The 235,209-nt window shown below is 45.6% G+C and overlaps 4 protein-coding genes and 1 non-coding gene across 15 annotated transcripts; 3 read left to right on the top strand and 2 right to left on the bottom strand.

Annotated features, from left to right (window-relative positions):
- Positions 1–9,487: 9,487 nt before the first annotated feature.
- On the top strand, positions 9,488–16,966 carry Ripply3 (ripply transcriptional repressor 3). Its single transcript, XM_038346377.1, is given in 5 exon segments — positions 9,488–9,660; positions 10,420–10,492; positions 14,497–14,564; positions 15,976–16,150; positions 16,152–16,966. Coding segments are annotated over 5 exon segments (459 nt in total). The 5' UTR covers positions 9,488–9,556; the 3' UTR covers positions 16,191–16,966.
- A 27,368-nt stretch (positions 16,967–44,334) lies between these two features.
- Positions 44,335–49,975, bottom strand: LOC119824606 (phosphatidylinositol glycan anchor biosynthesis class P). Of its 2 annotated transcripts, none has more exons than XM_038344865.1 (5): positions 49,788–49,975; positions 49,334–49,437; positions 47,261–47,333; positions 45,184–45,302; positions 44,335–44,650 (listed from the first exon to the last, which is right to left on the bottom strand). In XM_038344865.1, the coding sequence occupies exons 2-5, from the start codon at positions 49,413–49,415 to the stop codon at positions 44,520–44,522; spliced, it is 405 nt and encodes a 134-aa protein (XP_038200793.1). In that variant the 5' UTR covers positions 49,416–49,437; positions 49,788–49,975; the 3' UTR covers positions 44,335–44,519. The 2 variants fall into 2 exon arrangements, with proteins under 2 accessions (XP_038200793.1, XP_038200792.1); XM_038344864.1 differs by having other exon boundaries at positions 49,750–49,868.
- A 66-nt stretch (positions 49,976–50,041) lies between these two features.
- Ttc3 (tetratricopeptide repeat domain 3) lies at positions 50,042–147,494 on the top strand. 8 transcript variants are annotated; one of them, XM_038344860.1, is made up of 46 exons: positions 50,042–50,130; positions 62,301–62,455; positions 62,781–62,823; positions 63,217–63,367; positions 63,754–63,841; positions 66,093–66,146; positions 67,063–67,183; positions 69,199–69,284; positions 70,732–70,826; positions 71,942–72,004; positions 81,585–81,639; positions 86,497–86,659; positions 87,580–87,625; positions 88,518–88,641; positions 89,614–89,677; positions 93,520–93,580; positions 93,796–93,880; positions 96,143–96,277; positions 96,765–96,845; positions 99,053–99,165; positions 101,523–101,643; positions 103,985–104,107; positions 106,062–106,163; positions 107,204–107,296; positions 107,817–107,881; positions 109,142–109,278; positions 110,401–110,727; positions 113,376–113,627; positions 115,727–115,773; positions 116,699–116,755; positions 117,761–117,831; positions 118,430–118,594; positions 121,319–122,351; positions 123,434–123,499; positions 126,638–126,787; positions 131,166–131,305; positions 132,203–132,271; positions 133,853–133,949; positions 135,515–135,615; positions 136,295–136,385; positions 136,938–137,039; positions 140,078–140,403; positions 142,536–142,662; positions 142,808–142,942; positions 145,031–145,123; positions 146,065–147,494. In XM_038344860.1, exons 2-46 carry the CDS (start codon positions 62,312–62,314, stop codon positions 146,137–146,139), a joined length of 5,937 nt encoding a protein of 1,978 aa, XP_038200788.1. In that variant the 5' UTR covers positions 50,042–50,130; positions 62,301–62,311; the 3' UTR covers positions 146,140–147,494. The 8 variants fall into 8 exon arrangements, with proteins under 8 accessions (XP_038200788.1, XP_038200787.1, XP_038200789.1 ...); XM_038344859.1 differs by having other exon boundaries at positions 50,056–50,214; XM_038344861.1 differs by lacking the exon at positions 50,042–50,130 and adding an exon at positions 51,033–51,052.
- On the top strand, positions 110,120–110,277 carry LOC119825850. Its single transcript, XR_005287313.1, has one exon. It is a non-coding gene; the product is annotated as a U1 spliceosomal RNA (small nuclear RNA).
- A 20,434-nt stretch (positions 147,495–167,928) lies between the features above and the next one.
- On the bottom strand, positions 167,929–191,350 carry Vps26c (VPS26 endosomal protein sorting factor C). 3 transcript variants are annotated; one of them, XR_005287188.1, is made up of 9 exons: positions 190,883–191,350; positions 185,757–185,900; positions 184,203–184,352; positions 178,858–178,938; positions 176,124–176,198; positions 172,387–172,537; positions 171,201–171,353; positions 169,092–169,242; positions 167,929–169,031 (listed from the first exon to the last, which is right to left on the bottom strand). XR_005287188.1 is itself a non-coding variant. In XM_038345940.1 (8 exons), exons 1-8 carry the CDS (start codon positions 190,937–190,939, stop codon positions 169,160–169,162), a joined length of 894 nt encoding a protein of 297 aa, XP_038201868.1. In that variant the 5' UTR covers positions 190,940–191,349; the 3' UTR covers positions 167,929–169,159. The 3 variants fall into 3 exon arrangements, 1 of the variants encoding a protein (XP_038201868.1); XR_005287187.1 differs by having other exon boundaries at positions 167,929–169,061; positions 190,883–191,349; XM_038345940.1 differs by having other exon boundaries at positions 167,929–169,242; positions 190,883–191,349.
- Between the last annotated feature and the right edge of the window lie 43,859 nt (positions 191,351–235,209).

Here is a 235,209-nt window from a genome sequence, read left to right as displayed (position 1 = left end):
CACAGGTGTGCCCTGCGTTGGTTTTAGTTGATTCTAGGAATAGTCAAGTTGGCAGCCAAGATTAGCCATAACAGATAGCTTGAGCCCAGGAGTTCAAGGCTAGGCTGGCCAACATAATAAGAACTTGTCTCCAAATTGGGGCTACAACGCTAGGTGTGGTGGCACACGTCTTTAATCCCAGTACACCAGGCCAGCCTGGTTTATGCAGAGAGTTGCAGGCCAGTCAGAACTACAAGGTGAAACCCTATCTCCATTGGGGGATGGCAGTTGACCCATTGGTTAAGAGAGTTCACTGCTCGCCGGGCAGGTGGTGGCGCATGCCGGGCGGTGGTGGCGCACGCCTTTAATCCCAGCACTCGGGAGGCAGAGGCAGGCGGATCTCTGAGTTCGAGGCCAGCCTGGTCTACAAGACCTAGCTCCAGGACAGGCTCTAGAAACTACAGGGAAACCCTGTCTCGAAAAACCAAAAAAAAAAAAAAAAGAGAGAGAGAGAGTTCACTGCTCAATCATCGGGAACGAGTTCAGATCCTAGCATTCACTGGGGTGGCTCACAAACACCTGTAACTCCAGCTTCAAAGGATCCAACATACCCTTTAGGTCTCTGAACAATTCACACGCCTGTACACATAGTCTCTCACAGACACAATACATGACACATACACATAAATAGAATGAGGATAATTTTACAATGTAAATTAATTAAATAAACGAGTCTGGGTGTGTGGCTCAGTGGTTGAACAGCTGGCATGCATGAGGCCCTGGGCTCAGTTCCTAGCTCGTAAAAGTAAATCTAAAAAATGTTCCAGGTATATCTTTAAAGATTCCCATTGCTCTCTGGAGCAGTAGAGTGATTCCATCTGCACATCCGCTTTGATCCTCTCCCTGCAGCGAGTATCTACTGAGGAGCCCATCTTACAAGAGCGATCTCTGATTGTCTCTTCACAGCTGTCCCGGTCTTCCTGTAACTGGAGCGTGTTCCGGTCTTCCTGTAACTGGAGCGTGTTCCGCCTGATGCAGGTAACGCAGAATAACTACTGCTCCCCAGCGAATGAGTGTGATGAGGTCCGCACTAGGACCATTTGTGAGGCCATTTGTGTCATCCCCAGAAATTCATGCTCAAGCCTAATTCTCAGCGTGGTCACAGGAGGCTAGGGTCTCTGGGAGTGATCAGCTCATGGGGGCGGAGCGTTCTGAGTGGGGCTAGTGCCTGTTAATTTGATTGGCAACTTGACAGGATGTAGAGCTGCTAAGAGACAACCTTTGGACATGCTCGTGGGGATTTCCAGGCCAGGCTGATTAAAGTGGAATCAGTCCATGGACTTGGATCCACGGCTGAATAAAGACAGAAAAAGAGCTCACCACAGGCCTTTACCTCTCTCTGTAACATTGAGGGGGCCTGCTTGTTGAAGTTTCTGTCCCACCCAGTACCCCACAGCCAGCAAGCCCCAAAGAAAATCACACAGAGATCTCTATAAGTTATAAAACTGATTGGCCCATTAGCTCAGTCTTCTTATTAGCTCTTGTAGCTTATATTAACCCAGTATTCTTATCTATGTTAGCCACATGGCTTGGTACCTTTCACAGCAAGGTAGGTCACATCTTGCTTCTTCGGTGGTCTGGGCTGGACTGGGAGGAATGGGCTTCCTCCTTCCCAGAATTCTCCTGTTCTCATCGCCCCACCTCTACTTCATGTCTGGTTGACCCACCTGTACTTCCTGCCTGGCCAATCAGCGTTTATTTAAAACATGACTGACAGAATACAGACAATTCTCCCGTACCATCTCTCTCTGCTCCATGACTGTGACACCATGTGACCAGCTGTGCTCTCCTTATGTTGCTTTCCTTGAGTATTTGATCACACAAACAAGAAAAGTGAATGGCACTGTCTCACACTGAAGAAGCCTCAGGGTCTGCCTACCTTTCTCCATCCAAGTGAGAGCTGAGATCTGTGAAGAGGTTCTCAATAGATATGGAATCCAGCAGCCCCCTGACTTTGGAATTCCAAGCCTTTACAATTAAGAGAATAAATTCTAGACCATAAACCACCCAGTATACAGTGCTGAGACAGAGTGAGCACAGACTTCCCTCACATACACACACACACTTGTACACACATATAGAGATACATAACATACAGATGTACACACATATACACCTAGTATACAGTGCTGAGACAGTGAGCACAAACTCCTCAGCCCCCCCCTCTCTCTCTCACACACACACACTTGTACACACATATAGAGATACATACAGATGTACACACATATACACCCAGTATACAGTGCTGAGACAGTGAGCACAAACTCCTCAGCCCCCCCCCCTCTCTCTCACACACACATACTTGTACACACATATAGAGATACATACAGATGTACACACATATACACCCAGTATACAGTGCTGAGACAGAGTGAACACAGACCCCTCACACACACACACAAACACACTGCTTCTTGGAACATGACACAGGGAAATGCCATCTTGGGTCACAAGGACAGCAGTTGCACTTTCCCAAGACAGCTTAAGAAGACAGAACAAACCTGTAGGCCAGTATAAGCCCTTGAGCTGAGCCTCCATGGTCCCCGTGGACCCCCCTCCCCCAGACTGTGTTTGTGATCTGAGGGCAACCAGGCTCGCCCATCTACAACACAGAGAGACTGTTCTGGGCTCTGGGAACAGAAAGGGAATAAAGAGGTTCCACCCTGTGTAGGCAGACAAGCACTTTAGGGGGAAATGTAGCATGTTCGTTTCAGAGGCATTTATGGAGCGTCTGCTGTGCACCTGACATCGTCCTAGCAACACACAGCCATGGAGACACGGGGCCCGGCCTAGGAGTGAGGGAAAGGCAGGGTGCTGGACAAGCTTACTTGCTTTCTTGTTGTTGCTTTGGTTCCAAGGCTCGCCTGGAACTTGGTATGTAGCCGAGGATGATCTTGGCTTCCAATCTTCCTGCCTCTCTCCTGAGTCCTGGGTTTATAGGTGTGTGCCACCAAGCCTGGCTTGATTTAATTTTATTTCTAAGAGCCGTGGATGCCCCCTGAGGATGTTGTTTTTCCTTCCCCTTGTTCTCCATGCAACTGCAGAGCCATCAAAATGTGTGTACAGTTGACACACATCTGTATCCTCGAGAGAATGGTGTAGATTCCAAATCTCATACGACATGGTAAGATGCTGAACTGAGTGTTAGCTTAGTGGTTGAGAGAGAACACTCGACCAGCTGGGTACCAAACCATCCAATCGCAGGCCTGTAAGGGATACTTTAGATTCAAATCATAACAGGAATATTTTGAATCTTCACTTTCTGAAGCTGTCTGTATCAAGTAAACGACTGTGCTTTTATCTTGTTAACCTGTCTTTTGTTGTAGGTGGATTGGCTGTGACCTTCTTGAGGGACGAGGACAGTTATCACAGCTTTCTGCCCCCACAACAGGACTGTTGGCAGTCACCAAAGGTGACAAAAGGTAGCCTACATAATGAGCATGTAGACCAATACTCAGCCATCAACTTGGACCATCAAGATGGCTCAGTGGGTAGAGCCAACCCAACTGAGCTCAGTCTCTGGGATCTAATGGTAGAAACTGTGAGTCAAGTCCTGCAAGTGGTTCTATGACTCCCCCCATGAATACTGCATCATTCCGTTCAACCAACCAACCATCTATGACCACCCCACCCCCGTGAATACCACACCACATCATTCTATTCAACCAAACAACCATCTATGGACCACCCCCTCATGAATACTGCATCATTCCGTTCAACCAACCAACCAACAAATAAATAAATGTTAAAAAAAATTTTTTTTTGAAGGAAGGAAATTGTGACCCATGCTGCAACATGGACAAACTTAGGGAATATCGTGTCAAATGAAAGGTACACGCCAGTCACAGATGGACAAATGCCGTGTGAGTCCACTCACATGAGCAACCCACTGAAACCTAAGCTAATCCAACTCAGAGAGACAGACAGGATGGTGGCTGCCAGAGTTAGGGTGGGGAAAGCCTGGCAGCTGGTCACATGGTTCACCGCCAAGAAACAGAGAACAGACAGGAAGTGGAGTGGGGCTACAAGACCTCAAAGCGTGCCCTCAGGTGACTCACTTGCTGAAGCAAGGCTCTGCCTCCTCAAGGCCCTACAACCTCCCCCAACAGCGCCACCATGTGGGAACAGTGTTCAGACACCCGAGCCCTGGGGAGTTTCATACTCAAAGCATAACAGAAGCTACTGTTTAAAATTTCAGTATAAGGAGATGAAAATTTGTCTATTCAGTCGTCTGTCTGTGCCCTCAGGGGAATGGCTCTAGGACCCATGGGAGATTCCAAATCTTATTTAAAGTGTTAAGATGTTAAACTAGGTGTTAGCTAAGTGGTCCAGAGAGAACGTTCTACCAGCTTGGTACCAAACCATCAAATCATGGGCCTGTAAGGGAGGGACAGGACTGTAGAGAGGCAACGGGATGGTGCCAGTGTGTTCAATGGCACCAGCCGCACCCTTGGAAGAGTTAGAATCGGAAAAAAAAAATATATCACATAAAAAAATTTTAACCTAGGGCTGGAGAGATGGCTCAGTGGTTAAGAGTTTTACCTGCTCTTCCAAAGGTCCTGAGTTCAATTCCCAGCAACCACATGTGCTCACAACCATCTGTAATGAGATTTGGTGCCCTCTTCTGGCCTTCAGGGATACATGCAGGCAGAACACTGAATACATAATAAATAAATCTTTTTTTTTAAATTAACCTAAAATGGATCTCTTATTCCAAAGGAACAAATACACTATTGTTTTTGCTTTAATTTAAGGAAATTATGAGGGCTGACAAGGTGTTTGCCAGGAAGCCTGGCAACCTAAGTTCAGTCGCGGGGATCCGCAGCGTGGAAGGAGACGCCTGCCTCCCCCCAGCTGCCATCTGCATCCACACAGTTGCAGTGATGCAGGCACAGAACCCCCCTCATAAACAAACACCACAGGTTAAAAGATTGTTTTCAGTCTTGAACTGAGGGAGGCGCTCCGTGGTAGAGCCCTTGCTAGCATGCTGGAGGCCTTGAGTTTGGTTTCCAACAGTGTAAGAAATAATAATAAGAATAACAACAACATAACAAGTAATAACGGCATCTCACTGCTTCTAAAACAGCTTCCAGAACTGTGCAAGGCTCTGAAGAGCAGGGACCAGGAAGTGAGGCTGAACCAAGCAAAAGGAGAGGAAATGATCACTTCCCTGCCTGTCTTCCACACTGTTTATGTAAAAATACTCCACCCTCTCGGATGTTTTGACTTTGACATCCTCCTGAGAGACCTGCCAGAAACCCTCTGATGGACAACTTCAGTCTTTGTCTCTAACTTTTCACCGGAAGTCAGTATCTGAACAGGAATTTTTAATCAGAGACAAGAGAGCACGAAATGGAATCTCCGTTTATTTCCTACTTCACCACCTGAGGCAGGATTGACACTCTTGAAATTCGATAGATTTCCCTACTTATGTGCTGAGGGCTCCGTGAATTTTCTGTCTCTTCTGCCCAAGGACTTCCTTGTGTATAAAGATCTGCCCTGGACTCAAAGTTTGGAAAGTTATTGTACTCAGAAACTCTGAAACACAAAAGGCCTTTACATTCTCAGTGACTTTAATTGTAGGTTGTTTCTTTTGCTGTAATTTGTTTGTATATTTCACAGGATTGGAAATCCAATGTAATCAACCTATGGCCTCTTTAATACTAAGCAACCTATCACTAAGCTACGCCCCAGCCACCTTCTGTATTTTAATCTCTGTATCTATAGAATAAGCTAAAAAATAGCAAGAAAGAGGAAAATGAGGTGCTAGATCAAGGCTCAAAAGCAAAGAGCACCAGATGCTCTTGCAAAGAACTCAGTTTCCCAGCGCCCACTGGGTGGCTCACAACCAACTATATCTCCAGTTGTAAGGACGTGACACTCTCTTCTGGCCTCAGTGGGACCCGTCGTTCATGTGGTGCCAATCACACATGGAGGGAAAACATTCATAATAGAAAATAAAAATAACCCCTCATCAAGGAGCCTTCTCTTTGCCACAGATGGAATCTACCATCAACCAAAGTACAGAGTTGTGCCCAGCTCCAGCTGACGCATCTACAAGCCAAGCCCTGCGCCTAAGACTCAGGGATATTTTCAAAAGGAGCAGACTGTAAGAATCGGAGGGAAAGGAGTTTGCTGTGAGACTGTTTCCCCCAGAAACGTCAGAAGCTGCAGTCATGAAGTCTCATCCGCAGGCCTGTCTACAGGCCACCTGAACAAGGGCGACACCAATAGGCATGTTAACATGATGGCCGCAGGGAGCTCATGAGGCCTCCACCCTAGACAAAGAACCACAGGCAACCAAGGAAGGCCGAGAAGGGGGGAAAAAGTTGTCCCCAGGGAAAAGCACACCAATTGATTATGAATACCAAGTGGTCAGCCCTGAAAACATACAAAAACGACATTTATAAATACTGATCAGGTTATATTCATGTGTGGGTGTCACAATTAAAGGAAAAAAAGTTGGCTGGGAGGGGGAGGCGCTTGCCTTTAAGCTTAACACTCAGAAGGCAGAGGCAGATGGATCTCTCTGAGTTCAAGGCCAGACTGGTCTATAGAGAGAGTTCCAGGATAGTCAGGGCTACACAGAGAAATCCTGTCTCAAAAACAAAAACCAAAAAAAAAAAAAAACAAAAAAGAAGAAGAAAGAGAGAGAGAGAGAGAGAGAGAGAGAAAGAGAGAGAGAGAGAAAGAGAGAGAGAGAAAGAAAAGAATAAGAAGCCATGAATTTGAAAGAGAACAAGGGGCAGTACATGAGAAGATTTGGAAGGAGGAAAAGGGAGGGGGAAATGATGTCATTGTATCCCAGCATTCAGAAGGGAGAGGCAGGAAGATCTCTGTGAGTTAAGGCCAACCTGGTCTACATAGTGAGTTCCAGAACTCACTATGCCAGGGCTATGTAGAAAGACCCTGTTTAAAAAACAACAATAAAAATCACACACTGTTGGGCCAGCAAGACGACTCAGAGGATAAAGCCACTTGTCGCTCACTGACACAAAATTGCTCTGTATTAAATACAACCTGTGAAGCACATTGACTAGTTACGCTTGCCTTGAGAGTCAGTCATGTGCAGAAACCACTGGGACACTTGGACCTTCTGTCCCTGTGCCTTCTCTTTCCTTCACGTATTTTCAAGTTTTGATTTATGCAGCATATACTGATGTAAGAAGAACTTATGGGTATCTATTTTATACCTCGAACTTAAGCAAATATTCTGTTACTCAAACTGCCCAGGCTTTGACCGTGCGATCTCACACTTCTCTTGGCATAAGTGAAATAACGACGGGAGAGTGAAGACGGCACGCCACCGCGTGCAAGCGTGAAGACGACACGCCACCGTGTGCAAGCGCTGCGCCTTGTGCCTTGGCGTTTAGTTCAGTCCTGGCCCTCTAACCAGTGATTTTTGTGTATCTTATTTAATCTCCGATTGCCAGTGTTTTCTACTTTTTAAACTATTATATTTGCCTGTGTGTCCGGAAAGCAGGTATGTGCCCAGGAGTGCAGATGCCCACAGAGGCAGAAGAGGGTATTAGATCCCCCTGAAGCCTGAGACTTACAGCCTGTTGAGAATCACTACTTGAAAGCAGCTCTGGTCCCCTGCCAGGTCAGTTACAGGCTCCTAACCTCTGAGCTGTCTCTCCAGACCCTGAAAAGGAGGTTCCTCAACCTGCACACTGTAAAGCCTCGTTTGCAGACTGGGGGTAAGGATGACAGCATTAGTAAATGCATCACAAAGGAACACGAGGGTTACACTCACAGACACAGGAATTGGTAGTGGCTACCAAGGAGGGGGAGGGGAACCTGAAGTGATTCAGCAGGGACAGCTTCCCTGCAGGATGATGGAAGGTTCTGGAGATGAAGTAGTGTTGAAAGGCCAGATGAATGAACATCATGTCACCTACTTAGGGGTATATTGGAAAGTGATTAAAATGGTAAACTTGTATTCTGTTTTGCCACAGCAAAAAGTAATATATTCATTGTTGAAAATTTAGAAAATATTTGAAAAGTCCTTCAAAATCCTTAGGAACCTGAGCCAACAGAATAACTCAGTGGATAACAATGCTTGCCACGATACTGGACAGCTGAGCTTGATCCCAGAATCCACATGGGGGGAGGGGGATAGAGAGAATAGACTCCCATGAGCTGCCCTCCAACCTCCACATGCATGCCACCCCCATAAATAAATAAATATAAAAATAAACAGATCCTTAGTAGCCCCTCAGAAACCACTGCTGGTCTTTAAAATCCCTATATCTAGGGGAGAGAGAGGTGGCTCAGCAGTTAAGGGCACGTGTTGCTCTTGCAGAGGACCTGCTGGTTCCCAGCACCCACATGGCAGCTCACAGCTACAGGTAACTCCAGTTCCACAAGCACGCGAGAGGTACACAGACACACATGCAGGCAACACACACACAAAATAAAAGGAATAAGTCTAAAATAATAATTTAAAAAACCTTGTATCTGTTTTCCCATAGCGTCAGGACCTCTGTAAAGGCCCTGGGTTGTATACAGAGGACGACGACAGAAAATAAAACACCTACACGAATTGCTTATTTATTTATTTATTTCGGTTTTTCAAGACAGGGTTTCTCTGTGTAGCCCTGGATGTCCTGGAACTCATTCTGCAGATCAGGTTGGCCTCAAACTCAGAGATCCACCTGTCTCTGCCTCCCGAGTGCTGGGATTAAAGGCGTGCGCCACCACCGCCCAGTTTAACATGCATGTATTTTTATTAGCTGTGCAAATGGCTACGATTAGGTATATTTTCATTCTCTCTTTAAAAGATGTCTTTAGTGCTGAACTGAAGTCTAACTTCTGGGCTAACAGATATGCGTTATCAAAATTAAAAAGCACATCTAGATGTTTAGATATTAAAAAAAAAATTCCCTGACACCTTACTGCCCTCTGTGCCTTCGTATCTTTTGCCTAACTCCCCCAGTGTCCTCCACTGGACCCACAGTTTAATCCAGTGTATAAAGAACTCTGCCCCACACCCACAAACGTCTCGCAGTGTGGAAAGGGAGACACTGGGGGAACCGGGGCTGGGTGGGTGGGGAGGCGAGATGGGATCCTCCTGGATGGGATCAGAACCCAGAGGGCAGCCAAGAGCTGCTGGGCAGTGGGGACGACCTCCAGGGCTCGCCAACGCCACCCGTCATCCTAGAGGGTCCTGCCGGCGGTCTGTCCGGTCCTGTGCTTCCCGCTCCGCCGTGACCCCTCCGGGTTTTCTTTTGTCCCTTCTCCACTCTGGACACCCACCCCTCCCAGCTGTCCCGAGCAGGCTGTCTTCCTTGACAGTCTCCACTCCACCCTCCGCTTCCTCTGCCCCCCTCCCTCGGTCCCCAGCTCTCCCCCACCCCGGGGGGGGGGGGTTGCGCACTTTCCCGAGTGCCCTTCCCGCCCCGCCCCGCCCCGCCCCTGTTTTTAAACCTGGCGCGGAGCGAGCGGGAAGGTGAGCACGCTCGGCGAGCGGGACGAGGCGCCGTCGGGCTGCGGGACTCGCGTGCCCCCCCGCACCATGAGACCCGAGGCGGCGGCCGGAGTCCGGGAGGCGCTGGGAAGCTTCTGCCACTGTCCCGGGGATGATCCCGGGAGGCCACCGCTGCCGCGCGGGCCCGAAAGGTGAGGGTGTCCCTGTGGCCCCGGTGGAGGTGCGCCCTGACTGAGGGCGAGTTCCTTAGCCTGAGACAGACTACTGCAAAACTCCTGGCTGAAGTGCAGGGACCCCCGAGGACTCCTGGCAAGGAAATGGGCCAAGGCTCGTGCGTACTGAAGATCTGAAACACTGGAAGCTGAGGGGGGGGGGGGGGGGGCTATGCGAAACTTGCAAAAGGATCCTGCATTCTATCACTAAGCGATTATCTCTTTCCTCTATACTGGGACTCAGTGTTTGCCCATTCCTGGGACGCAGCTGTCTTTAAAGGTGTAAAGTTTAAGGAGATCAGATTACTTAGGGAGGTAGGGAGAGCACTCCTTGGTGATGGAGAGACAGATTGCCTTTTTGCGTGATAGAACGCTGTAGCATCAAGAGCCTTCCGTGGCAGAGGCGATGTAGTTGAAACCAAACAGCTGTAATGGGAAATCTTGAAGTATCAATGAGAGCTTAGCTGGGAGAAAAATACCTCGACAAACATGTGCCCCAATAATGGTGCTAGATTTGGGGCTTACCTTCTCAGAGTGTCCTTGGGAAAAGAGGGCAGAGAATTGTGCAGGAGACAGGAACAATCAGGTAAGGTACTGGCGGACCCGGTCTGCAGACAGACCTTAAGGGAACATGGTGTGTGCAGGGCCTTTTTGTCAAGCAGACACTAAACTCTCATATAACGTTTTAAGGGACAACAGAAATGCCGGGGATTCATTCTCTTGCGGTACTGTTTCCAGTTCTGTTCCAGCTCTGTGGAGACCGTGGGTGCCGCCTCCTGGAGATGCCGAGCTGACCAGAACTGAAAGCCGGGTAAGTTAAATTGTGGATGTTGTGGTAACTGTCAAGCCAGAAAAATGGTACCATGTCCATAGTAATCAAAAAACAAAAAAACAAACAAACCAAAAAATAAAAAAAAAAAAAACCCAGGAAAGGTCTACACCATGTTCTAACTCAGAAGTGCTTGGAGGTCTAGCAGGTAGCGCCTGAGTGAGCCGAGGCGCTAATGGACCCTTGGGCTCCATAGCTGTTGCAAGGTAATTTCACAGAGCGGAGGGGGTGGGGGTGGGGGTGTGTCTTGGTTCTTCTGTAAACCTACTGGTGGAAACGGGAGAGGCAAAATCCAGTCAGTCCCCTTAGAGAAAAGCTGAGTGTACATTAGCGGGGCTGCTGGTCCCACAGTACAAAGGAAGGCAGACATCTGCCCCAAGTGCCCAGAAGGTGCAGACAAAAGCCACTGCAGCGTCTGGCCCTTTAGAAGCACTTTCGGCCCCTTCTTCAAGAGCTCCTGGCGGACCTGTGTCTGTGCAAATACACTCAAGCAGAGAGCTGCAGGCAGAATGAATTGCCACAGCCGTTCCTTTATCTTTGCACTGTCATTTAATTTGCATCTAACTGGTTAAGGTGATGGCTTGCTTACATTTGTTATATTTTCCAATATAAATTGACTTTTGAAACCAAGGAGCTAGCCTGACCAGGGCGGACCATGCATTTTGTTTACCTAACACCTGTGGCTACAGCTATGTGTACAGATATGTGCAAGAAAAGTTAGGGGTGGCAAAGCAGCCCTCTGTACTCCCTTTACATTTAAGTTTTTCTTTGTATAGTGGGTGCTTTAATTCAGTTAGTATTTATTTGCTTAAAGAATGAAGCAAATAAAAAGATAGTAGTCTAGTAAGTAGTACTTTAGCCCTAATTATTATGGCTCCAAATCTTCCAAACGGGAGATGAATTCTGTTGCGTTCAGACGCCAGTTCTTAAAAGTCAGATTTTAAAGGAGGGGCTCACAAGTGATTAGCCGTTCCTCTAGGTGAACCACGACTGTGGGGTCACTCAGCTGTGTGTGAACCCGGAGGAACTCAATGACGGGCAGCCTCAGGCAGGTAGCCTTTGCTTCTGTTCTGATGAGAACGCATCTTGTGATGATTACATCAAGCAAGGCACAGCCGTTTCTAGCTGACTGCACTCCACACAAAGCGGCTATACCCAGGATTTGGGCGGGTTGGGGAGCCTGGTGTTCTGTTGGGGTTGTAGAAAGGACTACCTTCCCACACCCTTGTCAGGGCGGGTCTTGGGATCCACCCCTGGGTCTTCTGTTGTCACTAGGTTCCAGCTTTAGTGGGAGCAAACTCCCTGGTAAGAGAAAGCTCACTCTTCCTTGGTCACAGCCTGTTTCTCCGCAGGCCTCCATAGATCCGGCTCCTCCGAGCGAGCAGGGTGAGTGTACCGTGCTTGGACTGCAGAGCTTCTGGCTAATACACCCCCTCTTGGCCAAACAGGACAATACCTCAGCCCCAGTCTCTATACCATCGTATAGAGGATTATGGGAGGTACTGAGGTTTGATGACCTGTCCCGGGATTCCCAGAAAGCAGATTGAAATTATAATAAGGCATAAATATGATACAAGGCCTTCTTCTTTGATCAGAGGAGCTCCCTGTACTTTCTTGGTGCCCCTAGAGAGCTGTATCTTCCACTGGACTCGGGAAAAGGTGATAGACCAAATCTTTAAAAAACTTTTTTTTTTTTTTTTGGTCTTGAGGATGGAGCCTGGGAAATGGCACATCTGACGATAAACATATGTTCTATCGCTGTGTGGCATGACAGCCCCAGGCCTTGCAGTTTCTTGGCCTCGGTGCATTTCTGTCCCGGCCGCTTGTCCACACTGCCAAGGCGGGTCCTACTACCCAGGCTTCCCGCAATAGCCTTCCAGTCAGAGGTCTGTGGCTGGTCTGCTGGAGCATGTTCTTTGGAGCTTAAGAAGATGCACACGCCTTAAGCACGGTGCTTAGCTGGTTTACCTTTCTAGTCCTGTTTAATCGCCAAAGTGTGCATGTTTCCATGTTTCCCTCCGTGAGAACCGGTCTTTTACTAAGCTCTTTTTGAAAGCCAGGTGTGGTGGCTCATGCTTGTAATCCTAGCACTTGGGAAGATCTCTGAAAACTGGAGGCCAGCCTGGGTTTCACAGTGAGACCCCGTCTCAAAAGTCAAAAAGGAAAGAAAATGTAGCATAAAAAATCAAGGGCGCGTATGTTTGTGGGGTTGGATTCTTCATTCATGAGCAGGCATTGCACGTCTAGTGAGGCCAGGATGCTTGCAGGAAGCAGCTTCTCTCTGGTCGGATTAGCCGCGTGCCTGGCCGTCTACCACAGTGCGCACCGCACCGTTCCCACCCCAGTCATCTGCAGCGGGACGGGGTTGCGCGTCACCGCCTCACTTTAGGGACTGTTTAAAATTCCAAGGAACTTAATCCGGAAGCTGTTTCCTGTAGTTCGGAAGGGTCAGCATCAGTGTGAAGGACTGTGTTCCAAAGACCCCCCCCCCACTTAACTCTGCCCTGAGCTCTTCACAGTGTTAGCGTCTGCAGAGACATCCTGTAGGTCAGTTTGCTCACAGATTGTTACACACATACACACACACACACACACACACACACACACCACACCCCCATGCACATACATACGCATGCACTCAGGATGGAACAACACAGATAGCAACCAAATACAAAATGTATATTCCCTTCCTTTGATTTCCCTATAGTCTCCCCTCCCACTAGTCTCCTTTCTTTCCCTTCTGTCCTTTCTGCCTTTATGTTTCTCATATGTGTGTGTATGTATGTGATATGTATGTATATATATATCCATACAAATACACACACGTATGTCTATATATTTACCCATACATATATACACACAAATACACACACGTTTATATAAAATCTAGGACCTGGGAGTTGGGGAGATGGCTCAGTAGGTAAAGAGATTGCTGTACATTCATGAGGACCTAAATTCTAGTCCCTAGGAGCCATGTATGAAGCCTGGTGTGGGGTGCACCAAGGACTGAGACAGGAGATCCGTGGAGCTTGCTGGCAAACCAGTCTAGCTAAATAGGTGAACTCGAAGTTCAGTGAGCAACCCTCCCTCAATAAAACCTTGTTGGTAAGCCAGGCAGTGGTGGTGCTCATCTTTAATCCCAGCACTTGAGAGCAGAGGCAGGTGGATCTCTGTGAGTTCAGGGCCATCATGGTCTACAGAGAGAGTTCCAGGACAACCAGGGCTACACAGAGAAACTCTCTCTCAAAAAACCCAAAGAAACAAAAAACAAAACTGGTGTGGGAGGTCCTTCTTTCTATGTGTTGCTTTTATTGGTTAATGAATAAAGAAACTGCCTTGGCCTAGTTGATAAGGCAGAACTTAAGGCAGGGAAGACAGAACTGAATGCTGGGAGGAAAAAGGGCGGAGTCAGGAAGACACAATGGAGCCACCACCAGAGATAGACGTGCCAAATCGTTTCCAGTAAATTGGCCATGTGCCAATATGCAGATTAAAAGAAATGGGTTAAATTAATATAAGAGTTAGCCAATAAGAAGCTAGAGCTAATGGGCCAAGCAGTGATTTAAATAATACAGTGTCTGTGTAATTATTTCGGGTATAAGCTAGCCAAACGGCAGGGAAGAACAAGCAGCCCACTCCCCTGCAACAAAAAACAAACCAAACGAAACCCTTGTTTGAGGGACAGAAAACAACTGTCCATGAACCTCTAGTCTCCACACACACTCATAAGCAAGCATACTTGCACACACACATGCATACAAATACACCATACGGCACACATGGGTTTAAGGTCTGAACCCTCAGAACCTGGACCACTGTGGATAAACAGGAAGCAGAAACTCTGAGACATTAACATGTTTAGTTTGTGAATGTTAGTCCGGCTAGCAGTTGGTACAAGCTACTTCAGCTGGACCAGTAAAGCTTCAGGATGGCACCATCGGCGGATCCTTGAGTTCATCTGTGTTTTTACACATTTGTCTTTACAGTGTGAGCCTTGGGGGAGCCAGCAAACTTCAGGATCAAAGGGAGCCTTTGGGTTCCAGCACCCAGTCAGGTAATATGCTGCTACTTCACAGTAAAAAAGCACATAAAGACCATATGATCTCTAGACGTCAGTACACATTAGCGTTCTCAACAATGTGGAGAATTAAACATAGTTTCGAGTATTATTTTGTTTCCTTAACCAAGGAGTTTCAAGGACATATTATTTTATTTCTGGAATCTGTTCATGATTTCATGCATTTAATGTTTCGTTACAAGCTGGGACTGGTCATATGACAAATTCTATTTGCCCTTCAAACTCACCTGCAAATACTAACCACCTAACTATAACATGGACCGGCCTAAACCTTGCTTATATTTCTGCTTTACCTCTGTTGATGCATTTGGCATATGCTCTGTCTGCTACAGGGTTCCTGCCATACTGACACCATAGACTGGGCAGGACTGTGCTGTGGGGACTGGCTCCAGCAGGGCAGGCTGTTTGGCAGCACTTCCAGCTCCTGCCCAGAACCCACAGGAGCTTCTCCTTAGTCAGAAGTGTGTCCAGATGTTGCCAAGGGTGCTGGAGCCAGGGAAGCGCTGACCCACTGGAATCTTAGGAAGCTAAGCATCGCCACACAGTCTATAACCAGACGATTTTCTCTCCCTGTCCTCTAACCAGGAAAGGGGACACTAACTAAAATCAGCAGCCATCAATTGACACACCCTGCTTCCTCAGAAGACCATGGGGGAGGGAGGAGCAAATGAATTAATAAGTGAGAAATACTAAGAGATTATTGGTGCCATTTTTAAATACTTTTCATAATAACTGGAATCTCCAGTTTTACAAAACTTGAAACTTGGGGGCTCCAATTTTTATGTATTTAAACTTCTTCTTCCTCTTTTTTTCTTATCTCTCTCCCTCTCCCTTTTTCCTTCCTCCGTTCTTCTCTTCTCCTCCTTTCTCTTTTCCTTCCCTCCCTTCCTCCCTCCCTCCCTCAGCACCTCTCCCTCTTTCCTTCCTCCCTCTCTCCTTCTGTCTTTTTATGCCTTTCCCCAAGCAAATGTTTTCCTTCTGCATCTTTTCCTTCCAGTGAGAAGGATCCACCTCTCATCTCTCTCTTCACTATGGGAACAGTCGGTTACTCCTCCAGGCCAGGGTCTCAGAGGGTTACATTCCTATCCTCCGAGGTGAATATGTGCAGGGGACGGGACATTTCCTATCCAGGAGGGTTCAGGTCATCATCAGGCCCGATGAGAGCAGGCCTTTTAAGATTAGAGCCCAGTTTTTTGTTAATGTCTTTGCTGTGGGACTAGGTTGACAAGTGTGGGTGTGGTTATTAGCTAGTCCCTCAGCAGGTGTCCAGTTCTGTGTTCTGGTAACTTAAAAGCATCGTGTACACAGCAGGCAAAAATGAGACAGAAATGCGGGCACTAAGTGCTTTTGTCAGGAGCTAATCGTTTCTTTGCTTCTTTAATATTAGGCTTTACTTACCACTTTCAAAGCGACAAGAATACCTGCAGAGCTCTGGGGAAAAAGTGCTGGCCAGCTTCCCAGTGCAAGCCACCATTCATTTCTACAACGATGAATCCGAGTCAGACTCCGAGGAGGAGCAAGAAGAGGAGGCGCAGCCCAAGTGTCTGCAGAGCCAGGAGGCAGCAGGACAGGGCAGTGGCCCAGCAGGAAAGGGCAGAGTAGGGCTGGCAGGCCTATAGGAAGGAAGGAAGGATGGTGTCCGGGGTAAGGGTCAGCGGCTTGCAGGGGGCAGTGAGTACTCCAGCAAGTGAAGTGCGTCTGGGGGCAGCCTTGCCAGGATGCAGGTCAAGTGTGTGCATGTATGTGATTCTCTGTGTGTGTGTGTTTGTGTGTTTGTGCGCGCACGCATGCGTGCATGCATAGGTCTGTGTGTGTCTGTGCGTCTCTCTCTCTCTGTGTGTGTGTGTCTGTGTGTCTGTGTCTGTGTGTCTGTGATCCGTACCTTTGGGTGTGTGTCAACACAGGTTGTTATCAGGAAGAAGACTTTCCGAGCTCATTCAGCTCTTACTCTGAAAGCTACTCCCTCCTAAGAACACCATCCCTCCCTTGCCCAGAGACCCATTATCCAGCCTATCTTGCTTTCATAAAAATCATTTACATATTAACTCTCATATTAAGGGTTTATTTGGTTCCTCAGTAGCTGTCTGAAAAAAATGGTTTTTTTTTTTTTGTAAAAACAACAAAAAAGTGAAATACTGAATAATTTCTACCGGAGTAAGAAGCAAGAAAATATGATCTTTTTAGGGGATAAAATAGGTGTTTCTGAGAGCTGGATAAGAGTTGTGTGTATAAGTTGTAAAGGGTTAATTTTTTCTTACTTGGTGGCCAGCATGGTCTTGTTATTTGTGAGGAATAGCACTATTTTTTTTATTAAAGTATCAAAATTACTTTGAATTTTATCATTTTGATAGCCCAAGGACTGTGCTTCTCAAGGCTTCCTTCCCGGAATTATCTTACCTGATGCTGTCTTCCTGTATATACCACTTTCTATGAATTTTTATTTGGAATAAATATTTTGAAAGATCGTTTGATAGTCATCTTTTCATGTGGATGTTCTTAGAGTGGATTAGTTCCTGTTCTAAAGGTGTTTAAGATTTTTTTTTTAATATTTAGCTCTGTAGGAGTTCCTTCTGTCTATTGTTGCTTTTATTGGTTGAATAAAGAAACTGCCTTGGCCTTTTGATAGGACAGCCCTTAGGTAGGTGGAGAAAACAGAACAGAATGCTGGGAAGAAGGGCAGAGAGAGAGAGAGGAGCCACCATGGAGCTGCCAGGTCAGACATGCTAAATCTTTCCCGGTAAGCCACGACCTCGTGGTGACATACAGATTATTAGAAATAGATTGAATCAAGATGTGAGAGTTAGCCAATAAGAGGCTAGAGATAATGGACCAGGCAGTGTTTACATGAATACAGTTCCTGTGTGATTATTTTGGGTGTAAGCTAGCAGGGCAGCAGGAACGAAAAGCAGGCCCTCCCTCCTACAATATAGCTCTGTTAAAATTATATATTTTCACAAATGCAAGCAGAGGCCAGAATGGTGACTCAGTGGGTAAAAACACTTGCCACCAAGCCAGATGACCTGAGTTTGCTCCCCAGAACTCACATGGTAATAAGAGAGAACTGATTCCTGCTAGTTGTCTTCTGACTTTAAGGTGCACACAGTGGCATGAGCACCCCTGCCACATACACACAGGATGCATGCATGCAAGAATGAATGAATGAAAATGAATGAATGAATGAATGAATGAATGAATGAATGAATGAAAGATACAAGTCCTGATGCCCCAGGCCTGTCATCCAGCTACTTCAGAGGCTGAGGCTGAGGCTGGAGGAGCACAGCTCAAAGCCTCAGCTGCAGAGTGGGGTTAAGACGAGCTCGGTACTCAATGAAACCTCAAAAGAACAAAAATAATATGAGAAGAGTTAGGGATGCAGCTCAGTGGTACTGTGCTGGCCAAGCATGCGTGAGGGCCTGGGTTCAGTTAATAGTAACACACACACACACACACACACACACACACACACACACACACACCAGAATAAAAGCATTTTAAAAAAGAAAACACAATAAGCTACACTTTTACTGTTCAAATAACACATTAATATTTGAAAATACAAATACAGAGTACTATAACCTAACAGTTCAGAAAGTTCTGTTACAAAGTAAAAGGCATTCTTTAGTTTCCTGCCTCCAGGTAATAAATGTCAAATTAATTTTATTTGGGACAGGATCTCACTATATATCTCTGACTTTCTGGAAGTCTCCATGTAGATCAGGTCAACCTCAGACTCACAGAAATCTATTTGCCTCTTCCTCAAATGCTGGGATTAAAGTTGTGTTCCACTTCCATGCTGAATGGTTTTGTTTTTGTTTCCTAGCTTTTTAAAAAATTTGTTCCATCCTTTAAAAAACAAATGCCTTCCTCCTTTTTTCCTCCCTCCCTTCCCTTCTTCCTTTCCTTCACCCTCCCCTCCCTCTTCCCTTCCTTCCCTTTTCCCTCCTCCCTCCCCTCCCTCTTCCCTTCCTTCCCTCCCTCCTCTCCCTTTTCTGTCTCTCTCTCAGAGAGGCAGCTTCCATCTTGCCTCTCTCTCTCTCTCTCTCTCTCTCTCTCTCTCTATCTCTCTCTCTCCTCTTCTCCTTATCACCCTTCCCTTCCATATTTCCATAACCCACAAAATAAATATCCAGCCTCACTCTGCATGGTGTGCCTATCCGTCTGTCTCTCACCTGCTGCTGCCACATGGCTCACCTCCCGGGACTGGCTGCTCTTGGGACTGGCTGCTCTCGGACCCGCTGCCCCTTGCCTGCTACCACATGGCCCACTGCCTGCCGCTGCTCAGTGACCTGCAACGTTTCTACCACTGCAGCTGCCAGGGATCCCATAGAATTTTTAATTAATCCATTACACTGCATCTTGCAGGCAACAGGAAGTTAACTGGTTGTTGCACTGAGGGAAGCTTGAGAAAAGGAGACCTCAAAGCCCACCCCCACAGTGGCACTCTTCCTCCAATAAGGTCACACCTCCTAATAGTGCCACTCCCTTTGGGGGACATTTTCTTTCAAACAATTACACCATCACGTGCACTAATCTGACCCAGCCTCTCTTTCCCACCATCTCCTTCCCAACATTCTGTACTCAGGTGGACTTAAATTTATGCATATATACACTCACATGTGCATGCACACACACACAGACACACACATATATTGGGAGGGTCATGTATACACATATACACATATGTGGATGTGGAGGTCAGGAATCATGCCCCCATTCTGCCTTGTGAGTCCTGGAGACCAACCTCAAGTTGCGAGATCTGGTGGCAAGCATCTTTATCTGCTGACCCATCTTGCAGGCCCCAGGTAAACTTGTTCTAGCTTCTACAAATGAGAAAGGACATCTGTCTATGCTCAGCTTATTGCACATAGTTATTTGCTACAAATGACAAGATTTAATACATCTTTATGACTGAATAATATTCCATAGTGTCAATACACAGTATTTTTTTAATTTCTAAAAATTAATAAATTTTGCACAGATGGATGTTTTGCTTGCAGATATATCTTACACCACATTTACACCTGATGCCCTTGGAAAACAGGAGATGGCACTGGATCTATTGGGACTGAAGTGACAGATAGCTGTGAGCTGCCATGTGGGTATTGGGAATCAAACCTGGGTCCTCTGGAAGATCAGCCAGTAATCTTAACTGCTTAGCCATCTCTCTAATCCGACCTCATATTTTATTTACCCCTTTTCCATGAATAAACACCTAGGCTGATTCCATATCTCAGCTATTGTGAATCATGCCACAGTCAACATGGGTGTGCAAGTATCTCTTTGCTATGATTTAATGTCTTTTGCTCATGTATAGTACTAGACACTTTCATGTAGCTGTGACCAGAATACCTGACAAAGATGACTATATAGAGGGAAGGCTTAGTTTCTCATGGTTTTATTCTACCTCTGCAAGGGAGGGCACAGCATCAACAGAGTGTGACAGAGACTTTTCACACCACAGCAGAACAGGAGGGGAGGGCACAGCATCAACAGAGTGTGATAGAGTCTATTCATACCACAGCAGAACAGGAGATGGAAGGCACAGCATCGACAGATTGTGACAGAGACTTTTCACACCACAGCAGAACAGGAGGGGAGGGTACAGCATCAACAGAGTGTGACAGAGACTTTTCACAACACATCAGAACAGGAGGGGAGGGCACAGCATCAACAGAGTGTGATGGAGTCTATTCATACCACAGCAGAACAGGAGATGGAAGGCACAACATCGACAGATTGTGCAGAGACTTTTCAGACCACAGCAGAACAGGAGGGGAAGGCACAGCATCAACAGAGTGTGACAGGGACTTTTCACAACACAGCAGAACAGGAGGGGAGGGCACAGCTTCAACAGAGTGTGATAGAGGCTGTTCACACCACAGAAGAACAGGAGAGGGAAGGCACAGCATCAACAGAGTGTGATGGAGGCTGTTCACACCACAGCAGAACAAGAGGGGAGGGCACAGCATCAACAGAGTGTGACAGAGACTTTTCACAACATAGCAGAACAGGAGGGGAGGGCACAGCATCAACAGAGTGTGACAGAGGCTGTTCACACCACAGCAGAACAGGAGGGGAAGGCACAGCATCGACAGAGTGTGATGGAGGCTGTTCACACCACAGCAGAACAGGAGAGGGAAGGCACAGCATCAACAGAGTGTAGGCTGAGGTTTTCTGTCTTGACCACCTGATTCTAAATAAACACAGAGATTATTTATTACATTAATATTCATTAAAAATGCTTAGCCAATACATCAGGCTTATTACTAGCTAACTCTTACATTTAAATTAACCCATTTCTATTAAACAAAGTCTCACGGCTTTACCTGTTCTCTCTAGCACACTTTGCTTCCTGGGCAGCTGGCTCGAGTCTCTCGGACTCTGCCCTTCTTCCTCGCAGCATTTTCAGTTTGACTTTCCTGCCTAGCCTTATTCTACCTTGCTACAGGTCAATCAGTTTTTTTTATTAACCAATAAGAGTAACACATAATCACAGAGTACAGAAAGATTATTCCACAGCTACAGACTGTGATGGAGGCTGTTCACACCATAGCAGAGCAGGAAGCAGAGATCACAAAAGGAACCATGTTCATGGGCAGAGAAAACTTCAGAGCTATCCCTAGTGACCAACTTCCATCAGATAGGACCTATGTCCTAATGGTTTCACAGACCCTGCCCTGAAAACAAAACCAAACAAAACCACTACCATTACCCTGCTGGAGAACAAGCCTTCAGAAATGAGCCCATGGGAAGCATTTCAGATTCAAACTATAGCACATTCAGTCAATAGGACTGCTGGATCACACTGTGGGAAATATAAGCAAAACATGCTATCTTTTCTATCAGAGGGTTAAATTCAACAAAACATCTAAAATTACAAGAAGCCTCTTGGAAGAGGTTATTCCTCTAATCCCAGCACCCTGGAGGAAGAAGCAGGTGGATCTCTGTTGAGTTTGAGGCCAGTCTGGTCTACACAGCAAGTTCCATGCCAGGCAAGGCTACATGGTAAGACCTTGTCTCAAAAAAGAAAAAGAGGGGCTGGAGAGATGGCTCAGCAGTTAAGGTCACTGGTTTCTCTTTCAGAGGTCCTGAGTTCAATTTCCAGCAATCCATTCAAATTCCTCTAGGCCTAAAACTGAACGTGGTATACCCAGGCAAGGAAATCTGCCCCACTCAGAAGCAGCGATGGAGGATTCGCTGCTTCCCGCAGGAGCGAATCGTTTTTATAAAGCTGCTGATGAAGGATTGGTGCATACACACACACACTTGTGGTGACAACCGCAAACGGTAACGCATGGTTAACCGCTGACGATGCTGGACCAGCCTTAGAGGCCAGTTACCTACCGATAACCTAGAACACACACTATTTTAGCATGCCTTTACACGGCTGCCCTGTCGTCCTAACAAGCTGATTTTGTTTCTGAGGTTTCACAAAGCTGTCCCACAGCACCACAGCAACCCCGACTGAAGCCACAGTCATGCCCTGCTGCACTTACTACAACTGTCACGGTTTTATGTACTTGCTAAAAATGGTTGCTTTAAACTAAATTAATTAAGCCATCTGACATGTTTATGGGGCACAAGGTGATGCTGTGACTTGCAAACAGTATGCAGAATAACTTAATCATAAGTTAATTCGCATATGCATCAACTCAAGTAGCTGTGATTTTTGTAGCAAGAACATTTTAACTTGTGGGAATTTGGCCCGATAAGCCAATGGTATTGGGGTGGCTGAGCTGTATGGGGCATAGTCTTCTCTGGGTAATGACCAGATAAGAATTGAGGGTGAGGGTCAAGCGGGTGCTCACTCTCCGGAACAGTGAGGGAACTGGCAGAGTTAGATACAGCTAGGAAAGCGACATCACGGGGCTAAGTTGGTTCCTGTGGGGAACGGTGAAGCAGCTGGTGACGTGACCTGGACTCCTCCTTCTGGTCTTGTAATCATTGTGCATGGATTTAATTTAATAAAAGGTAAAGCAGTCAAAGGAATACCGTTAAGCTTGTCTCTTCTAGAAATTTTGAAATGTACAATGCACTCTTACTCTTGTTTTTTTACAAATATGTTTATTTTTGTCTATGGGTGTTTGGCTTACATGTAAGTCTGTGCACCACATGTATGACAGGTGCCTGCAGTGGCCAGAAGACAACCTTGGATCTCTTGGGCCGGGAGGGACAAATGATTGCGAGCCGCCATGTAGGTGCTGGGAATGGATTCTAAGTCCTCTGGAAGAGCAGCCGGTGCTTTTAACCACTGAGCCATCTCTCCAGCCCCCACAATGCACTTGTGATCACAGTAGCCTTCATGCCTCTTCAAGCGCTTTTCCTCCCTTCGGTTTTGCCCCCTGCCGCGATCATTTCCCTACCTCCGCTGTCTGAAATCAACACACCATCATCTGTAGTTATCAAACTCTATTTGTATTTTCTAAAAATGACAGAATGTCTTTCCACTTGAGACTGAATCTATGGACACACCAGCCTTAATATGGCCAATGATGTGGGATGCCCTTCTGTATATGTGTTGCTCTTATTGGTTAATGAATAAAGCTACTTTGGCCTATGGCAGGGCCAAAGATAGCCAGGCTGGAAGAGATATAGAGAGAGAGTAGGTGGAGTCAAGGAGACACCATATTAATTACAACACTGCTTGGCCAGAAGCTTAGGTGTATTTCTAGCTAGCTCTTAAGATATAAGATATAAGACAGTTGTGAGCTACCATGTGGGTACTGGGAACTGAACCTGGGTCCTCTGGAGCAGCCAGTATTCTTAGGCGCTGAACCATCTCTCCATCCCTCAGAATGACTCATATATATATGCACTTTTTTCCAGAGAGAGCAAGGGAAGAAGACAAGGAGAGGAGATTTGTAGTGACAGAAATGGGACAGTGGTTGCTTTGTGCTGCCCCAGACACAAAGCACAAGGACACTCTGGAATGGGACACGTGTCCTGAAGCTGGGTTATGGTGACTGTTGTGCAGATCAACTAAGGTATTTGCATTATATGAACCAGCAGGTGGATATGTAATACATAAATTACAGCCTAAAATTATTTAAAGCCACCTAGACTCTATTGAAACATTTTTATTGAGACACTGAGCTATTTGCTCCAGATTAATTTTTATTTCTTTCCTCCTTCCTTCCTTCCTTCCTTATTTCCTTCCTTCTTCTTTCCTTTCTTCCTTCCTTCCTTCCTTCCTTCCTTCCTTCCTTTTTTCCTTCCTTCTTCTTTTCTTTCTTCTTTCCTTCCTTCCTTCCTCCTTTCCTTCCTTCCTTCCCTCCTTCCTTCCCTCCTTCCTTTTTCTTTCCTTCTTTTCTTCCTTCCTTCCTTTCTCTCTTTTTTTCCAGTCATGACAGAATTCAAACGTTTGAAAGCAGTGATAAGGAAAAGCTCTAACCCGAGCATCCCATTTCCTACCTGGCATCTCCGAGTTTTTGACCCGGGTTTATTCATCAAGCTGCTGTCTTCTGAAGACTTGCAGTGACCTCGGAGCTGTCCATCACAGAAAGGTAAAAAGGTCTCAGGTGTACTTTAAAGATAATGAGTTCAATTCCAAAATAAAACATGAAGAGATGAGCAATTGCCCATAACAGGTCATCTTGAGGGTAGGTCTTTGTGTTGTGTGTTTGAAGAACATGTTTTAAGCTACTTCAGATTGCTAAACACCATAGTAGGGCCAATATACAAATTTAAAGTTAGGCATAAGATGTAGGGCTTTTTGTATCAACAACGAAAATCACAATAGTCACTTGGGATCTCTCTGGATGAGTCACACACCTGCAAATTCAATCATTTTTCAGGTAGGGCTTTGTGGGTTTTTTTTTTTTTAATAATCTGCCTGCTTGAGATACTTAGTCACTATACACATCATTAACAGAGACTTTAAAACGCTTATCTTAAAGCACACTTTTCACCAACAAAAGCAGATGTGGAAAAGTGAACTCAGAACTGCCCGATAACTTTCGAACATAACACGCCTTCCAGAACAGCAGCCAGCTGCCTCTTTCGGGCTCTTTGCCACCAGTATCTACTCTTCTGGTTTCCGAAACCGTAGACTCGCCCAGTTTTAACATCAGTCCTGGCGACTCATTTGCATCCGTATTCTTTCTCTTGACACGTTGTCTGTAAGTCCCCAGCTCTGCGACATTCTACCGTGGGAACATAGCACCACCTCCGCACTCTGAGGGTGGAGGCTTGGGGTGTCATGAGTAATGAGGCCAGGATATTTCTGATAGGCCTGTTGTGCCCATGTGGTTAGCTGTGGTGGAAATCATTCTGCTCGGCTAACATCTCCAAAGCCCCTTGAAGTGGTTCAACTGTAAACAAACTTAAATGCAGAAATTTCCTGACGTAAACAGGCGCTCATTCTTCTTCAGAGGTGACTTGAGCAAACACTGCCACAGGCAGGACAATTGAGTATCAGTCACAAAGTTGCTGGACTGTGGTGTCTCACAAACATGGCTGCTTCAGAAGACACCATCCTCAGGGAAATCAGCCCCGTGAGCTTGCCAGCATTCCCTCGGGCTTCCATGGTGGAGTCTGATGAACAATGGCTTGGACCCAAAAGAAAAAATGTGTTCCATTTCACCCTAAGATCTAGAAATCTATTTATTCATTTTCTTTACTTAAGAGTTTGTTCATGAGTGTGCATGTGCACACGTGTGTACACGCAGCATGTGGAGCCCATACATCAACCTTAGGTGTGTACACACAGCATGTGGAGCCCATACATCAACCTTAGGTGTGTACACGCAGCATGTGGAGCCCATACATCAACCTTAGGTGTGTACATGCAGCATGGGGAACGCCCATACATCAACCTTAGGTGTGTACACGCAGCATGTGGAACGCACATACATCAACCTTAGGTATTCCTCGGGAGTTATTCACCTTGGAGTTTTTGTTATTGTTGCTTTCAGACTGTCTTTTATTATTACTTGACAATTTCACACATGTACAAAATGGGCTTTTGTCTTTTGAGACAGAATCTGTCAGTGAACCTGGAGCTCACTGATTCAGCTTAGACTATCTGGCCAATGAGACCCTGGAATTTACTGGTCTCTGCTTCCTTAGTGCTAAGACTGCATGTACATGCCTCCGTCACATCGGGCGTTACATGCATGTACATGTCTCCGTCACATCTGGCCTTGCATCACATGCCTCCATCACATCTGGCCTTACATGCATGTACATGCCTCCATCACGTCTGGTCTTACATGCATGTACATGCCTCCATCACATCTCGCCTTCCATGCATGTACATGCCTCCGTCACATCTGGCCTTACATGCATGTACATACCTCTGTCACATCTGGCCTTACATGCATGTACATGCCTCCATCACATCTGGCCTTACATGCATATGCCTCCACACATGGCTTTTTAAAATGTGGGTTCTAGGATCCACTTGAGGTCTCCTGCTAGCAAAGCAAAGATGTCACAGACTGAACCATCCTCTCAGTGTGCTACAAATCAGCTCCTATAGTGGATGGGACAGCAGCCCAGTGGGGCTGGAGAAATGGCTCAGTGGTTAAAAACACTTGCTGTTCTTGCAGAGGGCTCGAGTTCAGCTCCCAGCACCCACATCGAGTCTTACAACCATACATCATTTTAGTTCCAGGGCATGTGAAACCCTCTTCTGTCCTCCTTGGGCACCGGCGATGGCTATTCTGGGCTGTCAACTTGACTAATCTGGAACGAACTACAGTCCAGAAATGAAGGGCACACCTGCGATCCGGATCTCGGGGCTGGAAGACACAAGCCTTTCCTTCAGATCTCAAGGAAAACTCTGTTTTTTGACTCTTTCACATGAATGGAATGGAATCAGGGACTATGCAACTCTTGGAATGCCATTTTTATGCACACTGTTTTGAGGGTTCACACAAGCTGTAGCATGCATCGGTGCTTCGTTCCCGGATCTGGCCAAACAACAGTCCATTGTATTGCTTGCTGATGGATGTTTGGACTATTTCTCTAGATAATTGAACGTTTCCTGGAGTTTTGCAATCCTGTTATTTCTAAACACGAGGCTACCCTGTCCAAAAGTGATGAACATTTAGCAAAAGGATTGTCAATGAGATCTGTGTGTGTTCTTCTTCACTAGACTTTTGTCAAAAAAGAAAAAAGAGCCAGGCGGTGGTGGCGCACGCCTTTAATCCCAGCACTCGGGAGGCAGAGGCAGGCGGATCTCTGTGAGTTCGAGGCCAGCCTGGTCTACAAGAGCTAGTTCTAGGCCAGGCTCAAAAAAAAAAAAAACAAACAAACAAAAAAAAAAACTGCAGAGAAACCCTGTCTCGAAAAACCAAAATAAATAAATAAATAAAAAGAAAAAAAAGAAAAAAGAAAAAGCATCTGGCTTGCACACTGGCCAGATCCTCCACATGTGTTCTTCTTATTACCAAATCCTAAGAGAATAAAGTGACTTTTTACCTTCTTTAAATAAAATGACGAAACATCCCTCCCTCTTTCCACTTTCCTGCCAGCTCGTAACAAAGTTGACCCTCCCAACAGCACACTTTTTTTCTGCACACTTAAAGCCACAGAGCTCATCCGCACGGCTGTCTTGTTTGTTGGGCTCCATCCTCCCAGGTCCAGAGCAGCAACACCACTTTCTCATGACATCATTGGGGAGGAGAGGAAAATCTGGAGCCAAAAGGCAGGAACAAAGTGGTTGTCCTCTCCTCCTCAGGCACAGTGGGATACTATTGGCTTGGGAAGTGTGTGTGTGTCTGTGTGTCTCTCTCTCTCTCTCTCTCTCTCTCTCTCTCTCTCTCTCTCTCTCTCTCTCTCTCTCTCTCTCTCTCTCTCTGTGTGTGTGTGTGTGTGTGTGTGTGTGTGTGTGTGTGTGTGTGTGTGTGTGTGGTCCAGGACGCTGTGCCAGAGATCTCAGGAAGTGGGCCTATATATGTCTACTATGGCCCTGTAGGCTCAAGGTGGATGCCCCAACAGTACAGAAGAACTTTGGGTGACTGTCCAGGTAACGAGATGTCTCTATCAATTCTAGAGTTTTGGAAGTTGCTTACAATGCACTTTCTGTTTACTTAGGTAATATTGTATCCTTCTGGAGTCTTTAATGTAGTTGAAGAACAGATAGAAAGTAGATATAGTTTTTGTTAGTTATGATAAAAAATAAAGTAGATATAACTATTATAATTGTAATTCTTGCTTAATATGTTTTGTTATATGTAATTTTACTATGTTAAAGTTGAAACCTTCCTTTTTATTTAAACAGAAAAGGGGACATGAAGTGGGAGTCCCCTCTGTATGCTGTGAATACCATTGGTAAATAAAGAAAACTGTCTTGGGCCTGTGCAGGGAATAGAGGTAGGTAGGGAAAACTAAAGTAAATGCTGGGAGAAAGGAGGTGAAGTGAAAGAGAAGCCATGTAGCCCCGTTGGAGCCAGACAGAAATTTAGCCAGTAAGCCACAGCCATGTGGTGATATACAGATTAATGGAAATTGGTTAAATTAGCGTGTAAGAGCTAGCCAATAAGAAGCTAGAGCTAATGGGCCAAGCAGTGATTTTAATTAATACAGTTTCTGTGTGGCTATTTTGGTTCTGGGCGGCCAGGACAAACAAGCAGCCTTCTTCCAACAGTCTGGTGTTGGGCTCAGCAGTTAGAGCTGTAGCCAAGGGTCAGGCAGATGGTATCTGCCATGTCAGGCAGCTCTGAGGCAACTACACTGTGCATTTCTTCCTCAACAATAACTGGTTCATTGGTTCATCTGCCTAGGATGGCCAGGCAGCCTCACTCGTCTAGGGAGTTACAGGGTCATCACGCTGCGGTGATCGTGTATTCAAAAACTACAAGGCTCTATACAAAAATTTCCATCCTGGAAAGTTCTGAGCTAAAGCCACTGTAATTTTTCATTCTGTTTCACACTTTATAGATAAAGGTTTGTCCTGAACTTTGCACAGCTGTGTGCAGCCGTCTGCACATATGTGAGTCAGAGGTGACATGTGCACAGCTGTGTGCAGCCATCTGCACATATGTGCGTCAGAGGTGACATGTGCACAGCTGTGTGCAGCCATCTGCACATATGTGCGTCAGAGGTGACATGTGCACAGCTGTGTGCAGCCATCTCCACATATGTGAGTCAGAGGTGAGATGTGCACAGTTGTGTGCAGCCATCTCCACATATGTGAGTCAGAGGGGAGATGTGCACAGCTGTGTGCAGCCATCTGCACATATGTGAGTCAGAGGTGAGATGTGCACAGCTGTGTGCAGCCGTCTGCACATATGTGAGTCAGAGGTGACATGTGCACAGCTGTGTGCAGCCATCTGCACATATGTGCGTCAGGGGTGAGATGTGCACAGCTGTGTGCAGCCATCTGCACATATGTGAGCCAGGGGTGAGATGTGCACAGCTGTGTGCAGCCATCTGCACATATGTGAGCCAGGGGTGAGATGTGCACAGCTGTGTGCAGCCATCTGCACATATGTGCGTCAGGGGTGACATGTGCACAGCTGTGTGCAGCCATCTGCACATATGTGCGTCAGAGGTGAGATGTGCACAGCTGTGTGCAGCCATCTGCACATATGTGCGTCAGAGGTGAGATGTGCACAGCTGTGTGCAGCCATCTGCACATATGTGCGTCAGAGGTGAGATGTGCACAGCTGTGTGCAGCCATCTGCACATATGTGCATCAGAGGTGAGATGTGCACAGCTGTGTGCAGCCATCTGCACACATGTGAGCCAAGGGTGAGATGCAGCCAGGCCTTCAGGCACATGGCTGTCGTGAGAATGAGATGAGCCCAGCGGGGACTCGGCATGCGGAGCGTGGTGTGCATCCAGCCCCTCTGAAAAGCCTGCCCCAGAACTTCCTCCAGAGATCACTCATCCCATTTGCTTTTCCCAACCCTTCTGCTTAGGAAGTTTCAGTGATGCTGACATTCTTATGGCTCACACCAGGCCACCTGGCCAACAGCGACCAAGAGAGCCACCGTACCCTGCTGGTCCCTCTTTCTACACCTCCACCTTTGCCAGTGATTGATTGTTCATTTAACCTCTCATCGTTCTTTAAGAATGGAATCACCCACCATCTGCTAGATTCTAGGCTCCCAAGGCAGCAAGATGGCACAGCAGCCAAAAGTCTGTGCTGTGAACCGTGATAGCTTGAGTCAAATCCCTAGAATCCATATGAAGGTGGGAGGAGAGAACCAACTCCACACACATACACATGCATACACACACACATGCATACACGCATACACACATACGTGCACCACACATGCACACACATACCTTTCCCATAGTAAACACACATGCAGACGCACACACACGCATGTACACACATATGCATACACACACGCACATAAACATACACACACATGTACACACACATACAACACACCCTTCCTATAGTAAACACACACGCCCACATGCACGTACAAACTCACACATGCAGGCATGCACGCATGTCCTAAGGAAAGAGGAGCCCCCCCATGAGGCTTACTGGGGAAAGTAAACAAGCCAAGCAATGGCTGAAGCCAGGCCCAGCCCAGGTGTTACCAGGTTGTGAAGAACAGAGTGATTTCCACAACAACTTGAATTCCATGTTTGTAGAGTTTAGGAATACAAAACAACTGAGCCTCTATTGTTTAGCTTTTAAATTTTTCCATAAATTTAAATTTTATTACATTTTACATAAATACAGATCAGCCAAGGATTACAAATTTTGAAAAAACTCAAAACAAAACACACACAGACACACACACACACGCCAAATGGTGAGCAGAGATGTTCTAAACTACACACTGATATGTGTGCCATGAGCAACAGGTCAGAGAACAGGGGGAGCCCCAGTGGAGCGATGTATGCTGACCAGAATACCCAGCACGAGCTCTAGCCAGAGGAGTCTCCCAGGGGAGCAACAGCCTGTGCAAGGGCCCTGAGGCAAATCTGGAGAAGGAGACAGCAGCGCAGCCAGCAGGCAGCAGGAGGGTGCACTGGGAGGATGAGGTGGTACTGGGAGGCCCAGCATGTGATGATGCAGGGACACCAGGACACCGAAGGGCTGTAGGTGGAGAGGGGACAAGGTCTAGCCTGTGCTCTGAGGCTCCCTCTGCTGTATGGCACAGTGGAGCTGGACAGCGGGGTGGGAGACGGGGGAGGACACACAGACAAGACACAAAGAGGAACCTCACAGGCAGTGGAGGACACCCAGGAGCTGAAATGTAAGTTAGCGGTTGTGCGTTTCTCAGGGCCGAGGCCTTGGGTTTGATGTAACTAAAGAAAGAAAAGGGGCTGGAGAGACGGCTCAGTGGTTAAGAGCATTGCCTGCTCTTCCAAAGGTCCTGAGTTCAATTCCCAGCAACCACATGGAGGCTCACAACCATCTATAGTGAGGTCTGGTGCCCTCTTCTGGCCTGCAGGCACACACACAAACAGAATATTGTATACATAATAAATAAATAAATATTTAAAAAAAAAAAAAAAGAACTAAAGAAAGAAAAGAAGCCGGGCGGTGGTGGCGCACGCCTTTAATCCCAACACTCTGGAGGCAGAGGCAGGCGGATCTCTGAGTTCGAGGCAGCCTGGTCTATAAGAGCTAGTTCCAGGACAGGCTCTAGAAACTACAGGGAAACCCTGTCTCGAAAAACCAAAAAAAAAAAAAAAAAAAAAAAAAAAAAAAAAAAAAAAAAAAAAAAAAAAAAAAGAAAGAAAGAAAAGGAAGGAAGGAAAGAAAAGAAAAATCAGAAAGCATACTTGGGACCAACGGTGGAGCCACACAGCACCCTGCTCCTTGCTGCCTCTTGAAGCAAGCAAAACTTGCTCTGCCCTGACCATGGAAGACTCACTGACAGAAAGAGAACCACTTTACATCTCAACCTGAGCCCAAGCCCAACCAGGTTTTTCAGAGTGGCTTCCTTGTAGAGGCCCAGCGTGTAAACTCTCTCGAAGGGATTTTTGTTTTTAGGACACTATGGAACTGAGACAACATGTTGCCAAGACAGAATTTCACTGACCAAAAAAAAAAAAAAAAAAACAAAAAAAAAACCAGGATTTTCTTAAAGACATTAGTCGGAAAAAAAAACAAAGATGAAAAAAAGACCCTAATAATTTTCCTGAGAATTAACAGGTCATAGGAAACTGGCTCGAGCAGGCCTCCTACCAGCTGATTTCATGGGCTGTGAACTAAATGCTAAAGGGCGCTCTTGGCAGTGGTGCAGCCGACACCTCCACAGCTATCTCTGACTTCCCAAAGGCACAGAAGGCGGCCTGGCTGAGGAGGCATCGTCTCTGTTTGCTCTCTTTGAATGTGTGGTGGAGGGACCTCGAACAGGACACCGCGGACCTCGAACAGGACACCGCGGAGGACTTTACAGTGTGTGAGCGTCTGTGAGGAGATCGCCTCCTTTCTCTCTGCCAGGCCTGGGTCGCCACGGTCCACAGCCTCCCAGCGTTACAGAAAGCTATCGCGAGCATTCAGGAAGCTATGGCGAGCATCCGGACAAGGTGATTTAGGTGGACCTAGAACGTGAAACAGCTCGCAGTCCCTTCTCGTTCTTCTCAAAGAACTGCTCTGCGCACAGAGAGATTTCCAATGTCCTGTCTGTCAGGTAGTTTCCACCTCCTGGGTGTGCCAGAAGCAGCTTTTACTATAATTTTCTTATCAATTAAGTCTAAGTAAATTCCTAAGAAATGATGGCTTCTTAGCTATCCAAACCATACTTTGTAACTTCCATGAGTCTATCTTTGTGACTCTGAAAATAACCCCAGAAGGCTCAATAGTGCTTTCTTGGACAACTAAAACACAAAATGTGTATTAAATAGATAAGTAAATACATTGGCAATACTTGATTTTACCGGTAGGAGTGTAAAACGGAGGCTGCAGGCTAGCAATGTTCCACATTACAGGCGGTCCACATAGCTGTAATCACAGCACTTGGGGGAGGCTGAGGCAGGACGACCATGAGGTCAAAGGTCAAGATTAACATAGCAAGGCCCCATCTCAGAAAAATAAAATAAAAACAAAAAGATGTCAATGGAAAAAAAAATCTAAAATTGAGGCTACCTTCCTAGGAATTTGGCGGTAGGTAGTAAGAATTCTTGAAAAATTTATGTTATTATCTTTCTAAAAGTCTCTCCTAAGGAAACAATCAGAGATAAGGAGAAGATCTTAATATGAAATATTTTATGAGATTTATAAAAGATCTCAGCTTGGCTGTAACAATAAGAACTTTAGGAAATAAGTTACAGGGTACCTATGGACAACAGCGCTATGTTGTTAACTGCTCTCAACACAGCGGCACATAAAGTTATGTTTATCGTATGACATAGCCCTCAATTAACTGCACACACACAGGTGCACACATCCACTAATGAGTGTCTATTTTGGGGTGATTTTAGTATTTCTGTTATTTACTACGGTTTTAAATATCTGTATGATACTTCACAACTAAGTGATATTAACACTTGACCATGTAACATGGTCATATTAACATTCGGTCATATTAGTCTATGTTCATTATTTATATGTATACTTAAAATTCTCTAATTAAGATAACTTCTGCCCAAGTCTTACAGACTTTGAATCAAGTGTTTTAGGGTTTTGTTTGCTTGCACAGTCTGTCTGTCCACGGAACATCCTGGTGGATTCCGCTGCTATCTCTCAATTGTCATAGTAACTTGGCTCATGTCATCGTCTGACCTCCACTGTGGCAATCACCACCAGTCCCGTGGTGGCCAGAGGCCTGGTAAGGCGAGCCCAGGAGGTGAAAACCAGGGCAAGTTTGGGGATCTCCCTCAATGGAGCTGTTCTCTTTGAAGGGCTGGACATTTGACCTGACTCCTTCCTTAGATCTTTAATCCTTGAACAGGTGTGCTGGTGGCAGGGAGGAGGGGGGAGAGTTAAGTCTGGAAGGGCAGGGTCTGCTGGGTTTGTCTGGGGTCGTTTATTGACTCAGCTGCTGACAGCAGCGGACTCTTCCTACATAGCTACAAGAAAGAAAGTAGACGTCCATGTCGCTAGCGGGGCGAGGAGAACTTGGTTATTTCTCCAAATTCATTTAAATGAATGTTTGAGTGGGGGAAAGAACCCAAAATAAAGCTGGTGGAAGTCACCGTTCAAACTTGTCAAGCCTCTGTGCCTGGTGTGTGGTCCTGCCCAATGTCCAGGACAGCGCAGGGAGGTTATCTCTTCTGTAAAATAAGGTTCAAAAAGGCAGAGATGTCATCAGCTTGCACCACGCATTCAGTGACACCAGGGAACGGGCTGCCAGAGGTCCTGACACACACTCCTTGTTTTGGAAGGGTAGAGTTAATCTCAAGGTTAAGTAAAGGTCACCTCTGCCTGCCCTGTGGCAGTGACAGAAAAGCTAAGCACAGAGTCCTTACCTGGGAATTTCATTTCAAGACAAATGGCCGGGACAATCTGTCTCTCAGGTCACCTGGGGTACGTTTCCCATGATTGCACAGGTCTGCAAGTGAGAGAAATGCCAGATTCATCACTGATAGGATCTCTGCTAGGCTGACAGTCCTTTAATTTGGGTGCCTGCGTGGCCAGAGGCCATTATTTCCTCCGGTTGCCTTTTGTCCTGCAGGAGATCATCTGTCTTTCACACACACCAAATTTAGTTTTCAGGTGAGATGACGACGGGGATTCTTCCTGAAGTCACCGCCAGACTAGTTTCAGAAACTTCAGGGAAAAATGTTGACATCAACACAATTTGAAAGTCTCGTGAAGTACTTTCTAAGTAATTCTAGGCTATTGCAGGCTCCCCACAAGGATACTTCTAAATCCCTATGACCTTACACAGTCTACTCCACCTCATCGCAAACACATCTGATGATTTAAGTCAGAACCTCTGGATTCTTTTTGAGGAGAAGGCTGATGGGAATTAAACCAGGGCCTTATGAGGAGAGAGGAAAAGCTAGACGTGATGGAGGAGTGAGGAACGGGGAAAGGGAAGAGTCAGGTTCACTCTACAGACGTGACATCACACCCGTCCTCGGCCACCCACTGGTTTTGGACAGCTGTGTGTGTGTCTCCTCTCAGACTCTTAGCTAAGCCTCTGTGAACAGGAATGCAAGAGTATCCGAGATGTCAAGCTTCGGAGACAAGGCAAGCAAATGATGTCTGTCTGTCCCTCTGCCCATCATTTAGAGCCAGGGCTCGGCAGCCCAGCACTCTGGATGGAAGGACCACAGATGGTCTTTGCTTCTCTCCCCACTTGGGCTACTCCTTTGACCCCATGGAAGTTCTCCTGCAGAGCTGGTATGAACCAGTCTTGGAGAAAAGGTGAGAGATCAGATACACAGATTAATAGAAATGGGTTAGTTTAAGATGGAAGGGCTAGCTAGGAATAAGCCTGAGACTTGGCCAATGTTGTAATTAATACAGTTTCTGTGTGGTTATTTCGGGTCTGGGCGGCCAGGAAACAAATGAGCATCCTCCGCCAACACATGGAGCATCCTGAGAACAACACAGACAACCACATGCATGGGGGACCTGGCTGCTTACATATCCACAGCACATGGCAGACACAAAAGCGTGTTATTAAGTTGGACAGCACCGTTTCCTCCCCTCTCCCCTTTCTGTTCCCATCACTTGCTCTTCCTGTTTTCTTCCTTTCTTCTCTCTCCTTTTCTCTATTTCTCTCCTGTCTCTATTTCTTGAACAGCTCCCCTGAACCATGAAGTGGCTGCTTCTAGGAGTGGGATGTTCTGTGTTATGGCTCTGCAGTTGGGAGTCTGACACCTTTAATACTGGCTTCATTCTTAGGCTTGAGGAAATAAATCACTTTATATGATTTAATTAATTAATTTATTTTGAGGCATTTTTCTACTATGTAGCCCTGGCTAGTCTGAACCTCGCTATGTAGACTGGGTTAATTTTATTTTGTTTTTTATTTTTATTTATTTATTTTACTGTGTATGGAACCCAGGCCTCGAGACTAATGGACAAACACTGTACCAGTGAGGCGCACCCCCAACCTGTTTTTTAAAAGATGAATTGTAAATTGTGCTTTAGTACAATATTTCAATAGATATAAACAGTCCTCAAAAGTATCAGACCTTAATTGCTGGACTTTATAAATGTTGCTGTCTGAGTTCCTTCTCCTGCTGCTGTGATACAATCCTGAGAGAAAAGCAGCTGAAAGGATAAAGGACTCATTTTAGCGAGAGTTCAGTGTGGGAAAGCCAAGGCTGCTGGAACTCGAAGATGCTGTCTGACCGCATTCACAGTCTGAGAGCAAAGAATGCATGCTGCTCTTCAGCTGCCGCTCTCCATTTATAGGACCCAGGATCCTAGCCAGAAATGGTACCATCACAGAGGGTAGGCCTTTCCATCTCAATTAATGCAATCAGGATAATCAATGAGGCAAGGGCAGAGCCCTATCTCCCAGGTGATTTGAGTATCTGTCTATCACGCTGATGATTCTAATGATCACTGTTAGCACATCGGGAAAAGGGGTGTTAAGGATGTGGTTACATGCTAGCAGGAGGACATCAGCCTGGATTACACAGGGAAGCCTACTCTAATCACAGTGTCCCTGGCAAGAGAAAGGCCAGGAGCATTTGACACATGAGGCCACTGAGACACCACAGCTAAGAAAGCAGCTACCAGCAGGGATGAGAGGTCCCCTGAGGCCTCTGCAGGGTGCTCAACCTTAAGGACACCCTGGTCTTTACAGAACTGCTCTCAGACAGTTGGCCTCCAGAACGCTATAGAAGGTGCTGTTGTAAGCAAGCTGCTGATTTCAGAGACCTTGTTAGGGTAGCCACGGGGAACCGGGAGAGACCTGTGAGACTGGGTGACTATGAAACGCAGGGTTCTGTGCTGTGGTCCCCACGAGGACAGGCATGGCCACCAGAGTGAGCATTCTGACTCAGGAGCCACCTAAGGCAAGAAGGGCTTCAGTATCTTACAGATTTTTTGTTTCCCACAACACTGTAAGATGAATGCTGTTTCACAGATGAAGAACCCAAGGCTCAGAGAGGCAGAACAGATAGAAGGTCACACTGGTGGAAAGCGGTGGGCCTGAAAGAGCCAGACAGACTCACACTGGTGTGGAATGTCCTTCTGTATATGTGTTGCTTTTATTAGTTGATGAATAAAGCTGTTTGGGCCAGTGGCTTAGCAGTGTAAAGCCAGGCAGGAAATCTGAGCAGAGGTATAGAGAGAGGGTAGGAGGAGTCAAGGAGACACCATGTGGCTGCCGAAAGAGCTACATGTGGCTTACCTTACCCAGTAAGCCACAGCTTCATGGCGATACAGAGATTATACAGAAATGGGTTAATTTAAGATGTAAAAGTTAGCTAATAAGAAGTCTGAGCCATTGGCCAAACAGTATTTTAATTAACATAGTCTCTGTGTGACTTATTCGAGTCCGGATGGCCCGGAAATGAACAAGCAGTCTCCATCTATATTACACGCTCTTTTTACTTTGCTTCCTGGAATTTAGCTGTTTTAACACATGTTCATTTGCTAATTGTTTTTTGTTGTTGTTGTTGTTGTTTTTCTGGTTTTTTTTTTTTTTTTGGTTTTTCGAGACAGGGTTTCTCTGCAGCTTTAGAGCCTGTCCTGGAGCTAGCTCTTGTAGACCAGGCTGGTCTCGAACTCACAGAGATCCGCCTGCCTCTGCCTCCCGAGTGCTGGGATTAAAGGCGTGCGCCACCACCGCCCGGCTCATTTGCTAATTGAATAAGCATGTTGCACCTTGTCATTATTTGAATTTCCAAATCAAAAGTGCATCCTTCCTTACTTCTTTCCTTCCTTCCTTCCTTCCTTCCTTCCTTCCTTCCTTCCTTCCTTCCTTTCTTTTTCTTGCAGGGTTTCCCTGTGTAACAGTCCTAGCTGTCCTGGAACTAACTCTTGTAGACCAGGCTGGTCTCGAACTCACAGAGATCCGCCTGCCTCTGCCTCCCGAGTGCTGGGATTAAAGGCGTGCGCCACCACCGCCCGGCTCATTTGCTAATTGAATAAGCATGTTGCACCTTGTCATTATTTGAATTTCCAAATCAAAAGTGCATCCTTCCTTACTTCTTTCCTTCCTTCCTTCCTTCCTTCCTTCCTTCCTTCCTTCCTTCCTACCTTCCTTCCTTCCTTCCTTCCTTCCTTTCTTTTTCTTGCAGGGTTTCCCTGTGTAACAGTCCTAGCTGTCCTGGAACTAACTCTTGTAGACCAGGCTGGTCTTGAACTCACAGAGATCCACCTGCCTCTGCCTCCTGAGTGCTGGAATTAAAGGTGTGCGCCACCACTACCCAATTGCATTCTTTACTTTCTATATTATCATGAGTGGGATAAGTGGTGATCACTGAGTCATTTCCTAACATTTCTCTCATCTCTTTACTACTAGAGACTGACCAAAGAAGAAATTTGGATCTTTCCACCCCGCTCCTGGAAGCACAGCCCCAGGGTTGATGTATCTGTAGCAGGGAGCAACATCTGTGCAAAGTTGGCATTCCCGAGTACAAGCCTCTGCTTCTGAGGGAGCTAGGATGAGAAGCACTCAGGAAACAACCTCTTGTGCAGACATAAGGAGATCCAGAGTATGGAGCTCAACTCCCCCCAGGCTTCTGGTTCTGAAGACCCCATCTACACTCACCATGTGGTCCCCAACCAATCTCCTGTCTCTATGTTGCCCTTTGAAAGTTAAGATTCTAATACCTTCCAGACTTACTAGACTTGAGAAGCTGCATCTGAAGGTCTTCTTACATGCTTCTTGGCCACTTCAAAGTGGAGAATAGGATTCTGAGGCCTTCCTGGAAGTTTGTGAGCTTCGTGACTGGAAGAATAAGGGGAACTATATTCACTTGACTTCATTTGGGCTGTAATTAGACAAACCAAAAGGACAGTGGCGGAAGCAACAGAGAAGCTAACATTGTCTTAGCCAAGTAGGCGACAGCGTTTGGGCTCTGCCTTGTTGTTCTGCCTTTGCATGGCTTCTTTTCCTGGGGAACTCCACAGTCCAGGCTGAGCAGAAACTAGAGGGCTGAGGAAGGACATATCCTGTTCCCTCTCTGCTTTGTTCTGTGACAAGGGCTCACTCTGCAGTCCGTGCTGAACTGGAACTCATTCTGTAGTCCTTGTGGCCCTGAACTTACAAAACTTTTGCCTCAGCCTCTCTGCAAGTGCTGTGCCCAGGCACTTCGCACAAGCCAAGCCCCATGTGTAGTGATATTTTGTCTGTGTTTTAACAAATAAAGCTTGCCTGAAAATTAGAGTACAGAGCTAAGCCACTAGAGGCCAGGCAGTGGTGGCACACACCTTTAACCCCGGGAGACAGAGGCAGGTGAAATCTCTGTTAGTTCAAGGCCACCCTGGGCTAATATGTGAAATTGATCCAGTCTAAAAGAGAAACAGAGCTCACACAAAGGTGATCCCAGCACTTGGGATCCCACGCCTTTAATCCCAGCACTAGGGAGGTGGAGACAGGTGTGATCTGGCTGGGCAGAGAGAGGAATATAAGGCAGAAGGAGACAGGAGCTCATTGCAGTCTGAGCAGCAGTCAGTCTAGGCAGGCAGTCTGAGCAGACGGTATGAGGACAGGATCACCCTTCTGTTTTAAGCATTGGTAGAGGTAAGAACTCTAGCAGGTGATCTCTGATTCTCTGATCCTTCAATTTTCACCCCTGATAGGTGACTCCGAGTTTTTATTATTAAGACCAATTAGAATTCATGCTGTACCCATGCACTATTGCCCCTTCACTCCACATTCCCTGAAGACACTGAGGTCCCACTGGGGCCACCGAGGGCCTCTAGTTTGGGCTGTGGTGTTCCAAGCTTAAAACAGGGAGTTACTTCAAAGGGAGGTAGAAGAGCAACATGGAGATGCCAGAGGCCTCCAGACCCCAGCAGCCATCCTGGGTCCCGAGATGGGGGGTGGGGGGTAGGGGAACACAGAGGCCTTCGGACCCCAGCAGCCACCCTGGGTCCTGAGACCGGGCTAGGGGACAGAGGCCGAGGGTGAGTGTGAGGGGCCCAGGCTGCAGCCTTGCGAAAGGGTGGTCTGCTGGCCAGCTATTGGCAGAGAGCACTAAGCCCTGTGTCTTAGAGAAAAGTGCAGAGGTGGAGAAATGGGCCCTACAGGCACGGCAAAGTCACAGCGGCAGTGACGATGAACACCGTAGGCTGAAGAATGGGAACTGTCTTTGTCTCTGATAAACTAGCAAACACAAGCCAGGATTGCAGGGCTCTGAAATTCTTGCTAACAGGGGACAGTGGGCTTCGAAACATAGTCAGGTTTGGAAGAAATGCAACACTACTACGCTTCGTGTGTTTTCCTAGGAAAAGCCCCGTACTGATGCAGGTAAACTGCCGAGAACCTTTGGAAGCTCAGTCTTCTGACAAATAGCACGTTCTGAACGCTCTGGATCTGGTGATCACTCTGCCAGGCAGTTTGTTCAGCAAGCTCTCTGATGGTTCAGTTAGGAGCAAGCAGGAGACTACTCACTTACCAGGGTGAGAGGTACACTTACCCAGAGGGTGACCACGCTACCAGCTGCTCTCTCCTAGTTTCTTCAGCACGCAGTGGTGGCCCACACCCACAGGTCTGTAGGCCCAGCTTCATGTCTGGATTAAAGGAAGAAGGCTGATTTTAGCTTGAACTTTGCGCAGCCTTTGGAACCCTGGCTGGTCTATCTATCTATTATGTCTACCGGTCATAAGGTGGACACTGTAATTCCATCCCTGGCAGGTGTCTATGTCCTTCACACAATAGCAAGTGATTGAACCTCTTAAAGGACGTGCCAACTCACGGAACACTGACAGAACATGGAGAGGAGTTGGCACAGGAGACCAGTGTCACAGGGAGGGGAGGGGCTCCTAGAACAGCTGTAACGGCTGTTGTGGGCTGACTCACAGCCGCCTGTTAGGGCAGGCCTCTACAAACAAGACTTCTGACACAAGTGACAGCTTTGGCCAGCTATGACGGTGTTAACGTGGCACCGAGTAAGGCTTTATAAGGCCTTGGCTGGTGCTGTCCAGCTCTGACCATGCGGCGTTTGCGAATGCTACATTTGCAGAAATAATCCACGACAGGTATTCAATGACTGGATGTCAGTTCCCCATTATCATGTGTATGTGTAAGTCTGGTATACATACACACTTGTTCTAGAGATATTTTTGTGTGGTCACTGTTTCTGAATCCTGGACTCTCTTGGTCCCTAACTACATTTCCACGACATTGCTGGTGCTCAGAAACTTGTGTGTGTAAGGTCCTTCCCTGGCCATGGGCCACTTAGGCAATTACGGACACATCTGCTGTTCTTGTTCATGGGCGCCAATCAGATCTGATAATTATCTCCCAGAACCATTCTTAAGAACACACAGGAAAAGAAACTGCTGTCACGTCAAGCCATTGGAATACTGCTGACTTCTCAGCTAGGCAATCTTATATGTAGACTTTTAATTTCATTCTTCCTATAACTTTTAATCATTGGAGGGGTTTAGTTAACATTGGTGCCTGGCAGTGATGGCACACACCTTTAATTCCAACACTCTAGAGGCAGAGGCAGGCAGATCTCTGTTAGTCTGAGGCCAGCCTGGGCTACAGAATGAGTTCCAGAACAGCCAGAACTACACAGAGAACCCTGTCTCAGAAAACAAATAAAAACCATTTGTACGCCTTTAATCCCAGCACTCGGGAGGCAGAGGCAGGCGGATCTCTGAGTTCGAGACCAGCCTGGTCTACAAGAGCTAGCTCCAGGACAGGCTCTAGAAACTACAGGGAAACCCTGTCTCGAAAAACCAAAAAAAAAAAAAAAAAAAAAAAAAAAAAAAAAAAAAAAAAAAAAAAAAAAAAAAACCATTTGTAATATGCTTATAATTGACATTTTCTATTTGGAGTACTTCATATGTTACTTATTACTTAGGTTTATTGCAAATGCTGGTTCTTCCAAGCAGCTTTTTCTCTCTGACTGTCCTGTGTATATGTGTGTGTGTGTGTGTGTGTGTGTGTGTGTGTGTGTGTGTGTGTGTGTGTATGACAGGGTTTCATTGAACTCAGGCTGACCTCCCCTCACTATGTAACTGAGCATGACCTGAACATGGGATCCTCCTGCCTCTACCTCCCCAGTGGTGGGATTTTAAACATGTTCTAGCACACCTGGCTTTCTTGGATCCCAACATGCAGCAGGGAAACGGGTTGTGCATCTCAGCCCCACGGCTGACGCACATCTTTGCAAAGGGCCAGCTTCTGACAGGGTTGTGTGGGCGGTTAATCGGAGAGGGACAGCGGGGGCAAGGAGTGGGCAGCAAGAGCAGCACAGCAGCAGGAAGACAAGCCTGTGCAGGCCTGGTGACTCAGCACTGGTACCATGGCAACAGCGATTCAGTCCCTGGTACCATGGCAACAGTGATTCAATCCCCCAGAACTTCAGAGAAGCTGCTGGAACAGGAACTGTCTCCTGGGGAGATGAAGGGGAGGGGGTGTTTATCTACTGATGTCTGCCTATTTTGGGCTTTAGGTAGTTTTGCAGGGATTAACCCCTTCCTTCTAGAGTGGACTACAAATGGCTCCTGTATGGATCTGATGAAGGTTTGAGCAGAACTGTCTGGACCATCAGTACCTGGGATAAGAAGTGGCCAGAGAGGTGCTACGTTAGCACACTTGTTCCATCAGGCATAGTGCAGGTGGTAGACATGTTGTTCTCCTTTATTCCCCATTACAGTGCATGTGACAGACATGTTCTCCTCCAGCCCACATTACAGTGCATGTGGTAGACATGTTCTTCTTTATCCCCCATTACAGTGCATGTGGTAGACATGTTCTCCTCCAGCCCCCATTACAGTGAATGTGGTAAACATGTTCTCCTTTATCTCCCATTACAGTGCATGTGACAGACATGTTCTCCTCCAGCCCCCATTACAGTGAATGTGGTAGACATGTTCTCCTTTATCTCCCATTACAGTGCATGTGACAGACATGTTCTCCTCCAGCCCCCATTACAGTGAATGTGGTAGACATGTTCTCCTTTATCTCCCATTACAGTGCATGTGACAGACATGCTCTCCTCCAGCCCACATTGTAGTGCATGTGGTAGACATGTTTTCCTTTTATCCCCCATTACAGAGCACGTGATAGACATGTTCTCCTCCAGCCCCCATTACAGAACATGTGTTATACATGTTCTCCTCCAGCCCCCATTACAGAACATGTGATAGACATGGTCTCCTCCAGCCCCCATTACAGTGCACATGACAGACTATGTACTACTGTATCACATCCCCATTGCTGGTTCTCAGGGTTTACGGTCTGCAGAGTAAATCCCAGGGATCCTATGAGATCATACCTGTTTTCAATCTGATAGTAAGATATCATTGGTTTCTATCATGCTCGCTCTCTGCTTATGCAGTTTTCCGGAAGGTTCCCCACATGTGTTAATGCACAGACTGCCTTAAGCAGGTACGAGACCCAGTTTCTTCCATCACCCAGGCATTAAAGAGATTGGCAAAATTCTAAGATGATTCTATTTGGGCCACAAATTTTGTGCTGGAAAATACAGGTAATTTTTATGAAAGTACATGGGCATGTATGGGTGTGCATGCACGTGTGTGTGAGCATGAGGCCAGGCACTTTTTTTTTTTTTTTGAGACAGGGTTTCTCTGTAACAAGACACTATTACTATGTGGTAAAAACGTGATGGTTGAAAAATTAGCTTTGCAACCAAGAAGAGATCGGCTTGTTTATTCTCTGGTATGTGTATGAATACCCATGCCACGGCATGTGTGTGAAAGTCAGGAGACAACCTGTGGGAGCTGGCTCTCTCTCCATCATGTGGGCTGTGGGGCTCAGACTCAGGCTGGTAGACTTGTTAGTAACTGCCTTCACCCATTGAACCATCATCTCTCTGGTCCTGGTTTATTGTTTATAAAAGTAGTATCTTTGAGGCTCCACTTTTTACAAACTCTTTGAAAGGCACTGATTATTTAAGGTGGAGAGAAGCTTCACTAAGCTTATCATAACCCTCAAAGAAATACAGCCCATGACATGAAAACCGCTGGTTCTGGACAGTCGTAAGTAGAGACAGAATGGAAAGCAGATTTTGAAGGTGGTGCTGGGGACTACTGCACTCCACTCCAGTTAATCTCGAAACGCTGCAGGCCCATCCCTGGTCCTTGGAGAGGACAAGAGAATACAGGAGTGGCAGCTCTGATCTCTCCCTGCTCTTTCCAAGGTCACAGCCACAGTCTTGCTGGACCACTGGTTCAGCTAGGCACAAGCAGATAGGACAGGCATTTTTAACCTGTTAGAAGATTTGGGAGACATTGTTCTTGGTTGCTTGGCTGTGTAGTTCTTACCGCTCTTACATGCTTGCTGCATACAGGACACCATTTATTTATTATTTTCTATTTAGAGAGTGTTTCCTCACTCCTTGTGCTTTCTAGAGCACTGTATAACCTTAATGCTCTCCATAGCAGTCACTGACAGACAGTATCCGCTTGACTTATCAATCAACCTCTAAAAGGTGAGAGAGATTCTTATTCCACCCTTCCCATGCTCACAAAGTCCCTGGTCATAGGAGACACTAATATTTACGTTAGATCAGGAAGGATGGCTGAGTGGGTCCCGTACATGGTCTGTAAATGCATGAGGACCCGAGTGCTCTCCAGCACCCACATGAAAGCAATGATAGGAGGGGAAACAGAGGCAGAGAGAGCCCTGGAAGCTTGTGGGCTACCCTGTCCTAAGTGGTGAAGTTAGGCCAATGGGAAACCCTGTCTCAAACACACACACTGTGCATATGTGCATTCACACCCACATGAACATGTGCAAGTGTGCACATACAGACACAAAGCTGATTATAGTATAAGTGGCATTTTATTTATTCTGTCAACTGAAAATATTTACAACATTATTTAACTCAATCTAAGAAATCAACTTTCATGCCAACATTGGGTATTAAAAGGGCAGTCAATATAATTATGTTTAGAATTATTCGCCCCCAAACTTGTAAATATCTGGCATGAGGATGTTTACACGCAGCTCAGGTTTGGGTGTTAAGTTCTCTAGCTTCAAGGAAGAACATTCTGTTTACTTCACTAATGGGAACATCTCTTAATGCTGGGATGGCGTCTTCTTGGTAGCTCTTCCACTGTTGGTTTTTAGCATAGTTATCTGCAAGACAAGAAAAGCTCCACTGAGCCAAGCACTTCTTCCTGTAATCTCTGTGGTTACCTAAGATCAATCGTACCACTCACCACAAACACCGTGCACTTGTAGTTACTTGTCTTCTGCGGTAACAGAATCCCTAACAAATGCAACTTAAGGACTTACTCTGGTCTACAGTTACACGGATACAGTACACCACGGAGGGAAGGTATGCAGCAGGAGCAGGGGGCAGCTGATCACACTGTGTCCAGGCAGGAGACAGGGAGAAATGCTTGCTTTTACTCAGTGCTAGACCCGTGGGACGGCACCTTCCACACTTAGGGTGTCTACTCTATAACCCTAACCTGGAGAAACCGCACGGTGCACTCAGATATGTTCCCATGGGGATTCTAAGTCCACCAAGCCGGCAATCAAGAGTAACCATGGTGCCATTGATGACTTTGTCTCAGTGTGCTCTGAGGCCCACTGTTGCTTCCCTGACAAAAGTACTACTCTCTCACTCCTCCACCCTTCATCATTCTATGAGCATGTGCATGTACCTGTGATGGTATGAATGGAGCTGAGTGGGGAGGTGCTCATCATATTAATACCAAATAAGAGGACGTAGCCAAGCACAACAGCAATAAGGAGGTAGACAGGCAATGCGACGGCCCAGTATCTGCAGGAGAGAACATTAATGTGTATTAACACACGTTAAGAAGCCGTAATTCCCAAGAGGCTGTCACAAAACATACTTTTCTCTTTTTTTGGAGACAGGGCTTCTCTGTGTAACAGCTCTGGCTGGAACTTGCTCCGTAGACCAGGCTGGCCTCAAACTCACAGAGATGGCCTGTTTCTGCCTCCCGAGTGCTGTGATGGAAGTCGAGCCGGCAACACCGCCCGGCCCACAAAACATACTTTAGAAATGTAGATTTTACAGAAGCAGTGGATGCACGCGAGGATCCTGCAGGTCTGAGCTGCGGTCAGCTGTCCAACTTGACTCCAGCCATGCTGACCCTGCAGTCCGGCTCCACCCCCGGAGCCGCTTGCTTCCTCGCTCCCATTTAACATGCCCACATTACTGTTTCTTGGTTTTCACCAGTTTCAGACATTTTCTCTAGGTGTCTGATGAAAGCGAGGCCTCCCTTCCCCCTCAGACTTTCCAGTTACACCACACTTTTATTCTGTCGGCAGCTGACAACATCTATAACTGTACCAATGCGTGTAAACAGCATCTGCAGCCGAGAGCCTTAATCAGCTTTCCAGGTAGCATTTTAATTTCAGCTATCATGCTTAGGACTTTTCACTTGGTGATTTAAGAACCACTTCCTTGGACAGCACGCTGCTCAGGTCCTTTCTCATCTCTGGGAATCAGGCTCCTCTCCCTTCTGCAGCTGACAGCATCTCCATTTCCTCTGGGTGTCTTCTTTTGCATTTGAGCACAGACTTTCTTTTAATGTCTGGGAATTTATGACGTCTATTTACATTTACATATCCAAGTGATAAGAAGTTGACAGAAAGTAAGGCATATACATGAGCCGAGATGGCAATAAGGGCAGAAATACGTCTTTTACCCTGGTCAGCTTTCTCAGCACGGCACCTCCCAGCTTTCTCTGGGCGAGGGTGGGCTAAAACTCATAAGGGAAGCTAAAACTCATAAGCCTCATAAGGAAAGGTGCTAAGGGAGGGACTGGCCCTTATTAGCTGTGCAGATACTCTCCATTTATCATCCCGTGCTTCAATTTTACAGCTACCTGGTAACCTCCAGACTACAGACTTTCCCCAACGCTCTCCACAGGATGGAAAGATTTTCTGCTTGGAGGAGAAGGGCTATCTCCAGGTTCAAGGTAAGGAAGGGGAGTCAGCGGATCAGCTATTTAAACACATCTCCTGTCCAATGCAGAATTACCATTACCAAGAGATGTTGGTATTTCCAAGGTCTGAGGCCGTTTTGGAAATCCAGGGCACAAATAACTCTTGTTGGCTTCCCTCCTCTAGCACATGGATAAAAAAGACCCTTCTCTCTCAAAGACTATCTCACAATTTTGTTAATATCTTTTATCTGCTAATATAATTTTAGCCAGATTTTGGGGAGGAAATGGTGATAAACATGCTTACACCATCTTTAATTCATGATAACCTTTAAGAAATGTTCAATTCCTGCTGGGGTATGGCTCTCTGGCTAAAGCACTCACCGCTCCACTCTGAGGTCCAGAGTCTGGATTGCCAGAACCCAGGTACATGCTGGATGCATGTGATGGCCCACCTGTAATCCCAGGACTAAAAGGCAGACACAGGGAATTCTGGGGCAAGCTGGCTGGCAGGACTATACTGTCCCACTCAAGTTCAAGTGAGAGACTGTGCCCATAAGGTGGAGAATGATCGAGGGAGACTACTGACATCAACTTTGGACCACCACATGCACATGCAAACATGTTTACCTTCACACACAGAGGTGGCCACACACATGCGAGTACCCCGTCCTACCACACCTCCTGACACACACACAATTTTCAATCTCAACACAGTTACTTATGGATTTTAAACAATAATGATTTAAGGTGTGTGTTTTGGAGAAGACTATAATCCTGAAAATCAGTATAGTTTTGCCCTTAATTAAAGAAATATTAAACTTACTTTTGAGGCCAGTAAGTTAAGCCTAAGGAGTTTAACCAAGATTCAGGAATGAAAGCCCATACAAGGTAGAGTACTGCAGGATAAAGAGGGTAAGGGAAGAGAGAAGAAAAGTCAGTCAGGCATGGATCCAATCTACATGGTTCAGACAACAATGCTCCTGACGCATGCTTGATTCTCAGCATTCAGCATCTTAGCTCCTGATCTGGACCATTCTTGCAATACTTGCCATAATTACCATATTAATAGTTTTCTAGTTTCATAGCCTTCACACCATATTTTAGTCTAAGGACACATTACTTCTTAGCAACTGCTATCTACAGCATTTGACAAGCTGTTTCTGCACGCTGAGAGTTCAGTACTTCACAGCGCAGATGTCACTACAGTTTTTTTTTAAAGGGGAACTCATCCCCTCTGGTTCTGATTGTCTACATACGATCTTCCTTCCCTCAATACCAAGTCTCTGTGTTCCCTTTTAGCTGTCTCTGCGTGGTAACAATATGCAGGCTCTTACCTGACCTGCATGCTTTACTTCATTTGATCCTCAAAACAATCCAGAGACGTGTGTAAATGCTACACTGGGGACGTGGTAAAGACAAGTTTCAGACCACATCAGTGATGATGGCCCATCTCTCCCTGAGAATGAAGAGCTCTGTGTATCAAGACTGTGGAAGACATCGATGCCCCAAGAGAAGGCGTCTGGTGCTGGACTGATCTTTGCGACCCAGCGCTAAAAGGGCACACAGCACGTGGGAGGGGCCTCCTCCCCCATAGCGGCCACCTGGCTATGTTTTACTCCTCCAGACTTTCCAACCAAGATGGAAATTCAATGAGAGCAGCACGCCTTGGCAATTTGGCGATTCTCTGGCCTGTAACCCTGCCTGGTACAAAGTAAGTGCTCAACCAATTCCTGAATTAATTTTTGGTTGTGTCTTAAGTCACTGATTTACCTTGTAGAGTTTCCAATCCTTAAAAGACTTTTTGAATAGATATTTACAAAAATATACAGCAGCCAGCACTTATTAAATAGTTTCTCTGCATTAAATACTTTACATAAAATATCAGCGTTACTAAAGTCAGAAAAGGGCAGTAGAGTGAAGTCCATCAGTGTGTCTGTGTTCTAATTCCAGTCCTATCCTATTGTTTACTGGCTTGGATGTGGCTTTGAGCAAGTTCCTTAAATCCCACAATCTCACGTTTAAGTTGAGGACAGCAATACAATACCTACGTCACAGGATCACTTTATGCAAAACATCAACAACGAACACTATCAATACCCCTTACAGATGAGGGCACTTTAGGCCCGAGGTAAGTTAACCACTCTGAGGCCAAACAAGGACAAGCAAGAGCCAGAATTTGAACTCAGTGTAACTTCTTCATCGCACTGACCAGGCTACAACTGAGCAAATCCTTTTCAGTTGAGGATTCAGAAAGGTGGATTGCAAGCATTTAATTTTCTTCCATTTGGTTGCCTCACACTTTCCAAACTTGGTGAGAAGGGGCTTTGGTCCTCCTTGTGTGAGCTGGTCATGCTAGTTTAAGTAGGCCTCAATGTCCTCATCTACAAAATGGAACAAATATTATGGGAATCATAGCAGATCCAAACTGTAAGGGCACATTCTTACACCCAGTGTCTCAGCTCCAGCTCGGTGCCCTGGAAGCATAACCTCCTCACTCCCAAACCTTGTCACTCAGGGAGTCCCATGGTCCTTCCCCCTGGCCTTTTTCTGATACACGCGCCAGGGAGTCACCAGAAGAAAGCTAACCTGATGTCTCAGTCTTCCAATGCTGTTCCAGGACCCCATGATGCTGTATTAACTGTAGGTTTGCTATACTTTCCACAATACTATGACCCCAGGGCATGGCCCAGGCTTTATTCGCTTTAGCGTCCAGCCTGGTGCTGGGTAAATACTGGAGATTAAATCTAGTATTGGATATATAAACACTCTGAGCAAACAGCGGGTTCCTTTCAGGGCTCCTTAAGAAGAGACAGGTAGAAAGAATCAACAGCTCGTGTGTGCACATTCTAAGAACAAACGCATCATTTCCTGGTCCATCCATCATTCCAGTACTTACTGAAGCCAAACTGAGAGCTTAAGAAAAGAACAAAGCCATAAATCGCTCTTTCTGGCAATGGCGACGGTGAATTTTCCACCATTTTCCCTGTGGCTTTACACAATCTGTGGAAAAGGAATACAGTCGTCGTCAGGCATGCCCCCTCCCATCACCACGGGCTGTTACATAACCTCCCCGCCGCGCCGCGGACGCACTGCGGACGCTCGCCCGCCCCCGCCCGGCCAGGGCCCCTCCGCGCGCACGCGCACCCCTGCAGAGGAGGGGGCGGCGGGAGCGCGCGCTGCAGGGAAAATGCGCAACTCGGGACGTCGGGACGCGAGGACCGGGCAGGACCGGACCGGACCTAGTCCTGCTCTGTCCTGAGGGGCTCGGAACCCGCCCCACGCGGGAACCAGAAAAGAAGGGAGGCCTTCTACCTTGGCTCCTTCTAACGCCCACGCCCATCCCCTCGGACCTCTCAGCCCCTCCGCACTCAGTCCTCTGCGCAGGCGCCGCCCGGAGAGCCGCAGTGGGGGCGGAAGAAAAAGAAAAAAATTTTAAAACCCCGAGGAAAAAGCGGGGGCTTAGAGGCGCCCCGCCGTTGGCGCAGGCGCAGTGCGCGGGGGCTAGCGCAAATCTCACGGCCCTCCCTGCCGAGCTGAGGGGGCGGGACGGCAACTGCGCATGCGCGTCTCCCGCCCACGTGACCCGCCAGCCTCTGCAGCCGCTGGCAGCTCGCTGCACGGATCAGGTTGACGTGGAGGGGCCGGCGGCGGCGGCGGCTCCCCGCGTCCGAGGCTCGCGGGCTGCGGGCCCGGGTGAGTGCAGAGCCAGCGCGCGTCCCGCCGCAGCCGAGATGCCCGGGCATCGGGGCGCTCCACACCTCCCCGCGTGGGTGTGTGGTGAGTGTGGGTCCGCGCGCGTCTCGCCGAGGCGCCCGTGCGCCGAGGGGGGTGTGGCCGCCCTTGCCCTGGTGGGTGTGTCCGCTTTGTCCTCTGGGGTCCTCGGGGGTCCGTGCCGGGAGGAGTGGGCCTATGGCGTGCGCACCCCCTGACGCGCGTGGGTAAGCTGCCCGCTGGGCCTCCGTCGCCGCGTCCTGAGCGCTCGGGGACGCGCCCCTGTCCGCGGCCGGCCCGCTTTGTTCCCGCGGTCGCCGCTCGCCCGTCGCTGCGGTGGCGTGGGCGTCCCTATCCCTGCGGATGGTCACTGCCGCCCCTGTGGTGTGCGCGTTCCCGCCGCTGCGGCAGCCTGCGGTCGACAGGCGCGCGGGTGCGTCCTCGCGTGTCCCCCCTTCTCACCCCTTCCCCCGCCTTCCCAGGTGCGCTGTGCGGGGGGGGGGGGCCTGCGGCGCGCGTGCGCGGGCTTCGGCTCATAAGGCTCTGGGACGCGCGCGACCCCCCGTCTGTCGGTGTGCGCGCATCTTCCCTGCGTCCTCACCCAGTTATATTTTGGGGAGGACCAGAAAGTGACGCTGCTCCTCCTGCAGCCTTGGAGGAGCATCCTCTGCCTTCCTGACGCCTGTTGCGGGGGCTGCAGCTCCGCAGTGGTGCTGACGTCACTAAAGCCTCTGCGGCCGCCCCTTGCCGGGGAGGGGCGGGTGAGGGGGCGGGGGACGACAAAGGACCAGAATGGAGGCGGTGCGCGGTGCCTTTTGCAGAAGCTTCTAAACGTCCTTCCGTTTGCAAATCCTTTCCCAAGTATACGCTTGTGTCTTTGACCAGATCTTGGCAACACCGAGTGGTTAGTAGCGTGTTTATGGCAGCCATATAAATCTCTGGATCCTGGCGAGGGAAACAGGTGGCGTCATACAGATGTTACTGCTCTCTCTGGGGCAGTTATCTCACAACCACGGCTCTAGTTAGAACCTTACTTTAAAAACAAAGATTGTGTTTTATTTGCAGGAAAACAGGCTTGTTAAAAGGATACATGGGGAAAGGAAGGTGAAACCCCTTCAGGGACTCAGTCGCTACTACTGTGCTTGTCAAGGGTTTGTGCTTTGCGCTCAAGGGCTGCGGTTTCTGTCTGTTTCTCTCCTGCTCAGTTTCCTTACTGTTGCCTAATTTTCCGGAATACTTCAAATATTAAACATAGGCAGATCTAACCAAACCAGACATTTATTTATTTATTTATTTTTGCCAAATTTACTTCAAGTCCTCCAAAAAAAAATGATTAAAAATTTTTGGAGGTGCTGAGAGTTCTCCCCTCCTTTCCTGGAGATAGCCACTGTGTTCAGGTGTGTGTGTTTCATTTCCTTGCACAATTTATAATTCGGCAATGATGACTATATAAACAATACATAGTATTGGTTTTTCAACTAAAGTGATAAAATTGTGTCGTTTTGCAACTTGCTTTTCACTCAGCATCACGTTTTGAGATATATATGAATAAACCGAACTATTGTATTTTCTTTGAATTATTATAATTGTTGCTGTAGCAGTGCATTGTATGAATATACCGTAATTTATTTTTATAGTTTCCTCTTGATGGATTTTGGAATTATGTATAGTGTTTACTCTTTAAAAAGAGTCCTGCAAGAACTGTTTGTACCTCTGTTACACACTTTTGGAGTTTCTCTAGGAAGTACATTTAGTCGTAATTTTGCTGGGTATTGGAATATGTGTCTTCCACTTAACCAGGTACGATGGAAGCTCTCAAGGTGGTTGCACAACCAGTTTCCACGATCACTTGATACTGAGAACGCCCATTTCCTCACATGCTTGCTAACAAGCTACGTTTCCTCTTCTCTTTACTGACCACCTTCTTATGACTTCAGCTTGCTGCTAAATTCGCTTACAGCCTGGCTTCCGTCTAGCCATGTGACAGAAAATGGGTTAGTCTCTCACCGCTGATTGGTCCTGTCTTTATTAGATTTTGGTCTTCATTATATTAATACCAACGAACGTTTATTACGTTATCAAATGTTGCAATGGTTGGTGTAAAGATAGAATTTCATGGTGTGTTATATGTACCTCTCTAGTAGCAAGTGAACTGGTTTAATTAAAAGCATTTTAAAGATACAATGTTTTTTTAAATCTTTTCCTCCTTGGTGTAGTAGTTGGTATACTCAGAATACATGTAACATATTACAGTCTGTGAAGTCAAACAAGTGAACACTTCCAAATCAACCAGTGGATCCAAGAGTCAACCTAACCAATACTGAATGTGCTCATCATTATCCTGAACTCATGTTATTCTTCTACTTAAACACTGATCAAATTTTTATGTATCACTCAGCTCTGGATTGTATGTATGGTTTCTGTGTTTGAGTAAAACACATTATCATGGGTGTATCCTGAAACTTGCTTCCAGTCACTGCTGTATTTCTGAGTTACTAATATTCAGATGTAAGTCACTAATTCTTTACTGCTTGTGTAATACTGGGGGAATATAATGCCGTTTGTGCATTTTCCTGCTGGTGGGCATTTTGATTATTCTGTTCTCCATGAGAAAAGTAAACAGCACACCCACCTGGAAGAACTGTGGTATAGCTGCAAGTAGGAAAGCAAAAATCACGTAGAATGCTACATACCATGCTGAAATGCCTTTTTTAATCCCAGCACATCTCTGTCCATTTACTTACTCAGGAAGTTGGTATCATTTGTTTTTTCTGTTAATTATCAGCGTATATAATTACTTTTATTCAACTCAACTGTATGATAAAAGTAGCTATAACACCTAAAACATTTTGACACCCTATTTTCTTGTGTGGGTCTATGTATCGTGGTACACGTGTGGAGGACAACTTGAAATCCATTTCCCCCACCAGGTGGGTCTGGGGGATTGAACTCTGGTTGTTGGGGTTGGTGGCAAGTGCCCCTGCCCACTGAGTCATCTTGCTGGCCCAGTTACACGATTACAAGAATCAGTTTGACTGTATAATGTCCTTATACTCTAGAAGATAAATTTCTTTGCAGTTAAACTCAATGCTGAACATTTTTTAGACACCATAGTAGCATCTGGAAAGCACATAACTCTAAAGGTGCTTTGTTGGCGTACCCAGCATCATGAACTGTTCACTAGGAAGAATTGCTGGTCTTCAAGGGGTTCAGCTTCACCAAGGGATTTCAGGTTGGTTTTGAAGTGGTCGTGCCAGCGTGTGTTTCAGCTAACAGTTTTGTTTGGTTGGCATTATACGGGATCATAGTGAACCCGCACTCTAATACTCTCCTTAGATTCCTTGTGTTTGTCAGTAGTGTGACATGGTACATCACTGTGGTTTATATTTGCATTTATTAACGAGATTGGGAATCTTTTCATATATTTACGCATCAGATATTTCCCTTGTTGCGTGAAAAACATACCCTTTTTTTTAAAAAAAAAAAATACTGAATTATCTTTTAAAGCTGACGGGTAGCTTTTTTTTTTTAATGTGCAGTAGGAAAGCCCATGACCTCATGCATTTGACAAAACTTGCTTCTGCAGATCCATACGGCCTGACTTGCTGCTGAGTCTCTGTGGATTGATGTGTTTCTGGCTTGTCCTGTATGTCTGTCGTCTAATATATTTATCTGTATTTATATCCAAACTCCCTTAGTTTTTTTTAAATATTTATTTATTATGTTTATAACATTCTGTCTGTGTGTATGCCTGCAGGCCAGAAGAGGGCACCAGACCCCATTACAGATGGTTGTGAGCCACCATGTGGTTGCTGGGAATTGAACTCAGGACCTTTGGAAGAGCAGGCAATGCTCTTAACCGCTGAGCCATCTCTCCAGCCCGTCCCTTAGTTTTTATCACTGTAGCTTTACCTGAAATCCGTTTGTATTTTTTTGGACCCAGGCAGGCCTTGAACTCACGAGTGCTGCAGCTACAGGCATTCGGCATCACAGCTGCTAAAAACCTTCCTGTTCCTCAACTTGATTAAATGGTCCTGAGTTACTTAGTCACACTGCACCACGGATCCACATCTTTAGCCCCTCGCTGATCTTCGAGCCTGGGAAACTCCTGAGTCTTACTTGTTCTTGGACCTTTGATCTCTAAGATCAGTTATGAGAAGCTCTCTGGGGCTTAATTGAAATCAATCCAATCAGTTCTGTGAAGAACTGAAATTGGTTGCTGTTATAAATAATGCCCCCCCCCCACCAAGATTCCATTTTCTGGCAGTAACAGTAAAGAGAATTTTACAGCATATTTTAAAGTACAGATTTTTAACTACCTGGTTTGTATTTTATTTCTCATATTTTGGAATTCCATTGGTCATTCTGTCATAGGCAGTGGTGATGTTTATTTTGTTTCCTCTTTCCAGTTATTTTCCTTTTCGTGTGTGTGTGTGTGTGTTCGGTGGAAGTGGTTATGGTTGTTCATTAGACGTGATTATAACGCACATACAGGTCGCATTCCCAGTTTCAACTAAAGTGTTGCTCTGTTAACAGCATTTGTTAGGATGTTTGTAGGTAACAATGTCATGTTAGGACAGGCTCTGCCATTTTTTCACATGCTTTTCTGTATTTGTTGAGATTTTGTTTCTTTTCTCCAATCCATTACGTGAAATGAATTACAAATTACATTTTTTTTTAAAAATGTAATTTTATTTGTAAAGTTGTTTTGCTGCATATGTCTTCTGTACCACTTGCATGCCTGGTGCCCACAGAGACCAGCAGAGGGCGTCGGATACCCTAGAACTGGAGTTGCAGGCAGTTATGAGCTCTGGGTCCTGAACCCAGGTCCTCAGCAAGAGCAGCCAGTGGCTACCCTGATGAGCTGTCTCTCTGGGTCTCCAAATCATGGACTTTATTTTTTTATTGTTTCTGGAACTAGATCTAATTGGCCTTAAGATTCCCTTTTTAATGTACTGCTGGACTGAATTTGATAATGATTTATTTAGCATTTTGCACCTTTCTATAAACAGACCCCTCCCCCCATTTTTGAGACAGCATCTGACTATCTAGCCCTGGCTATAGTCTTGATATAGGCCAGACTGTTCTCAAACTCACAGAGATCCATTTTGCTTCTGCTTCCTATGCTAGGAGCAAAAGTGTGCTCCCACACTCGGATGCTCATTTTTCTTTTCTGACCGATTGATTTTTGGTATTAAGGTTACAACAGTCTACCAAGTGAGTTACTGATGGAACTTACTTACAGGATGGCGTTAGCATACTCTTTCTGTGTGTGCACTTTTAGCAGCAGTTAACTGCGATAGATTGTTCGTGTTTTCTGTTTATTTCAGTTCCCTCTTGGTAGTTTCAGAAATTTGTTCATCAAATTTTAAGTTTATTAGTATCAAATTCATGGCATGTTAATTACTGAAATTTTTTTTTGCTTTGCACGTTCTGCCTTTATTTCTCTCTTCTCATTTTGAATATTATTTATACTGCCCCCTCACCCCCTTTTTCTTTTGGTCATTTTGTAGCCTAGGCTGTCCTGGAACTCAAGTAGTCCAGGCTAGCTTTAGACACAGGATAATCCTACTGCCTCAGCTCCCGAGGTGCGGATTACAGGCCTGAGGCACCAGAACTGGCTCTTTGTTCCTGACTAGTCTTGCCACAGGTTGATCTACTTTATTACTTTCTGCAGAGGCGTGATTTATCTTCGACTTCCATTTCTCAACTATATTGTCAGAATGTGGCCTGTATTTTACCTATATGAAAACAGTTCTTACTCGTTTTATGGCCTTGTTTATGTAGAATTTAATAATTGTTTATGAATAATTTTAATGTTTCATGTGTATGTGTGAAGTCTGCATTCTGTAGTTGTTACATATCTATCAGATACAGAGATTAGAAATTGCATTGTTCAGTCTTTATTAGTTTTTGTTCATCCTACTTACCCCAGACTTCTCATGTCTCTTTAGTGTGCCCACCTTGAGTCAAGCTGAGCAGGGTCGTCTTTACCTGCTCATTTGACCTTGCCGATACTTACTTGTCTTAAGTTACTGGATAGTAGTTAGGAGACTGAGGATATTATATAATCCAGGGCTTGTTAACAGTCCCAGCCGTTTTTCTTGTTGTGTGTGCTGAGACTCCTTTATTAGAGGCATGCAAGCTTGATTTCATAGTTAATTGAACCTGTGCCCTGTTGTTGTCCATCCTTAAATTTGCTTTAGAGTCTCTCTTTTGGTAGAAATTACCCAGAATATCCCTTTTTTCTACTTTATTTTAGATACCTTATAGTTTAGATGTTTCTTATAGAGAGTATGTTTTTTGATTTTTCTTTTTTAGCTCATCAGACAAAATTTCTTTTGTTAGGTTTAAAAATTCCTGTATAGTTCAAATCTGATGATTAGTCGTCAACTCATTTTTTATCTAAAATTATTTTTATTTTATTCTTGAGTTAGAGAAGTTATTTTGATATGTTGAAGGGTCTTACATCTTTTTTCTGTTAGTATAGCAAAGATGTGTAGGTTTTTTTGCTTTTTTTTTGAAGAAAATATTATTTTACTTTAGCTACATTTGATTGTCTCTGGGAGTGTTTCATTTTACTTCTAAGTTTAAATATACTTGTATTACTCAGGGTTCTCTAAAGGGACAGGACAGAGAAAAGAAGTTTCTCTCTCTCTCTCTCTCTCTCTCTCTCTCTCTCTCTCTCTCTCTCTCTCTCTCTCTCTCTCTCTCTCTCTCTCTCTCTCTCTGTCTGTCTGTGTGTGTGTGTGTGTGTTCTAAAGAGTGGCTTGCAGGCTTGGTCCAGGTAGCCAACAATGGCTGTCTCCCAGGGGAAGGTTCACCACCAGACTCCCTGTCTGCTGCTGGAGTTAGGGAGCACTCCTAGAGAGCTGCTGGCCTTCAGTCTCCATGGGAATCGCAAAGGCCCAAGTTCTAACACCAGCCGAGGAATGCCTCAGCAAGAGGAGAGGTGAGCCTAGGGTGAGGGTCAGCAGGCAAAAGCCAAGGCCACCAGAAGATATGGTCCAGATTTAGGATGTGTCTTCCCACCTCAGATGATTCAATCAGGGGAATCCCCCACAAATTGCTCAGATGCTTGGGGCTTAGTTAATCCAGGTGTAGTTGAGTTTAGAACCAAGATTAGCCGTCACTTTTTAAAAAGAGATTCATTTATTATGTATAGTGTTCTGCTTTGCATATACACCTGCATTCCAGAAGAGGGCACCAGATCTCATCACAGATGGTTGTGAGCCACATGTTGTTGCTGGTCCTCTGAAAGAGCAGCCAGTGCTCTTAACCTGAGCCATCTCTCCATCCCTACCCATCACTTTGTAAAAATATAAAAAATTAACTATTTTTTTACATGCCTGTGCTTGTGTGAATATGTGCCACATATGTTTCCAGGTGCCTCTGGAGGCTGGAACAGAGCATTCGATCCTCTGGCCTGGCATTCCATTCAACTGATGCGGATGCTGGGAACTGAACTCTGGTCCTCTGGAAAAGCAAGAAAGTGCTCTTAACCACTAAGCCATCCATTTCTAGCTCCTACTTTTAAATGAACAGTTTTGATACGTGGTCTGTCTTCATTCTGAATTTTGCCCTTCATTAGATCTAGAAGACTGTATTATTTAAATAATGTCTGATTTCTGTCTGTTCTTCTGTTCTGTCAATTTTAACTGGACATGTGTGTGTATTCATGGGTCACTTTCCAAACTCTTATTTCTCGACTTTCCGTTTCTCCTAGGTGTTAGATAGTTTGCATGAGTTTATCTTCTGTTTAACCGGTTTCCCCTTGAACTGTGCTAGTCGTGTGTGTGTGTGTGTGTGCGTGTGTGTCTCGGGTTAACCTTGGACTTGTAACCTCCCATCTCTCCTTCCTGAGATTATTGGCACGTACCACCATTTCTGGCTTATTTTTAAAAGTTCTATGTGGTTTCTTTTCAGTCATATGTAGTCATTCTTTTAGTCTCATGTTGTGTGTTCATTTTTAAGTCTGTAGCTGTTCTGTATTTGACCGTCTGTCTGGATTTGGGGTGGGGGTTCTGACATGGCTTGCTTTCTTCTGTTGTCTCTCATGATGGCTTGCTCATCCTTGTTGATGATGACTGATTATGATCAGTTTGATTCATCTTTGTGAGGATTTTGAGTCTAACTTGAGAGTACTTTCTTTCTGAAAGCATTGTAGCAGTTTTGGCTGGGAATCAGGGAGATTACCTGGAGCCATTTCCAAGTTACACATTGGGCTCCTGGTCCATTGTGGCTCTTGGTGCCACTGCCTCTAGCTCTCAGAATTCAGTTTCTAACTTGAAGTTTGTTGCCTTTGGAGGGAGAGGGCAGCTTTAAATGTTTTCCTCTGTCTACGAATGAACAAAACTTTCTTTTTAAATCTCCTAGACCTAAGGGCACACAACTTTAATCCCAGAATTTGGGAGGCGGAGATAGGTGGATCTCTGTGAGTTCAGGGGCATACTTGGTCATGTCTACTTAGTGAGTTCCAAGTTCAGTAGGGCTGCAATAGTGAGACCCTGTCTCAAAACTAAACCTGTGTTCCACTTTTCACCCCATTTGTAGAGTTCTTTAGTATAATACTTAGTGTAGTTCTAATAAAATCTTTATTTTAATACTTAACTGTGGTAGTTTTACTTTGTATTAGAAAAAAATTTCCTCAAATAGGATTTCTTAGTAAAGATTTTATATTAAAACAAGTTTAAAATTAAGCAATGGGTTAAGTTGTTCTAAAGGAAAATACTAAGTAACTATAATGTGTTAAGTTTGTTACAGTTCATCCTCTGGCTCGTAGTTATGTGACAGATAATAAACGTGTGATGCTCACTATTTCCAGGGGTGTGGGCGTGGTCCTCTAAGCTTACAGAGAAGAGGTGAGCTTGGGGTGACCAGGAAGTGCTTCCTGAACCGAGTGGAGCTGGTGGGCATTATTGTGGTTGCAGAATAAAGTTGCTAAGGAGTGACCAGCAGCCAGGTGAGACTGAGTAAGCCATGTGTCCTGGGGTGAGGAGACAGGAGCAGGAGCGGGGTGAAACCAGGTCTTGTCCTGCATATTGTAGGGAAGAGTGCTAGCTGATGGTATGGCTAAGCGGGCTTAGCAGAGAGATGGTAGGCTCAGCCTCAGGGTGCTGAGGACGTGTGGAGTTCATTCAGATGGTTTTGTTTGTTTTTAGAGAAGGTAAGTTGTATTGAGATGTGAGAGTGGGCAGTTAATGTTGACCTGCATTTTGGTCCCCTCCACAGTTTTGGTTTGGATAACGATTTGGCATTTTGAGTGGTTAATTGACAAATAGTATACAGAAAAAGGAAAGAACTTGGCTTCTTTTGAGTCTTTTTTTTTTTTTTTTTTTTGAGGAGAGTTCAAGTTTGTTTTTGAACTTCCTGAATCTGAGGGTCTTGTGAGACGCTCGGTTAAGATCTGGGAGCAGTTGACACGGGTGCTCCAGAAGTCGAGAGATGTGGCCCAGCGGGAAAGACTGGGGAATCTCAGCTTTTAGAAACGTGGAATCCGGTGTTTCCTAGTACCAGCTGAGCTGACTTAAATAGCACATGGAAAAACACCTGAAAGGTTTTAATAATAATTTAATGTGTGTGAAAAACTTGTGTATCAAACCTGTGATATCACAGACACTATTGTCTAGGCCGAGTAAACTCTGAAAGGGGAATACTAAGTAGAAACACGTGCAGTAAATGGGAATGGCGAACCCGAAGAAGCTGCAGACTGGAAGGTCAGTGGGTGTGGTGGATGAGGTCGCTCAGAGTAAGATGAGAAGAGAAGAGAGTTGACGTTTGGGTGGCGGGAAGGAGAAGAAGAGCCCATGAAGGAGACTGAGGAAGAGCAGCCAGATGGATAGGAGGAGAGCCAGAAGATGGTCTCTGGAGTCCGTGAGGAGCGCTCTCAGGAGGAAGTGGTCCGCTCTGTCAAGTAAGTTGTAAGCTGAAAAGTGCTCTTTGGACTTAGCTATTTATTAAGGTAGACTGGTTAGCTGACATCGTCTAAGAACAGATTTTAAACATTCATCTCCAATGTCTGTTAATAATAGCTAGTGTTTATTGTCTTTCTTAACATGCCTGGTAACGTGAAAGCACTTCATGTATTAGCTGGTTAGTCAGGAATGTAGTATGTTGTTACCCACACTTGGTGTGTGAAGAAATCGAAACAGAAAAGTTAAGTAACTTGCCCAAGACCACACATCCAGGAACGGGAGCGTCCAGTTAAACAAAACGGAACATTAGAAACCTCCACCAGCATTGGAATCCCAGTGCAGTTGCTGCTGTGTGCTCTCACGAGATCTGCTGGACGTGAATGACTAGCATCATGTCAGAGGGGCTTGAGTCTGCCTGTTGTGTCTACACCATGGTGGTGATCTGTGTTATGACAGTTCTTGTCTCTTTATGTATGTATAGTAAAAAAACAAACAAACAAACAAAAAACTGGTGAACTTAAAAGTATGCATTTCTGAGGATAACACATTCCATATTATGTGCCTTATTTTGGGTGCTATGGTGTCTTTATTTCTCACAGCTATTGTGTAAATTCCTTAAACTCTGAAAGTCTTGTTCATGCAGAACAGGTAACCTTCTCAGGTGTTACAATTGACCATTTTTTTGTAGAGAGTCATTAATGACCTTATTACAAGAGTTTCCTTCAAATGATGGAAATGGAACAGAACTGTAGGAAAACCAAAAGTGAGCAACATGGAGGACTCGGTAGGGAAAGGCAGGAAATTTCTTGGTTAAGTTGAAGACTAGGAGGCAGTGGGGAAAAGGCAGTTGAAACGGTTGCTGGTGTGATCAGAGTTGACCAGAGTGAGGGCTTAAAACTGGCTCAGGCCGTTGATGCTGGTCTGAGAAGTGGCCCTGGCAAAAAGGAGGCCCGTGAGGTGGCAGTCTTGTTGGCGTCATCAGATAGCCTAGTATGGCTCGGGCGGTGGACTGGGAAGGGGAAGACTGACTGCCACGTTCTCGGTAAGGAAAAGTAGCTGCAGTTACTGTGTGAGGGAGCTGTCAGGCCAGAGGACTGGGTTTGAATCTTTCCTCACTTGGTGACCTGGAGCAAATTACTGAATTTTACTGACGTGTTTTCCCATTTGTACAGTAGAGATGGCGACATGCGTCCACTATGAGTCTCTGAGGATTCGTGAGACGTCGCCTAGAGCACTGGCTGCAGAGTATGGCCTGTGGTGTGTCTAGTTACTGAGGAAGCTTGCTCTTCACTTTTGATATTGTGAGGTTCTCACAAATAAACTGACTGAAGAATAGGTGTGTGTTCCACTGGTGACGGTCTGTCTAAAGACGAACTTGGCCTAACAGCAGTGGGCTTTGAAGAGACCAGGGTGTTAGGAGGCGCTGGTGGAGAGAGAAGAGCTGCGTTTGCACGGATCGCGTTTGGATCGCGTTTGAATCGCATTTGCGGGGTATCGTAGCTCTGGACGGGAAAATCCTTGCGATCGGACTTTCCTTAGGGGGGAAGCAGCCTGAAACTTGAGACTAGTTTTCCTCCTCCTCGCTCGCAGTCTGGCAGCAAGGCTGTGCGTGTAGTAGCTGAGAGAGTAGCGAGCAAGGATTCGCAGGGTGGCAGGTCTGGATGCGGCCGTGGAGAGTAGTTATCAGTGAACCACTCCAGCTTTGCGCTCTGTCCAGGAGGAGACTAACAGAGAGATGAATGCGAACTAGGGACGTACGAGCAGCTGACAGGAAGTGGTTTCTCAGTGGAGTCAGGATGCTTGAGGGTGTAGCAGTTTGTATGCTGTGAAATGGTGTATTGTAGGGTATGCCATGTAGCGGGTAGGGCGGTACACGGTAGGAGAGTGTCTTTTCTACATTCGGCAAACACTGTTTAAAGGTGAAGTTTGCTAGGCACACACAGGGTGAGATGCCCTTGGTTATCTTCTACCCAAGGGAGACCTGGACACCGCAAGTTCAGAGTAGAGCTGGTGAATATGTGAGCCTAAAGAAAAGAAGAAATAAATGAAGCTGTTTGGAAAAAGTCTAAGGGAAAAGAAGAGCTTATTAGGGATGAGACTCTTAGAGACTCAGTTCTGATTGGGGGTGTTTCCTTAGGATGCAGGCCCCAAATGTTTTCCTGGTATACCGTAGGGAAAGCTGCTGGCGCTCGTGTTGCCTGGAGCGCCGGTTGACCGGGATGTGTGTTGTCTCCATAGGACTGTGCACTATGGACGATTTTGATGAGGGAGACTTCAGTTTGGCAGATGACGACTTATTGGAAGGTTGCCTTTACGAGGATGACTGTATCTGTGCTCCCGACTTTACCACTGACGATTATGTCCGGGTGACTGAGCTCTACTATGACCGAGTGGTAAGTAGGCGTGTTAGCTCTCTGTCCCAAAGGCTTTCTACTTGAGAGGGGCTTCTGTGGCATGTGAAGATAGGCAGGAAGGTACGCAGGCCTCTGAAGAGGTGGTCTCAGGAGGGAAGGGAAGTGGCCGCTCGAGAAGGGCATGAAGCAGAGTGGAGGTAAGCAGCAGTTGTTTCTACTGGAGATTGGCCAAGCTCCTAAGGAGATGCTGTAGGGACAGAGTCAGCAGACCCCACGAGAGTGCCCAAGAGAAGCGGAGGAACCACAGGTCATTCATACTTTCACATTTTACCAGATAAAAATCAGAAAAATTTTCTTCTTTTAGGGTATGCAATATAAAGATTATGCCCAAAGTGAGAAAAATTTAGGTGAGTATATTAACACTTTAATGCTAATTGTTGGAGACTGTAAAGGGAGGCCATCCATCCAGTCTCAGTGACATAACAACTGACCTTTTAAGATGTGTTTTTAGCCTGATTTGGTGACACAGGCCTGCAATCCCAGCTTGGGAAGGAGGCTGAGGCCGAGGGCTTGGGAGTTCAAGGCCAGCTTTGATCAACACAAGACGCATGTCTCAGACTAGCAGTTGTCATCTTTCTGCTAAGCTAGAATTCAGCCAATAATTATTTATTCTTAATATCTAATAGATTGAATATTTAGTCCTTTAGTTTTTGCCTTTTTATACCTATTTAACTTTTTCCCTACTAACAGTATTGATTCATTTGAAAATACTAATTTTAAACTTTTTAATTTTAATTAAGAATATGACATCTGCAATATGTGGTGTAGTAAGCCACTTTCTATCCTGCAAGATTACTGTGACACCATTAAGCTATATATCTTCTGGCCGCTTCTTTTTCATCATCAACACAGTTCTATAATATCAAGATTGCATCCCTGTGTGGAAGCCACGTAAGTTCCAGTGCAATAGTAATTCTTAAGAACTGTGGTAGCTCATTGTTGAGTACTGAGGGATATGGGGTACAGTGGGAGGCCGGTGCCCACAGAGAAAATATAAGTGAATGATTATAACATTTTAATGAATTACCTGAATAGTAATAGATTTCAAACTTGAAGCTGTGTAAAATGTTAATAAACTTATTTATAAATACCAATGTTAGAGGAGAGAGGACAAGATAGTGTTTTGTTTGTTGAACACTTGATGTATTGTTACCTGGGGTAAAGAAAAAACTTTCCACACAGTTAAATAGAGCCATAAATACAAAGTTCATATAAATGTAACATCCAGTAAATAAATACATTTGGGATCCTAATCTTTAAAAACAATTGTCTTTAAGCCGTTCTCGTGCCGCTGAGCTAAGTTTGAAGAAATTACAGCATCTTGAGTTGATGGAAGACATTGTGGATTTGGCAAAGAAAGTTGCAGTAAGTGGTAGAGTGGGGTCCCCACCCTTAGACTGTAAATGAGTAGGCGCTGGGGTGCTCAGTGGGGAAGGGTGCTTGCTGTGTGTGGACATGGGCCTGAGTGTGGGTCCTAGCACCTGTATAAAAATGTGACCCGTAACCTCCGCACTGGGTCAGCGGGTGGGTCTGCCAGCCACCAGCCTACTCCAGGGTCAGTGAGAGGCCATTTCAAAGGTGGAAGGTGGTAGAGCAGGCCATCTGGTGTCCTCCTGGCCTCCACCTGTATGCATGTATACGTGCATAGGTGTATACACCACCACACCAGACATGCATGCACTGTACTGTGTTCCTCCACATACATAAAAGGAAAAGAAAAGATGAGGAAACACAAGAATGTAAATACATAGTGTTTGTTCTACAGTTCGAGGTTAGCCGTTATCAAGACACGGCTTTATATTTTGTGTCCATGGACTTGCTCAGTATCGAAGCGATAAGGCTGATGTACTGGATCCATGTGCCCCAGTGGCTATCAGGATTGTGCCCGTAAGGCAGAGAAGCTGAAACTCAAATAAGTGAATGTGAGCCTGGGTGTGTGAAGCCTCCGTCACGGACTCTGGAGCTAACGGTGATTTTTTGATGTGAGCCCTATGTTGACAGGTTATTTCTGCGTGGGGACTGTCAGGAAGACTGAGGTGGCGTTCTGTGCGGGTTGGCTTATAGTTTTTGTACTTTCCTAGTTGAAGCTTACATTTAGAAGAGGTGTTTGTTTTCTGCTAAAATCAGTTGTAATAACATACAGCTGGTGTACATACCTTTATTAAAAGTTTAGGTGTAATGAACTTCAAAAATTTGTACATTTTATGTTATATATACATACAATTTTTTTAAAGATTTATTTATTTATTATGTATACAACATTCTGCCTCCATGCCAGAAGAGGGCGCCAGATCTCATTACAGATGGTTGTGAGCCACCATGCAGTTGCTGGGAATTGAACTCAGGACCTTTGGAAGAGCAGGCGGTGCTCTTAACCACTGAGCCATCTCTCCAGCCCCTACATACAATTTTTTTCAGACAAGGTTTCTCTATGTAACCTCCCTGACTGTCCTGGAACTTTGTAGACCAGGCTGGCCTCAAACTCAACAGAGATTCACCTGTCTCTGCCCTGAGTGCTGGGATTAAAGGCGTGCGCCCCTGCTGCCTGTCTTACAGTATAATTTTTAAAACTAGAACTGTGTGGAAGACTTTCTGATTTGCTTCAGGATGCTAAAGGGGCACATTCACCATGTCAGTGTTTGTGACAAGTACACTGTCATGTATGTAGAGCACTGTAGTCAGACATCACTTAATGATGGCGGCCATTCTGAGGGCCAAGTCCTTAGCTAGCTTCCCTGTTCACTGAATCTCATAGATTGTATTTAACACTGAGCAAGATGATACTGGCCAGCCTCTCAAAGTAAATAAGAGGCAGGATTACATGAGTGTGTCAGACTGCTGCCAGGGCAGTGTGGCATGCTGCTTAGCTGTAATCTCCTTTAATAAGTAGCATGGATGCTCTAAAATATTGTAAAAATTGTAGTAAAAACCCAACCTAGTAACTTGGCTGTTTATCATTGCTAAGTACTGCATTGTGTGTTTGATTGTGTGTGCTATCCGTATGCAGCCGATAGTGCAGGAAGTTTCACTTACATGTGAACACAGACTCATGAGCATGCACTGGGGAAGTCACCTTTGCAGGAGGTGATAAATTCTCATATTTGGTGCAGTCGCAGGGAGCATTTGTCCTGTCTGTGATTCCCTGTTAATTCAGATGTCACTGTGCAGCTCATGACTTTTCTGAAAATGTAGGTTTGGTTTGGGTTCCCTGGAAATTCAGATCTGAGGCTAGGAGGAGGGCTCAGTGGGAAGTGCTTCTATGCAAGCGTGAGGATGAAGTTTCGCTCCTCAGCACTAATGTAAGTAAATGCCGGGAAGGCGTGGTGGCCGGCTTGTATTATTAGCAGCTCCTCAGAGGGCAGAGACTGGACCAACAGATCAAGCTGGCTGGCTAGATTAATGGATAGTGAGCTCTGGGTTCAAGTGAGAGACCTTCTTTCCCTGTGTAAGGTGGGGAGAGACAAGGAAGGCATATATTGTCAACTTCTGGCCCCCACATGCACACATGTGCGCATATACACTTGTGCACACATGCTATCCTTCCCCCCAAAAAGAACTCAAATAAAATATGCAGAATAAAGAAAAATGTGTGGTTTTGTTCTTTTTTATTTTGCAGAATGATTCATTCCTTATTGAAGGCTTACTAAGAATTGGTTATAAAATAGAAAATGTAAGTGTTAAATGAGAACCCAGAACACCCATAGCAAATGGATGATAGTCTCGTTGCATGTTTCCCAGTTAATGACTCCTTGTACTCAGCCGATTACATGTAGCTTTTGGTAATATCAATTTCTATATGTTGTAAAAACAATCTTATTTTACAGATTTGCCACTTTTTGCCATATATATAGTATAATTTTAAGCCTTTCACAAGTTATTCACTTTGTCTTTAGATTATTTGCCTCATATATATTTCTCCAATGACATTAAGTCCTTGGTATGAGGTGTGTTTTTTTTATTTTGTTTTGATAATTGCTATACCTATATACATTCAGACACAAATATAAGTCTATCTGTAATGGCCTGAAGACAGGATTGCCTATATAGTTCCTTCAGGTACAAATATAAGTCTGTGTATAATGTCCTGGAGACTGGGATGCCGATATTGTTCTTCAAGCCCCATACTGCCATTAGCAATGCAGCTATTTAATTCCTGAAGTGATTTCAGATTCTCAGATAGTACTTCTGAACTTCTGATGAGCGCATTGCACAGCTGGCCCATCTTCCCGCCATGCACTTATTGGCAGTCTTTGCTACAGATGCTGTGGCCCTGTTCTGAACCCTGATCTGTTGCTTGAGACCTTGTGCTCAAGATAGGTCCCTAGTTGACATGTGACCTGAGAACCCTCCTCTGCCTTCGTGTTACTGATTTCTCCTGCCTCAGCATCCATGTCTGTAACCATGGCAGAAACACTCTTGACCTGCACGAGTGGCCTAAGGGAGCCCCGCTGCTCTGCATTGCATGACGGATCATGAAATAGCGTGCACGGTGTTTGTCAGTGCTCTGAGTACTGTAAGAGGCGAGCTCAGTGCCGCACAGACGAGAATTAATGCCCACATCCCTCTTCATTCCTCTTTTGAAACAGAAAATCTTGGCAATGGAAGAAGCTTTAAGTTGGATAAAATACACAGGTGATTTAACAATTCTACCTAAATTAGGATCAGTTGACTGTTGCTGGCCCATGCTAAGTGTTTTCTTTACTGAATGTAAGTATAAGTGCTTTAAATGTTGAGCCTGGCTTAAAGGATATTATTTGGGAAGATGGGATGTGTGTGTACATAGATGATACTTGATTTTATCTTAGGAGTAGTTAAACAGTGTTTTTGTTCTGGTATAATGCTCAAACAAGAGGATTTTAACACTGCAGTTTATTCTCTATTTCTTGTTTCACTGGTTTTGTGGCATTATACTCTTAGAGCTACTACCTTGTGGATGTCGTGTTATTATATGTAATACCCCAAAGACAGAACCACAGCTGGGGTTCTCTTGTCTTCATCAGAGAAACTGCAACTCTTATGATTTCCATGTTCCTGCTGCATCCACTCCCGTGATGTGAGACGGAACTGCCTCACACTTTTAGCGGTGCTTTCCTGTAAGCTGTTGACTCAGCAGTGTTTGTGACAGTCTGACCATGTGGCCCTGCAGTAGATGACGAGCAGACAGTTGTCCCCTCCACTGAGAAGAGTGTATATGTCAGCTGGTGTAGGTGCTATAAGTAAATAGAACTTTGGGCTCCATTGCTGACTCTGGGGTGTCTTACACCCGGAGTGTTTAGAGCGTTCTCATCGCGTTGCTGAGGACCTGTAATCACAGGGATGGAGCATCGCGGCTGCTTATCATGTCTTGTGCACCAGTATGGACTCACTACTGATTCTGTCTCGTGTTCTGCAAGGTGGTGTAGTACTTGTTTTCAGTAGTAAAGTCAGAATTTGAGGGTTAAGTCAGTGTTTGTCAACCCATGGGCTGCGACCCCTTTGAGGTCAAATGGCCCTTTCACAGGGTTGCCTGTGACAATCTGAGTATCAGATATTTACATTATCATATCATACAACAGCAAAATTAGAGTTCTGTGTAGCGACAGACAAAGTTTTACAGTTGAGGTCACCACAACATGAGCTGTATTGGGGGCTCAGTGTCAGGAGTGTTGAGAGCCACTGGGTTAGTGGTTTTCCTCAGTGCTAGAATCTAGAGGAAGACTCACTCAAGTTCTCTGAAGTCAGAACAGCACGGGCTTCTTTCTAAAACTCAGCTCTGTCTCTTAATACTGTGGTTGGCGAACATCCCAGATCTTGCTTGAATCTTAAATGTTAAAAATTAATTTCATCTTGGAAGTTAATGATTGGTTAGATAGAAGCTTAACTATAATTTTGGTGTAGTAAATTTTTAAATCAGATTTTTAAAATCCTTTTTCTATCATAGCTTAAAGTGCAGAAAATGAGGCTTGATAACCTGTGGTCACAAAGTTTATTGCATTTTTGTTTACTAAGTTTTTTATTAAAATAGTATTTCAGATAATTTCTCACTAACTTTTCTGTGAAGTCAAATATTAAATAAAGCCTCTTAAATACTTTCATTACACGAAGTACAATTGAGAAAATAGTTTTCCTCATTTTTGTCTTCATACATTTTTATTGGACCGTCTATCTTGCACATTGAAAGTACTTGATACTGTTTGTTGAATTAGCTTTGGTAATTATGAGCCCTAATCACAGTATATTATGAAAGAAGGAAGAATATTATTCCAGTAATAATGTAATAATAAAAATTTAATTGCTAGAAATAGAAGCAGATTTTATTCACAAAAGCAGTGAGTGGTTTTCTGGGGTTTTTTTTTTTTTGTCATATAAGATAAATGTGTTAGGTGATTGCTGTATCACTGAACTACATCCCTGGTTTTTTTTTTTGTTTTTTTTTTTTTGTTTTTTTCGAGGCAGGGTTTCCCTGTAGTTTCTAGAGCCTGTCCTGGAACTAGCTCTTGTAGACCAGGCTGGCCTCGAACTCAGAGATCCACCTGCCTCTGCCTCCCGAGTGCTGCAACTTTTTATTTAAATATTTTATATACATATATATATATGAGACTACAAAAACATATAAACTATTTAAAACGTTTAATAATAAATGAACATAATAGAGTTACTGATTTAACTTAAGAATTAGAATACCATGAACACCCAGTTTAAAACTAATGCTCTCTCTCACTTTCTCCCGACACAAATCTCAGATAAGTACCATATCACTAAAGTCGTAACTGAGAATTGCAACTTGCTTGAGGAATTTAGAAGGAACTGTTGCATGCATTGTGTGAAGGTAAGGACGCTTACCTGTAAATGTATTTTAAGAATCGTCTGTTAAAACGTTTAATAGTCATGAAAAATAAAACCGTGGAAAGTAAAATAATGGCCCTACTTTAAAGTAACATGCTTAAGGGAAAATGTTAAGGAATTTTGATTTAGAATTTTTTTTTTTTTTTTGTTTTTTTTGTTTTGTTTTGTTTTGTTTTTCGAGACAGAGTTTCTCTGTGGCTTTGGAGCCTGTCCTGGAACTAGCTCTGTAGACCAGGCTGACCTCGAACTCAGAGATCTGCCTGCCTCTGCCTCCCGAGTGCTGGGATTAAAGGCGTGCGCCACCACCGCCCGGCGATTTAGAATATTTTTTAAGAAGAAATATCTTAATCAAAAATTTCTAATGATTTAAAAATTAAATTTTTTTCACTCAGGCATGTAATCCATTGAGGAATACGATTTCTTTACCAATATCCTTATCGAGATGTAAACTATGTGTCACAGTTCACTCAGAGGAAGGACTGACTCCTAACTCAATTTTAAAGAAAATTTATGTTTAATGTTTTATAGAATTTTACAGTTAAAGCCACTGCTAATAATCTCCATTAATTAAAAAATATTAGTATCTGAAGTAAAAATAATGGTTATATATGTAGCATCTTTGATATACATTCTTGTTAACTTGTGATCTTATACTTAGCAGTTAGTCAGCATTGCCTGTGAGTCAGTGACTTATATAATACATCGAAATATCAAGGACTATTGGATAATACTACATTCACTAGTAACCGAAAGCTATAGTTTTACCATGCGTCTCATTTTAGACCATTATACCTTACGGATAAATTTTATTTAAAAGTGGACCTATTATAAAACACTATATACAACAGAAAATTGTTTTATTATTATTTATAATTGGTTGGTTTTAGCTTCAGGTCTCAAGGGAGTAAGGTGGAAAGACAGAGGAGGACACCATGCTTGTACCCTCTTCCACATGTCTACACACGTGCACACACACTCTGACGGTAGCATACATGTAACTGTCCTTTCTAGATTCCCTCCTCTGCTTGCACATGGGCATGTGCATGCATACCTCTCAACATACATGCACAGACACACACACTGCACACAAGATAACAATCATGTGCTCTTCTCTCTGGAGTCCTTGTAATACCCAGCACAGTGTGAGCTGTGTGTGTTAGCTACATTTTAGGGGCAGTGACAAAAAACTACAAGTTTAGTTCATTTTTTTTTTGTCTGTGCTAGATTGCAACTGCTGTTGTAGAAACCATGGGTATGGTTTCAATACTAATTGAATATATCAAAATAGTAGAGACTACATTCTTATTTTCTTTATAAATAGCCCCCTGGTACTCTAATAGAAAGGAACCAAGATCCACTTCTCCTGGGTATTGGGTTCTTGATGGTTTCTGGAGCTAACTGATGGCTCTTCTTTTACTTTGGTTTCTCAGCAAGGAGAACTCATGAAAATGAGAGGAAATGAAGAGTTTTCCAAACAGAGATTTGATCTAGCTGTTATTTTTTACACCAGAGCCATTGAATATAGGTAAGAGCAAAGCAGAACGATAAAGTCTTTATGTGGTGCTCCTGATGTTAGGATAATCCTAGAGACTCTTGCGTCTGCCGTGCGGTGTGGTTTGTGTGTCTGCAGTGCTGGCAGCCCGACTGCTCCAGCAGGCACCAGGCAGGCCAGGGAGACCTGCTCTTTCCACAGACTCACTAGAGTCCTCTCTTCCTCTCTTCTGTCTTGTTTTTTTTTTTGTATCAACTGTTCCTTTTACCCATTAGCTGATTGTCGGGAGGGCGTGTTTGTTCCTCATGCTTAGGATGCCCCCTTCTAGGAGGCTTTGCTTTCTTGGGGGAACTTTTTGCTTGCTTGTTTGTTTTTGAGAAAGGCTTTCCTTGCATAGCCTTGGCTGTCCAGGAGCTTACTCTTGGACCAGGCTGATCTTGAACTCAGAGATCCACCTGCTTCTGCCTCCTGAGTGTTGGGATTGAAGTGTGCACCCCCAGTACCCGGCTCTTGGGGAAGCTTTTAAAGAGAATAGTTGTGGTTGTTGAGGGTGTAGATGTCTGTGTGCTATACACGATACTCAGTTGCTGATCTCCATAGCTGTCCTCCAGGACAGCTTGCTTACATACTCTTAAGTTCTGCTCATCTGAGCTGGGCCACCTCACATTCTAGCAGACTTTAGGGGTGCCCTGTAGACTGCCCTCTTTCCTACTTTGTCCTTCACAGGGATTGAGGGAATCCAGTTGCATGTCATACCGAAAAGCTGCAGAATTGAGACAGTGAAAATTAATAAAATTTGAAAATACTTAGCTGTTACTATTACTTTTGCATTTGACAAGTATCTCTTAGAGCAGTTGAAGTGTCGGGTCCTGACTGTCCTCCACTGCCATCCTGTAGTCGCTAGCTTCTGTGAGGGTGTTGTTATCGCCCCATTCCCACAGTAGTTTTACAGGGCAGACAGTCTTTGAGCAAGATACTAAGAAGGTCAAAAACCTGAATTGCAGTCAGTTAAGATTCTAAATCCTATTTTCTTTCTGTTCTGCCACATAGTTGTAAAGCTTTAAGAAGACTTTTTTTTGTTTTTAGTATGAATTTTGTTTGTTTCAGATATAATGTGTTTTACTGACTAAATGTTGCTTCTTTTTAAGACCTGAAAACCATCTTCTTTATGGTAACCGAGCTCTCTGTTTTCTTCGTATGGGACAGTTTAGGTAAGTTGGTTAAAGTAATCTAATTACTGAATTATTATACCCAGTACCTATTTTAGGGAAACATTTATCTGTCTTGCAGGTATGCAAGAAAATCCCTGATAGTTCTTTGTGGGGGAGGGGGAAGAGGTTTCGTTTATAATGACTGCAGCAAGATGCAAGCGTTTGTTAAGTTCTGGGCATGTTATGTTTAGTCTCACAGCGCCCTCCGTAGGTATGTTACGTCATCTCCCACACTGTGCTCACGGACAGTGGCCATGCTGACGACATCTACATTGTTGTGACTGCGATAGAATATTCCGTCTTTCTGCTCTGTCTAATCTGCGTAGTATACTTTTGCTGTTTGTTTGTCTTGTTATATAAAGTTACATAAATATTTTCATAAATGAAAGAACACAATAGAAATTTAGTGGTATTAATGGAATAGAACCATAGTTAACTTAGTCTCTTATCAAATTTGAAATTTGCTTTTATTTATGAGTTGAGAAAGACTGAAAAAATGTTACTCTACTATGATTCGATTGCCCTTCCTTTAAAATATTTTAGTATATAAGTTACAAGTGTTAATATTAAAAAATACAGATTGTTGTATTTAATTATGCCCTGTCTTATTGTAATTGTGGGGGGATCCAAAAACTACATCCATGCAGAGGAGAATACTCAGAACACATCGAACTAGAAAACCAAGTTAGAGCCTGGGACCTCAGAACAAGACTGCCTGGCGAAGGTCTTACACAGATACTAGTTATAATTCATTTTTGTCTTCTACTTTCTGTTGCCTAAAATAAAAAAGTAAAACTTGAAAAGTCATGAAATTCTCATTATTCATATAGAAACACAGCAATTGTTTGGTTGAAAGTGGTTTCCTCATTCTTAGCCTAAAAGCTGTTATGTGGATCATTAGTAATGTTAACTAAGTGACAGAGAAAATTCTAAAAACAATGATAGGAAAAACGGAAAAATGCAGTTTGGGGTTGCTCTGATGAGGTTTTCTATGAAGTCATGAAAACTGAGAAGTCCTCTGTCAGTTGTTTTTAGTAAAACACTTACCTGGGATGTGGGGGAGTGGGAGTGGGGAAGGTGTAGTATCTTCCAAGTATGTAGCTTTTAAAAAAGTAACATTTATTGTGTTTCTCTTTTATTATAAACAGAACACATTCTCATGGTAGAAAATTTGGAAAATACAAGAGTTTAAAAAGAAGAAAATAAGTATCACCAGTAACCCAACCACCTTGGAGAATACCGCTGTATTAACGTTATGCAGCTTTTAGATGGCTTAAGCCGTGGATAATCCGAGGCTATCTAGACTAGAGGAGTGGATGGGCTTGACACAGTCTTCCGCCAATACCACTGTTCTCCACTGGTTCTGACAAGAAGTGAGCTACAAATGCCTAGGTTGTGTCTGGCTAGGCCCAGAGTTAACCGATACTCTGTACTGTTTCAAGGTGAATTTGTATGCTTTCAAGATCAGATCAATAGGTTCATGACTTGGCTAGCCGCTTGTGAAAATTGAGGTATCTAACCGAAATCTTGCCAGGCAGAGGGTCATCTCCTCTCCAGCTCTGAGTGCTGAGAGGCAAACCAGGGTGATTTCTGCTTTTATGAGTATTTGAAAGATAGACACGCGAGGAAGATCTTCCCAACCCCCCGCTGCAACAAGATGTGAAAGTAGAGACAGTCCCCAGACAGGGAGGGGAAGGTTAAGAATAGACAGCAGACCTTTCTATCTGTGCACCTTGTTGATGCTCTAGCTGTACTTGAACCCATCTGGTCTATTACAGGCAGGTTAGTGTACGAGAGTCACTAGTTTTCATCAGGCAGTCACCAGCATGCATCCGATGCTCCTTAAACGTATGAAACTATGGTCTTACCTTCTTACACATTGCTTCCATGGCTTTGCTCAGTAGTGCAGAGATGAGGCTTTCAGGGTCTGTCCCTCCCGGTACAGTGAGTGGATGGTGTGCATAGGGAACTCTCGCTCGAGGAGAACTGCTTTAGCTGGGTTACCAAGGCTGAGATGCTGTGAAATTCCCACATCATGTGGATGCCCGCTAGACCTGTCGAGGTAATCTGGTCAATCAGCTGCAGGAACAGCTGGAGATAAAGTATCCATCCAATGACCCTGGGAGACAGTGTAGTCCTTAGTTGTTCCCAAGGCCAGACTTCCTGTTGGTCGTAAAAAAGCAGATGTCAACCTGTAAGAAAACTGAAATGAAACAAAGATTAAAGGCTTTAGTAAACGCTAAAATGCATAAGTGATTCTGAAATATTAATCCTAAAACATGAGAAAATAAAAATACTCAATTTTAAAAATAACTTCGGTAAGATTTCTCTCTAAAAAGGTAAAAATATGTACATTGACTCTTACGACAGTCTGTCCTGAGTACTTTATACATATTTATTCCTAAAACCTCACAACCGTGGGAGATGCTGTGCTGCAGGCGGAGCCTGAGCCCAGGCGGAGCCTGAGCCCAGTCGGCCTGGATGTGGTCTTTACTGTCAGTGACTTTGGAAAGGGACAGTAGAGTACGGTGGAAATGGGACGTTGGGACGTTTAAACAGATGTCACACTTAGGAAGCCTGCTCTCCTACGTCACATGCATACTGAAACTACAGGTCTCTCTTTCATACCCATCAGATTGGCAAGGCTTAAAACCTTCGTAATACCAAGTATTTGAGAGGAGGTGGAACAAAGGAAACTTTGATCCTCGCCTGGAGACAGTGTTAATGGTACAGTCGCTGTGGAGAGCAGTCTGACAAAGTGAAGACATGCACACTCCGCAGCCCACGCCTAGGGTCAGCCCTTCCACTGTCAGCTGTGCACCCAGAAGACGTGCAAGCCTTCACACAGCGTTGTTTGTCAGAGCAAAGACGCGGAAACAACGGGAATCACCAGGAGGCAGTGGATGTGACTTGCGATGCATTCACATGGAGACATTTTAAGCAGCACTTAAAATGAGTGCGATGTTGAGTGTCGAGCAAGTTGCAGAATGATTTGTACAGTGCGATGCCATTTGTATACCGTTTAAAGCATGCAAAACAATGCACACGCAATATAAATATAAAGTGTTTTTAAAATGTGCGGGCATGTTACATACCAAATGAGTGGCTATCTCTGGGGAGAGAAGGAGGGGACGAGGTTTTGGACACAGGAGAGGTGGTACAGCTTTAACAAACCTGTGAAAAGAACCGGAGTGAATATGGCAAAATGTTCAATTCTTGCTAAGTTGATACACAAGTGTCCTTCATGTTAATGTTATGTTCTCTGAATTGTGTATGCTTGAGATATTTGATAAAAAGTAAAACAGGTATAATTTAAAATGCACATAGAAGGGAAAATACAACACTATCAAGGTCAGAACGAGACATGATCTTGAAGGAGAGAAACGCCGTCATGTTGTAGTTAGTGGTGCGAGGAAGAGCCAGAGATGAAGGGGTGTGAACTGGGAAGCAGACGCTCCATCCTGAAGTGACCAAGGAATCCGTGGTGACTGTAATGTTGAAATAAAGAGATTGTCACTCAGAGAGAGAGACCTTTAAGAGGATGCAGGTGAGGCCAAGTGCCAGCATACACCCCTCTGGGCCTGGATGTTGTTTGTGTGAAGTAAAGAGCTGGGATCACGTCCTCAGGCTGCTGCCGCTGCTGCTTCTCCCTTGAAATCTTTAAGTTTAGGAGTGTGCCCGTGAATCCCAGGACTCCAGGCTTGGATGAGATTTTATTCTGGTCTTCTAGAAGCACACTTCAGTCAGAGTACCTTGTCACAGTGATAGTTGCCATTCAGGTGACCAGAAAGTTCCAGTATCATAGAAGAAAAGGAATCAGATATGCCTAATTTAGGCAGCTGCTAAAGCTTATGCAATGTGCTTGAGTAGATTTTGCCCGCTCTATCTCATTTTTGTGAAACACATACTTGGGAAATTTGAATTCTTCTCAGGGGCATAATGAACATTGCTAAGGGGAAATGTAATTGGAGATGGGGGGCATGTATCCCTGAATATTCTAATTTGCTTTCAAAAATCCTTAGCCTTTTGGTATTTATTTATCTTGCAGTATTCCTTTTCATTAGAACCCAGCCATGATTTGTGTAGCAGAGAGACTTTAAGTCCTGTTGATTTGTTTTCTGAATTTCTGAGATCAGAGAAACAGCAACTTAACCAGTTTCTGTGAATTACCCCTCCTTTGAGTGAGTGTGTGGGAGACAATGCATGCAAATGCACGTCTGCAGGGCCTACAGGGTTAGTTTTATTGTGTGCTGTTTGTATTATTCCTTGTGGTTCTCAGTTGCATGGTCTGTTTTTATTTAGAAGCACTGGATTGCCAACTGTTTGGGGAGTGCACTCCCTTTTAAAAAGCTGTAACTATTTTATCTTTACAGGTGTGTACTGCACTTACGTATGCACCATGTGCACATAGTGCCCATGGAAGCCAGAAGAGCGAGTCACAGACAGTTGTGAGCTGCCCTGTGGGTGCTGGGAACTGAACCCAGATGCTCTGCAAGAGCAGCCAGTGCCCTTAACCACTGGGCCATCTCTCCAGCCCCATTTTCCCCCTTCTTAAAAAAGAAATGGGTGCACATGATAAAATTTTGAACTGGAAAGGATCCGCTGACAGCTTCTGTGTGTTATCCCCGTCCTACTCTCTTCAGAGCCCGTGTTTCCATCACGCTCCATGTCTGTAGAAGTGTTCATGGTGAACCAAGTCACTTTCCGTCATGTATGAGAATAAAGGCGAGTTGAGGTGATTCGTGAGACACATCCCTTTTAAAATCATGAGTGGAAAAACCACTCCATATGCTGTGTATGAGTGCTCTGTCTGCATGTACAACTTCATGCCAGAAGAGGGCATCAGATCCCGCTATATATGGTTGTGAGCCACCATGTGGGTGCTTGGAATTGAACTCAGGGCCTCTAGAAGAGCAGCCAGTGTGCTTAACAGCTGAGCCATCTCTCCAATCCTAATTTGCATTTTAAATGTTAAAATGTATATATATATATATATATATATATATATATATATATATATACACACACCAGTGTGTATTGAGATCCTGTTCTTGTTTGTGGGCAACATTTTAATTGGCTGGATACTCAAGTGATCCATCAGTTTGCACTAATATGTTTAAATAGGCTACTTGGATTAGTCTGTAGATTACTTATAATTACAGATTATTAGAATATAGAAAAGTAAACAAAAAAGACTGGGCAGTGGTGGCGCACGCCTCTAATCCCAGCACTCAGGAGGCAGAGGCAGGTGGGTCTCTGTGAGTTGGAGGCCAGCCTGGTCTATAAAGTGAGTTCCAGGACAGCCAAGGATACACAGAGAAACCCTGTCTCAATCCCCCCCCCCCAAATTAAGTATATATACATTTATATAATTTTCACTTAATTAAATGCAGGTTTCAATGACTCTTTACTTATATTTCAATACTCAGGTGCTAATGTGTCTGTAGGGTAAATTCTTGGTAAGCTGCTTTTGCTCTGTTAGGTGAAGGAGCATGTCGAGTTTTAAAGCTCAGATTTGAAACATCTTGTTTCTGTTGGCAGTTGTTAGTCACTGTGTATTTAACAGTAGCTGAGTGAATTTAAGGAGGGGGGGATCCTTGACAGCTAGCCAAGGGCTTGTATACTTCACCGTGTACATACACGTTGTGGTTTGAGAAGGTCTACACATAGCATCTCCTCCCTCACCCTGCCCAGCACCAGTTGAGATGGGTGTGGAGCAGAACCTAACGGTGCAGACGTTGGGACTGCAGGCCTTGAGTCTGAGTGTTAGACGGTTCAGTACGGATCCACTCACAGGCAGAACCAGGCAGCCAGGGCCTGGGAACCTTAAGCCTGAAAGAAAATCACGTAATCTGATCTTCTGTCTGTGTTAAGGTCCCAGAGTAATAAATAAAAAGAAGAAAAGGCAATATTATACGTAAAGTGTGGTACTTATAATAACTCTGGCAGTTGTCATCTCAAGTGCCCATTGTCCCTGACTGTAGTGCTCCTGCACAGCCCCTCGCGCGCTTGGCTACGGTGGTCGGGATGAGCAGCAGTGTTCACGTTGCTCCAGGTATAAGATGTGGTCACATGCTGGGAAATCTACTTAAATCCATGTATCACCAGATGGATTATTTATAATATAAATTATTAACAAACTGGCATACTGTTAATGGTACCACTATGTTAATACCATTCAACCTGATTGAACAAGTAATACCAGGGTTCTTGTTATGGCGGATGCCAGAAATGGGGAAGAATAGACACAGTCCCAGTGTCCTAGCCGGTGAGCCAGCAATGTGAAGCCTGCAGTTAGAAGTTGTGTGTGTGTGTGCATGGAACTGACGGTGTGCCCAGTGGGCTCAATTACAGAAGGGAGAGAAGGTGGTTAGGGTCTACACTTTGCAGGTTATAGTAAGGCTGTTGGCCGTTAAGTGGGGTGGTAGGAGGCCAAAGAATTTCATACAAGTTGAGGCTGTTACTCATGGTTATTAGTACCTTTAGAAAATTATTCTGAGCCGGGCGGTGGTGGCGCACGCCTTTAATCCCAGCACTCGGGAGGCAGAGGCAGGCGGATCTCTGTGAGTTCGAGGCCAGCCTGGTCTACAAGAGCTAGTTCCAGGACAGGCTCCAAAAAAGCTGCAGAGAAACCCTGTCTCGAAAAACCAAAAAAAGAAAAAAAAAAGAAAGAAAATTATTCTGGTTCCAGGAAATTGGTTTGAAGGAGCCGCAGCAAGGCTGAGACTGGGGAGACTGTCGAAGGACTTCCAGGCTGGCAGTCAGTCACCATTGGTAACTCCAGTTCTGACTGCCAGGATGTGAGAGGGTTGGATGTAGCCATATGGACCATGTTCTGTAGCCAGAAGAGCTGCCAAAGGCAGGCTGTGAGCTGAGAACGGTGAGGAGTGTGGCGCAGGTGACTTCTAGAAATGCCCGGGCGGAGAGGCTTGCTGCTGTGAGTGAGAAAGAAGTTTAATTCCCAGGCTATAGAAGAAGGTGGCTCGGAGGTGACACGTCATGGCCCAGGCTGTCATCTAAGTCCTAGATTTGTAGCCTGAAGGACTTGGCTAGAAACTTGCCACTCCTCCCTCCCCTGAGGTGGCAGGTGCCTCCCATGACTTAGCTGTCAGGCCAGCTGTGTTGGGAATAGACTGGATTCCTGGAAGGCAGTTTGAAATAGCACCCAAAGCCCAACAGAACCCAGGCACCCCTTGCTCTTCCTTCCGGTTGCTGTCCACCTCTCCCCAGAATGTTTGCCTAGACTTCCATTGGGGAGTTGTAGTTTTTTATGTAATGCAAATGGGACGGTGTACTGTGTGTGCTGACTTGTTGTGTTTGGCTCTTATCACTGTGTGTGGGGTTCATGTTGTTGCATGGTTATGCCATATTTTATTCAGCGTGTCATTGATGGGCATTTTGGGAGTTTGTAGCTGACTGTTGGTGGTACCAGTTTCTGTTGAGTGTACAGTCAGGAACAGAGGGCCTGCTTGTTTTCTGCTGTAGTGGTAGCTTTCCTGTAATGGGATCAGTCCGTGTCCTGCAGGGTGTAAGTCTCAGTCCGTGTCCTCACCAGCACTAATTTAAACATGGTGTGTATGGAGTGGTGTAAGCCTAGTTGGTCTGCACTCCTGTAAGGACACTTAAACATTTTCCCATGTGCCAATTGCCTGTTTGGATGTCCTGTTGTGAAGTAATTGTTGGTCTTTCCCCGAGTTGGGTGCTTGTCTGTATGGCACTTCTGTGGTCTGGGTGACAGTCACTGAGACAGCACTACAAGCATCTTCCCATTCTCAGTGGCTTGCCCTTGCAGAACTTGCTGTTTGTCGTCTTTTCTCCAGAAGCTGTCAGTTTTAGGGACGATGAAATCGTTCAGTGGGTGGCACCTGCCATCACACTGGAAAATTCGAGTTTGATCGCAGGTTGCACATGGTAGAAAGGATAGAACCGACTCCACACTCACCTCCCTACTACAACACACTCACACAGAAGCTATCAATTGCTATCAGTTTTTAGTATATTGCAGTTTTTCAGTTTCTTCCTTTATGGTAAGCACTTTTTGTGTTGTATTTATAATCTTTGTCTGCTCTAAGGCCACCAGAGTGTTCTATGTTTCTTCTAAAAGTTTGACCTTTTTTGGTGTTTTTTTTTTTCTTTTTTTTTTTTTTTTTGTTGTTTTGTTGTTTTGAGGCCAGGTTGCTCTGTGTGACAGCCCTCATTGTCCTAGAACTAGCTCTTGTAGACCAGGCTGGCTTCGAACTCACAGAGATCCACCTGTCTCTGCCTCCTTAGTGCTGGGATTAAAGGTGTGCGCCACCACCGCCCAGCCCATTTTTAGATGCACAGCCTCCTGAGCTCGTTTTAGTGTTGAGGGTGAAGGACCAGTGGCCATGTGTGAAATGTTTAAGTGGTTACCAGTCTGCCCCGTGCACCGTGTGGTCACTTACGCCATAGATCAGTTTGCACAGATTCTCCTGCCCATCCCTCCATCCTTACCTGTCGATATAATTGTTTATCTTTAGGAGGTTTTATTATTTTGTTTTTTCTTTTTTAGTATCCTTAATATTTAATATAAATAATTTAATATTTAATATCTTTAATACCTTCAGTAGGTGTTAATGTTTGATGGTATGCTACCTCATTTTGTTCTTTTTAATGTTTGGAGCACAGTGAACTTGGTGTGCATACTGAGATGATGAACAATGAAGTCACACCAGGCGTTTAAACTAGGGGCTGGGGCAGACAGTGAGGAGGACATGGAGTGTGTGAGCTTACAGGAAAGAGCAGGATGTCTGAGCTAGTGCTTTAGGTGTTGGACAGTTGGGAGAGGTGTGGTGTGGGGGCGTCCTTGGAGACGGGTGCTAGGAGACAGACCAGTGCCTGCTACACCGTTGTCGCCTTCCCCATTCGACAGGTGAAAGAGTGGGCCCAGAGCAGCGACATCCTGCAGGCGCCAGAAGCTGTATTCTAATTGCACTTAACTTGGAACTCATGTTCTAGAGGAGCTGTTCTCAACCTGTGGGTCGCCGACCCCTTTGGGGGTCAGATGATCTTTTCATAGGGGTCATCCAAGACCATCAGAAAACACAGATATTTGCATTCCATTTATATCAGTAGCAAATTACAGTTATGAAGTGGCAGTGGAAATAATTTTATGGTTGGGGTGACTGCAATATGAGAGGTCACAGCATCGGAAGGTTGAAAATTACTGTTCTGGAGTCTGCTCTGTTTGGTGTAGCTTAACTTACATGCTGTACAGAAGGCTTGGGAGTTACCTTGTTGAGAGTCAGAAGTTCTGTTAAAGACAAAGAGTATAGAAAGTCATGGGAATAATAAGTCAGCATAGACGTTGGAGAGACACATAAGGAATGCTCTGGAATACTGGACCTAATTCTGGGGGGCTGTGATAGAATCAGATGGCTTCTCCCCTTTGCTTTGTTTTTCTGCTACAGTGGACATTTATTGTATGGATTAAAAAAATTATTAGATTATATTCGTGGAAAATTCACAACGTACAAATAGATACATGATATATAGTACTTTAACAGTAAAAAAAAATGGAATTAAGTTTAAATGCTTTATTTCTTGTTTTTCTTTTTAGAAACGCACTTAGTGATGGAAAGAGAGCCATTGTTTTGAAGAACACCTGGCCAAAGGTAGGCTTCTTCTGTATCATACGGCAAGCGAGCCCTTGAACCTTACCACTGTGTGAAAACCGGTCTGTGGGATAATGTATTTGTACATCAAAATGCCAGGTGATGGTACAGAGAGCTCAAGGCTGGGGGACGGGTTCCTGAGTTTACTGTAAGTTTAAGGCTCGGTTGGGCGCTGTGTAGTGAAGCACATCCCAGCAAGTAAGAATCTCTCAGCCTCGTGGAGGAAGGGATTGAGGGGGTGGAGGAGAGGACCGGAAGGACTCAGGGAGAATGAATGAGGCTCCTTTCTGCCTCGGGATTAGAGAGGATTCCGAAGCTCCTCCCAAGTTTTAATTCTATTTTATTTGTGCATATCCATCACAGCGTGCATGTATTCCCTCTCATCCCCAGCCCTGAGTTTTCTTGAGAAGCACAGTGTACAAAGTCAACAGCAGAAAACTTACCAGGGCACAAATGCACTAAGCAGCTAGGGCGAGATCACTTGTACACAGATCTCAGATATAGCTGGCAGGATTTAGATTCTGAATGTGCAGGGCACTCTTAAAGCAGGTAAGAAACCTGATAGGAAAGAACCAGTAAAATGAGTAAGTTCTCATGGAAAAGAAAACTTGTCCCAAACGGCCAGTAGAAAAGAGAAACCCAGGACTGCAGAGACGTCTGGTTAGCGGTGCTTGCCCTAGTCTGAAAGGACAACATCTCTCCAGTGTCCTTTTCTTGCACCCAAATCAGGTGCTCAGACTGCTTGTAACTCCAGCTCCACAGGACCTCATTCCTCTTCCGGCCTCCCAGACACCCCCCCCCCCACACACACACACACGCACACACAAGCACATACATATACAAACATAAAAATTTAAGTAGATCTGTTTGAAAATGAGGAACGTGTATTTCTAATCAAGTTGTAGGGAATAAGAACAGAGACAACCCGAACGGAACAGAGGAGAGGGCCTAAGGAGCACAGACCCACATAGGCACAGCAAATGAGGTGATGTGATGGTCCTCCCATGAGCCTGAGGATTCTGAGGGATGCATTAGATGGTAGCAGGGATCCAGGAAGCTGGTGGGAATGAACTGGCTTATAACTTCCTGCTTCGAGAAGAAGTAGGACGTACACACCGTAATTACTATATCCTCTATGCATGTACCTTAGGAAATCTCTTGAGCCTCTGTACCCTGATAGCTACTTTTTCCGGTTTATGTACCCTAGACATTTTCTTGCATTGTAAAATGTACACAGTCGTTGAAGCCTTTTCTGTGTACAGTTTTGGTTCCACAGTGATGATTGATTGATTGATAGTGGTAGTGGAGACTGAACCTGGAGGCTCACATACTGACACACACCCTACAGCTGTGCTGAGCCCTGTTCCCACTCAGCTGTCTTTCCCTTTTGAGAAGGTGGCTGCATTAAGTTGTCCTGACTGTCCTTGAACTCACTCTGTGGTCCAGGCCTTGAACTTGTCCCTTCCCTTTCTCCTGAGTGGTAGAGGTCACTGGTCTCTGCCGGAAGGCCTGTCCCAACAGCATTCTTGTCCAGTGGGGCAGTAGATACATGTCATGTTTTCACGTGGTCCATAGCCAGAGTTGTTGCTTTGGTTTTCCTGACGCCTTCGCGTCTTGAGCAGCTGCAGTTTCCCACCCCAGTCTGGCTGTTCTCCCTCAGATACGCAGGCCCCCATTTCACTTTGCTGTGTCTTGTATCTCGAATGCTTTCCTTGAGCATTAGCTTCCTATTTCACTGCTGACCGTTCTTCACTTAGTTTCCTAATCACACCAGAATGCCAGCCCTGGCCCTTCTAGGCATCTTCTAGTCTCTTCCTCCTTTCTCCCCTTCTCAGCATTTACTTTTTTTTTTTTTAAACATACTATGTGTCCAGTTAAGTAACATTCCGAGGCAAAGGTTCTGTGATTTGCTCCAGAACCCGAGCCGTCTTGACCCTAGAACTAAGTCGTAGAGCAGCAGTGGACAGATTGGGGTGAGACCAGCAGAGACCTCAAGAGCACAGAGCCACACAGTCATAACTGACCAGTGACAAGAGCAGGCGCGTGCTATTGCTGGCTTAGTTCATAAACTGTCGAATACTAAATTGTGTTGGAAATAAGTCGGCTAGCTTATTAACATTTGTGGATTTTAAAGACAGTATTAAATGAAAAGAATCAATAAAAGCAAACATAGCACAGTTTATGAGAACACTTACTCTGCTAATCTTCGCTTCTGAGAAGGAAAGGGAAAAAAATTAGCAAGTTACCAAGGAGTTTTTAGTCATGTCTATAGTTTTAGTAAATAAAAGAGAATCTGAAACATATATAACCTATTAAAGCTTAGTTCTCTGTGTGTGCTATATTAGTCTCTGTTTTCCTAAATCATAAAATTAATTATTTTAGCTGGGGTTTTAGGGCAGCTGAGGTGGCCATGAGGTCAAGGCATTCGCCATGCAAGCCTGACGACTTGAGTTCCTTTTGTTGAAGGCTGTAACTGACTCCTGAATTGTCTGCTGGTTTCCACGCGCACACGCCCACGGCGAGCTGTCCAGATAAACATTGTTTGGGGCTGGATTCGGCACTAGCTGGTGCTTCTGTACATGGTGCTCAGTGTCTTGCTGTTGGCATAGTGAGTCTTCTGCTCGAAATAGAAGTTCTGTTGACCACCAAAACTTGCATTTGGCAAGTATTTCATAAATATTTATAAAACAATTGAGGAATAGAAGTCTTAGTACTAAAACTCAGTTTATATTAGCTTTCCAAGCATCTCTTGTAAATTTATTAAGAGTATTAAAATAAAACTTCCTTTTTTTTTTCCTCACTGAGTCAAAAGTTTTCTGAGTACTTAATGCTCCCTGTGTATGTAGTCCCAAGAAAGACCTTCTGGAATTCTCTCTCTAGATGCCTGCCCTGTCAGCCTCAAGCTGTTCTGTTCTTCCAGTTCCTGCCAGTCCGCCCCCTCCTGAATTCTTCCTGCGCTGAGGTGTAGGCGCTCTCTTCCGGAAGGAGCAGTCTTAGCCTTGCAGCTCTTCATCTCTCTTGGATCATTCTGTTCTCTTGCCCACAGGCAAGATTTTGTTTGGTTTTTTGTTTGTTTCTGTAAAGCCACAATTTCTTTTGCTTTTGTCCTTTGTCATTCCATCTTAGCTGAATGTATAAACTAGAGTCTAGGCGCTTTGATTTTACAGACTTTTACCGTGCAGTGAGAGCCTTCAGATGCACAGCTGCAGTCCAGGGAAGACGAGCCCTCACTTAGCTATGTGGTTAATGTGAGGGACACCGTAAGGTAGTCCAGATTGGGTCACAGTGTCCTGGACGTTGGCCAGTTCCCTGGTTCACAGCCATGCTTTCGCTCAGCTGTACTGTCAGGGTGGAGCACTAGAATTGACAGAGGGTTAGACATGGTGGTCTCCAGTGAAAGGGATGGGAGATAGGGCAGCACTGGGGGATTTCTTCTTGATGGTATAAATAACCAGAGTATCAAAGGCAGACCATGACTTTAGTAATTGGTTTCAGGAAAGAGGTAATTTTAATCTTAATTTAAACAACTTCAGCAAAGAGATCTGAGAAAACCCTTGTAAGTCATTGGAAGTTGCACCGAATCTTTTAGGAGTGCTGGGAAAGGACCCAATAGAAATCGGGAATAGTGGAGGTGGCAGGGAATGATGGAAACATTCTCTGAAGGTTTAGATATGGCTGTCACTTCAGGCTAGCTGTGTTTTCCTCGTTTAGAGCACCTGTGTAAACTGACGCAGATCAGTGTCTAGAGGTAGGATTTTTGCCATGTGTGTCTGAGGGATCTCAGCTCTCAGGAAGTAGAGCACCCATCCTTAGGGACAAGCAGTGTTGAACAAGGTACCTTATAAGTCAGTATCTTTGATCTGGGACTAGACAGTCTGGCTAAACTTCCTTAGAACTCGCAGACAGGTCCCAAGAACACAGCACAGAATCTGCATACACACAGACTTCTATTAATGCAAACTGAGGGATTTTTTTTTTTAAGAACACTTTTTTGGGACTGTTTTCATTTGGATTCTTGTTAAAAAGAGTGTTCTCTGTAAGATAAATTATAAATAGGGAGATCTGGACCAGGTGTCGTGAATCAGGTTCTTTGCTTTTGTTTGTGTGAAGTACTGCAGATTCCAGCCTCTGCTAAGTCGTCTCCTAGGAGATTTGTTCCTAAAATCTCAGTTTGGTGCCTGAGCAGCTCAGAAAGGGCCTTAGTTCTATAGGTTTCTAGAGTCAAAAGTTAATGTTCTGAGCCAGAAAGGATCTAAAGTCCTTAATGTTGGAATTAAGAGTACATAGAGCCTGTGGCTTTCAGATTTCTCTTGCATCTGGAAGCTGTTTAGAGATAAGACACGCAGATCAAGCGCTGAGAGCTGGCCCAGCTGCGATTCTCTCCTGTCTCTGTGCTCTTGGAAGTGTTGGCTAAACAGCACACACATTGGTGGGTCCTCCCAACTGCAGGAGCTCTTGGCTTTCACAGTTGGGGGGACACGGCTGAGATACTTACTGCATTCAAATATTTTGAAAAATTAACTTGTTTACTTATAGCTAATGACATCGTCTGTTCTGTACTTAGTTAAAATATTTTGTTTCTTAAAAGTAAACTATAACAAAAGTTAAATTATTTTCTGAAGGGTTCAAAAACTTTAAAACAGTGATTTTTAGGTTAATTTATTAAACATTACATGCTTATTTGTAACTTTTCTCTTAGTTCATTAGTCACCTTAGTTTCTGGGATGATAGTATTCTAATTTACTTTTCATTGATAGGCCTAAAGTAATCCATCAACCAAAATATTTTCCTTATCTATCTTCTTTAACCTGAAGCATATTTTTTCAGAAAAAAATTAAATTTATCTTTTTGGAACAGGGTCATTATCGTTATTGTGATGCTCTTTCTATGCTGGGGGAATATGACTGGGCCCTGCAAGCAAACATAAAAGCTCAAAAACTGTGTAAAAATGACCCTGAGGGAATCAAGGATCTAATTCAGCAGCATGTAAAGTTACAAAAACAGATAGAAGACCTGCAAGGTATTTCACCTAAGATTCTTTTGGTTACAGTCGAATTCCCTTTAAAATTTTGAAAATGGATTTCTTGGATTAATGGAGGACCGTGCCGATTCTCAGATGGTTTGTACTTCTGTTATGCTCTCTTGGTGAAGTCTCTCGAGTACTCTGTTTCTGTCTGTATAGAGTATGATCGTGCTATGTTCCGCCAGGTGATTGAAAGTGGTTTGTTTATTTGAAACACAGTAATCAAGTTTTTATTTGTTCTGTAGAAAAATACCCTTCTTGCACTTTCTGATAACGTTTTAAAAGAAATTTGTTTTTTTTTATTAATTTACTAAGAAAGGGTCCTTTAGTATTGCTTGATTTTTTTTTTTTTAACCAACTTTGCAACTAATTATGTAGCATGCGTATCCTCTATCATTAGCTATCTCTCTCTATCTCAGAAATTGGCTGTTCAGATTAGGAATTTCAAGTCCTCACTTACAGCTATCCATTTCTGCCCTTGTTTTCTTTCTCTGATACTTAATATTCCTGTGTTCCACTTCCAGCATGTAGATCTTCCTTCTGTTGCTTTTTTGTTTTTTTAGGGGGTGGGGGTGTTTGGTGTCTGTATGGCTGATGAACAGCTATTGATCCAGCACCTGCTATCATTCTGCACTGTGCGGCTGTAAGATTGTGAGCTCCTTGAAGACAGGCACTCCCTGGTCAAATGTATGTGTTGCTGGCATCTCATTAGTGGCCGTATATGATGGGATATCTGACGAGGGCGTGTAGTTTGTTGACACCTTGAAATGGAAAGCATCTGGAATTGTAAAAGTGCCAGGATTTACTTTTCAGCTTTCATACTTCAATGTTTTCAACTATCAACTTAAATATGAAAATATTTTTAAAGTCTGTGCTGCCAGTTCATTGATTACTCTGTGTGTGGTTGGCTTTTATAGGTCGGACATCAATTAAGAATCCACTTAGAGCTTTTTATGAAAGCAGGTGAGTTAATAGCAGGTCTCCCATGAATTGAAGACCCACTGTTTGCCAGTTTAAGAGCTATCAGCAGCTTTTATATGTGGTGCCAGAGTCGGACTCAGGCCCTATACATGTTTAGCAGGTGCTCTGTCGCTGAGCTACAAACTCAGTCCTGTAGTGTCAACTTTTGATCAGGGACAGAACAGAAGCTTGTTTTGTTTGTATGGGGTATGTGTGGGTGTGTATGCATGTACATACATTTATAATTCTGTCCTAAACAGGAACTTGTTGGTCTGCTCTTTTTCTGGACGTTCTGAATATAGCTAGCCTACACCTGTGGGAAAGATTAAAATGAGATCTTAAGGTTGCTGGCTTGAATAGGGCCCACTGTGGCCATGCAGGTCCTGGCCAAGGAGCGCTGGGATGAAGTCTGTGCCTGTCACTTCTCAGTGTCTTTCAAAGGCCACACATAGACTGAGTGTGGTTATGGGTAAAGAAACCATAGCCAGGGGTCTACAGTTGATCACTGGCAGTTAAATAGATTGGGGAGGGGAAAGAATATGGTCAGAATATATACTGTATGAAAATTTAAAAATACTAAGAAACGTAGTAAAAACTAAAATGGGTCAAACTTTCTCTAAGACTTGTTTAGATGTATTGGGTATAAAAACTCTTAAAACAGGAAGATTTAGTTACTTTGTTGCTATCAGACCCAGAACCTCTTGTCTTGACCTAGTCTTAGTTGGGGCTCCAGTTGAGATTGAAAGCCCGTCCTAGCAGTGGAGATCTTTTCAGAATGCCGTCCTTGGCTTTTGAGAAACGAGGGCTGTGATCCTGCAGCTTGTCTGAGGAACCCCTTCCGATGTGTATCAGCCTTAGGACTGACGCGATGGCTCCTTGTTGTTTGTCCCCCCAGGGCTTACATACCTAGAAACTCTTCAGCACCTGCTTTTAGAACATCTCTTAACTTTGTGGAAACAGAGAGAGCTTTCAGAAAAACCAAGTACAGAATGGCAAGTGGTGGCGATCAGAATCAAAAGGTAAGCTTGGCTGAAACCTGCGACTGTCTCAGGTACAAGCAGCCTCACTTCTCACAGTAATGCTTTGGTGGTCGACGTTTTGGTGTCCTCTGTATTGATACCAAGAAAACGATTCTCTCACATCAGGCAACCTGGCCACCACATACAGCTATTTGAAGACAATGTTTAAATGCCACAGGACTTACCTTGAAATCACAGTTGTGTCTTAGAAATAATCTTCCAAATACTGTTTTGCCACTTAGTTTTTTCTGTATGCCCACCATTTCTGTTTCTCAAGCAGTCTCTTGGGAACGGGTGACAGTAGAGCTTGGAGCTGAGTCTTTGGTTACTCGATGCTCTGCCAGCTCACCACCCAGGGGATGTCTGGGCTCCGGGGAACTTTGCCCAGGGCTGTCTGTCAGTTTTGCTGTCCCTGACAGCCGTGATTTCAGCCCTGGACTCGGTGCTGTGTTCAGCTGGTGTCTTAGTCTAGTGTTTCTGGCAGACACCACAAGACCTCTAGCCTGACGGTCATCAGATGTCTTGGATGTGTGTCTGAGATTTCCTCAGACTCAGTATATGAAAAGATGAATTCATCTTTATATTTTGCATCCATATTTGAGGAAGGAAATAAGGGTGGTGTTAGGTGGATGATAAGAAGAGAAGAAAAGTTTTCCAGATCCCTTAGAGTCATTTTATGGATAATATAGAAAATGTCATTCAGTTAGACAGAGAAGCAAACAGACATTGTTGACCAGTTTATATGTTCAGGCATCACACAGCATCAGAGGATTGACCTTCAAGAATTCTTATTTGTCTTGATTTCTCAGTTCTAGTTACCATGATGTTTGCTTATTTATACCTTTAGGTTCATAACTAGCTGTGTGTTTTAGGTGCTTGAGTGAATCCTATCATATTCTACTTTAAATTCTGTTTCTTCAGTGATTGCTTTGGCTGTGTTTTAAAATCTCACAGTTTTATTTTCACTGGCAGGTGGCAGATGAGGCTTTGAAGGGAGACGATTGTGACTGTCAACCTGAATTTCTGCCACCTCCAAGTGAGTAGACTCATTGTCACCGCCCAAACCTCTGTGCCTGAAAGTCTGTGCGAGCATCCCCTGGTCGTCCTTCCGTGACACTGAACGCTCAGACGTGGTAATGGCACTTTCAGTCACCTCTCGTCACTGCTGGCAGCCCTGACGAGGGTAGCTGAGGTGAAGGAGAGGTCGCTTTGACTCGGGATCCTCAGGGGTCAAAACGCACGCTGCCTGTGTCGGCTCCGCTGAGGCTGTAGATGACGACGGCCAGAGTGTGTAAAGGCGAACTGCTCGTGTCCCAGACCAGGATGCAGTGAGACAGAGGACAAGGCTGAAGACAATTGCGTCTCTAGAGACAGGGCTTAAAGGCCTTTCCTTGGGCCCCACTCACATAAAGCCCTTCCCAGCGTGCCCAGTCTGCCCCCCGGGGAACATGGTGGAACGGAACTGTAGCAGTTTGTTTCCAGGAAACAAACTTTGTTTGTTTGAGGGGACTGAGAGAAGACTCAGCAGTCAAGAACTCCAGTGCTTGTTGAGGACTCAGATTTGGTTACTAACACCCATTAGTAATTTCAGTTCCAGGGTCACAGACACCTTTTTCTGACCTTGGTCAGGCACTAGGTACTCAGATAGTGCACATACATACGTGCAGGCAGAACACTCATACATGAAATAAACCTTTATAAAAGAAAAGATAACATTGCGGTCTAGGAAGATAGCTCACTTGATATACAGGGTTCTCTAAAGGGCCAGAATGGAATGGAATGAATATATGCCAAAAGATTAATGTTCTATCCAGTTACATGATGTGGTCTCGATAATCCAATGTCTGTCTTTACGCTGGAGAGGCTAAGAACACAGTAGCCATTCAGCCGACAAGGCTGAAAGCCTCAGCAGTCCCAAGCTACAGCTGCAGGCCTAAGGACTCCTGGAAGCCACTGGCCTTCCGTGGACCTTGGGTTGCTGAAGAAGCTGCCTTCTAACGTTGGTGGACACAGCAGCATTAGCAGCGGGCGCAACAACAAAAGAGGAAGTTGCCAGTGTGACAGGAAACCAACTTGATCTCTTTCTCCGTGTGTGTGTGTGTATGTGTGTGTACACGCTGCCCACATTTAGGGCCGGTCTTCTCACGGATCAAGAACATCTTTTACAAGTGTATCTAATAACTTGTCTGCTAGTTGACTTCAGATCCAGTCAGGGTGACACCATAGGGTAACTGTCACAGTTGGTAAAGTGATGGTTGCACAAGCATGAGGACCTGAATTTGATCCCAACACCTGTCTGAGGTCAGGAGTGGTGGCACCTGCCTGTAATACCTCTGGGAAGCAGAAGACAGGAAGGTTTTCTTCAGCTCCCTGGCCAGCAGCTTAGCTGAGTCCATAGGGTCCAGGTTCAGGGAGAGACCCTTCCCAGAAAATGGTGCAGCATGATTGAGGAAGACACCCAGAATGACACAAGAGCACAAACACGTTAGCAGATGAAAAGAGGTCATTGAATATATTTCAGATAAATTCTGACTTTTCAAAATTTCAATACGTTTAATTTTGTAAATCCAATAGCAGTAATATAAAGATAAATAAAACACATTGCTCTTCCTTGTCTCCCCTTAATTTCCTTTAGGCTACTGTTTCTCACTATTGAGAGTTTTCGCCAGTATCTCCTCTAACAACAGGAATTTTTTATAGGTATGTTTTCCGTAGTTGGCCTCCCTCATAAAATTTAACACCACAGGGTCTCAGTCTGTAGCCAAGGTTGGCCTCACCCTTTCACATGCCAGGATGCTAGGATTACAGGACTGATCCACCACACCAGGCTTACACACATACCCCTCTTTCTCTTTTTGGTAGCCCAGGCTGTCCTAGAACTCTGTATGTAGACCAGGGTGGCCTCGAACTCAGAGAGATTGCCTGGCTCTGCCTCCTGAGTGCTGGGATTACAGACATGCGCCACCACCTGACTTGGGTCTGACTTTTATATATAAAAAGTACCCTTCATTGTCCTCGTATCAGAACATCTCGTTTTGACTCTGTTTAGGGGTGATTTTACCCTATTGAGAAAAGATGTTTTTTCATTTGTAGTAGTTTAACAAAAATTCTGCAAGCTGGGTAGTTTATTTCTGTAGGCTGAGAAATCCACTGTCCTGTTCCTAGCAGATGAGTATCTGCTGAAGCTCTTCATGGCTCATAGATGGCTGTGTTCTTGTTGTGTGCTCACGAGGTGGAAGGTGAAGCATCCATCCAGGGCCTCTTAGAAAGTGGTGACATCATCCACGGCCTGATCACTCCCTTGAAGGCTCCAGCACTTGGCTGCACAGAGCAGGGCATCGGGCCACACCTGTGCTTTCACCTCTGATGCTGTGTCTTAGTTTAGTTATGGGTTATCTGTGTGTGCTTGTCCATGGATCATGTGAGTACGCATGCGTCATGAATTTCTGGATCTCCTTCTGTATTATGGTTTGATGAAAATCTCCCCAAAGTGGATCTGTAGACTTCTTGGTGGTTGAAGGTCCCTCACACCACAGTTCCTCTGCCTTACCTTTTTCATACTGCTCCTCTCAGGGTTGGAGAGACGAGACGCTGACTTTTCTTCCTTGTTGGCTGGTTGTTGTTCTCAGTGCTGTGGCTTCTGTCGGCTACTTTTGCCTTTCCTGCCTGCAGTTCTGTCTTCTCCCGGGCTCCATTTTCACATGTCAGTGCTAGGAGTTTCCAGCTGTAACTTGTGACACTTGGAAATTCAGGCCATCTTACCTAGTGTAGCCTAGCAGCATGTGAGATGCCCTTAAGGATAATGCTTTAAAGGTTTTTAACAAGTTATTATTGAGTAGAACATGTACATAATTTAAATCTTGTCCATTCGTCAAGCATTTCTCTTCGAGCAGAAAACTTGAGGTCCTGGAATTAATTCCATAGCTTTGTGCCGCACAGCGGAAGTCGAGTTCATATTGGTAGCTTCAGTTCTAGGAGTTATAGCGCCCTCTTCTGACTGCCCCGGCACCAGGCACACGTGGTGCACACACATGCAGGCAGGTCACGCATACACATACAATAAAAATAAATAAATCTGAGCACTAAAAACATCAAAGCAGAATTCTGCTTTCGGGAGCTTTTATGTTTGAGGCCATCAGGGCCCTGGTCTCTTCATGTTGACTGTCTCCCCAGCCTTCCATCACACACAGCTCTAGCACAGCTTTGAGGATGTCCCTTCCCTGGCTCCTTCTCCTGCCCGTGGAATGAAGACGGGGCTGATGGAGCTGGGGGTCTGCAGTGAAGGCTTGTCACTGCCCCCTAATATCTGCCTTTGTAGCCCATTTCTGTCCTTCCACCCTCGCGGATCTCTCTGGATAACATATTTGCTCAGTATTTCTGAAATGAATGCTGATCTTGAGTTCCCATACCCTGCTTGTCCTTCAAAACCAAATATCTTTTTCAAAGTTTTCTCACTAAGTGATTATTTTCCCTTCTGTGAATTAGAGAGCAATTGCTGACTATGAAATTAATATGTCAATGGCATCTCGGTTTTTTGTTTTGTTTTTTCTTTGGTAATGGTTTGTTGCCAAAGTGGTTCATATCCCTTCTAGTCCAGTTGTAAGCTGCCTGAGAGCAGAGGCGGTCGCCTGTCTCCGTCTGCGGTGGCTCAGACAGTAGCTGTCAGAATTGTAGTGTATTCTCCAGCCCTGCACCATCACTAGCTGTTCTGAGTATGTGAAGTTGCAGTCACAAACACTGCTGCTTCTTTGACTTCCTTACTCCACTCAACATGTGTATTGTATGTTTGCAGTCCAGTTAGCATGCACTTTTATGTTTCATGCATAGTCTTCGAGGTTTTATGTGCGGTTTCAGGAACAAATACTTTTATGTTTACAGGTCAGCCTCCAAAGCATAAAGGAAAACAAAAATCACGAAACAATGAATCAGAAAAGCCGAGGTTTGTTTCTTCTCTAATTTTACAGGGTTTTAATGGTGACCACATTGGTTTTATAGTTACAATTTGGGTGGAATCGGCATGTTGGCAATATTTCTGTTCAAGAATTTGGGTCATATTTGAAATGAGTATCAGTAAATATATTTTTTTTTCTTTATGTAGAACTGCTTTGTTTTGACAGTGTTTTACAGTACATGTTTTTCTTTTCTCTCCTTTAGTCCTAATTCACAATTGACTTTACCATTAGATTTGAAAAGCATTTTGGAGAAACAGTTTTCAAAATCTTCCAGAGCTATACACCAGGTAATAGAGAAGGCTTTTCCTGTAGAAAAGTCTTATAATGCTAACTTCAAATGTTTTTCAAGTATTTAATATGATTGAATTGCTTGCAGTTTATTTTCCTGATGTAAAAGCATCAGAGCCGACTTTTCTTGAATGATTTAACATGAGTCAGATGACTGTTATGTATAAACAAAGAAACTTCATATAAAAATTCTGTTACGTTGTACAGTGATGAAATGGCATATTAACGTGGCTGAGGATAGTTTTTCTAAATATCTGGGCCATTAAAAATTGTGTTATTTTAGATCTGTATAGCAAATCTTATAAGTGACTAAAACAAATGTCTACTTGTTTAGAATCTAACAGATTTTAGCTGTGTGTTGATTTTACTAAGTCTAAAACACATGGAGAAATGGAAGCAGAGATAGCTTTTGAAGATGCGAAAATCATTTAAACATACACTGTAGTTACTGAGAGCTCAGTTTGCTCATTCAAAATGCTTGAATTAGAGCCCATCCCTATGATGAGAAAACTGGGTCTGTGGTAAGGTTCAGCCTGCTCATTGGGAGCGCATAGTCCAGAGAGTCCAAGTTCCCTGTATTGAGGGAAATAATTTCCAACAAAATTGTCTTGCTATGTTGATCTGTTCAAGTAACAAAGCAATTAAAATTAGATCAATTCTTACAAAGCAGATAATGAATATTTTTGGGAGAACATCATGTTTTGTACTGTTAAGGCCATACCTTAAAAGTAAATACAGTTTTACACTGTATCTTAAATACTGTAACAAACCAAGTTTATACAAAAGACCCCTCTTTTCCTTGTATATTTTGAGAGGATATTTTCTTAGACTTGGTTTATTGGGTAGAGGTCACCAGGAAGCCTTCGCTTATATGTCACCAAGGCTTCCCCTAGGGTTTAAAATCTTCTGGATGTTTGTAACGTTGCACACAGAAAACTTATCTTCTCTCACTCTGACTGGTTTATATGTGTCTGGCTTACTGTGACCTTACCCCTCCACTCTGTGGAACCCATTGCTATGCAATTAAAATATAAATTTAAATGATAACATATACATATCATCCGAGTAAAAGGCATAAGAGTACTGGTACTTTTTTTTGGGGGGGGGGGTTTCTAGACAGGGTTTCTCTGTAGCTTTTGGAGCCTGTCCTGGAACTAGTTCTTGTAGACCAGGCTGGTCTTGAACTCACAGAGCTCTGCCTGCCTCTGCCTCCCGAGTGCTGGGATTAAAGGCGTGCGCCACCACCGCCCGGCCTGGTACTTTTAATTTTAGTTTTTCCTTTGTCTTTTCTTGCATCTGACTTATTGACGTGCATCCTAATAGTTGTGTTTGGATGTGTGTTCATGTCGACCGTGAGAGGAGTTAGAACCTGAAATAGCATTTGTTTCAGGGCAGGGTGGCAGTTGTTAAAACTCAGAGTGTTCAGTACATAGATTGTTTGTTCTAATGTGTGCTAATTATTTTAGTCCCAGCTATAAGACTCAGCTGTGGAGGAGCTGGCTTGGTCCTAGCATGTTATTGAAACTTGAAAATACTCTCTGGGTCTGGAGAAGTAAACGACCTACTGAGATGAGCCACTTGTCATGGACAGTAACACACGTCTGTTTATTGCTGAGTGTAGAAGGAGCAGCGGGGCTGCGTCCTGCCACCCGGCTAGCTTTACACCCGAAATAATTACACGGAAACTATATTCTTTTAAACACTGCCTGGCCCATTAGTTTTAGCCTCTTATTGGTTGATTTTCACATATTTAACCCATAATTAGTAATCTGTGTAGCACCACGAGGTGGTTGCTTACCAGGAGAGATCTTAACCTGCGTCTGTTTTGGAGAGGAGAAGCATGGCGACTGCCTATGGCAACTGCCTGAAGCGTCTGCCTTCTTTCTCCCAGAATTCTGTTCTGTCTACTCCGCCTACCTAATTTTCTGTCCTATTAAAGGGGCCAAGGCAGTCTCTTTATTAACCAATGAAAGTAACACATAGACCCTCCTCCATCCGCTGAGATATAGTTGGGTATTTCCTGTCACTATGGCATGTTCTGGATCACGGCAATGGGGTAGCTCAGTAGTGGGGAATGACTCCCTCAAGCTGCCCTCTGACTTCCGTGTGTGTCCTATCAGGTGCACTCACCCACACAAAAGAAATCATTGTCATTAACTTGTTGAAAATCTTCATTTCTGATCAACTTACTGTCTTAAATTTTAGACTAACAGGATACAGAGTTGGACTACTGTTTTGTTTTGTTTTGTTTTTTTTTCCAGGATTTTGCTAACATCATGAAAATGCTGAGAAGCTTAATTCAGGATGGGTACACAGCCTTGTTGGAGCATCGCTGCCGCAGCGCAGCCCAGGCCTTTACAGAGCTGCTAAATGGTTTAGACCCTCAGAAGATCAGGGTGAGTTCCAGAGAGTGCAGCTCTGATAGCTGTGGCAGTGCTCCTCAGACGGCTTTAGAGGAGGACCTGGGTTTACTTTCTGCAATAGGTTACTCCTCCCGGCGTGGGAAGCGGGTAGTGAGGTCCATGTGACATTCCTTCCTAGACGACTGCTCATGACTGTTAGGAGCACTGCCTGTCAGGTTAAGGATTTTGACTCCTTCCATTCTTAAGCAAGGTTTTAAGAGCAGGTACTTCAATCTGTCTAGGCCCTGTTACATGCAAAAGAATGCAACCTTTCTAATCCATAGTGAGTTGTGCCTCGTGGCACTCTGAGAGTCTGTGTGGAAAGAGGTTACAGAAACGGGGCCGCTTATTCTGCCAGTGTGTTTCTGACTCATTTGTTCTGTCGGTAAGGTGTCGTATGCTTGTTGTAGCTAGAAGTTACTCTAATGCAGCGTGGACAAGGTTGTGTTCAGGTTATTAACTGATGCATTTTTATTGACAGCAATTGAACCTGGCCATGATTAATTATGTACTGGTAGTCTATGGACTTGCTGTTTCCCTCCTTGGAATAGGACGGCCTGAGGTAAGCTTTCAGCAGAGATACCGGAACATGACATTGACTGTGGACGCTGTTTAAAAACCGTTTTTCTTTTAGCTTGTTCCCTTCTTGAAGAACTGAAATAACTGGGTTTAACTTTGTTTTGGGGGGTGGGGCATTGGCCAGGGTCTTTGACCCCAGACTTGGCACCCTCTGTCTTGCTTCTGAACACAACATAAGATGTGACTGGTTTGTTTAATAGGAAAGCTTGGCGGGGTGGTAGCTAGGCAGGGTGGTAGCTAGCTAATCCCAGCACAGGGCAAAACCAGGAGAGGCACAATTTTGAGACCTGCCTGGACCAAGACCTTATCTTCAAAAAAGAAAAGAAAATTTTGTTTATATTCCTAGTAGAAAAAGACTATACTTGGCAATTGCTAGGAAAATGTAGCATTATCAAGATAGGTAGATTTCAAAACCATAATGTCCAGGGAAAGGGCACCATTGTGTTTCTGTTGTTACGTATAGTCATGTAAACAGCAGTGCGTTGTATTATTTGTGTGTATCTAAGCATGCAGTCTGTAATAGTAAAAGTACCCGGCCATCTTTAGATCACATCACGTGACCATCGCGTATGGAGATAGAAGACTGAGGGGTTTGGGGAGGTTATAAAGGCCGTGCCAGTATAGGAGTGAGATGTTTTCTTAGAAAAAATAAAGCATGAGAATGGCCTTGCTGATAGTCCTTAGATCTGGATAGTGAGTGCATGACTGTTGGATTGCTGCTTGAGTTGGGCTTCCCTTAGCTGCATGTAAGGTTCAGCTGTGACTTCCTGAGATAGCATGGCTCTTAGGCCTTCTGTGCTTCCCTGGCAGATGTGTTCAGCTTTTTTGACATTGCAGCAAGAAATAGAGTAGGGGTTTTTTTTGTTGTTGTTGTTGTTGTTGTTGTTTTGATTTGTTTTTTTAGTAACTTTCTTCTTCTTTTTTTTTTTTTGTTTTTTTTCGAGACAGGGTTTCCCTGTAGTTTCTAGAGCCTGTCCTGGAACTAGCTCTTGTAGACCAGGCTGGCCTCGAACAAATTTGGCTGTATGTGTAGCTGCCCTTGTTTGCATGTGGGCCCGCAGGCTGTAGATAGGACATGCCTACAAGAGTGGCCTCAGATGTAACAAGCCCATGTAATACGCCCTTCCTGCCAACTTGGCTCTAAGCTTCCCATTGTATGCAAGTTTAAATTACCACTTAATTAAAATAAAAATGGATGCTTCACTTCCAAAGGTTCGTGGTACCTGACATCTTGTTCCTTTTTTATAATGTGACAGCTGGATTGTCTTCTGTGAATGTCTGTCTGGTTACATTTTCTAGTAGGTAGTTGGAGACAAGACTTTGTAATTTTAACTGTATCATGGTAAAATATCATGTTTTGCTTCATCAGAATGGAAGAAATAGGGTTTTTTGCCTCTGATTTACTGTAAAAATAGTGAAACTAATTTAAAAGAGAAAGGTGGAGTAAAACTTACACATTCAAAACAATTCACCAGACTAGTACTCCTCTTTTTTCTTTTCAAAAAGTTAGATGTAGTAACTTTAGTTCTTTAGAATTTAATGCACGTGTACAGTGTGTCTTGATCATATTGACCACACACACACTTGTCCCTTCACTCCTTGTGAAGCGTGCCTGCAGCTTCCCTTGTGTGAATTCTTGGCGTGCCAAACCCCATTTATCCCGACTCTCTTCAGTCACAAGTACTTGCTGTTGTTTCTCCCAACTACAAATGTGTTTGTTGGTTTTTCAAAAATAGAGTTCTCTGGAGCACAGAGCTCCCTGCTGAGAACGGTAAGAAGGCACTCCAGTTCTGCAAGTGTTCACATAGCGCAGTGTGTACAGCACTTTTCCCCTTGCCTCAAGTGTCCTGGCAGGGTCCCTGGAGGGGCAGTTCCTCCCAGGGGTGAGCCCTGTATGTCTGTGCCCAAGTGAGCTTAAACCACGAGTTCATACCTGATGTAGTGACAGCTGGCCTGTGCATTTCCCTACATGTCTGTTTCCTTCGGGCTTAGTTCTGACGTTACTCTGCATTTCCACGGGTACCATGTTGATCAGAAATTTATGTAATTCATAAGAAAACGAAATATAAAATATAAAATTTTATAAGAACTTTTGAGACAGGTGGCTTTTTTAAGCATTAGACAAGAATCAGCTTTGAGATAGTCTAAGCATTTCTCTCTTGTGAGTGATGGTTCTCGCTGCTCTTAAAGGAGCTGTCTGAAGCAGAAAACCAATTCAGAAGGATCATCGAGCACTACCCCAATGAGGGGCTTGACTGCTTGGCCTACTGTGGAATAGGAAAAGTGTATCTGAAGAAAAACAGGTGAGTGGAAGCCGTGGTGAGACATAGGATGACGGTCTCTGTGACTGTTAATTCATTTATAGAAGGGATTTTTGGAGGATTGAGGGGTTTTTAGGTGAGCATATGTGTGCATACTTGGAGATTTGCGGGACGGAAGTGTTGTGTTTTTTGGTGAGTATATGTTTACACACATGTAGGCTAGAGATTGATTGTGGGTATCTTTATTTTTATCATTATTCCTCTATCGTTATTATTATTATTATTATTATTATTATTATTATTATTATTATTATTATTATTATTTTGCTGTTGGTTTGAAATATGGTCTCCCTGTATAACCTTGGCTGACCTGTACTCAAAGAGAACAGTCTGCCTCTGCTTCTCGAGTGCTGTGTTTTAAACGTGTGCCACCACACTTGGCTGGATATCTATTTTTGTTTTATGTGTGTGAGTGTTTTCCCTGTAGTAATTCTGTGCACCACATGCATGCAGTGCCTGAGGAGGCCAGAAGTTGTCGGGTCCTCTGCCACTGGAGTTAGCTGCCACATGGATGCTGGTAACCAATTTTTGGTTTTGCAAGAGCAGCAAATGTCCTTAGCTACTAAGTTACCTCTCCAGCCCCTATTTTTTGTTCAGTTCGGTTTTGGTGTTTGGTTTGGTTGGTTTTTTTCAAGACAGGGTTTCTCTAGCTTTGGAGCCTGTTCTTGGAACTAGCTCTTGTAGATTAGGCTGGCCTCAAACTCACAGAGATCCGCCTGCCTCTGCCTCCCCAGTGCTGGGATTAAAGGCGTGTGTCACCGCCGCTTGGCTCGGTTTTACGTTTTGTTTAAGGTCTCAGTGTATTGCCCCAGCTGGCATGGAGCTTGTGTGTAAATCAGGCAAGCTTTGAAATCACAAGGATGCACCTGCCTCCCAGTGCTGGAGTTTAAAGCATGTGTCCCCTACCCAGCTCCAGCATATTTCTTTAATTGGTTGTTACTGTGTATGTGTGCGCAGTGCGTGTGGTACAACACCTTGTGCACCTCAGAGGACAGTCCTCCACATTTACACGGGGTCCAGGTGTTGAGTGCCTTTATCCTCTGAGCCGCCCATCTCTCCAGCCCTTGCACTTGAGTTTTTGAGAGTCTGTCACTGACTGGAGCTTGCTATGTGAGCGAATCTGGGCTGAGCAGTGAGCCCCAGCATCCGCCTTTCTCAGCACTCCGTCCTCCCCCCAGCACTGCCGTCAGGGATGTGTGCTGCTGCACTGCACATTTAGGCTGGGGGCTGGGATCCTGAACTTGGTCTTCATGGTTATCTTTGTTTGGGTTTCTATTGCTACGAAGAGATGCCTTAACCATGGCAACTCTTACAAAGGAGAACATTTAATTGGGGCCAGCTTATAGGTAAGAGGTTTAGTCCATTATTGTCATGGTGGGAACATGGTGACAGGCCGGCAGGAGCTGAGAGTTCTGTATCCGGATCTGCAAGCGGCAGAAAGAGAATGCCATACTGGGTATGGCCTGAGCATCAGAGACCTCAGAGCCCACCCCAGTGATACTTCCTTCAACAATGCCTCACCTACTCAAACAAGGCCACACCTCCCTGTAGTAGTGCCACTCCCTATGAGCTGAAGGGGCCATTTTCATTCACACCACCGTATGGTAGTAACACATGCTTGGCTCGCGTGTCTCTCCGGATCCCGGATCTGTTTGCTATCTAAATGCAGCATGATATATGGATGTTACTTATTCAAGGTGCTGGCAGCCTCAAAGCACACAGGGAGTGAGAGAAGGAACAGCTGCAGAGACTGTAGGTCTCTAAACCTTTCTGTAGTGGGAAGGCTTGCTCCTAAGTCTCGCGGGCGGCTGTTCTCTACACGGTTCCTGTCTTTCAGTCTTGTCTTCCTAAACTGGCTGTAACCCTGAGGGAACAGGGGTGGAGTATTTAAGACTGTCAGAGTGGGGGGTGTGCTAGGTTTTTAATAGAAAAAAACAATTCTCGATAATTGAATATTATTTATAACACTTAATTCACCTTAATCTTTTACTTTTTAGAGGAAGTTTTATGATACTCTTGATCTCTATCTTAGCATGTGCCCACAACTTCTTTGTGGGTGTTTCAGAGAATGGAAAGTTGTTTTAGTTTCTAGTTACTGTCTGGCCAAGGTCAGGTGTGTGAGGGATTCTGGGATAGAGATGCGCTTTGTTTACATTACGGCAACAGGAAGTAGCAGCAGTGTTGTAGGTTTTAAAAAGAAAATATATTACGTTGAATATTTATGTCTGTTGAATTATCATATGTGGTCTCTGCTAGGTTTGAGATTTTGGTGAGATTTCTTGTGGAGTAAAATTACATCATATCTCTAATGTTTTCTTTCTTCCCAATTCTGGCTTTAGATTTCTTGAGGCTCTTAATCACTTTGAAAAAGCAAAGACTCTGGTTTACCGTCTCCCTGGAATTCTCACTTGGCCCACAAGCAATGTGGTTATTGAAGAATCTAAGCCAGAAAAAATCAAGGTAAGTTTATTTGTTCTGTTGCGGGATCCCATCGTACAGAGGACGTAGTGCCGTGCTCTACCCACAGCTCTGAAGGCAGATAGACGGCCTGTGCGCTAGACTCACGCCTTCTGTAGATTGTTGGTTGCCCCTGAAGCAGTCCTGGGATGAGGATCATGACCATTCCTGTTTCACACTGGGGAAGGTGGAGTTGGAGGGATTAAGTGATGAGCAGAAGATTAAGCAGCCAGGAATTTATAGAATATGTGGTACTTTTTTACCTAGGTGTCAGTATGGCATTGGTACTTTATTAGCGCTATGGTAGTCATTGATACACTGTAGTTATTGATACGCTGTGGTTATTGATACACTGTAGTTACTGATACACTGTAGTTATTGATATTGTACTTGGCTCAGAAAACAGGAAATCAGTGTCATTTCTAAGGCTATAAGTATTCATTCCTGGATCCAAAAAGACTAAACCACATATGAATTTTGTGAGCTAGGGCTTTACTTATGAATTCTCATATACACTTAGAACTTGATTTTGGTGAATCTTAAAAATCACACTTAACTTTTAAAACTCAATAAAAAAGATGAATAATTAAAAAGAAGACCAGACTTTAATAGATATTTCACCAAGAAAATATAAAAGTGGCCAATTAGCACAGTATCAATACCAGGGAAATGCAAATGAAAACCAGTGACATGCCGTGTTGCATCCACTTGGCTGTAGCAGGGTACAGGAAAAGTAATGCTATAGTTGTGTAAAAATAGCCTGACAGTTCCTCAGACAGTCAAATACAAAGACACTGCATGATTTAGCAGTCGTATGCCTCAGTATGTACAGAGAAAGGAAAGCATGCTCTCTGCAGAAGTTTGTGTGGTGTTCACACCAGCACAGTCTGTAAGTGCCTGAAGCATTATGTCTGGAGCCATGCCCATTAGCTAAGAGCCTAGTTGATTTTGTACGGCTCAGGTTCAGTCCCTAGCCCCAGATGATGGTTCACAGCCACCCTTAACTCCAGTTCCAGGGATCTAATAGTCTTGTCTAAACTCTGGGCACCAGGCACACATGTGGTACATATACACACATGCACATAACGTAAAAACACGGAGAAAGATTTAAAATTTTTTATAAAAATAGACTGAAGGGCCAGGCTGTGGTGGCACAAGCCTTTAATCCCAGCACTCGGGAGTCAGAGGCAGGCAGATTTCTGTGAGTTGGAGGCCAGTCTGGTCTACAGAGTGAGTTTCAGGATAGGCCCCAAAGCTACAGAGAAACCCTGTCTCGAAAAAGAAAAAATTAAAAAAGAAAAAAGACCGAAGGGGGAAATGGCTCAGGAATCTGTCACACACAGAAATTCGAATGTAGTACTGTACTCTTACGTGAATTGTCTTGGACAGAAGTTACAGCTTAGTGAAGAGGGTAGAACAGAACAAAGCTTGTTAAGTCTCTCTGTCGTCCTACAAGGCTGAGGTAGAGGCACAAGAGCCAGCACTGCAAGCCCTGCACGATCTTCTGGGGCTCCCGTAGCGGTGGACTAAATCCTTTGGGGTAAATAAGTACAAGTTCAGAGGGGTTCCGAGGGCCAGGTAGGAGTGTGGATTCTAGATGTCCTTCCTCCCTATTCCCCTAGACTTCTTTATATTGTTGTTATGTTCCATGGAGCACAGAGTTCGGGAAAGAGTATCACAGGGTCCTCATAAGCTTCTCTCTAGCTTCTGAGTCCTCTTAATTCTTAAATGAGGTTTCTAAGAACTGTACATTGTAAATTGAGCTTTGATGGTTACAGCAGTATAAAGTTTAGATGTTGACTGACATTATAAAGATACTTTGTAGTAGCAGACTGCTTGTTCATTTCCTGCCCACCCAGACCCGAATAATCACACAGAAATTATATTGATTGCAACACTGCTTGGCCAATGTCTCAGGTGTATTTCTAGCTAGCCCTTACATCTTAAATTAACCCATCTCTATTACTCTGTGTATTGCAACGATCGTAGGGTTCCAGTGGACGTCTGTTTCTTCCAGCAGCTACATAGTGTCTCCCCTGACTCTGCCTACTCTCTCTGTATATCTCTTCTAGCCTGGCTATAATCTGCCCTGCCATAGACCAAAACAACTTCTCTATTAACAAATGGTCTAACAAAGCCTTGTCCCCTGTTGTATTTCATCCTACCCACAATAATTTTTCCCCCAATCTTATATTGACTTTTTTTTTTAAAGAAAAAACTTAAGCATTTGTAGGTTGTTCTTAGGCAGACCATATATGATAGCAGAAATTCTTGAAATCTCCAGCATTTTGTTGTTACATTAGTGGTTTGCAGTATTTATCACTGTTCATATATTTTGTTTTAGACAATGCTGGAGAAGTTTGTTGAAGAATGCAAGTTTCCCCCTGTGCCTGATGCTGTTTGCTGCTATCAGCAGTGCCGGGGATATTCCAAAATTCAGATTTACCTAACTGATCCGGACTTTAAGGTCAGTAATGAACTTGCTGTTTTATAAAACTTCCTCAGAATTAATCCATAAAAGATTCAGTGAGTAGAGGCTCACAGGTTCTCTGGCTTGGGCGCAATTTTATATCTTCTTCCTTTCCATTTCCCTAGACTTTTTTATATTTTTGTTTTATTACATGGAAATCCAGAGTAACCAAAGTAAATGACGTGGGCTGGTGACCTGAGAAAGCAGGCTAACTGGCTCCATTTTGTTCTCTGAAACATAGGAAATAAAATGATTATTTCCTCTGACTTATTGCATTTTAAATATGTATAAAATTTTAATATGAGAATTTAAAGGCCATTGAAGTCTGAATTATTCCTTAGAGACCTAATTTAGGGCAAATCTGTCTCTTAACTGAATGATGAGACTGAAGGTTTACTTTAGAAGACAGTAGCTGCCCACTGTCTTCAGAAGATGCTGTTGCTCCAGCACTTGCTGTGTCGGGAGGATCGTGCATCTTCCTGCCGTGGAAGTTAAGATACCAGGTTCTCCAGTGCTGTAGAAGAAGATCACTCCATAGGGAAGTAGTATTCCTAGTTAGGGTGAATATAAGATCTCTAGTTATCTCGGTGTATTCAATCATACATGTATTGGTACAGATGTGAGTTTTTTTTTTTTTTTTTGAGGAAAATAATCAAATCTTTTTATTGTTTAGCAGTTTCATACAATTATACAATGAATTATAGTCATTTTCATCCCATTTTTCTCATTCATTCCCCTTTCTTATTTTACCCCTTCATCTCAATAAGCCCACTTCCTACTTACATGTCATCATTTTTTTGAATTTTTTTTTATTAAAAATTTCTGCCTCCTCCCCGCCTCCCATTTACCCCCTCCTCTCCCCTCCCCCTCCCTCTCCTATCCAGAGAGCAGTAAGGGTTCCCTGCCCTGTGGGAAGTCCAAGTTCCTCCCCCCTCCATCCAGGTCCAGGAAGGTGAGCATCCAAACAGGCCAGACCACCCCCAAAGCCAGTATGCGTAGTAGGATCCAAATCCAGTGTCATTGTCCTTGGCTTCTCAGCAGCCCTCATTGTTCGCCATGTTCTGGGAGACCGGTTTTATCTCATGCTTTTTCAGTCCCAGTCCAGCTGGGCTTGGTAAGCTCCGAAGAGATCAGCCCCACCATCTCAGTGGATGGGGGGACCCCTCACAGTCCAGACTTCCTTGCTCATGTTTTCCCTCCTTCTGCTCCTCATTTGGACCTTGGGAGCTCAGTCCGGTGCTCCAATGTGGGGCTCTGTCTTTATCTCCATCCATCTCCAGATGAAGGTTCCCTCACGGTCCTGACTTTCTTTCTCATGTTCTCTCTCCTTCTGCTCCTCATCAGGACCTTGGGAGCTCAGTCCGGTGCTCCAATGTGGGGCTCAGTCATTTTCTCCATCCATCGCCAGGTGGAGGTTCTATGGTGATATGCAAGATATTCATCAGTATGGCTATAGGATCTGGCCTTTTCCGGCTCCCTCTCCTCAGGTGCCCACGGAACTAGCTGGGGGCATCTCCCTGGATACCTGGGAACCCCTCTAGAGTCAAGTCTTTTAATAATCCTAAGATGGCTCCCTTAATTAGGATATATGCTTCCCCACTCCCATATCCACCCTTCCTATATCCTGAGCATCCCGTTCCCCCAAGCTCTTCCTATCCTCCCTTTCACGCTTTTCTCTCCCCATCTCCTCTTGGCCCCAACCCACCACACCCCCAAGTTCCCAATTTTTGCCCGGCGATCGTGTCTACTTCCAATATCCAGGAGGATTACTATATGTTTTTCTTTGGTTTCACCTTCTTATTGTCTTCTCTAGGATCACGAATTATAGGCTCGATGTCCTTTATTTATGGCTAGAAACCGATTATGAATGAGTACATCCCATGTTCATCTTTTTGGGTTACAGATGTGTTTTAAAAGTATATTTTTTTTTTTTTTTTTAATTTTACTTCAGGGTTTTATACGAATCAGCTGTTGTCAGTACTGTAAGGTGGAATTTCACATGAACTGCTGGAAAAAGTTGAAAACAACAACTTTCAATGACAAAATTGACAAGGTAAGGCATGAGGTCAGATTTTTGCACTGTGCTTGTGCATAGATCTTTTCCCCCACTCTGGACACTGATTTTAAAAAGTTTACCAAATGCATATTCCTTCCTGGGCTCTATAGCCAGAATTATAATGCTTTATACATGGTAATAACAAGGCAGGAAAGCAGAGTGTTCATGTTTTCTGTGACTGTATGGGCAATTACTTAAGTTTAGCATTTTGGTCATTGTTACCAAAAGTAAACATTTTAAGGTTTGGTTTTAATGCCCATGTCTTAAATTATGCACTACAGTATTACTCTCCAGAGGAGACTGTCCAGTTAGTCACCAGAAAGTATTGATGAACATTCAAAGTCTCAAAACGTCTACTTTCTACCAAAATTTAAGAAACCAACTTAAAATATATGTTATTTCTCTTCGGCGTGGGCCTTCTAATTATCAGGAACATTCTGAAAGAAGGGACACTATTACAGTCTAATTTGCATCCATAAAATATACTTACAGTCTGTATGGAATTAGCCAAAGGAACCGTTTTCTTTTGGGAAGAGGATTGTGTTACAACTTAGTAGGAGTCAGTCAGGTTAGGTAGAGGCACACTGTAACACACCCTGAGAGGGCTGTGAGGCAGAACTTGTCATGGGGTCTCTCCCGCTCACTCCTGACCATCGTATGTTCTGGTTGTCCGGCTCCCTGTAGCGCCCTAAACACAGGTCTGCGCAGTGCTCCCTTACAGCTCACCGAGAGCTCTTGTCTCTGACGGTGCTGGTGGGTGGGAGCTCTGGTCTGTGTGCCTCCTCTGTTTCTGAAAGCACATTGAAGAGTGGCCTTTCCTGGAACGTGTTCCTGTGTCAGAAGGGAGAGGCAGGGGCCCGTCCGTGAGAGGACGGAGCTACCGCATAGCCATGGTTCACGTCATGTGAGCACACATCAGAACCATACTCAGAAGGGGTTGTTAGGATTGCTGAAGGAGGTGACGCTGTCCTGTGGCTGTGACGGTGCGTGTGTCTTGGTATCCACTGAGGATACAACCTTTCTCTTTCCAATCAAAGGATTTTCTACAAGGAATTTGTTTCACGCCTGACTGTGAGGGAATCATTTCCAAGATTATCATCTTTAGCAGTGGTGGTCAAGTTAAATGTGAAGTAAGTAACAAAGAAGAGACTTAATAAGTTGATACAATGTGTGGAGTTATGTGGTGTGCATCTTTTCTTGGAGTGTGCAAGGGTGTTTGCGGTGTGCATTGCAGTGAGGTGTTCACCATTACTGATACTTACAGGGAGGGGGGTTTACGTTTCGGTTCTGTTGTTTTTGCTCTTTGTTGATTTTTTTCTCTCAAACTTTTGGGTGTTGGTGAGGATGTGACCTTTGGGGGAGCAGACAGGAGTGCCTTAGATTATTTTGAATTTAGCAGTCTGGGGGTAACAGCATTGAGGGGTTATAATAACATTTATAATATATTAGCTTTTCTGTTTGATTGTAATTTTTTAAAACTTCTTCTTAAAGTATCACTGGTTCCTTTTGGGTATTACTCACTAGAGCTTTCCAGGCGGTTGTGGGGTGTTCAGCTTGGCTGTGTGCTTCTGAGATGCTCGCTCCTTGTGCTTCGGGGCTTTACGTCATGACAGTGCGAGAAAAGTTGTATTGTCTTTGTTTTATTTAAAGTTTGAACACAAGGTCGTAAAAGAAAAGGCTCCTTCAAGACCTATTCTGAAACAGAAATGTTCTAGGTAAGACCTTCCACATTTATAATGTCAGGTAAAATAATTTTTTAAATGCAAGTTATCCAAATTGTGCTTTTTTTTTAAAGTTGTGCACACTAAAAAAATAAATATTAAAAAATTTAATACATATTTAAAACCAGAAAGTATTAGACTAGCCTGGGATGGCTAAATACTAATGAAAATTGTTACTGATTTATGGTTAAAATTATGACATTTCACATTGTGATTTAATGTTTGTTAACAGATTTGGCACGTTGGTAAAAATGGTATATTCATCCTTGGTTGATTTAGCTTTAATTCAAAAGCCTTTAAAAAAAAATTTCACCTCTTCAGCAAACATTTTGAACCAGTATCTAGTTTTTACTTTGAAATTCTCAGTGCTTTGCCTCTCTACATCTTGGCTCAGATCAGATCATCCCAGGCCTCCTTTCTTTTCATCCCGGCCTGCTACTTGGTTTCATTCTAGAAACTTGATTTTCCTCTCTTTTGGTTGTATCATTTGTGACCAAGAAAAACAAAGTTGAGCAGAATTATTTGTTGGAACTGTTTCACAGTACCACATCCACCAAATTCTTACATTTTAGGTCTAGGGCTTTGTTGGTTTATTGTAAGATATGACTTTAAATGTGTTTACACAAGTGATCTTGTAGACTGTTTATTCCTTTTGTCCGTGTACCTGGACACAGCATCCACATGGTGTACTGACCACAGTCAGCCATGTACCTGGACACAGCATCCACATGCTGTACTGACCACACAGTCAGCCGTGTACCTGGACACAGCATCCACGTGGTGTACTGACCACAGTCAGCCATGTACCTAGACACAGCATCCACGTGGTGTACTGACCACACAGTCAGCCGTGTACCTGGACACAGCATCCACGTGGTATACTGACCATACAGTTGTCCGTACACCTGGACACAGCATCCACGTGGTGTACTGACCACACAGTTGTCCGTACACCTGGACACAGCATCCACGTGGTGTACTGACCACACAGTTGTCCGTACACCTGGACACAGCATCCACGTGCTATTATTTGTTGCATCCTTAGACTGATGTGCTTGTGTTTATAAAATAGCTTCCTCATTCTGACTGAATTGGTCTTACGAATTTTGTATTGAGCAGAAATTGTAGGACAGGTTCTAATTTAAGAAAAAAATCTTAACCTTATGGTTGGAGAATGTCTCTACTCTAGACAGAGGAAACTAGTTCACTGAGTTTATCAGAGATAAGTGGTTGCTGATTGTAAATGTCTCTCAGCCTAGAGAAGTTAAGACTGAAAGAAGACAAAAAAGTAAAGCGGAAGATCCAAAAACAAGAGGCCAAAAAGTTAGCACAAGAAAGAAAGGAAGAGGACTTAAGAGAAAGCAACCCACCCAAAACCGAAGAGCCAGAAGGTACTCAGACATGCGGGTCATGGAAATAGTCTACCTGTCGCAAAATACAATAGGAATGTTCTTCATATCTTCATACTAATTTTTACTGATTCGAATACTGCTCTTAGTTAGTATTTTAATATCCCCAAACCAGATTTTTGTTAGTATGTTAATACTGACCCTAAGTGCAGCCTGTGTTACTGTAGAACAAGTATGTTGATGTGGAGCGCACTGGAGCAAAACCCCAGGGACTGCTCCAGGCAGACCACCTCTCTAGGGTGGATCTAAGGTCCAGCATCCAGAATGGAGTTAGTAGTGATCTGGAATAATGTGAGAGTCGGTTTATTATGCCAGAGTCTGAAGGTTTGGAAAATCATCTTTTGTACTGAATTTTTTTCAGCAGTGCACTAACTGTGTGCTTCTTCCAGACTACTGCATCTGAAGTGTAGTTGGTGAGGCTGGGTTAGAATACTTGAGAGAAGAAAGCTTATCTTAGAGAACATTATGTTAAATGCTGTAACATAACGTGATGTGAAAAGAAGATTGTAAAGTATTTGCTCTGGGAGCCTGGGTCCGTGGCTTGAACCCAGGTTCCTGGCAAGTGCAGTACCCAGAGCCTTCTGCCTTTTCTTTATTTGAGGCACTTTGACTCCATTGCTTAGTTTGGCCTTAGCCACTGATGCAGAATTCAGGCAGAGTGGGCCTTGAACTTGTCGTCCTCCTGCCTCAGCCTTCAAAGTACCTTTTTATTCTCTGAATTTTCGACTTAATTTGAACTTTCCTGCCTTTTCAGGGGTACTATTAAATTGTATTTTCCAAATTTAAAGTTTCCTTGAGTTGATTTCAGTAAAAACAGAAATCGGACCTTACCTGGCAGGGAAGACATCATAATCACAAAGTTGGTTTTCCCGGGCAAGGCTTATCCATTGCCTCTGGATGTGCTCATCCCTCTGATTTCTCCAGATGCAGGAAAACTGACTGCATAGTTTGTGGTAGTGGGGACTGCATTCACATTCCCTTCTGTAGAAACAAAGACCAGCAACACTGTGCTCTATGTCAGTTACTGTGCATGCTATGTGGTGTGCTTGCTCGTTGTGCAATTGCAGATTACTCCTGCTTATCCTCTACCCTCTGTTCTCTTAGGACCTGTGGATACTGTTAAGAGTTGTCAGTTTCTTGATGACAGAATCCTGCAGTGCATCAAGCAGAACGCTGAGAAGATTAAGTCTGGTATATTGAATGCTTCCACACTTCTCAAAGAGCTGCTTTCTTGGAAGGTTCTGAGCACAGAAGACTACACAACATGCTTTTCTAGCAAAAATTTTCTCAGTGAAGCAGTAGACTATGTTATCAGTCACTTGATTGAAGAAAAGAACAGAGTGAAGACGCGAATATTTGTGCATGTTTTGAGTGAGCTGAAAGAAATAGACCCTAAGTTGGCTCCCTGGATCCAGAGACTGGATAGCTTCGGTATGTACCTTTACATTCTAGAGTGCTGTTGTGTAGCAGGAAGGGCAAGTGCAGGCCTCTGAACCCTTTCTCTCTGCTGTCTGTATTAACAGTGTTTCAAATGCACGAGTACATTGTCATGTGGTTAGGGTTACCTTCCCACACAGGTGGTGTTAGGTTATACTGTAGACAGGGTGTAATACATTGTTTTAAATGAAGAGAATGGGAAAGGCAGGCTTAATTATGTGAGCTGTTTGTGAACGTGTGAGCTAAGTCAGACGTGATGGGAATGTGCGCAAAGTTTACTGTGCCCTCTGCTGTCTGCACAGAGGCTTCACTTCAGCTTCTGTGCTGAGAAACAGAAATGGAAAATTCAGGTTCCATGGGAAAAAGCTTAAAAGCACCAATAAGTAGACGGGGCTAATCGTGGAGAAATCCGGGGAGCGCGCTTGTCTGTTGTGAGTTCAGCTGCTTTCACTCTGTCGAGACTTTGCCGATTGGTCTGGGAGAAGGAAAGGCCGAGGAAACGCCCCCCAGGGCAGGCCCTTTACAGAGGCCACGCAAGGACTGTAGATGCCATGGTTTAACACTGGGTGAGGATGCTCTTGGCCTTATGAGGGCAAGGTTAGGGTGGCGGCTGGCCAGACACAATGCATGATGGGTTAGCAGCTGTTGATGAGGACGGGGACCCTCAGGACAGAGAGCAGTGTCTCAGATCAGTTTGGGATGGAGCCTGCCTGGCCTCTGCAGAGAGCTGATGGCGTGTGATGACTGCAAGCTTGGCGGAGCTGGAAATCTGAACACAGGTCTCCTAGGGGCCTTGTTTCTTAATGACGATTATCACTGGTGCCAATCAGATAAGCAAATTAAAAAGTTACTGCTTACATTATTTGCTCTAGAGGACAGTCAGAGAAGTAGTCTTTTTTTTAAACATTTATTTATTTTTTATGTATACAATGTTCTGTCTGTTTCTATGCCTGCAGGCCAGAGGAGGGCACCAGACCCCATTACAGATGGTTGTGAGCCACCATGTGGTTGCTGGGAATTGAGCTCAGGACCTTTGGAAGAGCAGGCAATGCTCTTAACCTCTGAGCCGTCTCCCCAGCCCCGGAGAAGTAGTTTTATCTGGGTTATGCTCCAGAGGTTAGAGGACCCACCACTACTCTTTGCTGTATATGTATTATTTGGTACCTACAGTTCTTCACTAGCAGGAAATTGCAAGTCCTTCTGATGTAATCTGTGTTTGTTCTGAAGACAGTAAGTCTGTACTAAAGCTCGGTTAATGAAAACTCAGAGAGAGAAATTGGGGTTCACCCTGAAGATCGAAAAGCAAAGCAACCTACCACTCTTACCTCAACCTCAGTCCAAAATGGTGAGCCTGCCTCCAGGAATCTCAGCACTGACTGAGAGCTGTCTCCTGCCATTTTATAGTCCCCTCTAGTTCTGGGATTAAGGGCCTGCACCACTACCACCTGGTTTCTCTAGCAATCTAGTGTGGCTACTGGGATTAAAGGTGTGTGTCATTGCTGCCTTGTCTGTAAAGTTGCCAGTGTAGCTGTTGTACTTTTCTGATCTTCAGGCAAGCTATATTTATTGAAATACAAGGGAAATGCCACTACAGTATACGCATAGTTTTAAGTTCTAAAGTAAGCTTAAGCTTTTATTCTAACCTGGATTAAAACACATTCGCTTACAAAGGAAATAATTTCTAGTTCATGGAATTTTACTTCTTTCTCACAAAAATCCATGCAGTGGAATCACTCATGTATATGTTTAATTTGGAAGTCAATTTATTTGATCATTTAAAAAAGGATGGAGGGAGAAATAGTTTGCAGGAGGGAGAAAATTAGCATTGCGTGGTGATGTTGTCTGCTTGCGTCCACCTGCGGAGTGCAGGAGTCATCGCTGTCAGAGACCAGATAGGGAACGTGCGCTCACTGGCAGTCAAACCTTTATTAAAGGTGTGGGTCCTTTTGTTTAAAGGTGCGGAATTCTCTTACCATGGTGCCTTCTGTGAGCTAAGTGTTCCGTCTAGAGGAATCAGCCACCAGAATAATTTTACAAATGCTATCTTGCTGACTTGACGCCTAGGCCTATCCTCGGGTGCCCTTGAGGTGTGCAGGGAAGCTGAGCTCACTTTGTTCTGCTCTCTGGAAGCATTTGTGAGGAGTGGGCTTCTTTGTCACTGATGTGGAGTTTTCGGGCTTGGAGGAAGAGAGCGAGGAGCCATGATGTTTTGGAAGAAGAGAAACAAGTCTTGGAGGTGTTAGAGGACTCTGACCAACATAGTCCTTTTCGTGGCATTTGGGAAGATTTGCATATTACACATCTTGGTGGTATGGAATGTATATAGGAAAACATTGTAAAACTTTTGACAATTCAGTTAGAAATGAAAGTCAAGAATTAGTGAAAATTATATTTTTGAGGGAATTTAGTGTCATCATAGAACTGCTTGGCTCACTGTCCTCAGCTACTGAAGAGTCGTTATAGCTATCTCGGTGTTAGGTCTTGTTTGTGAAATGTACCATAGTTTAACTAGTTGATCAAGTATTTGAATATTGTCACTGAAAAGTATGTAGACTGCAAATAGAGCTGCTTCCAGAGGATGTGACGATTGGGGGTTCTGCTGAAGATTTGACTTCCGTGATTTGGACTGTATTCTGTTTCAGGCTTAGATGCCACAGGACCGTTCTTTACTCGATACGGAGCATCTCTCAAGGAACTTGATTTTAGCGTCATGACTTTCCTCTGGAATGAGAAATACGGCCATAAACTGGGCTCTATAGAAGGAAAGGAGCTGGATTACTTCTGCGAGCCCGAGTCAGTGCTGGAAGCCCGCTGTTTGATCTGGCTGCTGGAGGAGCACAGAGACAAATTCCCCGCCTTGCACAGCGCTCTGGATGAGTTCTTCGACATAATGGGTACGTGAGCACAGTTGGGTCTGTAGTCTCTGATGCTACGGATTGGGGACCTACCTTACTTTAATACTTATTGACAAAAACTGGTGTGTGTGGGTGGTGTGTGTGTGGTTATAATGTTTGTGTTTTCTGCGGAGTGGGGTAGAGAACAATTTAGAGTCTTATTGAGAAGAAACAGGAAGAATACTGAGTCTCAGCTAAGGTCTCGGCCTTTGATCCTTCCCCTGTGAATTCTGTGGGACAGGGGAGACTGCAGATGTGGAGAGGCGGATCGGACAGCGTGTGGGTGGGGCTTAGATACCAGGGTGGGAGGAAATGGGATAGAACTCACCTTGGCAGAGTAGCTCGGTAGCAGCTCGTTTACTTAGCTTCCCTTGGGCTTTCTTCATTGTTATAATGAACTGATTTGGTCTGTCTGATTCTGTTACTTAAAAATTTTAACACTAAGCCGGGCGGTGGTGGCGCACGCCTTTAATCCCAGCACTCGGGAGGCAGAGGCAGGCGGATCTCTGTGAGTTCGAGGCCAGCCTGGTCTACAAGAGCTAGTTACAGGACAGGCACCAAAGCCACAGAGAAACCCTGTCTCGAAAAACCAAAAAAAAAAAAAAAAAATTTAACACTAGAGTCTGTTATACTAGTTATTGCTTTGTTTCCCTTTCTCTTAGCGTCAGAGTCTATACGTTGTTAAGTATGAGTTTTCTGGCTTCGTGCCCTTTGTTTTTGAGTACACGCTAGGAGTTCTGACCTTGTAGTGCCGCCGTGTATCAGGACGCTTAGTGTAGTGCAAGGCTCCTACTGCTGTTTGTTTTTAGAAGAGGGTGACCCTCAATGGCTGAAAGGGATACCATATTTAATAGCCTGGACTATTGCCATTAGTTCTGTGTTGGAAACTGCCATACAAGACCAATAGCACAAGTCCCTCTCGCGTGTTCCTGACACACAGCATACCTAGCTGCCTGGCTCTCTGCATAAAGCCATGGAGAAGGCATCAGGTTTCTGGCCATGTTACCCCGTCTCCCAGCTCTCCCTACATTTCTCACTTGAGACATTTTTAGTTTTACCTCTTCTCGTTTAAGATGAGTTTGTTAAAACTTTTCAGAATCCATTGGCTGCGTATTCAGTATCTTCACGAGTGATATGATAATTGGGAACCTCAGCCATCCTGAACTAGACATGCATACTTACTTCCATGTGGGATTCTGTACAAATAACCAAAAGCCCCTTAAAAGAAATATGGCTGAACTCGCCTGCCCGTTTTCTTGCATTTCTATTGGTATCATCTATCTAAATTTTCACCAAGAGACTTAGAATTAGTCTTGACTCTTTTCTGTTGCTCTTGTTATATCTACTTTGTCACAGTCCAGATACACTTTTATCTTCGCTCTGTCCTTTCCTGTTCATCTCGGTTCTGTAGGCCAACATCTACATCTTTTCCCACGGTCAGATTATTACAGTAGTTGAGACTCTGACCACTGTGTTTCTGAGCATATCTTATTGCCTGTAGAAACTTTTGTAGAAACAGTAACTCTTCTGTATGGGAAACATTTGCTTGGTGTTGCCTACATGTTACGGTCCTGTCGTCATTCCCTGTGCCAGCTAAGCTCATCCTTTAATGGAATGACCAAGTCGTTCCCAACATGGATTCCTGCTGCCTGTTCATCTCCAGGCGAGCCTACAGATCCTGTCCTCCCTGTCCTCCTTGGGCTTCTTCCCAAAGACTTTGCTGGTCTTCCAGCTTTTCTGTTGCTTATTTCGTTGTGGCGTCTGTGACACTGAGTTATGGGGACTTTTTCTTTCCTTCCTTCCTTTCTTTTTTCTTTGGTCTAGAACATGAACTCATTGGCACCAGTCATCTCTGTATTCCCACGTCCTGGCATAGATGGCAGCAAAAATGCTCTCAAAATATGCTGGCTTGGGGTGAAACTGTGCCTCTCTGTAGCTGAGCTCTCATCTATCTCGTCAGTCATTTTGCTCTCAGTTGTCGACTGAGTGTGTGAGTTGTGTGAAGAAAGAGCATAGCTGGGCTGGCAGTCCCGGGGTGGCTTGTGAGCGTGTGATGGGTACAAATGACTGAGTCACCTCAGACACTTGTGTCCCCGCAGATAGCCGGTGCACTGTGCTACGGAAACAAGACAGTGATGAAATGCCGGTAAGTCCTTGAGTCTCGGGGTTCTCTCTTAGACGGAGGAGCAGAGGAGAAGCCAGGCAGTGTGGGTCCTTGAGTCTTGGGGTTCTCTCTGACGGAGGAGCAGAGGAGAAGCCAGGCAGTGTGGGTCCTTGAGTCTCGGGGTTCTCTCTGACGGAGGAGCAGAGGAGAAGCCAGGCAGTGTGGGTAACACCCCACACCCACACAGAGCACCTGTGTCGTTACACTACTGGAAATGGAGTTTGGTGGGTAAAGAGGTGCCTGTCATGGCCCAGTGCCCTGAGTTACATCCCCAGCAGTGCATAACTGGGCACGGTGGCACAGACCTGCATTGCCAGCACTCAGGAAATAGAAACAGGAAGACCAGATAGATGTTCGAGGGCAGACTAGGCTTCATGAGACCCTGTCTAGACAGTCTTCATAATCTTCAAGTTAATAAATGTTCATTTTAGAAAGAGGAAAGGAAGAGTTCCTTTATCAAGAAAGATGGTAGCATTTGTTCTGGATGGAGGAGCACAGGAAACTTGTACCCAGGACCCCTGTTGGTGTAAAGGAGTTGTTGTGGAGTCACGTTTCCTCAGAGACCATGTCTGGTTTTCATGCTCTCTGGAGGAAAAGTCTTGTTTTCCAGTGGACAGAGGATCATCTGTCCTTGGAAAGTGCCTTACGCTACTCTAGTTGATAGGTGTTGCCTGATGTGGAGAAAGGTATATGCTGCTTCCTTCATGTTTCTGCCCAGTTTCTGGCCACATACTGGATGTCTGCTTTAACCAGTACCTGGTCTGATGCACTCAGCTGTGTGCACTCCACTGCAGAGATGCCCATACACTTAATATATGGCTAGTCAGAGAAGTGAATGTGCTCGTTTTCTTTGAGATTATGACTCTACTCTTGGAGGATTCATTGATGCTCTTTTTCATTTTTTTAGTTTGGATGTATCAAGGTAAAAAACAAAGGCAAGAAAAAGAAGCCAAAAGATTCAAAGGTAAGGAATTTTCTTCAGTGGTGATTCTGTCGTGAATATGTTAGTGAGAAAGAACAGCTTGTGGAACAGTTTGAAACACCTGTCTGAGTGAGCACATACGAGACTCCGTGAGGTGACAGCAGAACAGAAAGCAGGAAGGTCCCTGGGTTACTCAGGTGCCGCTGGTGCCCTGAAACTTGCTGGCCAGCTAGTCCAGCCAAAGTGGGGTAGTCCAGGCCCAGCTGGTGAAGATACATGATGGCAATCTGTGGCCTCCACATACATGCACACACATGCGCGTGGCCACCTGCAAAAACCCATCAACACACACACCACAGAATCCGTGCACTTACAGAAAAAAAAAAAGTGAAGAGCATACTAGCTAATACATGCTTACTAGTAATTCCCCTTGACTGTTACGAGCAGATAAGAAAGAACATTTTTATGGTATCCAGAACTGTCTAAACCAGTCAAAGTGATGAGTTCCAGCCATCCCATTACCACCATCAACAGGTTGCTATCATCTGTCCTTATCATTTCAGCTTGAAGCCCAGGAGACAGAAGAGCGTCACTTTAAATGTTGAGGGAAGGTCTGCATGCTCTAGTGTAGAGGGAGGGGCAGCTGGGAGACAGGGTAAGAAAGGGGTACAAGCTACTTGGGGGTTTCCGCACAGCTTAGCTTTGCATTTTTGACAAAACATGAATATTTAGTTACTTTCTTACACCATTTACATTTTTTGGAAACTACCCTAAGTTTTAATTTTCAACCTATTTCTAGCTGTTAAAATTTATAGTGCTATATTCTGTTTATGAGAAACTTTGAGTAGATGCTTTCAATATTCACGGTGGGTGTGCATGTATTCATGTAAATTCTCATGAATTTCAAAGGTGAGCATTTTTAATCCGTAGAATTCTAGAGTAGACTGGAGTCATTTTTAAGGGAGAATGTTTTTTTCATTTGCCATAGAATCTCATCATTTTTAGGGTGGGATAATCTCATTGCCACTCTTTTTTCTTTCCAACCAGCCAATGTTAGTGGGATCTGGAACAACATCAGTAACAGCAAGTGGTGAGACTGTTACTCCAGAAGACCATACGTAAGTATAAGTTCCTCAGTAGAATGCAGGTGTTTGTACTTTGAAAAGTCATGCCACGCCAGACAGTGGTGGCGCACCTTTAATCCCAGCACTCGAGAGGCAGAGACAGGTGGATCGCTGAGTTTGAGGCCAGCCTGATCCACAGAGAGTTCCAGGACAGGCTCCAAAGGTAGAAACCCTGTCTCGAAGAAGTGAAAAAAGAATAAATAAATAATAAGAATCACTCCAACTTACTACAGACTTGATTTTCCTTCTATCTTTCCTTCCTACCTCCCCTCCTGTCATTAGAGATATGAATCCATTATGATAATCCTTACTGAGTTAATGGCATGGCTACAAGAATTAATAGCCTTAAGAATTCGTTCAGGTTGTGTTAAAGTCACAAGAATATGGAAGGAGAGACTTAGGTAAAATAATTACTGACACAGATAAAACAAAAATACGTGATAGGAATTATGAAATTGACACATTTGGAAACCCTTTTATTTTAATTACATATTTTTATAGGTTGATTTTTTTTCCCCTGTGCTCTAGTATCTTCGTCTGCAATTAAATATTCCTTTCCAAAAACTTATTCACAATTTTTTTTTTAACCCAGCAGGCGCAATTCAGATTCTGCAGGCCCATTTGCCGTGCCTGACCACCTCAAGCAGGATGTTGAAGAATTTGAAGCCCTTTATGACCAGCACAGTACCGAGTATGTTGTTCGCAACAAGAAGTTGTGGGACATTAACCCCAAACAGAAATGTTCGACTCTGTATGAGTAAGTAGCCTGGCATTCCTGTGGCTCTCTTACGAGACTGCCAAGGAACGATCCAACCTGTTTGTGTCTTCTGTTTATTATCGTGTTTAGCATTTGACGCGCCTCTGGGGAATCTGTATTCAGAACCTTTGCCGTTTATTTCCAAAGCTTATTGAGGGTTTTTTATTTAGAGTCCAGATCATCATTGGTTTGTCGGTTTGAGCTACTGATACTGCTGGTTTTTTGCTTTTAAAACTGTCCTGACAGGACTGGTAAACCAGGCCATGTTCTTGGGGGTTTTGAGAGCGTTTTACTGTCTTTAGAAACCGAGTTGCAGGTGTGTGTGCCCTCTGCCGGCCAGCCCTAGTGTCGTCTAACTGTGAAGTCCAGGCCCTCTCTCACAGGCTGCCGTCCTCGTCGCTGTGTTGATGGCTGTCCGCCACCTACAGTCACAGTGTCAAGTTAACGTAGCTTGGGGAATTCGTCCCTGTTTTAGGGAAAGGGGTCCCAGTATGCTGCCATAGCTGCAGCTCAGTGACTGGTGAGTTACGGTGAGAGAAAACCCAGAGCCTTGTCCCGCTGCCCCGTGTTGGGGAGGGAAGTGTGCTTTTCTGTCTAGGTCACTTTTCTCCTTTCAAACAACAATGTGAGACTTAACAGGTAGCATGAATGATGGGAATAAAGCAACCTAGTGTAGAGTTCAGAAAACTGAGAGGCTCATGGCCATTCTGAGCATCTCATTAAATAAGTTGTACTTGAGTCTTTCTTTAAGAAAATAAATCGGGGGCTGGAGAGCTGTCTCAGCGGTTTAGAGCACTGTCTGCTCTTCAGAGGACCCGGGATGTGGGTGCAGGTGCACATGGAGGCTTATGTCAGGGATCTTCTTTATTCATTGAGGCGGGGTCTCAGTTGAGCACAGTGCTCACCAGAATCACTAGTCTAAGGAGCCAGTTGCTCCAGGAATCCCGCCTTAGCCTTCGGAAGTGCTGGGAGTAGAGGTAGGCTACCACACTCCCAGCCTTTGCATTCATGCTGGGGTCTGAAAGCAACTCCTCAAGCTTGCAGACCAAGTTTCACTCACTGGCCATCTTTCCGGCCCTGTGTGTTAATATGGGTATAAAAATGCTGCTTTGCGGTAATGCTGCGGTATTCATTTTGGGGAGTAAAACCATATAGTCTAAGAAACAAGATTTAATGTAAACTTGCATGCGCATGTACGTTGCTGCCCTGTTAGCAGGGGCAGCTCATGGGCACTGCAGAGTTGATGTGGCTGATGTTTATGTCAGTCTCCACACTCCTCAGCAAGGGTCCCTGCTCCAAAGATCACAGTGACTCTTTTCACCTTATATTCCCTCAACCCTGGGCTTTAGCACGTTTCTCTGTAAGAATGACGGTTGTGGGAATAGTCTTAGAGCAGAGCTGCATTGACTGTGACTTGGAAAAGGACAGAAGCGTTTCAGAAACAGATTCTTCTGTGAGGAAAATAATCTCGTTAAGACACATTAAAATGGATCCTGGGTGACGAGTATTTGGGGCAGCAGTGCTGGCAGAACGGTGTTGCAGCGGGTGCAGAGGTGTATCTGTGCGTTTGGAGCATAGAACGGGGTTTTTGGTGCTCAGAGGGGCGTGTAAACCTATTTCAAGTTCGTGGTCTCTATTGCACTGATTAGCCATGAAAGCCTTCATGGAGTCTTCTGTTCCTGGAAAGGCCATCTTAGTGGTGTCTGGGGTGCTGTGCATATGAGTTGTATTTAACTCTTTCGTAAGGAATACAAAATTTATTTGGAAGAAGCTACTTCTTTGAGCAAAATACACCAAGATCTGGAATGAACAAGACCAGTTCATAAGTGGTGTGCGACCGAGGACTCAGATCCCATGGATCTGGGTCTTGGACCGTGGGTTATTAGTCAGGTGTGATGCATTTCATTCCTCTGACCGGTTGCATGTTCCTCATGAGCATTTTAATGGATTTATTGTCTGAAAATTGAATGTTTCTGCTTTTAAAAGTTTGCTTTGATGACAAGAGTTATTTGAGGTTAGTGAACAGTTATCTCATATTGAGATATGAGTTATTTAGTTTGTTTGGGTTTTTCCCCTTATCTGGCATTTTTGTTACTGGTATTCTTAATTTTTTTCTAATTAAATTTTCTTGATTTTTTTCCATTATTTTTTTACATATATTGTCTAATTATTAGTTGGAACTTACAACATAAGATCTGACTTTTTTTCTTTCCCTGAAAGAAGGCCTTAAGGAATTGTGTTCTCAGGGCAAGTGAATGTAATAGGAGACTACTCATTCAGTTCCCGGCTGCCCAGACCTAAATCACGCAGAAACCATATTAATTGCAGCACTGTTTAGCCAAGAGCTTAGGTGCAGTCCTAGCTAGCTCTAACATCTTAGATAAACCTATGTAATTTACCAGAGGCTCATGGTGTGTCTCCCTTGCCTCTTGGGCAGCTCCAGGACATCTCCCTGACCCCACCAACCACTCTTTCTGTTGATTTCCCACCTGGCTTTACTCTGCTAAGCCATTGGCCGAAACAGCTTTATTCATTATTCAATAAAAGCAAAATATACACAGAAGTACATCCAGATCAAGTGAATTTCTGCTTGTATCAGTGATTTCAATCTGGATTTTATTGTTGGGGGAGTTGATACCAGAGTTAAATACTTTTGCCTGAGGAATAAAAAAACAACTTAGTACTTTCTTGTAGTAACTTAATGTAAATACTGTTTGTCCCAAGTTACTTCTCTCAGTTGTTGGAAGAGCATGGCCCCTTGGATTTGAATGACAAGGTGTTCTCTGAAGAGGATGAGTTCTTCCCTGAGGAAACTCGGCAGATGCTGGAAAGAGCAGGAGGCTTGAAGTCTTTCCTCCTGGGGTGTCCTCGCTTTGTTGTGGTAGATAACTGCATTGCCCTGAGGAAAGTCGCCTCGAGACTCAAGAAGAAGAGAAAGAAGAAGAACATGAGAGCTAAGGTTGAAGGAATGTCAAAAACAGGAGAATATTTACGAGTTAACCTACCCCTGCATCCAGCTGCCAGGGAGTTTAAACCAGACGTAAGGAGCGCGGCAGCGTGTGAAGACGTGGCGTGCGCAGCAGCGTGTGAAGACGTGGCGTGCGCCGAGTCCCCGAGGCCCCCACTGGACTCTGACAGCTCTTCTGGCTCAGCCTCTGAGGACAGCAGACTGGAAGTGGTCTCTTCTGACTCTCCCACCCCACTCTGTGAGGATGTGCACGAACCAGCCTCCTCTCCTTCCCCCACACCAGCTCCCGAAGATGCCAAGCCAACATACTGGGCTCAGTCACACGTGGTCTCGGGGTTCTGCTCATACCTTCCCTTCCAAGGGTTTGACGTCAGCCAGTCGAGTGCAACGTACGTAAACGTGGCGCCAAGCCTGTCACAGTTCACTGGCGTCCACGCGCCTTTGGCCAGCACCTCTTCTGAGCACCCCATGCAGAGGTCCATGCCAGTGGTGCCATCTTTTGTAGCCAGCGACAGAGCAGATGACAGTGCCACTGCATATTTCGAGGGTCACAATTCGTATGCTGAGAATGACTCTGGTGACCAGATTGCCTCTGAAACCCAGATCCTTGAGGAGCCCTTGGGAGTATTTGTGAAGTCCCAGAGCAGCTCGGCTGATGCTGCTCCAGCTCTGAGTGAGCCTGACCGACACAGCAAGCATGGAGGGAGCTCAGACGGCTACTCTGAAGCTTCTCTAGAAAGTACCTGTGGGGTGGCAGATACTCCACCCGCATCAGAGGCTGCTGTGCAGGTGAGGCTTTAAGGGGAAAAGAACATTTAATAGAAACATTTTCTTTTCCATTTTATGCGTGTGTGTGTATATGAAATGTGTCTGTTAGCAGGCGCACATATGCCACAGCATGCATGTGCACATTACAGGCTAACTTTAAGGAGTCCCATCCTCTCCCTCTGCTGTAAGATCTGGGGATTACACACAGGTTATCAGGCATGCAGAGCAAGTGCTCTTAGCTACCTGAAAAAGGTGTTGGTACCAAAGCTAGGTTTACCTTTTCACCGCCATTATGTCTGTTTTTCTAAACACAGCGACTTCATCACACAGTGGATGGGAAGCACACACATGCTAACACAATGACATCACACAGTGGGTGGGAAGTATACACACATGCTAACACAGTGACCTCATCACACAGTGGGGGTGGGAAGTACACACACATGTAACACAGTGACCTCATCACACGGTGGATGGGAAGTACACACACATGCTAACACAGTGACCTCATCACACAGTGGATGGGAAGTACACACACATGCTAACACAGTGACCTCATCACACGGTGGATGGGAAGTACACACACATGTAACACAGTGACCTCATCACACGGTGGATGGGAAGTACACACACTGAGAGTGTGGCTCAGTGAATGAGAACTTGTTTAGGATGTGCATAGCCCTAGGTTCCAGGCAGTCCCTTAATTAGTAATGAGAAAAAGAAGCATTTGGGCTGCCTGTTCCAGGACCTGCAGACGGGGACAGTGAGCATTGTGAGAAGTGAGTGCATTCCTACCAGCATGCAGACAAGTCCGTTCTCTGTCATGTCTTTTTGGGGTGGCTTCACTGAAGTCCTAATAGAGTTGTGCTCCCCTTAAATTTTCTGCTTTCTAGCAAGCTTGGGGGAAAAATGTTAATACTCCTAAGCAATATTAATTTTGGTTATACTCTAAATAATGTTTTCCTAATAGTTTTTATATGAAGAAATATAATTTAATCGAAAGAATTGGAAAAATTGTGGGAATGTTTTAAACAGTTGCTCAGGGCTTACTTGACTCATCTAGCCGAGGTCCATCAACCTCTAAGCCGTTGTTTTCCCCATAGGTGTCTAGGAGTGTAATGGATCAGGGCATCAACACCGAGCCATATGGACCTTTTGAGACACAGCAGGTGAGTCAAAGTATATTACATTGTTTAAATATTTCATTTTATGATAACGTGTATACACACGTGTGTGTGTGTGTGTGTGTGTGTTGGATTGGAGCCAGCTAATTCCCAAAATTACTGTGGACTAAGCTTATACTGCAACAAAAGCTAGTTTTTTGTTTAAATTTGAGAAGAAGAGGCAAAGAAGAAAGTTAGATGTTGTTTCCCTCTGTGTATTAATTCAAAGGATACTGGCTTTGTTTTAGCTGGTGTGATGAGCATGTATTAGTATATAAACAAGGTTACTCACGTGACTGACATCCGAGATGCCAGACTTGAGCCCCTTTAAGAATGGGTCAGTTATCTTTCTTAAAGGTAAAACATCACCACTAGTATTTATTATTGTTCTGGAATATTAACTATTAAAATTATGTATGAGAAGAAAAGGAGGTGCAGTTATCATTACTTATGGAAATTAAGATGAATAACTGAAAGGTAATTACTTACAAGATATTTTCCACATACTAACACCAACTTACTAACTTGTAAGAGAAAATATCACATTTTTAGTGGTAAAAATCCATTTCAGTTTAGCTAAGCTGCTATTGAGAGACTTAATGAAGAGACGAGTTTTGTTTCTTAATTCAGGACAGTCTTACTACACGTGTAAACCTAAACAGGGTTTAATAGTTTCCACTGAGGCAGGCAGCAGTGGTGCACGCCTGTAATACCAGTACTCTGGAGGCAGAGGCAGGATCTCCATGAGCTCATCTCATGAGCCAACCTCAAAATCTAGTGGCTTAAAATAACAATAAACATTTGCTCTGTCACAGTTTTCTTGGTCAGAAACTTGAAGCTGCTTGGGAATTCTGGGCCTGGAGGAGTAAATATTCTTAATACAGAAGGGTTTGCAAGTCAGTTAAAGAGACAGGTGTCACAGACATGGGAATTGGCACAAATATACAAGCCACAGTAAATGGAATGCTGCTAACTTTTAGGCATTAACAAACCAATTCCACATGCATGGTTCTGAAAGAAGTAAAATGCAGCTTTCTGGGGAGGGCGCTGTGGAATTGCTTGCACCAGATAGGTGTGTGGGGACCAGTGGACAGGTGACCGCAGCTTTCTGTGGGGAGCGGGTAGGTGTGTGGGGACCAGTGGACAGGTGACCAAGTGTTTTGTTTATAATTTTAACAGCCAAAAACTAGATACAATTTAAAGTTCTACCACTGGTGGCTGAAATGCTTTGCGTCCATGTGTTGAGATACAGTGTTTATTTAAGTAAACAGCTGTAGCTAAGTAGACAGAAATGTGTTGCTTGTGCTATCTGAGCAAGACCTTTATAGTTCTCATAAACCCAAGGGCCTTTACATGATTTTAAGTACGTGTTAGTAGAAATGATGAGAAATTGAAGATGAGCTACATTCATCTTATCCAGGCTAAGTTTTTTCTTTGTTTTCTTGTCTTTTTCAGACAGAATCTTACTATGTAGCCTTGGCTGGCCTCAGATTGATTCACCTTCCTCTGCCTCCTTAGTGCTAAGGTTAAGGTGTGCACCACCACACCCGGCCCATGCTAATTTCTTGGTGTGCAGTCTTACTTGATCATTTACATAGAGTTAAGTGACATCTTGTAAAAGGAATCTGGTTTTAATGCGTCTGGAATTTGCATTCTTCTGTTCGTAACTGTTAGAGAATTATAGCTTGTTTGCTCATTTCTTTACAAGAACATGTGGCAGTGTATTCAATGTCTCAATTGTTGAGCACTCAGAATGTGCCTGCTTCTCGTGTCGACATGCTGTAGTGAGCCGGTCTGTTTGACACAGCTCTGCTTAGGACTGAGTCAGGTAGGCGCTGCTGCTGTTCACAAACGCCGTGCTCAGTCCTGAGGCCGTCGAGAAGACTGCTCACTTTCCAGTCCTCATCTCCTGTTTGTTTCCTGGGGCTTTGAGACTTGGCCCCACATCTCTCACCCTTGATTTTCTATTTTGTAAAAGACAAAAATTACTTATTTGTTATTAAAATATGAGGAATTTTAAATATAACGTAAAGCAGCCATCTAATGTCCCAGCTGTCTCTGTTGGTTACTCAGATGTAGAAGTAATCGATAGGCCATATTCACTGTGATTTTTTTTTTTTTTTTTTTTTTTTTTTTCCAAATTGAGAGTAAAGCAGAGGTAATCAGTCTTTATCGTCAAATTTTGCTGTGTCAAGTAGGTGTGATAGTTTCCCTTATCCACGGTGCTAAGTCTCAAGACATAGGCTGAGGTCCTCCAGAGCACCGTGGTTAGTCTGTCTATGTTGGCTGTAATTCAGTGTAATAAAGTGTATTGTTTTGATATCTTGATTCCTTGAGGTTTTAGTTGCAAAGTCCTGGTGGGGGGGGGGGGGCACGCACAAATAAGTTGTCCAGGGTGGCTCAGGTCAGTGCCCCCAGGATTGACTTCTGCAGCCTGACCACCACAGGGGGCAGTCCTCTGATCCGCGGTCTGCCATACCTCGGACACAACACTCCTAGCTGAATGGGAGCTTGTTGAAAATTCTACAAAAGTGGTATGTGTTGTTTATCAGCATTTCATAGGTCGGTATCACAGCTTGCTTTTCTATTTGTGTGATTTTAAGCTAATCCATGGTAGATAACAGAAAACAGTTCATTGGTAACAATTTGTCTTTTTAAAATTACCAGCAAGTTACCATTGGAAGCACTCAAAAGAGTGATAGCAACACTAATCTACTCTACTTACTTGTCTTACTAGAACAGTTCCTGATGTTAATTACAGAAATATTCAAATCAAACTTTGATCTAATATTCACCCTTAGAAAACGAATTTTCAGAACTAATTATAGTTTATAGACTGAGGTTTAATTACACATTTCAGTAGTAAAATAATAGTGTTAGAAAGAGCTGATTTAGCCAGGAGATGGTGGTGACACGCACCTTCAATCCCAGAGGCAGGCGGATCCCTGTGAGTTCCAGGCCAGCCAGGGCTGTTACACAAAGAAACACTGGGGGGGGGGGGGGGAGCTGGCTGGCTTTTAGAGGTTTTAATTTTTGGATTATTACATTTCCCATATAAATTTTCCTTTTACCCGCCTTTGAGACAATTAAAGTCAGATCAGTTTTAAACAGCTGCTAATGGATGCCTCTGTGATTTACTCTTAGGGGGACCTTTCCCAGATTGAAAAGGAATACCACCTGTTAAGAGACCAGCTGAGGGCCGCATGTGAGAACTATGAGCAGATAACACTCCAGAGCTCAGAAGAGACCCAGGACCTGGAGGAAAAGCTGAGAAGGAATGCTGAAGAGAACAAGGTGATGCTGTCTGAGACACTCCTTGATGGCGCGTGGCTGAGTGTGAGGCCAGTGTTCTTGTAGCTTACACACTGCCGAGTGAACACCAGTGTTCTTGTAGCTTACACGCTGCCAAGTGTGAGCGCCAGTGTTCTTGTAGCTTACACACTGCTTTTGAGACGTTGACTGTCTGATTCATCTGTAATTCCTTGTCCCTGGTTAACTCTTCAGTGTCTTAGGTCCCAGGACGAATCCTAAGGCAGTGGCACCTGTGAGTCCTAGAGGCAGGTTTGCTCCTATCCTAATAGTTCTGCTGTGAACAATTCGGAGGGCACTTGCATTACTTAATTTCACTAAAGTTTTGTTGGCTTATCTGAAATATTTGGGGAGTAATTGCTTATTTCCTGGGTTTACTTTAACACGTGTAAAACTTTGGTACCCAGTGGAGGCTCAGGAAGTCGTGGGTCCACTACTGCCCTTCATCTTCTTCCTTCTAATAGATGTCAGAGGAGCTGTTGGCGTCCGTGCTGTATTACAGTCTGCTGGAGTACCTGGTTTAGACGTCACAAGCAGTGGAGTGGTACCGGTTAGGGAAGCCTGGTGCTTTAGTGGAGCAGTGAGATCACAGATGTGAGAATGCTGTGCTTCCTATCCATACAGGGAACAGAGATACTGACCCATTTAAGAAAACTGTTTGAGGGGAAAAAAGTCTGAATTGACAGCTGGAATAATACATTAAATAGTAGAAAATTAGCTTAATGTGACCTTAAGTAGGAAAGTCTCTATCAGGATTGAAGAGTTCCCCAGAAAGAAAGGTGGTTGGTCAAAGGGGACTTTGGTAGCGCTCCCCAAGCTGCTGGCACGCAGATGGCGCTGGAGGTGCAAAGGATAAGGAGAGGTGGTCATTCTCCTGTGGCGGGGGGATAAGTGGTAGAAACAAAATTTAAACCTGCTCAGCACATGACACATGGGATATAAGCTTGAGCAGATGAGAGGCTTGGTAAAATGGTCATACAGATGTGGTGTGCCTTGGAAAGGTTTGCTTGTGATCTCTGTGACCTCCTGTGTGAGTGACAGGCAGACTCGGGCACATGGGCACTCAGGTTTTCATCAGTGAGTGACACTTGTGACAGAGACCTCTCCGGCTTCACAAGCTGGCGGTCATACCAGGTACTGTATTCCCATAGTGCCTCAGGCCTGCGTGTGCACAGATGATTTTTACCCCGGGGACACAGTGTGCCCAGGAGGGGGACTGTGACGAACAGAGCTTGGCTGCTGCTGTGGTCTGCGCGGGGCTCACTGTGTCTACTTACCTAGTGCGTGTTGGAGCATAGGACAGCTGCCCTGTACCGGCTTCTCTAGTGCACTTTTCCTTTTGTGTGGCTTTGGATGTGGCGTCCCATGGTTGTGCTCAAGAACATGGTAAGTTCAGTTACTCCCTCCGTCACGTCAGGCTCGTCCAGTTTCTAGACTTTCTTGGTCAGTTGTTTACCCTCTTAAATTGCAAATCTGAGTTTCTTTGGTTGTGTTTACGCAAGAGTAGGTGAGAGTTAATATGATCATTTCTGTATTAATTATGAAGCAGCTTTGTCATTAAAGGGCAGTGAGTTTAAACGGCACGTGAACTCGGGTCATATTTTTGTTGGCAGAACTGTCTGTGTGTGTGTGTGTGTGTGTGTGTGTGTGTGTGTGTGTGTGTGTGTGTGTACAAACGTTATTAGAATTCCTTATCCTTTTGTTACCCGATCTTTTGGAGGTACCTTTGCCAAGTGGGTTCTCATGCCCTAGCATAACCTTGTGGTTGCACGTAATCTCACTTTCTAAAAGCTAGGTCCAAGTGAGATCATTGGCTCTGAGTATAAACAAAGGTGGGTGGCTTCCAGCTGCTCTGCAGGCAGACTTAGGTTGGTTGATCTTGGAAAAAGAAGTGACCATGTAGAATACAGGAGTTTGTCAATGTAGTAGGCATGAGGTTATCTGTGTCACAGAATGACTGGCATGTTTGGAATCAGCAGGGTTTTATTAGTGGAGGAAATGTGGACTTCTCCCCCTGCCCCAGGGGGAACCAAGACCTTTGTGCTTCTGCCACTTGGGAAGAGTGCACATGCCTCGTATCCGTCTAGAGCTCTCTCCGCTGCTGCAGGACCTTGACTACTTAGCATCAAGACCCTTGTCTAAGGCTGAAGAGGGGAAAATGGCCTCCTGGTCCCTATCTGTAGTGTGGAGTTGCAGGCAGGCCTGCTTTTCGTCCTGCCTGGCTCTTGGCCACCGGCTAGCTTATGCCCCAAAATAACATCACACAAACTGTATTCTTTTAAATACTGCCTGGCCCATTATTTTCAGCCTCTTACTCACATCTTGACTAACCCATATCTAATAATCTGTGTAGCACCACAAAGTGGTTTCTTACCGGGAAAGATTCAGCACGTCTGAACGGCTGGCTCCATCGCATCTCTCTCCCTGAGCAGAGGCACGGCGGTCTGTCTAACTTAGGAGAGGCGTAGCATCTGACTGAGCCATCTACCTCACTTCCTTTTTCCTGTTCTGTCTACTCCGCCCACCTAAGGGCTGGCCAATCAAATGGGCCAGGCAGTTTCTTTATTAGCCAATGAGAGTCCTCCATCATTTCCCCTTTTTCTGTTTAAACAAAAAAGAAAGGCTTTAACTTTAACATAGTAAAATTACATATAACAAAACAGTTATCAAGAATTACAGTTAAAATATTTATATCTACTTTATCTTCTATCATAACTAAGGAAAACTATAACTATCTATCTATTCTTTAACTCCATCAAAGACTCCAGAAGGATATAATATTACCTAAGTAAACAAGAAATAAGCAACTTCCAAACTCTAGAAATGACAGAGACATCTCGCTGCCTGGACAGTCACCCAAAGTTCTTTTGTACTGTTGGGGCATCCATCTTCGGCCTACAGGCCCACAGTTTCCAGGAGACATTTCCATGATGCAGGAAATTTCAAAGGCAGTTCAGTCAGTATCTGCTGTGTCCTGCAGAATGTCTTGGAGACTCATGAATCAGGAACCCCGAAAGATCATCTCACCTATAGGCAAGTTCAGCAGTCCTCTCTCTTAGGGTTCTCTGTGTCCAGTTTCTGCATCAGTCCAGGCAAGAGCAGTTTCTTGCCCAAATGGCTATCAAACTCCATAAGGAGCCTCTTCGATGCCCATTTTCTTCTTGAAGTAGCTGGTGCTGCCAGGAGCAGATGTGTCTCATTGTCATGAAAAGTCCTAAGTTATTAAAACATTAAATACCATATTTTGCAGTCTTTGCAAGATATGAAGAATGTCTATCTAAAATATATCTATGCACATCTAGAAAATCTAACTATCATAACTACAAGTTTGACTATTATTGATAACTATCCATTAACAACCTATATACATTACATTTTTAAATGAACTACACAATCACAATACCTTAATCAGTATCAGAAATACATATACATATAACAAGATTGACCTTAAATTTAAATCACTAAAGCAAAATCCACATCAATGCAAATTATTCATATCTATATCATATTTCACTTGAAGTCATTACTTCCTGTTATATCTGTAGGTTTATTATAGGGTGTGTTGTTCTTTCTGAGGGAGAAAGCCCCATGTTACTGTAGCTGAATCCTTGATCTCAGCATGCTTTGAACCAAAGCAGGAAGTTTAGGATCAGAATGTCAATTAAGAGCTAAGAGATTAAAGTCTTTCTCTAGGAAACAGGAATACAGGATTTCATTAAGCAGCTGGATTCCCTGATGCACTTCTTTCCTTAGAAACAGTAAAACAGATGATGTTTCCCCGTGGCCGTTGTTTCATCCACAAAGGTGTCCTGCCCCGACGCTTCACAGACACTGAAAGCTTTTCCTGTTTTTGTCAGTTCAGCTGTTTCAAAAAGCAGCAACTGCGTAAGGGAGCTGAGCCATAGGTCTGGGAGTGGCACTGAATCTTACTCTCCAGGGGAAGGGAATTAGCACTGCCTCAAGAGAGTTTCTGTGCCGTATGGACTTCGGACAGGTTTTCAATCCAAAGGCCTTTAATGATCAACCAGAGGTATCACAGTTCTAAAAACAAACAAAAGCTATTGGACTTGCTAGCTAAACCATGTGCAGATGACTTCCGGGTTAGGGAGCTATGTAGGCTGAAGGCCGAAGTGTGAATCCCATGTGCACATAAGGTTCTTCAGAGGACGTCCTGTGCCCAGTGCACTCAGTGCTGAAGTGTGGCTGCGCTGTGTTAGCTCAGTCCTGGGGCCCAGAGTGGCAGTGAGGCCACCAGGGCGCCAGCGCCTGCACATGAGGTGTCACCGCTCGGGGCTCTCGGGGTCCTTCCTTCCCCAAGACATGGATTGCCATGATCATGCAAGTCTTTTCAAAATGTTTGTAGATCTCAGAGACAGAATTAGACTGGTTCCTCCAAGATCTGGACAGAGAAATTAAAAAATGGCAACAAGAGAAAAGAGAAACCCAAGAAAGATTGAAGGCCCTGAAGAAAAAAGTGAAAAAGCTTGGGAACACCAGCGAAGCGTAAGTGGCGGCCGAAGCACGGCGTTGCTGTGCTGTTGTTGCTTTTTGAGACAGGGTTCTCTATCCCTGGTTGTCCTGGAACTCACTCTGTAGACCAGGCTGGCTTCAAACTCACAGAGATCTGCCTGCCTCTGCCTCCTGAGTGCTGGGATTAAAGGTGTGCACCACCACCACCTGGCTGGCATTACTGTTTTTAATATCCGGGGTTTCTGTTTCTTGTCATTCTTTGAACTTAATTTCAAATATGTATATCAAGTAAAAACCCTTTAAGATACTATTTTCACAATCGTTGTGCATCTTTAAGAAGCATCCATTGAAGTTTTTTACTTGAAGCTTTGTCTGAGCTGGCATGTTTTCAGATCAGTTATGTAAAAGTGAGAGTCAGCAAGGGCCCAGCTGCCTTTAAGGTTGAGCATGGGGGAGGGGGAGCCCTGGAGAAATGGCTCAGTACTTAAGAACATTGCCTGCTCTTCCAAAGGTTCTGAGTTCAATTCCTGGCAACCACATGGTGGCTCACAACCATCTGTAATGAGGTCTGGTGCCCTCTTACACACAGACAGAATATTGTATACATAATAAAAAGAAAAAGGTTGAGCATCAGTGTGAGCATTTTTACTGCATATGCCATGCTGGCTGGCTGATTTACTAATTTTTTTTTTTTTTTTTTTTGAGATGGTCTCATCTCACCGTGTGGCCCGGGCTATCCTGTAGGGTGGGACTCCAAGCGTGTGCCCTTGTGAAAACAGTCATTAAACCTTCCTCCAAGCAGCACAGTTGATGCAGTAAAGCTGGGCAGCCATGGGTTCGTGGGGAGCGTTATGGGTGTGGGTGCAGATCCCTGTGGGTTGCCGTGGAACAGCCTTAGAGATAATGAGGGTTGTGTGGCTGCTTCTGCAGGTCTGCCCAGAAGACTGAAGGATTGGGTAAGGAGTGCAGATCACATCTGGACCAGTCTGTGGGAATCAGGCAAGTCAAGCTTTCATTATTCTTGACATCTTTCACTACAATCTCAGTAGACTCTTAAGTGTGTCGTTGCCTGTCTGCCTCTCTTAAGTAATTCTTAAGGCTTGAATATGTATGTATTCAGGTTTCTACTTTTATTTCCTATTGTCAGTATAAGCACTGCCTAGATTTATTGCTATTATTTACTCCTTTCATTTCCTTGCTTTGAAGTAGGGTCTCACTGTAGCCCTGGCTGGCCTAGAACTCACAGTGATCCACCTGTCCCTGCCTCCGAAGTGCTGGGATTATAGGCATGTGTCACCAGGCCCCCCCCCCTTTTTTTTTAATTAACTTGAAATTGAAAGTGTATTTGAAGCATCCGTCTCCACCAGTAGAAAACCGTTGGTGCCATCCGAGTCTCAGCATGGACTGTAGTATATCGCTCTGTTATTGCAGGTTTGTTTCGTAATTGTCATTGTGAACCCATAGAGTTTCCTCTTCATCTTTATTAGTGGACACTGTGTTGTCATGAACACAACCAGGTCTCACCGATAGCAGCTATATTTTCCTTTGCTTGTTTAGCGCCATTTTACATCGTCTTGTCCGTCCCCGTCATCTTCAGTGGCCTTCTCTGTTACAACGTATGGCCATGATGGGACGAGAAATCACAGTAAGCAGGAGCCCAGCCTCACTAAGGCAGGTGCAGTGCTTTCTTTTGTAGAGCCCACAGACTTTAGTTTTTGTGTGTGCATGTAGGTCATGAAACAAGAGGGAACCATGAGAGGAGAAAGAGATCTTACCGTTTGAAGAGTGAATATGTTTGATGTGAAAGCAGGAGAGTGATGGTGGGGGAGTTAGATCAGCAGGAGGGGTCCAGACGCCATGGGAGGGAACAGAACATGGGGTTCTGAAAACGCCACAGTGAAACCCAGTACCTGGCTAGTTTTAAAAATCATGGCTCTAAACAGCTTCGTAATGATCACCTTGTTCCTGTTTTTATAACTATTCGATATTGAAATTTCTTACTTGAAATATAGAGGGTGTTTGAGAACAATTACCAGTTTATCTAAATCATATCCTCGAAAGTCAGGAAGCAGGAGCTGGGGCACTGGCTGTCAGCAAGCGCATGCCATGTGAGGACCTGAGTTGTATCCTGCGTCTGTGCATGACCATGGGTGCGGTGATGCGTGTCCTGTCACACCAGGCTGTGGAGGTAGACACAGGAGGACCTCTGGAGCGCACTGGCCAGCTCTTGTACCCAGTTGATCAGATCAGATACCAGTGAGAGTTCCTGTCTCAGATAAAGCAAAGTGGCTGTATCCTGAAGAATCACACTCAGCGTTAATTAACTCTGGCCACTACAGACCCCTACCTTTACCTGTGCCTGATGCATGCTCGCACACGCGCTCACAGTAAAGCCAGTGAACTGGCCCAGTGCCCTCGTGTTCCTCTGCATTTCTTCTAGATACTTCTTCTTGATTTCTTATCTTTCTCTGATCACTTACAAATGCAGAGGGCACAGTGAGTCTAAATTGTACGATGACACACAAGGCAGAAGACTGGCTGTCGGCGTGATCTCACGAGGGCTTTGTTTTCCCCTCGCAGTGGTGCTCTCACAGAGGAGAAGACAGCAGTGGACGAGTCCCTCGGAAAAGGAAGAGAGCTGTACGAGGAGAGCCACCAGAGAGCAGTGGCTGCCGAGGTGAGCCGGCACAGGCGGCAAGGGGAGGGCCTCTGCGTCTGTCTCTACCGGTAGAGTACCGCTGTGATGGGAGCTGGGAAATAGGACAGGCGTCATCCACAGGCTGACTTCCAGATCAGAGAGCTGTTACTTTTCTGTGCCTAAGAATTTTTAGTTTTTATTCTTTTTTTTTTCGCATCAGGACCTATGCTTGCCACCGCTATAGTTTATCCTAAAGTTTCTGAGTTGTGCCCGTAAATATACCTCAGTTTATAACTGCCTTCTTATTCACCATAATAATTTAGTCATTTCTCATGCTTTTCACGGAATCGTCGTCATATTTAATCAAATGACACACACCATGAGGCATGTCAGTATTTACCAGTCCTTCAAAAGCAAATCAAAAGACCTCCCAGGCTGGCAGATAGCTCTCTGTAGGTAAGGTGCTTGTGTGTGCTGAGCCACGAGGATCTGAGTCCCATCCGCAGAATCCTTTTTTATTTTATTTTTTTTGTTGTTGTTGTTGTTGTTGCTGTCTTTTTAAGCTGACATTGGGAAGGCAGAGACAGATGGATCCCTGGGGCTCACTGGCAAGCCAGCTTCTCCTACTTAGCAAGTTGCAGGCTGGTAAAAGACCTGTCTTAAGTTAACAAGGAAACAGAAATGACACTAGCATGTCCTCTGACCTCCGTACGTGTGCACATGTGTATAGACACACACACCAGAAACTAGTTAATGAAGTGACTTACAAGTCAGCCACCACTACTGTGTTGGTGACTCGTGATTCTGATCTCAGATACACCAATAGCAGCAATGGAGAATTGCTACAAGTTCAAGGCCAGCATATCCTTAAATACAAAAGAAAAAGAAATATATGTATGTATTTGGGCATTTACATGTTTGTGTATTCTTCAGTTCCCCTAGAGAAGTACACATTAATTTTTGTATACTGGTTGAAAACTGAAACAAGGGAAAATGGAAATAAACTGTAACACTAGCTTTATTTTTGTTGTTGTTGTTTCTAAAATGTGATTTGGGATATTTATTTGAGAAACAAGTTCTTTTTATTGTCTCATGTGTCTATGCTTTTTCTGGGGAAATGAGAAAAGGATTAAGTTGGACTGTCTGGAAGCAGCAGACTTCTAGTTATTAGTCAGTCAGGCACCTGCTTCCAGGCAAGTCTGAGGAACAAGCCGGCGTGTGTGCTGCACCAGCGTCTGGATCCTGGCCTTGCAGGTCACGTCCTGTGCCACTGGGCAGCAGGTTTTCCTGGAGGCTCTGTCCATTCCACACCTTCTGCACCGACTCTCACACAGCACCCACTTACCTGTGGGGAGAGCTGAGCGCACAGCCGAGGTGTGGGTGCCCAGAGGGGCTTTGGGCTGAGGAGGTGCAGCACTTTCAAATCCTCAGGTTTCCTTCCTGCTCACCTGATGAAATTACCGCATAATTGTGTTCTTATGTGTCTGCCATTGTACTTTATTTAAAGAGAAATTGGAAAGTTCTTAATGTTTACTTGGAAGGTTTTCAAATCGATTCAGATTTTCATTTGTGAGACATTTATGTATCCTCTATTGTACTGTCAGGTGTCTGTCCTTGAAAACTGGAAGGAGCGAGAAGTGTATAAATTACAGAGTTTGGCTGCACAAGCGGAAGCCTATCTTAAGAACCTCAAGCTGATGAGCAGGTACTGTGTCTCTTAGGTGCTCTTCCCATCCTGCACTTGGGAAATACAGTTAGAAACACCTGATGAAAAACAATTACTCAAAATGCTTTTCCTACAATATATTTTGATCATGTTTTTCCCTCCCCCAAGTCCTCCCAGAACCTCCCTGTGCCCAACCGTCTGTCCTTTCTCTGTGTCTCTTAAAAGTAAATTAATTAGGGGCTGGAGAGGTGGCTCAGAGGTTAAGAGCATTGCCTGCTCTTCCAAAGGTCCTGAGTTCAATTCCCAGCAACCACATGGTGGCTCACAACCATCTGTAATGAGGTCTGGTGCCCTCTTCTGGCCTGCAGGCATACACACAGATAGAATATTGTTTACATAATAAAATAAATAAATATAAAAATTAATTATATTAAGCATGATGGAAAAAGGGTGGGGAAGCAAGAATTGATTTGTGCTGGCTAGCTCCTCGTGTCCTGTGCCCCAGGAGTGGGTGAAGTGCTCAGCGAGACTCCCCTGGGGAAAACTGATTTCCCTGTGACCTTGGTGCAGACACTAAAGTATGTGCCTCCACGCCTGCTCCAAACTTTACAGTTTCACAGCAGACGTTCTATTGTGTGTTTGTTTGCCTTTAAATGCTTTCTGTTTTCCCAGTCTGTAAAGTGGGTGGTAAGTAGCTGTCTGCTTCTGAATCTTCCAGTGATGCTGCATCGTGCCCCGAGATGGAGTGTGATACATCCTCCTGGGAGTCCTTCCTTTCCAACGTGAGAGAAGAAGTGGAGAGCACAAAGGTGAGCTAGAAAACTTGTCACCGTCCTACCAGCATCATTGTGGTGGTTTGAATGCTCAGGAGACTACCGTTGTATTTTAAACATTCCTTTTTTAAAAATTTTTTTCAGTGCTTTTTTGTTGAAATTACTAGGAATTTTTCATGAAATTAGTGGTATTTTCTTAATTATCTTATATCATTTGCTTACACACATAATGCCCTGGGTTCACTTCTGAGCATGAAGAAAAGGAACAGAAGGAATTACAGTGCTCAGATGCCCAGGTCCTTCCCTGCTTACTCTCTGAGAAGCAGCTCTCCTGCTTTGGTGATCTCCAGGCCGAGGAGCCTGCCCGCCAAGGGTCAGATCATACCAAGCTCTTTAGCCTCACCACCTCAAGCCTCTCAGTAAATGGTTCGACTTCCTTACAATAATTATCTTAGAATTTTATTCACACTTGTATTTCTTGGGAAACTTGGTCATATGAATTATCTGACAAGAAAAAATATTAATTGAAACAGTTGTTTTCTTTTGGAATTGGTTACAAAAGCTTCACATTTTCCCTTCTACCCACAGTCTCAGTTTGAAGATCAAATTAAGGCCGTTAAAAATGGCTCTCGGCTCAGCGAACTTCCCAAAGTGCAGACTTCTATGCTTTCCTTTCCTGCCTGTACGATGGTGAGTGGAGAAGGACACAACCAGTCTCTGTCTTAACTGTCCACAATAGTTTTTTTCCACTGTTTTCAGAACACTGGGGATAGGCTTGTCCTAAGGTTCCATGTTGGTGCTCCTGTAGCCTCTGTGGCACAAGTAGTAAAAACTCAGAGACAGATACTGGGGTTCAAACTGAAGATCAGAAAAGCAAAGCAGCCAGCCTCTGGCTCTGACTTCTACCAAGGCTGGGCAACTGCAGACTGAGCCCTAAACCTTTGTCTCTCCTGTCTTATATTCCCCTCTAGTACTGGGATTAAAAGTGTGAACCACCACCACCTGAATCATTTTCTGCATTGGTCTTGAACTCTCAGAGACCCATCTGCCTTTGTCTATCAAATGCTGGCATTAAAGGTGTGGGTGCCATCACTGCCTGGCCTCTAGTGACTTAGTTTTACCCTCTGATCTTCAAGCAAGCTTCATTTATTAGAACATAAATATCACTATAAACTTTTAAGCTTTAAGCATTTTATCATCAGTGGATCAATGTTTCTGCAGCTAGTCATGAGAGCAGGACTAAGACACACTGTGATCCCTGTTCCTACCCCTTTCATGGACCTTCGTATCTGTTTTCTTTTCTTGATGCAGGGTGTGTGTGTGTGCTCGCTCGCGTGTACATGTGACAGACAGACATTAGTGAACTACATGCATGTAGTCTAGCATGTCAACAATCACTCTAAGTAGCAGTGTAACTCCTAGACACTTGGAGGCATGAAGGTCTTAGTTAAGTCTGTTTCCTCACCAGATGCAAAGCAAACAGTACTGCATGTACGACAGGAAGGAGTTTGCTGGTCTAACCTGTCATATTTGATTGCTGTCTGAGGTGTGTCCTGAATCTCACAAACAGAAGTGCTTGCTAAATTTTATCTTTTGACTTCAAAGTGCTTTTTAGAATTGCAGTAATATTATTTTGTGGACTTTGTAGAAAGGCTAACCATAGATGTCAGTTTATTGGGTTTTGAGGTACCCGTTTCTGGGATTTAGACACAGATGAGACTAGGAATTCCAGGCCTCTGTGAAGTTTCAAAATGTTTAGCATGTCCTTGCAGTCCTGGTTGCTGCTTTCCCAGTGCCTGCCTTGCACCTTCCTGCTACCAACATGTCTATCTGGACTCTTCTTCAGCCTCAGATCTGTCCTAATGCCCTGCCTCCGGCCTTTCCCTGGAAGGCTCACTGGTACCTCCCTCCCTTCCTCCTCATTACCTTTATAATGTACAGTAGATCACCTTAGTCTAGAGACCTCGGTGCCTAACAGCCTATCTGCTCCTGCAGAGGACCTGGGTTTCACTCCCAGCACCTGCATTATGACTCATAACATCTGTGACTCCAGTTCCAGGGCATCAGAGCCAGTCACATGTACACAGTCATAAATGCAAGCCAAGCATTCATGTACATAAAATAAAATTTTAATGTCTTAGGAATACAAGGTGTGGCATCATGATCTACACTTCTCCACATCGTAAGTTCTTTGTTATACTGAAAGGTCTCATTTTTGTTTTCTCTAAATTTCTACAGCAGATATAGAAGAAAAAAACTTTTGACTCTTAGAATATTTTATTATTAGCTAATTTCATTTTTTTATAATTTTAAAACAATTCAGGTTTTTTTTTTTTCATAATCAAAGTTCTGAGACCTCTAAGTGTATCAGGAACTGGAGAGATGGCTCAGAGGTTAAGAACACTGGCTGCTCTTCAAGAGGTCCTAAGTTCAATTCCCAGCAGCCTGGCTCACAGCCATGTATGATGAGATCTGGTGCCCTCTTCTGGTGTGCAGGAATACATGGAGACAGAACATTGTACACATAATAAATAAATAAATCTTTTTTTTAAAAGAGTACCCTTAAAAACCATTTATTTCCTTAATCCCAACACTCAGGAGGCAGAGGCAGGAGGATCTGTGTGTTCAAGGCAAGCCTGGTTTACAGAACAAGTCCCAGGACAACCAGAGTTACAAAGAGAAACCCTGTCTGGAAGAACCAAAGCCAAACAAACAAAAGAACATCTATTTCGTACCTCATGTCTTCGCTGGGTATTTAGTGGTAATGAAGAATAAATGTGGAATGGGCTCTCAGAGTACTATGGGCTTCAGAAAAGACAGACCTTAAACTCACAACTACAAAATAAACACTGATGTTTGTCCCCTGAATGCTCTAGTAACATAAATCCACATCTAGGGTAAGAAAGGGATGAGAGGATAATGTTTGGGGAGGGGCAGGGTGCTAACCCTTAGAGCAGCCTGGTGTTGCAATGGACATAGCACATGCTGGGAAGCTGGAAATAAAAGGGGACATGCAGTCCGTCCTTTGCGAGGGACACAGGGAGCACTGCAGAACCTTCCAGGGCCAGCAGAACAAAGTTTGCACTGTTGTTTAGGTCATTGGGAAGGCTGAGGTTTAGGTTTCAAGTCAGGGGAAAGATGAGCTGGAGGAAGGAGTTGATGGCTATACAAGGCTGAGTGAGCTCTATGTGACTTGGCACCCTCAGCAGTGTGTGCAGGTGGGAGACCATAGGTGGCAGCTCAGCACCCTCAGCAGTGTGTGCAGGGGGGAGACCATTGGTGGGAGCAGTATGGGGAGCAGCGTGGTTGTGAGATGATGGGGCTGCTCCTGAACCCAAGTTTGAGCACAGTGAGTTTGGTTCCCCAGATCACTCATGGTTGTGCAGATAAGAGTCTCAGGAAAATATCCCAGTCTAGAAATTGCATGGTGGTCTTGGGAGAGAGGAGCCTCAGGTTGAGATTTGGGCCTCCAGCAACATAAGATGCGGACAGAAGGTAAGAGCTACAAAGAGCAGAGTTGGGTGTGGCCAGCACTAGTCTCCCTGTTTCCTAGGAGACGGCTTTGGGGAATATTAGAGCAGATTGATTGGTTAGCAGTAGTAGTAGTAGTGGGTGGGATGGAGGGAGTGCTGTCATTTAGGCTGTTTTTCTAATTTTAACGTCCTGCGTTCAGGTTTGCTGGGAGCTGCTATGGACATGTGCTCATCAGTTCATTTCTCTCTTGTCAGTTACCCTCTGAGTTTTCAGGCCATGAAGATCAAGGGCCCATGACTTCTGTAGACATGACTGGAGCAGTCTACAATGATTTCCTTGTGGCACCTCCTAGTGGCTCCCCAGAGGAGGTTCCTGAACTGATACTAGGATCACCCACCCATCAGCCTGAAGTTGCTCAGCCTGAAGAGCTCAAGAGGGCTAGCCAGGCATCTCCATCAGAACAAAGCCCCGAGGCGGAGGAGAAGCCACCTGGACCGGCTCCTCGGTCAAGCCAGTCCCCAAGCAAGATTTTCAGCAGTGCCATTGAGCATTTGTTGGTGGTGTTCCCGTGCTACACCAGGTGAGTAGATGTCTGTGACTGTTAAATGCGTCATTAACTGTGTCTGGGGTTGTTGCTGCTGCTGTTTTGAGACAGGGTCTCATCAGTGTCTAGCCCTGGCTGTCCTGGAACTCGCTATGTAGACCAGTTTGGTTTCAGACTCACAGAGATCTACCTGCCTCTCCTCCTGAATGCTTGAATAAAAGATGTGCACCACCGTGCCTAGCCATTGAACTGCTGCTTGATCAGATAAAACAATGACCAATTAGAAAATAATGTGAAAAGAATTGTGTTAATTGTTTTACCAAGAAAGACATGCTCTTTGTTTTTTTCTCCTTGTGACCATAATAGTGTGATGCTGGGGACTAACCCAGGGCTAGGGTTAGGCAAAGGCTCTAACACTTGAACTACACACCCAAGCCACAAGTGAAGGTTCTGATGTTCATATCAGAATTGAGTGTGCTGTGCTTAAGCCAGGCATAGTGGCTCACACCTTTAATCCGGCTCTCAGGAGGCAAAGGCAGGCAAATCTCTGAGTTCAAGACCTGCCTGGTCTACAGAGTGAGTTCCAGGACAATTAGAATTGTTACACAGAGAAACCCTCTCTTGAAAAACCTGTGTGTGTGTGTGTGTGTGTGTGTGAGAGAGAGAGAGAGAGAGAGAGAGAGAGCACACTGACCCCTGAGTAACCCAACAGCAGAACACAGTGGTTTGCTAAGACTTGGTGAGCTTGGTAACACTCCAGCATTATCTGCTGTGGAGTCTGTAAATGAGCTGTAAAATACATTGTGCGTCATATAGGAAAATACAGAGCAAAGAACACAAACATCTTAACATTTTGTAGTTAGCCGTGTGAGGTGCGAAGGGTAAACTGAATTCAGTATGAGATGTGTGTCCATACTACAAAAGGAACCGTGTGAGTCTCCGGAAACGCTGCTCGTGCCTGAGTCAATAAGCTGTGTTTATCGAGCTGACTCTGGTTCCTTGTACTTCACTGTGTCTCTGCTCTCCAATCAGTGCAAGAGAAGGAGAGTTAGGATCCAGGGACAGCTTAAAAGAGAACTCTGTACACAGTGACTTTTTGTACCTGCATTGCTTCTGTTTCTTGATATTAATGGGTTATAAGATTGAAAGTTAGGAATAAAGTAGTCATTAAAAATGTCTGTTGCTCGAGACCAGCCTGGTCTACAAGAGCTAGCTCCAGGACAGGCTCTAAAGCTGCAGAGAAACCCTGTCTCAAAGAAAAAACCAAAAAATAAAAAAATAAAAAATGTCTGTTGCAGTTGGGGAGATAACTCAGCTTGGTAAAGTATTTATGCAAGCTTGAGAACCCAGGTTCAAACCTCCATCATAAAAAGGCAGGCAAGTCAGCTAGCCCTGAAATCCTGGCACAGATAATTCAAAGACCCTGGGCTTTTGGGGGCAGCCCGTCTATCCTTTCTCAAAAATAAGCTGAAGAATGATGGAAAAATACACCTGGTGTTGACCTCTAGCCCCATATATGTGCACACACAGTCATACACGGTATGACTGGCCAGAGCGAGTGTTTCCCAGCTCAGTGGAGTCCTTCCCATAAGAGCAAGAGCAGTCTGAACGCTAACTGCTGAACCACTGAATGCCAGTACTGAGAGGTGGTTAGTAGCTTGGGAGGAATCATTCTGTCTTAAATGGATATTTCTGTATGGTCACTGCAGTTAACTGGTCGACAGATGATCTGTATGACGGTCATTGTGGTCGACGGTCATTGTGGTCCACGGTCACCTCTGCGTGGTGAGCGGATCTTTCTGTATGGTCACTGTGGTTGACTGGTCCACAGGTTACCTCTGCGTGGTGAGCTGATCTTTCTGTACGGTCACTGTGGTTGACTGGTCCACAGGTTACCTTTGGGTAGTGAGCGGATCTTTCTGTACAGTCACTGTGGTTAACTGTGGTCCACAGGTTACCTTTGCGTGGTGAGCTGATTTTTCTCTATGGTCACTGTGGTTAACTGTGGTCCACAGGTTACCTTTGCGTGGTGAGCTGATCTTTCTGTATGGTCACTGTGGTTAACTGTGGTCTACAGGTTACCTTGGGGTGGTGAGCTGATCTTTCTACACGGTCACTGGTAACTGGTGAGTTGTCAGAGTCATTTATTATTCACTTTTCTTTTTCAGCACTGAGCTTGCTGGTTTTGTTAAAAAAGTTCGAAACAAAAACAAGAACTCACTCTCTGGCTTAAGTATTGAGGATATTGTTGAAAGAGTCACAGAACACATTCTAGAGGAACAGAAAAAGAAAAAGGTAAGATATTTCTCTTCATGCTTGTTTATAAAATGTGAGACTCAAAAGCTTGCAGTCCAGCCCCCAGTGAGAGAGTGGACTAGAAGGTGGCCAGATGGTCGTAACTGCACCTCTTTCCCTCTTTCCCACCTCATCCCGTCTGCAGCCAAACCCAGGAAAAGACAAGAAGACATCTGAGGCTCACGCTGATGCTGCGGTGGCTGAGTCCTCCCAGAGTGCACCCTTGGCCGTTGTTGGGCCGTCATCCAAAACCAAAGGCCAGAAGAGAGAAGACGTCCCTGTGAGTATTACCTGAACAGCTGCATTGCCAGTTTTTCTCTTTATTGAGGAGAGGAATTGGGAGGACGCAGAATTTTTAGTCCATGAGGTAGCCCTTTCACTTCGAGGCTTGCTCTATTTGAAACTAAAATTAGGAACCAGATTTTGCTGTATTTGAATATACCTTCATGTCTGGGGTCCAGGGTGACAGCCGACTGCCTGAATATAACTGAGTTTTGTCCTATGCTTTTACTTTTACAAGTGGTCAATTGTGTTGACCTCATGTATCAAGTGGGAAAAGCAGTTTTTGGATAATTTTATCCTTTGTAAGCAGGAACTTGATACTTAAAGGCTAGCTTGCATCATTCAGCACTACCGTGAGCCTGGGCGGGACTTGTACTGCCAGACTACTGCTGGATTCATTGATGCTGTAGAATACCCATACTAATGGTACCCTTTGCCCGTCCGTTGGGTACCTGGAAGTGGGTACTGAAATGGGCTGAATGTGCCTGCAATTTGACATTGCTGATTTAAGTCTCGGTTTCCTTTAAGAATATAAGAATCTTTTTATTTGCATGGTACATCTGATAAATTGTTCATGTGGTTTTATCTAAGTTGGCAAGGCTCTATAATTGTCTGTATTTTACAATAAAACAGCCAAGGCATGAGTGTGATCCTGTCAGCATTCAGCTGTGTGAAGCTGTAGATGTCTTGCTTGTCAGGCAGCAGCAGTCCTCGGCTTGTCACTGCCGGGTGAGGCTGGAGACCTACTGAGGAAACAGGTGTCGATATGCTTCTTCCTCTTGCCCTGTGCCGCTTTTTCTCTATGGTCACTGTGGTTAAGGGTGGTCCACAGGGCGTTTGCATTTTTAGGGGGAGTAGTGCCCAGCCCCACCTCAGAGTAGACTGGGTAATCACCTCCAAGAGAGAGCTGCTTCTGTCTCTGTGGTGACTGATGTCACTTTTCAATTTGTTGAGACCCAGACATGCTGGGGGGGGGTGGGGGGGAGTATCTTGATGGGGTTTATCGAGGTGAGAAGACTCAAGACTCAAACACAGTGGGCGGTACCATTTCCTGCTTGGGGTCCTAGACATTAAAATAAATAAAAGATTGTGTGTGGGGTGCAAACACGTGTGCACATAGGAGCAAGTGCACACCCATGTGTACCTGTGCAGAGGCCAGGGGAGGACATTGGATGTCCTGCTGTATCAATCTCACTGTTTTCTCTTGAGACAAGAGTCTTCGAACCGGAAGCTCTTTTTCCAGTGAGGTTGGTGGCATATGCAGGTTCACTTTGCTCTACGCTGTCCAGGACTCAGGGAGGAGGTGGAAGGGCTAGCGTAGAGGAAACTGAACCTGCCACCTGCCCCATTTCAGCCCGGGCCCTGTCAGCACCTCAGGAGAGCCCGTAGCCTGGTCTGTAAGACTGACCAGTGGAACTGTTTGCTCTCAGGTCTTCAAGCAGTCTGTATTAAAATACAGTTCAAATCCACCACAGTTACAGGTCTGCTGGCATCTTGCTTCTTAGGCGACTGGCTTGAATCTCAACTCTGCCCTTCTTTTTCCCTGTATTTAGTTTGACTTTTCATCCTTCCTGACTTTCAGTCAAATAGCTTCTATTATTAACAATGAGCAGCATATACTCACAGCATAGAAAAGCTTCTATTATTAACAGTGAGCAGCATATACTCACAGCATATAAAATATACTCACAGTATATAAAAAGGTTATCCCACAGCAAAACTTTTTTTTGTTGTTGTTGTTTTAAGTTTTTTGAGGCAGGTTCTCTCTGGAGTCCTGACTGTCCTGAGAACTCACTGTGTAAGCCAGGCTGGCCTTGAACTCACAGAGATCCACCTGCCTCTGCTGTCTGAATGCTGGGATTAGAGGCGTGTGCCACCACCACCTGGCTAGAAACGATTTTAAATTTTAAAAGCTGTCTTTACTCTTTTAAACCATAATTGAAAAATAATCTGCTACCCTTTGTGGCCAAAAAAAAACCCAAAAAACCAAAACCAAAACAAAACAAACCCTTAGGCCACCCATGCACTAAGTGATGCAAGCACATATCATAAAGTTATTTATTATTCAAATGTGTTTCTTTCTCAGGCACCAGATGCAAATTCCTGTGAGCTATGCCATGAGATGTTCAAGTCAAAAAACATGCGTGTGCTAAAATGTGGGCACAAGTTTCACAAAGGAGTAAGTATTTCTGACTGTCTACCATGCATTTTAAAAATAAAAATGGAATTTGGGGGCAGGTAACCAGTCCTTGTGTTTCCAAGCCATTTTTCCTTTGTAAATCTACGCATACAGTGTTCATAGGTCTATGTAAAACCATGTTTGGGAAGTCCGTAGGGGTCTTGGACCAGGGGTGTCTGTGGCTCTGTAGACTACTTTTTCTGCCCGTCATGCCATGGGTGAAGAATTACAGTTGACTGCGTAGCTATATTAGCTCTGGGACTCTACACAATATTAATTCCTTCAAAGTTGGTTTCCCGTGTGACTAAAGAAATAGTGCACAGCGTCTGTTCCGTGTAGCACGTAGAGCTGGGGCACCATGTTGAAGACAGTACCTGGTCCACGTCCTTCTGTCTCGGTGTCTAGGACAGATGAGTTCTCCACTGTCTTAGTTTATTAACCGTAAGGAAGGGCCGACTATAAAATACTCACTAGCAGGACCTGATCAAGCTGCAGAGCCCTTCAGATCATGCTTTGGCCTTCAGCTCTCCACGCCTGCCCAGCCGTGTGCCAGCCAGGCCTGCACAGAGAATGTGCGAACAGACCCATGAGACACTCAGGATCCAAAAGCCAGGAGCAGGCATCGAGTGATTTTTGTGGCCACAAAACTGACAAGTGGTGCAATCAGTCAGTCAAGAAAGCTGACCGAGCTTAGATTGAGGCCAGGGTGTAAGGGAGGACAAGGCCCTTCACGGACCGTGAGTCTGATTCTGGAGCGCCGTTGTTTTCTCCTGGGCTTCAGCCGTCCTCCTGCCATGAGCAGACCATGATCTTCCTTAAGGATTGGGCGGCACCAGACTGGGAAAGTAGCATGAGCCGTGCTCCTGCCAGAGCACAGTGATTTAAGAGAGCTGGGGTCCCCGACCCTGCAGCACTCGCTGACTCTCTTTTCTCCTTTGCAGTGCTTTAAGCAGTGGCTTAAAGGGCAGAGCACCTGCCCTACCTGCGGCAGCGGGGACCTGCTGTCAGAAGAGTAGCCTGTGGCTGCACCCTTGCCCACCCAGCGCAGCTGACGATGGGAACTGCGTCCGTTTCTGTAGGTAGTCACTCCTCACCTGTGTGATGCCTGACAGCAATGTCCTGTCACCCGTGTGGACACGGATTGCACACTCCAACACTGTGTACCACCGAGCTAACCAGCGGAGTCCTGAGTGCCATCCACATCAAGTTCCCCCCAGTGGCAGCCGTGTGTGGGCCTCTGCGATGCTGTGTCACACATTCCTACGCTGGTGGTGCTGCTGCGGGGGCTCTGAGATGAGAGCTTCCTGGGGAGAGAGCTGTGAGCCCCCCAAAGCAGCGCTCCAGTTGTGAGGATTCTTAGCTCTTCGGTTCTTCCCTGGAACTGTATGGTCTCCTTCATAAATTTTGGTTTTTCGAGACAGGGTTTCTCTATGTAACAGCCCTGCCTGTCCTGGAGCTCACTCTGTAGACCAGGCTGGGCTCAAACTTACAGAGATCCGCCTGCCTCTGCCTCCCAAGTGTTGGGATTAAAGGTGTGCACCACCATCAACCGGCCCTTCTTAAATTTTTAAAGTGCTTGTGATCCAGTTGATCCACATCTTGGAAACCAATTATAAAATACGTTTTAAATTGGCTTGAGCTAAGATTTTTCTACCCTGGAAGCAGGCTACCTGTTGGCAGCAGCCCCACACCTGAGGCTCACACTGAGATCTCTGCGCTGGTCTCCTTAGCTAGTCTACCAGTGCTCCGAAGTGTCCAGCTAGCTAGACCTGAGCACACGAGTGCTGTGCAGAACCAGCCACCATTGTTCTCCGTCCTTACACTACCACCAAAAAGAAATACACCAGACAGTCCTGAGCGTTGGTGTTATTAAATTGTCTGTGTTTGACTTTTGTGTAAAGTATTGCATGCAATCTTGTATTGTGACCTGAAATCAATCTAACTGTTGTTAGAAATTATTCAAAACTAGGTATTTTTAGTGACCTGTATGCAGTGGCAAATACAGAAACATGAACCCTGGATATACTCCATTTCTCTCAAACACGAAGAAACAAAAACCTGTTTGCCAGCGTGTTAACTGTTGCAGTAGCAGGTGTGGTCGCCTTCTGCTTGTGTCCATGTGAGTTGTAGTGTCTAGTGACCTCGTCTGTAGCAGCTCACTCCTTACTCTGAGACATTCTCCACGGTGGTCCCTGAACATGACCTGCATGCTCTAACAGTTGTGAGCGGTACACGTTCAAGTGCACAGGGATACTGTGGTGTCCGGTGCAGACTGTAGTAGCCGCTGAGAGAATGAACTCCTTCCCATCAGAGCCTGTGAACATGCCTTACACCTGTCCAGTAACTGTCAGTAAAACGTTGTGAAAGATGAGCATCCGCTGTCGTTCTTGTGCGTTCTTCCCAGGTAACTTAAACTTTCATTCTGCTTGAGATGTCGGGCTTTGTGCTGACAGCTGCTGAAAAGGCAACTTCATTTGGGAAGAGCAGAGCAGCATGCTGCATCTCAGGAGCCGTGACCAAGAGTCTTGGATTATTTTAGAGCCTAGATCAGAACATTCTTTTGTGCCTAAGCGCAGCTTGCCAAGCTCGGCTGTTTAAGTTCGTGAAGAGAACATTTATGCAGCAATGGCAGAGAGTGGACTGTGCAGTCCTACTGCAAAGAGTTCTCGTGGACACCGGAAGATCCTGAGGACGACTGCATCTCTTTGGGGCACTTCTGGGTTACGGATGCTGAGGCTGATCAATAGCCCTGTGGGATATGCCAGGCACTCGCAGATACTAAAGAAAGCATGGTTTATTAATACACTTACTAAAAGGTGTTAAGCCTCCTGTTGGACAGGCCAATGGTACCAGGTGTGCTTGTCTTAGAACACAGTTGTCAGACATGTTCTGTGGAGTGTTTACAGGTTCTGAAGGAGGTAGCTTTCAGACTCTTGAGTTGATGGCTGAGAACAGATACTTAGGACTCGCAATCCCCTGGTGATACAGCCTCCTCCTGAGCTGCTACAGCTGCTCCCAGCTCAAGACTGCATCCCAGCACTCGGTTCTCAATATAGAGGAATGAACAAGGTATACACATTCTTCATGGAAGGCCGAGGGTGCTGGCAGTCCCTTGAGGGACATGGCTCCTATTCAACAGTCTTGTTAATCCCTCCACCCCCCATGTTGGCCATAGTGAGAAGCAAGCATAATTTTAAACTAATACTCATTCAAATATATTCAAACAGTAGCATTTAATTCAATAACTTGAAGCATTGGCTGTGCCTTTAAATTTGGATTTTTTTTTTGTCTCTGAGGTGCTTAATCTGTATTAGGAATAATGGATAATTAATACCAAACTCAAGTGATGCCAATACAAGATGTTGATTTGGTCACAGCCCTCTCCAGAGACACGGATCAAGGACACCACAGAGAATAGCAAAGGTGGACACCCTGGTGAGGTTGAACGAGCGCAGGCAGGCTGCATGGTGACAGGGTGGTTGCTTAGAACAAGGACCAGAACAGCTCCTGCCGAGCATTGCATGAAAGGAACGGGCAGCCTTCTTGTCCTACGCGGTAGGCTTGATTAAACTGCGACAGGGAAGAAGTGGTCAGTTATGTCTGGGGCCTTTCTGTTTCTCCGTTGACGCGATGGCCCCTGTGTCCACCTTCACGCAGTCACCTGAGTGTCTGCACAGGCAATGCCAGCCATGGAAACCAGTGGGAATGGGACCGATCACTACAGATGCATGGCCTCAGGCTAGACTGGTGTGGTAGCAAACAAGAGATAGCCCCTGAGAATATGGTCAGAGTATGATATGTGTGTGGAAGAAAATGTCACAGTACCATTCTCTACAATTTACATCTACCTGGCGAGGTGCATGCTATAGGACGTGGCCAAATGAAACTTAGGTTTCTGTTGAATAAATAGCAGATAACATAGTCATCTGAGGCACATAAGCCTTTGCTAAAGACCAACTGGTCCTTGTTAGGGACCTCCTAGTTACATAGCACAGGCTTGGTCCTCTAGGAACACGTGGTTAAATGAGGGTGAAACCTTTTACAACAGCATCTGAACCAGAACTGGATCAAATGTCTCAAAGTCACTTTGAAAAGTATTTTTTATTCCTGAGCCCAGAACACTAATCTTGATCTTTTCCCTAACAAAGCATAATTTCATCTATGTCTGTGTGCATGGGAGTGCTTGAGTTTGCCTATCCTGTTGACTTGTTTAGGTTGAGGGAGCATATGAACGGGTGTCTTGCAAGGGCCTGGGCAAAGGGTAAGGTGGGAATTGTTCTTCCTCCTGCTTTTGCTTCATTGCCTCTGACATGTGGTCTCATTGTCCCTGCTTTCAAGAGGAAAAGAAAAGAAATAGCAAAAGTACAGAAATTTTAGTCAACTAAAAAAAATCACAATGAGTAGACTGTTAGTCTGGGCAAACTAATTGACATCAAGTCACAAAAACTGTGGCTCTGTTAAGAGTAATGATATTCAGTATCCCATGGGAAACCCTTACCCTGTCACCGTACGTACAGACCAGATGGACCAGTCCTAAATACAAGACAGCAGATTCTTGGGAAACCATAAGGAAGCTGGGCAATGGTGGCGCACACCTTCAATCCCAGCACTCGGGAGGCAGGCAGATCTCTGTGTGAGTTCGAGACCAGCCCAGTCTATAAAACTAGTTCAGAACAGCAAGGGCTACAGAAGAACCTTGTCTTGAAAAACTTAAAGAAAAACCATAAGGCTAAGAAGCTGGTAAGTTGGCTCGTCGGTGTTGATTTTCTGAGCACGAAGACGTGAAAGCCGTAAAGTGGAAGAGAGGTATAGGTGGGGACAGTGGTCCTGCAAACGCCCCGGTGGTTCGTAGCCTTCCTGAGAGGAGTTAAAACCTTACTAAGATGGTGGTGCATATTGTCCTGAGCCTGCTGGACAGCAGCATGAGGATCATCATTTGGGATGTTTTCAGAGGTTCTGTGAACCAGTGTTCAGACACTACATTAAAAACATACAATCATTTAGTTTATTACCCATGTGTTTTGGGTTGTTAGAAAGGATACTATGTGAGTTCTGTGTCCAGTGGTGGATGGAAGAAATAGCCAGATAGCCTCAGGGCCTTGCCCATCAGAAGGAACCAGCTGGTCTCATGGTGCCCCTTTCACATTTAAAGTGGTGATTAAAGCCCCCCCCCCACTCACGGCTTGGGTGATTCTCTGCTGAATGAACTTTCTGGCTAAGGGATTCATCCTTGCTGTTCCTGAAGAGTGGGGCCCATCAGCCCCTGAGCCAGGGACAGAGACAGCCTGGTTGAGTCAGTCTCTTCATAGCTCCTTGGGAGCAAGAAGCTTCTGGGTGACAGGAGGCTGACCCCACACTGAAGGTAACCCAGCGTGTCCCCTGAGAGGGCAATGGGCCAGGCTCTGGGCCTTGTCAAACAGTGGAAATTGCCATCTTCTGTGGCACAGAGAGCTTCAAAAAAGAACCTTGCACTTTCTAATGTGCCCTTGTAGCAAACAGAGGTGTCATTGTTTTCAGCAAATACGGAGGCTCTACTGAGCAGATGCCGTCTGCTCCCCAAGGTCTTCCTCTGTGCTTGAGAAATTACGTATGAAGGCATTCTGCCGCGTTCCTTTAGTGTCTATTTCAGCTTCAGTTTATTTGGTGTGATAGAAAGGTCTTAATTTAGATCTTCCTGCCACCGGTTCCAAGAAATCCACCACCAACTCCAAGTTTTGTGTCCTGAAGTGGCACCCCATTCCAGTGGGGTGAGCCAGCAGCCTCCAAAAAGAGAACGCGGGAACAGATGGCCATTGTGCTTCCAGACGCTGGCTGCTGCCCAGCGCCAGCAGGACTCCAGCTTTCTCCTGTCCTCTGGGGAGGACACACTGCTTTTGCTTCCAGAGGCACAGCTACCAGCATAACCTGCCAGACTGAAAGCTGAAGCCACCCCTTCCACACTTCCTGGGCTTTTGGGCACTGAGGGAGGATGTCCCTCTCCTCATCCCGCCATACCCCAGACGGGTCCTGCAGCCTCTCGTGGATGTGCCTTGCAGGGCCCTTGCAATACCCTAGCTGGTCTCCCCGGGAGCAAATCAAGTGGCCCTAGGCATCCTGACAACTCTTTGACCTGTCATTGCCCATTCGTTAATCCTTCAAATCGGCCAGCGGCAGGCACAGTTCTAGTGCCCCAGTTACGATAGAATGAAGGAGACGGAAGGAACTGAGCATCCTCATGGGGAGGCTGACGTCAAGTAGGCCAGCGAAGCACATGACTTGCGTGGTGATGCAGAGAGGAGTGGAAGCTGGAAGGGGACTTGAGGGACATAGGGCGAGGCAGGGCAGCCTAGAGGAAGGGAGGAGGGAGTCGAGGTGATGGAGTGGGAGACCTGGGGGCATGAGGGAAGCTGCTGGTGTGTTGGGTAGATTGTGTAGAAGTGGGAGCCGCTGCTCAGGACAGACTGGGGTGCTGGAGCACGGTGGCCTAATGCTGGCGGGATGGAGGCATTTCCACAGCTGGTGGTCAGCCGGCTCACTCGTGAGTGCTCCTTAAACGTCAGTACTGCCTGTGACCTTACCCCCAAGGGACTGTGCTAACCACCAAGCATGGGGCGTTTCTGATTCACTCTTGTTCTTACTGCCCCCCCGAACCCCTGCTTCTAGTCCTTCCCCTTCCAGTTGCTTGGATTCTGGACTCACGGGGTGCCACGGGGTGTACTCACAGCCACCTCCCATGGCAGCCGTCTTCCTTACTGCCTTCTCAGCGCTGGTGTAACTGTCCACAGTCGGTTCCCGCGGCAGCACAGCCCTCACCCCACCACACTGGCCTTTCAGAGCGGGGTCCTCACAGCCCACCTCATCAAGTGCTGGTCTTCACTCTCATGCAGTGCCGAGAAAACACATGTGCCTTGCTCATAGCTGCTCAGTAAACAATTCAAAGTACCCAGGCTGTAGATCCACATAACCAAGAACTGGCGGCTCTCACATGCTGTGCCCCTGGCCCTGTCTGACTTTTCTCACTGTGCCTGTCAGCTCTGCCCCTCGCTAAGAGCGCCATTTTAACTAGAACCATCGAGGGATGCTGCACCCCCTGATTACAAAAATCATGGCATTTAAACCCCTTTTGTACCCATTTTACAGATGCAGAAAAACACCCCAAAGTTTAAGTAACATACCTGAAGTCACATTTCTACTCTCTGGGGATGGCAGCAATAGCCACGGATCCCCAGCCTACTGCTGCCTGGTGCACACACAGCTTCCCTGGTGTCTGCCCCATGCGTGCCTAGGGAGCTACAGTCCTCTCAGGCTGGGTGCATTTTTCTGACGTTCTGGCTGCCTGCTCTCTCAGCTCTATGTTATTTCTCCACGTGTGCCTTTAGCTGGTTCCTGTAAGCTCCTTCCAGCCTCCAAACCCGACTTACCTTTAGTGCTCCCCACAGATGGGACCTGAGCCTTCCTGGCGTGCGTGCCCTCCCTCCACGCCCTCCTCTCACTTATAACCCTGTATCACTAAAGTGCATAGTCCAGAGACTCCGCAGCATACATTTAACCGGGGAGCCTTGATGTAGTAGGTGCTGCTGGGCAGTCTGTATGGACATTCTGCTGAGCTCCAGTGGGTGTTCAGTGGTGTGCCATGGACTTCTTCCATTTCCCGCAGACGAAGAAGACTTTGCAGTCATTATGTCTCTGTTGATGTAACCATTTAAATATTTGATTCATCTTAAACATCAGGTCCCTATCATGGAGCTCTGACAGTACTTCGTGCATTCGCAATATCAGTCGTTCGCTGGGTGTTTGCAAACGTCCTTTCTCTCCAGCTCCGTGGCCTGCATTGTTTTCATGGTGCTTCGGTATTTTAAAGAAACTGTTGTATGTGGGTTGTGTTGCACATGTGAGCATAATTTTATACAATGTGTTGATCATATCCACTCCTCCCCCAACTTCTCCCAGACCCACATCTCCTTCCAAACCCATGAAACTTCATGTCCTCTCAACAGGAAAAGCCACCCAGTGCAGTCTGCACATGCCCTGGAGCGTGTGGTCACCCACTGGCATGCAGTCTACCTACCTGGCAATGACTCTCCCTCTCCTCTGTCAGGTGCGGGTAGCATTTTGTACCCGCCTCCCCGCTCCACTCTTAGTTTGTCTGGCTGGAGCTTGCACCAGTCTTGTGCATGCTGTCACGGCCACTCTGGGTTCATGGGCAGTGTCTATGCCATGTCTGGGAGATGCTATCCACATCCACAGCCTGTCTTGTACGATCCTTTCTACTGTCTTCCAGAACGATCCCTAAGCTGTGAGAGGAGGGGGTGTGATAATAGAGATCACATTTAGGGCTGGGCATCTTGCAGTCTCTCAGTCTCTACACTGTGTTGATGATTGAGAAATGCATGGATCTGTAATTATAATGAGGTCATTAGGAGCTGGTTTAATACTATGTCCATTTCACAACTTAATAGTGGTAGGTTCTCTCCTAGCCTATAACCTGTCTGGTCACAGATTCTTCATCCCAGGAATGGTGCCAGGTGTGGTTTCATCTTGTGCAGTAAGCTTTAAAACCCAATTAGAAACTAGTTGGTTGTTCCCATGACGTTTGTGCCACTATCGAACCAATAGGCATGTCTTGTCAATCTCAGGTTTACAGCTAGGTAAGATTAATGGTTCTGTTTTACAGGTGTGTGTGAGGGGGGGGGAGGTGATGGTTGGGGCTCCATAATGGAAGTCAAATGGCAACTTGCAGGAGTGGGTTCTCTACTTTTACTGTGGATCCAATGATTAAACTTAGGTCATTGGCTTTGTGTGGCAGGTGCTTTTTAAAAAAAGTTTACCTGCTCAGCCCCCTATGCAGCCCTAAAGTATTTGGAAGTCCTAAAAAAAATTTGGAAGTTCTCTTTTGCTTGAAGAAGGATTCTTTTAAAGTTATTTCTTAGATGATGTAATGAGTGTGTGTGCACAGGCATTTGGGGAGCAGAGAACCACTTTGTGGCGCCAGTTCTTGCCTTCACTGTCAGGTGAGCTCCGGGCCTTACACTCAGGTCATCGGGCTTGCACAGCAGGTGCTCCTGCCTGCTGAACCTTCTTGCTCGCCCTCGGGGAGGCTTTGTGTTGTCTTTGTGGTGCTGGGGCATGCTAGGCAAACATACTTGCCAGAGCTATACTGCCAGCCCAAGTTACCAAATTTTTGATGAATTTGTTCTTGTATGTTTTGCATACCTTTATTCTCCTTCAGAACAAATCTGCCACGCACAGGCTGGGGAAATGACTCAGGGTAAAGTGCCTGCTAGACAAGCGTGCAGGCCCTAGTCTGGATCCCAGCTCCCATGGGAAAGCCACTGAGTATGCTATCTGGAGCACCGTGCATCTGAAACCTCAGCCCTGGGGCTAGAGACAAATGGATCCTGCATCTCACTGGCCCAAATCAAGACAGACTAGTAAGGTTCAGATTTCATTTCAAAATGGAGACATAGTCTAGAAGCTACTGTTCTTTACGAGAGGACCCAGATTCGGTTTCCAGTGCCCACATGGTGGCTAACAACTGTAACTCCAGTTACCAGGGATCCCGTCCCCTCTTCTGGCCTTCACGGCTGCTGCACACACAAACATATGTGCAGAGAAAGCACTCCTACACACAAACTTCTAAAAATAAATAATAATAAAGATAAAAAGCAACAGAGGAAGGGGGCCAGTGTCAAGTTCTGACCTCCACATGTGCACACGTGTGTGGGCACATACCCTCTCACACACATACACAACACATATAAATACAAAAATAAAAGGCTAAATCTGACAAACCACATAAAGATGGTGAGATTTATATAATTTTTATGGATGAATAAAATTGGACCGTGCACATAGACATTTTCTTAAACTTGTCTCAACACCTAGGCTTCATCGTTACTTTCTCCTTGCTGCAATCCTATACCTAACAAACAGAGGGAGGTTTGATTTGGCGCACAGCTCAGAAGGAAATGGCACAGTCTTCCTGAGGACACCCCGCCCCACGGTGAAGAGACAGTTGTTCTCAGCACATCTGCAGCAGGAGACAGCAGATGCTGATGGCAGCTCACTGTCACCTCATTTAGCCCAGGACCCTCGAGTGGTGCTGCCCACATCCAGAGCTGATCTCCCCTCTTCAGTTAGACCTTTCTGGAAACACCCTCATAGACTCACCCAGAGGTGGTTTCTGTGGTGGTTCTAAATCAGTCAAATTGACAATGAAGATTACCCATCACTTAGAGCCATAGCTTGGCTGTTCCACATGTCACAGTGAGCATGGCTGTGCAGATATGTCTGCTGTGTGCTGACTTTTGTTCTTTTTGGTACACAAGAGTGGTTTAGCATGATGATACGGAAGTTCTAGGTCTTCTTAGGTACCTCCATACTGATTTGCATAGTGGCATATCTAATTTGCATCCCTACCAACAGTGGGCCTACACTAAGACATGCATATGTACACACATGCACACATGCACACACACACACACACACACACACACACTAAATAAATGTAAAAAGAAAACTAAAACAAGCAACAAATATTGCGGAGGGTGGAAAAATAAACCTTTGTATCCAGAGTGGAGAGAAACTGAAGAGTCGGGAACAAGACTGGGTGCTCATCTTTATTCCATATAGTCCACGATTGCAAGCCAGAGAAATCAGGAAAAAACAACACAAAGGCTATACACACAGGAAAGGAGGCGGCAATGATCTCTGTTGTACTTAGTGTGGTCCTATATGTTAAAGGCCTGCGGGGGCTGGAGAGCTGGCTTCTCTTGCAGAGAATGAGGTTGAGTCCCCAGTACTCACACAGCTTACACCTGTAGAGAACTCTAGCCCTAGGCTCAGCCACCCCCTGCTGACCTCTGCAGGCACCAGGCAGTTCACAGTAGCCTCGGTAAAACAAGATGCTTTGCAACAAACTTAGTAAAGGAGACGAAAGATTGCTACAAGGGAAATTTAACACAGTGAATCAAGAAAGTAAGATACTTGAAGATGGGAAGACATCCATCCCATGTTCATGGATTGCCGAAGTAGATTATGAAACAGCTGTATTACCAAAAGTAATCTATAGATTCACAACAATACCCATCAAAAATCCAATGACATTTTTCAAAGAAATAGGAAAACACCCCAAAATGTATATGTAAAAAAAAAAACAAAAACTCTGAATAGCCAAAAAAAAGTCATAAATAAAAGAATTTTGAAGTTGTTCCCATTACTGACTTCAAATTATACCATAAAGCTACTGTAACGAAACCAGAGCGGCACGGCCACAAAGCAGACACACGGACCATCTTGGTGCCTTTACATTGCTGTGAGGAGCCGCCATGACTACGGCAGCCCAGCAAGGAAAGCAGTTCCGCCAGTTAGAGACCAAGCATTCAAATATGTGAGCCCAAGGGCCGTTCTCACTGAACCGTGGCATAGGCCGATGGAACGGAATAAAGGATCTGCGATATTCAACCAAGTGATCAAAACCCAAAAGAGCAATGCATCCTTTCATTCAACACATGGGTCTGGGCAAACTGGACTTCCACCCGGAGAAGAGCGAGACTCAATCCTTTGCCCATGCACGGAAGCGATTCAAAATGGACCAAAACTTTCAGACCTGAAATTCTGAAAACAGCTCACAATGTAGATACAAGCAATGTTTCTGAATACAGTTCTAAGAGCCCAGGAAGTAGTAGAATTGATTAACAGGATGTAGGAAAGAGACTAAAGGATGGCAAAACCTTTATATATATTCATGTGACTATAGACTAATATCTAGGATATATAAGGAACTCAGAATAGAGTGGACAGTTCTTGAAGATATATAAATGGTAAGTACATGGAAAAATGCTTAATCCCTTTAACCATCAATGGAGTGTGCAGACCAACTTTCAATATCTATTCTGCTCTCTTGACACATGTCTCTATTTTATGCAAATATTATGCTGCCTTCATTGTTGTCTCTTTAAAGTCACATAGTAATAAACCTACTTTGTTCTTTTTCAAATTCGCTTTTGGTAAAATTCTATTTCCATGTGATTTTAGGAACAAGTTGTAAATTTTTTATTACATTTTATAAATCATTCAGAGTATGTGCACATGTGTGTACATGTGAGTAAGTACATGTTTATGTGTGTGTTCATGCTCCGTGATGAGTGTGTCTGGGACAGAGGTAACTTGCCAGTGTCAGCTCTTTCCTTCTACTGTGGTCCTGGGGGTCGAACTCAGGTCGTTGGCTTTGCCTTACCCACTGAACCACCCCACCAGCCCTACTTTAATTTTGGCTTTCATGCTGACTCATGGGTTATTTGGAGTTCTGTTGCTTAGTTTTCGTGCACTTTAGAGCTTCGACTATCTTTTAGTTTATATAGTTCGAATCCTTTTAAAACCACTAAGGATGCAGTTTTTCCCCAGTCCACTGTAAGGTCTATGCTGGCAAATGTCTGACGTGCAGCGAAGACACTGTGTCCGTTCGTCTTTATGCTGATGCTTCTATGAAGGTCACCAACCTGTTCATTGATTAGTTACTATTGGAGCCATATATCAAGTATGATACAGTGAATATACAGCTGACAGACTATTAGACAGGCCCACAAGGGTACAACTTATGGGGAGCCTGTGTTTGCAGAGCTGCAAAAGAACACTTGGACAAGTCATCGTCAGTTGACTGATGATGTAAAAACCTTGTGAAATCATGGCATTTCTCCCTTCAAAATGGGATTCATTCCCAAAATCCCTCAGCAGTGTAACTTCTGTCTCCTGCATGGGCAACGGAATGACCTTCCCACATCCCCCACACCACAGGGCAATGACATTCACTGTTTGTTCTAAAGTCAAACCCCCACAATTACCTTTGCAGACAGACCATGTATGAATTTCAAAAAGATAGGAACACAGTGCCCTTACCAAACAAATATGCCTGGGCAAGGGTGAGCCCAGGGTTTAGAGACATTTAGCAACTTTAACTGATGGTTTGGAATGTCAGGTGTTTCCCCTGGGATGCTGGCCCCTCCTGGGTGGTACCACCTGTTCTGAGCACTGCTTTGTCAGGTTCTGCCTGCTTTTTTGTGATTCTGAAATGCATATTGACATTAGTGGTTTTGCCTATGGATTTTTTTAAACCATGTCTGTAAAAACTAAAAGCCTAGTGGAGATCATGGTTCTCTCTACTTCTTTGTCCAAGGACTAAGGAACATGTAGAGGTAACATACTGAGCTGATTTATTCCGTTTACCCTCAGATCAAATTAGTCAGGTTTTCACCAGTTATAATGAATTTTAACTGGGCTCTGAGAGGTTTATTGATACTTAACCCCAAAATATGTTGGCATACAAAAGTGTTCCACAATAGCCTGAAATGGAGTATAACAAAGATTTATTTATCTGGGGATAAACTCACAGAAAGAATAGGAATCTTCAGTGCTCTGCATGAGGTGGGAACTGATCCAGCGGCCAAGAGGCCCATACACACTTTCTGTCTGCATTTGTATTACAAGAGACCACACCCAAAGTGGGCCAGTATCTTAAGATCTATTGGCTAAAGGAGTTCCCACAGCATAATCTCAATAAGTTATAGTGGCATATTATTTGTGTTTTAATAAATAAAGTTCGCCTAAAGATCAGAGGGCAAAGCTGCCATACTAGTCAACCACACAGGCTAGGGAGTAGTGGCACACACCTTTAATGCCAGGATTTGGGAGACAGAGGCAGATGGCTCTCTGTTAGTTCAATGCCATCCTGGGCTACATGATACTGAATCAGTCCAAAAGATAAACAGAGCTCACACAAAGGTGATCCCAGCACTTGAGATCCCATGCCTTCATCCAAGAACTAGGGAGGTGGATGTAATGGTCTGTTCTATCCCTTTAAGAGATAAGCCCTGCCCACTCCCATCCTGCCTGCCAAGGCAAGCTGATCTTCCCCTTCCAGCCTGAGTTCCTTCCTTTCTGCCTCTCTCCAGAAGAGGCAGCTTCTGCCTCTCTCCCTTCTCCCCACTTCTCCCCTTCGCCCCCTCCTCTCTTTCTCTCTCTGCCTCTCTCTCTCTACTCTTCTTGGTAGAGGTAAAATGTCTCTCTAGTGGTTGGCTGCTTTGCTTCTCTGATCTTCAACATGAACCCCAATATCTGTCTCTGGGTTTATATTATTCGTGCTACAGTTAGTGGCGCTGGCCAGATCCTTATACCTCCTGCTTCCCTGTCATTGAGGATGACATCTCATTAGTACAGGGTTTTCTTCTCTTGGAGTTCTGATTTTTCTTCCTGTATTTAAGTCCTTATGGTTATGTGTCTATTGTCTTCATTTTCTGTTCATTATTATAATCTTTTTTCAACTTCTTGTACCTTTTTTCTAACTCCATATATTTACTAGCTGTTCCTTAGTTTATATTTTAATTATGATAATATTACATAACTTTACCTTTAAAAATGTCTTTGCTATTTGTAGAACCTTCACAGGTGTGATTCCCCCCAGTCTAGACCCTCACAGGTGTGATTCCCCCACAGTCTTGACCCTCACAGGTGTGTTTCCCCCAGTCTAGACCCTCACAGGTGTGCTTCCCCCACAGTCTAGACCCTCACAGGTGTGATTCCCCCCAGTCTAGACCCTCACAGGTGTGATTCCCCCACAGTCTAGACCCTCACAGGTGTGCTTCCCCCACAGTCTAGACCCTCACAGGTGTGCTTCCCCCAGTCTAGACCCTCACAGGTGTGCTTCCCCCACAGTCTAGACCCTCACAGGTGTGTTTCCCCCCAGTCTAGACCCTCACAGGTGTGATTCCCCCACAGTCTTGACCCTCACAGGTGTGATTCCCCCACAGTCTTGACCCTCACAGGTGTGCTTCCCCCACAGTCTAGACCCTCACAGGTGTGCTTCCCCCACAGTCTAGACCCTCACAGGTGTGATTCCCCCCAGTCTAGACCCTCACAGGCGTGATTCCCCCACAGTCTTGACCCTCACAGGTGTACTTCCCCCAGTCTAGACCCTCACAGGTGTGCTTCCCCCACAGTCTAGACCCTCACAGGTGTGCTTCCCCCAGTCTAGACCCTCACAGGATATCTGTTGTTAGCATGAAGTGCATTTTCCCATCCCAGATACAGTCAGTTCAAGCCCAAGGGTTGTATCTTAGGTCCTCCTTCCCAAGAGGGAGGACCCTCCCTGTGTCCTGTACTGCCCTCCATGTACTTTTCTGAACTTGTAGAAATGCAGTCCCGATCAGTGTTCCCATCTTTGTCTGAGTCTGTCATCTGTGCTTTCTGCTCAGCTTCTGCTGGCCACCTCCCCCCATGCTCATGCATCATATCCCCTGCTCCTTAGCATGCATGTCAACATGACTTCGTTAGTGTGTTTAGAGCAAGTGTAGATCCCCACATGGCAAGGAAAGAGAAACTTTACCCAAGCTTCACCCAAGCAGCCATCAAAGGACTGCCGGCAGCTGTGTTCCTCCTAAGCTGACACGCTCCACCAGACATTGTCCTACACATGTCACACACGTGAACAAACAATGTTAACACTCTCACTTCAAAGCAAAGAGAGGTCACTTGCTATGTAGTCTGCTAGTTTCATCTCAAGTGGTCAAACGACTTTAGATTTGTTGTTTTCTCATCTCAAGTTCTCTCTATCCTAAAGCATTTCCTCCTGCCAGGTCTTAAAGGAGTGAGTCGCTTTCTGCTTCGGGAGGCTCCTGAATGTCAGGTCAGCGTGACCACCTGATGCAGGTCATCGAGCTGCCTCTCTGACAGAGCCACTGGCCTGAGCCTTTGTGGAGTGCAACCCCAGCGGGGCAGAAAGAATGACCGCACAGACTCCAATCTTCCACTGCCCTGAGCCAAAGCCAAGCTGTGTCTGCCAGCATGGGGACAGCTCTGGGAGTGTAGGGCCAGTGGGACTCCCCTGAGGGTCTGGGGGCCAGGAAGGGGGAGGACAGGAGGAACTCATCCCTGGGAGGCTGGATCCCGCGCCTCTGTACCTGTACCTCTGCTTTCTCCTCATTGGCTACTGTAGCCTTCACTCAGCCTCTGCTCCTCACAAGAATGGTGGGAGGGGTTCCATGGAGCAGCCCCGGGGTTGTCAGAGAGAGTCTAAATCCTGCTGGGACATTTCTGGCTGCAAATCATGGGGAGTAGCTTATAGACCAGTGCCTACCTAGAAGATAAAGAAGTGAAGCTGGGTCAGGGGTTCAAGGCCAGCCTGGGCTATTAAGTGAGTTTCGAACTGTCTCAGAGGGAAGAGGAGGAGGAGTATAAGGCCATGTCTCAGATGAAATGCTGGAATGCTGACAGCTTCTTGGCCGCCTCTTGTCTGTCACCATAAACATAGTCTCCGCAGGTACTAACTGCCTTGCTGTTGAGTCTGCCACCCAGGCGCGGCAGACCATGCGGTTCTGGTGGCACTCTAAGTGACGGTGCATGGTGAAGCCCATCACCGTTCCTCTGGGCTGACGCCAAAAACGCTGAAGCTTGCAAACACCGGCTTTAAAGCCAAGGAAATGGGATGGAGAGATGGTTCAGGGGTTAAGAGTATGCACTGCTCTTCTAGAGGACCAGAGTTCAGCTCCCAGCACCCACATCCGTGGCCCACAACAGCCTGTAACTCCAGCTCTGGGGATCGGATGCCTCTGGCCTCTTCAGGGCACCTGCTTGCAGGTGCAGAGACATCACACATCCATAATTAGACCAATCTTCAAGTGAATAAGATCTCCACCATCCATACTGAGGGGAGAGAGGGTTGGCTGGATAGTACCAGACCAGCTTGTGGCTATAAAGGAACACTGCTCTGCCGGCAGTAGGGAAAGCTGTCGGTAGAATGCAGAGCTGAGGAGCGTTTGCCCGCCCCCCAGGAAGCAGAGCGGCAGCCACAGCCTAAAGCCAAGGTCTTGCAGGAGAGGAGTGGAGGAAGCCCACGAGTCCAGATGACATCACAGCCACGCTGGTGATAGCACATAGCTGTCACCAGGTAAGATAACAAGTTCTTACTAAAATAGAAATAACTCCTTTGGAATGTCAGCTCTTTCGGTGACTGATCTTGGTCTACTCACGGCCACCATGTCTCCCGAGTTTCCCCGGGGCTGAGAGTTTCCCTGACTCCCTTCAGGCTGCGCAGAACAATTAGTGGCCTCACGGTCCACAGATCGTTCTACACCAGAGGGGAAACCACACAGCGTACTTCCCAGGAATAAGCACTCTGTTCTTTCCGTCCCTCGGTGGCACAAAGAAGAAGAGGACCATGCCCTCGCAGAGATGGACTCTCACAGTGATCCAAACTGAATCCTGGGTGTTTGAAAGCCTGTTCGCTTCCCGACGCGATGGTGTGTCTTACCGGAAAGCAAGAGGCCCAGGAGAATGAAGCCCACCCCCCCCCCCCACTACCTCCCCTCTGCACTCACACAGCAACCACCGTGGCAGCCGGCACCCTTTAATCACACAGCTCCACGCTGGAGGACTCTAACAGGTCCTAGGACCCGGCACTTCCGGCCCAGGCACCGGGTAAAGCTAGCTGGGTGGCGGGAAGCAGCCCGCTGCTCCCATCATAACAAGTTCCCCTTTTCTGTTTAAGTAAAACGGAAAATTTTAACTTTAACATAGTAAAATTACATAAAACAGGTATCAAGCAAGAATTACAGTTACAATATTTATATCTACTTTATCTTTTATCATAACTAAGGAAAACTATAATAATTACTATCTATCTTAATAATAACTATCTATTCTTCAACTCCATCAAAGACCCCAGAAGGATATATTACCTAACTTAGCAGGAAGTATATTGTAAACAACTTCCATAACTCTAGAATTGACAGAGACATCTCCCTGCCTGGACAGTCACCCAAAGTTCTTCTGTACCATTGGGGCATCCATCTCCAGCCTACAGGCCCATAATATCCTGCAGACTTTTCCGTGTAGCAGGAAATTTCAAAGACAGTCCCACCTATATTAGCAGTTTGCCAGTCACTTTCTTCTGTGTCCTTCAGAATGCTTGGCAGACTCATGCATGAAGCAGGAACCCTGAAAGATCGTCTCACGTTTAGGCAAGTTCAGCAGTCATTTTTCTGTGGGTCCTGCATGCCCAGTTCATACAACATAACATCAAGCAGTCCAGGCAAGAGCAGCTTCTTGCCCAAATGGCTAACCAACTCCATAAGGAGCCTCTTTGAGGCCCATCATCCTCTTGAAGTAACTGGTGCTTCCAGGAGCAAATGTGACTCATTGTCATGAAAACTCCTAAGTTATTAAAACATTTTAAATGCCATATTCTGTTAGTCATTGAAAGATTTGAAGAATGCCTATCCATCTGGAATAAATCTTTGTACATCTAGAAAACCTAATTAACATGTTACAAATGACTGTTAACCTATATTTCCTAATTATCCATTACATTTTTAAATGAACTGCACAAACATAATACCTTAATCAAGGGCAGAAATATACATATAACAAAATTGGCCTTAAATTTGTATCAATAAACCAAGATCCATATCAATGCAGAGTATCCATTTCTATAGCATATCCATTTAAGTGAAAACAAATATTTATAAACAGTATTTGGAATTATGTGTGGAGTTCTCTCCAAACTGCTTCCTGATTTTTGTTGGGTGAAGTATTTGGGGGGTATTCATGGTGACCTTTCAGAGGGTCTTGGTGCATCAAACCACATTACCTGGAATGAACCCACAGGCTCTCATCCTCTGTGGAAACAAAAGCAGAGCCTCCTTTCCAAAGCAACAAATCCTTAGACTCAAATTGTGAAGTCAAGACACCTTTAAAACATATATGTTGGTTTAGCTTAGCAGCCCATACAATGAAGTGTCTCTCTGTATTTAGCTCGTTCACAGTCAAAAAATTCAAAGAAAACACAATAATATACATAATCCAGACTCTCTGTATTTTCCATATTTATGTGGTTTATTTTTTATTTCTTTAATCTATGATTGTCTGTACTCTGTCTCTTTTTTTTTTTGTTTGTTTGTTTTTTGTTTTTCGAGACAGGGTTTCTCTGCAGCTTTAGAGCCTGTCCTGGAGCTAGCTCTTGTAGACCAGGCTGGTCTTGAACTCACAGAGATCTGCCTGCCTCTGCCTCCCGAGTGCTGGGATTAAAGGCGTGCGCCACCACCGCCCGGCTTTGTACTCTGTCTCTTTAAAGACTTTGTTTTATTTTTTAAAATGATTTACTTCTTTTCATAACTCTCTATACTTTTTCTTCTCTCTCCCAAGCCTATGTACATTTATCCAACACTGTGACCAATTTAGAGGTCTTTTTTTTAAAAAAAAAAAAAATCTGAATCTATCTTTATTGCATATCTGTAATCCTTTTCTGAAGAGGACTGCTGTTTTTTAAAAAATGTTAAGCAAGCCGGGCGGTGGTGGCACACGCCTTTAATCCCAGCACTCGGGAGGCAGAGGCAGGCGGATCTCTGTGAGTTCGAGACCAGCCTGGTCTACAAGAGCTAGTTCCAGGACAGGCTCCAAAGCTACAGAGAAACCCTGTCTCGAAAAACCAAAAAAAAAAAAAATGTTAAGCAGGCAAGGGTAGGGCCAACAGGGCCCTGCCTGATTGCTCTGCCCAATCCAGCATGGTGGAAGCATGTTCAATGCCTCTGCAACCTGTGCACACACCGCCCCAGTTCCAAGTATGCAGTGGGTCTATGTCGAGCCATTAAACAGTTTTGTGACATGCTGCTCACAAACCCCATTTAAATGCTCCATAGCCGGACCTCCCAAGAGAGTCAAAGGCATTTGTGCTGGTGAACCAGAAAACTGCCATTTTGAAAGCACGCAGGTTTGTTTTGTTTTTGTTTTGTTGTTGATTTTTGTTTTTGTTACTGCTGCATGACCTCTTTAAAAGGAGCTGCAGCATGCTGCCAGCAAACAGAGCCCATCCAAAAAAAAAAAATAAATAAGAAAAAAGAAAAAAATGCAGCTACACTTTGTTTTTTAGTGTCTAGAATTCCTTTCCAAGCCCTCTCAGGTTTTCTGTGGATTCAGCTAGTTCCTGTTGGAGTGCCAATCTGTTACTGTTGTTTCAGTCAGGGTCTCTATGGCTGCGGTAAACACCACAACCAAAAGCAACGTGGGAAGAAAGGGGCTTATTTCAGCTTACAGTTCAGGTGACGGCCCCGCCACTCAGGGAAGTCGGGGTAGGAATTCAGGAGAGAAACCTGGATTTATTTTATGCATGGATGTCCTACCTGCATGTATTAAGTGACTGCAGTGTCCACAGAGGCCAGAGAGGCCTCATTCCCTGGAACTGGACTTGAGGATGTCTGTGAGCTGCCATGTCAGCTGGGAACCAAATCCAAGACAGCAGTGTCTTTAACACAGGCCGTCTCTTTAGTCCCTCTTGCAGGATTTTAAAGGATTTTGGCATTAACTTAAGGTGTGGTTCATTCTGTACTGATTACCGTGCACAGGGAAGGAGGGACCTGGTTTCATTCTCCACACATGGGCGCCAGTGTTCCGGGCAGCCCTTGCTGTAGCTGTGCTTTCTCTAACATACGATTTTGGTACTTTTGTTGGTTTATTTCTTGATCATATGTCTTCCCCATTGGAATCTGTGTCTGCTCCAGTGCTGGTGCCATGCTGTCTCGGTCACGATGGCTCTAGCAGAATTTGAGACGAGGCACTGCTCCAACATTGCTCTCTCCACTCGGGATTGGCTCGTCTGTTCAGTGTCTGTTGTGCTTCTCAGTGAGCTTCAGAATGGTTTTTCTAATTCTGTGAAAGATACATTAGAAGTTTGAAGGTTTGCATTGAACCAGTGGGTCACTCTCAGTGATAAGACATTTTCATAATATTAATTCTGCCAGTCCAGGAGCACAGGATGCCTTTTTGTGTTCTCACGCCTTCTTGAATTTATTTCTCCAGTATTTTAAAGTTCTCTTTGGATTTTCCTTGGCTAGGTTGTTCATAGTTACTGAGTGGATGACTTCTCTGCTTCCTGTCTCAGCATGCCTGTGTGCCGACTTTGTCCTCTACTTCCTTGCAGTGCTGACCTGATTTTGGAGTGTTCCGGCAGAATCTGGGACATTTAAAACATGGTAACATGCCCATTGCAAACAGGGATGGACGGACCTCTTCCTTTCCTGTTTCTTCCTCCTGTCCTGCTGCCGTGGCCAATCTTGAGCTCTGTACTGAAAAAGTTTCTCAGTCCTGGATTTGAAGAAAACGGTTTAATGTTCCAGCATCTAGTGTAAGGTGACTTTTGCAGTTATCACCTTTGCCTTTTTAACCCAGGAATACATTAACAAACATACTAGCATTGAACTGTTCTTGAAACCCTAACAAACCCTTTTGTTCATGTATGGTGGCATTTAATGCACTGAACAACCAACTTGACATTTTGTTCAGCCCCTTTATGCATCTTGTATAAACCATTGTATTGGGTGGTTTTATGTGTCAACGTGACAAAAGCTAAAGGCATCAGAGGAAGGAGGCTCAGAGGAAATGCCTCCTTGAGATCCAGCTGTAAGGCATTTCTCCTTTAGTTGTCAATGGAAAGGGCCCAGGCCATGGTGGGTGGTACCATCCCTGGGCTGGTGTCCTGGGCTGTATAAAGTGGGTTGAACAAGCCATGGGGGGGGGGGGGCGGGCAAGCCAGTAAACGGCTCCCCTCCAGGGCCTCTGCATCAGCTCCTGCTTTCTGGGATCCTACCCTGTTTGAGTTCCTATCCTGACTTCCTCAATGATGAACAGCAATGCCGAAGTCTAAGTCAAATAAACCCTCTCCTCCCCAGCTTGCTTTGGTCATGGTGTTTCCTTGCAGCAACAGAAACCCTAAATAAAACAACCATCCTTAACTTGGGGCTCTCCTAGCCACAGATAAACCTGTTCCTAACAAATCTGTTTTGATATTAGGGTCCTGCTTGGCTCACCAAATCAATTAGATGTCCCATCATGTTGTAGGACTTGTAACGGTTTGAACAGCAAGGAACTATTTGGTCCTTCAAGGTTGGACAGACACTGTCAATTCCCTGAGCTTCTTCCTGCTGCTTCCTTCGACTCTTCAACGGGCTTTACTCGGGCTGTCTGCCTTTCCTAGACTCCTCTGCCTTTCACTGAAGCTCATAAACTTATTAAAGAAGGTACATGTTATGATTTTTAAACATGGGTTGTGCTTGTGAAGACGTGTACACGTGTGGGGTCGCACCTGAGCCATGGTGTAGGTGCGTAGGTCAGAGGACATTCTGCAGTTGGTTTTCTCCTACCGCGTGGGTCCTGGGGAGCCAGCATCAGTTCTCAGCCTGCCAGCAGGTACCTCTCACTGAGCCATCTTATCTGCTGCCCATGCATTTGCCCTTCTTACTCTGTGTTTTGTTAAAGATATGCTAATCGAAATTGTTTGGTTGGTTTTTCGAGACAGGGTTTCCCTGTAGAGTCCCGGCTGTCCTGGAACTAGCTCTGGCAACCTTGAACTTACAGCCATTGCCTGCTGGGGTTAAAGGTGTGGCCACCACACTCGGCTGAGGCAGGCTTTTTAAAGAACAGCAAAATAATTTAGTGTTTTAGGTTCCCCTCCTTCATCTTGATCTCCTTCCCCTTTCCCACTCTTGGTCTACTTTAAGAATCTAGCAACCTTGAGCCCTGGGCACCCTCTCCTCCAGCCAGCATGCTGCTGTCTGAGTCAGCCAGACATGTCAGGTTTGATTACTAACATAATGGAGACTCAGATCCCGAAGTGGAAGGAAGTGGCCGGCCTGAGGCCTACAGCTGAACTGCTCATGACCGAATGCAATACCAAGAGGGAGCAGGGCAGCTGGTAACACGTCAGGAATAATTACCGCGGAGCATGCTCAGCATATTTCTAAAAGCTTACTAAAGAAATTACATAACTATGCACTCCACAACGCTTTAAAAATCGTTTAGCATCTTTATTCATTAAGTAATTATGTCACTGAAGATGACTCTTTGCAAACTAACCAGAAGGCACAGCCTCCATTTTCTGGTTGCTTGTTTAAATACGTCCAGGAGAGGTGAGTATTATGATGTAAGCATAAAAAAAAATGATGAATCAAAAATACATTGTCTGGGAACCCACTGTCATGTGACTGGGCTAAGTCTCCTCAGTTCCCCATCAGCTGTCACAGTGCAGTGGCAGTGCAGGAGGCTGTCGCTCAGGGCAGGACAGCCGTGTGCAGAGGGGCAACAAAGCAGCAGCTCTGGAAGGAAGAAAAGTGAGATGACAACACACGCTCCGTGCAGTAGGAGTCGGTGTGAAGCTGCGGGGAACCCTCGGGGGTCAGGGGCAGGCTAAGTCCATCATCCTTCCTCAGCGTGGTCTCCTGTCTCTCAGAAATGACCTAGCAATGAGCAGCCAGTATGTGTTCTTCCCGGTGCAACCTCCTCGCCTTTCCACAGACTCTGGGATACGGCAGCAGCAGCTGTGCGCGCCAGTCGGACAGACCACAAAAACTCCAGCACCAGCCGCTCTTCAGAGTCCCTTGAAAACAAGGACCTGTTTGCTGCTTTTCTTAGTTCCCTACAGCCCTGAAGTTCTAGCGCAATGCTATCAACAACTCGAGGTTTTGAAACAGCTCCGTATTTCCAGATGAAGTCACTGCCAGCCCTTGGAGGGGTCACAAATGCTGTCAATCTTTGAGCCTGCTGGTTGCCAAGCGTTTGATGTCAGCAGTCTGGGCAAGTTGTCTCCAGGGTCTCAGGGGCCAGCAAATCTCAAGCTGCAGACACAGCTGCTTTACTGAACCTAAAAAGAAACAGGTGCATCTGGAAATGTTTGCTGCGATCTTGCACCACACGCGAGGACATCCTGCTGCATGCCAGAGGAAAGGGCTGGGCAAGGCACCTGAAGGAAAGAGCTTTGAGGCAATGAGGAAAAATCATGAAAATATAAGCTGCCAGGGGTCTGAGCAGATGACCCGTGTGACGTCCACATGTGAGCAGGTGACTGGAGAGATGCCCAAGTGTGAGCAGATGACCCATGTGACAGCCACATGTGAGCAGATGACGGTATAGTTGTCCACATGTGAGCAGATGACCCATGTGACAACCACATGTGAGCAGATGACAACCATGTCCACGTGTGAGCAGATGTCCACCTGGATGTCCCATTCCTGAGCTGGACTATGTCCGGCAGAGCTTCAGCGGGAAGTTCTCTGTGATAAGGTGGTCAGCATGAAGAAGGACCACCACGTTAACCTCAAACTCTGCAAGAAAGAGAGAAGCTCACTCACACTGAGCACGGAAAACAGACTCTAACAGTAAGGCAATGTGCGGGTGCTGCTTCCATCCCCTTCAGAGTGTCCCTGTACTCTCTGTAGGACAGTGAGGCCCCCACTGATTGTGACTGCCACCCTAACTTCTCCACTTAACTCTGTCTTGTTAGCATGTGGAGTGAGCCAGGCAGAGTGGCCCACACCTATAATTCCAGCACTTGAGAAGCTGAGCCAGGAGGAAGGCAGTGAGCCTGAGACCAGCCTGAGCTACATAGTCAGCTCCAGTATGGCCTATGCTACACACAAGACCTGGTGCTTCTCTTGTTGTTTAACAAAGATAAACAGCATATGTTGGTTCAACTGCTGTTCCTTTGATATCAGCTACGGAGACATTTGCTGTAACACTTGGTCTACACTCCTGCAGACAAGATTTCCTTCACTGGTTTCTAGTCTTCATGGGTAAAGATCCCAACACGGGATCAATGTCAAGAGGAAGCATCCCAGACAAAAGTCCCCCTGTCCTTATTGCTGGTATGGGTAAAGAGATCCTGGACCACACTCAGAAACTCAGCTCTGGGCACAATTTTGGTGTACACATACATTGGTCATACATAGACCCATATACATACGCATACTTAAAAATAATAAACTTCATTTAAAAAAGCAGGGTCAGTCACCAATGAGCACAGAGGCCACTCCATCTGTGGAAGACGATGGCTAGAGCTGAAAACAACGTGGCAGCAGTAGCCATGCTGGCTTTATGAGTATGCAAAATGCTACATTTATAGTGTTATGGAAACTTGTACAAATGTTTCAGAAAGCCACAGAGGAAGCCAGGCAGGGCACAGCAGGGTCAGGTTCCCTGCAGAGAGGCCCTGAAAGAGGCCACTGTGTGCGGCTCTAAAGATATACCCAGAGGTGCAGTGGGAAGCCCCAGAATGCTGGAGAGGCAGGGACTGAGGAACCTGCCAAGGAAAGCTGCAGGCGGGAACAGTTGGCCAAAGATAGCAATTACATTGCTGCGTGCACTAGAACTGGATGGGTGGGGCTACCTGAAGCTCCTGGATCCCACGTGCTGCTGCCAAGAGCTAGACACGCTCACAAAAGGTTGAACCGCTAGGTTTTAGTATTGCTTTGCTTCAAGTTTTTTGTTTTGTTTTTGCTTTGGCCCTGTTGTTGCTTCCTTTCTGGATGGGAGTGTTTGTTCTATGCCTATGTTGAGAGCATGTGATTTATCTTTTGATCTTACAAGGATTCATTCACAGTTGAGTCTCAGAAGAAACTCTGGTCTTTAGACCCAGGTTAAACTTAAGTCATGGGACTTTTTAAGTTGAAAGGAATGCTAAGATGATGTGTCTTGGTGTTGTGCTGTCAAAGAGTAGACTTGTGTTAATCTTTACTGTCACTGTGACTAGATCTGGAGTCGTGTGAGAGATACATCTCTTGGGGTATCGTCAAGGGAATGTCTAGAGATGTTCAGCTGATGAGGGAAGCCCTGCCTTGAATATGGGGGGCACCAACCATAGGATGGGGCCTCGGCCTGAATAAAAAGAAAACAATTAAGAAAGCAAACCCGATACCAGCATTCACCTCTGTCACCTCTGTCATGTGGTCCACCTAGATGAGAGCACGCAGCCTCCGGTAGTGGCTTTTCTACCACAAAGGACTAAACTCCCAAACTGTGACCCAGACCAAGCCCACCTTCCTTTACTGTCTCTTGTCAGGTAGTCAGGCACACACGGCCTGTCTGACAACTGTAAAGGCTTCTTCTATAGACGTATGGGCTCTCTGTTTGGCTCAAGTCTGGCTTTGAAAGGGGGCTTTCAGTAGGCTTTAGTGTCCCGCATATGCAGCTTCTCACGGAGGTGAACAACCAAAGGCTAAATGCTGTGGGCTGTGCAAGGTGCATCCTCTCTGTGGACCCCGCAGGCTGGGCACAGACTGCTTACCCACTTTGAAGTTAGTGGTCTCCAGTGTCGGGCATGTGAACAGTCTGGGGAAGACCATGTACAGAGGGACAGAAAGGCTTCTACAAATGTCCCCATCAGCGATTTGAATATTCTGAATCTCTGTGGCATCACGTGCATAGCCTTCTGCACACCCTGGGTAAAGAGGAAAACACCACAGGGTCAGGACACCATGACAACAAAGGAAACTGGTCAGCAAACCTTTCCAGTGCCGGGCAGCATCAGAACATTACCCATGGCTCCAGTTTCTTCTTCAGGGCTAGGCCTTCCCTCCCTGCCACTACTCACTCCTCAAACATCACCACGACTGGCTCAGGTCTGGGAACCTAATGCCCCAATTAGTATTCCAGTAACTGTCTGCAAGTGGGGTCTTTGGGTGAGCAGGCCATGAGGGTCATGCGGGTGGCTTTGTTACAGACATGAGGTCTCCAGCACATCTGCCATGATGTGATCCACAGGACAGGACAGCTCAGTGGTTGAGAGTGCTGCCTGCTCTTGTAGAACCCGGGTTCTCTTCCCAGCACCCACATCACAGTTCCAACCAAATGATCCAGTGCTCCTTTATAACCTCACATGTACCCATACCTCTGTCACAGACACACGACAGCAGAGGACAGGCTTTATGCTATACTACAACATGGCAGAGGCCACCGCATGGTGGGAGAGCTCCATACTATGACACTACTCTCCTGAGACATCCCCGTAACCCGTCGTGAGGACAGTCACCCTCCCAAGCTCTCACTCTCAACACTTCTGTGCTAGGGATCAAATTTCTAATACATAGCTTTTGGGAAGCACATTCAGAGCAAAAGATGTGTCTCTGTGGCCCAAAGCCATTCCAAGACATTTCTTAAGCACAGGCACATGGCCATCAATTTAGCAACACGAGGCTACCAATACTCATTTTGTGCTGCTGTGTCCCTTAGGTCACCGGTTTCCACACAGGGTCTAGGATCTTCCTATGCCACGCCCAGGAATCAAGGGAGGCATTTTTAAAGCTGGGTTCCCCGATTCCCAGGAACCACTCCACACCTGAACTGTCCACGTTCGCGAGCTCCAGAACGAACACAGCTGAGCTTGAGAACACCTGTCTCCAGGAGCCTCGTGTTCTGACCACCCAGCCCTCCACCCCTCCAGCCCTCCCAAGGGCGGCAGCCAAAAGCCTTACCACAGGTCTCCACCCGGACCAGCTGAAGCTCTATGCTCCGGATCGCAGCGTCCGAGTGCTCCACCACCAGCTCTCCCGTCAGGGGCTGTGTGATGGCGCAGCTGGTGGAGTCCAGGTGGCCTCTAATGAGGAATTTGGGGAGCGAGGCCCTCTATGATAAAGAGAGATAAGGAGACATCAAGAACTGGAGGAAAAGAGCTGTCAGTGATTCCGGTTGCTTTGGCACAAATAAAATCTGAAGATTAAGTTGGTTAATTGTTCTAGAAACTGTGGAAACCTGGTGTACAAAACAAGAAGGAATAACAAATAGTGTTACCGTCTCTCAGTGGACATCAGACTCCTCAACCATCTATGCACATAGAGGACAGACAGACAGGACTGGCTCTGGAGAGCCCGCTCCCTGCCTCCTTCACCATCTATGCACACAGAGGACAGACAGACAGGACTGGCTCTGGAGAGCCCGCTCCCTGCCTCCTTCACCATCTATGCACATAGAGGACAGACAGACAGGACTGGCTCTGGAGAGCCCATTTCCTGCCTCCTTCACCATCTATGCACATAGAGGACAGACAGACAGGACTGGCTCTGGAGAGCCCGCTCCCTGCCTCCTTCACCATCTATGCACATAGAGGACAGACAGACAGGACTGGCTCTGGAGAGCCCGCTCCCTGCCTCCTTCACCATCTATGCACATAGAGGACAGACAGACAGGACTGGCTCTGGAGAGCCCGCTCCCTGCCTCCTTCACCATCTATGCACATAGAGGACAGACAGACAGGACTGGCTCTGGAGAGCCCGCTCCCTGCCTCCTTCACCATCTATGCACATAGAGGACAGACAGACAGGACTGGCTCTGGAGAGCCCGCTCCCTGCCTCCTTCACCATCTATGCACATAGAGGACAGACAGACAGGACTGGCTCTGGAGAGCCCGCTCCCTGCCTCCTTCACCATCTATGCACATAGAGGACAGACAGACAGGACTGGCTCTGGAGAGCCCGCTCCCTGCCTCCTTCACCAGGCAACAAGACAGGAACTGCAAAAAGCCTGAGACGTCGACAAGGGTGTTTAAGGACAACCTCCACCAGGGTGAAAAATAAATAAAGAGAAAAAAAGGAAAAGATTTAAGAAGAAAACAAGGTAGTCAGTTTTACAGTGTTCCCAATTAGACGAGCTTGAAGCCAGTTATTTCAAGGATGCTGAAAGAACGGTTTTCTCAATGCTTGATGAAAAGCTTTGGGACCTTTCTCTGTAGACAGGAAGCTGGCCAAGGGGACCTGGCAGTGGCACTGAGAGAAAAGAGTTGGACAGTCATTGTAGGCGTCTTCGCCTGTCACGTCCCACTCTCCAGTAGACTCAACAGAAGCCACAAATTTAAAATCATTTACAATTTGTAATTGCTTATGAATATAATTTAAATTTTTCTGGTAGACACACGAACAAATTTTAGCAGTATATCCAAAATGTTATTACGTCTGCATCTACTCAGTGAGAACTACGAATAAACAGCTCAGCGCGAAGACTGCTTGCCTGGCAGAGCTCGGAGCTCTGGCTTCAATCTCTAGCACAAGTCAGGAACGGCAGCACGTGCCTGTAATCCCAGCACTCACGTGGAGGCAGGAGGCCACCAGACTGGTTAAGCTCTCAAACATCAGTGATTCTTACCTGACGAACCCTCTAGAAATGTGTGAGTGGAAGACAAAGTTTGAAAAACAAACACGAGGAAAATAAGCCATCTGTTTAGAAAACTCGGTAACAGCGAGGCTCACACAGCTCTAGGCTGCGTCTGACAACGCGACTCCCAGCGCTCTCAAGAGTCTTCCAGACACGTGTGTTCCTCCCGCAGTGATGGTGTAAGGTGCACACCCTGCACCACTCTGCATTTCTGCGTTTCAGCTCCGGCCTGCCCACATTTTCTGTGCACTTCTTCTTCGTCCCCCAATTCCTTTTTTTTTTTTTTTTTTTTTTTTTACTTAGAGAAGAAAAGCCGCCAATGATGCTTTATAAATAACCATGTGTTCCACAAGGTATTTAATAAAGCATATGCTTGGCGGTGACGGCGCACACCTTTAACCCCAGCACTCCGGAGGCAGAGGCAGGCGGATCTCTGAGTTTGAGGCCAACTTGGTCTACAGAGTGAGTTCCAGGACAGGCTCCAAAGCTACAGAGAAACCCTGTCTCAAAAAACCAAAATAAACAAATAAACAAATAGGAGTAAAGCACAAGTTTCTCATTTTCTAACAGTAAGCATAAACGTTATGACAAACAGTGCTCACCTAGAACAGATAGAAGGCCAGAACAAAGGCCACCTACCACACCTGCCACTCCCTGAACACGCTTGACAGAATTCAGTGTACATTGACACTCAGGAGAACACTCACCAGGGCCAGTGCAGACAACCTTACTAATAAGTCTACACCAAAGACCCTCAAGTACAAACCAGCAACCAGGGCATATATGCAAGAGAAGAGGCTCTGCTCCACACGTGGAGCCTGGGGAAGGAGAGCATGGGGGGCAGGGGCAAGGGTGCTGTGTCTGCAGCAGGAGGGGACGTGGAGGGTCGAAGAAAAGACTTCACACGGGGTAGAGCAGGGAGGGCAAGGGAATCTGCCTGGCCCCACGACAGGATGGCTACTTCCTTCCAGAACCTTCTAAAAGGGCTCCCTATGACACACCTTGCAAAGAATGACATCAGCCCTGACTCCAATGTCCCAAATCTCCCAGACATGCCTTCATCCCAGTTATGACAACGAGCAACTACAGCTGCAGAGGACACGGCCACAGCTGCAGAGGACACTGCTGCAGCTGCAGAGGACACAGCTGCAGAGGACACCGCTACAGCTGCAGAGGACACAGCTGCAGAGGACACGGCCACAGCTGCAGAGGACACCACTACAGCTGCAGAGGACACAGCTGCAGAGGACACCGCGGACACGACCACAGCTGCAGAGGACACTGCTACAGCTGCAGAGGACACAGCTGCAGAGGACACCGCTACAGCTGCAGAGGACACAGCTGCAGAGGACACCACTACAGCTGCAGAGGACACAGCTGCAGAGGATACCGCGGACACGACCACAGCTGCAGAGGACATGACCAGCTGTGAGACAGAGCCATTTATTAAAAGTCAAAAAGCATGAAATTTTCTGGTAGTGGAGCCAAGTGCTAACCCAAGAAGGCTGGCCACAGTAACCACCGCCTGGCGCAGATGACCCAGCAGGTTTGCTGGGAGCTGCTACCAAGATCCAAGCATCCTTGGTTCTCATGCTGGTCCTATGTCCTTGCTGTCCACCCCCATCAACAGTTCTGTCTGACTGAACGCCACTGAGAGACTGCAAAGCCTCTGTAGGGGATGAGAGGCCAGGGCCCCCTGCAGGCCCCGAACACCAGGGGAAACGGGGAAGGAGCATGGCACTCAGGGCTCACAGGCAGGAACAGACCATGCAGGCGCAGTGATGCACGCCTGCAATCGGGATGACAGCTGGGGAAGGCCGGCCTGTGCAACATATGAGACGTCATCCTTCCACAGCACGGCATCAGAAGCATGTGGAGTCTATAAAAGTGCTGTCTTTTTTTTCCTGAGTCATTACTGAGTTCAATGAGAACACCCCTTGGGTACAAACAGCATCAGAAGCCTGTCACCATTCTCAACTAAAGAACAACTGGGCAGTTAACGTCACTGGGTCAAGCTACCAGGAAAGCCACAACACACAAGCAGGAGTAAGGAAGGAGTACCTACCTCTTTGACGTTCTGCAGGGTTTCCGGGGTGATGGTGAAGTCAACGGGACTTGGGGTCAGCTTCCCCTTCTGAGGCTGAAATGGAGAGGTAAAACCACAGTCAGCAGGCGAGGACCCATGGGTGGAGGGAGCAGCTTTTCCCTTCTGACTCAAATGAAGGGCAGCACAGGAAACTAACTGGAAGGATTTGACTCTAGACACACCCAGGTCCACCCACCAAGTACTGCTCATCTGTACCGCCAGGGGTCAGGAGCCTCACTGGAGGTCAGACCTCGGGGACAGGATGGTAAAGCTAGCAGACAGGAACTGCTGCCACCTCACACGCGAGGAAAGCAGGGTACACGGAGCTCAAGGATTTGCTTGTTATGTGCAGAGCTGAACCAGACTGGCCAGTGCTGTCTACCTAGGAGCATTCCAGAATCCATTCACATGGTCAGGCTATACGGAAGCCTGCCTGGCACCACACCCACAGGCCAGCAAGACCCAAGAACCAGCTGGAGAGAGCATGCCAGTCAGTGCGTCAAGTCCACTCACTTCCCAGGCCTTTTCCAGAGTGTGCTAGCTCAGCATGTCCACAGCATGCTCTCTAGTCACAGTGTTCTCCTTGCTGCACTTGTGAACCACATGCCAGGGTAAACTGTACCCTGGGATGAGGCCTCCCACTATATATCCATCGACAAACTGACCTACACACCTACCTACATACCTACCTACCTACCTATTTTTGAAGCAGTCTCTCTACATAGCCCTAGATGTCTTGGGACTTACTCTGTAGCCCAGGCTGGCCTTGAACTCACGAAGGTCTGTCTACCTTTGCCTCCAGAGTGCTGGGATTAAAGATGCATGCCACCACACCCAGCCTTTTAAAGGTTTTCTGAGACAGGATCTCATCGTCTGTAGACAACACAGGGTGGCTTTGAGCATACTATGCAGCCCAGGCTAACGCTGAATTCCTGGTGACCATCCTGCTTTCTGGACACTGAAATTACAAATGTGAGGTACCATGCTTGACTGACATCTAATTCCTGAAGGCCCTGTGCTGACAGAGCCCATGAGCAGAGACGGGCCCTGGAGAACGCAGTCACTGCTCTAGGCCTGAGCATCGTAGGAGGCTCTGCAGGCACAGGCTTCAGAGAGGCCTGGGCTCAGGGCGGAGGTAGGACTCACTGTTCTTCACAAAATGTGAAGCTTTCCTTGTCGCTGCAAGTTTGTTTTAGGACATAAAGCCCAAAACACTTTCAAGTAGATTATTTAAAGGACCTTGACAGAAAAGAAGAACAGAGCCATCTTTTAAAACATGTAGTTTTCAAAAGAAAAACAATTTAATTATATTTTACATAAATCAGGAGCTGTATGTAGTAACCACAACACTGGGAGTCCTGAAAATGCCACCCAAATAAAGGATGCAAATGAGGAGGGCCTTGGTGACGACTCTGCTAACATCATGCACCAGCGACTCCAATCCCCGCTTTGGGACTCACTCCCTGAGCATCCCAAGGACGTCACGTCACAGTGCGACACAAGTGCCCATGCTCCTGACTGTCAGCCCTCACCAGATGCCCTGCCAAAGTCCCTGTCCACTGGGCTTACCCAGCACTAACATGGTGACGGTATACTGAGCAGCCTGCTCTACACGCTCATGAGCTGCCATGGGCACTACACCCCTGCCCTGCCCCACACAGCTCCCCCAGAGGTATGCAGCAGGCCCTTCCAGCACCCCGAAGGCCTCAGAGCAAGTTCCTGTAGTAGCTCTGGCTGCTCTAGTCGGCAGCCCAGCTGTGCTATCCCAGGCAGCTCTCCAGTCCCTCACAAGCATTGTCACCGAGTCCCAGAACCCCTGGACACTCCCGTCTGATGGAGGGCAGCAGGACCATGAGGAGACAAACGCACCGCTGGCCAGAGCTGAGCGCTGTTGGGGGGGGGGGGGGGGACAGGCCAGCGTGTGGCTGGCTGCCTCTGTGAGGCCAGACCTAGTGTGGCCTGAGAGACTGTGCCGGGGACGCATCTACCACCATGTGTCACACGTGTATTGTTACTGCTGATTCCGTGTGATCACGGGGGGCAGTGGTCCTCAACCTCCTAATGCTGCACCCTTTAATACTATTCTTCATGTTCTAGTTATCCCCAACCATAAAGTTATTTTCATTGCTACTTTATAACTAATATTGTTACTGTTATGAATTGTAATATAGATATCTGTATTTTCCGATATTAGGTGACCCCTGTGGAAGGGTTGTTTGACCTCCAAAGAGGTCATGACCCACAACAGACTGTGAACCACTGATGTAGGCTATGGGGACTTGTTAAGTGGCTGCAGCAGTGGTGGTAAGGGACCAGCTACCCAAGATGGCACAGAAAGGCATTAAAAAAACTTGTTACTGCAGAATATAGACCAAAAGTGTGGTCATCAGAAAGAGATAGGCCCGCACAGTCCCTGTGTTCTCACGGGACCCAGCACGACAGCAATTTGTCTCTGTGTGTCACTGCAACCGAGGGCCAAGGTGGTTGTCTCCTTTGCAGGACAAACAGTATGCCTACTCTGTGATGTAGAGTGGCATTTCCTAAGGGGGCTGCAGACCCAGAAGGTGGGCATTACTGGGCTACAGAAACAGTGCCCATGCTGGGGCTTACGTCACATCAGGTGCTTGTGCCCGGCAGACCTAGCTTACTGGCTTGTGAACAGGAGCTAGCCCACAGTTCACAGGAGAGCCTGGGATCCCGGGGTGAGGCTTACAGCGGAGTGAACGATGAATTCACAGGTCTTGGTCAGGTCCTTGGCCAACAGGGACCGCCGCATGTCACAGCGCAGTGTGTACTAGAGGAGAAGCAGGAGACAAACGCCAGCTCAGTAGATACAACACACAGAGTGACAGACAGTCAACCTCTCTTAAGGACACAGTGACAGTGGATGTGTTTCACACAGTCGATGTCCACGAGAGAAACTAATGTACAAAGTAAGGGCATGTCTAAGGAAAGCGTGCACAGCCGATCCCCAGGCAGGCAGGGTGTGGAGGTGAGGGCAGACAGCAGAGCTCCGGGGCTGGAAGGCTCCATTGCGGCTGGCTGTCCCCCTCCTGTGTGAGCCCAGACAAACCGCAGCCCGTGGATGTGGAGGCTGACCTGTGATGGAGTCCAGGAGCCCTCGGGCACCTCCCCTACCAAGTACCCTAGTAAGGTGTGGGCAGCAGAGCCAAGTTCAGCACGCCGTCCAGAGGAGTTTCTCACTTACCAACAAGAAGCCATGGATGGCAGCATGAAAATAACACAAAAACAAACAGGACTCCAGGAAATCCTAGAACTGTTTCTATGTATTTAACCAAGAAATAAAGGTGGTATTTTTAAAATGTAAAAACACAGACACAGAGAAGTGAGAAAACCGTGGTCAAGCTCCATGTCCCCAGCCGTCCCGCCAGCCCTGTCCATCACTCTCCAGATGGGCAGGAGAGAGGGGCACAGAAGACGCTGGCTTTGCCTTGGCTAGTCCATTTTGTGGAGGGTGTGGTGGTTTTTCTGAGCTCGTCACTGCTGGAGTTCCTGTTGTGAGGATCCTATCCTCCTCAGGAACTGGCCTCTAAGCTTACTTGGTTGTGGCACAGGAACTGTGACCATAAATCCCTGGCCATGAGCTGAGGCAGCTCAGAAACCACCCTAGTGCTAGACATTAGGAAAAAACTTCAGGGAGTCAGGGAGTAGCCAACTCACACTTGCTTAATATGTACAGAGCTCTGTTGGAAAGTCTGGAAGTGAGTTCAAGGCCAGCCTGGTCTACAGAGTGAGTTCCAGGACTGGCTCCATAGCTACTGGGAAACCCTGTCTCCAAAAACAAAAACAAAACAAAACAAAAAAAGTACACAGCCCTAGGTTCCATTCTCAGCATCATAAATTAGACCCCAGTGATGTGGGAGGGTCTTCTGTTTTAATAAAGAAACTGCCTTGGCCAGCCCTTAGGTGGGTGGAGTAGACAGAACAGGAAGAAGGAAGTGAGGTAGATGGCTCAGTCAGATGCCACACCTCTCCTAAGTGAGAGAGACTGCTGTGCCTCTCCTCAGAGAGAGAGATGCGATGAAGCCAGCCGCCAGGTCAGAGATGCTGAATATTTCCCGGTAAGACACCATTCATGGTGTTACACAGATTATTAGATATGGGTTAGTCAAGATGTGAGTAAGAGGCTGAAAATAATGGGCCAGGCAGTGTTTAAAAGAATACAATTTGTGTGTTGTTATTTCGGGGCACAAGCTAGCCAGGCAGCCAGGAGACGGGCAGTGGGAAGCGCCCGCAGCTCCCCACTACACCCCAGACCCTCATAAAACTCCTGTTTAATCAACTTACCTGTTCTGTTGCTCTAATCACATAAGAAAAACTTTTGAATTGTGTCAAAAATAATTTTCATACCTAGGAATAGCTAAGAATCTTATAAGATACTACATTCTTACGAACACCCTTTCCACATGAGAGGTTCCTGTATATCTGAGGTACTACAAGGGAGATAAAACATTTTTATAAGAATCATCTCTAAAAAAAAAAGGGGGGGGCTGGAGAGATGGCTCAGTGGTTAAGAGCACTGGCTGCTCTTCCAGAGGTCATGAGTTCAATTCCCAGCAACCACATGGTGGCTCACAACCATCTGTAATGAGATCTGATGCCCTCTTCTAGCATGTGGGCATATACGGAGGCAGAATGGTGTATACACAATAAATAAATAAATAAATCTTAAAAAAAAGAATCCTCTCTTACATGCAAGGATCTAAAAATTTATTTATGTATATGTGTGGTATGTATATTCTCTAGTGAGAATGCAATCTGCTCTCCCCAAACCAGACAAGCTTACAGAGGACTTGCACACACACACACACACGCACACACACGCACACACAGCCCCACTTCTGGACAGCATATGCACTGATGAGCCACCCTCTCTCTGGCTTAGCTCTCCGATTCTCTTCCCAGTCTGGACTCTATCACCTCCCTCAGTAGTTCAGAAGTGCTAGGTAAAGCCAGAACCATTTAAGAGACGTGAGGAAAGAATCCTCTTTTACTGAGCCATGGGCCCAGAGGATGGAAGCTACACCCGCCCAGTGGCAGCCAGCTTTGCTCTAACAAGAGACAAAGCCAGTACACAAGAAAGCCTAGCTCACGCATTCTGGGGCCCACACTCCTGGAGCCCTGATGGAGTTAAGTTTGCTCTACAAACTGTGAAAGGAAGGGCACCGTCACAGGCACCCACTTCGATCACCACACTCAAGTGTAAGACCAATCACTTGTAAATCAATGAATCGTGATCTGCGTGGGGCAGCAAGGTGACACAAAGGCTGACTTCTATGCCATGCTCGAGAAGGGGCAAGGCCGCCCTCATCTACTGTCTCGATTAACTTACAGTACTGGTGTACAAGCTGTTACAAGGGGGATGGAGAGATGCTCAGTGGTTAAAAGCCCTTGCTACTCCTGCAGAGGACCTGGATTTGATCCCAGTGTCCACATGGTGGCTTAAAACCATCCCTATTTAATTCCAGTTCCAGGGGATTTGAAACCCTCTTCTGGCCTGCATGGGCACTGTATGCGTATGGGGCACAGACACACATGCAGGGAAATACCCACACATGAAATAAACGTCACTCCAGAGAGCGCAAGTGGAGCTCTGCGAGTTCCAGGACAGCAGGGCAATTACACAGAGAAACCCTGTCTCGACAGGCAAACCAAACGAAGACAAAGCATTTGTTGTAACGCTACTGTAAGACAGCCGTCAATCGTGTGTTCAGCACTCGGCAGATCTCACTGTGCGACACGCTGTGTGACAGGACTGTGCCCAGCTCTTCCTGCCCCTCTCTCACCAACCCCGCAGCCAAGCCGGGAAGGCTGCTGGAGGAGGCTCAGCAGAGGTGGGATTTGAACTGACGCCCGCCCACTACAAAACCTACACCAAATCCTTGCGCAGTGTGACGGCAGGGCTGCACGCTGTAAACCCTGTGTCTTCTGACTCTGTAACTAACTTCCCAGGTCCTGTGCAATGAGGGGTGAGGGGAGGCGGCGAGTCACAGGAGGTCAGAGGGCAGCAGGAGGCCAGGCTTCAGCAATGTTATCAAAGGAGACACAAGGCTGAATTTTTTTTAAGGTTTAAAATGCTGTGTTGTGTGTGGGGGGGTTATGTGTATACATGCATGTGACAGAAGTTGCTCATGGGGTCCAGAGCATGGGATTTCCCTGGAGTTAGAGCTACAGGTGGCTGTGAACTGCCCACTGTGAGTGCTGGGAACTGAACTCTGGCCCTCTGCAGGAGCAGTGAGTACTTTTAACTCTGAACCATCTCTCCAACACCCAACCCCCCCGCACACACGTACAGTATTTTTAACTGTGGAAAGGGAGACTAGAGTTTGTTTGGTTTTTTTGGGTTTTTTTTTTGTTTTCTGAGACAGGATTTCTCTGTGTAGCCCTGGCTGTCCTGAAATTCACTCTGTAGACGAGGTTGGCTTTGAACTCACAGAGATCCACCTGCCTCTGCCTCCGGAGTGCTAGGATTAAAGGTGTGCACCACCACCACCTGACTGAGCCTAGAATTTTTATAAATTCATTCTATGAGATTCTAGCAGACATGGTGGTACTGCTCTGAGCTGTAATATAAAATTCTGTCAGTACAGCCACAAGAACAGAATTCAGTCAGAAGTAACTCAAAAGCCTTGGCAAGTCAGGAGTTTAAAGGAGGTTATGTTTTAAACCCTTTATTTTGTCTTACGATTTTTACATAATGGTGCTACAATACAGCTCAGATTACAAATGACAAGGTTTCTTATGTCTACGGAATTTGAGGGAGTATGAGGACTTAACAGCAAAGCTTTTGCCAGGCAGTGGTGGTGCACGCCTTTAATCCCAGCACTTGGGATGCAGAGGGGCAAGCGGATCTCAGTTTTTAAAATTAGGTATATGTATGGTATGTGTCTTTGGGTATATACACAGGCATTTAGGTGCCCACAGAGACCTGAGGCATGAGGATCATCCTGAATTCCAGTCCAGGCAGTTGTGAGCAGTACCCAGTCTTAACTGCTGGGACCTCTTTCCAGCACCATTTTTGTTTTTTAGATTTATTTTAAGTGTGTATATGCATTCATGTGTTAGCATTCGTGTGTGTGTATATGTGTTATTGCTTGAAACGGGTATCTAAGAAGGGCTGAGAATATTTTCTTGACAGAAAGGTAGCTTCTGTAATACAGTACACCATTCTATGTCATTCACCTTGACGGATTTTCAAGCAATACATGAAACTCACATTAGAATAAACCCTTAGTTAACTCCCCCAAATATTTTTTTAATGTGCTAGATTTTAAGCAAATGAGTGTCATTTACTAAGTCCAAATGTGATCAACTGAAATTTGATTGACAAATCAAACAACTTCCCAATCTCCTGCCTCTTTGTGCATCCTATGACTGCTGGGTTTTCTCACTCAGCAAGGGAGCTGCTGCAAGGCAGACTACACAAAAGTACCTTTCTTTGCACGGAATGAAGGAAGGGGCTCTGTCTCTGGCTGAGTCATGGCTGGGCTCTGCTCCTGAGACAATAGCAACTGTGAAAGCCATCCCTCACCAGCAGAGGTAGACAGGAAGTCATAAATCCACTTCCCCTCATTTACAAGGTTTGCTCAATGAAGAATACAGCCTATGTTGAAGTGCAGCCTTTGGGTACCACACAAAGGGATACTCCTAAGAATAAACCAGACAAGTCAGCGCAGGTGCCAGAAGGAGACTGAAGCAGATCTGCGCCCCTGCTGGTGTCAGTGTGGCCTGAGAAAATGCAAAGAAACAAAGGACTTTAAGGAAGCAGTTACAGCCACGGCTCCTACTCCATACAAGGGTCACAGGGCTCAGGGTATAACTCTGTGTTCAGCATGTGTGAGACATTGCACAAATAGTAAATCATCCACGAAATGCATTAGCAGGACAGAATGAGGAATCACTACAGCATGTACATGAGCAGTCTTGGAATCAAGCCATTATCAGAGCCCTGAGTTCCGCTATTTCAGCGAAGGAAAACAGTCAAGCTGGTCTTCAGCAGGAAGGTAACGGTGCCCAGTATGTGGAGCAGGCACTCACCTGAATGTTCACAAACACGCCGTGGTAAGTCTCGTACAGCACCTTGCTGCCCTTGACATGCAGAGGAAACTCAAACGGAATCTCAGTCTTGCCACTGGGGAGCTTTCCTGGCTTCAGCACGTCTATGGTGCTGTTGAGAATCTGGATCGGCTGTCAACAGAAATCAGCTTCAGCCATCAGCACAGTGTCTGTCTCTCCCTGTAGTCATGCTACACTGTGTCTGTCTCTCCCTGTAGTCACGCTACACTGTGTCTGTCTCTCCCTGTAGTCATGCTACACTGTGTCTGTCTCTCCCTGTAGTCATGCTACACTGTGTCTGTCTCTCCCTGTAGTCAAGCTACACCAGGGGACCCGAATGCTCCTGAGCTTACCTTGTGCCGGCTGAACACAAACAGAAGCTGCTTCTGTTTCTAAGTCTGCACAACAATGGCTCATTTCTTTAAAAATTTCCCTTACTACACTTAGTTAATTTAGTGTGCGTGAGTGTGCACGTGGAAGTCAGAGGACAACTTTGGAGCTCAGTGTGCTCCTTCCAATGTGTGGGTCCCAGTGATCCAATCCAGGTTGTCAGCAGTTGAGCCATCTCACCGGACCAACACGGCTCATTTCAAACACAGGGCACTGCGGTGCTGTACACAGCAGGAGCTGACCCCAGGTGTGCCTGTGTCCTGTTCAAAGGCCTCACTGGACTGTCCTAAGAATCCCCGTCTGCAGAATAAGTAAGCAGGCTAGCACTGATGCTGCACATGTGGCCCAGGGCTGCTCCCTACCTGGCATCTCTCAGCACTGCTACAGTTCCCACAGCCTCGGCCTCCCCGGGCCTCAGGACTGGAGCTCTGTGGGCAGGGCGGCTTCTCCTCTAGTCCCAGCTCCCCACAGAGTCCTCAGAGAGGAAAATAGGACTATCACTCAGGAAGTCAAATTTTTACAATTTCTATTTTATTTCATCTTAATTTGAGATAGCGTCTCCCTGTGTATCCTGCCTCAGCCTCCGGAGTACTGGACCACAAGCATGGACTCCGCCTCCCGCTGCTGCTGCTTTTGGAGCTTTGGTTTACTATCACCCCAAGAGAATCCCTAGTGGATTAAAATTAGACAGATGCAGAGGCAGGATACTACTAAATCTAAATAAGCTCATGTTCTCCTCGGAGGAGAAATTCTTTCTCTAAAAGAGCTCACACAGCCTTCAGGGGGAAAAAAACCTAAGTTTGAGGAACTTTCTAGAATATAAACTGTACCCCAAACAACAAAATCATGCAAGTGCTCCCTGCTCTAAATGCGTCTTCCTTCGGTGTGGAGCTCAGCAGGAGCAGTGTACAAGTGGGACCCACAGGCACGGACCACGGACCACGAGCACTTCTGGAGCTCTGCCCTGGGACGACTGTGTTAGTGGTTTCCTCTGACCCCAGCACAGCCGGGGTCAGCAGGACAGAGGCACACACACTGGCTGAGGGCTGTGTGCGGACCATGGGCCTTGCAGCGCAACCACAGCACACAGCACACAGCACACAAGGAGCACACGGCACACAGCATCAGCGCTGCGCTGGCTCTTACCTTCACCGAGTTGTAAAAGGCCTCAAACACGCCCACACTTTTGGCACTGAGCTGGAGGTTTACAGTCCCTTCCATGGTCAGAGACACTCCCTGGTGCTGGACAGAGTCCTTGCTGGAGATGACCACCACACCAGACAGCATTTCCTGGGGACAAGAGACAGTCTCCAGTCAGCACTGCACATCGCCCTGGACGGTCCTGCTCAGAGCCTCACACACTCTGTGGAGATGGCCCAACCCTGCCCAACAAGTAAACTAACCACGATTAAGTTTCTGAGCCGGGTGGGAAAGGCAGTGAATGAACTGTACTTTCTAGGAGCTCTCAGCCCCATCAGAGCTGGAGAGATGTCAGAGCTGTCACTCCTCCCAGTCTACTAATGTCGGCCTTAGGGCTGCCAGAGAGTTCGGCAGGTAAAGGCACCAAACCTGCTGTCTTCTGACCTGCACACACGAGTGAAATAGAAAAAAACTCATTCTCCCTGATAATAAGCTGAAGCCTAGAGTAATGCCTGGGGTTGAGAAGAAACTACAGAGAAAACAGCATGTATTAGCAACACTCAAGAGCTGGTGCGGCGGGGTGTGTGTGCGCGCGCGCATGCATGTAAACTCCACTGGAACTGAAGTGATGACGGAGAGCAAGCAGAGGAGTGGCTTCACTTCGAATATGTGGGTGATCCACCCTAAGAGGTCAGTCAGTAGTCAAGGGCATAGATATGACACTGAGGAATGGGTGTCACAGCACTGTCCCGTGTTCAACTGCAGTCACACTGGCCCCCAACCTAACACATGCCCTCCCACTCCTCTATGAACTCTGGCTGGCACCGGGACCACCTACAAAGCACTCTGCTACGCTGTAGCGGAAGGCAAGGACAGACCATTAGGACCTGACTCTGCCTGGGGCACTGCTGGGGTGCTGAGTGGGGAGGACCCAGCAAATGGGAAACAGCAGAGAGAGGGGCTGTGGTGGTGACGCTGAGTGTCAACTGATAGGAGACAGCTCAGGGCGGCCTGTGAGGACTATGCAGATTAGGTTAACTGAGGTGAGGATCCCACCCTAACTACAGGAAAGACTAACACTGAGAAGAGCAGCTGAACACTAACATCCTAGGCTTCCTGACTGCAGATGCTGCCTGACCACCTGCTTTGAGTCCCTTCACCATGGATTCCACAATGGACTGGGAGCCAAAACCAATCCTTGTTTCCCTGAGCTGCCTCTGCCAGGGCATTTTATCTCAGCAATATGAGAAGACACTAACACAGGGCTCAACTGCCAAACGGTCCTAGCTGACTCTACACAGCAGGCACTGCAGACTGCAGCACGAACAACTAGGCGGAGAACGCAGATTTCAGGCCACACCAGGGCCGAGTGAGCAGCATGGAAGAGAACTCAGAATAGAGCGGGGGCAGGAGGAAGGTGGGAAGAACAAGCAATGGCTCAGCAGGGAGAAGGTACAAGCAGCCCTGACGTGCAGGGCACATGGCATGCTTAGACCTATCCAGCTGCAGAGAAGTCACACACCCTGCGGGGACAGGCAGGCGATCCAGTGTCCAGGCCAGCACAGGAGCAGCTGTGACAAGCATAGGACCACAAAGACAAGTTTGCTGCAGCCCAATTTCAAAACGGTGGGGAGCATGGCAGCAGGCAGGCAGGTGCCGGGGCAGTAGGAGCTAAAAGCATATATCCTGATTCACAAACACAGAACAGAGAGACTGGGCCTGGTGTGGGCTTCAGGAACCTCAAACCCCAGTGATACTGCCTCCTCCAACAAGGCCACACCTCCTAATCCTTCCCAAAAAATTCCACCTACCACAGACCAAGTATTCAAATATGTGGGCCAGCGGGGGCCATTTTCATTCAAACAAGCACAATAACGTAGACTATTATGTGTTCTTTCTTTTTAAAGGTTAATTTATTTTGTTTCATGAGTATGGGTGTTTTATCTGAGTGTATGCCCTTTGGAGGTCAGAAGAGAGTGTGGGATCCCCTGGAACTGGGATCCTGAGTTGGTTGTGTACCACCATGTAGATGCTGAGGATCAAACCAGGATCCTCTAAAAAGCAGCCTGTGCTTCCATTTTTAAATAGGACTTCCGTTCTGCAACTTCTCCTTCTAGATAACTAGCTGTCATGCATAAGATTTCTACTCTAGTTTAAAGACGTTACGTCCACGCCATGTAAGACAAATGAACATGGAGTTCTGGGGTCTTCTGGGGGGTGGGTAGGTAACAGTAACCACCCCATGGCACAGACATCCCTTGTCATAATAACCTGGCTGGGCTCGGAGTGTATCTCCTTTATACTTCACAAGTGTAATATTCAATGGTATCACTTTCATGAGCACATGTATTTAAGAATAAGGCATTCTGAATTCATAAAAACAAATGAATTCTATTTACATTACAGGAAGATTTACTGCAGGCTCCTCCGGTGCCCCGAAGGCATAATGTAACTCACAATGTCATGCCCATGTCCGTTTCAAGTACCTGTTACTACACCACACAAAGGCATGAGCATCACCGCCTTGGGGCTACACAGTGCTAGACTCTGCACAGTCTGCTTGCTTGTGACCTTAGCCCTCCCTCAGCCCACAGTGGGTGTGGTCTCACAACAGTGCAGTGCTTGGCAACACTGGGGATGCCGCTGCCGGAGTACGCAGCTGTATGCACATCATGGCAGGACAGTTCTGAGGGTGAGCGAACCATCTTAGTGTCTGAGTCTACCACGGGGCACATTCGTGGTTAGCCTGGAAGTATCACTTCTCAGTTCTGAAAATACAGCATTTGAGTAGATGCTGTTTCCATCTTACAGATGAGAACCGAGACTCAGAGTCCTGGACTTGGAGATAAAAGGGTGGACTCTTGACTGCAATACCAACACTCCAGATGCTACTACAGGGGACTGCTGCAAGTTCAAAGGCGGCCTCAGCTGCAGTGACAGACAGACAGACCAAAGAAACAGGGAAGTACCTGTCACCAAGCACTACTGAATTTGATCCCCAGGACAGAAAAGAATGGACTCAGTGTCTGTGTGTGTTATGTACATACTAACATACACATATAAATAAGTAAACATTAAAGAAAAACAGGAAAAAAGGAAAATCAGATATTCTCTCATCTGTGTTGACACGCACTGAGACCCTAACGCAGAGCGTCTCATGGCTGGAAAGGACACAGTGCTCTCTGTGAGCAGGTGACACAAGCACATGCTATTACGGAACATACTACATACTCCCACAGGAAAGTAAAATGTTCTCCAACTATGGAAGTAGACATCAGGTTTTCATCTGATGGGAAGACTTTCAGGGAGAAGGTGGGTGCCCTGGGAACAAGGCTGCAGAGGCCATATGTCTTGGTATGAAGACCCCAGTATTTTCTGTTCAAAGCCAGCCTGGTCCACAGACACACTTCCAGGGCAGCCAGGGTTACCCAGAGAAACCCTGTCTCGAAAAACAAAACAAACATATAAATAAATAGAAAAATAAAGGGCTGGTTTTTGCTGTATCCAAATTATATCTCTAATGTGTATGTATCTAAATATAAATTGTATCTCTACAAAATATTAACTGGGGGAAAAAGTAGAGCCACATAACTTTCAACTGGATTCCGAAGTCGTAGGTTTCTGCTGCATTTCATTTTGTTCTGCACACACAGGCAGGTCCATATGCACAGCCACACTTTATGGTTACACCTTCTGAAGTTACTATGGCAAAGTTCAGCACATGTGTGCGCGGGTGCAGGTGAAGGCCAGAGATGTCAGATTCCCAGGAGTGGAAGTTCCAAGTGGTTTTGAGTGGCCTGACATGGGTGCTGGGAAACCAGCATGGATCCCCTCCAAGAGAAAATACCTGCTCTTAACTGCTGACCCTTCTCTCCGGCCCCTTATCGTCTCTGAGACAGAACCTTATGGACCCCAGGATGTATTAAACTCAGTATGCAATGGGTGGAGGGGAGGGGAGAGAAGGGGGAGAAGGAGGGGAGGGAGGGGGGAGGAGGGAAGGAGATGGAAATTTTTAAATATAAAAAAAAATAAACCATGAGAAAAAAAAAAGGAATAGAATTGCCCTCCTGTTGGCCTCAGTAGCAACTAGAAATTGCAAATGAATGGATGTACTGGGGCATGGGGATCAAGTAGGGAGAGGAAGAAAGGGCAAGGAGGGAATACAGGGGAAGACAGAAAAAAGAGAAAGAAAAAATAAAAATAAAAAAAAAAGATAAAAAAATATAAAAAAATAAATAAATAAACTCAGTATGCAGCTGAGGGTGACCACGAGCTTGTGATCCTCCTACCTTTAACTCCCGAGTGGTAAGGGTGCGGGCACCCACCACCACAGCTGGTTTTATGCAGCGCCAGGGACTGAACCCAGGGCTTTGTATATTCTGGCACCTAGGTGGTGGCACAGGCCTTTAATCCCAGCACTCAGAAAGCAAAGGCAGGCGGATCTCTGTGAGTTCAGGAACAGCATGGTCTACAGAGTGAGTTCCAGGACAGCTAGGGATGTTACACAGAGAAACTCTGCCTTGAAAAACAAAACCAAAACGAAAACAAAACCAACAACAACAAAAGAATATGGCAATGGGTTGACAGTTTCCCTCAACGGAGGCAGGACAGACTGTTTCCCTGTTTCCTTCATATTCTGATTAAGTATTTTGGCAGTGATCTAGCATCTTGCCATAGAGTCTAGAGTCCCTTTTATACGGGATGATGGTACCTTGGTGGTGTTTGGGTTTTTGGGGGGAGGGGAATCTTTGAATCTGGCTTTGTGTGGTGAGGGTGGAAGTGGTGTGGGTCACTGGAATCTTTATAACTGTCAGGTCTCCGGTTTTCAGCATCCATTTAAGATGCTCTCCCGGATGTGCTCCTTTTCAGCAGCACACTGCATTTGTATGGCCAAACACTGCACACAACTCTGTGCAGACGCTAGCGGTGTTTCAATCGCTGGTGTCTCCAGGGGGTAGAACCAGGGAGATCGCGTTATGAAACCACGAAAGTGGGACTGACCACGGCCTGAAGCACACCTTCTGCTGCCCCGTTAAGGAGCGACAGCTCGGGGCTGGACCCCGCCCGCCCGCCCGCCCGGGGACGCCCCCAGCCCGTCCCAGCGCAGGACCGCAGGGCGCCCCTCCACTCACCCCGGCGTGATACACTTTATTCGCTCTCTTGATCTTGATGTCCAGGGAGGTCCCCATCTCAGATGATCCGCAGAAGCCACCACTTCCGGCCACTCGTGACCGGGTCGCCACGCCCACTACCCCGCCCCTCTCCCGCTGCTTCCGCAGTGGTGCCACGTGACCACCGCCGGCTCCGCTCCTCACACCTCCCTCTTTCCGGCACAGGGGCGGGACTTAGCGCGAACAGGGGCAGGGAAGCCGCACACACTTCCGAGAAGGCCGCAGGGAGATCGCGCTTCTCCCGGCGTGCCCCGCGGCGGAGGCGAGGCCGGGCCGCTTGGCGGCGCTTTCCCGTCAGGCTGCGCGCGGAGGGCTGCGCGGTGGAGGTGGGTTTCCGGAAGCGACAGCGCACTGTGTCCCCCTGTCGTCCGCTTCCTCCCCTGTCGTCGGCTTCCTCCGTCCCTGATGCTCGCGTCTCCCGGGAGGGACCGTCCGTGCCAGCCGCAGGGGCGTGGCCCCGCACTAGCTGCCCGCCGTTCGCTGATTGGCGGAGCGCCGCGGTTACGCCCCCCGCAGGCCACGCCCCCGGCGCCGGGCCAAGGTCTCGGGAAACGCCGGGTGACCTCGCTCTGCCGCGAGGGCTTCTGGGTGCTCCCAGGCTCGGTCCCGGAAGTGGCGGCCGGCGCCTGCGCGAGCGGGAAGGCCGCGGTCCCAGCCGACTCGCACCTGCGCGCCCCCGGTGGTTCCACCAGCTGCCGCAGTGGACGCCGGAAGTGCAGGGGGACGTTTCCGCCAGCCGCCGTGTTCCTGAATCACGACTTCTGTAAATGCGTAGCCAGGGCTGTCGCAGAAGGCAGGAGGGCAAATCTTAGTGCTTTGCTACCCAAAGTGATGTGGTGCAATGATGACGTTTAGATTCCTTGATTCTGGTTTTCTTAAGTACAGATCGCTTTAAGATGACAGATTTAGGTTTCGAACATGCCAGGAGCCTTGCTCTTGAGGCGTTCCGTGGGCCCGCCGTGCGGCGGCCGCAGTCGCTTCTGAAGTTTAAAATGAGATGTTCCTGAATATTAAGAGATCCGCTTTCAGCTCCTGTCTGCCCTCAGGACTTTCCCGTGTGTCTTAAAGCCTGGCCTAGCCTTTCGGGACCTACAATCACAGTCAAGACTATTGCACACCGAGAAGTGGATCCTGATCTCCCAGACTCAACCAGCATTTTCAGTTTGGGGGGGGGGGTGAATCTCAGTGCAGGGAAAGGAAAAGAAAAACGTTCCTTTCCATGAGTCCCCCCAGGGCAGGTGTGCCAGACTTCCTCCTTGAAAGTTACACTCGTGGTTAAGAAAGGCTGTAAAGACTGCTCCTTCCAAGAATTATCAGTGTTTATCTATCGAGTAGTCCTCTGCAGTGGCTTCCAAACAAGAATCAGAAGTTCACTTTGCCCGAACACCGACTTTTTTTGTTTTTGTTTTTTGAGACAGGGTTTCTCTGTGTAGCCCAGGTTGTCCTGGAATTCACTTTGTCAATTCAATCATCCTGGCCTCAAACTCACGAGATTCTCCTGCCTCTGCCTCCCGAGTGCTGGGATTAAAGGTGTGTGCCAACACCGCCTGGCAAACACTGATCCTTTTTCTTTTTTCTTTTTCTTTTTTTTTGTTTTTTTTTTTTTTGTTTTTTGTTTTTTGTTTTTAGAGACTGGGTTTCTCTGTAGCTTTAGAGCCTGTCCTGGAACTAGCTTTTGTAGACCAGGCTGGCCTCAAACTCATAGAGATCCACCTCTCTCTGCCTCTCTGCTGGGATTAACGGCATGTGCCACCACCGCCCGGCCAAACACTGATCTTTTTAAGCGTTCTTTGTATCTCTTAATCTCACGTAAGGTAAAGTCGCCTTTGGTCAGTTTCAGCTCCTAAATATCAAGACTGCATCAGAGTGACAATGTTGTGGCTCAGATGGGACCCTAGGACTTTTGCTGGAATAATAAAATAGAAGTTGTGGTTCTGGCATGGAAACGAGGCAAGCACCCTAACAGACCACAGCTGCGATCCTCCGAGTTGATGGTGTCTGGAAACCTTCGTAAATAATAGATGGGAAGGAGGGCCTTCTCCCCAGACAGCTTCATGGGAGAGGATCTGTCTCCAGCTTGTCTTTTCTGTCCCTGCACTGCCAGCATCCAGCAGTACACCCGGTGGATTGCCATTCCTGAAAGATGGTTCAAGACCATTTATCTTCCCTGGGGTCTCTTGAGCTCAGTGAGTAAGGGCCACCACACTTGGTGACAGCCAGGGTTCCATTCCTGGTGAAAGGAGAGAGCTAATACCCACATGTTGTCCCTTGACCTCCACATGTGTACACGCTCTCTAAATGAAAGCTTATTTTTAAGTGTTACCCATCCTTGCCACACAGGAGACTGTCCTGTGACATTTTCCATGCCATCCCTATTTGATCATCTTGTCTCCCTTGACACATGAGAATAGGCTAGCATGGTGATGAAACAGGCTCTCCTGCTAATGGGTACTGCTGATGCCTCGGGAAGAGACTCTTCCCACTCTGGGTCACCTCCCACCCCTCAATCACAAGGCTGCAGCCTCCTCACATTCACTTCTGGGTCTTCCTGTACAGACCAGGGAGAGGGAAGACACAGGAAAAAAATGGTTGAAGCAGAATTAGATGAACATCTTTTTATTAAGTTCTAGAAGATAATTCCAACTGTAGGCATCTTACAGGGACAATATATATAAGTTCCTTTTAAGATTTTTTTATTTCCGTTACGGGTGTTTTGCCTACATGCATATCTGTGCACCACCTGCGTGCCTGGTGCTCGCGAAGGCCAGAAGAGGGCATCGGACATGGAACAGAGTTGCAGGTGGTTGTGAGGCACCGTGTGGTTCTGGGACTCTCACCCGGCCTGCGCTAGAGCAGCAGTGGCTCAGCTGCTGAGCCGGCTCTCCAGCCCTTATTTCCTGTTGTCACCGGTGTGGTGAAATGCATGACAAGCCCCACTCAAGGAAGGGTGGGGGGCTACGGTGGTCAGAGTTGGGGGGTACAGTCCACCCTGGCGTGGAAGTCACAGCAGCAATTGCACCCCATCCACAGCCAGGAAGCAGAGGAAGGTGAATGCTGCTGCTTCCGAGCTTCTCTTTCTGTGTGGTCCACAGTGCCAGCCAGTGTAACAGATTGTCCCATCCACACTAAGGGAATCTAGAACCCGGCCAGGTTGACCATATTAACCCTCACACCTGGCAATTCTGGGTCAACAGCAACAGTCCCACTGGGCGTTTTTAACTAGGTTCTCTCCTTTGGGCCCTCTGTAAGGACCGAAGGACAGGCTTCCTGAGCTGCTGGTAATTTAGTCTCAACAGCTCTTAACTGTACCGCTCTTCAAATCGTAGCTGAACTGAATTTTCCCCAAGGTCATGCTTCCTTTTCAAAGGCAACCTATGTGTGATGACAGACGGACTGAGGATGTGAAGATTGTTCCTTCTTCCCCATCGGGACAACCCTGAAAGGGTTGTTCAGGTCCAGAGCTCCCTCTACTATCGGGTGCGGCATAACAACTTAGTAGTGTGAATCCACAGTCATATGCTGAAATACGTGCAGCCAAGTACAAATGGGCGACGCCGGCCCAAGGGCTCTGAGGAAGGAAAATACTGGGCAGCACTTTCCTGGGGTTCCTAAGAGTCTGGCAGCCACCCCTCCCAGCTCCAGAGACGACAGAGGCCATGGCTGATCAGTCTGCTTCCTTTGTGCTCACTGTGTCTGCCTGGATAAAGGACTACCAGTCATATACGAGAGCAAGCAGGGGTGCAGTATCCTAGTCGAGGGCGTTCTCACCCGAGAGAGGTGGGACTTTGTTTCATCAGACTACAAACACTGCATAGTACCATAGCGCGCTAGTTTCTAGGGCTTCCCTGACAAACTGCACAACTTAAAACAACCGAAATACATTCTGTCGTATTTATGCAGGTTACAAACTTGAAAAGTTGTCTACAGCGCTAGTTGTCTCTGAGAACTGTTGTACCAGGCCTTGCCCTTTGGCTGTCTTTCTGTGACTCTACATATTTGCTTGTTTAAATGCATCTTGGTAATCACATGCACCCATCCTGTATATGTCTCTCTACACTTGTCCTCTTTGGAAATACACTAGCCCTTCCTATTAAGGCCTACACAAACGACCTATTTTTAACTAATAATCTCTATGACGACCTTATTTTCAAATACAATTAACATTCTGAAGTCTAAGATTCAAGTCCTAGTGGTTAGGATTTGAATTTGGCAGAGACACAATTCAACCTAACATTTGTAGCCATAGCCAGGTGGTGGTGGTGCATGCCTTTAATCCCAGCACTCGGGAGGCAGCAGCAGGCAGGTTTTTGTGAGTTAGAGGCAGAATGAGTTCCAGGATAGGCTCCAAGGCTACACAGTCTCGAAAAACAAAAATATGTAGCAATAAAATATATGTAACAGAAATATAAAGGTAAATGGACTGAGACAATTGGTAGATTTTAACACTGCCCAGTTTTCCATATTGGATTAAACGTGAAGGCATTGAGAGCTCTAATGAGTAGAGTCGGAAGTGCCAAGCCCACTTGGAAAGAAAGAAAGGTGCCGGGCGGTGGTGGCGCACGCCTTTAATCCCAGCACTCGGGAGGCAGAGGCAGGCGGATCTCTGTGAGTTCGAGACCAGCCTGGTCTACAAGAGCTAGTTCCAGGACAGGCTCCAAAGCCACATAGAAACCCTGTCTCGAAAAAAAAAAAAAAAAAAAAAAAAAAAAAAAAAAAACAAAGAAAGGTGAAAAGTAAACATGAACAGCCCTTGACCTCCAGCCTCAGCATTTGCACAAACACATACAAACAAAGACGTCGATCATTGTTGAAGATGGGGTGGGGACTTTTGGACACACTCGACTTCTCGGGAGAAAAGGTAAGTCACCGCATCAGGGAACATTTTTAAATGTAAGCCTTAGCATTCTTTGTAGGTTCTTCCCAGCTCACAGACAGACTTACCTTACATCATAGACTGTGTGATAAACCCTCCAAATATTTAAAAAAAAAAAAAAAGCCAGGTCTAGAGGAAGGATATGGAAGGAGAAGAGAAGGAGAAGCCCTGGGGTCACATCTGACCCACCTGGGGATGGAGAGGAGCAGGGCTACAGAAACCGTGACTAGATCCCTGAGCAGAAAAGGACCCAAGATCGATAGAATCAGAAGGGTGAACTGTGGGCTGATTCAGCTAATGTGGGTTCAGGCTGGAACAAGCCATTCTTGCAGCCTGCCATGGCCCACGCAGTGCTCAGCTAGGCTGTGCTCAGATGCCCAGCAAGCATGGGTTTATTCCAGGTGGATGTGTCAGAGGGTAAGGAGACGGGATGTGAAGACAGACTTTAAAACACCAACAGCTGAGTTCCAGCTGGTTGCAAGAATGATTTTCCCTTAGCAGAAATGGTTACTGGAATGCCAAACTGTGTTAATTTATAGAGAATGCTTTCTTTCTTTTTTTTTGAACATTTCTGTGTTGTGCTTGTAAATTTTGAAATAGCTACATATTAAAAAATCAATAGGCCTTTCTAGTTACAGCAATAAGCAGTCAGGAAATGAAGTGAAGATAGGAGTACATTCTCAATAGCAATAAAAACATAAAATATTTGCAGTAATTGGAATGTGATATATGCTAGGACCATATGAATAAGGCCACGATGCTGAGTTAAACCATATCACATGGAGAGATGTCCAGTGCTCTGAATAAAAAGTCCAAGCATTGTTAAATGTCCAATTATAGTAAGCTCTACTTAGTTCCTCTGACCAGCACGATACAATTTGAATGAGAAAATTCAATGAAACTAAAATTCCTTCTGGAAAAATGTTTTTAAATGATTTTTTTTTTAAAGAGTTGATAAACTGGCATGGTGTTACAAGCCTGAAATCCTGGTGTTTGGGAAGCCAAGGCAGGAGAACTGTGAATTTGAGGGTAGCCTTGACGAGATACCAAATGCTATCTCAAAAATTTAAAAGGAGATTAATAAAATTAGAATTAGAGCTAGGGACTGGAGAGATGGCTCAGCAGTTAAGAGCACTGGCTGCTCTTCCAGAGGCCCTGAGTTCAATTCCCAGCAACCACATGGTGACCCACAACCATCTGTACTGGGATCTGATTCCATCTTCTGTCATGCAGGCATCCATGCAAATAGAGCACTCATGCATGCAAGGAAGTAAGTGAATAAATAAATAAATAAAACTAGAGTCCAGCATGGTGGCACACACCTTTACTCCAGCACTCAGGAGGCAGAGGCAGGGAGTTCTTTGTGAGTTTGAGGCTAGCCTGGTCTACATAGTGAGTTCCAGTACAGCCAGGTCTATGTGGAAAGATCTGTCTCAAAACAAACAAGCTGTTAAAATTAAATTATTCTGGAGTAAAATCAAGACAGAATAGAAGGTTCAAGTTGGAGGCCAATGTGCATATAATGCTGCTTTCTATTTTATTGTATATATTTAAATTGGAAACTATTTTTCCCACAAGACCCAGTTGTAGCCAGATGTAGCTGACCATTAACTCCTCCATCCTCCTGCCTCTGCCTCCCAGCTGCTGGGATTACAGGCCTGCACTACATGTCTGGCTGTGAGACTTTAACATACAGTAAAAGAGGCATCACAGAGAACAAAGGGCTGTTCACTCAGTAAACAGCTTGATAGAAGGAAAATTAATTTGACTCTGTTATCACACCATAAATTTAGCAGGAAGAAAGAGAAAGCGAAAGGAGAGATGGAGAGAGGAATGAATGAATGAATAAATGAATGAATGTCCTAATGATGACATCTGGGGAAGAGGTATGGCCTTCGGAGTTGTACACCAAGCAACCTGTTTGTTCATCAGTGGGTTAGCTTATCTATGGGAAGGTCACCCTTATAAGCCACACACATCTCAATAGTGCTACCAGCCAGGAGCCAAGACTTCAACACATGAGCTTTTGTGGGGACACTTAATATGGACACCGCAAACCACAATACAGAGGGGCAGAAGTGCGGTGGGGTGGCTCGGTTGATAGGACATGTGCTGCCAGGCCTGGTTATGTGAGTCTGATCCTGGGGTCCCTCATGGTAGCAGGAAAGAACCAGCTCCTGCAAGCTGTCCTCTGACACCCTCCCCCCCCCACACACACACACGTGACACACAGAACGGCTGGATCCAGTTTCTTTCTCTTCTGCTAAGGAAGACAGTACCAGTGGAGCAAAGGCTCTCTCTTCAGAGGACACAAAACATCTTCATCTCCCCAAACCAAAGTCTCTCAGCAGTATGCAAATCGTTCAAGTAACAATGCTGAAGTCACTTTCTTTCTTGTAGATTGTTAATTCCTTGAACTGAGAATTACCAGTACGTGTGCGTGGTGTGCCAGGGGGCATGGGATGGTATTGAAATTTCTATCTGATGAGCAGAACATATAAATCGTTGTCTTATACTTGGCATGGTGCCCTTTTCAAGAAAAAAAGGCACTTAATAAACACGTGCCCAATTTCCTGTGCTGTCAAAATATTAGTTAATGTCATTTTTAGAAATTAAAAAAAAAAAAAGAAACCCCAGGCCCACTGAACTGAATTCTCCAGCGACTAGGTACTCTTTCCTCTTTGGGCCAGTCAGCTGTGCAGCTAGAAACGGAGACTTCAGCTGTTCTGCAAATACCTTGGCGTGCCGGCTGTGCGCCTGCGCCTGGGTGTGGAGAAAGCCCCGGAAGCTGAGGTCGAGCTTCCAAAGCCATAGACAAGTGAGGATATTGGAACCAAAGACCTCGTGTTCTGAAAGGAGTGCACAGAACGTCTGCACACAAGGTCACATTCGCACCGGTTCAAGAAGTGCGACAGCCCAGTGCTACAGCCTGCTCTGCCCCTCTCTGGTCGCGCTGGGCACTTGCCTACCTCGGAGCCACATCCTTAGCTCTTGGCAGCTATCTGCAGCAGCTGAATCCACCTGGGTCTGATCGTCTTACGGAAAATGCATCTTAAGCTCATAGGTAGTAAGCGGCGTTAGCATGTTGCAGGAAATAACTGGACTTAAAAGTTATGTCTTCTGAAAAAGAGATTTTCCACTGAGAATAGACGTCACTCAATGAGATCCAAAATATAAGCTGAGAGTGGTCTGGTGGCCACTTGGGTGCCAGGAGGATGGTGCTTGGAAATTTGAGGCTGGCCTGAGCCAGACTTTATTTAGAAAAAGAAGAGAAGGGAGGGGAGGAGAGAGAAAGGGAGCGGGTCAGCAAGACTCCTCCCCTTCCTAACTCTTGGTTTGTTGCCCAGGACCCACGTGGTGGAAGGGGAAGACTAACTAACTTTTACAAGTTGCCCTCTGACCTCCACGTGTGCTCTGTTGCATGATCACACCCCACTGTACACACCACACTCGCAATAATGATAAAATAAAAAAGCAATCGGGATCTGGGTGTTGAACCAAATGGCTGCCCTGAAAAACCCCTTCCCCGTCAGTATGTGCAGTGCAGTGGCATCTCATCTGACAACACCCAGCCCCAGGAAACCTCCCAGTGCTGGACTTGCTGAGTACAGTTCTCCTCAGTCCATGCAATGTGGAGACATTGGGATTGGGTGTTACCTCAGAGAACACAGGGGGAACCAAGGAAGGTCCCTGGGGGGAATGATGGTGGGTCTGAGCGGTAGCACGGGTGACCCTCAGGTGAGAGGGATCAGACACAGAAACACCCACACTGTAGCACTTTGGGAGCTGGCAGAGCATCTAGAAATGGGGAGCTCTAACTGTCTGCTTTAACGGCTCGATATTAGGATCATTGAGCACATGACCCGCAGGGCCCTGAGGCAGCCCCCTTCCTTTTGGTCTTCACATCTTAGTGAGTGCTGAGCCAAGCAGCTCTGCTGTTGTGTCATGACAGGCCCAAAAGGCTCATCCACAGAAAATCAGCCTGGACTGGGACCTCTGGAGCCGGGACTCCAAACCGAAGTCTTCTACTTCTAAGTTAATGTTCCAGGCATTTGTCAGAAGAATGGATAATTCTGTTTACATGATATATCTAGAAAAGGCCAAACCATGGAGCACATTAATGGGTGAAGCAGGAGTAACTGCCAAAGAGTAAGGGGAACCTTTGGATGTTGGAAAACTGAGATGGGACGGCTCAGACATGTGTCAGTTCACTAAAGCTCACCAAGTTGTACCCTGTGATTGCTGACATTTGGGGTATGCAAATCACACCTAAAGTGAAGCTGGGTGTTTCTGGTTTTAATTAAAAGGCTCTGTCAGGACCAACCTGTCACCGCTCAATTGTGACACTCACAGAAACCACCGTACCTCCCAACAGTATTAGATGACACTGTTGTGTCAAGCCAGACTTGGAGACCTTCACAAACCAGAATCTGCAACTTCTAAGCATAATTCTTCCGTTAGCTCACAATACCAGCGCTGGGCCAAGAATATTAGCATGTTAAATTTAGGGTGACAAATGGAGCCCTTCCCTCACTTGGGAGGGTGGTGATGTGCCTGGGAGCCAGCAAGAGCTCTGTGAGCTTTTCTTGACTGGGCAGCTGTTGAGGGCAGCTCCCGGCATGAGGAAAGGTATCCAGGGTGTAGGCTCACACGCCTTCCTTAACAACTGTGGCATTGCTGAGTGCACACCGCCGTCACCACAGAAATGTAGGCAAACTGGAATAGGAAAATCCATCTTCAGGGCAAAAGAATGAATGGAATATTCTAGAACTAACATTTCTGCCCACAGCACTTGTCTGTCACACTTGGGTGAGCATCAGATTCTCCTGGTTGGCCAGACAGGTTCCTAAGCTGGGCCCGTGGAGCTGAGGCACTGGATTTGTGGAAATGAGAGTCTGAGTCCGTCTCAAGCCCTCGGAGGTTAAACTGACACCCCCTGAGGGGGCACAAGGCTGCGGATGAGGTAGTATATGGGGGTTCTGCTGTTTCGGTCCTGGGGAGAAGGCTGGACTTGCTTCATAGCCTGGTCTCCCCGCATGTTTCGTGCACACTTCTTCCCCAGCTGCTGCACCTGTGGTAACTGGGCAGTTTCTGAAGAGATTCTCCTGCAGTGCCCTCGCAGGACGAGGATGTACTACAGACACTAAACGTTTGCTTGTTCTCTGTAAGGCGGTTCTTTCTTGGACCTGTAGAGGAGTCTGGAGGGATCACTGGTCAAACCCCTGCTGAGGTGGGGGGAGAAAGCCCAATTTGGCTGAGTGTGATAACCCAATCTAGTGCAGAACCCTGATAAGATCGCCTGTTTTGGCATCGCTTGGGAAAGCAGAATGTTGTCCTTCCCATAAGACCCTGCATACAATTGTTCGCTCTGATTTTTATTCTGTAGCCCAGAGGTGGCCGGTGGTTGACCACTAGCGTTTTCTAAGAACTTTACTATGTAGTTTTCTTTTTCTTCTTTTTTTTGTTTTTTGTTTTTTTGAGACAGGATTTCTCTGTAGCTTTGGGGTCTGTCCTGGAACTAGCTCTTGTAGACCAGGCTGGCCTCGAACTCACAGAGATCCACCTGCCTCTGCCTCCCGAGTGCTGGGATTAAAGGCGTGCGCCACCACCGCCCAGCTTACTGTGTAGTTTGAATGAGAAATGTCCCCCAGGGGCCATGTTTGGCCACCTGGTTCCCTCTGCAGGCCATGTGCTTAGGAGAACTGAGTGGCTCAAACCCACATTACAAAGGCCATTCTTGCTTTGGTGTAGTTTCCAGTGTCGGCGAAGGAACCCAGGGCCTCATGCTCACTAAGCGAGAGCTCCGCCACCAAGAGCTCCACCACATCTCCAGCCTCAGCTGTTGTTCTGAACTAAGCTCCTCCTCTGGGTCCAAAAATTCCAGACTAAAAATAAAAAATGAGGTCAGCCATGCCAAAGTTCACATCAACAAACAGACCTTGGCCTTCCAAGAAATCAGCAGTAAGAGGTGGCAGCCAGATTTCTAAACCAGGCCAGCTTCAGTGTGAGATGATGGAGTTCCTTCCCTCTGCTTCATCTTTACACAGCGGGAACCTGATGTTAGCCTATCGGTTATCTTCTGTGGGTCTTTCTCTCCGGCCTCGCCGTCTCTGTCACTTTGAAGTCACCATTCTCTCTGTTCCTGCTGCCCATCTCCCTCGGTAGAATCAGTCTCCTCTCCTCGGCCATCGACGCTTACTTGATTTTAAGCTGTGCTGCCTAACCCTGGAATCACAAGCAATCCCACTCCGTGGATCTAGTCATGTCCTCGAGTGTAGCAGGCAACAGCTCTGCCCCCTGAGCTACGGCCCCTCGCCACCAATGAAGAGCTCTAGACTAGGGGCTGGAGAGAACGTTCGGAGGTAAAGAGCAATGATACCCTTGGTCCCAGCACCCACATGGCAGCTTAGAACCGCTTGGGTTCTAGACATGCACATGATGCAAATGCCTGCATGCACGCAAACATTCACAGATAGAAAACAGTTTGAAATTGTTACCAGGCAGGTGATGTACACCCCTGTGATCCCGGTGCTGGGGAGGTAGAGGCAGAAGGAGCACAGGTGATGGGTACACAGTGAGCTTGGGCAGGGTTGGGTCACAGAAGTTCCTGCCTCAAAGACTGAGATTAAAATAACAGGGTAGCAAAGGGGCCCATTAGGCAAAGGTGCTTTCGGCTAAGCCTAAAGGCTTGAATTCAATTCTCAGAGCTCATGTGGCGGAGGGAGAGCTGAGGTCTAGTTGTCCTCTGCATGTGTGGACATACATACAACGAAAAGAAGAAAGCCAGGCGTGGTGATAACACCTTTAATTCCAGCACTCAGGGCAGAGGCAAGTGGAGCTCTGTGAGTTCAAGTCCAGCCTGGTCTACATAGTGAGTTCCAGGACAGCCAGGGCTACATTGTGAGATCCTGTCTCAAAAAATAAAACAAAACAAAACTAAAAAACAAACAAAAGACCAAAGCAAAAGGAAGGAAGGGAGGGAGGGAGGAAGAAAGGAAGGAAGGAAGGGGCTCAGTAAGTAAACAACTCAAGAGTCTCAGGAAGTCCAGAAACAAACAAAAAAAATATTTAAAAAAATAAAAAAGTAAAAAGAACTCTTACTTAAGGTGAACTAAGAATAAGAAAGGTTTTTTTTGTTTGTTTGTTTTGTTTTTTGTTTGCTTTCGAGACAGGGTTTCTCTGTGTAGCCCTGACTGACCTGAACTAGCTTTGTAGACCAGGCTGGCCTCGAACTCACAGAGATGCTCCTGCCTCTGCCTCTCAAGTGCTGGGATTAAAGGTGTGCACCACTACTGCCTGGCACTTTAGTGCAATTTTTAAAAATATGTTTTAAATTAAAATGATGTTGGATCACTTTCCCCTGCCCCATTTCCAGCTGCTCTTCCTTCAGGCCCTCCCTTGTCCTCCAATTCCTGAACTAATATCCTCTTTTCTTTATTATCTTACATGTATGCATATGTACAAATATATATAAATACATACATATATATATATATATAATACGATCCAAAAATTACTTTAAAAAGCTGTTGTATTTTGCTCTCTTGATAGTAATATAGAAACCTAGATGAACAGAGGGAGATCTTCACACTCTGTAGTCTTTTTCCGAGGCCTGGCCAGGATCTGAACTCAGTTCTGTGAAACACTCTGGTGTTACTGAATAAGGGTCTTTTATTGGTGGTGCCCCAAGTCTGACCTGCAGTCAGAGTCCGCAGGAAGGCAGGTAGTTGGCATTTCTCTCTGCCCTCTGTTCACCTTGCTGGGCTTCCAGAGGTCGCAGACCACATCGTCTCTTACGACATAGAATGAAGCCTTGCCGCACAGGGATTGGCTCTGAGTTCTTTTTTTAAAAAAAATATTTATTTATTAAGTATACAATATTCTGTCTTTGTGTATGCCTGCAGGCCAGAAGAGGGCACCAGATCCCATTACAGATGGTTGTGAGCCACCATGTGGTTGCTGGGAATTAAACTCAGGACCTTTGGAAGAGCAGGCAATGCTCTTAACCTCTGAGCCGTCTCTCCAGCCTCTTGGCTCTAAATTCTTAACTAGACTTGGTGAAAGTCTAAAATTTACTACAAAGATGTACAAGTTGAGTTTTGGAGCTGTCTTTTATTGAAATGTTTGTTTTTTATAACGACATATTGAAACGTTTATACCTGAAATGATTAGGAGTTAGGATTTATTTCAGAACACCATCAGAAAGGAGGAGGCCAAGGTTGGCTGTGAGCAGCCGCTAGTCGCCGACTGTGGTTAAGAAGGCCCACTGTACTAGTCTGCCTCTTGTGTGTGTGCTCAACATTGCTGTGCTGGGGAATGTTAACTGTCAACTTGACACAGTCAGGAACCACTTGGGAGGCCACTGAGCACGCTTGTGAGGGATTAGCTGGAATGCACTAATCGAGGTAGGGAGCCCTGCCCACTGTGGGCGGTACCATCCCCTGGCAGGGATCCTGGACTCTGTTGGTGGAGAAAGCAAGCTGAGCAGCCCTTGCCTTTCTTGCTCTGTGAGCAGCTGCTGCAAGCTCCTGCTGCCTTGACTTCCCCATCGTGATGGACTGTTCCCTTGGCCTCTAGCAAGAATAAACCTTTCTCCCCTAAATTGCTTTTGTCTGGGTGTTGTATCTTAGCAAGGAAGAAGAAACTAAGACACTTGTCCATAATCACAAATTTTAAAACTCTGATTTGGGGCTTTCTTCTGAGGTAACACAAAACACCAGCATTCTGAAGTATAATGAACCTTCTGTGGTTTGAGACCCAGAGGTGAAGTTCCAAAGGCCTTGCAGGTTGAGGCTGGGTCTTGTACTACGTGGAGCTAGCTGGGAATCAAAGCACAGAGTGAGTCCCCTTTCCCTTGCATGAATTTGATGATTTGGGCTTCGTGTCCAATTCGCCTTTTAGGATGTGATCCAGATAAAATGTTCTGAGATCTGCAGGTTTCTTTTATAAATTAACCCCCCCCCCACACACACACACATGCAGCTGCACACTTGGTGGGCTTTATTTTGTTAAAAATTATTTGGCAGATTTAAGGATAAGAGAAACTGCCTCAAGTAGAACATTTTCCTAATAGGTTGAAGGCATACGAATCAGGAACTGAAGCATCTTGGGAGTTCTCCAGCAGCTATAAAAGGCTCTGCAGATCCATGCAGACCTTCCTCTTTCGGAGTGCGTGGGAGGCAGGAGGTGGCGGATGCTTACAGCACACCCAGAGCATCCAAATACACTTGTAATGTAGGTACTTGTGTGGCCAGCGGCGGTCTCTCTAGGTGTGGATCTGGGAAGAAATGCTAAGTTTTCCTCAGAAGCCATGGCTTCCAGCTGATTCCCACACCTGTTCATGCTCTAGGTGATTAAGGTCTGCTCGCTGCATCAGGACCCAAAGGGGCCATCTGCTCCTTGTGTGACTGACCCCTTGTCCTTCTGCTTCCATGACTACTCCCACAGAAAGACTTCAAAGGTTAACTCTGAGACCAGGATTCCCCAGCCATGCATTTTTGAATTGCCAAGGCCCATCCCTTGCTTGGTGGTATGTCTTTTCTCCTTGGGGTGGTTAATCTCATTGTCAACTTGACTGGAAGGCCACTGGAGCCCCATGACAGATTTTCTCGGTCAGAACATCTGCAACAGGAGGATGCACCCTAAATGTAGATGGTGCCTCCCAGCGGTGACTCAGACAAAAGGGTGTGGAAGAGGGAGGCATCGATTGCTCTCCTCCACTCTACGGGCAAGTCCACATCTCCAGTTGCTCATCGCTCCACTGATACTGGCTTAGAGCTTCTTCAGCAACAGACTGGAACCGCCGAGGCCTCCAGCCTTGAGAGTGGAATAACCACCAGATTCTCCATCAGTCTCACGTGAAAGGCCATTGTTGAACTACCCAGACTGCATCATGTAATTAAAGTGTATTTACATGATCAGTTCTGTTCACCAAAAGGACCTGACTGGTATGCTCTGAGGGCTCTATAAGAGGCCAGAACATTGCAAACCTGGGAGCGACAGGTTATGCCCTTCTCCCTCCCCTCTCCCTAGCTAACTGCTGGATTCCTAAAGCTGGCCCCCAAGCTCTATTCCCTTTTTTGGTCACTGACTCATTCCTGAGACTAAACACCAAGGTCCTGCAATCAAAATGCATTATTTGGCTACCCAGCTAACCTGTCCAATCAGGATTTACCAGCTCACTCTAGCAGAGACTTCTGCTTTTCGCCTTAAAAAGTCACTCCTTCAGCAATACCTGCTGCTTGTGGTCAGTCTTTGCCCGATCCAGAGGCAGCCACCGCCACTTACCCCCGGGGTAATAAATTTCCTTTGTGCTGAGAATTTGTGGTCTGAGTGGGTCCTGTACTGACTCCAAGGGCCCCCCGAAGCCCCTGACATGCCCCGTTAGCTCTGTCTACCCTTCCTTCCATGTGCACTGCCACACCCAGGCTGAGGCCCTTGTACACGGCTATAGTTTGAAGACCACCCCCCAAGAGTCACTGTTGAGACTGTGGTCATATTTTTTGTTTTGTTTTCATTTTTGAGAGTTTTTCTGTGTAGCCTGGAACTCATTCTGTAGAACAGGCTGGTCTTGAACTCACAGATGTCTGCCTGGCTCTGTTTCCCGAGTGCTGGGATTAAAGGCATGCACCACCACTGCCTGGCTGCTGTGGGAACTCTTGAAGTTCAAGTAAATATATTTTTCATTGTACGGCCATGAGCTTATGGGGCAAGGGATTGGAATGTGGTAGTTTGAAGGAGAAACACCCCCACCCCCAGAGGCTCATTTTTTTTTGAAAACCCACTCCCCAGTTGGTGGTGTTTGGAGAAATTTAGGAAGTACAGCCTTGAGGAAGAAGGGTGCCCCTGAGGGTGGGCTTCAAGACTGTAGCTTCATCCCACTGACAGCTCATGCTCTCTGCGTCTTGTAGTAAGACATACAACCTCTCAGTTTCCTGCGCTGGCCTCCTGACGACACGCTGCCCCTGCCACCACAGACTGTCTAGGCTGCAAGCTAATCTGTCTGTCTGTCCATTGCCTGGGTCACACAAGCGACTGAGGCACGTGCTCAGTATCCAACGTGGTGTTGGCAATGTGAACCATTTGTGCCACAGTGAAGCAAGTTTTGCATTTATCAAAGCAGTCATAGTAAGTTCCCCTCTAGGGACGACCTCCCCAACCATGGGCTTTTGACGATGTTTAGCACCGAGCACGGACTCTTGTTGAATAGGCCTTAACTCTTAGTTTTTAGTGTTTGGTTTTTTAAGCAGTTAGTTGCCTCCCATAGCAGCTACGCCACTATTGCGCCTGTAGACATGTGTTGTCTTGGTCCTGTGTGTCCAGCGCTGGGTAGGGCTTCTGTTGGCCTGTCTCCCCATTCCCTTATATGGTGCTCTCTGACACTATATAAACTAGTCAGTGGAGAGAAAGGTTCCCTCCAGTCCAAGATAGTTTTTGTTTGTTTTTAAGACCTGCAGGCCAAGTGTCTGGTGTCCTCAGCAATAGGGATGTGCCATCTCGGTATTGTGGACAAACAGGAGAAACAGTCTCTAGGTGTCTCTGACCAGTAACTCATAGGGAATTTTCTCATGCCTGCCCTAAGACCTCCACTTAAAAACCCATGGTTTTGAAGTGAAGCATTGTCTACCCAGGCAAGACATTTCTGTTCAGACTTCTTTTAAAAAGAAATAATAATTTTCATTAGTTTACAAAACTGGGTTTTTAAGATTTTTTTCATACACCCTTGCTACCCCCACTCTCCTCTCCTCTCTTTCACACCCCCTTCTCATCCCTGCTTAACCCTTTAACCCCAGTATCCCTCCCCCCCAGTTCCTCCTTACATGAGTTATGCTAACCCCTCCCCCTTTTAAGGATTCTCTCTCCTTCCCCCTCAGAAGCCTTTCTAGCTTCCAGACCATCCCAGATACTCCAAATTAAATACACAAGTCTAAACCTTTGAAGTTAGGATCCACATACGAGATAGAACATACAAGGTTTGTTTTTTTCCAGGCCTAAGTTACTTCTCTTAATTTATTATCTTCCAATTCCAGCCATTTTCCTACAAATTGCTTGACTTGTTTTTTCTTTATAAAATTTCATTGTGTATTTGTATCGTATTTTCTTCATCCACTCACCAATAGGCTGTACAATTCTTTGTGTATATGTCAAGAAGAAGTAGAGCTATGTCATATGGTCGTTCTATTTTTAGGTTTTAGGGAAAATTCCACATTGATTTCCACGTGACCACACGAATTTACACCCCCACGAACAGTGAATAAGGATTCCCCTTCCCTACAGCTTCACCAGTGTTATGACTTATGATGTGTTTTCTTGATGGGTAGCCATTCTGACTGTTGGACTCTCAGATAGTTTTAACTAACATTTTCCTGATGGCTAATGATGTTGAAAACCTCAACATTTGCATTTCATCTCTTTGAAAATGATGTCCAGGTCTATAGCCCAGTTTTTCGTTGGATTATTTTGTTTAGTTTCTTGAGTTCTTTGTATACTAAGTTCTAGACACTAACCTTTTGTCAGATGTATAGCTGACCACGACTATCTCTTATTGTGCAGTCAGTGTCTTCACGTGATGGACAAGGTTTCCTTTACTATCAGGAGGTCCCATTTGCCCATTTCTGGACATATTTCCTGAGGGAACAGAGTCCTGTTCAGGAAATCTTTACCTCTGTTTCCATCTTGAAATGTACTCCCTACTTTTTCTTTTAGCAGCTTCAGAGTTTGGGGTCTCGTGTCGAAGCCTTTGATCCATCTGGAGCTGAGTTTTGGGAAGGATGAGCTCTAAGGGTCAGGTTTCTTCCTTTACGTAGTTATGTGATTCCCCGGCACCATGTGTGTGTTTTTGGCAGCTGTGTAAGAAGTCAGGTGGCTGCAGTTGCATAACCTTGTGTCTGGGTCGGCTACGCTACTTCCGTGGTCCACGCGTCTTGTTCTCGGGCCAGTGCCTTGCTGTGTTTCCCACTGTGGCTCTGTGGTATAACATGAACTTAGGCAAGGTAACTGCTTTCATAGTAGGCTTTCAGCTTGGAATTGCTTTGGCTATCCAGGCCCCTTTTGGTTTCCCTATAAATTTTATTTTTTCTAATTCTGTGAAGAATGTCTCTGGTCTCGTGATGGGGCTTGCCCTGAATCTGTTGATTGCTTTAGTAGGATGGCCATTTTCACAGCATTAACCCTATTGATCCATGGGCAGGAGAGATCTTCCCATCTAATGGTGACTTCTTCAATTTCTTTCTCCAGTGTTTAAAACTTTCATTATACAGGTTCTCCTCTTCCTGGGTTGGGGGTATTTCAAGGTACTTTATTGTTGGAAGCTTTTCTGAATAGGATTATTCCCTGATTTCTTTTTCAGTATGATTGCCATTGTTATATAAGAAGGCTACTGATTTTTGCATATGAATTTTGCATCCTGCTACTTGGCTGAAAAGTTCAGTTCTGTGAGTTTTCTGATAGTCCTTTGGGCTTCCTTTGTACAAAATCCTATCATGGCAAAGAGGGGTCCTTGAGCTTCTTTTCCTGTTGCCCCCTTTCCTTTCATCTCCAGTTTTTCTCTTCTCATTAAGACTTTCCGTGCTGTCAGATACAAGTGGGGAGTGGCCGTGGGAGGCCTTACCCTCTCTGAGAAATGGATGGGGGTTGGGTGGGGAGAGCAGGAGGAGAGGAGAGTGGGAGGGAAAACTGGGATTGGTAAGTGAAATAAAAATAAGATTGTTTTAAAAATAAATAAGTAAAAAGTTGGGAAGTGGACACCCCTGTTTTGTTCCTGATTTTAGTGGAAATACTTTGACCTTTTCCCCATTTACTATAATGTGTGTGTGTGTGTGTGTGTGTGTGTGTGTGTGTATTCATATATTTCCACATTATTTTGAGATATGTCCCTTCTATTCTGAGTTTCTTCTGGACTTTTTACATGAGGACATGTTGGAGTTTGTCAGAAGTTTTTTCTGAGTCTATTGAGATGACTGTGTGTGATTTCTGTCCATCTACCCTTGCCACCACGTATTTAGTTTATAACAGAGAAGCATTTGACAAGGGCTTAATGAGGGCTGAGGCAGCGAGCTAATGCAGATCTACAAAGGGAGCAGGTGATTCAGGAGTCCAGCCAGGGCTCGTGGAGATGCATCAGTCAGAAAAAGCTCTTGCTTCTGAGGTTGACAACCAGAGTTAAATCCTGGGACCCTGTGGTGGAAGGAGAGAAAGGACCAACTGGCTGCTGTCTGTGCACACATGTACACACACACATGCACACACATGCACATGCACACACACATATACACACACAAATAAATGTAATAAAAATTCAAAGCATAGAACTTAGTTGTTGGGAGCCTACTCAGATTCAATTTGAATGGACTGCATCAAGTAGTGAAAGCATCTGAGCTGAAGCCTCAGGAACACTTGGGGTGACCCAGGTCCCGTATGGATACAGTGCATGAGGTACCATACGGATATGGTGCATGAGGTCACACATGGATACAGTGCATGAGGTCACACATGGATACAGTGCATGAGGTACCATATGGATACAGTGCATGAGGTACCATACGGATATGGTGCATGAGGTCACACATGGATACAGTGCATGAGGTCACACATGGATACAGTGCATGAGGTCACACATGGATACAGTGCATGAGGTCACACATGGATACAGTGCATGAGGTAACATATGGATACAGTGCATGAGGTACCATATGGATACAGTGCATGAGGTCACACATGGATACAGTGCATGAGGTCACACATGGATACAGTGCATGAGGTCACACATGGATACAGTGCATGAGGTACCATATGGATACAGTGCATGAGGTCACACATGGATACAGTGCATGAGGTCACACATGGATACAGTGCATGAGGTCACACATGGATACAGTGCATAAGGTCACACATGGATACAATGCATGAGGTCACACATGCATACAGTGCATGAGGTCACACATGGATACATTGCATGAGGTAACATATGGATACAGTGCATGAGGTCACACATGGATACAGTGCATGAGGTACCATATGGATACAGTGCATGAGGTACCATATGGATACAGTGCATGGTTAAATGACAGGTCAGTGGCCCTGCTGTTTCTGGGGTACAACACATAAAAAGGGGGGTTGTGTCCTAGTTACTTGGGTATGCTTGGTAAGCTCACACTTCTGGCATAGTTTTGGTGTGTCCTCTGTAGTTGTTTGAAAGAGAATAGTTTTCATAGGCTCATTGATTTGCATACTTAGTCCCCAGTTGGTGAGCTGTTTGGAAAGATTAGTATGGCCATGTTGGAGGAAGCGTGTCACGATAGGTGGACTCTGAGGTTTCGAAAGCCAATGCCAGGCCCAGTGCCTTTGCCTGGTGCCTGGGGCTCAGGATGCAAAGTTCTCACTACTGCCCAGCACCAAGCCTGCCCGCCTGCTGCTGTGCAGCTTCCCCACCAGGATGATGGCAGACTAACCGTCTGAAACTGTAAGCAAGCCCCAATTAGATTCTCTCTCTCTCTCTCTCTCTCTCTCTCTCTCTCTCTCTCTCTCTCTCTCTCTCTCTCTCTCTCTCTGTGTGTGTGTGTGTGTGTGTGTGAACAACTCTGGCTGTCCTTCCTCAGGTGCCATCCACCATTTTCCTTTGTTTAGAGACTTTAGTTCATGCAGTGTTGGGGCGCTGTGTGAGATGTGTATGGAAAGAGGCATGGTCAAACTCAGGGGTGACTCCAAAGCTGTCCTTCATGCTTATTGAGACTGGGTCTCTCGGGAGGGCCTGGACCTCGCTGGCAGTGAGTCCCAGGGCCTCCTCGAAGTGGGAATCACAGTGCTAGCTTTAAAATGTCATCTAGGGCCTGAACTCGGGTCCTCAGTGTTTTTACCTTTGAAACTTGCTCTGTGTTATAGCTTTGATTTCTCTATTTAAAATTATTGATGTATAAACCTATTTTTCATGTTTATTACAGAGATAGAATTGTCCCTTTTTCTTTCTCTTTTTTTAATTCTTGGGTTTTTTTTGTCCCCCCCCCCATTTGTTTGTTTTTGAGGGTTTCTCTGTGCAGCTTTGTCTGTCCTGAAACTCGCTCTTGTGGACCAGGCTGGCCTGGAGTTCAGAGATCGGCCTGTCTCTGCCTTCTGAGTACTGGGATTAAAGGTGTGTGACACCACTGGCTTGAATTCATTGTCCATTTCTTCAACCCTCCTTTGGGTATTTAGAAAATTCTACATATCAGTATTTTCATATGTTGTCAGTGTTTAGCAGTTTCCTTACTACAAAGCCTCTGCGTGTTGAGTTCTTACGCTGTTTCCCCGACTCTGTAGACTCATCATATTAGTCAGCTCATGGAACCATCATTTTGTTCCCTCTTTATCTTGATTTGACTCTTATTCTTTATTAGGTACCTTGTTTTTCCTGGAAGGAAGTTTTGTTTTTTTTTTCTTCAGGAACGGTAAGTGAGGAATGGATAGCCTGAGACCTTTAGGGCCTTTCTTTTCTTGATGGCAAAATGGAGGTGGTAATAGGGACCCCGTAATAGGGACCCCGTAATAGGGACCCCAGCATGTTTCTGAAGAGTAAGCAATGATCAGACTTGAAGCTTTTAGCAGAATGCCTCGCTCTTGAGGCAACCAGCACATATCAGCTCTTGTTACTTGAAGCACAGGTGATAGTATCATTGTAAACAGACAGATGTTCAAGCCAGTGGTGGTGAAAACCTTTAATCCTAGCCTTTGGGAGGCAGAAGCAGGGAGATCTCTGTGAATTTGAGACCAGCCTGGTCTACAGAGCAAGTTCCAAGACAGCCAGTACTCCATAGAGAGGCCCTGTCTCAAAACAAAACAGAAAGAAAGAAACATACTTGCAGATACATACCAGAAAGCAGAATGGTGACATCAGATGTTGCCAGGAAAGAGTTTGATGATCCGAAGAGCAGGTGACAGAAAGGGCCAAACAGTAGGACTTCCTGTATGATCTCACTGTCCTGAAAGCCACTTACGTGGGTGCTCAGAGTCACACAATCCATCTGTCCCCTGTGAGGTCGTTAGGGTTTATCAGCTGTTGTGTACCTTAGCATGAGTCAGAGGTTCTGGGCGAAATGTCTTTCCAGTTACAAGGACAGATAAATTAGTTCGGAGATAAATACACACAACACCACACTCAGAAAGCATATGCTAGGCTGAATGTACAGGGTATCTCCCAGACGGAGGGAAGCTCTGCGGATCCCCTATACAGACCTAAATTCGTCCAACTTATTCTTTGTTATTCATGAGCTAAGGAGAGGGAACAAATTGTTATGCCTGACACCAGATTTCAGGGCTGGATTTTCATATTGTGATTCATGTAGCTATATTTAATATTTGCAGAGTCATATAGTAAACCCGCTCAGAGCCCAGGGAAGTCTGCCCAGAGGCTGCCCTCTCCTCTGGTCCCTCGCCCTGCTTAGAGACCTTCTGGATGGCACCATCCGTCACAGCCACCAAGCACATCCAGACCTCCCTGTCAGATTCACAGTGTGTTGTCCCTATATTGATAAGGCATTGGCTGCCCTTGGCATTGTGGAAGGAAGGTCTGCATTTGATTTGATATTTAAAGAAAAAGATTACTTGTTCTTATTTTATGTGTGTGAGTGTTTGCCTACGTGTGTGGGTATATACTCTATATATGCATATTTGATGTCCTTGCAGGCGAGAAGGTGCTGGATCCCCTGGAACTGAAATTAGAGGTGGCTGGGGGCTGGGGAGACGGCTCAGTAAGAGCCCTGGCTGCTCTGCTGGAGAACTCAGGTTCAGTTCCCAGCACCCACATGGCAGCTCACAACTGTCTGCAACTCTAGTTTCAGAGTTTCCAATGCTCTTATACAGAATACATGCAGGCAAAACACCAATGCAAATGAAATAAAAATAAATATTAAAAAAAACAAAGAAAGCAGAGGTGGATGTGAGCCACTCTGTGGGTGCTCTTAACTATTGAGCCGATCCTTCTAACCCCCAGCTTAGGGTTCCTAATAGGAGGGCATTTGAGAGTTTACTTTTTTCAGAGAGTAGAACTCTGTAATCTGGGGGGATGCAGGGGGAGAGAGAGGAAGGAAGGAGGAAAAGGAAAATCCGGTTTTTAAACCCATATTTCTGATCATTAAAGTAGGATATTGTGTCTAAATCTTCCTGTAATGTTCTGTGAATATCGATGGTGCAGTAGTTAAATGAGAGAGAGAGGAGAGAGAGAGAGAGAGAGAGAGAGAGAGAGAGAGAGAGAGAGCAGGCATCATCAATTTGTTCTTTAAAAGCTTTCACAGGAAAGAGATAAAGGACGACACAGCCAACAGAGGAAGTGTGGGTGAAGAGTAAACACAACAAAGAAGTCCTGGTGGCTTCACACTCAGGCACGGGAAATAAGTGAACACAGGGTCAGCCGGCTGGGTGGACTCCAAGGAGGGAAAGCAAGGCCCCCACCCCATCCCATACATCTCCTATGTAGAATTCAAAAGAAAAAATAAAGTTGGTCCAAATCATGACAGAGGAATGGCTAAGAATTCTAATATTGTAAATAGAGATCTAGGCAGAGTTTTTTCACACAAAACAAGAATAGGAAATAGAAACTGAGAGACAAAGAAAAATGTTTTCAGAGGTTTAAAGGAAATCATATTTTTAAATGCAAAAAAAACAAAATAATTAAGGCCTTTTATCAGGCATTGATTATCGCAACAAACACATCCAGGCTTTCTCCAAGCAAATAAGACCCTAGGTTCCTTGAACCTGTACAGGGTTTGCTCACGGGTGGCAGTACAGCATTCTTCGGGGGAAATGAGAGCACCAGGCCTGTCCCTTCTCCTGTTTCTCAAACACCGAGTGTATTTTTACCCTGCATACCCAAGGTGTTGCCAGCGAGAAACGGAATCCACAAATCCTGTCTTTTCCTCTCTTCCTTCCTTCTGCCCCCCTACCCTCCTTGTGACAAGATTTATTTCTCCTGGTTGTCATTTGAAAATCGTTATGGAAAATTTCACACCGGCATGTACTTGTCCCTCAGCTTTGATCGACACTGCGTGGTCTCTGGTCCGTCCTACTCGGCCGATCATGCACCCACTGCCCAGTGCAGGTCCTTTCCGTTAGGATTCTGAGCTTGCGTGCGTGCGTGCATGGGATCCATGGGATCCCGGAGGCTCCCTGCTTCTACTCAGTGCTCCACTGATCCACTAGCCTGGCCTATACATTTTCAAATATGTTGTTTGAATCAGGCACGGTCTAGATCCCATTCATCGTGATAGGTATATCTCACAAGGTTTTAAACCTTCCCTCTCTTTCTCTCCATCTGTAAACATGAACAGGTCAGCTCCAGGACCAAGACTGGACCCCGAGCCTGAGGACCCAGGACTCAAAATGCACGACCAGAACCCAGAATCCAGGGCAGCACTGGGGATTCAGACTCAGGACTCAGGACCAAGACCTAAAATCCAGAGCCCATAATCAGGATACAAGACTCAAGATAGGATCCAGGATCCAGGATCAGGAACCAAGGCCAATGGGCTGGAGAGATGGCTTAGTAATTAAAAAAAAAAAAAATGTCTACTGCTTTTTCAGAGGACGTGAGTTCTGTTCCCAGCACGGAGATCTGGCAGCTCACAGCTGTCTCTCTCTCTAACTCTAGCTCTAGAGGACCCAATGCCTCTTTGGGCCTCAGCAGCCACCTCACAAATGTGCCCCCCACACACATATTCACAAGTAGAAATAAGATACATCTTTTTAAAAATGGCATCTTCCTCAAAATGACAAATGAAACAAAGATTGTGTGTGTGTGCGCGTGTGCGTGTGTGGTAAGTTAAGATTTCCTTGTCTATCCCTGGTTGGCCTGAACTTGCTGTGTAGACCATGGACTGGCCTTGAACTCACAGACATCTCCCCACCTCTGTCTCCTAAGTACTGGGATGACAGGTGTGCACTACCACACACCAAATGGCTGAAAACCATTTGTAACTCCTGCTCCAGGGATGTGACACCCTCTTCTGGCCTGCGGCACCTGCACACACATGGCACAGAGACATTCATACACGCAAGTGAAATTATTTATACATTAATTAGTATCTATGGGGGTATGATGTCATGTGTGAGTGTGGGTGTCGTAGTGTGTAAAAGGAGGTCAGAGGACCCCTTTGTGGAGTCGGTTCTCTCCTTCCACCTTTATGTGGGTTGCAGGGATCTAACTCAGGCCAACAGCTTCTCGACTGAGTCACATAATAGGAAATACAAAGCACAAAAGTTTTATTATGAAACCATTTTTATCCCCTAGCTACCACTTCTAGGTCCCAGGATCTCAGATTGAAGATAAGTTACAATCTAAGTGTAAACGCTCACACTGAATATTTGTTGATTGCTAATCTTATTTACTTATTTTTAATGTGTATATGTGTGCCTTTGTGGGTTTATGTGTACCACACATGTTCAGCTGCTCAATGAAACCAGGGAACATTAAGTCCCCTAAAGATAAAGTTAGAGTTGGCTGTGAGCCTCCTGGCGCGGGCTCTGGGAGCAGAACCCTGGTCCTCAGGAAGAGGAGCAAGTGTTCTTAACTACTCAGCCATCTACAGCCCAGTAGGTGCTAATTTTAGATTTATTAATAATTTTATTAGGTGGGCAATGGTGGCACACACCTTTAATCCCAGCACTCGGGAGTCAGAGGCAGATGGATCTCTGAGTTTGAGGCCAGCTGGGTCTACAGAGTGAGTTCCAGGACATCCAGGGCTACCCAGAGAAACCCTGTCCTGGAAAACAAAATAAAAATTAATAATAATAATAATTTTATTATTGTAAGTGATGATTTTCGTTCTTTCTATGCCCTATTTCCTTTCTCTCCATCCTCCTCAATCTTAGTGTTGAAAATGACTGACCAAAGGGATAAACTTGAAGGCTTTAGTGCCTGAGTGACCAGGGGATGACATGTGCCACTGTGACTTCGTGGCGCATTCATGCATGGACTCTGTAAATAGAGACCGTTTTCTGTGCTCACCAGGAATCTAAAGAACAGAAATGTGAAGTGCTAAGAACGGTGCTGGGGGCAGAGGGGGAGAAACTGAGGGGTGGGAGGGGAGGAGACAAGATTACGCATGGAAAACACAGAGAGCGTGTGCTTCGACGGGGCATTTTTCATTTACTGCTTTTTTTTGGTAATTTATTTATTTAGAAATAATCTCATTATGTAGTTCTTGCTGGACTCAACTGTGGTGTCTTCCTGCCTTTACCCCTAAACCACGGATCTATTTATTCAGCAATTTCCATCATTCATTTTTCTCTGATCTAACCTTAAATTATAAACGCGTGCGCGCGCGCGCGTGTGTGTGTAGCACGTGTGGCAACTTGGAATTGAGTCTAGCCTTCTACCACTGTAGTGTGTTCCAGGGGCCACACTCAGGTCGTTAGGCATAGCAGTCAGCAGCCTTTGGTTGTGACGTCACTGCCCGGTCACCTGCTTCTTTCTGGAATGTCTTCCTGAGACTCTCTAGACCAGCGCTTCAGGGCTGACCTGGAGGATCACGTTCTTTTGCTCTGTCTGTGTTGTCTCGAGCACAACCTCTCAGCCCTTTTACTTCTCCTACCGTCTGTTTGCTTTTGCATTTCTCATGTTTATTCGCCAGAGCTCTTTTCTCTCTCTCCAATATGCCCCCCCCCTTAAAGACTCATTCAGTTCTATGTGTGTGTTTGCCTGCATGCATGTGAACCACATATATGCCTGATGCTACACAAGAGGGCGTCAGGTCCCCTGGCACTGGAGTTATGGACAGTTTTGTGGGCCACCATGTGGCTGCTGGGAATTGAACCTGGGTCCTTGACAAGAGCAGCCACTCTTAACAGCGGAGCCATCTCTCTCCAGCCCCAGGCTGTCCCATTGTAAGTATCCTTTTGAGAGGGTTTCTGGGGCGTGAACAAAGGGCCTGATATATTCTCGGTGGCTGCATTCTGTCAAGCTTCCCAGTCTTGTCCATGAGATTATTTTTTACTTTCCTCTTGATGTAAGTTTCATTTTTGTAAAGGTTCAATTATATATAATTATGTATAATAAAGTATACAGGCTTTCAGAGAAAAACTCAATAAATTTATATACAAGAATGTCTTATATTTATCATAGTATATGCATATGTCATTATAGATACCTATCTTTATGTCAATATGTCATTTATATTTTATACTTCATATAAGGAAAAATGATAGTTTAGCTATTTTAAATGTCTTTTCTTTTAAGTTTAAATGACTTTTGTTAAATATTTATCACTTTCTATGCATATGTATGTACCTGTGTGCGTATGCGTGTGCCATGGCACACATATGTAGGTCACAACATTTGTGGGAATCGGTTCTCTTCTGCCACATGGGACTTGGGGATTACACTCAGGTCAGCAGGCCTGGTGGCCTGTACCTTTACCTTCTGAGCAATCTTGCTGGCCCCAGGTACTTTATTGTTATGTAACTGTACATAATATGTTATTTATTATGTGTAGTAAATTGTATATTATAACAAAATCCTGCCCATCACATATAACATGTACATAGACCTTAATCCTACCCACACGGCACTGCCAGGGCCCAGTACAGGACATTTCAGGGTGCCGCCTGTGTGCCCGCCTGAGCTAACTCTCCTAAGACAAACACTGGTTTCTTCCACAGTCTGATTAGTGCTGTTTCTCCACTTACCGTAGGGAGACTCTCACACACCACATTCTCAAAGAACATTGCAGTACACGCCTGTCTCTTAGGGCTTCTACTGCTGTGAAGACACCATGATCACAGAAACTCTTTTTTTGTTTGTTTTTTGAGACAGGGTTTCTCTGTGCAACAGTCCTGACTGTCCTGGAGCTCGCTTTGTAGATTATGTGGTCTCAAACTCAGAGATCCTCCTGCCTCTGCCTCCTGAGTGCTGGGATTAAAGGCGAGCACCCACTGCCTGGCAGACAGCAGCTACTTACAACAGCACTGAGTTAGGGCTGACTTATAGTTTCGGAGGTTTAAATTCGTTATCGTCATAGGAGAAGCACGCCAGCATTCAGGCAGACACGGTGCTAGAGAGGGAGCTGAGAGCTCCTACATCTTGATCCACAGGCAGCAGGAGACAGTGTGTCACACTGGGCATGGCTTGAGCATATGAGACCTCAAAACCCACCCTCACAAAGACACCCTTCCTCCAACAAGGCCACACCCCCTAATAGTGCTACTCCCTATGGATCAAGCATTCAAACATTCAAACATTCCTAGGCAAACCACCACAACATCTTTGACCTATTTTATTTTGTTTTTGTTTTTGAGACTGTCTAGTCTAAGTTAAGCTTGAACTCAAAATCCTTGTGCCTCTGCCTTATGGAGACCAGCATAATCTACAAAGCAAGCTCCAGGACAGTCAGGACTGTTGCACAGAGAAATTGGAATTGTCTCTGAAATTTCTTAGGTGGAGAAAATGGCCATTTTTATTGTGGCAGTGGCTTTTTGTTTGTTTGTTTGTTTGTTTGTTTGTTTTGAGACAGGTTCTCTATGTCGTCCTGGCTGTCCTGGAGCTCACCGTGTAGAGCAAGCTGGCCATGAACTCATAGTGACCTTCCTGCCTCTGCCTCTGCCTCTGCTTCTCCTCTGCCTCTCTGCCTCTCTCTGCCTCTCTCTGCCTCTCTCTGCCTCTGCCTCTGCGTCACCCCAGGCATTTTATTTGCAGCTGGTTGTATAGTGTTATTTCTTTGAAAATTTCATTTTGGTGGTCAGGGTGTAGCCCTTTAAGCCACGGCCAACTTCAGTCAGCTCCATGAGACTACCAGAGTCTTTGTCTCAAAGAAGAAAAAGAAAGAAAACTGATATTTATTGCCCACCAGGCAGGCATCGTATACAGAGCTACAGAGCCTCGGGATGGTGAGTAGGATCCCTTCATCACTGCCAAGTTCATGGATAGTTTGAAGGAAATGACTGTTGAATCTCAGGAGTGAGTTTATTTTCTTACCAGCACTAGTTAATCTTAGATGGCAGGGGATCTCCCTATAGAGGCAGTAATATCTAGGCATACAGGGCTAACCAACCGGGCTTGATCTTGACAAGCAGCCTCTTGTCCAGAGGAAGCAGGGTAGAGCAAAGCAGCGCACAACCCTCAGCTTCGTGGACCTAGACCAGTGAGACCAGTGCAACCTCTAGTCTTAAAGGAGAAGTCCCCGTCATAACAGACAAAAGCGCTGCAAAGCATGTCCCTGCAAATCGTGAGTGTCTGGCCAGCGGGGCCAAGGAGAGAGGCAGAACCACTGAAATCTGTGCATTCATTCCCTGCCTAAGAGTTATGTAATGCCCAACCAATACCATCCAAGGAGCATCTAATTGTTGGTCCTCCACACGTACTTCAACACCAAGAGCTGATGAACAACCTGGGAGTCAAATCTTACCTATTTTCTCCACCTAAAAAAATAATTGGGAGAGATGACTCAGTGGTTAAGAACACTGGCTGCTCTTCCGAGGGACCTGGGTTCAGTTCACATGGCAGCACACAGCTGTCTACCTCTGGTTTCAGAGGATCTGACACTGTTAGACCAATGCACATAAGATAAAGTTAAATACATTTTTAAAGAACAGATGTGTATTGCTATGTATAACTTAAAAAATCAATTTGTTTTGGGGCTAGAGATACAGCTGAATTGGTAGCAGGGCAGAGACACGGATGATCATTGACGGTTAGTGATCATCTTACCTAACCAAAACATGCGAATTCTTGCTCAGGGAGAGACCCTATGTTACAGGGCTAAGGTGGAGTGACCGGGCTCCATTGCTGTGGTTGTGGGAGATGCCAGCAGGAACGGAGCAGCCCTATAACTTCAGGATGAAGACGGAGGCAGATTCCTGAGACACGGGCTGGTGACTGGGTCACCATGGTGGTGACGAAGATGACGGCTGAGGACTGTCTATCTGCTTTTTAGTGTTCTCAGGGCCTCTCTAGGCTCGCAGGAGGTCCCGTTAGGAGGACTGTCCTCCCTTCGGCCACAGGACTTGCTTCAGACCCAGAAACGAGGAACGTAGATCAGTTAAGAGCGAACACTTCACTGTGCTCTCCCCTCCTCTTGTTGACTGGCATGACTCAGATGAAGCTGTCCACTCTGAGCTGTTAGACTAAAGAACACACGGTGGACATACATGGCCTCTGCGGCAGACATCATGGTGAAGGACAGAGGTTTCATTGTGAAAGACACTGAGACTTAGGGGTGGTCTCTTACTACTGCAACTCTTGGTGAAAATTGATAAATACAGCAGATTTTTTTTTACATTTTATCCGTGTTGCTCAGAATATCATATTCATTCATTCCCATAGCTAAACAGCGTGGGGGAGAAAGCAAGTTATGTATTTTACTTGCCAGTCAGTTACCAAATAGAAAGAGAACTGGCAGAAAGAAAGAAAGAAAGAAAGAAAGAAAGAAAGAAAGAAAGAAAGAAAGAAGAAAAAAAAGAAAGAGAACTGGCAACAATTGCTCTTCTCAACTCACCAATATTTCCCAAAACAAGCAGAGAGCAACATATTAAGAATATTTTTTTCTCTATAGGATTTATTTAAATGTGTGTGTATGTGCATGTGAATGCAGGTGCATGTGGTGGCCAGAAGGGGGCGTCTGGAGCCGGGGTTGCAAGCAATTATGACCTGCTCAGTATGGGTGCTGAGAACAGAACTCGAGTCCTGTGCATTCCTAACACCCGGGCTGTTTCCCCAGCCCCATGTTAGTAATATTCTTAGTTCTTTCCTCAGGTCGTTAAGGCAAAGGGCATTGAAGACATTATTTCAGAGTTCAGTGGTTTTTGCACTTCACAGTTGACGTAGGTGAGCTGTTGATCAGTTGCTATTCCTTGGGGGTGATAATGAGACATTTAGATACAAACACAAAGGAAATATCAACAAATTTATTAAATCATTAAATGTGTCTGTTATTGGTTATGAAGTTTAAAAAGTAACAAAAGGACACTACAACAAACTCCTGAAAGGCACTATACAGACAGACTAGAGATGCTGGATGTCGAGGGTGCACACTGTATTCCACTCAGACAGCACAGAAATGGGCAAAGCCTACCTGGACAGACGATGGCACAGTGTGGTTTCCGGGCCTTAGGACTGAACTGCAGTAGCCAGGATGGAGTTCTCCTAAGTACTGAGAGTATTCTGCTGTAGGTGAGGCTGTGGGAAACAGATCCGTGCAGATGTGCGGACCTGTCAAGCTGTTCAGTTGAGACTTTTCACAGCCTTCCTGTCCTTAGTTTAAAGAATTCACCGTAGGGCTGAGAGACGGCTCCTCAGTTAAGAGTGCGCCCTGCTCTTCCGAAGAACCAAGTTTGGTTCCCAACACCCATGTCGGGAGGTCACAACTGCCTGTAACTGAATCCAGGGCCTCTGGCCCCCTCCTCTAGCCTCTGTGGGTGACTGACATCTTGTCACATAATTAAGTCAGTCTGTGCCATGCATTCAGAGTGTGCTTGCATTGACCCTATCTCCCCTCCCATATGATGGCATAAGATAGAATCTTTAGAAGACGTTAAGTTCAGGAGAGCGGGGCCTTGTGGCTAGGATTAGTTTCCTCATAAATTCAGGAGTCTGTCTCTGAGCAAATGGCCACCTGCTTAGAAGGAAAAGAGCCGTCATCAGACCCAGATTTGCTATAACTGTGATTGTGGCCTTTTGAGATCAGAGGATTGAAAAAAAAATGTCTGGTTTTAGTCCCCTCATCCATGATATTTTAATTGTAGCAGCAAGAATGCCGACAACCTGTTTCCAGATTCAGTATGGAATGCGCGCCAGGGTTGGCACAGGTGCTTCGCAATCACTGATTGAGAAATCCATTGCTCCCGTACTAGAGCGTTTAAAACAAGCACTGAGATCCAGCAGCAAACTGACGCCCAATAGCAGAGCCAACCAGTCAATAGTGCCGACTCTCTAGGACATGGGAAGCTCAGACTGCTAATTGAGAAGTAACCGTTGTGCATTTAAAATTTAAAAGTCCTTTGCTTCTCCTCAAAGGAATGTCACAGTAGAACTGATAACATTCAGATTCTCTGATCAGAGACCATGTCTGAGTCCTTCGTGTTCATATTGGCTCCGTGACCCCTTGAGGTGAGAAAGTATCAGTATGCCGTCATATTTGCATATTTAAATCACGTGTGACAACAGCTGTTTAGCTTGTTAATCAGCCCTGTTTGGGGGCTTGTAAGGCATAGGATGTGGGGCTGGCTGCCTCATGCAAAGGCACCCTGAGTGAGCTCACAGTGACATTGGAATTTATCACAACTTCCCAGAGTTGGGGCGATAAACTGGCTCCCAGAGCTGACAGAACACGTACCTGTGTCAGGGAACCAAGGAGTGATGGAGCCAGCCTCCCAAGCATCTGTTTAGTCATGCCACTTAGCAGATTAAAGACTCACGTGGTCAGCATAAGACAGAGATACACAGTAAAGACAGATTCAGACAAAAAGAAAAAAAAAAACAAAGCAAACTCTGAACAGGTCACAATGTGTTTAAAAATCTTTGTAAGCTTGGGAGAGAAAAGAAAGGGTACAGAAAGCCCTTTAAAAAATAGAGTAAAAAAGATTATGATAACCACATAAATATAGAAAAATATAGAGTCTGGATTATGTATATTATTGTATTGTCTTTAAAATTCTTGGCTGCTAAGAGACCTTGGATAAGGAAAACTGCTCTACTAAACCAGTCTGTCTCTCTCTCTCTCTCTCTCTCTCTCTCTATATATATATATATATATATATATATATATATATCTCATACAACTTAAATTAACCAATAATTCTTGTCTATGTTTAGCCATGTGGCTTGGTACCTTTTCTCAGTAAGGCATTCTCATCTTGCTTCCTCTGTGTTTGGCTGGAGACTGCATCTCTGCCTTTCCTCTTCCCAGAATTCTCCTCTTCTGGTTGTCCCGCCTATACTTCCTGCCTGGCTACTGGCCAATCAGTGTTTTATTAAACCAAAACAAGCAACACATCTTTATAGTGTACAAGAACATTATCCCACAGAGTATGTATTTCAAAATTTAAGTCAAAGATATGTTACTTTGGGGGAGAGGTTATGCTTTTTGTTTCCACAGGAAATGAGAGGCTTTGAGTTTATTCTGAGTTAAGAAAACTCAGGTTTGATGGAGGACGACCCTCCTGAAAAATTTCCAATGGGAACGAATGGCCCAGATGATTCAATTTTTCAGAATGCCTTGATTGTAGTTTCCTCTGAGTTCTGCATACAGAATAGCTTCAAGGCTGTTGGCTGAAATGAACCAGTCTTACAGAATATTCCAGCCAGGCCTTGACCATAATCCTAAATTTTCTTAGGATCCACCAAAGACTATTAGTGCCCCCAGTCAGCAGGAAGAAGTCTAGAGAACTTTGCCCACATTCCCAAAATAATGGGTTATGGATGTTTGTCCTAATTTAGGAGGTTGATTAAAAATCGTTCTTGGTCACAGTAAAAAAAAAAAGGGCAAGAATTAAATTAAGAGATTTCTTCCTAAAAGAAGAAAAGGGAATATGATATAGAAATAGAATAAAAGAATAGATTATTGAATCTAATCCAAAAAATAGCCATTAATATCAGAAAATTTTACATTGGTATGGATTTTAGTGTATTGATACAAAATTTCAAGTTATCTCTGTTATGCTGTATGTATGTTTCTACTCTTGTTTAAGGCATGTGTTTATGTAGTGCATTAAAATGTAATGTATAATTAAGAAATACAGATTAATAGACATCTATAATAGCCAAACATATAGTCTTGTTAGTTAGATTTTCTAGATATACATAAATATATTTCAGATAGATAGGTAATCTTCAAACACTTCAAAGGTGTACAGAATACGGCACTTAAAATGTTTTAATAACTTAGCCGGGTGGTGGTACCTTTAATTCCAGCACTTGGGAGGCAGAGGCAGACGGAGCTCTGTGAGTTCGAGGCCAGCCTGGTCTACAGAGCGAGTTCCCGGACAAGCAGTGCTGTTACACAGAGAAACCCTGTCTTAAAAACAAACAAACAAAAATGTTGATTGGCCAGTAACCAGCAGGAAGTTTAGGTGAGAAACCAAACTAAGGATGACAGGAAGGAGAAGGGTGGAGCGAGGATTTACCAGCCAGATGTAGAGAGAGCAGGAGATAAACATGCCGTGTTAATAAAGCTACTGTCACGTGGCAAAGCATAAATAGAAATATGGTTTAATTTAAATATATGAGTTAACTAGTAGTAAGTCTGAGCTCTTGGTCGAGTGTTTATAAATAATACTAAGCCTCTGTGTGATGATTTAGAAGCAGTTGCCAGGTCTGGACTAAAAGCTCTGTTTACACAACTCTGTTCAGATCTTCATTTAGACCAAGCTCAGAATATCCCAAACTGTACTCCAAATAGTGACCAACCTGGAGGTCTCCCGGGCAGGCACCCTCTTCTTTTTCACCCTCACCCACGACAAGGCATCACCAAGTAATTGCTCCGTTTGTACAACCATTCTGCGTTGGTTTCCTAATTTTCCATTTCTGTGATAGAACACCACAACCCAGATCATTTACAGAAGGAAGAGTTTGTTTTGGCTTCAGTTTTCAGAGGGTTAGAGTCCATCATGCAGGGACAGCGTGGCAGTGCATATCAGGCATGGCAGCAGAAGCAGGAACCTCAAAGCTTTCCTCCAGCGACACACTCCTTCTTAAAAGGCCATCCCCTGAGCCTCCCCACACAGCGGCACTGGCTAGGAACCAAGTCATCTGTGCCCACGGGAGGCAGTCTCATCCAGACAGCTGTCTGACATCTGTGCCCACGGGAGGCAGTCTCATCCAGACAGCTGTGCCGTCGGACATCTGTGCCCATGGGAGGTAGTCTCACCCAGACGGCTACACCGTCTACCTAACCCCCACTGCCAGCACTCCAAGTGGTCTTTTTTTGTTTCTCTCCCAGTTTAATTATGATTGTTAGTCATCCTCTTTTAACATGTTGTACAGGGGGCTGAAGAGATGGCCCGGTGGTTAAGAGCACTTGCTTTTGTGGAGGGGCTGTGTTCAATTCCCTACACCCACAGGACAGCTTATAACTGTCCATGACTCCAGTTCCAGGGGCTCTGAGCTCTGAGCTCTACACAGACATACATGCAGGCAAACACCAATGCACATAAAATAAAAAATTAAATTAAAAAACAATAAAAAGTGTATAGATGAAAAGCAAGTTAAGCCTTCCTCTTCCCCTGATACCTTAGCTGATCAGTCCACCCAGAAGTGGCTTCTCTTCCTGGCTTTTGAGGCAGCCTTCTAGGGGTAATCATGGAAATGAAACATTTTTGCTCACGTGCGGCATACACCCTGGGTTTTTCTTCACCTGCTCTTTTCATAGAACGGCTGAGAATCGTCCCGTATCAGTATATTGGTCTGTGGGATTCTGCCTTATTGGAGTTAACAAAAGTCATTGTATTTAAGGGTATACCAAAATTAGTTTAGTTTATATGTTTTTATATATTGTTTATGTTTTCCAGTCTTCTGTTGCTGTGAACAGTGCTGCAATGGGGTGCACAGGCGATACGCATTTGTGACGACATGTACGTGTTAGCCTGCTCTGTGACAGACCCGTAGATAACTAACTTAAAGAAAGTTTGTTCCGGTTCATGCTCCCAATCCATGGTTGCGTGGCATGTTGTTTTAGACTTGTGGTGTCTGTTTGCCTTTTGGCGAGAGAGAGAGAGAGAGAGAGAGAGAGAGAGAGAGAGAGAGAGAGAGAGAGAGAGAGAGAGATCTTTGAAGCATGGTTAATGAAAACTCTGAGGCAGATACTGGGGGTCAACCTGAAGACCAGAAAAGTAAGGCATCAGCCACTGCTTCTTACCTTGACCTCTGTCCAAAATGGAGATCCTGCCTCCAGGAATCTCAGAATGAGACTGAGCCTGAGCGCTGTCTCCTCCTGTTTTATAATCCTCTCTAGTTCTGGATTTAAAGGCGTGCACCAGTGGGATTAAAGGCATGCACAACCCGGTTTCTACGGCAAACTAGTGTGACTGCTGGGATTAAAGGCGTGTGTCACCACTGCCTGGTCTGTAAGGCTGACCATGTGACTGTTTTACTCTCTGATCTTCAGGCAAGCTTTATTTATTAAAATACAAATGAAGTATTTTCTTCAGAAGTGTGTTTTCCCAGTGACCTAGCTTCTCCCACGTGCCTCTAGGTCTTAAAGGCTCTCCCACCTACCTGTTAAACCACAAACTGGACAGCAATCCTGTAACACCTGAACCTTTGAAGAACACTGCAGCGCAAACCACTGTCAGATTCTTCATCTTCCTCCTCCTCCTCCTCTTCCTCCTCCTCCTCCTCCTCCTCCTCCTCCTCCTCCTCCTCCTCTTCTTCTTCTTCTTCTTCCCTCCTCCTCCTCCTCCTCTTCTTCTCCTTTTTAAGATTTATTATCTTTGTGTTCATTTTTGTGTGTGTTTGTGTCCGTTTATGTGTGTCGATGGAGACAAAAGAGTGTGTTGTTGGGTCCCCGAGAGCTGGAGTTTCAAGCAGTTGCACACCTCCTGCAGTGGGCGCTGGGTGTGGGACTTGGGTCCTCTGCAAGAGCAATGCAGGTTCTTGACTGCGGAGCCCTGTCCCCTCGCTGACATTTCCACATTTCATATTTTGTTGACTTTTCTTACACAGTTCAGAATTTTATGCCGGATTTTGAAAGGTCTTCTCTACTCAAACTGTATTTTGTTTTGTTTTTCAAGACAGGGCTTCTCTGTGTAATAATAGCCCTGGCTGTCCTGGAACTCGCTCTGTAGACCAGGCTGGCCGTGAACTCATTGAGTTCCACCTGCCTCTGTCTCTTGAGTGCTGGGATTAAAGGCGTGTGCTACTACAGCCCGGCTCAAACTGTATTATTTTCTTCCAATAATTATAAGGTTAAAATTTCACTTCCACATTATTTACTAATAAATAATTAACCTTGGTGTAAATCCAGCCTTACTTGGGCTGTAACAGATAATCTGCTGGACCAACACCCTCATCTCCCACTGATTTCAAACCTGTTTTCAGGTACGAATGACTCTTACATCTACCCTGTTACATCTGTCTTCCCATGGACTAATATCACTCTTTCTAAAATTCATTCACTCGTGCGTACTGTGTGTGTAAGCATGTGTGTGAAAGCGTGTGTGTGTGTGTGTGTGTAGGTTTCTGCACCTGTGTGCCCGTGGGGGTCAGAAGAGGACAACAAGCATCCTCCTCCATCCTCTCTGCCTCCTCCACTGTGGTGGGGTCTGTCTTTGACCTGACTCTGCCCCACTTTGAGTTTGGGTTTCAGCATTTGAGGGGATGCAGACTTTGTTACCTGGGTGCTGGGATCCAGACTCCGGTTCTCTTAACAGATGAGCTATCTCCCCAGCCCCCAGTGTCACAGTTTTAATTCCTGTAGCTTTCTAACGTGTTTTAATATGTGGTACCCAAACCTTAACAGCTGCCCCTTGTCTAGATTTTCTTGATTTTGGTAGTTGTAAATATTAGCTTACATCTAAACTTTTGACTTAGTTTAAGTTAAAAAATAGCTCTGGGCCATCTACCACATTAAATACATATGATATATATATATTTATATATATATATATGATATATATATTTATATATATATATAAAATCATATATAACAACTTTGTTTTATATATACATATATAACTTTGTTGAAAATTTTTATTTTTACACTATTAAACCTACATCTCCTAAATAAATTACAAGCCTCTTAGTAACACTGAAACATTGTATTTTGTAGATCTTGCACATTTCACGGTGAATAGAGTCTATCATCACCTGTTATTCAGTATCTAGTAAGCTAGCCTCTTCTCTGCTGAATACTGCTGGTCCTTTTGTATTACCTAACCAGCTCACAAAATTTTCCCGTTCTTAAGGTAGTTCTATTGTTACTTATAATAACCCCATAAACCGGGCTGAGAAAATAGCTCAGTCCGAGTTTAAATGTAGCCCTACACCTGTAACCCACCCCATCTGTAACCCCCTCCCAGGGAGTCAGAAAGAGGAGGGTCCTATCTACCTTTTAGCAGCAAATCCATGCTGTGACAGCGACCCCCACTGCCACCTCTGCCTCTGGCTTACTGGTGCCTCTGTGTCGGTCCTCTGGAGATCCCGCCATATCTTCAGGAAGTTTTATCTGGTGACAGGAGAGGAAGGCCGGAAGCAGATGGCCACTTCTCTCAGACCACACTGAGAGCTGGTTTTTCTTGGTTTTTAACCATTTCCTCGTCTTATGCGCTGGCCTCCTGCATTCAGCTCTCACCGTTTTTTTACAGTTCAGTGATGATCTTGTTCTCTCAGAAGCATCTGTTTGCGCTCTGTATAGATCAGGCGCTGGGCTGAGTACTGAAATAAATCCAGGGAGCTAAGGTGTGTGCCCTAAACGGCCTTCTCTACCTCCTGGCAGATGGAAGAGTAGCCTCCAACAAAGAACCCGGAGATACTTGCTTTGATAGGGAATGAGGTCTCCCCAGGGAAGGACAGCAGTCATGAAATAACCGGTTGTGTTTAGGAAGCACAGCTTTTGGAAGCCTCAGCGAAGAAGGCAGAGGAGGCTGATGAAGGGATGGGAGTGCCAAAAGCAGAGGTTCAAACGCCATCCCCAGTGCGGTCGCCTGTCCTTTGAGCTTTTCACCAAGCAAAGGTACAACACTGAATTTTATAGTCTTCCTGTGGGAGCAGGTCAAAGGACAAAGGAGTCGGGGAGGCTGGAAGGAGGGTTCCATGCTTGATTTTATTCTCAGTTCAGTTTGGCTTTTTAGATGATGCACTTAATTTTTAAAAAGTCTTGAACATAAGTATTTATTATCTGGGATGTGGGGTTAGTGACTCCCTCTGTCCAGCTCTCTTCTGTCTGTGTTACCCAATAAGGTGGGAGACACAATCAAAACTTTTTTGCATAGCAAAGTCTGGAAGGGGCTGGAGGGAGGCCTCAGCAGTTAAGAGCACTGGCTGCTCTCCCAGAAGACCTGGGTTCAGTTCCCAGCACCCACATGGTAGTTCACAGCCACCAGTAACTCTAGTGTCAGGGGACCTAATGGCCTCTTCTGGCCTCCGAGGGCACTGCATACATGTGGTGCACAGACAAATATGCAGGCGAAACACCCACACACGTGAAATAGAAATGAACGTAAGAAAAAGTCTGAAAGTAAATCCGGATGTAGGACTGGACAGATGAGTTTGTCGTCCCTGGTGAGTTGGCTCTTGGACATTTCCTTTGTCTTCGAGTACTACACAGGGAGATTTTGGGCTGCTAATTTTTCATTTTCAGCTCTGGAAGTTAATACTCAGAGTCCTGTCCACTTAGAGGTCCTGTCTAGATCTCTCTGTCCAAAGAACAGGTGAATCTGTAGCTTCCTTGTGCGTGAGTGTGTGTGTGTGTGTGTGTGTGTGTGTGTGTTTGCGCGTGTGCGTGCATCATTTCTCATGAGCCATCTACCTTGGTTTTTCAGACATGGTCTGTTGCACAAAGTCTTAATAATAAAAACCAGAGTCAGATATTAGGGGGTGAACGCTGAGAGACCAGAGAAGCGGTGTGGCCAGCTACTGGAGATTTTACCTCTATGGAATCCTCAGACCGCAGGGGGTATCCTGTCTCTATAAGTCCTCAGACTGAATCCTGAGCTGTCTCCTCCCGCCTTATACCCCTCTCTCTGCCCTACCACATCCCTTCCTGTCTCTAACTCCCTAGTGCTGGCATTAAAAGCATATGATTCCCAAGTACTAGATTAAAGGTGTGAGCCACCACCGTCTGGCTCTGTTTCTCTTTTAGACTGGATCAATTTTGTGTAACTCAGGTGGTCTTGAACTCAGAGAGATCCATCTGCCTCTGTCTCCCAAGGGCTGGGATTAAAGGTGTGTGCTACCCTGGTATGGGAGGTCCTTCTGTCTATGTGTTGCTTTTATTGGTTAATGAATAAAGAACTGCTTTGAGCCTATGGCAGGGAAGAACAGAACTAGGCGGGAAAAGCTAGGCTGTATGCTGGGAGAAAGGAGGTGGAGTCAGAGAGAAGCCATGGATCTGCCACCTGAGACAGACACTGGGAACTTTAGATGGTAAGCCACAGCCATGTGATGATATATAGATTAATAGAAATGGGTTAAATTAATATGAGTTAACCAATAAGAAGCTAGAGCTAATGTGCCAAGCAGTGATTTAATTAATACAGTTTCTGTGTGATTATTTTGGATCTAAGCTAGCCAGGTATCTGGGAACCAACAAGCGGCCTCCCTACAACACTACCCCTGCCTGGCCTCTATGGCTAACTAGTGGTTTAGCTCTGCACAACCTATAATCTTTAGGCAAGCTTTGTTTGTCAAATCACAAACAAAATATCACCACCACGGTTTCTTGAATCTGAAACTCACCAATTAGGCTAGGCTGTAGGCCCCAGGATCTGCCAGTCTCTGCCTCCCTAGTGCTGGGTGGGGTTCCAGCTGTACACCAGTCTTTTTTTCTGGGTGCTGGAGATTGACTCAGACAACCACTTCATAGAGCCGTCTCCCGGGCAGTGTAGTTTCCAAACTGGATACCAGCTGATGTGAAGTTGCTAACCGGACGAGGACACTGGTTTGAGACACCAGGCTGCTCTAGAACTAAGTGGGTGTGTTGTGATCACCCACATGGTTGTGGCTTTGCCTGGGAACTTGTTCCTTTGGGCGTCGTTGACTAAGCCTTTCAGTATTAAAAACTCTGTCCAAGCTAAGCACAGCACCGCCATTTCCTGCTCCTATACAAATCACTAGATGGCTTCAATCTTCAGTAGGACAGAGGAAATAGAAAAACCAAGCTTGACAGTGGTGGCGCATGCTGTTAATCCCAGCACCCAGGAGGCTGAGGCAGGCGGATCTCTGTGAGTTCCAGGGCAGCCAGGACTGTTACACAAAGAAACCCTGTCTCTTGGTGGCTGGAGAGATGGCTCAGCGATTAAGAGCATTGCCTACTCTTCCAAAGGTCCTGAGTTCAATTCCTGGCAACCACATGGTGGCTCATAACCATCTGTAATGAGGTCTGGTGCCCTCTTCTGGTCTTCAGACAGAATATTGTATACATATACATAATAAGTAAATAAATAAATATTAAAAAAAGAAACCCTGTCTCAAAAAAAGCAAGCAAGCAAATAAATAAACATATAAAAGAAAAAAGAAAACTAGCATCTTTCACTAGTGGCCATGCCTTTACCTGCAGCTCTCGGGAAGCAGAGGCAGGCAGAGTTTGGTGAGTTGGACACTAGCTTGGGCAACATAGCAAGCTCCAGGCAAACCAAGACCACAACAGTGATATCCTGTCTCAAGATAAAGAAATATTTTTTTTTTTTGGTTTTTCGAGACAGGGTTTCTCTGTAGCTTTGGAGCCTGTCCTGGAACTAGCTCTTGTAGACCAGGCTGGCCTCGAACTCACAGAGATCCGCCTGCCTCGGCCTCCCGAGTGCTGGGATTAAAGGCGTGCGCCACCGCCGCCCGGCGATAAAGAAATATTTAAAAGCAAAATTTGGTGGATGGTGGTGGGGCACACCTTTAATCCCAGCACCTGGGAGGCAGAAGGAGGCAGATCTCTGAGTTCAAGGCCAGCCTGGTCTACGTAGGGAGTTTCAGGACAGCTAGGGCTGTCTCAAAAAAAAAAAAAAAAAAACCCCAAATAAATAAATAAATAAATGTAAAATTCAAAATAGGGCTAGTGGTGTAGTTCTGTGGCAGAGTGGGAGACGTTGAGTTCAATCTCTACCCTAAGCAAACAACAACCCAAATCCACATGCACAGACACATACAAAGACAAACCAGTTCTTACAGCATGCCAGACAGACCCTTCTGAGATGAAGATGAGAACTCAGACTCATGGGCTGGAGGTGTGTGTAGTTCAGTGGTGGGGCTTATATGCTTGAGGTCCTGGGTTCAATCCCAGGTACTGGAAGAAAGAGATTTGTAAATACAACATAGTAAGGAAATGCCATCGCTACAGCATGGAATTGAAGCAAACTAGGGAAAACTTTAAAAGTTCCGAGACAAAACGGCACTGGTGAGAGCTGGTGAGACAATGAGCTTTTGGGCACTGTCCCCGTTTTGCAATCTGAACCTCTCACCTAACTGTGAATTTCCATTCGATGATTTGTCAGCTTCATTCAGGCATTTTCCCTTCAACCTGATAATTTGGGGGACGCTGTTACTTAGATCTTATGCTAGCTAGCTTTATGTCAACTTGTCATAAACCTCGATTAAGAAAATGCCTCCATAATATTGGGCCGTAGGCAAGCTTGTAGGACATTTTCAAAATTAATGATTGATGGAGGAGGGGCAAGGGCCCAACCCGTTGTGGGTGGTGTCATCCCTGGACTGGTGGTGGTCATAGGTTCTATAAAGCAGGTCGAGCAAGCCGTGGAGGAGCAAACCAATAAGCAGCACCCTCCACGGCCTCTACATCAGCTCCTGCCTCCAGGTTCCTGCCCTGACTTCCTCTGGTGAGGGACAGTGATGTGGATGTGTAAGGTGAATAAGCCCTTTCCTTTCCAGCTTGCTTTTTGGTCATGGTGTTTTGCTGCAGCAATAGAAACCCTAACTGAAGTTGGTACCAGGAGTGGGGTGTTGCTGTGACAGACCTGGCCATGTTTCTGGGGGGTGTGTGTGGAAGGACTTTGGATATTTGGGCTAGTAAAGCCACTGAGTGTTGAGAGCACAGTGGGATGTTCTGGATGGGCTTGGAAGACCAGAATGTTGAAAGCAGTGTAAGATGAAGGCCTGGCTCATGGAGTTTCCTAGGGAAGTGAAAAGACTGTCAGGGTTGTCTGCTATTTTGAATTAAGATTCTGTCATTCTGGTCAGCTGGGGCTGAAGAGTCAGCGTGGTTAACAGGAGACCAGAATGAGTGAAGTAAAATCTTTGCATCATTAGGGGACAATTGATGCCGTTTAGCTGAAGCTAAGATCATGTGGTGATTAAGGAGGAACCAGCATCTGTCTGAGGTGAAGTCTTCTGGGAAGTGTTCCCTCAGAGTCAGCACACAGAAGCTGTGGTCGAGAAGTGGACAAGGTTGTGCCTCACGCTGACAGCTGAACTTGGTGAGGTGAGAGTCACCCAGGTGAGCTGGGCAGGGGTGGCGAACACCTTTAATCTCAGTACTCAGGGAAGCAGAGGCGGGCAGGTCTCTGTGAGTTTGAGGCCAGCCTGGTCTACAGAGTGAGTTCCAGGACAGCCAGAGATGCACAGAGAAACTGTCTTGAAAAACCCAAACTGGGGCGGGAGATGGGGATACGACAAAAACCATGTCACCCAGGTTTTGCAGGGGTCATGGAGAATAACTGAGGTTCGGCACCCTGAGAACCCAGGAGAGGCTCCCGGTGAAAGTGCAGCGCGGTTGTAGCAGAAGATTCACCAGCTGGGGATTCCAGGTAATTGGACATTGAGTTACTTACACCGTTGGAGTTTGGTTTTGTTTTGATCTGGTAGCGACTGTGCGCTGGTTCTTCCCTCTTGATGTGAGAAGGTATTAACTTAGTTTTGATTTTGTTTCATTTTGTTTTTTGAGACAGGGTTTCTCTCTGCAACAGCCCTGGTTGTCCTGGAACTCTAGTTGTAGACCAGGCTGGTCTCAAACTCACCGAGATCTGCCTGCCTCGGCCTCCTGAGTGCTGGGATTAAAGGCATGCCCCACCACACCTGGCTAATTTTGTTTTTTTAATTTACAGGAGCCCACAGCTGAAAGACTTTGCACTTTTAAAAGAGATTTTTGGATTCATTAAAGAGATTGAATATTTCAAAGAGGCTGAATTTTTAATGTGTTTGAATGTGTAAGACTGTGGTTATAATGAATATAAACAATGTGACATCTTGGGGACAAATGAGAAAGGAAAGTCTGTGGCTTTACAGTGATGTGTTTGTGTGTCAAGTTGACAAGGATAAGGGGTCAGGTGTGTTCGATGGTTTTGTGTTAACTTGACACAAGCTGGAGTCATCTCAGAGGAAGCAACTCAATTAAGAGAAAAGCAAGCCACTAAGCAGCACTCCTCCATGGTTTCTGCATCAGCTCCTGCCTCCAGGTTCCAGCCCTGCTTGAGTTCCTGTCCTGACTTCCCTTGCTGATTTTGAACAGTGCAGGGAAAGTGTCAGCCAAATAAACCCTTCCCTTCCCGAGCTACTTTGGTCATGGTTTTTTTGTTGTAGCCATAGAACCCCTAAGACAGGTGTGAATCAGTATGGGTACTGCATTTCTTCCTAAGTGTTGCCTAAATCACAGCACGGTTTCGGGATGTTCTCAAACAGTGGGGACCATGTATGTTGTAGATGGATTTTTCTTTGGGCTGCCAGCTCACATAAAAATGACACGGAGTCTTGTAATTAAATATGAAAGCTCGACCTTAGCTTAGGCTTGTTTTTAACTTGACCCATTTTTATTAATCTACGTGCTGCCACATGGCTCGTGGTTTTTACCTCTCTTGCATGTCC

The sequence above is a fragment of the Arvicola amphibius genome, chromosome 10, assembly GCF_903992535.2.
Source record: "Arvicola amphibius chromosome 10, mArvAmp1.2, whole genome shotgun sequence".
Taxonomy (NCBI): Eukaryota; Metazoa; Chordata; class Mammalia; order Rodentia; family Cricetidae; genus Arvicola; species Arvicola amphibius.
The sequence above is the reverse complement of the archived record's forward strand: the minus strand, read 5'-3'. Positions and strand labels throughout refer to the sequence as shown.

Excerpts from the sequence above, each read along its gene's own strand:
- LOC119824606 (XM_038344865.1), bottom strand. The coding sequence starts at position 49,415 with ATGGTGGAAAATTCACCGTCGCCATTGCCAGAAAGAGCGATTTATGGC. Across the intron at positions 47,334-49,333 it reads AAGCTCTCAGTTTGGCTTCA|TACTCTACCTTGTATGGGCT; the intron begins GTAAGTACTGGA and ends TTTATCCTGCAG. Across the intron at positions 45,303-47,260 it reads TTAACTTACTGGCCTCAAAA|ATACTGGGCCGTCGCATTGC; the intron begins GTAAGTTTAATA and ends TCTCTCCTGCAG.
- Ttc3 (XM_038344856.1), top strand. The coding sequence starts at position 59,983 with ATGGATAGGAGGAGAGCCAGAAGATGGTCTCTGGAGTCCGTGAGGAGC. Across the intron at positions 140,404-142,535 it reads GTGTTCCCGTGCTACACCAG|CACTGAGCTTGCTGGTTTTG; the intron begins GTGAGTAGATGT and ends TTTCTTTTTCAG. Across the intron at positions 142,943-145,030 it reads AGAAGAGAGAAGACGTCCCT|GCACCAGATGCAAATTCCTG; the intron begins GTGAGTATTACC and ends TTTCTTTCTCAG.
- Vps26c (XM_038345940.1), bottom strand. The coding sequence starts at position 190,939 with ATGGGGACCTCCCTGGACATCAAGATCAAGAGAGCGAATAAAGTGTAT. Across the intron at positions 178,939-184,202 it reads GCGTGTTTGTGAACATTCAG|TACACACTGCGCTGTGACAT; the intron begins GTGAGTGCCTGC and ends CTTCTCCTCTAG. Across the intron at positions 171,354-172,386 it reads GGTCCGGGTGGAGACCTGTG|GGTGTGCAGAAGGCTATGCA; the intron begins GTAAGGCTTTTG and ends CTCTTTACCCAG.